Below are 268,030 nucleotides of genomic sequence, written 5' to 3'. Positions count from 1 at the left end.
AAGTTTGTGAAGAATTTTCTATAAACGTGACCTAAAACAACATCAGAGTTTCACACAAGTCCTAAAAGTAGATAAAGAGAACCCAGTTAAACATCTCATCTCATTATCTCTAGCCGCTTTATCCTTCTACAGGGTCGCAGGCAAGCTGGAGCCTATCCCAGCTGACTACAGGCGAAAGGCGGGGTACACCCTGGACAAGTCGCCAGGTCATCACAGGGCTGACACATAGACACAGACAACCATTCACACTCACATTCACACCTACGCTCAATTTAGAGTCACCAGTTAACCTAACCTGCATGTCTTTGGACTGTGGGGGAAACCGGAGCACCCGGAGGAAACCCACGCGGACACGGGGAGAACATGCAAACTCCGCACAGAAAGGCCCTCGCCGGCCCCGGGGCTCGAACCCAGGACCTTCTTGCTGTGAGGCGACAGCGCTAACCACTACACCACCGTGCCGCCCCCAGTTAAACAAATGAGACAAAAATATTATACTTGGTCATTTATTTATTGAGGAAAATGATCGAATATTGCATATCTGTGAGTGGCAAAAGTATGTGAACCTTTGCTTTCAGTATCTGGTGTGAGCCCCTTGTGCAGCAATAACTGCAACTAAACGTTTCTGGTAACTGTTGATCAGTCCTGCACACCAGCTTGGAGGAATTTTAGCCCATTCCTCCGTACAGAACAGCTTCAACTCTGGGATGTTGGTGGGTTTCCTCACATGAACTGCTCGCTTCAGGTCCTTCCACAACATTTCCATTGGATTAAGGTCAGGACTTTGACTTGGCCATTCCAAAACATTAACTTTATTCTTCTTTAACCATTCTTTGGTAGAACGACTTGTGTGCGCTTAAGGTCGTTTTCTTGCTGCATGACCCACCTTCTCTTGAGATTCAGTTCATGGACAGATGTCCTGACATTTTCCTTTAGAATTCACAGACACGCCCTACTAAGTAGAATTTCACCATAAATATTTTCTCTTTTCATAATTTACCATGGGGCAGCACAGTGGTGTAGTGGTTAGCACTGTCGCCTCACAGCAAGAAGGTCCTGGGTTTGAGCCCAGCGGCCGACGGGGGCCTTTCTGTGCGGAGTTTGCATGTTCTCCCCGTGACCGCGTGGGTTTCCTCCGGGTGCTCCGGTTTCCCCCACAGTCCAAAGGCATGCAGATTAGGTTAACTGGTGGCTCTAAATTGACGGTAGGAATGGTCGTCTGTGTCGCTGTGTCAGCCCTGCGATGACCTGGTGACTTGTCCAGGGTGTACCCCACCTCTCGCCCATAGTCAGCTGGGATAGGCTCCAGTTTGTCTGCGACCCTGTAGGACAGGATAAGCGGCTACAGATAATGGACGGATGGATAATCTACCATGGGGCAGCACAGTGGTGTAGTGGTTAGCACTGTCACCTCACAGCACAAAGGTTCTGGGTTCAAGCCCAGTGGCCAACGAGAACTTTTCTGTGCGGAGTTTGTATGTTCTCCCCATGTCTGTGTGGGTTTCCTCCGGGTGCTCCGGTTTCCCCCACAGTCCAAAGACATGCAGGTTAGGTTAATTGGTGGCTCTAAATTGACCGTAGGAATGGTCGTCTGTGTCTATGTGTTAGCCCTGCGATGACCTGGCGACTTGTCCAGGGTGTACCCTGCCTCTCACCCATAGTCAGCTGGGATAGGCTCCAGCTTGTCTGCAACCGTGTAGGACAGGATAAGCGGCTACAGATAATGGACGGATGGATAATCTACCATGGGGCAGCACAGTGGTGTAGTGGTTAGCACTGTCACCTCACAACACAAAGGTTCTGGGTTCAAGCCCAGTGGCCAACGAGAACCTTTCTGTGTGGAGTTTGCATGTTCTCCCCGTGTCTGTGTGGGTTTCCTCTGGGTGCTCTGGTTTTCCCCACAGTCCAAAGGCATGCAGGTTAGGCTAACTGGTGGCTCTAAATTGACCATGAGTGTGAATGGTTGTTTGTCTCTATGTGTCAGGCCTGCAATGACCTGGTGACTTGTCCAGGGTGTACCCCGCCTCTCGCCCATAGTCAGCTGGGATAGGCTCCAGGTTGCCTGCAACTCTGTAGAACAGGATAAAGCGGTTACAAATAATGGATGGATGGACCCTAATTATTAAAGTTACATGTGTCTACTTTCATGTAAGCTATTCACCACAATGCCTGTGATCTGATGCTATAAATAAATTCAATTATGAAATTAGGGACATCCAAAACAAGCAGTGGTTTTGGCCGTTGCACTTTAGGGTTCGGGCGGCATGGTGGTGTAGTGGTTAGCGCTGTCGCCTCACAGCAAGAAGGTCCGGGTTTGAGCCCCGTTGCCGGCAAGGGCCTTTCTGTGCAGAGTTTGCATGTTCTCCCCGTGTCTGCTTGGGTTTCCTCCGGGTGCTCCGGTTTCCCCCACAGTCCAAAGACATGCAGGTTAGGCTAACTGGTGACTCTAAATTGACCGTAGGTGTGAATGTGAGTGTGAATGGTTGTCTGTGTCTATGTGTCAGCCCTGTGATGACCTGGCGACTTGTCCAGGGTGTACCCCGCCTCTTGCCCGTAGTCAGCTGGGATAGGCTCCAGCTTGCCCGTGACCCTGTAGAACAGGATAAAGCGGCTAAAGATAATGAGATGAGACTTTAGGGTTCTTAGATTTTGAATAATACTTACACTATATGAATAAAAGTATGCGTTGTATGTGTTCACCTGACCATCACACACATGTGCCCATTCCAAAACCAGAGGCAACATGGTTAAAAGAGAAGAAGAGAAGCATTTATTTGTCACATGTACACAAGCACAGCAAAATTCCTCCTCTGCATTTAACCCATCTGAAGCAGTGAACACACACACATACCCAGAGCAGTGGGCAGCTATGCTACAGCACCCGGGGAGCAGTTGGGGGTTAGGTGCCTTGCTCAAGGGCACTTCAGCCATGACACAGAGGGAAGGGAAAGTCCTGTTCATTCACTCAACTCCCCTCACATGGAATCAACCCAACAACCCTTTGGGCCCAAGGCTGTTTCTCAAACCTTCAGGCCATGGCTGCCCCCATGGTTAGTCCCCCCTTTGAAAGGCTTTCCACTACATTTTGGAGTGTGGCTGTAAGAATTTGTGCTCATTCAGCCACAAGAGTATTATTGAGGTCAGGCACTGAGGTCAAGTGAGAAGGGATGGTGAGCAGTCAATATTCCAGTTCATCCCAAAGGTGTTCAGTGGGATTGAGGTCAGGGATTGGACCATTCAAGTTTTTCCACTTCAACTTCAACAAACCAGGGCGGCACGGTGGTGTGGTGGTTAGCGCTGTTGCCTCACAGCAAGAAGGTCCCGGGTTTGAGCCCCGTGGCCGGCGAGGGCCTTTCTGTGCGGAGTTTGCATGTTCTCCCCATGTCCGCGTGGGTTTCCTCCGGGTGCGCCGGTTTCCCCCACAGTCCAAAGACATGCAGGTTAGGCTAATTGGTGGCTCCAAATTGACCGTAGGTGTGAGTGTGAATGGTTGTTTGTCTCTGTGTCAGCCCTGTGATAACCTGGCGACTTGTCCAGGATGTACCCCGCCTTTCGCCCGTAGTCAGTTGGGATAGGCTCCAGCTTGCCTGCGACCCTGTAGAACAGGATAAAGCGGCTAGAGATAATGAGATGAGAACTTCAACAAACCATGTTTTTATGAACCTTATATTGTGTACTTTGGCATTGTCATATTGGAACAGGTCTCAACCCTTTAGTTCCAGTAAAGAAGAATCTTAAAGTGACAGCAAGCAAATACATTTTAGACAAAAGTGTACTTACAACTTTGTGGCACAAGGTTGGAGAAGGGCCACATAAGTGTAACGGTCATGTGTCCACATACTTTTGAGCATATGGTGTATTTATTCATTTATTCCCATCCCATCTTTATTATGCGAACTGTTCATTGATTATGATTTATGTTAGTAAAAATGCATTTTAGAGTAAATACATTTTATATTATGTAGTATATACTGTACATTCTGTAATTAATCTTCAGAAACTGCTTTATCATGGACAGAGTCACGGATCCAGAGTCTATCACGGGAACACAAAGTGTCAGGCTGGACTTCAGCTTGGATGGGAATAGCATAGTAGGGTACAATGCACGTGCGTGCACACACACACACTCATCTGGGGCAATGTGGAGTTGCTAATCCACCTACCAACATGTTTTAGGGAGACGGGTAGAAACCAGACAAACTGGGGGCCTTGCAGCTGCGAAGTGGCAATGCTACCTGCTGCACCACCGTGTATTATTGTAATGATTTTTAATGCTGGGGTAATGAGGAACTCAGACAGAGGTACAACAGTTCAAGATGCATTTTATTTTTACACTCTTTCACATTTCAGTGACTCCCTATAGACACACCACACACGTTGGGGACCACAGCGCTCTCTCTCTCTCGTTACTGGCCATCAGCAAGCTATACAGACACATTAATAGACAGCCAGTAATTAGACATAGGTGTAACTCATCATGTTACCCGATGGTTCAACTTGACTCCTCGCCGTTCACAGCTGACACTGACCACACCCTCGCTGCCACAATTATGTATTATCATCCATTTGTGGGTCAAGACCTTGTAGTGGTGAAGGAGATTGTGTAGTAAGCAAGCAAGCCTCCCAGTAGGGCCACCCTGGTGAACAGATCTGAGGGGAGGTTAGAGAAAGGGGAATCCTAAAGCCCCTTATGAAAGGTACAAAAAAGATTGTCAGGATTAGGGAGCCATTACTGGGGCATGTCTGTCACCAGTCCTGAATTTGAACCTGTGTAGTGAAATGTTATTCGAGTGCTATGCAAGCCACAGATTGTCAATACTTTGCTGCAAGGTTGCTTGTAAAGGTACTTGGCATCAGAGTGCCTTGGGCCAAAGTTCAATGATCAATTTGGTGTTTGTATGATTAAGTTTTAAGAAATGTGTTTTGGACACTTGGTTAAAGAAAGGAGCAGAACTGTCAAGCACTTGGTATGAGTTGGAGTCGCCATACAGGGCACCAGCCAGATTTACTTGGTAAACCCAAGAAAACCTTCAGGGATTGCTTGGGGGTATCTGGTGGATACTTCAGTGAGAAATGAATTTAACATCCACCTCCTAAAGGACACCTCCTGTATACCCAGTGAGGTTAGGGGCATGGAGTCTGAAGTTTGATTCCTCGATCATGGAGGCACCTGCAAGAAGCTGTGGCTGGAAGCCTGTCAGAACCTACCATGACAGTAAGCGGTGAGTGAACCTTTCAAATCAAGAAAGTCCACGAAAGGCAGCTTTCCGAGGACTTTCTTGATTCAAGTGAGAGACACAGAAAAGCCAGAAGAGCTGCAGCAAAAACAGTTGAAGAAGTGAAAACTGGAGAATGGAAGGGCTTTCAAGAGAATGTTCTGGCCAAATCCTTATCACCTCAGCAGGATAAGACAAGACTACGCACAAGCTCTGCTGAGCAAGTACGGAGGAATGTTGACCTCTACTGGAGGTATCGTTGAGCAATGGAAGAAACATTTTGAGTAATTTCTTAACCTAGTGGACATGACCTCCTTTCAGAGGCAGTGCCAGAAATCTCTGGTGCTTTGGAGTCCAACTCTGTAGCTGAGGTCATTATTATGACTAGAAAATGTTATAGCAGTAAATGAGATTCAGCTGGAAATGTATAATTGTGCTGAACAAGGCTGGGGTTGTATACCAGGCCTCTTCAATGTTGCATAGAGATCTGGGGCAGTACATTTGGACTGGCAGACTGGGATGATGGTCCCTTTTATATATATAAATTTTTTTTTTTAAAGTTACCAGAGGGAGTGTCCCACTTCTAGATAATATCCTGTTCAGCCTCCCAAGCAAAATCTATGCCAGGGTTCTGGAGGGGAGCCTGCGTCTGATGGGTGAATCTGGGATTAAGGAGTAATATTGCAGGTTCTACCCAGGCCATGGAACAGTGAACTTGCTTTTTAATCTTGCACAGCTTTGTTAGGGATCATGGCAGTATGCTGCTCCAGTCTACATCTGTTATTTACTGATGATGATGTTCTCTTAGCAACATTTCAAGTGGATCTCCAACATGCACCTAAACTTTTCACTGTCGTGTGTGTGAAGTGGGTCCAAGGCCATGATTCTTGCCTGGGAAGAAATGAGATGTTCTCTTCGTGTGACTAAGTACACTGAGTATCGGGCATGTCCCACTGGACAGATCTGGAGAGATTATATCTCACTTTGCGAATAACCCAGAAGGAGAATCTTTGGCTGGACATGTATCTGACCCCACCTTCTCAGCCTTATGCCGCCAGAATCCCAACCAGAAAAAGTGGAAGTAAAATTAATTATTCATTGTTAGTGTTGCTGTTTTTATAAACCGACCCTATTTCTTGTTAATTAATCAAATATCCCATAAACTGCACAAATTATTCCCTATTCACCTTATTTTCCCAAATCAAACAGTCGTCTCCTGGTATTTAACAAACCCAAGAAGCCTGACACATCAAATCCAGGAAAGTTTGTAATTTAAATTTGATTTCATTTTGTTACAGCTCCTGAATATTAATACAATGCAAACATTCTAACATGTTGGAAGTCACGAAGTCTTGCTATTATTACATTAGAGGTATGAAATGCTTTCAGTAGTATTTCAGCTTAACAGTATTGCTGCAACTACTCAAAATCAGATCACATACACTGAGAAGATGACAATAACCTTTCCAAGGATCACTCATTTTATTTTCATGTGCTAGGTTATCTCCATCTAGTGGTGAACACGCTAGAGTCCGTGATCAGCATTGAGTAAACCTGAAAACACATTACCAGAGAACTTGTTCACTGATCAGGTTCTGCGGACGAGAGCAAAAACAAAAACACCTCAAATTCAGTCAGAGACCATACTTTCTTGTTGAACAGCAAATGAGAAGTAAAGCCTTTTAATCATGAAAAGTTGACAAGTACAGCAAAGTCATTTCATGATTGTCTAACAAACGTTGTATTCACAAGATTTATTCCTTCTGAGGTCATGAGTCCTCGACACAGTACTGTTCACAGGGTCAAAGAAATATATTTTAGCTGCTGGAAATATTGTACCAGGCAAAAGTTTGGACACCCCTGCTAATAGAAGGGTTTTCTTCAATTTCTACTCCTCGCTCCTAAACTAGATTAATGCAGATGTTATTACTATGAAATATGACCCATGGGATTACGCAGTGGCCAACGAAAGCCAATCTACATCCTGATTAATTACAAATACGAATGAATTTAAGAGAATGAAAAATACATGTTCAATCTAACGTCCAAACCTTTAAAATGCTGTTCTGTATAGCAATGTTTTGAGATCACACACTCGCAACTGAAAGTAATCAGCCAACCCCACTGGACTGAGTACCTTTGATGAGGAGGCGTCATTAGAAATGGTCAGTCTCACATGGATAAAAGTTCAGATCCTACAATGCATGTATTCAAAAATATGATTACTGCAAGCCAGACAAACTTACGTTTAAAACATGATCATGCGCAAATAATAAAGAGTAATTTCTCCAGCTTGCACAAGAAAACTTTATCCTACTTTATAAATCCTCTTTGATGTAACTAAGATTTTAAAACATTTGGAATGTCTGAGAGAAAACTAATCCATAGGCTGATGAGAGAAGAAAAAAAAAATTTGAGGATTGAACAGAATCTAACTTAAAAAAAAAAAGCAAAAGATTCATATTACAAATCACTGCTACTGAACCATGATGAGTGCAGACAGTTTCATTTCAGTTGCTCTGTGCGCTCTTATGGCTGAAGGGTCAGAGGTGACTTGGGCCATATCCCTCTGACCTCCTTTAACCTCATCCGCCAGATGAGGGCCCTCGTCTGCCAGGTCTCCATGAACAGGTGCCTCCTCCATCACCACTTAATGGATTATACCCTAACACACACATAAAAAAAATTCCAGTTACATTTCTTGAACATTAAATGGGGCAGGAATCATCAGTCAGAGAAAAGTGTTTTTGTACTGACTCTGGAGACACTAAAAATGGACAATGCATTACATGATAAAAGGATGAAAGAGTGAGAGTGACGTACAGTGTGAAAGAGCTCTGCTTACAATATGTACAGTGTATGGCCAAGAATATACAACCCCGATTCCAAAAAAGTTGGGACAAAGTACAAATTGTAAATAAAAACGGACTGCAATGATGTGGAAGTTTCAAAATTCCATATTTTATTCAGAATAGAACATAGATGACATATCAGATGTTTAAACTGAGAAAATGTATCATTTAAAGAGAAAAATTAGGCGATTTTAAATTTCATAACACATCTCAATAAAGTTGGGACAAGGCCATGTTTCCCACTGTGAGACATCCCCTTTTCTCTTTACAACAGTCTGTAAACGTCTGGGGACTGAGGAGACAAGTTGCTCAAGTTTAGGGATAGGAATGTTAACCCATTCTTGTCTATTGTAGGATTCTAGTTGCTCAACTGTCTTAGGTCTTTTTTGTCGTATCTTCCGTTTTATGTTTTCTATGGGTGAAAGATCTGGATTGCAGGCTGGCTAGTTCAGTACCCGGACCCTTCTTCTACGCAGCCATGATGCTGTAATTGATGCAGTATGTGGTTTGGCATTGTCATGTTGGAAAATGCAAGGTCTTCCCTGAAAGAGACGTCGTCTGAATGGGAGCATACCGTATGTTGCTCTAGAACCCGGATATACCTTTCAGCATTGATGGTGTCTTTCCAGATGTGTAAGCTGCCCATGCCACACACACTAATGCAACCCCATACCAGAGATGCAGGCTTCTGAACTGAGCGCTGATAACAACTTGGGTCGTCCTCAGCGCTCGAAACTAACGGTGTCCCGACGTCCCGGGGACCATAAAAAATGTCATCGGCACACAAAATTATCATATCTGGGACAATCCCGGGACAATGGAAAAAAATAGATCTAGAAAAAAAGTTCTACATTAATATTATTTACAAAGCCGTAACACATACGTAGACATTCACCTAATTTGTCAATTTTAATTTTAAAACGTTAACAGCGAAAAATACATAGTAGCTACACTTTCGATGCACCTGCATCCGCAGGCTACAGAGCAGCGCATTCTGTTCTAGAATCTTCGGCCGGAGTCCGCATTATATGGACTTGGAATGGAATTGCTACCGCACACGCTGCGCCGACTCTTGCCAGAACAAAAATGCTTAAGTGGTTGAAGCGGACCGACCGCGGGGAAGAAACTGAAAGCCCAGACATAACGTCTCCGGGACCTTCAGGATCCAAAGTGTCATCGCCTGGTCTGCAGGCAACGCTAGCAACTGAATGAACTTAATCAACACTGTTAGACACGTTATAACATACAACAGGAATGATGTGGATGATATTGACGGAAGATACCGTTCAACAGAATAAGTGAGTTTTCTTGGTGTCTTTCTAGTTCAGAAAGTTTAGTCAGTCAGCAGCACAACTAGGCTCGGACCTGGCACTATGCTGATGTTGCTAACATTTGCACCCGGCAGCGAAAGTTCATAAAATGGATAACGGAAAGTTCATAAAAATGGATAACGGTAATGGATAACAGAAAGTTCATAAAAATGGATAACGGTCTCATCTCATTATCTGTAGCCACTTTATCCTGTTCTACAGGGTCGCGGGCAAGCTGGAGCCTATCCCAGCTGACTACGGGCGAAAGGCGGGGTACACCCTGGACAAGTCGCCAGGTCATCACAGGCCTATGGATAACGGTAATGGTGAAAATTATAAGTTGGCCTTATAAATGCCAACAGATATTCAAGGTATAAGTAGATGAAATGAACATAAAAGGGGTCTTATTTTCAACTAAAGTGTACTGCAGATGTAGGGAGTTGAAACATTTTCTGAATGAGCTAGTTGGCCCCTTTAAATAAACGGGTATCTATTCATACAGTGAGATCGCCAAAGTTTAATAAACTGAAAATGCAATAACTGTAATTTTGAAGTAGATGATGTATAGGACATGTGTCACTTGTGTCTTGTGACTTATTGTAAAAATGATATAAAGGGTTCAAAATCGCATAGTTACAATAGTAACTTCATATGATAATATTAACCACTGGTTATTTCAGAGAGGAAAAAAATGGGGACACTATTGCTTCCATTCGGGACAATACAACACAGAATTCGGGACCACTGGGGGACACAAAGAAAAAAAAGTTAATTTCAAGCCCTGGTCGTCCTTCTCCTCTTTAGTCCGAATGACACAGCGTCCCTGATTTCCATAAAGAACTTCACATTTTGATTCGTCTGACCACAGAACAGTTTTCCACTTTGCCACAGTCCATTTTAAATGAGCCTTGGCCCAGAGAAGACGTCTGCGCTTCTGGATCATGTTTAGATACGGCTTCTTCTTTGAACTATAGAGTTTTAGCTGGCAACGGCGGATGGCACGGTGAATTGTGTTCACAGATAATGTTCTCTGGAAATATTCCTGAGCCCATTTTGTGATTTCCAATACAGAAGCATGCCTGTATGTGATGCAGTGCCGTCTAAGGGCCCGAAGATCACGGGCACCCAGTATGGTTTTCCGGCCTTGACCCTTACGCACAGAGATTCTTCCAGATTCTCTGAATCTTTTGATGATATTATGCACTGTAGATGATATGCTCAAACTCTTTGCAATTTTACAGTGTCGAACTCCTTTCTGATATTGCTCCACTATTTGTCGGTGCAGAATTAGGGGGATTGGTGATCCTCTTCCCATCTTTACTTCTGAGAGCCGCTGCCACGCCAAGATGCTCTTTTTATACCCAGTCATGTTAATGACCTATTGCCAATTGACCTAATGAGTTGCAATTTGGTCCTCCAGCTGTTCCTTTTTTGTACCTTTAACTTTTCCAGCCTCTTATTGCCCCTGTCCCAACTTTTTTGAGATGTGTTGCTGTCATGAAATTTCAAATGAGCCAATATTTGGCATGAAATTTCAAAATGTCTCACTTTCGACATTTGATATGTTGTCTATGTTCTATTGTGAATACAATATCAGTTTTTGAGATTTGTAAATTATTGCATTCTGTTTTTATTTACAATTTGTACTTTGTCCCAACTTTTTTGGAATCGGGGTTGTACATCATACAGCTAGATTATGGTATACTGTGCTATAAATGACCAGATTTACTGAAAAAGACAGAAAATAAAAATCAAGTACTGAAAGTAAAAGCACTCTTCTCAACTGAACGTCACATTGTTATTGTACTTTACAGTCAATTTCTTGTGGAATATGCAGGGGGGGAAAAAACCCACCCAAAACATTAAACCAAATATTTAAAAGTTATAAATAAATTCCATAATTTATTATGGCGCTACACTTCCTCCACATGCTCCTGTGAGTGACAAACTGTTCCAGCATCACCCAGTAATCTAACCAAACCTCATCTCTCCTCTCCTTTTTTTTTTAAATCATGAAAGAGCAAAGTTTTATTTTTACCATTTCTGAATGAAAATAAGCATCTTTTCTAACCACATAATTTATAATATATATTTTCAAAAATGAAAATAGGCCTACTTGTTATTTTGTGTATAGAGACAACAGTAGGTTGTAATAATCGGTACGCACTATGGTTTTAAAAAAAGTAATTATTTTGGCAATAACTTGGACAGTAGCCTTTATAATTTTAGAGTACAAACTTAGGCCTTGGTCACACTACAGCTCGCGATGGCTTTGTGAATATTTGGCAATGAAAAATTTGTAGCATTGCCACTAATCGTGCAATGCACGACAATTGTTCTCAGAGCTTCGCAAGTTGTTTTTTGGTGCATCTTCACCTCGTGAGTGGCCAAAAAAATATTCAACACATGCACTGAAATTTAGCAGCAAATACTCACAGATGGGTTTGGGAATATTCCCTGAAGCTCGAAGCTCAGGGAACCTTCATCGAGCCTCTTGAGATGTATTTGTCTCAGATCCAGGTCCCTGATGCTCAGGGGAGCCTCATTAACACAGCGATTCGGCATACCCTCACCGAGACTCTTCCCCGAGACTTGAAAAGTGCATTTACATGCGGGGATCCTTCAGAGCGCATGGTGCGTGCTCTTGGGACCCAGTCGTGACAGGAAACACCTGATACTGATTTGAGCGCAATCAGCACGTGTATATAAGGACACTTTTCACAGAGACTTTGCGAGTATTGTGTCAGGTATGCAGCGGTACACCGATGCAAGTGCAAGAAGAGTGTTTATTCTCAGGCGTGATATTTACAAAAACAAAATGTGAGGCAAGGTCAGAGTAACAAAACACAAACGAAACCAAAAGCACAAAGCAGAGTATTTAACCAGAATCATAAAACATGGCTAGAAACAAACGTGACAGTGATAATACTTCGCAAAGTCTCTGTGAAAACAGCTTCCTTATATGCGTGTACTGATTGCTCTCAAATCAGCATCAGGTGTTTCCCATAACGACTGGGTCCCAAGAGCTCACACAACCTGCTCTGTGAGCGAGTTTGGCCGCTCAGGCGTGCGAAGGCGCGACAGTCAAGTCTTCACCTGCTGCGTGACCACAACTTTTAGCGTACCTGTATATCGCCAGACATTATCACCAAAGCGCCTTATTTTCATCAATAACCCATCGCAAAGCATCACGAGCCGTAGTGTGACCGTAGCTTTACTGACCGATCACCGACAGCAACTTCGAGGTGACAGTAGATGAGAAAACGGTCACCGAAACAGACACACGTCACTGTTCTACTCTTATTCCGCAAAAGCAAATCATGTTCTTTATTTCACTTTGTCCCATTGCATTCAGTGTAGATTACGTGCAATATATTATTCACTCACGTACAAGTTTTCCAAAACAATATAAAAGTAAGGACAAATTCCATGACGGTGTTTACCAGATCAACCAGATCACACTACACAGCAACTGAGTCACTTTTGCTTCCCAAAGTTCTCTTGATTTGTGGTATCAAATCAGTAGTGCGGTATTATACATGTTGAGACTAGAGCAATGATTTGAATCTTTACACTCCTAGCAAGAAGTGATGTGAGGTGATATAATGGATACCACACAGCTGTGTCGTTATTTACCGCTGCTCCGAAGAGGCTTTTTGTCCGTCTTTGGCTTCAGCACTGTGGTGGAACTGGACGCCTCGTCACTGTTCTACGAAGACCCAGAAAGAGCACGAGTGAAACAGAAACCTGATACGTTACATGCTTTGATGATACAAATTCACGAAGCAAACTTAACAGTAACTCACTTGAGCAAGCCGGGCGTTTCCTTTATAACTCTTCCCTTCTTTCATGCTCTCCCACATCTCAATTTTCTGTCGTCTTTTCTCCTCCTCCAGCTGAAAGTGGACGAGGTAGAAATATTCATTACTCAGCAACTGAAAGTGTCTTTGCTTCTCTAGCTGCCATATCTGTAAGGCAGGTGTGATTTCGATGGACAAGTACATATTTTTCACCGTTCTGAGAAAAGAACAGAAAACCATTTACACCAAATACACTTACAATGGAAGTCTCAAGGCAGCTGCTGCGACTGTAAGAGTAAATGTCTTCGGGATGTCAAAGTTATACTCAAGTAGCTTTAGACCAGTGTTAGTGAAATCTTGATTGGTCAGAAGGGGTTAGTTAATTTTTTTTAACAGCTGTAATTCAAATCATAAATAAGGAGAGGCCAGCAAGCTGAAGAAGAACGAGTGAGACAGAAGAGTGCGGCAGCAACCCCAGCAACACAGACATCCCAGTACGTCTGCACCAACTACAAGAGGGACTGCAACTCGTGCGTCGGCCTGCTCAGTCACAGCAGACGATGCCAGAAACCCAGAGACAGACGACACTCCAAGGGCGCTACCCGTATGGTCTCGCGAGACCGAGGCACCAATGATGAATTCAAATCATAAATAAATCATCCCCATAGTAACAACTTATTCTCAATAACATGCACAGCATACAGTCTACACAATCCAACAGATAAAAATGCTATTTAACATCTAATCATTGATTTTTTTAAGTTTCCAGTCAGGGCTTTGAACCGGTTCAAGGAACGAAAATGAAAACCGGGAACTTTTTCTATTTCACATGGAACAGAAACGAAACCAGAAACTTTATTATTTTTTATGTTCCGGAACAGAAATGCTTATTAAAAATAATGATAACCGGTTAATACCGGTTTTTATTTCGTTCCTCAAAGTTTCCGTAGCCTACAAATTAAAAAGTCATTCTTCGCCTGCGCAAGTTTCTATGACCCGCTGGGGTTCACTTCCTGTGTGATGTTCGCTGATTGAATGGAGAGAGCGGGAAGGTGGACTACTATCACGTCTCCATGTGATAATAAGTGAATTACTGAGTGTCTGAGCAAAGAAGAGCCTGAACGATGCAACCTCCCTATTGGCTGTTTGTAAAAATGTATCAGTTGTTGCCCTTCCCACGGGAATCATCGCGGGCTCGAGAGCCGAGACCTGACGAGTTAGTTCGTTGGTAGCAGAACAAAATGTCTGGACACAAATTGGGTTTTCAGAAAAGGAAAGAAAATAAACGGAGGGTTGAAAATACAAAAAAGGAGGCAGAAAATGCAAAACGAGTTTTAAGGTAGGACAAATGGTTACTTTTCTGAGGCAGCCTGCCGTGGCTGCCTGCAGGCTTATTTATTATAGCCCATTTAGTTAAAATAGTTAATATAAAAAATATAAAATGTTATAGTTATGTGATGGTTGTCCTGATTTAGACTGGTGTTTTTTTTGGGGGGGGGTTGCGCGATGTTGCACCCGCGTCCAGATTAGGGCAGAACCGGCCCTGGCTACATTTCAGGTGTAGTTTGTTTTATGTATGTATGTACTTGCATAGATGTGTACTTGGTCTTCCAATATGGCGCCTAACAAAATCTCGTGGCGCGGTGACGTCATGCGGTAGCCCTCTATAGGGCCTGACTAGCCTTTGGTAACACACTAAACGAATTATCTTTCATTTTTGGCACTTTTTCTGTTTGTGTAGATGGGAAGACATACTGAGAATCCAAATCGCCAACATTTGAAATAATAATTGTTTTGAATTATTTCTTGTCTTATTTAATGAAGGTTGTAATAGAATTAGCCTACATTTGGCTTAAGCTGGATGAGACAGAGACAATTTTAGAGCCATTTGTTAAACCGCTGACAGGGAACGTAATTAACCGTTCTGGAAACGAAATTTTTTTTGTTCTAACCGGTTCGGGAACGTCTATTTAATGGTGGAACCCAAAATCGGAAACGTTAAAATTCCGTTTCTGTTCGGAACGAACCAATAGGAAAAAAATTCTGGTTCAAAGCCCTGTTTCCAGTGTCAGCACCGGGAAAGTCCTTAAGACAGTAGACTTCCAACATAAAGGGCTACTCTTAACTGCCATTTAACTTCCGCTATACTGTTTTAACCACTTTTTTTCTGTTCTTTTCTCAGTAAAGAATAACCGATGAAATACGTCTACACTACATATCGACATTAGGTTGTAGAATACCGGAAAATCTCTCAAAAAGCCAATCAAATGCTCACTCTCTGCTGTTTCTCTTTAAACTCCGCAGCTTTGGTGTCCAGCTCTGCTTGCATTCTTTGCCGTGACGCCTCCAGAGCCTCTTGACGTCTTACCACGGACAACGGGTCTAGAAACAAACCAAAACTTGTTAACACCTGTTTAAGCAGTTTCACATTCACCACAAAACTCAAAAGATGGTTTTTATTTTTAACGCTGACCTTGACTGACTGCTGAAGCTGAGCTCTGATTCTGGTTGGGTCTTTTCTTACTGAGATGCTGGATGAGGAAGTAAACCCCCACACACAGGACCAACAGGAACCATCCGTACTGAGAAAGGAAAGCAGCAACTGGAGGCCAAAAAAAAAAAAAAAAAGTGACATGTCGAAAGCAGGGCGGCACGGTGGTGTAGTGGTTAGCGGTGTCGCCTCACAGCAAGAAGGTCCGGGTTCGAGCCCCGTGGCCGGCGAGGGCCTTTCTGTGCGGAGTTTGCATGTTCTCCCCGTGTCCGCGTGGGTTTCCTCCGGGTGCTCCGGTTTCCCCCACAGTCCAAAGACATGCAGGTTAGGTTAACTGGTGACTCTAAATTGACCGTAGGTGTGAATGTGAATGGTTGTCTATGTGTCAGCCCTGTGATGACCTGGCGACTTGTCCAGGGTGTACCCCACCTTTCGCCCATAGTCAGCTGGGATAGGCTCCAGCTTGCCTGCGACCCTGTAGAAGGATAAAGCGGCTAGAGATAATGAGATGGGATGAGATGTCGAAAGCAGGGCGGCATGGTGGTGTAGTGGTTAGCGGTGTCGCCTCACAGCAAGAAGGTCCGGGTTCGAGCCCCGTGGCCGACGAGGGCCTTTCTGTGTGGAGTTTGCATGTTCTCCCCGTGTCCGCGTGGGTTTCCTCCGGGTGCTCCGGTTTCCCCCACAGTCCAAAGACATGCAGGTTAGGTTAACTGGTGACTCTAAATTGAGCGTAGGTGTGAATGTGAGTGTGAATGGTTGTCTGTGTCTATGTGTCAGCCCTGTGATGACCTGGCGACTTGTCCAGGGTGTACCCCGCCTTTCGCCTGTAGTCAGCTGGGATAGGCTCCAGCTTGCCTGCGACCCTGTAGAACAGGATAAAGCGGCTAGAGATAATGAAATGAGATGTCGAAAGCAGGGTTTGAGATGAGATGTCCGATATCACTCGCTGTAAGTGGAGCTGGGATTTATTTTAATGACGGAGCATGCATTTTTTAAATCTGAATAAACTGACTTTTCACTAAAGCACCACTACGTGTGACTAGAGAGACATGATTTTATTCCATGCCAGGCTTTTAGATAGAGGGGCGTCTGGGCGTCTTTTCGACGCCCTGTACTGAAAAAAACAAGAAATTGGACGCCCTACTTTTTAGTACGACGCCCTAAAGACGCCCTAATATTTCCGCCCGTGTTATGTCCGGTAACTTAGCTGAATATGTTAAAAAATCGCCGAGTCTGAGCTTTCCGAGGATCTACAAGCTTTGTTGACACCGCCATTTTGGAAATTTCAGAAGTCTCGCTTTGACAGCTGTCTTTCCCGAAGACGCCCAGGGTTACCATAGCAACAGCACGAGCCCAGAGTACAAAATATAGGCACCCGCCGCAGAGCTACAGAAACACGCGTTTCTATGGCTGCACTAATTTCAAAGTTGTGAGAGCCCTCGTTATAAATAAATGGGTTATTAAATAAATTTGGTGTACAAAGCACTTGTAATATGCGTTCCCAGAGCAGAGGGGGAAAAGATGTATGCCTAGGAGACACTGGCATAAATATCCAGACAATATAGCCGTAGACTATATTGCCGCAGCTAAATGTGGAATGTAGTCTATAGAAAACCGGCCTTACCTGACATGTTATTTATCCCGAATAAATCCTTTTAACAGTAAATAACACATTTTCATGCAGATTTTCCCAACATTACAGGCTACGTAGTGGAGAGTGTGGTAGTCGAGCCGGCGGGTAGTATTTCTAGTAGGCTAAACAATAATCAAATACGACACGTTCTAAAGGATGCTGGGATTCCAAGGAACGCACGTGAAAAGGACGAACATGAAACTGTTCGTCCTTGGTTTTTACCTTCTAGCTTTGTAATTAATGGGTTTCTATTGAAAAAACGAATACCATTATAATGTTTGAAGACTTAGCCATATTTCCTGTGTGTTTTTTTCTTTGTTATACTAAATCTTTGGACGCTAGCGGCTTTGAAAGCAAAACTGGTCAGCCGGGGTTGGTTGTCACACTGTGTTCGGGGTTGGTTGTCACATGTAATGCAATTGCAATAGGTGCACTACTGACTGAGACAAACACAGCTACAACAAGCTTTATTTATGTAGTATTCTGCGATCAGAAAGCTTTATAGCTAATTTGTCATGCTTAATATGCAACTCCAGCTCAAAAAATCCCAGAAATATACCCATTTTAATAATAATATTCATTAAAAATATACGCAGTTTGCAGTGTATTTTGTTTTGGTGTTCCCAAAGTTGATATTGTATTACCAATCTGTTATACCTACATGTATTTTGAATACATTTTCTTTAACATTTTTACATAATTCTCAACCCCCTAAAACACTCGTGCCAGCGGCGCTCAACGCGCCGCTACACCTCGCCACATACAGTGACACCTGCAAAAAAGTTAGACTCCCTAAAAAAAAATCCTGCCTAAAAGCCTGTTCCATGCTGATGATGTATTTCATTTTGAAGCAAAGTCAGTCAGAGTGAGAGCAGGTTAAAGCACCAAACAATTCCAAACTGACAAAAAGATTCCTCTGATTTTGTCTCCGGTAAGAGATGGATGGGGAAAAAGGGAAGAATGTGCAGGAAGAAGCCAAAAACCACACAGACCAGCTGCTACTGTAGAGCAAAACACTCCAGGATCAGGAAACAGTATAATGTTCCAGAGAAAACATATTTAATTGGACAAAACATAAGACTAACTACTTTTAAAACCTAATAGACGTATACATAAAGCTCAGGAACACAAAATTTAACTTCCAGGACAAAAACAAGAAGCCACATTAACCATTTTTTTTCTTCCAACTTGCTGTTTATAAAGTAGCACGTTAGCATAAAACACTAAATTATTACAGCCAGATTTGTTCTTTCCCTACCCGTTCTCTGACAAATCCCGCCCCCTGCTCGGGTTAGTAGCATTCTCCCTGTCGTGATTGGCTAAATACGTGCATGTACCATTCAAATAGCCAATCACGATACAGCACACCCCTCCCACACCTGTCTAAATACAGGTGTGGAAAACATTGAAGCTAGTTCAAGTAGCCGATGACGTTGCTTTTTATTGTTTTGACAATTCTACGCCCATATTTATTCACCAGTATTTCTTAAACCCCTGTGTAAAAAAAAAAAAAAAAGTTTTATAATATTGTCTTTAACCAAATGTTTTCATGCAAATATTTTTCTTTAAAGCTATATTTAGCATATTTCAGGTTCTTCTATGCATATTGCTAAATTTCTTCAAGCACCAATCACTAAAGCAAAAGTCTTTGTATGTGAGACCGTACTTGACAATAAATTTGATTCGGATTCCGATTCTGATTTAAAGCGTCTTATTTGTTTAAGCCGAAGTTTATTAATGATAAGACATAGTGTTTATCTACCAGTTGCTTGAAGGAAACTCATGTCCTGGTTCTCCAGAGTTTCTCCTCCTGCTCCGGGTTTAATTTTAGCAGCACCGCCGGTTGACTCCATGTTTAACGAGTGTTACAGGATTTAAAACAATAAAAATCACTGTCCACTTTCCTTTAAACAACTACACTACGTGATTACTTGTCCATTTTGTAACGTACCGACAAGCTAAAGTAGCCTGAAACCAGATCGCTCCCTAGCCAACTAAGCCAAACCGGATTTCCGTAAACTGGAGGATGACGTGGTTGTTGAGAATGGGGCGGAGCTTGTAACACGTCATTAAACGAGGCGTGCCCAAACGAGGACATTAAAAGGAGGCGTGTTTTGCTTTGGCAAGTATTATTACCGTTATCTTTATTTATTCGAGCTTACTGACATTATTTTAATTATTACCAGTGTTGGGCACGTTACTTTCAAAAAGTAATTAGTTATAGTTACTAGTTACTTTTCCCAAAAAGTAACCGAGTTAGTAACGGAGTTACTTTGTCATAAAAGTAACTAATTACCAGGGAAAGTAATTATTCCGTTACATTTTGTTCCCCCTCAAAAAAAAAAAAAAATTCAATTAGTGTAATCATAATAAAAGTAAATGTTAAATGTGTTTAATGACTGAAATGGACACTTAACAGAACCAGTTAGTAACGTTATCTACACTACATTAATATTTTTGTGGGACAATGTGAGATAAGACATCTATCAAATTTAATATATTTTTGTAGTTATTAAAATTGTTACTAATTACTGGCCACTGACGAGGACAAACGCTTTGTTCCTCGACATAATGTGCATTGCACGTAGACATTTTTGCCTTTTATTTCAAGTAATGAAAAGTAATGCTGTATTTCCAGTGTGAAAGCGCAGCGTTGGACTGACCGCACGCCATCGCTGTCTTCTGATTGAAAGTGTGTGCAGTAGTGCAGTAGGCGTGGCCTACCTACGTATGTTGTCCAAAGCTACTCTGATTGGCTGACTATGCCGTTGTCTCGCGTCTCCCCGCCCCACACTAAAGCAGAGTAAAGAAAGGCTGAACGAGCAGCGTGCCAGATGAAAACAGCTTTAATAAAGTAACGCAGAGCATTTTATTGTAAGTAACGGGAACGGCGTTATAACGATGTAAAAAGTAATTAGTTAGATTACTCGTTACTAAAAAAAGTAACGCCGTTAATTTCTAATGCCGTTATTCCCATCACTGATTATTACTACAGTAATTAGAGCGTTTTTCTTTAAATTTCCACACTAAATTCAAATCCGTACCATGCTTTGTGTACTAGCAGTCCGTTTGTTATTTTCTCTCCTTAAGTTCCATTCTTACAACCCCGATTCCAAAAAAGTTAGGACAAAGTACAAACTGTAAATAAAAACAGAATGCAATAATTTACAAATCTCAAAAACTGATCTTGTATTCACAATAGAACATAGACAACATATCAAATGTCGAAAGTGAGACATTTTGAAATTTCATGCCAAATATTGGCTCATTTGAAATTTCATGACAGCAACACATCTCAAAAAAGTTGGGACAGGGGCAATAAGAGGCTGGAAAAGTTAAAGGTACAAAAAAGGAACAGCTGGAGGACCAAATTGCAACTCATTAGGTCAATTGGCAATAGGTCATTAACATGACTGGGTATAAAACGAGCATCTTGGAGTGGCAGCGGCTCTCAGAAGTAAAGATGGGAAGAGGATCACCAATACCCTAATTCTGCGCCAACAAATAGTGGAGCAATATCAGAAAGGAGTTCGACAGTGTAAAATTGCAAAGAGTTTGAACATATCATCATCGACAGTGCATAATATCATCAAAAGATTCAGAGAATCTGGAAGAATCTCTGTGCGTAAGGGTCAAGGCCGGAAAACCATACTGGGTGCCCGTGATCTTCGGGCCCTTAGACGGCACTGCATCACATACAGGCATGCTTCTGTACTGGAAATCACAAAATGGGCTCAGGAATATTTCCAGAGAACATTATCTGTGAACACAATTCACCGTGCCATCCGCCGTTGCCAGCTAAAACTCTATAGTTCAAAGAAGAAGCCGTATCTAAACATGATCCAGAAGCGCAGATGTCTTCTCTAGGCCAAGGCTTATTTAAAATGGACTGTGGCAAAGTGGAAAACTGTTCTGTGGTCAGACGAATCAAAATTTGAAGTTCTTGATGGAAATCAGGGACGCCGTGTCATTCGGACTAAAGAGGAGAAGGACGACCCAAGTTGTTATCAGCGCTCAGTTCAGAAGCCTGCATCTCTGATGGTATGGGGTTGCATTAGTGCGTGTGGCATGGGCAGCTTACACATCTGGAAAGACACCATCAATGCTGAAAGGTACATCCAGGTTCTAGAGCAACATACGGTATGCTCCCATTCAGACGACGTCTCTTTCAGGGAAGACCTTGCATTTTCCAACATGACAATGCCAAACCACATACTGCATCAATTACAGCATCATGGCTGCGTAGAAGAAGGGTCCGGGTACTGAACTGGCCAGCCTGCAGTCCGGATCTTTCACCCATGGAAAACATTTGGCGCATCATAAAACGGAAGATATGACAAAAAAGACCTAAGACAGTTGAGCAACTAGAATCCTACATTAGACAAGAATGGGTTAACATTCCTATCCCTAAACTTGAGCAACTTGTCTCCTCAGTCCCCAGACGTTTACAGACTGTTGTAAAGAGAAAAGGGGATGTCTCACAGTGGGAAACATGGCCTTGTCCCAACTTTTTTGAGATGTGTTGTCATGAAATTTAAAATCACCTAATTTTTCTCTTTAAATGATACATTTTCTCAGTTTAAACATTTGATGTGTCATCTATGTTCTATTCTGAATAAAATATGGAATTTTGAAACTTCCACATCATTGCATTCCGTTTTTATTTACAATTTGTACTTTGTCCCAACTTTTTTGGAATCAGGGTTGTATTTTGTTGTACACATGACTTGTTTTAACTTTATTATATTTTATACTTTTATTGCATTTTTTCTTTGTGTGTTACTGTCCCTAGCATGTAAATTTCCCCACCGAGGGATGAATAAACTTTTTTTTTTTTATGCAATACTATGCACGCTGAAATTATTACAGATGTCCATATTGACAAAATTTGAAACCCATTCAACTACTTGGGTTTATATCTAGATTAACTAAGCAATACTGATTGGACTTCATTAAAAACAAAATAATGCATCATCCCCTTCGTGGTGCGATTTGATGACGCGTTCAATTCTTGCTTCTTTCAAACATATGCAGACATTTTGTGAATTTACTAAAATTACATCATACATCCATTTCTCTGTTTATTAGGTTATGTACTGGTTTTGTTAATCAGATAAACCTCGGACATTGGTACATTTGAGAAGTACGCATTTACTGACTAGCGCATCTGTTACTCAATTAGACATAAAATGGATTTTTCAAAAATGAAATCCAAGGTAGTATGAAATGAAGCACTTAATTTTATTTTAAACCATAAAAAAAAACCATTGGTTGAACGTATTTACCAACAAAAAGTAGCATACAAAAGTACTCTGTCCAACATTTATACACAAACTCAAGAGATGCACCATCATCCATATAACATGAAATGAACTAGGATCCATTAACATGCATGTCTTCCTCTCCGTTTTCCATTCTGTCATCTTCCATCTCATCCCCACCGGCAGCGTTGTACATCGAAACAGACTCCTGCATCCCCATTTCAGGCTCATCGTCCTCTTCTTCCTCAACCATGCTCTGTGCACCTGGAAAATTAAGCAAATAAAGTCAGTGTGAATGTAAAGGTCTCATCTCATTATCTCTAGCCGCTTTATCCTTCTACAGGGTCGCAGGCGAGCTGGAGCCTATCCCAGCTGACTACGGGCGAAAGGCGGGGTACACCCTGGACAAGTCGCCAGGTCATCACAGGGCTGACACATAGACACAGACAACCATTCACACTCACATTCACACCTACGGTCAATTTAGAGTCACCAGTTAACCTAACCTGCATGTCTTTGGACTGTGGGGGAAACCGGAGCACCCGGAGGAAACCCACACGGACACGGGGAGAACATGCAAACTCCACACAGAAAGGCCCTCGCCGGCCCCGGGGCTCGAACCCAGGACCTTCTTGCTGTGAGGCGACAGCGCTAACCACTACACCACCGTGCCGCCCTTGAATGTAAAGGTCTCAAAGGAAAATGTTTTTTTGTTGCTGTTGTTGTATGTCAGGGGTATCAACTTATCCCACAATGCTCATTACTTCTTGGATGTGGTTGATCATAAGGTGTTGACAAATTTTCTAACACACCGCTAGTCACAGTAGAACCAGCACCAAAATATAGTTTTATACAAAATTAATGCACTTGCTCAAAAACAACGTTGTTTCCGTAACTGTTCATGAAGTGGCACTGGTATAGTTGATGCTGTTTAATCCAACACTAATAAATGGATTAAAAAAAAAAATGCTGTCAGCTAACAAGGAAGTGCGTAATTATTGATGCTGAAAGGAGACGGTTATGAAAGGAGTTTGCATAAATGCTGTAAATTTTCAGTTTGAGCTGGGTGGGACTATATTTATTAGAGGGGATAGCAGATTTTCCCCAAGTACCAATCAGATTTGGACATTTAGAGGAGATATCTGTTGAATTGACTACTCCGACCTACTCTAACTGTGGGATCGTTAGCGAAACTACATTTTTAATGACAACATTTCAGCGTAATCACAGTTTGTGATCACATCATTTGACTAACGAGTTTAGATATGCTAGAGAGCAAGACACCACCTCTTCTAGTCCAGCAAATACACTGTTCTTTCATTGTGGCACAGTATTATTCAGTGACATTTTTACACCAGCTCTTCCATATGAGTCCAGCCACGAAATGAAAGCACTAGATAATAAAAATGAGTAGTGGAGATCCCTGTGCATTACCCTGTCTGCTTTCTCTCCCAGGGATCTGACCAGACTGCAACATTCCCTTCAACCTCTCCACTTCAGCCAGTGATGTGGCATTTGCAATGGCAGCCTGTGGGCGAGACACACTTTTAGCCATTTAATCAATTGCAATAAATCCCAACCATTTGAACATAAATCGGGGACCTTAATGGCTTCCACGTCTGCTGCAGAAGGCCCCGTTTTCACTTTCTCAGCCTGCAGTCCGGCTCCTGGCGTGAACCTAAAAGAAAACACCACATTCAAGAACACAAGGGTTTTCACAGGCTTGTTCATGCAGACCTGCTTCTTCTTCAGCCTTTTAACCACTGTTCTTCCAATCAGAGTGTAGTATCTTGTGCATCTTATCATTTGTTTTAATAAGCTGATACAAAGAGAGAAATGCCTTGGGCCAGCTCTCCTGGAATACACTGCAGATGGGTTAGGGATTTTTTTAATTTATTTTTTTGGTAGCTTTAAAAGGTTTTAGTTAGAACCAATTGAACAGTTTGCAGTAAAATCCAGATCAGGTCATGAAGGCCCAATAGTGATTCAGAAGAGCTGTGCTTGATCAAGGTCTTTCATCTTACGTTTTTGTGCGCTTGGCAATATCCTTTGCAAGCTGAGCGCCCCGTTTGCCTTTGAACATTTTCTCAGCCTCTTGACGTTCCTACGGCGATACATCAGAGTTCAAGTGAAAAAGCACCAAGACATCAAGCAGGACTCGACACCGTTCGACATAAGGAACAGTCAAGAACCAAAAGAGGAAAAGAATGTACTCAAAATAAGGAAGGTGTTAAAGAGTAAAGTTTAGAAAGAAAAGAAAGCACAACTTTAGTCATCACACACTTGTGAAAGCACACTCCTCTCTACGTTTAATAGCAGTGAAAACACGCATGCGCGCACACATGAGCAATGAGCGCGCACACATATCCAGAGCAGTGGGCAACCATGCTAACAGCGGCCGGGGAGCAGTTGGGAGTTAGGTGCCTTGCTCAAGGGCACCTCAGCCCAAGGCCGTCCCATATTAACCTAACCTGCATGTCTTTGGACTGTGGGGGGAAACCGGAGCACCCAAAGGAAACCCACGCAGACACGGGGAGAACATGCAAACTCCACACTGAAAGGCCCCCACTGGCCGCTGGGCTCGAACCCAGAACCTTCTTGCTGTGAGGCAACCGTGCTAACCACTTACACCACAATGATTGAATCTCACCATCTATTTACTCTCAGTCCAGTCATGACAGGCCCAATTTAAATCATGAGCATTGCCTGTTCCAATATTTATGGCAGGGGGACTTTACATCCAAAGGACAATGTTTGTGAAATTCATCTTTGTCCAGAGTCTCTCATGCATCCATCACTGGTTAGGACTGTCTAAATCTTTTGAGGCCCAGGAGTTTATCAGATTTGATAAGAACAGCTTTTAAATGGTCTTGCAGCTCCGCATCAAACTCAGTACATGCACCAAGCGTCTTTGCCCAATCTCAACAAAGCTGCTTAATACACTTGTGGTCAGAAGTTTACATACACTCGTTGACATGAATGTCAGAGCAGTACTGGGCATTTCATTCATTCATATAAATAATTGTTCCTTCTCTGGGGAAGAATGTACAAAACTTTTACAATTTTTTAAATTTACTTTGGATACACAATCTAATTTTGGGTGTTCTAAAATTAACACAGGGTCAAAATTATATCAGTAAATATTCATACAAACTCATGAAATTAATCAACACCAAGTTGTATTGTGTTGATTTCAGAAAACCCAAAATAAATTAAAACGTGGGCACCAAATTATCGTTTTTATTTATATTAAAAGATGCATGTCGTGCATCATTCTGCCCCCCCCCCCCCCCAAAAAAAAACCAGTTCAAAGAAAAGAAAAGTCACCCCAAGTCTTATATTGCCATGACATACATGTCCATGGTGAATGTATGTAAACTTCTGACGGCAACTGTTTACAGAAAAGCAGGTGAATTCTGGTTTCATGTTGCGTCTTGAGGTCTCGCACTAAAATGTGCAGGCAATTTAAACAACTTCTGCTCCCCCCAACACACTCAATTAGCCAATGTCCAAATTTATAATCACATTTTAAAGTTTTGCCTTCCACATCGAGTCTGATGCTTTCTCTTCTAATATGGACTTAACCAAGGATTCTGCATTGTACCTTACCTTTAATTTCACCTTCTGGAAATCCAGAACACGTATCTGTGGAAGTTTGTTGATGACATACAGCCTGTAATGTTTCTTGTTGGTTACTGGGTTCCTTAAAAGACTGGAGGGGGGAAAAAAAAAAATTTTGTGTAAACGTTTACTCTTTGCAAACAGCAGGGGTTTTATGGTCTTTGAACATTCAGCTGTCTGCAAGTAACCAAAGTTACCCATAGCGACATTTACATTTGTACTAATAATCTACCACAGCACAGCTTGGAAAACAGTTCTGGCTGTAACATGTACAATAGAGATCTTGCATGTGACGTCACAGCCGATCCAGATTGTAACAAACGCCATCTTGTCGGTCAAACGCCATATACCTTCTACTTCTGGTTCTACTTTTGCTACCTTTTCTTCTGGAAAACCCTACTATATACAATTATACTACAACAGCTGCGGCTACAAGCTCTCCCTACCTGTGCACGTTTTTTATGTTTTTTGTGTGTATTTTTGCGTGTTGTTCGTCTGTATCTGACTTCAATATCCACTACAACCGTATGGACTACTGGACATTGGTTTCCAGCAGAAAATGACGGTTTGTAGTGATTTCCATCACATGCACAACATTCCGGACGAGATAGCGAGACTAGCGGGGTCTCCGTGGATTGTTATCGGGTCTGGCAGGCGAAGGAGGCGAGAGGAAGCAAAAGCGAGGCTGCAGAGCCGGCCTGTTGACTAAGCCCAGGAAACAGCCACTCAAATCTCCACTGCTAAACCTCTACCTCTCCAACGCCAGATCCATGGTAAACAAGACGGACGATTTGGAATTACAGCTGGAATTACCTTATTCTATTCTATAATCGGCTGGTCAGTGCTATACTCAATACTTAAGTGACTTACCTGTCCAATGAGGATTGTTATTTTCTTGTTTACAAGATGCCGCGGCTGACAAATCCTGAATTTCTGTTAAGGTAACTGTCCAGAGATTTATAAGCACGCAGTGCTTCACCACTGAACAGCGAGGGAAAGTTAATGAGGTAATTATACACGTCTGGGTATTCCGCTGGCAGTTCCACATCCACTGACACGGTCGTGAAAACTATGTCCGGTAAGCCATAAGGGTCACTAATCTGTAGGTCGTTTATTTTAGACATATATCTAGTTATCTGTTCATTAGAAAAATGAGCCGTGTAGTCCGTCGGTTGAAATTGATCCATTCTGTACACAAGTGCAGCAGTATTCAGCGGTGTTTTTTACCGACAAGATGGCGGCTGTGAACTTTCCAGTCACGTGACTGCAAGAGGTCTATAGGTTCATATTAACGCGCTTGTTCCAATAGGTTGCTGTTTCTGTAGTAACAGCTCATACATGGGGACCTCTACAGCAACTGATTCAAATAAAGACCAATAAATGGGTTTAAACAGGCGTTGGTGGTTAAATAAATAGATAAAAATAAATAAATAAATAATGTCACTTGTATTCAGTGATTTAGAATTTTTTTTGGTTTTGTTAGGAGACATTTATTTAAAGTTTATGTTAGGAGTCTTGGCTGTAAGTGCTCACAGTCTTTGTTGCAGCAAACTATTGTGGTACAAGTTTAAAAAAAAAAAAAAAAAAAAACACGCACACTCCAGACTGTGTTTTATATCTTATGTAATTTGCACTCAACCATAATATACATAATACATAGGGCCAAATTACTCAATTCTGATTGGTCAATCAAGGAGGGCTTTTTTCCTTAACACGAGGCCATATTTCTGAAATGCTATTTGCTAGTTCGTTGCTTGGTTACAGTTACAAATACTAGCAAATTCTCCTTTTCGGTCAAGCACAGAGTTTTCTTGCATTTAGCAATCAGCTTTTGTAAAGAAGTTCCAATAAAATTTCATAAACCACTTTCAAAATCCTCGTGTCGTGTCGCCATGTCATGATGAAAGACGCTTTAGAAACTGATTCAAACGTACAAGATAGTCTTGCACCCTGATTGGTTCAGAAAACGTTGTGAACTTGAATGGCTTCCGAAGTATGAATTTGGCCCTATATATTATAAACAAGTAATCGTATGGTTCCTCGTAAAATTAAGGATCAAGTTCACTCGTGATTTCAAAGTTTTGAAATTGCCCTCGTCGCTTCGTGACTCGGGCGATTTTCAAAACTTCGAAAATCACTCGTGAAATTAATCCTTAATTTTACTCAGCCCCATACGATTACCTATACAAAACACCCGAATCAGACGAGAGTAACCTGAATAAAACTTACAGTACCACAATGATAAAGCTCCTGTTACGCAAGAGAGTTTAAATTAATCTCAGCGAGACGGATCTCTGCTACTAGGACGCACTCCTCCTGCTTTCGGGATAATATTTCGCCTATAGTTAAGCAAGTTGTAAATGATGTGCATAAACCAAGCTAAAAATGCTCCAAGGACAGATGTGTGGGTTTTCATGATAAAATACCTGAGAAGGGTCAGGGTCTTTACTGAAGCGAGAGGATCCAGATCACCCTGTTAATCAAAGAAAACAACGTGTTTAAATAATGCAATAAGAAGCTCAGTCTGTTGGTGCATTAAAGCAGGGGTTTGCAAGCTTTTTCCAGCCAGGAATGTTTTAAGCTATGGAAAAATAATCTGCAGAGCCCCTCAGCACAGAGTAAATGGATGATAAACCAATAGTATAATTTATCTGACAAGAGTTTTGGCATCATGGTAAGACAGCCAGGTTTTCAGATTCTGCACCCAGTGCGAGTGTATGAGCAGAATCACAGATTAACACACTCAGTAGAGCACTACTCACCAGATCTTGGATGTTGTTACTTGTAAGGATCAGCTCCTTAAGATTGGGCAACGAATGCTCGAGATTTTCACCAATCCGGCTGCAACAAAATCACATCAGCTTTAATTCATGCATCTTTATAAACAACTCTGCTGAAGGGGTGAAATTGGGAGCTTAAAGTATCAAATAGGATCGTTATCTGAATCCTCGGTAAAATAATTCTGATCATTTTTGCCATCTTCATGATCTCCATTGAAAAGTTGGCAATTTCCTTGCTAAAATGTGAGCAATATTCAACAATTGCCCACTCATTGCTTTCATCTTTTCAAATCCTGCAAGCTGCATTTGGACTCGCTCAGCTGTAGAAATCTCTAATTTTGGATTAGTAGTATTAACAGGAAGAGACCGCTTGAGCACTGCGACTGTAATACTTGTTTGCAAGAACAACTGGTAGAAAGGCAGTAGCAGAGCCATGTGCCAGTCAAATCAAATCATTGTCTGTTAAATATCTTAAGGTGGATTATTTGGATTTCCAAACCAAGTGCAACAGCCCCACCAGTGGCTCAGAGAATGTTATGATAAAGTGAGTCTGGAGCTGATTTCTTTCTAGCCCAGCCTGCATCGTGTCAGGTGCCTACAGAGTAAAAAACACCTCCTAGATCTCCATTAGGGTTTTTTATATATATATATATATATATATATATATATATATATTTTTTTTTTTTCATCCTGCTTCACTGAGATCCATTACATGTCATCAGAAGTAACTGAAAATGGAGTTACAGTTTCAGGTGTAATGAACATGAACAAGACAGATGTGAACAAAAACACATTCGGAGAGGAAACTAAAAGCAGACAGACTCGTCACACGCTGTCCAGTTAAAGTACAAGTTACACAAAATGACAGTTTTCCCCCACATCATTCATATTATGCCATTAACGAGACCTCAGTACAGATATTATATTTTAGCCCTCCCGTATCATACCCCTTTTCCACCAAGCTATTTTGAGGTTCAGCTCAGAGCCTGTACCTAATCTCAGACCAGTTTTTCACATTTCAACCGACAGAAAAGCTGGTTTAAGAGTGGCACCAACAGTTTGCTGGTCTAGAAACAAGAACCACTTACGTCAGCGGCTGGATTACAGTAACCAACAAGACTCACTGAAACCAGTTAGTGTAGTGTCTAGTCTGCCTAATCCAGCAGTCCACCATTAGGCCAAGAAAAAATAATTGTTTCGTATTACATCTTGAAAAAAAATAGGGTAGGTAGGTAGGTCTTTTTATTTTATTTTTTTTTATCACACAAAATACCAGGTAGGTAGGTTTTTTAAAAAAATAAATTTTAGGTGTGGGACAAACAGTGGCACATAGTGGGGAAGTGTCATTCTGTGACTCAACCATCCAGAACCAGGCCTAAGAAAACCAGTGAAGCTTGTGGAATACAGGATTCGGAGCCCATGGATAAAATATGGAGTGCTCGGACGCTTAAAGGAACTATAAACATAACTACAAATGTTGAACCTTAACTTTATTAGGAACACTATGTTGTGAACTTGTATGTTTAATATGAATACAAAGAACAATCAAAAACATCTTTAGACTTTTGGACCTGCTATTATACAAAATGATCAATCAGTGTCAGAATCAAATTGTACATTTTTGTACATCAAATTGTACAAGTTTGTGACATCACAAAACTGAGTTCTAGCAAACTGTCTGGTACTGCAAACAACCTATTTAAAACGTACATGTACAGCTATTAAAATGTATATGTACAGCTAATGTACACAAAATGGCGCCCACAACAAGCAAACTTACCCCGTCTTCTTCACAGAAACAAAAGCTCTGCCGCCTGCCATGAGCACTTGGAATGCATTATTTGTCACCTTTGTTGCCTCTACTTTTGCGTCCTCGTGTACTTTTAGTATTTTTGTTTTGATAGCTAACATTTTTTGAAACTCCGGCTTCCGTTTACATTCAAATGTCAGTGCCCGCAAGCCAAAATTGCTGAGCAGGCTTTCCAACGTGACTTCCATCGTGATATCAATACCGCCGTTAGCCTGGGCACTGTGTGTATACTGTTTGCATGACTCGTCCAGTGGAGGATGATAATGTTCGTAGAGTTCTTTTACAGTTGAAAACTTATAAAATGAACTTATTGTCTTACAATCTTCCGTGTGGTCGCAACCGATCACGGTAATCGAGAACACTTCGTTGGCCGCCATGATGCCTAGCGTTGTGTACAACACAAGCCGGAGTTTCCCGGAAAGAGGTCATGACGTCAGATTGAGGCCGTGAGAAATCAATGAGTGTTTCTTGTCCGATATATGCGTTTTAGAATTAGTCACTTGTCAGATCGACAATATTATGCAAATCGTAATGCAGATATTTTTTTTTTCAAAATTTATTGTTGGTCGGCGAAAATACATTTTTTTTAAACATCTAACAAAAAAGTCTAGGGTCGGGGCATTTTTTAAACGGTCGGTCGGGTAACCGGAAACAAACAATTATTTTTTCTTGGCCTTATTAACCACCTCCAACAAAGTTGGCAGAGGTATGTTTTCACCCGTTTGTTTGCATGTTCCTAACCTAACTCAAAAATTAGAACAGATTTTGATGAAATTGTGAGGAAAGTTGAGCCACAGGCCAAGGAACAATTGATTAGATTTTGATGCAAATCCAAATTTGTATGTAAACGTACTAAATGTCTGGATATTCTAATAAGTGGCTTGGCAGAGGTATGCACTCTACCAAGCGCCTTTCTAGTTGTTGTGTTCGACACGAGTGTTGTCAGGAATGCAGAGATGTATACAGTGATGTAACATCTCTTTTTGGACACGTTTTGCGAGAAGTTCACGGGCACATTTTACTGAAGACTCGTACGAGACCTCTGATCTGTTGAGGAGTGTTGGCTATAAGCCTGTATTGAAAGAGGGTGCAGTGCCAACAATTAAAGGAAAAGAAAACTACAAGAAAAGGAAAGCAAGTTCAGTTGCACCAGTTCTCCCGGAGCGTGAGCCGAGCGGTAATGGCGGAGTACTCAGTATGGAGAATGAGTGGTAAGATTTCTCCGCTGGATATTGCTGCTGAGGCAAGCATATCTTGCCCTTACGTGGAAGAAGCGAATGAACGAAGAACTGAATGAACAACTGAAAGTCAGATTGCCTCAAAACAAATCAGCCACAAGATTGGCTTTCAAGAAGCGAGAACACAGACGGGTAAGATGCGACTCTCGTTTGGTTACATAACACCACTCACTGTTTACCTGCATTTAGATTAATACATGTAACTTAAATACATAATACAAGTTACCGGTATAAGATTATTTAATTTGCTTCAGAATATGATTGTCTCAGTTCATCTGATTATTTAATTAGCCTTTTACGTTTTATCAGTGAAATCGTATGCATGTACATGTATGTTGCATAAGTTATAACACCTATCCTGTTTTAATGAGAGTCACATGAGACTGTCAGTTCAATTCCATCCAATTCTCTAGACGGCTTTGTTCTCTGGCTTTATTTCGTAAGGTGTGGGCCTCCGTGGCACTATCAAATTCACTTTCCGATGGTTCGAACTGATACGTTTCTACGCGTACAGCAGTAGCATGTACACACACACTCCAATTTCAGGACTATCACAGTCAGATGTATTACTATCTGTGGAATCCGAAGAATCACCAATAAACCCAAACGAAGAGGTCATTGCAACCACTCTCGCCTGCTGAGTCTGGCTTTGGTCTATAGAGATCTTGCAGTCACGTGACCGGAAAGTTAACAGCTGCCATCTTGTCGGTAAAAAACACAGCTGAATACTGCTGCACTCGTGTACAGAATGGATCAATTTCAACCGACGGACTACACGGCTCATTTTTCTAATGAACAGATAACTAGATATATGTCTAATATAAACGACCTAAAAACGATATAAACGATATATGTCTAATATAAACGACCTACAGATTAGTGACCCTTATGGCTTACCAGACATAGTTTTCACGACCGTGTCAGTGGATGTTGAACTGCCAGAGGTGGAATACCCAGATGTGTATAATCACCTCATCAACTTTCCCTCACTGTTCAGTGGTGAAGCACTGCATGCTTATAAATCTCTGGACAGTTATCTTTACAGAAATTCAGGATTTGTCAGCGACTCAGATGTGGCATCTTGTAAACAAGAAAATAATCCTCATTGGACAGGTAAGTCACTTAAGTATTGAGTACTAGTACTGATACTAGATATATCAGTAGTATCTAGTATAGCACTGACCAGCCGATTATAGAATAGAATAAGGTAATTCCAGCTGTAATTCCAAATCGTCCGTCTTGTTTACCATGGATCTGGCGTTGGAGAGGTAGAGGTTTAGCAGTGGAGATTTGAGTGGCTGTTTTCTGAGCTTAGTCAACAGACCGGCTCTGCAGCCTCGCTTTTGCTTCCTCTCCCGACGCCGCCTCCTTCGCCTGCCAGACCCGATAACAATCCACGGAGACCCCGCTGGTCTCGCTATCTCGTCCGGAATGTTGTGCATGCGATGGAAATCGCTACAAACCGTCATTTTCTGCTGGAAACCAATGTCCAGTAAGTCCATACGGTTGTAGTGGATATTGAAGTCCGGTACAGACGAACAACACGCAAAAATACACAAAAAACGTGCACAGGTAGGGAGAGCTTGTAGCCGCAGCTGTTGTAGTAGAATTGTATATAGTAGGGTTTTCCAGAAGAAAAAAGGTAGAACCAGAAGTAGAAGGCGGAAATATGGCGTTTGACCGACAAGATGGCGTCTGTCACAATCTGGATCGGCTGTGACGTCACATGCAAGTGCTCCATAAGTGTCAGAGGCCTCGGCCTTAAAACCGGTTACTGCTGTGACGTCACGCACTCAGGGCTGGCTGGCTCAGCTCGAATGCCAGCTTAAACTCTCAACAATATTTTTTTTTAATTCCCATTTATGCAGCATACAAGAGTCAAGGATGGCAATATTATCAGTCAGAAATTTATTTAAAAATAAAGGTTCTGCGTATCTCCTTTAAGCTGAACCAATTCTGAAACATTACTAGCACCTAGTTGGTGGAAAGGGGCCATCAGCCTTTCAACTTTAACAGAGTAATACCAAATTCACAATTTCTAGCATAAGCGACACAAGCTAACCAAAAACAAATGCGAACACACATTTAAGATGTCCATCTGCGTCACATGTAAATGTCTACACGCAAGTAGCGTCCCAAACACACACTTCAAAATGTAGACCTGTTGTGCATTTCTTCCCTGTCGGCTCTGATCTCATGGTGGAAATTATTCCCCACCCCTTCCCTCACTCACCAGATGCGGTTGTTGTTCATGAGCACGGTTTTGAGTCTCTTGAGCAGCGGAAATCCATCCAGCTTTCTGATCTCGTTATCGGAAAAGTCAATGGTATCAAACTGATCCAGAGTGGCCCCGAGGTTCTCCAAAACTGGGATTTTATAACCTGCAGGAACATGAACACGACCTTTAAATGGGGCACTGGACAAGAGAGAAGCATTACATGGAGAAAAAGAGCAAAAACAAGAAAGGAGAGCCTAAACAAAGCAGACTGACTTTGGATTGTTTTGTACTGCGTGTTGTAAGAGCTACACGACACCATAATCTCCAAAACACAAATCACTATTTTTTTTTAAATTATTTAAATATTATCCACTGAATCCTAAATATGACACTGTTCCCTACATAAGCTAAAAACACTACAAAGATTATAAAACGATAGCTTCTATCACCCTATGGAGTGCACTTCATTTATATATAAAGTCTGGTGGAATGACGCAGTGTCAAGTTTAAATGTTCATTACTCTGCCTAGTTTGCCATCATGAATTATAAAAGTTTCAACTGTAATGAGCAGGCAGACAGTTGCGTGCTCAATCTTTTTAATAGTTTCGGCTATTTTTGTTGTAAAGGCCGTGTCCAAAATCACTCACTCACTACTCCCGACTCACTATAGACCGTTTGCGCATGACGTCACACATCCCATGACCCTCTCTGATTTAGTCGTGTCCACCATCTTTGTGGAATAACACGTGTAGCAACAAGTACCTTAATATGAAACGCCGCAAATTTGTGCAGTTATTGGCTGCTCAAACAATTCTGCTAAGGCTGGAATCAGATTGTTTAGTTTACCCACTGTTAAAATGCGAGAAGGTAATTCACGATGTCTGTGTAATGCACTCTCGGCCACATCCGTACATCATCTTCATACTCTACAACGTTCCTGTATGGATCTACCCCTGAACATTCTTTTATCTTTTCCCTGTATCTGACCTTGTCACCTTTACTCAATTTGTGATGTATTTACTCCACCGTGCTGTTATTTACGTCATTACTGTTGTACAATTAAAACATGCCAGATCAGTCTGCTGGTGGGTCTTCAAAATAATAAATACGTGCATTTATTTTTTTCGCGGTCTGGTTCCCATGAAATCGTGCGCTCTGATTGCGAGCGGTCCGGAATCCTGCAATCCGGACCGCGGTTACAGACCTTTGACGACTCGCTCGTTCACAACAACAGAGTAGCAATTTTTTGTCAACATTTATTTTCGCATTTCTCAGTATAATAGCATTAAATTTTACAGCATGGATAGCGATAACGACAGTGTTCACAGCAAAAGCGAGTTTTACTACCCTGATGACGAAATAAAAGAAAACATTTCAGGAGAAAGCCGAAAACAAGCTTGTAGCAGGTTTGTTCTAAATATGGTTTCCCTTTTGGGTGCTCATTTTCTGATAGAATTTGGTAAAGAAAAAAATAAATATACTATTTACCAGCTTAAGGTCGGTCCGTATCGTGAAATACTGCGACCTCTGCCTTGAAAACACTGACCTCGGCCTCAAGAACTCAGTTACGGTATTTCACGATACGGACTAAACTTAAGCTGGTCAATAATATATATGTAATTTTGTGATAAATCCATATTATACTGAGCATATTTCCCACATTAGCGAATACAAACTACTTTGTGTCTGCTGCATCTTTCAGTTCTTTTAAATCAAGGCTGAATTCTTTCTTTGCCTTTTATTAAATCAAATTTGAGGCTTTTGATTAATTCCTCACTTTGCACTGTAACTTTTATTCGTGTATTTTATCTGCCTTGTTCTATTTTAGCTTTTTTCTATTCCCTTACTATTTTTTAATTGTACTTGAATGTTTATAACGCGTTTCTTCCTCCGTCTAATCACCCCAACATACTTTTTTTCTTTCAGTGCTACCGCAATGCATGATGGGATATATATTGCTTGGTTAGTGACCATCGGTTGTACACTACTTTTTATGGTGCATTGTGGGATACTATAAGTGCACTATATATAGCATGGTTTCCCCCAAAGCGTTTTAGCGCATCGGGCCCGATACGCTTGCTCTGCCTGCCGATACGCTTAGGTCGCTTTAGTTAAAATCTGATGCGCTTAGATTTATACCGATACGTTAAATTTCCTACCCACAAGTAACTAGATACATAGGAGAGCAAATAACAGATCCATTTACATACTGATTGATATTTGTGTTAAACAAACGGTCTTTTTTTCCAATGTTTGTGTTGATTCTGTCAAAGTAATATGTCTGTGTGGTATGATGTAAACAAGCTGTAATCTGTTGGCTATGTCAAGATCACGTGTTCAAACCGTCCAATAAAAATATCGAAAGAAAACGTCAGACATCCCGGAAGTTTCCGATTCATTATAAGCGGTCTCATTGGCTGCCGATGTTGTCCCCCACCAGACGGACAAAGCTGACTGATTTTAATCACAAAGGTTTGACCTAGTCTATTATCATTATGGCTTCGATCAAAGATTGGTTGACTAAACGTCAACAAACCCATGTGAGTGATGGCGCACAAAACCAGACAACTGTCACGACAACGAAAACATAGTCAATTCTGATCACAGCGACTGGCTCAAAAAGCACTCGCTGGACAATTTGATCCACATCAGCATGGATGACAGTGAGATGGACTATGAGAGGGTTGCCCAACATTGGGCCAAGCAAAAGCCAAGGAGAATTAATCTGCTTTAAAGGAGTAGAAAACTTAATTCCTTAGTTTGGGTTTGCAGAAAGATTATATACTTATAAACACTCTCACGAAGTGAAGTTGTCCAAATGTGTCAAATACAGCATAATTTCAAATAATAATAATTTTTGGCAGTGTGATGTCACTGGGATCCATTTCACAAAAGGCGGCTCCGGATTGTTCTTTTGTTAAAGGCTCACAGTGACATCACACTGACAAATATGCTTATCGCTATTATTGGAAATTATGCTACATTTGACACTTAAATTCTCTTCATGAATGTGTTTATAAGTACATAATCTTTCTGCAAACTTAAATGTACGAATTAAGTTTTCTTTTCCTTTAAATATGTTTTAATCTTAATCTAGTTCATTTAATACAGTGCCAAAATTTAAACTTTATAATATGCAGTTGCCTTACTTTTCTTTTCAGTGCATCTTAGTTGCACATATTACGGTAATTGCATCAGAAACATTCTAAATCATTACAGTTATAGTAATACAGCAACTTATTTTAAGGTGGAAACATCCCCTGAAAAAAATTTAATAACACGCAAAACCCTACATTCTAGTACTTATTTTCACTAAAACAAGTTATAACTTTTAAGCCTTTTTCTTTCATGTACATTAATGATTAACATGTCAAAAATATCAAATTTAATTCCTCTAGTTAATGAGTAATTTTCAGGAGTCCACTGTTCTAAATTCAGAATTTTCACTATTGGATGTCAAAACTTAAAGTGATGCTGTCGCATCTTATGTACAATACTACATATATGTTTAGAAAATAATAATTCAACTGATATTAAATAGTTACACAAAAGAAAGACCGCGTTTTCTAAAGCACGATAAAATCTAGTTCACATGACATGAGGTATGTATAGAAGCATAAGGTCTCGTATACACCAGCAAGCATTGCGAGACTACAAAAATGGCGGCGCCCTGTTGCCGAACGTAAACAAACCGTGCGATCGCAAAACCGAATTTCTATGAAACGGAACGCGAAAAATCCGAAAAAAAAAATTTCTCCATTTGGAAAACCGGAGACTTTCAAGAGTTTTGTCAAATATTCAGATTTCCGGGTAAATCCAGAAGACTTTCATCTATACAATAGGAAAAGTCCCAGATTTTAGCTCCCAACTCCTTATAGTTTTGTCATAAAAAAAATATTTTTGCAACTAATCATCTAATCTCCTCTCCTTCCGCTTATCCGGAGCCGGGTCGCAGAGGCAGCAGTCTGAGCATGGAAGCCCAAACTTCCCTCTCCCCAGACATCTCGGCCAGCTCCTCAGGAAGAACACAGAGGCATTCCCAGGCCAGCCGAGAGACATTTGGCCCTTTTCCACTACCCTTTTTCAGCTCACTTCAGCCCGACACGGCTCGTGTTTCGACTACCTCAGAACAGCACGACTCAGCTCGCTTCAGCCCTACTCAGCACCCAAAACTCGCACGGTTTTGGAGTGGGGCTGAAGCGAGCCAAACCGAGCTGAGTGAGGCTGGGGGCGTGAGCAGACACTCCCCTGTGCACTGATTGGTGAGGAGGAGTGTCCTCACATGCCCACACACGCCCCGCGAGCACGCTGGGATCTGTAAACACCGTAAACCCGGAAGAAGAATTACGAGAATTTCTGAAGCCTTATGCGCCTCGCCTCATCTGCCTCGCCTCATCTATACGCTCTTGCCAGTATCTGTTGGCGTTGTCGGTGACAACAAGCCACAGAACCAAGACCAGCAACACTAACGACTCCATGTCCTCCATGTTTATTGTTTACTATCCGGGTTGTGAGACTACCGCTTATAAGATCACTGATGTCACTGTTTGCGCCGCTTAACAACGCCACGTGACGTCCACCCACTTTCGCTAACTCCACCCAATGTGTCCACCCACTTCCGGCCAGCACGGTTCAGTGCGGTTGTAGTCGAAATGCAACTCCAACAGCCCCGCTCAGCTCGACTCAGCCCAACTCAGCACGGCACGGCTCAGCCCAACTCGGCCGCGTTTGTAGTGGAAAAGCGGCAATAGTCCCTCCAGCGTGTCCTGGGTCTTCCCTGGGGCCTCCTCCCAGGAGGACATGCCTGGAACACCTCCCCAGGGAGGCGTCCAGGAGGCATCTGAAAGAGATGCCCAAGCCAGCTCAGCTGATTCCTCTCGATGTGGAGGAGCAGCGGCTCTACTCCGAGCTCCACCCGAGTGATTGTGCTTCTCAACCTCTCTCTAAGGGAGCGCCCAGCCACCCTGCGAAGGAAACTCATTTCGGCTGCTTGTACCCGCAACTAATCATAATCAATTCTACTGGACTGTCAAAAACTTATCATGGATAAATACTAACTGAAGCATACAGGTTGCTTTTTCTTCTAAATTATGGTCCAACAGAAATGTTGCAATGAAAACAAGTTTCAGTTTTCACCCATATCGGAGTTCCAATATTTCAGTATCTAAAGGTTGCATATCGGTTATCCTTCAGGTCTAGTTTACCCTCAACCAAATGAAGCATTTTATTGAATTTAAGCTGTGTATCATAAATTCAGGGCATTCTGTTAGCATTTTAAAATGCTTTCATACGCCATGAATGCTGTGCGTGTATGCGAACACCACATTTTCAAAAAAATCACTTTGCAAAAATAAGGCAGAACACCACCACAAATTTTGGATATGTTAAAAACAGACATCTAATCTTTCTAAAACAGTCAATTTTATGTTGGTGGATGCTGTCATTTTTTTTTTTGCTACAACATGCTAAAAACGTCACCAAATTTATTTTTTCCATTTTTAAACTTTAATATCTTCCAAACTGCTCATCACAGAGGGGCAGTTTTAGAATACAAAGTACACAGTATATATGGGAAGGTGTATGTGCAATATTAAGCCTGTCTTTGAAATTGCACTTGCCACAAAGCGTAGTGTAGAATTCCCAAGCAAATTCAAGCCCCCAGAATTCTCACTCATATCATCTCTAGCCGCTTCATCCTGTTCTACAGGGTCGCAGGCAAGCGGGAGCCTATCCCAGCTGACTACGGGCGAAAGGCGGGGTACACCCTGGACAAGTCGCCAGGTCATCACAGGGCTGACACATAGACACAGACAACCATTCACACTCACATTCACACCTATGGTCAATTTAGGCTGCGTTTACATTAGACCGTATCTGTCTCGTTTTCTTCGTGGATGCACTGTCAGTTTACATTAAACCGCCTGGAAACGGGAATCCGCCAGCGTCCAAGTATTCAATCCAGATCGTGTCAGCTCCGGTGCTGTGTAAACATTCAGAATACGCGGATACGCTGTGCTGAGCTCTAGCTGGCGTCTCATTGGACATCATCACTGTGACATCCACCTTCCTGATTCGCTGGCGTTGGTCATGTGACGCGACCGCTGAAACACGGCGCGGACTTCCGCCTTGTATCACCTTTCATTAAAGAGTATAAAAGTATGAAAATACTGCAAATACTGATGCAAATACTGCCCATTGTGTAGTTATGATTGTCTTTAGGCTTGCCATCCTTCCACTTGCAAGTGGTAAGTGATATGCGCTGGGATCACACACACAGCGGCTCAGTCCCGAAAACACAGCTTGTTCACTTCACTCGCGTGCTCTGTGAGCTGCGCAAGGCCGGAGTGCGCACCCTCCAGAGGGCACTCGCTGTTCAGGGCGGAGTGATTTGGAGCGCAGGATGCCTGCGGAGCCGAGCGTATCCGTGTATTGGTGTTGCTGTGTGCACGCAAATCGTGTATTGGTGTTGCTGTGTGCACACTAATCGTTTTAAAAATGTTAATCTGATGATCCGCTGATACGGTCTAATGTAAACATGGGCTTAGAGTCACCAGTTAACCTAACCTGCATGTCTTTGGACTGTGGGGGAAACCGGAGCACCTGGAGGAAACCCACGCGGACACGGGGAGAACATGAAAACTTCACACAGAAAGGCCCTTGTCAGCCACAGGGCTCAAACCCAGACCTTCTTGCTGTGAGGCGACAGCGCTAACCACTACACCACCGTGCCGCCCCCCAGAATTCTACGATAAACCAAAAGCACACATGTAAAAGTCCATATTCTACAAGTACTGGTGCCAGATTTTGACCCTTGAAAATGTGAAGGACCTGGCTTAAATAGTTTTCTAGTTACAGCAATCTCAAAGTGGCTCCCCAAAAAACTCTGCTCAAAGCGGGTCCGAGGTTAGTTGCAAAAATATTTATGACAAAACTATGAGCTGGGAGCTAAAATTTGGGACTTTTCCTATTGGGAAGTGTGTGAACTTCCTGGAATTTTTTCAGCCAAATCTGAGATGGTCGAGTGGGAGCATTCGGAGATTTGACGGAATGACCCATATACAGTACATTAATACTATTTAGGTGAGAAATCATTGAAGCACTGGTAAAATCTATCCTACAATCCTGTATCTAAAACCTCTCAGAGACCCTGAAAATGCACCCGAGAGCATCTATTTTCAAAAAAAAGTTTTCCGAGGCCATGCCCCTGGACCCAGTTAGTTTCGCTTCGGGCTGTTGGCATTCAATCGTTTGTGTATTATCATGCCAGAACTTAGGATTTAAAATTTTTTTTTTCTGGGGAAAAACACTGATGTAGGGTGTAATAATTCTCACTATATGTTGAGACAGCACTACAAAATGGTGAACTCACTACAGGGCTCGAAATTCGCGGTGGTCCGGTCGCCCGAGGCGACTTAATTTGTCATTTGGCGGGTAATTCCTGTCACTAGCCAGCCCGGCTGGCTAGTTGAAAATAAAAAAATATATATACATGAAGCCAAGATTCAGACAAACCGTCAACTAAAGCCGCCACATATTAAGCGTGTGCCGTGTCTGTGTTAATTGATGTGTTTATCGGCAGAACGGAAAATACCGAAGAATTCCAAATCATATCGTGTACGAGTCAGGCTGTCGGTTTTTCACTACTGCGCATGCATATAACGCATCTCGTTGAATATCGTGGTAATCACGTGTAGTATTGGACCAGGTGGGTGGAGCACAGAAGCACGGCAGGCCAGAACTGAGTTCTCAATGAACCATTTATTGCTAGTTTTTCAGCCTTCTATCACTTCCCAGCCCCGCGCGCACGCACACGTATTCTGGTTGGGGAGAAAGAGCTCCCTTTCTCTGCTCTCCTCTCCTTTTAAAGGGCGCGGTCACTGGGGAAGATACACAAACAGGTTAATCCCCATCAGGTGCAATGATTCCACCACTTACCCTCCCTGACTCCGCCCTCCATTCACAGACAGACGCTTGGCCACGCCCCCGCTGCCACATCACGTTATCAAATTCAATAGATGTGGCCACATTATCGCCCATTTAAAGGAACAGTCCACCGTATTTCCATAATGAAATATGCTCTTATCTGAATTGAGACGAGCTGCTCCGTACCTCTCCGAGCTTTGCGCGACCTCCCAGTCAGTCAGACGCAGTCAGACGCACCGTCACACCTGTTAGCAATGTAGCTAGGCTCAGTATGGCCTATGGTCATATAAACCTATGTAAACAGGAAAAACGCGGAAGAGTTTGGTCGCATCTAACTACAGCCCCAAAAAATACCATTGGCCATACTGAGCCTAGCTACATTGCTAACAGGAGTGACGGCGTGTCTGACTGACTGGGAGGTCGCGCAAAGCTCGGATAGGTACGGAGCAGCTCGTCTCAATTCAGATAAGAGCATATTTCATTATGGAAATACGGTGGACTGTTCCTTTAAACACGTGTTTTTGTTGTTGTTTACATCTACATCTGCCAAAGCTACATTGCGATGTGGAATTTTCTGAAAGGTGTACAGAAACTGCCAGAGACGGGAACTATGACTACGTTCAGACTGCACCCTGAAACGACCCATATCCGAGTTTTTTACCCATATGCGACCTGTATCCGATTTGTTACTGACAACCTGAATGACACAGATCCAATTTTTTCACATACGACCCAGGCCGCTTGGATATGTGGTCCTAATTCCGATGCATATTCGTTATTTTCACGTGCGACTGCAGTCTGACCGGACAGGTCGCATTCATGCGACCTACACGTCATCAACAAGAGACAAACGTCACTATTCTGCGTTGGCTAATCCCGCCTCTTTGGTGGAAAACAACAACATTTGTACAGTTTTCAGAATTTAAATAGACTTTTATAGAATTGATCAAGCTAATGGTGGATTTGGTAGGGACCTGGATGTTGATCTGTTAGCCTGATTAAATAAAACAGTTTCTATAACTGATTTATAACTTAAACCATCCTGTATTACAAGATAAGATTGTTCTGGAAATTTCCAGTAATTTGACACCTCCGGTCTCATTAGTCTGCTGCCCACATTAATCAGATTATTGTGCGAGTTCCGCCGCCACCACAAAAACCACATCGCCAGGTCTCGCCTCATCTCCATGCTTTACTTGCAAACTTGAAGAGTGCGCTTTTTTTTGTTTACGTATTACGTAGATGTGCTTATTACGTGTCAATTTGCGCATGCGGGACACTTTTGGGTCGTTTTCCGTTCATAGTGGAGATCGCATACAAGTCTCATATAATTGGTAATGTGAACGGCCTAACAAAAAAAATCGGATTTCACAACAAATCGGATATGGGTCGTTTCAGGTTGCAGTCTGAACGTAGTGAAAGCGAGCTCGGTCTGAAGAGGACAAAGGACTTATTAGCAAACGTGGGAGCAGGGTAGGCCTTGGCTGCGATACGATTTTTATGGAATAATTAATTTTTTTCAAGTTGATTCCTCGTCAATATGAAGCTCCGAATGCTTTCTCTCTCATAAATGGTTAAATACAGAAAGCATGTTTGGGTGCTATAGTCATGATAGTAAGTATATTTGCTTTCAATACTCATACACCAAGTTGCCCAATATATTATTATTTGTTGATATTATATTATGGTGCTCTGTGCTGTTCTCATTTATGTATTAAAACAACAGTATCAAAATACTCGGGTCTTGAAATAAATGCGCATTAGTTATAAACAGTGGTAACTACTCTCTTTTGCGTTATTTTTGACAGAAGTAAAATTCATACATGAACAAATTTTGGCTAGTTGATTTTATGTTTGGCGAGTTACTTTGGAAGGTAACTAGTCCGGCTGGCTGGTGAAAAAATATATGAATTTCGAGCCCTGCACTATAGTGAGTGATTTCAGACAAGGAAAGACTTTCTCGTTTCTTTTTTTCTTCATGAACGAATAAATAAATAGCCTAGCTATTAATAAAAACACACCCAAGAGAGAATAAACAATGTCTTATTTCAACCGGGAACAGAAAACTGAGGTGCATCAATCCACCGGACAGCACTGTGTATATAAGCTGTGGGGAATTCAGCCATCGATATGCTAACTTTATTGCTAACGCCGCGTTACCTCGGAGATCCAGTTCTCTGTCTCGGACCGGGTTTGTGTACTGAGCGGCCTGCTCGACTAACTCCGCCGACAATTTCACCATGTCGACTCAACAAAAATAAAAACTAAAATACTCCAAATATCACACGTTCCAATAAAACAGAAGAACAAATGCTCGCATCCACCACACGTTACCGCCAGGAAGTAACTCAGCTCACTTTTTTTTAACTTCCGGATTTAATGGCGTTAGGAATAACATTATAGTGCTGCCCCCTGCTGGACCGGAGACGCATTGTACACGTGTGCACATGCTGTGAGAATGGGATTCCTCTGGACAGTCTTTTTTTCTGAAAAGTAATCATTGTCAATGTGTTATTAGGAATCTTATTCATCTCATCTCATTATCTCTAGCCGCTTTTTTTTTAAGTCGCCAGGTTATCACAGGGCTGACAGACAACCATTCACACTCACACCTACAGTCAATTTAGAGTCACCAGTTAACCTAACCTGCATGTCTTTGGACTGTGGGGGAAACCGGAGCACCCGGAGGAAACCCACGCGGACAACATGCAAACTCCACACAGAAAGGCCCTCGCTGGCCACGGGGCTCGAACCCAGACCTTCTTATTGTGAGGCGACAGCGCTAACCACTACACCACCGTGCCGCCCTAGGAATCTTATTAAAAATCAGAATTCAACAGAGAAAATATATTAAAATTGGTACATCCATCCATCCATTTTCTGTAGCCGCTTATCCTGGCCTACAGGGTCGCAGGCAAGCTGGAGCCTATCCCAGCTGACTATGGGTGAGAGGCAGGGTACACCCTGGACAAGTCGCCAGGTCATCACAGGGCCAACACAGACACAAACAACCATTCACACTCACGGTCAATTTAGAGCCACCAATTAACCTAACCTGCATGTCTTTGGACTGTGGGGGGAAACCAGAGCACCCGGAGGAAACCCATGCAGACGCAGTGAGAACATACAAACCCCACACAGAAAGGCCCTCACTGGCCACGAACCGAGGACCTTCTTGCTGTGAGGCGACAGTGCTAACTACTACACCACCGTGCCACCCTAAAATTAATACATTCACAAGATATACAGATACTGTATATAGCTGCACCTCCACCCACCAGTCCGTCAAACTCCTGAAGTTCGCAGATGACACCACCCTCAGTGGACTCACCTCTGGTGAGGACGAGTCCACCTACAGGTGGGAGATCGACCATCTGGTGACCTGGTGCAGCCAAAACAACCTGGAGCTAAATGCTGCAAAGACAGTGGAAATGATTGTGAGCTTCAAGAAGAACCCAGCCCAGGGCATCGTGGCTCAGGTGGATAAGGCACCATACCATAGATCCGGGGACCCGGGTTAGATTCCGACCTGAGGTCGTTTCCCGATCCCTCCCCGTCTCTCTCTCCCCCACTCATTTCCTGTCCTGTCTCTACACTGTCCTATCCAATAAAGGTGAAAAAAGCCCCAAAAAAATCTTTTAAAAAAAGAAGAACCCAGCCCCTCCCTCCCCATTACCCTGCATGGCTCACCAGTGGACACTGTGGAGTCCTTCTGCTTCCTGGGCACCATAATCACCCAGGACCTGAAGTGGGAACTGAACATCAGCTCCCTCATCTCAAAAGCACGGCAGAGGATGTACTTCCTGCGACAGTTAAAGAAGTTCAACCTGCCAAAGACAGTGATGGTGCACTTCTACACAGCCATCATTGAGTCCATCCTCACCTCCTCCATCACCATCTGGTACACTGCCACCACTGCCAGAGACACAAGGGTAGAATGCAGGGTATTATTCGCTCGGCGCAGAAGGTGATCGGCTGCAGCCTGCCTTCACTTGAGGACCTGTTCGCCTCCAGGACACTGAGGCAGGCAGGAAAGATTGTGGCTGATCCCTCCCACCCTGGACATAAACTCTTTTGAGACACTCCCCTCCGGCAGGAGGCTGCGGTCCATCAAGACCAAAACCTCACGCCATAGAAACAGTTTCTTTCCTACCGCTGCAGGCCTCATAAACATGACCAGTGACCCCCACTTATTCTGCCCCCCCGCCAGTATCATACCTCAGACTCCTGACCCACTCTGCCCCCCCACCTCAATAAACAAGACCAGTGACCCCATTTACTCTGCCCCTCCAGTTGTTTACCTGATTCGCACATTTGTTTACTTTCTTATTGTTTACCTAATTTGCATATTTATTTACTTGCACAGTTGTTTATTTTATCTTATTTTTATCTTGTTTATTTAGTTCTTATTTCTTAACATCTTAGAATAGACTGTCTTTATTTAGCATTTATTTATTGAGCATCTTAACTCCAAGCCAAATTCCTTGTAGTTGCAACAATTACTTGGCAATAAAGCGTATTCTGATTCTGTAATTAATATCAAAATCTTCAGGGGTCAGAAAAGTAGAAAAGCGTCTCAGAACACACAACACTTGGATATGGAGTCATAGGAGTGCCATAAAAAAGAATAAATCTGCAGCAAGTGAGAAAATAAAAACAGAAAAAGAATAAGAAAATCAAATCAGGCTGGCTGTATGAAAACAAACACTACGTTCACACTGCAAGGCTTAATGCTCAATTCCGATTTTTTTGTGAAATCCGATTTTTTTGTGAGGTCGTTCACATTAACAAATATATGCGACTTGTATGTGATCCTCAGTATGAACGAAAAGCGACCTAAAAGTGTTCCGCATGCGCATTGCAGGATACGACGACGTCACACGCAGTGAGCATGGCCAGTGTTTACGGAAGTAAAACCGCCCGGTTGCGGTATGACCCATCCAATCTAGCTTGAATAGCTGCATCCCCCCAAATGGAAATCAGCTCCCTAACCTCTGCGTCCTTCCATTGAGAAGATTCAGAACCTTCACAGCCCGAAGCGTCCCTCGCATTGATGTCATGCGCAGGGGCGCAGATACGTTTTTTGAACTGGGGGGGACAAAGCTGCCAGCAAACCAACCCCAACCCCGATATGCCTGTCAAACTTCTTGTGGGTTACCATAGCAACCAAGCTCGAGCTCGCAACCTGTGCAGTCTGCGCAGCTCAACCAACCGAATATCAGTCTTTGTTTTGTTTTATGTGAGTTGTTGCAACTATGTATACACTGCCGTGCACCTCAATAAACCGAATGGTAATTAGTCTTTTGATTTTTCCGTGAGGTTTGCCTTATGCAAAGAAAGACAGCATAGACGTTTTTTCCTCCCTATAAGTGGGGGGGACCGAATGAGGTGAATTTAAATCTGGGTGGGACGAGTCCCCCCCTCTATCTGCGCCCATGATTATGCGCCATGTTGTTGTAACTTTTTTGAGAGACCCGCCGCCTACTTCAGCGCAGAATAGTGATGTTTGTGGCTTGTTGATGACGTGTAAGTCGGATGAATGCGACCTGGCGGTTCAGACTGAAGTCGCATATGAAAAGAGCGGATAGGGATCGGAATTAGGACCACATATCCAAACGGCCTGGGTCGGATTTGAAAAAATCGGATCTGTGTCGTTCATATTGTCAATAAAAGATCAGATACAGGTCACATATGGGCGAAAAGATCGGATTTGAGTCACTTCAGCCTGCAGTGTGAACGTAGCCAAACTGTGTAAACGCAACTCAGTTCATTCACATCCAACCAATATGCACATTTAAATCAGGGAAAAATCAATGATTTTTAGAAAGTGCAATTTCATGACAGAGATTAATTGTAGGATTTACTGGTTGTAGTGATGACACTGTGGCCCAAAACGAGCATCCTGAATCAATCTTTGCAAGAAATATCTGAAAATAAAACCTCAACCTCTACAAGGTCAGTTACTCCTGCAGGTAATAGATGGTATAGTGATGGAGCTCTTGTGTTCTCTTTTTCAGCGCCACAATCATTGGTTCAAACCTGTGCTCAGGTAACCGTGTGGCATTTCATTTTATTTTTTCCCATACTTCTTCTTGTGGATCAATAAAGTACATTGATCTGTCCATGTACTGCATCTGCATGTTTGTCGGTGCTATACAGTTTCCAAATTATTTCTCATCACTTGAGAAAGCGACTCAGAAATCCTGTCGTGGATACTGCAGTGATCCTGAACAGGTGGTCATTTTTGTTTTCAGATATATATTCCAAAGAGTGAATAATGAGTAAATAATGAGTAAGTTTCAAATCAATACACTGGAAAATAATGTGGGTGAAACAACACTGTCATAGGAGTGTCATGAAAAAGACTAAAACTGTAAAAAGAATAAGAGCAGATAACAGCCAGCGTACACACAGAGGGAGCAAATCCTCTCCTTCCCTCCGCAATTTAAAAAGCTGCCACGTTCACACCACGCAAAGCAGGATTCATGTGTACAAGAACTGACTACTCCAGTCTGAGCAGGAAGGCTCGCCCAAAACCAGCTGATTGACAGCTTGGCCCCTCAAGGGCCTAAAGCAATAAAGAAAAGTTCATTTCTTTTTATTTCCCATCCATCCACCCATCCATTATATGTAGCCACTTATCCTGTCCTACAGGTCACAGGCAAGCTGGGCAAGAGGCAGGGTACACCCTCGACAAGTCACCAGGTTATTGCAGGGCTGACACGTAGACACAGGCAACCATTTACACTCACATTCATGCCTACGGTCAATTTAGAGCCATCAATTAGCCTAACCTGCATGTCTTCAGACTGTAGGGGAAACCGGAGCACCCGGAGGAAACCCACGCAGACACGGGGAGAACATGCAAACGCCACACAGAAAGGCCCTTGTCAGCCACTGGGCTCGAACCCAGGACCTTCTTGCTGTGAGGCGACAGCGCTAACCACTACACCACCGTGCCGCCCTCCATTGAGTTTCCTATTCTTTTATTTTTATTAATTTCCTGTTCTTTTTCAACATTTATTTTCTTATCCTTTTGCAGATTTATTCTTTTTTTACGTGACTCCATTACCTTGATGTGAATGAGCTAGAAGACCCTTCAGGTTCCACTCCTGTCAGCCAAGAATCTGAGGCTATTACAAGCACAGACTCACTAAAACCGGGGAAAAAAAATTACCTGGTCTTTTTCCAATTTTCAACTGTCCAGTTCGGGTGAGTCTGTGTCCATGATAGCCTCAGATTCCTGCTTTTGAATGTCAGGAGTGGAACCTGATGTGGTCTTCTGCTGCTGTACCCCAGCCACCTCATGGTTCTATGTATTGTGTGTTCTGAGACGCTTTTCTGCTCATCACGGTTGTAAAGAGTGATTATATGAGTTACTATAGGCTCCCTGTCAGCTCAGACCAGTCCAGTTATTCTCCTCTGATCTCTCTTATCAACAAGGTGTTTCAGCTTTGCTCACAGGATGTTTTTGTTGTTGTTGTTGTTGTTTTTGGCACCATTCTGTGTAAACTCTAGAGACTGCTGTGTGTGAAATTCCCAGAAGATCAGCTGTTTCTGAAATACTCAAACCAGCCCATCTGGTACTAATAACCATGCCAGAGTGAAAGTCACAGAGATCACAATTTCTCCTCATGCTGAAGTTTGATGTGAACTGTAACTGAAGCTCTTGATTTGTATCTGCATGATTTTTTTTTTTTACTTGAGCTGCTGCCACGTGATTGGCTGATTTGATAATTGAAGGATTGTATAGGGGGCGGCACGGTGGTGTAGTGGTTGGCACTGTCGCCTCACAGCAAGAAGGTTCTGGGTTTGAGAGCCCAGTTGCCAACGAGGGCCTTTCTGTGCGGAGTTTGCATGTTCTCCCCATGTCTGCGTGGGTTTCCTCCGGGTGCTCTGGTTTCCCCCACAGTCCAAAGACATGCAGGTTAGGTTAATTGGTGGCTCTAAATTGACCGTAGGTGTGAATGTGAGTGTGAATGGTTGTTTGTCTCTGTGTCAGCCCTGCAATGACCTGGCGACTTGTCCAGGGTGTACTCCGGATCTCGACCATAGTCAGCTGGGATAGGCTCCAGCTTGCCTGTGACCCTGTACAGGATAAGCGGTTATGGATAATGGATGGATGGAGGATTGTATAGGGCTGCAGGTGTTCCTAATTAAATGGACAGTGAATGTAGCTTTTAATCACTGACTGGATGAAAGAAGAAAAGACCACTGAGATTTGTAACGAGTACTTTAAAAGTCCATCCATCCATCAGTTATCTGTAGCTGCTAATCCTGTGTAGGGTCGCAGGCAAGCTGGAGCCTATCCCAGCTGACTACGGGCGAGAGGCGGGGTACACCCTGGACAAGTCACCAGGTCATCACAGGGCTGACAGATAGACACAGACAACCATTCACACTCACTTTCACACCTACGGTCAATTTAGAGTCACCAGTTAACCTAACCTGCATGTCTTTGGACTGTGGGGGAAACCGGAGCACCCGGAGGAAACGGACACGGGGGAGAACATGCAAACTCCACACAGAAAGGCCCTCGTTGGCCACTGGGCTCGAACCCAGAACCTTCTTTGTGTGAGGCAACAGTGCTAACCACTACACCTCCGTGCCGCCCTACTTTAAAAGTCTAAATATTAAATGTAAGGGGTAAAAAGTATGTTTTTTTTCTTAAAAATTTAGTTAAGTAAGATCACTTACATATCCCATATATCCTCAAATAATATTTAATTGCAGTAACAAGACACAATTACCGAAGTATTTTCCACTTCTACAAACATATTAGCAGTGATGCCTGAAATCGAGTAATTATTAATAACCTGGTAATGAAACTATTAGATTTGAGCAATGTACCTGTTCATTCAAACAAACAAAAAAATTTAAATTAGGGTTCTGTATTCTGTCATTTTGTGTAATTTTAATTTGATTAGACAATGTGTGCTTAGGCTGTGTACTTTTAGTTTCTCCTCCAAATGCATATTGGGGGGAAAAGGAGTATATAATATATAATCCATCTCATTTACATGCATTTCACCCATGACTGTATTATTTCATGCACCTTCTTAATCACTGCTGATGAGGTTATTGATGTGTCGGTGACATGGACTGAAAAATATCACACCAAATGGAGATGAAATCTCGGGAGTGTTTTACTCTGTGTAATCACCTGAGACAAATGCCACTGATGGGCTGCAGTGCCAGTAGATGGATTAATTACTCTAAATTGCCCCTAGTTGTGCGTGTGTGTGTGTGTGTGTGTGTGTGTGTGTGCTGTGATGACATCCGATCCAGTCTGTATTCCCAGCTCCCATCCAACATTGTTAGGAGGGGCTCTAGAGGATAAAGTAGTTACTGAGGAATGAATGAATATTTAGATGGACTCAATCAGCCTTCGTGTGCGTGTGTGTGTGTTTTGTAGCTATTCCTTGGATTTAAAGGAATGACTTTTATTCAATACCTGTCAAAATAGTAAGCGAAACATATCGTTTTCTATTTCATAATTCCCTCTTCGCTTTACATGCTTTTACTTTGCCACCACAAAATTACATTATGATGTTAAACTTGTGACCTGACATTAGTTTATTCATTGTCATAGGAATCAAATGCTCTCTCTCATATATATATATATATATATATATATATATATATATATATATATATATACACACATTACATATACATTATATATATATATATATATATATATATATATATATATATATATATACACATACATACACACACACACACACACACATTACATATACATTATATATGTGTGTATATGTAGTGTGTGTGTGTGTGTGTATATATCTCATCTCATCTCATTATCTCTAGCCGCTTTATCCTTCTACAGGGTTGCAGGCAAGCTGGAGCCTATCCCAGCTGACTACGGGCGAAAGGCGGGGTACACCCTGGACAAGTCGCCAGGTCATTACAGGGCTGACACAGACACAGACAACCATTCACACTCACATTCACACCTACGGTCAATTTAGAGTCACCAGTTAACCTAACCTGCATGTCTTTGGACTGTGGGGGAAACCGGAGCACCCGGAGGAAACCCACGTGGACACGGGGAGAACATGCAAACTCCACACAGAAAGGCCCTCGGCGGCCCCAGGGCTCGAACCCAGGACCTTCTTGCTGTGAGGCGACAGCGCTAACCACTACACCACCGTGCCGCCCTGTGCGTGTGTGTGTATATATATATATATATATATATATATACACACACGTATATAATGTATGTGTGTATATATATGTGTGTATGTGTGTGTGTATATATATATATATATATATATATATATATATAAAATATATGTGTGTATATGTGTGTGTGTGTGTATATATATATATATATATATATATATATATATATATATATATATATATATATGTATGTATGTATGTATGTATGTGTGTGTGTGTGTGTGTATGTATGTAGAAAGAATGTTAAATTGCAAGGGCTCTCACAGGCCTGCTGGCCCATAACTTTCCCCTATTGCTGGTGAAAAACTGGACGTTTTTAAGACTCGCCATTGCTTTCAGCTGTGACAGGTTCATAAAGAGGCTGGCAGATGTTGCTCAGTGTAGTGAAGGTGGAAACGAATGTTTGTATATTACTGCAGGAAAATTTATTCGGAACAGGACGACTGGACAGAAGCCAAGAAAACAGTCAGCAGCCTTTGAGATTTATTCTCCAATAAACAAAAGACTGAAACAGACCGCCTGGGTTCACCACCGTATAAAATCATCTAAAGTTTGGGTGGGAGAAGGAAATTAGATCATGCATGAGTGCCATCAGCAATCTTTGCTACAAAGAAGTATCAACATCTTTGGAGATTTCAACCCAAGCGTTTTGGATAATTTAAAATAAATCAGTCCAACCTGCAAAAAAAAAAAAAAAAGCTTTGTTGGACTTATTCAAAGAATTTTGCTATAAAACAGTTTGTATGCTGCATGGGTAAAAAAAATTAGACTTTGTACTGGTTCCCTCTCCATCTCTTAATCTCACATCCTGTTCATCAAGACTCAAAAGAGACCAGGCTTCGCACTGCATTCAATTTAATGTCTCAGTGTTAATAGTTTCCTTCTTGTCCACCTTGATCATGGCATGTTATAAATATATGTCCAAAAAAAAAAAAAGCAAAACGCATCACTGGTCAGTGACGACAACCTTCTTATAACTTACACCTTATAGAAACTCTCTTTGAGATCATATTTTCTCTAAAAAGAACCCACCTCTCAGAAATGGCAGCAGATAATCAAAAAGGAATCAAAAGAAAGGAATTCAAATCTCACAAAGCTTTATAGCTCTTTCTCTTTCACCATGGCGCTTGGTTGCATTGTCTGTTTCAGACACCCTTCTTTTAAAGTCAGCAGGGATTTACTGAGCTGGTTCTGCTCTGTTGAACTTCTTGTCCAGAAATAATGGATTTTCTTCTCTCTCTGAACTGGCAAGAATGCAGGAAGCTTAAATGCCTCGTGTTCGGCCGGAATGAAAAATACCTCAGGAATAGCAATTAATACTGCTCAGTCAATTAACGAAGTGAAATGATAGGAGCTGGAGCCTATCCCAGCTGACTATGAGTGAGAGGCGGGGTACACCCTGGACGAGTCGCCAGGTCATCACAGGGCTGACACATAGAGACAAACAACCATTCACACCTACGGTCAATTTAGAGCCACCAGTTAGCCTAACCTGCATGTCTTTGGACTGTGGGGGAAACTGGAGCACCCAGAGGAAACCCATGCAGACACAGAGAGAACATGCAAACTCCATACAGAAAGACCCTCATCAGCCACTGGGCTTGAACCCAGAACCTTCTTGCTGTGAGGCGACAGTGCTAACCACTACACCACTGTGCCACCTCACACAAACATACTAACAAAAATGAAACTAATGTACGTTAATTGTTATTAAAATGAAAGAACAGGTTCTATTCTTGTTGATTTTTTTTAATAGTTGTATTTTCTAAGCTTATATACTGTATGTATGAAAAGTGTGATGGACTGGTGTCCCATTCTGCATGTTTTCCTGCCCTTGCTTTATCCTGATCAAGGAGACAGTGGATCCAGAGTCTATCCCAGAAACACTGAGCATGAGGTGGGAGTACATCCTGGTGGGATGACACTCCATTACAGTCACCATGAATACAGAAATTCATAAAACAAATAGTATTGATAGTTACGTACAGGACTAACATTGTCTAAATTTCCAAATGGTTCAACTGTGATCAGCATCTAAACAATTAAATAATATTGACTGGCGTTGAGTGGTATATCAGATTCCTTTCAGCTAGCATGATCTTGAATGAGTCAAAGACAAGTTCAATATCCTTGTCAAGATTCCTTTCAGTTAGCATGATACTGAACTTGTCTTCAACTCATTCAGTATTATGCTAGCTGAAAGGAATCTATCTGATATACCATGAAAAAAGCCATTATTATTATTATTATTATTATTATTATTATTATACATACACATTCCTTTCAGGTGTTTAACGCATCTTTTCCAAAATTTTCTCAAAATCTTCCGTATTTAACAAAACAAACCTGGAGGCCATGTTTTACGTCTCCGATGTGTGACGTCATGTTGTCTTGACAACTATACAATATCGTAAACCATATTCAACACCCATTCTGCATTGGGTAGAGTGATGTAATACACATAGGATAAGTGATATGCTAACAATATTGCATGCTATCAAATCAAATGAATGAAACACGCTAGAAGGGAATAGAATCCATGTTTTTATTCCATCGAAACAGTGTCCTGTATGTATAATAATTTTTGATATTGAATTTACGGTATATTTAACTGTCAACTCATTTCAAGTCTTGGCGTATCACAGCTTCAGTGTCACCACTTTGGGCTAGTGTCTGTGTGAAGTTTCTGTGCATGTTGTTTGCATGTCCGTGCGATCCTGGACGAGGCTCTGGATCGACTGAAACGAAAAAGCAGTCCTGAAGATGTATGAAGGGATGTCTATTCAGTTCTCATATATACTCGACTCACATATCTGTCTCTTTATGTGGCTGTATTTACAACCCCAAATCAGAAAAAGTTGGGACGGTACGGAAAATGCAAATCAACAAAGAAAGGAGTGATTTCTAAACTTACTTTGATTTGTAGTTCAACGCAGACAGTATGAACCCAAGATATTTCATGTTTTGTCTGATCAACTTCATTTCATTTGTTAATATACAGCCATTCCTGCGTTTCAGTCCTGCAACCCATTCCAAAAAAAGTCGGGACAGCGGCAATTTAGGGCTAGTAATGAGGTAAAACACTTAAATACTGATGTGATTTGAAACAGGTGATGTCAACAGGTGATTGTAATCATGATTTGGTACAAAATCAATATCCAGGAAAGGCCTAGTCTTTGAGGAGCAAATATGGGCTGAGGATCTCCAGTTTGTCAACAAATGCATGAGAAAATAATAAAAATGTTTAAAAACAATTTTGCTCAAAGAAAGATATGAAGGGATTTGGATATTTCACCCTATACGGTGCTTAATATCATTAAATGATTCAAGGAATCTGGAGGAATTTCAGTGCATAAAGGGCAAGGGCGCAAGCCTAAGCTGAACACCTGTGATCTCCGATCCCTCAGACGACACAGCCGTCATTCATCTACGCTATATATCTGTGAAGATACTCAGTCATCCAGGTACATAGTAATCTGTGGTTGGTAGAAGAGAGCAACTGGACTTGCTTGAAAAGTCTTGAAGACGTTTCGCCTCTAAAAGTCTTCAAGACTTTTCAAGCAAGTCCAGTTGCTCTCTTCTACCAACCACAGATTACTATGTATCTGGATGACTGAGTATCTTCACAGATATGTTTTTACGCACTTTGGGATGAGTTCCCTTCGACTGGTGCGGGAGTATGAGAGGACTTCCAGAAAACTGGCAGACATCTTAGCCAGAGAGGATCGTTCATTTTTGTCAACCTGGAACGACCATCACTGAACAGAGGTGGGTGTCTATGACCTCTATCAGCCACCTACAATGCAGCCATCAGCATTCTGATTCAGATTCTATGATGATCCATGAGAGGATAAATACTTGATACTCCCTATTAGACAGACAGAACTGAGGATGCCTTTCGGATGAGAGGCGAAACGTCTTCAAGACTTTTCAAGCAAGTCCAGTTGCTCTCTTCTACCAACCACAGATATCTACGGTATAGCTGATAGAACCACATGGGCTCAGGATTACTTTGGCAAACCTTCATCAAGCACTACAATACAGAGTTACATCCATAAATGCCAGTTAAAACTTTACTGTGCAAAAAGGAAGCCTTATGTTAACTGTGTCCAGAAGCACCGTTGAGTTCTCTAGGCTTGGAGGCATCTGGGATGGACCATCACACAGTGGAAACATGTATTGTGGTCAGGCGAATCAGTATTCCTGGTGTTTTTTGTAAGAAATGGACGCCTTGTGCTCTGGACCAAAGACAAAAAGGACCATCCAAACTGTTACCAGAAACAAGTCTAAAAGCCAGGGTCTGTCATGGTATGGGGTTGTGTCCGTGCCCTTGGCAGAGGTAACTTTCACTTCTGTGATGCAGCATTAATGCAGAGAAGTACACTGAGATTCTGTAGCAACATATGCTGCTTTCAAGATGACATCTTTTCCAGGGAAATTTCAACAAGACAATGCAAAACCACATTCTGCACACATTACAATGGCATGGCTGCGGAAGAAACATAACAGCGGCACCATTTTTCCCTTTGAGATATTAGTAATTATGGACTAATATTGCATATACTATATTAACAGTGAGATCAATACGTCTGTGTAACTTCTCTTTCAGGTCAAAAGTTCAGCTTTTAATGATCTGACCTCTACTTGCCTCCGACCTTTTTAATAACCCATTCTTCTCCCTGATAATATGCTCCCTTTGTTTTTCTCTCGGAGATCTAGTGCTTTGTGATAACTGCAGCCATCTTGTTAACCTCAAGGTCTTTACAGAATGTGATTAGCACACCCGTATAAAGGCAACGCATCTGCCCTATAAGTGTCCTCTTGTGAGTCTTTTATCATGTAGCAGCTCTCAGTCCTCCGCTTTATTTTCACACTGAATGGAAGGAGCTCACCTTGACAATGTGTTATTGATAAGCACAGAGGGCTAGTGGAGATAGCTGTGAAATTTTAGCCAGAGAAATTTCAGTTGCATTTTAAATACTTAAAAAACCAACCCTTTTTTGAAATCCTTTCATGACTTAGAAATTTGCATCAACTTTTGCATGGAAGCTATTGGAGAAGGAGATTTTTTTCAATTCCTCAGGAGGTTCAATTCCTCAGCTGAGGTTATAGTCGGTGTGGAGTTTCACATGTTCTCCCAGTGTCTGGGTTTTACTTCTCCTGTTTACATTTAGAAACACATTCATCCAATTTACGGTCCTTTTTTGCTGTTCTGCTTTTTTGGTAACTTCTGCACCTGAAGTTTACTTGAGCTTTCAGGAGGTCATTTAACAAAATTGGTACTGGAGAGGAGAATTCGGCCAATAGTCGAACCTCGGATCCAGGAGGAACAGTGTGGTTTTCATCCTGGTCGTGGAACACTGGACCAGCTCTATACCCTTCATAGGGTGCTCGAGGGTTCATGGGAGTTTGCCCAACCAGTCCACATGTGCTTTGTGGATCTGGAGAAGGCATTCGACCGTGTCCCTCGTGGTATTCTGTGGGGGGTGCTTCGGGAGTATGGGGTTCGGGGCTCTTTGCTAAGGGCTGTCCGGTCCCTGTACGAACGGAGCAGGAGTTTGGTTCGCATTGCTGGCAGTAAGTCAGACCTGTTCCCAGTGCATGTTGGACTCCGGCAGGGCTGCCCTTTGTCACCGGTTCTGTTCATAATTTTTATGGACAGAATTTCTAGGCGCAGCCAGGGGCCGGAAGGAATCCTGTTTGGGAACCACAGGATTTCATCTCTGCTTTTTGCGGATGATGTTGTCCTGTTGGCTTCTTCAAACCAGGACCTTCAGCATGCACTGGGGCGGTTTGCAGTCGAGTGTGAAGCGGCTGGGATGAGAATCTGCACCTCCAAGTCCGAGGCCATGGTTCTCGACCAGAAAAGGGTGTCTTGCCCTCTCCAGGTTGGTGGAGAAGTCCTGCCTCAAGTGGAGGAGTTTAAGTATCTCGGGATCTTGTTCATGAGTGAGGGAAAGATAGAGCGTGAGATCGACAGGCGGATCAGTGCAGTCTCCGCAGTGATGCGGTCGCTTTACCGGTCTGTCGTGGTGAAGAAAGAGCTGAGCCAAAAGGCGAAGCTCTCGATTTACCGGTCGATCTATGTTCCGACTCTCACCTATGGTCATGAGCTTTGGGTAATGACCAAAAGAACAAGATCGTGGATACAAGCTGCCGAAATGAGTTTTCTTCGCAGGGTGGCTGGGCGCTCCCTTAGGGTGAGAAGCACAGTCACTCAGGAGGAGCTCGGAGTAGAGCCGCTGCTCCTCCACATCGAGAGGAATCAGCTGATGTGGCTCGGGCATCTCTTTCAGATGCCTCCTGGATGCCTCCCTGGGGAGGTGTTCCAGGCATGTCCCCCCGGGAGGAGGCCCCGGGGAAGACCCAGGACACGCTGGAGGGACTATGTCTCTTGGCTGGCCTAGGAACGCCTCGGTGTTCTTCTCGAGGAGCTGGCCGAGGTGTCTGGGGAAAGGGAAGTTTGGGCTTCCATGCTCAGACTGCTGCCTCCGCGACCCGGCTCCAGATAAAGCGGATGAAGATGAGACGAGACGAGACTTGAGCTGATATTTTCCCAGGACAGCCCTTAAAGTGCATATCACGGGTAAATTCAGGAGCAAGATCAATGTAATTCTCCTATTTTATATTTAACTTTGGTCAAATATCTGTAACATTCTGCATTTTGTGCAATTTTTTTCTACCTTGCGCAATACCAGAAAAATTCAGTTGAAATCAAGCCATTTGAGGCGAATTGGTCCGCCTCTGAAAAAACTTGGCATTTGGATTTCCTGGCAAACATTGATTTTCGTGACGTCGCATGCGGGACGCCTCCTTCTGAATCCTACGTCAGCGCTGGTTTGTTTATGAGAAAACGACCTGGTGGTTTTCTGCAAATTTCTTCGTTATCGCGTAATTATTAAAATGGTTAACAGATGTATCGTAGAAGGGTGTAGCAACACCAATCTTGATGGGATTAGTACTCATTGTTTTCCAAAAGAGCGGACAATGAGAGAGAAATGGGAGCGCTTGGTCTACACAGGCTGTTCACTGAAACTGTGCAAGCTCTCGCAGCCTGCTGGCGCTTCCGCAGGTGACGTCACGAATCTGGCTCCAGACTCCCTTGGGATTTTTCCAGATGCCTTTTGTTATTTTATTTTTTTCTGTTGTAGACAGATGGCCTTGTGCAAAATTACCCTTCTGGATGAGTGTGTAAAGGGACATACTTTCATATAAAAAAACCCCGAAAATGGTCCAGAATATGCACTTTAAGATTGTGACAGGGAATCAACTAAATGGAGATAGTGAGAAGCATGTCAAATTGACAAGAACATGTCAATAATCATATCTTGAATTTGCCAAGTAAAAGATGCCCGGGGTCAAGAATATGTCACTTTGATCAGCCTATCACAAACATCCTGTGACACCTTTCCTGCTTTTGACACAGTGTTTAGCATGAAATATAGGTCCACATAGTAGTTTAGCAATATTAGCTCAGCTTGTCAGCTACCCAAATACAGGACTGTGCCAATATTAGCCAGCGAGATAGAGGAGTTAGCATTTTCCCTTGCACCGTCAGTAGTTATCTGTGTCAGTAGTTAATTAGCTAAACTGTGACAGGTTAGCTAACACTGGTATGAATTATTTAACAGGGGTGGGTTTCCCAAAAGCATCGTAGCACAAAGATCATCATTAAATGGTAGCGCGAGCATCACAATGAACACTCTCTCTCCTAGTTAAGATGCTCTTAGCGTTAAGAGGCTTTTGGGAAACCCACCCTGGGTTAGTTCACATTAAGAGGTTATATTTTGTTATTAGAAGTAAAGACAATTAACTTTATTTGAATTATTGTGATGTCAGGATTATTGTGATTGGATAAGTATGGAATAAAACATGACAATTTGTTCTGGTAAAGGAAAATAATCAAGCACAAGGTGGTGTGATGCTGTGCTTAGTAAGCAACAGTTATTTAGAGACACTAAGGCCGTTAGTCCAAATCCATGTTTTGTTTTGTTGCACATCCGATCTGAATCTGACCTTCCTGCACATTATATATTGCAAGTGATCAGATCTGATCCATGTGGCAATCCTCATTTTCAGTCTTATTCACACTGGTTGCTATAGTAATGACATTATTCCTGAAAGTAAAAGTCGCTTACATAAACAAACCAGAATGAAAGGTAATGAAATGGGCTTGTTTATTTACCATGTGCCAATGTGGAGCCGCGGTGCAGGTTTACAGCGTCAGAGATGGTCGAGGCTGGCCTGCTCTGCTTTATTTCGTGCACCACCAAACTAGCATGTTTCCTGTAAGTGTGATGTAAATGTGGCATCAAAAGTTACACACATAAAATACAACTACACCTGAGCCGACACCTATCGAAGCAGTCAGACCTAAACAACCTATTATTTGCAAAAATGAACTTTGAATCGTATTTCAAACCACATACAAATGTGGGTTGAAATGGAATTTAAAAAATTGGATCTTGTGATTTTCGGCTGTTCGGTCTCGCTACATATGAACATATTCCAATCGGATATGCGCATAAATTGGATTTGGACTGACAGTCTGAACATAGCCTAATTCATCGTGCAAAATGATCCTGTGTCATTTCTGTTTATGTCCAAGTTTTGTCCACATTTGTATTTTCTTAATGGCTTCTCTCATCCAGTCCGGGCGGCACGGTGGTGTAGTGGTTAGCACTGTCACCTCACAGCAAGAAGGTTCTGGGTTCAAGCCCCGGGGCCGCCGAGGGCCTTTCTGTGTGGAGTTTGCATGTTCTCCCCGTGTCTGAATGGGTTTCCTCCGGGTGCTCCGGTTTCCCCCACAGTCCAAAGACATGCAGGTTAGGTTAACTGGTGACTACGGATGATGGATGGATGGATTAACAAAAATGGATAGATGGATGTTTCCAAAAATTTTGTAAATCTGGCAGAAAGTTTTAGTTTAGTTTAGTTTTACACAAATATTTACACACAACTTTGCTAAAAGATCTATATAATTGAGCCCCAGTAATGAAACACAGGGAAACTGCAGCTTGTTACTGTTCTTAACTAGATCAGATAAATTCTGTTTTGGAAGTGTCACCTAATTCTTTTGCTTTTTTAGATTCTGACTGAACCCGTCATGTCTTGTTGAGCTGTACAGCTAAGCATAGCATCACTTGGAGAGATGCGACAGACTACCTATGTGACGAATAGCATAATTAAGTCTTGATTGCAGTCATTAGCAAGTTACCTTTTCTGTGCTAATCAGACAGCTTTTCTCCACTTGAATAGATTCATCAATGCGCTTCCCACTTCTTCACGTAGACTTGTATTCCACAAATGACATATAGAGCAAGGGCAAATTAAAACTTCATAATTGCTTTTGTAACTGCCTTACCTTGTATCGCAGTTTAAGATCTCAAAATATTGTTTTTCTTTCATGACGTCAACAGGTCATTTTCTTTTTTAGAAGATTTTTCAACTGAGCTACAATTCTGTCCACATTTTGGTTGGTGAACAGAATATCCTGAGGACAGATGGAAAACTTTGAACATTATATAACACAGCTGTTCTCATGCTGTCTTCCACACAGGGCAGGTTTGTATCTCAGAAGTACGAACAGTTTTCAATTGTTCTTCCTATCGAAGGTGACCTGTTTACTTCACCTTACAAATTTTATATGAAGAATGATTCTTCTTGGCTAGCCATCTAAGCTAACGAGTCTTTAAGTAACACCAGAGAGTTCATGAACAAGGCAGATCACATGATATATTTGATAAAAGGAGGGATGGGACCATGACAAATGACTAACAGATAACTTAGTCTTGGCATACAAAGCTAAAGCAGACCAGATTTTGTACTGAAAGAAAGTTGCAAATAAAATGAATGATGGTCACAGTGTGCAAAAAGTGTTCTGTAGTTATAAAACTGACCAAGTGGAGGAGCATGTGGGCAATAGTACCACAGTCTAATGAACACATTTACAACAAGCATCTTTTTCCAGGATTGGTGTCCCATATAGGGAGTATTCCTGGCTGGGATCTACTACAACCCTGACCAGGATAAATTGATTATTGAAGATGAATGAATATATTAATTAAGGTTAAATACATTAATATGAGATGTACTATATGGTAAATGTAACATGACTAAAACATACAGTCTCTGGCTACATTTTAGGAATATCATACTAATACAGGGTCGGACCCATTTTGTTCTCAGAACATGGCATGGGATTCCGCAAGATGTTGGAATAATATCTGTTGGGATTCTGGTCGATGTTGACATGATTGAATCACGTAAATTTCTGCTGTTGTCAGCTGCAGATTCATGCTGAGAATCTCCCTTTCTACCATTACATTACAGGCATTTAGCAGACGCTCTTATCCAGAGCGACGCACAACACACCCAGAGCAGCCTGGGGAGCAGCTCGGGGTTAGCTGCCTTGCTCAAAGGCACTTCAGCCATTCCTGCTGGTCCAGGGAATTGAACTGGCACCCTTTTGGTCCCAAAGCTGCTTCTCTAACCATTAGGCCATGGCTTCCCCCCAAGTGATCTACTGGATTCAGATCTGGCCACTGAAGTACACTGAACTGTCATGTTCATAAGGCCAGTTTGAGATGACCTGTGTTTTGATACATGGCGTATTATCAGGCTGGAAGTCTCATCTCATCTCATCTCATCTCATTATCTCTAGCCGCTTTATCCTGTTCTACAGGGTCGCAGGCAAGCTGGAGCCTATCCCAGTTGACTACGGGCGAAAGGCGGGGTACACCCTGGACAAGTCGCCAGGTCATCACAGGGCTGACACATAGACACAGACAACCATTCACACTCACATTCACACCTACGGTCAATTTAGAGTCACCAGTTAACCTAACCTGCATGTCTTTGGACTGTGGGGGAAACCGGAGCACCCGGAGGAAACCCACGCGGACACGGGGAAAACATGCAAACTCCGCACAGAAAGGCCCTCGCCGGCCACGGGGCTCGAACCCGGACCTTCTTGCTGTGAGGCGACAGCGCTAACCACTACACCACCGTGCCACCCCAGGCTGGAAGTAGCCACTATAAAGTGGGTAAATCGTTTCCTTAAAGAGAAGCAGGTACTCAGCACAAATACTCATAGGCTGTGGCTTTCAAATGATACTTGATTTGTATTAAGGGGCCCAATGTGTGCCAGTACAACATTCCTTACGGTGGTGTAGTGGTTAGCACGGTCGCCTCACAGCAAGAAGGTCCTGGGTTTGAATCCAGCGGCCGGCAACGGCCTTTCTGTGTGGAGTTTGCATGCTGTCTGTGTGGGTTTCCTCCGGGTGCTCTGGTTTCCCCCACAATCCAAAGACATGCAGTTAAGTTGACGTGGGGCGGCCTTGGGCTGAGGTGCCCTTGAGCAAGGTACCTGACCCCTGACTGCTCCCCAGGTGCTCTGGTGTGGCTGCCCACTGCTCTGGGTGTGTGTGTTCACTGCTTCAGATGGGTTAAATGCAGAGGATGAATTTCGCTGTGCTTGAAGTGTGCATGTGACAAATAAAGGTTTTTTCTTCTTCTTCTCACACCACCTCTGCCAGGCTGAAGTATTGACACAAGGTTCATCAGAAGACATTCCCCGATCTTTAGCGGTCTGGTTTCGGTGAACCTCTGCCCGCAATAGCCTCGGATTCAAGTTCTTGGCTGACAGGAGTGGGACCTGATGTGCATGCTCTTCTGCTGTTCTAGTCCATCCACATCAAGGTTTGACATGTTGTGCATTCTGAGATGCCATTCTGTTCACCATGGTTGTAAAGAGTACTTATTTTAGTTTACCATAGCCTTCCTCCATTCTCCTCTGACCTCTTTCATTAACAAGGAAATGTGTGCACAGAGCTGCCACTCACTGCATGTTTTTTGCGTTTCTGTGTCAACTCTGGACTGTTTTGTGTGAAATTTCCAGGAGATCAGCAGTTTCTGAAATATTCAAACCATCCTGTCTGGCACCAACAGCCATGCCACGGTCAAAGTCACCGAGATCGCATTTTTTCCCCCATTCTGATGTTTGATATGAACATTAACTGAAGCTCTTGACCTGTATCTGCATGATTTTATGCATTAAAAATCATTTATCAGTCAGTCAATCAGTGGTCAGCTTAAGAACACATACCTTGTGGCTATTATAATATTATTATTTATTTAACGTCAACATGGAAGTGAAACTATAGCTTTCAGATTTCATTTGAAACCGTTGTTGTCATTGGCCTGATGGAGAAACGTGTGATAATGTCCGAATAATCTTTTATGCAGTGAATCACTGGTCTGGCAGGCTGTGGAATAACACCAACACAGTGCCACATGATAAACTCGGTTCCTGTATTGAGGGTCCTGGAGTCTGGAGTAGGCTGTGATTAAGACAAGAACAGCTGCCAAACCGCATATGCGTGTGTGTTTTGTTCCACGATTTCATGAAACTCACTTCAGCTTGCATCAAAATATCTCCTGTGTCCTGCTGTTATTCCGGATGAATCTAGTAATAGATGACTGCGGAGCCTATCCATAAACCCCACATTAGCTCCAAAACATTGACCACTAAGGATATCCAAGTGTGGGAAATAAGCAACAAGATAAATAAAGAAGTCATCCTTATGGTTCAACATCCAGTCTGTCAAGTCATGTATGCAACCTCATCTGTGACAAAAGACAGTCATTCATTCAGGGCACATTGCTCAAATAGCATGCTTGAAAAGTTCATGATCTCGATGTTTGGCAATAACAAACTTCCAAGAGCCAGCAATTTACCAGCGAAAATCCAGATCCAAATTCTTGTTCCCAAAGGTCACTGAGAGAGTGATGCATTTCTCAAGCTCGGGCACAGGGTTTATAGAGAAGAAAAGATGTATTAGACGGAATCTCTTTCTGGTGGCGACAAATCATTTAGTTTATTCTGCCACTCTTACATAAGCAAATAGTTTAAACGTTACAGTCACACTCCAGTATGTACAATACCTTCACTGGGGTATTAATTCATCTTGATAAATGATGCTGCTGAATGTGTTTAAGAGGTTCTTCACTTATTGAAATTTAAAACAATTAATCTGGCATCATGTTCATCAATTCAGCTCAGTGCTAGAAATCAAGTTACTGAGGATGCGGCCCCTTCAGCTTATTCTTGATAATCACACACAACATCCCGTTGCAGTATATTCCGTAATATCATATTAGAATAAAAAATAAACAGTTTTATACATGTACTATATGCAGCTTATAAAACAGACAGCTGTTAAAAACAAACAAACAAACAAACAAACAAACAAACAAACAACAACTTCTGGCAATCAAATAGCACCCTTTCAGAGTTTTATTGAAATGGGGAGTTTGTTGGGTTTGAGTCCACAGCTATAACTGGATTAAAAATGTACATCAGATAACACATTTTAAAAGAAGTGACCTGTCCCTCTCTCCTTCACGCTCTCTCTTTATTCTTTCATCCTCTCATCAAACAGGTTCTGCAGCAGAACTGGCGGAAGAGTTTCTTCTCACACAGTCGGTTGGACTTCACCATGTCGCAGAACACCTCATCCGCTTACAGGCAGCAAAACAGAGCCAGAGAGAGAGAAAGAGTGTGTTAGACCACTCCTTCAGTTCAGACAAGGAATGATATAACCTCCTCATACTAACTGCAATTCCAACTTTCCAATCTAACTCTACTATGGGAAGTGTTCATTAGCAGTCATTACAACCAGAAATCAGAAAAAGTTGGAACAATACGGAAAATGCAAATTAAAAAAAGAAAAGAAAAGAAAACAGTGATTTCTACATTTACTTTGACTTATATTTCATTGCAGACAGTATGAACCCAATATGTGTCATGTTTTGTCTGGTCAACTTTATTTCATTTGTTAATATACACCTATTCCTGCAACACATTCCAAAGATTTAGGGCTACTAATGAGGTAAAACAATTAAATAATGATGTGACTTGAAACAGGTGATGTCAACAGAAGATTGTAATTGTGATTCGGTACAAAATCAGTGTCCAGGAAAGGCCTAGTCTTTGAGGAGCAAAGATGGGCTGAGGATCTCCAGTTTGTCAACAAACGCATGAGAAAATATAACCACATGGGCTCCGGATTTCTGTGCACAAACGGCAAGGGCGCAAGCCTAAGCTGAACACCCGTGATCTCCGATCCCTCAGATGGCACTCCATCAAGAATCATCATTCATCCACATGGTCTTGGGATTACTTTGGCAAACCTTTGTCAAATACTACAATACAGAGTTACATCCACAAATGCCAGTTAAAACATCCACAAATGCCAGTTTCTCTCATGCCCACGCCTTTTCTGTCTCCCCACTTTCTTGCCTGGCCTGGTCAGCCCAGTTCTGCGTTTTGCAAGTCTGGATAAAAGAGATTTTGGGGTTAATGTGGGATAGAGTCCTCTCAAAGCAGCATTGTTGACACCCTGCTCTAGTGCCTATTCACAACCTCTTATACCCTAAATCCCCTCTTATCCAAGTCCCTTGGTCCTTCCCAGCCTCTCACTTGTTGTTGCTCTCTGTCTCTCTCTGTCATACATTTACATTCCGTTCCCTCTCCAATAAATTCTCTTTTTCCTTTATCTCTTCTCTTCTAGTTTGCTTTTCTGCCTGCCTGTATCTATCTATGTTACTGCACTTTATTTTCTCCTTCTCTCCCTTTCTAACGAATAAGTCTTAAGAGACAAAGCCCCAGTGGGCCATAGTCGAGCCGTCTGCAACTAGCTTTGTTAGAGACGATTTAAAACTCGAGTGGCCTCTAAAAGCTCTCGGGTAAAGAAGCCGCAAAAACAAAGCTGTAAAAATGAAGTGTCAAAGCCCGGCATGACACTGCAGCTCTCCTGTGCTGAAGCCGTGCTCTGTGCCGGTAAAATTCTTTCTTACACAATTGGTAAACAACTTCTCCCTACGGCCATTATTGCAACTTGTGTAAACTCCAACTTTAATATGCACAGCATTGCTCAGTGCTGAAAATAATGTAACGTTCTAGTGAGTGCAAATATGCAAAACATCATGACTAGCACATATAATTGAACACATATGTATGATTTTTAAACTCTATGCATAACTTTTAATTTGCAAAGCAATGGACTATTTTCTTGCTTCTAGCAAGTAGCATGTTATGCCATGTTATACTACAGTGATGCTGAATCCTCAGCTCTGAGTGGTCAGAAGCTTTAAGTCTGAAGAAATTTCTATAGCAGCATCGATCCAGCAGTTCTGGCTGTAATTCAAATGACAGCTTTATACTGTACCACGCCATGGCTGAATGCTTGAATCTGATTGGTCAGAATTATCGCTGTATAACGACACAGCTCGGACAGTAGTTCCAGCTGTAACGAACAATAGGTTTACATTATATTCATTCTAACACATTATTACTTGTAGTAACAGCTCATACACAGGGACTTGTATGGGAGACGCTCCACATAATCTAAAATTAATAACAAAAATCATTGATGTGCAGAAGTATTCTGTGAGGAGGAATTTATTTAGCATTTTATCTAAGGGGTCTCGAGTCCCATTGCTTTGTAATATGGTGCTTTGCAAAGTTTCTCAGCATGAGAAAGTCTTTAGGGCAGAGGAGTTTACACTTTATAGTTTCTTGGTAAAATGACAAGCTGCATTTTTTTGTGAGAAAAACAGAAAAGATGATGTCAGTCAGGGAATGTTTCATGGACGTTCCACCACCTTAAATCGTACTATGGTATAAACTGTTAAAATGTGTGATGTATCGTTCATTAATAAATTAAACATTGTAATTGTTGGCAATACTAAGTTAAGTAAGTAAGTAATTGTTGGCAAATCTAATAACACACTCCAGATGGCGAGATGCAACCCCACCCTGGTGTGGATTATTTTCAGATAACAGTTATCATTTCTATAGTACCAGGTAATTTACAGGAATTCAGTCTAATAATAAAAATGCGTTGTTACTAAACAATTTTACTATAGTGTTCTACTCCAGTATTAACATACCTGTAATGATTCATCAAACTACAGATTACACATACGGCGAATGGCAAGATTTCAGTCTTAAAAATTATTATATAAAGATGTCTTTGCAGATATATACACATAGACTTTAATTTTTTTCGCAGTCCGGTTTCCATTAAATCGTGCGCTATGATTGGTTCGCGAGCGGTCCGGAATCCTACGATCCGGACCCCGGTTATGGATCTTTGGCGACTCACTCGTTCACAACAACAACAAACATAGTAGCAATTTTTTGTCAACATTTATTTTCGCATTTCTCAGTATAATAGCATTAATTTTATAGCATGGATAGCGATAATGACAGTGTTCACAGCGAAAGTGAGTTTACTACCCTGATGAAGACGAAATAAAAGAAAACATTTCAGTAGAAAGCTGAAAACCTGTAACTGTTGCTAACCCTGAGCAAATCCAGCAGTTTACTGAGGAGCAAAAGGCAGAAAATACAACAAAAAAGACGACCTACGACCTCAATGTCTTTGGGAAGTTCTGTTGAAACCTAAATGAAGGTCGAAAGGTGGAAGACACACCTGGCGAAGAACTAAACATGTTGCTGTGCAAATTTTTTATGTCCACAACAAAGAAAAATGGCGATGTGTACGAGCCGTCCTCGCTCATGTCTTTCCAGAGAAGTATCCAGCGCTATCTGAATCAGTCCGGCTCAAAACTAAATATCTTCACGGACCCGGAGTTCAACAAGTCAAGAGAAGCCCTTGTGGCCCGTAAACGGCAGCTGGTCGAGGTTTTCGTGAAGGGAAACTGTCCACAAGCAGCCAGGGCGTGTTTCTGACGAGCTTGTAGCAGATTTGTTCTAAATATGGTTTCCCTTTCGGGCGCTCTCATTTTGTTAGAATTTGGTAAAGAAAAAAAAAAAAAAAAAAAAAAAAATATATATATATATATATATATATATATATACACACATACATATATATATATATATATATATATATATATATATATATATATATATATATATATATATATAAAAATAAAATTTACCAGCTTAAAGCTGGTCCGCATCGTGAAATACCGTCACCTCGGCCTTGAAAATACTGACCTCGGCCCAAAGGCCTCGGTCAGTATTTTCAAGACCTCGGTCACAGTATTTCATGATATGGACCTCCCAGCTGGTAAATTTTATTTATATATATATATATATATATATATATATATATATATATATATATATATATGTGTATGTGTGTGTGTGTATATATATATATATATATATATATATATATATATATATATATATATATATATATATATATGTGTGTGTGTGTGTGTGTGTGTGTGTGTGTATATATATATATATATATATATATATATATATATATATATATATATATATATATATATAATATTAGCCCTGTGATGACCTGGCGACTTGTCCAGGGTGTATCCCGCCTTTCGCCCGTAGTCAGCTGGGATAGGCTCCAGCTTGTCTGCGACCCTGTAGAACAGGATAAAGCGGCTAGAGATAATGAGATGAGATGAGATAAATAATATTAGCTCAGGCCTGACAAACTCAATACAGTAACACAGTAATGTGGCAGTGATGGCTCAGTGGTTAATGGTGGGGGAGTTCAAGCTCCGGCACTGCCAAGCTACCACTGTTGGGCCCCCTTTAGCAAGGTACTTAACCCTCTGTGTCCCAGGGACACTATATCATGGCTGGCCCTATACTCTGACCCCAGCTTATTCACAAGCTGGAATATGTGGAAAAAGAATTTCACTGTTCTGTAATATCTAATATATGTGAAAAATGCATTTTATAAATTCTATATTCTATTTTACAATTGGATTCATATAGCGCACACTGAGCCCATATCAACTGGAAGTGACCAATAAAACCCAATAAACTGCCTAAGGACATGGCAGCGTCAGTAGCAGCCTTCCCACTGTGTGTCCTTTCCCTCTATAAAAGCAGAATCTTGAGAGTGAGGACTTTTTTTTTTAGAGGTGCAAGGAGTGCCAGAGGCATTGTGTCCCACAGTGCAAGTGAAACATATCAACCAAGCAATGTGGTTTTGCAAAATTTTCAAGCCCTGCTGAATCTTTTGTGCTTACTATTGTTACAGGTGGCGTTGATTATGCAGGTACCGCTGACCAGGTTGTATCCATCTCTGCACTGAGTACAGCTTGTTCCAGGCCCTTGGCAGCTTAGACAGTTCTCCTCACATCTGCAAAACACAAGATGCACACACGCATGAATGCAATAAAAACATTTCCCGATTCATTGTATTTTTTTTTTTTTACTTATGCCTAGACAAAAAAAAAGTCATGTTTTTTTTCTAAATCAAAGTGAGAAACTTTAACTTCTTATTTTTATGGATGAATGAAGCAAGGCAATAAATTTGGAGCATGATGATATTAATATGTATGAGGGCTTTGGCCGGCTGACGCTGACACAATGAACCCTTCTGGCTGCCCCACTTATTCTCACGCATGCATTCTCACATGCTCAGATATAAAGCCAGAAAAGAGGGAAATCGTATGATGAGATTGAGCTTATGGGATTGAAAATGTTGAGTTGAATTTGGCAGTGTGAGGCAAGAAGAAGGTTTGCAGAATCAATATTCAATGGAATACTTCATCCAAAACACAAATATTTCTAGTATGAACCAGATAACTCTATGCAAACATCATGCGATTTGTTCCCCACTGGATCGTTCCATGTGTGCATTGTGGATTCCCATTAAACATTCTGTGCGTGGCCTTTTGCTGAGATTACTTGACAGCTTAATGATATTCAGAATTTGTCAATTAATTATTTAAGGCATGATCTATGAGGCATGAATAATAATGATAATAGACGTAAAAAAAATTATAACAGTTCCACTTTAAATGATTAAAATAACTAACTGTGGCTGGGAGTCCAAGACCCCGTTTACACAGCCTGTTCAAGGCAGGAAGCTTACATCTTTATTCCGCCTCACGCTTCAAATGTGGAACGAGGTGTGTGTGTGTGTGTGTGCGCGCACGCGCATTCTGCCTCGAAGCCGGAACGATTGGTAATAACAGAGCCGGAATCGACGTCTATGTAAAAGGGACAGCCAGAAAGGTTTGGTGACATTTTTTGACATTGACATTCTACTTTCTGAGACCAGTGCTATCCAAACATCTTTGTCTATGGCATCTAAGGTCTGCGAGCCTTTGTGCCTCAATTGCTTCCTACTTCTCTTCAACATATTTCTGATCACACAAACGTTGCCTGCACGAGTCTCTCCACTCCTCTCGTCTTCGTTACCTCTCTCTCTGATTCTCTCTCTCTCATTTTCAAGCGCAGTTTTCTGTGACCTTTTTTCCCCCCTGAAAATCTGGCTGGTTTGTGCTTTAAAGGACACAAGCATGTGATATACATTGATGGTGTTATTTCCCTTAAGCATGAATTATTTTACAGAAGTAATTACATGTTGCATATGATGCTCAGCAACTTTGCTTGTGTTTTGAAGAGTGGTATAAATGTGCACGGGTAACAAAAGCACCTCAACACTCGGTTCACCTGCTGCTGTTTTTAAAGCAACGCCGGTATGCTCTGAATATTCATATTTCCGAGGTGTAGATACATCACTCTTGACGCCAACACTCTGTTATGACACATCACGCCTCTGGTTTCAGAACGTTGGCTCGCGATGTAAAAACACACACTGGTGCAGCTTTATTTGCTTCACTGTAAATCACTAAAGCCAGATTATTGAGATGCCTTCTTTACAACAATATTATGAAATATCTATGTAAAAAGTGCTCAAGCGTGCATAACTGGCTCTGCTCCCTTCCCTGTCAATCACAATGACACAAGCCATATGTGAGCTCATGTATGTGGAAGAGGACAAATAACACATTCCTCTGAGTGGTTTATGCTGCCCTGTGGTGCTGCATGATGCAGTTGGATAGTTCTACATGGAGGAAGCACATGAAAGCCTTCACCCTTCCTGGTTGTTAGATTTTGGACAGGATGATAGAAGAGTGCTGGTGGGTGGGTGGGAATTAACCAATACTAAATTGGAGATGAATGGGGGAAATTAAAATTAATGGGAAAAAAACCAGGAAACAAACAAACAAACAAACAAACAATGTGTGTAATACAGGGGGAAATTACATCTTATCTTACCATAAAACCAGAGATACCATAAATCTCTTGGGGGGGGGAAGCATTATTCTGGTTGGTTAATCCTATTGCTTATCATATCAACTAGTAACCAATAAAATGTGATTAAACAAAGTAAAGGAAGTATTCATTTGCTGTTGACCTACTGTATAATAAATATCATCATATCACAATTACTGCACAAAACAATGCTATTTGTTATTTATAATGTATACTGTATGTGTAACTGCCCATGGATAAGCATTTGGAACTGTCATAAAATATTTCAGGGGCACACTTCTGACTTAAAAATAAACACCTTGTCCTATATGTAAAATGTGTAAACAATTATAACAAGGCTCAGTTCTTCTAATAGAGTTCATTTACAAGCGCACGCCTACACTGAGAAGGCACATAATTCAAAAAGCAGCGATTATTAGGATACACCTGACTCACATTAAATTATTTTTAATTTAGTCGCATTTTAGCAATAAAATCACTACATTTAGAGTCAAAAATATATGTGCGGCAGATAAGCTAGGACTAGGCATGTAAAGATTCGATTCAGTTGACGGTACTGGATTCATGATTCGATTTTCCCATGATGTTCTTGAAAAAATATTAAATGAAGAAAATTTTGTTACCAAAAAAAATGCAATATTTATTTTCCTATTCTTTATCTACTTAAATATTCCTTTTATTCAATTAAAAAAACAACTCTTGTTTCATTTTCTTAATAATCAAGAACACTTATTTGCTCACATTTGTAAAGGTCTGAGTAAAATATAATAGCCTATTAACTAAAATATTCCTTTTATTAAAAATGAAAAAAGTTAATAACAAATAGGCTTTTTCTTAATAAACTTTTTTAGTATAAATATGGAGGTGATTATAGGAAATCTTGCGCACCTATTTGGTTGAGAAATTCGGACTATTTCTCGATAATCACCTCGAGCGACTTGGCAAAATGGTGGCCAATCGCTTCGTCACCGTAAGTGAGGAAGAATTACAAATTAGGAAAGAAAATTCTGCTCCTAAAACACTAACGATGCTATGAAGTTTGGTCTAAAACTATTCAAAGGTAAAGTGGAATTGTGATTTATTTTATCTCAAAACAATGTATTTTATGACTCGGCATAGATATGTGACACAAGTCTGTGTCGCGCCGTTATTACATTTGCATGCTGCTTTTGGTGTTTGAAATAAATGATTTTTTAAAATTTGATTTTAAAAAAAGTTTTTAAAATAATCACCTCCGTATTTATACTAAAACAATTTATCCACCTCAGGCTCAGTGAAGTCTCGGTTATTATTCACCGATATTCACTTCGTCTTTGGAGAATAAGCGTTAAATACAACCTCCATTTGCTTCTCTTCTCTTCAGCTTTCAGCAGTCTGTAAAAAGAGAGCTCTGATTTCTTGTTAAATCTATTTGTACAGTCAGTGGCATAACAGCTCTATCCCAGCTTAGATCTGCTTTTTTGTGTTTTTGCTGCATTAGAGCTGTGTTACTTCCGCCTAGATGAAATCACATGCATTCTGTTACGGTATACTACTGTCAAGTCAAATTTATTTGTATAGCGCTTTTAACAACAGACATTGTCGCAAAGCAGCTTTACAGAAAATTAAAGACTTTAAACATGAGCTAATTTTAATCCCTAATTTATCCCCAATGAGCAAGCCTGTGGCAATGGTGGCAAGGAAAAACTCCCTCAGACGACATGAGGAAGAAACTTCGAGAGGAACTCTCTATTGTGCCCTCTGCTGTCTAAACAATGCAATTACAGCAAGGAGAAACTAAGAGATTATGCAGCCTGATAATAATCGTGATTCATTTTTTTATTTAATTGACTTGAATCATCATAAATTTATATTGTGATTTATTGTCACACAACATATCGTTACATGCCTGACTAGGACAGGTCATATAATTGTTCCATGTTCCTCTAGTGTTCCAGCTTCATTTGTAGGGTCTGAACTCCAGAGAGCCTCGTACTTCCTATTGATCAGTGGAGCAGCCGCTGGAAATAAAACCTCCCATAAATGACTTTGGCATATACAGTGCCCTCCATGATTATTGGCACTGCTTGTAAAGACTAGTAAAAAGGGTTAGAAAAAAAAAATCCACGTTTTGGTGAAGTAGCTTCATCTCACACTGAAAAAATGAGAAACATCCAACCTTTAATTGAAATAAATTGAAAAATGCATTCAAAGAAAAACAAATCCCTCCTCAAGAAATAATTATTTTGAACAAAAACACATGTGCTACTATTATTGGTGCCCCTGGAGTGAACACAATGTAACTGAACATTTTTGAATTGATTGGAGTGTGTAGGAACATTCAAGCTGTAATCCATGACTTCCTGATTAACTGGGGTACAAATATGTGGTGACACAGAGGCCAAATTCCCTTAGTCATTCATCAACATGGGAAAGATAAGAGAACACACAAACCAAATGAGAGACAAGTGTGTTGACCTTCATAAGTCAGGGAATGGTTATAAAAAATAGCAACTCGCCTGAAAATGTCCATTTCCACTGTTAGGGCAATAATAAAAAAGTGGACATCAACTGGAACTGTTACAGACTTGTCTGGAAGAGGACACAAGTTTATTCTGCTCCATGTACAGTGAGGAGGAGGGTAAGAGAGGCGAAAAATCCCCAAGGATCCCTGTCGATGAATTACAAGAAAAAGTACAATCTTGGGGTTTCCAAGTATACAAAACCACCATCAGACTCTACCTCCATGCCAAAAGGTTATTTGGAAGGTATGCCAGAAAAAAAGCCTTTTCTGTCAGGTAACCCTAACATAAGCACCTGAAGTTTGGGAAACACTACTATAACTTTGACTGGAACTGTGTTCTATGATCTAATGTAACAAAAATGGAGCTTTTTGGCAATAAACACTCAAGGTGGGTTTGGTGTAAAAAGAAGGATGGCTATAATGAAAAGAACCCAATCCCAACTGTAAAATATGCTGGAAGTTCTGTGATGTTTTGGGGCTGTTTTTACTCCAAAGGCCCTGGAAACCTTGTTAGGGTACATGGCATCATGGATTCCATGAAATACCGGGACATTTTAAATCAAAATCTGGCTGCCTCTGCCAGGAAACTAAAACTGGGTTGTCACTGGATCTTCCAGCAGGACAGTGAGCCGAAGCATATGTCCAAATCAACACAAAAATGGTTCGCTGACCACAGAATCAAGCTTCTGCCCTGGCCATCTCAGTCCCACAGTGAAAACCTGTTGGGCGAGCTGAAGAGCAGAGGGCACAAGAGAGGGCCTCGGACCCTGGATGATCTGGAGAGATTGTGTAAAGAGGAATGGTCTCAGACGCCCTGCTCTGTATCTCCAACCTTATAAAATGTTATAGGAGAGACTCAGTGCTGTTTTACTGGGAAAAGGAGGTTGTACAAAGTATTAAATGCAGGGTTTCAGTAACAGTGACACGTGTTTTTTTAGAAAATAACTTTCTTGATGAGAGATTTGTTTTTCTCTGAATAAATTTATTTCAAATAAGGTTGGTTTTTTCTCATTTTTTTTCAGTGTGAGATGAAACGACTTCACCAAAAGGTGGATTTTTTTTTCAAACCCTTTTTACTAATCTTTACAAAGGGGGGCAATAATTGTGTACAGTGACAAATGCTTTTTCCTCATGACGCTGAGGAACAGTCACACCTCTTGCAGTGGCACATGGTTTTAACTTGTGCCCTTTATTCTTTATATTTACAGCTGTCTGATTTTGTCACCCCTACTTCCGGCAGTCTCTCTCTCTTTCTCACACACACACACACACACACACACACACACACACACACACACACACACACACACACACACACAGAGAATTCACCTTCCTGCACAACCTTTTCATTCCTCCAGAAGAGAATTCATTCACCATCTATGACCTTCTTTGAAAGCCTCTATTTGCTTTAAACATCTTTCATAAAGCAACAGCTTCTTGATCTATAAGCCAGAGTATCTCCAGTTCTGGCTGACCCTATAGTGACTCATTACAGACGTATGAAACATGGTGATAGTGCTGTAAATTCAACCTTTCTGCAGAAGGTGAGGAGCAAGCGATTTGCTACAGCTGCTCACAAATCTCTAATTCACGATTTGTTGAGAAAAAAAAAAGACGCAGTAGTCAGTGTTGTACCCTCACTGCACTTGGGTTTCTGTCTGTATGGGGTTCTGGTGCATGTTCTCACTCACTCACTCACTCACTCACTCACTCACTCACTATCTGGTTTAACGTCACATTTTCCACTTCCTAGCGGGTCTGACGTTACATGGCGACGTAACGCCCTCTTCCATACTTGTCGCTCCTTAGCATCAACAGCTCTGAGACCTGACACTTTGAGATCCTTTGTCACATGCTCACCCCAGGTCTTACGGGGTCTACCCCTCTTCTTATTTCCTCTAACTTGGAAATCCAAAATCTGTTCCGTCCACCCATTGCTTCTCTGTACGTGGCCGTACCACGTTAAGCACCTTAGCCGGAGAGCTTTTTCCAGGTCTTGAAGCTTAAGTTCTCCATGTGGGTTTACCTCAGGTTCTCCTGTTTCCTCCCACTTTCAAAGACAGGCAATTAGGTGGATTCAGGGGACTCTAAATTGCCCCTAGATGTGAATGAGTGTGTGAATGTGTGTGCACAGTGCCCTGTGATGGACTGGCATCCCATTCGGTGTACACTATACTCCTGCCTCATTCCCAGTATTCCTGGGATAGACCATGGATGATCCACCATGACCTTGACCAGGATAAAGCAGTTACTGAGGATGAATCAATGACTGAACAAAATAAGAAAAAAAAAAAAACAACCAAACAGAAACTGCTGATTCCATTATGCATAATGTATGGACCAAGGCTAATATAGTAAGGGCCAGATTTACTAGCAATCTGTGCCAGCGCAAAACCTCTTTTGGTGTTAAAAGACTACAGTTGAGATTTACTAAAGTTAACAATGGAAAGGCACAAAGTTATTTTCCGTCATTGCGTATCTGTTTGTAGGAGGTTCCTTTTCTGACTGCAAAATATGGGGGAGAATAATTAACCACGCAACATGATTTATTAAGGGTTGCAGTAGTCAGTTTACTGCTAATTGCCGCATTATTTCATGGCAAAAAAAGTCTTGTCTTAATTTTGTGCTTGACATGGCTGTGATAGTTGAGATGTTGAGAGAGCACGACAGAGACTGTGAGCAAGTGTCTGTCAGTGCAGACGTTGAGTGAGCGTGCAGGCAGAGCTGAGCGTGCAGAGAATAGATTTTGTTAGATCAGATTAACGTTTTCTCTTCAAAATATAATTTATGTGCTTGTGAAAGTCCCAGTGCATGGTCAGAAATGTCTCACTGTGTGTGAGAAAGCATGTGGTAGAAGGGAGAGAATTTTCTCCATTTATGTTAATTTATTTGGTATGGAAGACATTATGAGAACATATCAATTGTCAAGGGATGTTATTCTGTACCTGTTTGCAACCCTATGCTAATTTGTGCTGCTCTTAGTAGATTGGACTGATCATTATTAAACCAAACCGACTGCATCTGTGTTCATTAATTTGCATATTGTTAACAGATCACTTGCAGAACCGGCCACTCCCATCGCTGCTTGCTTATTCATTTATTTAGTTTTAAATTGCGGCCACACACTAATTTGCCCTGCTTAGGAAATCTGGCCCTAAACGTAAAACACATAAACATTGATTTGATTTTTGTTCAACTACTTGTCATGTACTGACATGATCGTAAACAAGCGAAGGGACATGGTGTGTAATGACTCTGTTGACTCATCCATAGGAGATTCCCACAGGAGTGTGCAGAAGATGACATCAACAGAGCATATTCCTAAAATGCTTAAAATGATATAAAAAAACATTACTAGCTTTCACTGGGTTTAAAGGAAAAGATCAGAGTAAAACAATTGTACACACGTGTGGCAGCGGGGGTGTGGTCAAGCGTCGGTCTGTGAACGGAGGGCAGAGTCAGGGAAGGTAAGTGGCGGAATCACTGCACCTGATGTCAGTTAACCTGTGTTTGTGTGTCTTCCCCAGTGACCGCGCCCTATAAAAGGAGAGAGCAGAGGAAGGGAGCTCTCTCCCCAACCAGACGACTTATGTGTGTGTACGTGTATGTGTGGCTGGGAGATTGTGAAATACCTGAAAAGTGCAAAAATAAAGAGTTTTTGGAAACTCAGTTCTAGCCTGCCGTACTTCTGTGCTCCACCCACCTGCTCGAAGTTCTACAGTGGTGCCGAAACCCGGGGATGGAGCACAGAGGAGAACAGCCCCATGGAGTCCTCCCCCTTCGCGGACCTGATCCATGCCCTTGCCACGGCCCAACAGAGCCAGCTCCAGGCGCTGGTCGCCCTCCGAAAGGAGCAAGAGCAAAGGTTCGAGGCCCTGGTGCTGGCGCAACAGGAAGATCGTCAGGCGTTCTGGCACCTCCTCGCGTCGGCGGGGTCCACCACCTCCACGGGCCCTCCCCACCTCACCCTAACGAAGATGGGCCTGCACGACGACCCTGAGGCCTTCCTCGCACTCTTCGAGCAAGCAGCAGAGGCCTGGGGCTGGCCGGTGGAACAGCGCGCGGCGTGCCTCCTCCCCCTGCTAACGGGCGAGGCGCAGCTGGCCGCGCTACAGCTCTCCGCTGACAGCCGGCTGGTCTACGCAAATCTGCGCCGGGCCATCCTCCAGCGTATGGGGCGCACCCCAGAACAACAACACCAGCACTTCCACGCTCTGTGCTTAGAGGAGGTCGGCCGGCCGTTCGCATTTGGCCAGCAACTCCGGGACCCCTGCTGGCGATGGCTGAGGGCTGACAACCGCGACGCCGAGGGAATCGTCGATCTGGTGGTACTGGAGCAGTTCATCGCCCGACTACCCGAAGGGACCGCAGAGTAGGTCCAGTGCCATCGCCTGGCGTTACTGGATCAGGCCATCGAGTTGGTGGAGGACCATTTGGCGGCTGTTCCAACAGCAGGACAGCAGATCTCCACTTCTCCTCTCTCCCCCTCCCCTTCTGTTCCTCGTCCTCACCCCGTTCCCTCACCGTGGAGGCAGGGGCCAGCTCCACCCCAGCTGGCCCGCCGCACCCGCGGTGCCCTCCTATGTCCCACTTCCATGTCTGTCTCTCCCCCCCTCAGGTGAGTGAGCCCCAGAACACTGGTGCAGAGAGAGAGTTCGGGCCGGTTTACTGGCGCTGCGGGGAGCCGGGGCACCTCGAACATCAGTGCTCGGTAATGAAGGTGGGCGCGGTGGTCCGGATCCCCGATGCGCCAGGGACCGCCCTCGATCGGGCCGGAGCATATTGCATACCGGTGAGTGTCCAAGGGGATACGTATCAGGCTTTGGTGGATTCCGGCTGTAATCAGACCTCAATCCACCAAAGCCTGGTGCAAGACGAGGCATTGAGGAGAGCACAATTGGTGAAGGTGTTGTGTGTGCACGGGGATGTTCACAACTACCCTTTAGTGTTGGTCCGCATTCTATTTCGAGGGGAGAAATTTAGTGTAAAGGCGGCGGTTAATCCTCGCCTTACCCACTCGATAATTTTGGGGACTGACTGGCCGGGATTTCGGGAACTAATGACTCATTTAGTGAAGAGTGGGGCCTGCCATAGTTCAGCAGGGGGAGGTCCCGGTGTGGCATTGGCGGGAGCAGCTGTCACAGAGCCATCTACATCATCACCGTGTCAGAGTGAGGAGCAGCAGGCTCCTCCTCCTTCTCTTGGGGAATCCCTCGCGGATTTCCCGTTAGAACAGTCGCGAGATGAGACTCTGCGGCATGCGTTTGACCAAGTGAGAGTAATCGATGGTCAAACGCTCCAGCCAAATGCCACCCCGTCCTTCCCCTATTTTTCCATTATGAAGGATAGATTATACAGAGTGACGCAGGACACTCAGACTAAGGAGCCGATAACACAACTTTTAATCCCATTAAAATTGGTATTCCAGGCGGCTCACTTTAATTCCATGGCTGGACACTTGGGGCAGGATAAGACACTAGCCCGAATAATGGCCCGGTTCTATTGGCCAGGGATTCGCGGCGATGTCCGTAGGTGGTGTACGGCGTGCCGCAAATGCCAGTTAGTAAATCCAGCAACCATTCCAAAAGCGCCTTTGCGCCCTCTGCCATTAATCGAGACCCCATTCGAAAGAACTGGGATGGATCTCGTCGGGCCATTAGATCGGTCAACACGAGAGTATCGCTTTATTTTAGTTCTGGTGGACTACGCAACGCGATACCCAGAAGCAGTGCCTCTCCGCAATATCTCAGCACATAGTATTGCGGAAGCACTCTTCCACATCATCTCCCGAGTTGGAATCCCCAAAGAGATTCTGACTGATCAAGGCACTACGTTTATGTCACGCACACTGCGCGAACTGTATGGGTTACTGGGAATTAAGTCGAGCCGCACCAGCGTTTATCACCCACAAATGGACGGATTAGTCGAACGGTTCAATCGCACCCTCAAGAACATAATTTAAAAATTTGTACATGAGGACGCACGCAATTGGGATAAATGGCTCGAACCCCTATTATTCGCAGTGTGAGAGGTCCCACAAGCCTCCACGGGGTTCTCCCCATTCGAATTATTATATGGACGTAAGCCGCGTGGCATCCTAGATGTACTGCGGGAAAATTGGGAGAAGGGACCTTCAACAAGCAAAAATGAAATTCAATATGTTATCGACCTGCGCACAAAACTCCACATGCTCACACACCTAACCCAGGAGAATTTGCGGCAGGCCCAAGAATGGCAAATCCGCCTGTACGACGGGTACGCGCCTTAGGGAGTTCGCACCGGGAGATAAAGTACTTGTACTGTTGCCTACGTCGAGCTCCAAATTGATCGCCAAGTGGCAAGGACCCTTTGAGGTCACACGGCGAGTCGGGGACGTCGACTATGAGGTGAGGCGAACGGACAGGGGTGGGGCGCTACAGATTTACCACCTCAATCTGCTCAAACTTTGGAACAAGGAGGTCCCCGTGGCATTGGTGGCACTGGTTCGGGAGAAGGCAGAGCTGGTGCCGGAGGTTCAAAAGGGAACATTGACATCGCTTACCTCTCCAGTCCCCTGTGGAGACCACCTCTCCCCGACCCAACTCATGGAGGTTGCCCAGTTGCAGATCGAATTTTTGGACGTGTTCTCGCCCCTGCCCGGCCGCACCCGCCTCATAGAACACCACATTGAGACGTCCCCGGGGGTGGTACTGCGCAGCCGCCCTTACAGGCTGCCCGAACACAAGAAAAAGTTGGTTCGGGAAGAACTCGAGGCCATGCTCAACATGGGCATTGTCGAGGAGTCCCACAGTGACTGGAGCAGCCCGGTGGTCTTGGTTCCCAAGGCTGACAGGTCGGTCCGGTTCTGTGTGGACTATAGAAAAGTCAACACGGTGTCTAAATTCGATGCGTACCCAATGCCTCGTATTGACGAGTTGCTGGATCGACTAGGCACGACTCGCTTTTATTCGACACTGGATTTGACAAAGGGTTATTGGCAGATCCCTTTGACTCCATTATCCCAAGAAAAAAACGGCCTTTTCCACACCGTTTGGCTTACACCAATTTGTCACACTTCCTTTTGGGCTCTTTGGGGCACCCACTACGTTCCAGCAGCTTATGGACAAGGTCCTCCACCCCTACGCCATCTATGCGGCCGCATACTTAGACGACATTATAATCTATAGTAATGACTAGCCGCGGCATCTGCAACACCTGAGGGCCGTCCTTGGGTCGCTGAGGCGAGCAGGTCTCACAGCCAACCTGAAGAAGTGTGCGATTGGGCGGGTGGTAGTACGGTATCTGGGCTTCCACTTGGGCAATGGGCAGGTGCGTCCCCAAATTAATAAGACAGCAGTGATTGCGGCCTGCCCGAGGCCCAAGACCAAAAAGGGGGTGAGACAGTTCCTGGGGCTGGCTGGCTACTATCGTAAGTTTATACCTAATTATTCAGATGTCACCAGCCCGCTGACTGATCTCACTAAAAAGGGGGCACCAGATCCAGTCCAGTGGACGGAGCAATGCCAGCGGGCTTTCTCTGAGGTGAAGGCTGCACTGTGTGTGGGGGGACACTGTTACACTCCCCTGACTTTTCTCTCCCCTTTATGTTGCAGACGGACGCGTCGGACAGAGGGCTGGGGGCTGTTCTGTCCCAGGAGGTGGAGGATCGCCCAGTGCTGTACATCAGCAGAAAGCTGTCGGTGCGTGAGGGACGCTACAGCACGATAGAGAAGGAGTGCCTAGCCATCAAGTGGGCAGTCCTCGCCCTCTGCTACTACCTGCTGGGATGCCCTTTCACCCTCTGTTCGGACCACGCGCCCCTCCAGTGGCTCCACCGCATGAAGGATGCCAACGCGCGGATCACCCGTTGGTATCTGGCACTCCAGCCCTTTAACTTCAAGGTGGTCCACAGGCCGGGGGCGCAGATGGTCGTGGCGGACTTCCTCTCCCGTCGGGGGGGGAGGAGTCGGCTGCAGGCCGGACGGCTGCCCGGCCTGAGTCGGGCAGTGGGGGTATATGTGGCAGCGGGGGCGTGGTCAAGCGTCGGTCTGTGAACGGAGGGCGGAGTCAGGGAAGGTAAGTGGCAGAATCACTGCACCTGATGTCAGTTAACCTGTGTTTGTGTGTCTTCCCCAGTGACTACGCCCTATAAAAGGACAGAGAGAGCAGAGGAAGGGAGCTCTCTCCCCAACCAGACGACTTATGTGTGTGTGCGTGTATGTGTGGCTGGGAGATTGTGAAATCACTGAAAAGTGCAAAAATAAAGAGTTTTTGGAAACTCAGTTCTGGCCTGCCGTACTTCTGTGCTCCACCCACCCGCTCGAAGTTCTACAACATGCTTCTCCTTACTGCAAATGTGCATGATCAGTCATGAGTGGTGTCCAGTATTTGTTTCTTTAAGATTGCCTTGGAGCCACCAGTCTAATGTAATTAACAAGTAATTTATAGGTCTATTTCACCTAAAGCCTTTTCCATAAATACATACACAAATCTTCATAACCGTGCCACAAACAACACCATTAATCTACATAACCTTGTTTTTAGGTAAAACTGTCACATAAAATATTTACAAATTTAAGTTCAGTTTCTCCTATAAGGTGTCTGTGTTGTTATTACTGGTTATTAAAGACAGCTGTTCCAGGGGCAGACTGCTCATCAGAAAGCTGAGGAATCTTCCTGGGTTTTTTTGTTTGTTTATTTGTTTTGTTGCTTTCCCCATTCTACGTTCTTTTACAAGTGACACATACTTACATCATGGATCCACGAGGACGCTACTACTCAGTTTGTGACCCTGTTTGTGAGTGGTTGACCATGCTTGTGGACACATAAATGACCAGGAAAAAAAACGATGGAGAGAAAGCAGAAAGGTGGTGCTGTCACTATCCCCCTCTCAGCTCAGTGTGGTAACTGCTGCTTGTGTGTCACGTTTTGCTCGATGTGCTTTTGTTATTGTTTTGTTTTCATTTTCATTCCCCTTCCTAGTCCACTGGTTTTCATTTTCACCTATGTCTTGTTAGTTATTCATGTTCTGTATATATTTCTATTACATGCTCTTGGCTATTGCATGATCATGTTTCTTGCTTCCTAATTACCATGTGTGTGTTTTCCCAGTATTCCACTTGTTTGCTAAAGTCATGTTTATTTTTTAGGTGGCACGGTGGTGTAGTGGTTAGCATTGTTGCCTCACAGCAAGAAGGTTCTGGGTTCGAGCCCAGTGGCGGACAGGGGCCTTTCTATGTGGACTTTGCTCTGGTTTCCCCCCACAGTCCAAAGACATGCAGGTTAGGCTAGTTGGTGGCTCTAAACTGACTGTAGGTGTGAATGGTTGTTTGTCTCTATGTGTCAGCCCTGTGATGACCTGGCGACTTGTCCAGGGTGTACCCTGCCTCTTGCCCATAGTCAGCTGGGATAGGCTCCAGCTTGCCTGCGACCCTGCTATGGATAATGGATGTTTATTATTTAAGTTTTTCTGCATTTATATCCAGGTATCTTCTTGGTTTCAGTAGTGACTGGTGTGGAAAACATGGAAAAAGAAAAGCAAACTTTGCTAGTAGGCTTTTCAGTTCCAAATCAGCTCCTGGTGATTGTTATGATGGGGAAAGCAGCACTGAGAAAGCAGGTACTCAGTGGCATAGCCTAGTTAAAATAATATGATATAAATTAGCTTTTATATCAGCTTTTGGTTACAACTGGTTTGTATCTCTCAGAAAACATGCTAATCTACATAAAGGCCCGGTGAGAAATGACTAGCTCGTGAAATTAGTCCTGCAACGGTCCGGTGATAATATAAAGCCATATTCAGGTCATTGACTTAAGTCCGACAGTTATATCAATATTTATGCAGGCAGTTATGCATATTCAGAGATGGATTAAGCACCTGCTTAAGTCAATTTTCTGGGTGTGCCATTCAAATTATGTAAATCACCCGAACGCCTCAGAGGATGCCAGAATTGAAGCATTTGAGACCAAGTTTTCCAGCAGCATCTAAACCACCACCTTTAAACATAAGTACTTGCTTTTAAGCTGAAAAAAAAAATCAGGCATACTTTGTCAACTGTAATACCATGTAACATACAATCAAGAGGGAATTAAAATAGAAAAAAAATTAAATAAAAAGACGAATAAGATATATAAATGAGAAGATGGTAAGCATTGAAATAAACCTCTGATAGGAGTCTAGTACAGTATATTGATAATACAGTATACTGCTGCATGAGTAGTTCTAGTTGTCTTTGTCACGTTTATCAGTGCATCTTCTTATCATTTTGTTGTTTTATATTGTGTGCTGACATTTTATTGTGCTCACAACAAAATGTGACCGTGAAATACTAAATTGAGGTCATGAAAAATATATTACAATAGATCATACTGTGTCTTAAACCACAAGGGACGATTTGTGTAACACTACTAAGAAACTGGATGCAGTTTTATGATAGACTTCCACTGCAAAGGAAGCAAAACCAGACTTGTCTTGGTGGAATGACTACACTGAGAGTAAAATAGTGTACAATTCATTTCTCAAACCATTTCTTCAAAAGCTCTAAATTAATAACAAAAACTTCAAGCAGTTGAAAACATAGTGCCCAACAGCTGACTAGTTCTTAAAAATGGATGATGAAACACAGTGTCATAATTATGCTGCAAAAGAAACAAACAACAAGGCGGCTTGACTGGAAATCAAATAATCAATCTAGCAATAATGATGTGTTTCGGTTATCTCAACAGAATCCTAGCTGGCAGTTTCACTCCTGATGACCGTTTCAGGCTACAATAATACCCAATCAGAAAACAAATTATAAACTGTCACATCTGTAAAAAATAAACAAGACTGACTTGCGGCACATCCTCTGTGGGAATTCTATGCTGTCACCCTCGTAGTGCCCAGGGCTACATTTCCGCACGCACCGCCACTCCTCCTGCAGGAAGTCACGGGAGCAGTGGAGACACTCCTCCATGCCCGGTCCTATGCAGAAGAATACAAGCGAGGGATCAATAACATAATAACAACACCACTAATATCCTGATCTCCTCTTTATGATGTCGTCATTGAAAGCATTATAAAGAATTTCATAATGAGGACATAGGAGCCAATTCATTTTAAAGCTTAGTGCTGCATCAGCCAGTCACTTTATTTCTCAGGAAGAAAAAGTCATAAAACCCTTTAATCACAAGAGTAAAACCTTGTTCCAAATTGCACATAATCACAAACACGCATCTGATATACAGCCTAACACACTGTGCATTTCTAGCCAGTGATATGAGGAAGAGTTTGGATTTAACTAATTTAAGCAGATACGCAGAACCTTTATTTTTAAATAAATTTCTGAGTGGATAGTATCTCCATCTTTGACTCTTGTATGCTGCATAAATGGTAATAAAAATATATATTTTTGAGAGTTAAAATTGACCGCAAAGTTGGCATTCGAGCTGCCCCGCTGAGCCAGCCAGCCCTGAGTGCGTGGCGTCACTGCGGTAACCGGTTTTACAGCTATAGACCAAAGTCATATCAATAAAAAATTTATGGTGAAAGTAAGAAATACCGTTACCGACTTGCTCAACTAAGACTGATTTGACGTCATTGATTGTGGGTTGACTCATTAAAACAGGATAGGTGTTATAACTTATGCAACATACATGTACATGCATGCATTTTCACTGATAAAACGTAAAGGGCAAATTAAATAATCAGATGAACTGAAACAATCACATTCTGAAGCAAATTAAATAATCTTATACCGGTAACTTAAATACACAATACAAGTTACATGTATTAATCGAAATGCAGGTAAACAACATGTTGTTTTTGTTTTGTTTTTTTATCCAAATGAGAGTCGGAGCTTGGGCGGCACGGTGTAGTGGTTAGCACTGTCGCCTCACAGCAAGAAGGTCCTGGGTTCAAGCCCAGTGGCCGGCGAGGGCCTTTCTGTGTGGAGTTTGCATGTTCTCCCTGTGTTTGCGTGGGTTTCCTCTGGTTTCCCCCACAGTCCAAAGGCATGCAGGTTATGCTAATTGGTGGCTCTAAATTGACCGTAGGTGCGAGTGTGACTGGTTGTGTGTCTCTATGTGTCAGCTCTGTGATGACCTGGCAACTTGTCCAGGGTGTATCCCGCCTCTCGCCCATAGTCAGCTGGGTCCTGTAGAACAGGATAAGCGGCTACAGATAATGGATGGAGTCACATCTTGCCTATCTGTGTTCTCGCTTCTTGAAGGCCAATTGTTTTGAAACAATCTGACTTTCAGTTGTTCGTTCAGTTCTCCATTCATTCACTTCTTCCAAGTAAGGGCAAGATGGCAGCAATATCCAGTTTAGAAATAAGACGACGGGTCCGCTCATTTTCTATTTTGTCCATACTGAGTACTCCGCCATTACTGCTCGGCTCAGGCAATTACTAAAACCCAGGATGGAACGGGACGTCACCGGTTTTAGCAACAACCGTGGGGAGGTCACTGCCCGAGCGATAGGTCATGTCCCATTCCATCCCGGGTTTTAGTAACAACCCTCGGCTCACTCCGGGAGAACTGGTGCAACTGAAATTTGTTTCTAAAATAAATAAATAAATAAATAAATAAATAAATTCCTTTTCTTGTAGTTCTCTTTTTCTTTAATTGCTGATACTGCACCCTCTTTCAATACGGGCTTATAGCCAACGCTCCTCAACAGATCAGAGGTCTCGTACGAGTCCTCAGTAAAATGTGCAGAGCAGAGGAGAGACCACTTCGTAGCCGCCCAATGTGCCCAAGAACTTCTCGCAAAACGCGTCCAAATCTTTGCAGTTTGAGCATTCTTGGACCATGAATGCAACGTAAATCCACCTTCTGTCGTGTTGCTGGCAGGTACAGCAACACATCTATGTGACATGGTGATAAATTAACTCAAAATGGAGGATCAGCATTGCAGTCAGCTCTGTGTTTGAGTATAGCGGAAATGGCGATGAGACCGATAGACTCCTGCTGTGACGTTACGGATGTCAAGGTCATTCACTCAGACCGCTACCTATATGAATCACTTTAATCGTAAAAATTACTATATTAGATTTATTGTTAACGCTTAAAACTATTCCTGTGCCATTCTTGAGGTCTTAAGGCAATTATAAACGAAAGTGAGGCCATGGTTCTGCGTATATGCTTTAAGTTACACAGTCAGAACATCATCTCAAGAAGAAACACACACACTAACTACTGAACTGATTTAATCTATTGTTATATATTCTCCTCACTGCTGCAGGTCAATCACATCAGCTATGTGTAATACATGCACTCACAGGGCAAAATGCCTTGTGCCTGTCTGTCTGTCTGTCTGTCTCACGAGCCCAGGAGAGAGTAATGATTTAAACTGGCATCTACATGTTACAGATAAATATAATTAATGCACTTTGTTTGAGAACAGCCTTTTGCAAATACTTTATCATTATCATAGAAACTTCTTTTTAGTGCAATGGTAAGGAGCATTAATTTCAGTAGATGTCCTTGGGTTAGGAATTTGAGTATTGATAATTTAAAACGACATATCTTTCTTATCTAAAATAATCCAGTCTATTTTGTAGCACCTCAAGGTCATGGCATCCATACCTAGTCATTATGTGGCATATTTTCCTCAAAACATTTCTTCATAGAAATAATATGTGATTTATTTTAAAATCAACACTACGCTACACGTTTCAGCCAAATAAAGAAAGCTCAGTTGCCATGCAACACAGGCAAGGCATGATACCCTTTACTAATAAGCTCACGAACAAGTTAGCTAATCTGCATGTCTGCAAAGTAAGACTACTTCTTCTCTACACATTGAGTAGTGTTTGGCAGATGTTGACCACATATTTTGTGAAACTGTTTCTCACCCTAGACATTGTGATGACACTCTGTACATCATTAAGCTTGGTGTAAAAGAGTTTAACAAAAGCAGGCTGTTCAGCTTGTGCTGTGCTGCCAATTCTGGGCCAATTACCATGCCTAATATAACACACACTCCTTGAGATGCCTGTTCAATACAGATGGACAAGCATTTGGAAATTCCATCAGCAACACAAAGCATGTACATGACAGAGCCTACATAGTTTGTGTGCTATTCTCTCTTACACAATATTAGTACACCATTGGCTTCTTTACAGTTGGAAAGTACTGGCTAGCAATTCTTACTCAAACTCACACAGTAGTTAATGTCCATGCATTCATTGCTCTCCCCCTGGTCCTAAGGGCTTTCATGCCACGTCAGCACATCTGCACAAAACTTCAACATCTAATCTGCTTCCAGTAAGAGTTTGTAATTGTCATAAAAATACTGACAACAACCACAATCTCTCAGAAATGTGTACTGTGAGATAATTTGTCACAGTATTGATTGATTTATATCATAGCATGGCTGAATTCTCAAATCTGATTGGTCAGAATGTGCGGATTAATTTTATATAATTGCATGTCTTGGACAATAGTTCCAGCTGTCACATGAACAATACGTTAATATTAATGCACTCATTCTAATGTGTTAGTTTCCATAGTAACGGCTCACACACTGGGAAACATAATGTAAGACTAATAATAAATAGGCTTTTTAAAAAAAGCTTGTTGTTTAACAAAGAAAAATATAGAATTGTTGATATTGTGACATTTTGTTATTTGACATTTATTTAATATTTATCGAAGGAGTCTGACTGCCAGCAATTTGTAACAGTCGGTGCATTATAAAATTTTTCAGCATGGAAAAGTCTTCAGGACAGAGGAGTATACACTTACACTGTAAAATACCAAGCTGCAGTTTTTGAGAGAGAGAGAGAGAGAGAGAGAGAGAGAGAGAGAGAGAGATGCTGGTGGAACGATTGTTTATCACGGCTATAACTTGTGACAACAGGAACTAACTTGTTTTACAGATGTCCACAACATTACATCTTAACTATAACCAATAAGTGGCAGCACGGTGGTGTAGTGGTTAGCGCTGTCGCCTCACAGCAAGAAGGTTCTGGGTTTGAGCCCAGTGGCTGATGGGGCCTTTCTGTGCGGAGTTTGCATGTTCTCCCCGCCCGTGTCTGTATGGGTTTCTTCCGGGTGCTCCAGTTTCCCCCACAGTCCAAAGACATGAGGTTAATTGGTGGCTATAAATTGACCGTAGGTGTGAGTGTGAATGGTTGTTTGTCTCCATGTGTCAGCCCTGCGATGATACCCCAAGAGACTTGCAGCTGTAATTGCAGCAAAAGGTGGCTCTACAAAGTATTGACTTTGGGGGGTGAATACTTATGCACACTCCAGATTTCCGTTTTTTCAACTTAATTATTATTTGTGTCACAATTAAACAACAATTTTCACCTTTAAAGTGGTAGGCATGTTGTGTAAATCAAATGGTGCTCCTCCCCAAAAATCCATTTTAATTCCAGCTTGTAATGCGGCAAAACAGGACAAACACCAAGGGGATGAATACTTTTGAAAGACACTGTATATAACCGTGCAGTCTGTCGTGTGTTATTCTTTACTGGTCAATTATGGCATTCTACAGTCTATTTATGAATAGCTGACTGCTGCTATGATTAATAAACTGTTGCTATGGACACAGTCCTGATCATAGACTCTGGAGGACCATGTCCAATCATATCATCAATCTGCAGAAAGAAGTCCGGTACATTTTGTGGCTTTAATAATCAAATTAACAACATCAGCTCATTAATGACACCCTGTGGCATAAAAATGTTACTCCATCAGAAAACACCGTGAAAGATTTTTCTAATATTAATGTTAATGTTCAGTTTAATGTGAATTATAATGCTAAGTAGGCTAATCTGAAGAAGGCTACAGAGCTTATGTTGCTATGGATGCAGTTCCAACGATAGAATCAAAACAGAGTATTTTTTAGCTGAAGCAATAAAATCATTTTAAAATCAATATTTTGTGACAAATTACTGATTTCTTTAGTAAGTAGCTGTGTAATAAACAGGACAATGTAATTTATCCTATGCAAAAAGTAATGTAAAAAAATTAATAATCTCCACTTCACCCTGGGGTCCTGCAACAATAGAATTGAACAGAATAGAAAAAAATAGGACCTGTGCAGGTGGAGCAGGAGATGTGGCAGGGGCTGCACTTCATCTCTTCCAAGTTAAAGAAGGTTCCATTTGTGCATTCAGGGACACAGGTCATTCCTGCTAAACTACAGAAAGAAAAAGGAGAAAGATGGAGAACAAGTCATTTTATAGCATCTACACAGGAAACAGAGAGATGACGATGGACGATGGCTTTCACTTTGGGTTGTCGCGGCTTTAGGTTATTAAATGTCCATTGCCTGCTGCTCTTTGAGTGGTTTAAGCTTGCAAAGATTGCAATATTCTGATGTCGAGCCAAGGCTATAGGGGTTAGTGGTTGAAAATGAAAAGGTGAACGTTTTCATGTTCTTCTCATTCTCTGGAACTTGGCATGAAGAGCCTTGGCTCAAATGCTCACAGAGTTACAAAAGCTTCCACAAACTATTTCAGCACTACAAACTAGAACTTTTGAACGAGGCAGATAAAGTGCTATAGGGTCTCCGTCAGCTCATGACTCGAGGCATGTGAAGATTTGATTTGATTTTTGATTTATTACCTTTGCCATAGCAAGATCTATATATGTACCGGTACATACATTATGGCTGGGAAAACACTACAGCTTGCGCCAATTACAGTGGCCCCATTTGCTCTGAATAAGGGGAATAAAGAAAGGCGTTTTTAAAAAGTATAAAGCTGCAGGAAGTGTAAACCGCAGAACAGACAGTGCATACTGTATAAAGATGGCCAGATGTACCCTAGACAATAACACAGACAGCTCTTTACCTCAACGTAACCTATTCGTGCTTAGACTGGAATTTTTAAATTTCCTTGACTGCAGCTGCTCTCAGAGTTACACTGAGTACAAATCTGATAGAAATAAAAAATCAGTCAAACTGTATGGCTACAATCTTTGCTCCAAAAGGAATATTTTATCAGTTTTACTAATTTAATAACCTTTTGGTTAAAAAAAATACAATAAAAGTACAAAAAGTAAAAAAACAAAACAAAAAACCCCCACAAGGGCATGTAGAGTCTGGCTACAGTAATTTGTGTAAATATGTGTGTTTTTAAGGAAAAGGTATGCATAGAGGTTGGTTCACGCTAGATATATGAAACATCACGCCATAATAGGCAGTAATACAAAGTGACGTAAAATTTGCACTAACTTCTGCCAAACAGAAAATTAATTGTGGGGAAACAAAAACAAAAAAAAAAAACAACAACCCAGAAATATAACATAGTTTCAAATGATCAATGGAAATATAGCGTATTATACAGTACCAGTCAAAAGTTTAGAGACACCTTCTAATTCAATGTTTTTTTCTTTATTTTTATCAATTAATAGACACTTCATGTCTTAAAGTAATGATGGATGTCATTTTTCTTTACTTAGTTGAGCATTTTTTGGCATACTATGGATTACTACAGTTGTGGAATAGGGATACTGTATTTTTATTACTTACTATTTACTGTGTGATGGTCTAACACACATTAGGCACACCTGTTAATTGAAAAGCATTCCATGCGACTACCTCATGAAGCTGGTTAAGATAATGCCAACAGTGTGCAAAGCATTAAGGTAAACGGTGGCTATTTTGAAGAATCTAAAATATGAATCATATTTTGTATTTTTTTAAACCCTTTTTTGTTTACCACATAATTCCATATATGTTCCACATGTTATTTCATAGTTCTGATGTCTTCAGTATTGTTCTACAAAGTAGAAAATAGTCAGTCAAAATATAGAAAAAATTATTAATAAGTAGGTGTGTCCAAATTTTGACTGGCACTGCAACTATACAGCATTTTTCCAAAAACTAAAATTTTGATTATAATGTCCATAGTTAATTCTAAAGTAGTTTATTCATTTTTCATTCATTTTCTTTCCTTTTACTGGTCGGGGTTGTGGTGGTAGCAGGCAGAGAAGGTCCGTCTTGACTTCATCCCCAGCCACAGATCCCCAGATGTTCACAAGCCAGTTGCGAGATCTCTCCAGTGGGTCCCGGGTCTGCCCCTCAACTCAATTCACAGGAGCAACAGTTTTACTTCAAGGCTCTCTTGGGTCGCTAAGCTCATTACCCTGTCACGCAGAGTAGGGCGAGATACCCTGCAGAGGAACTGCCACTTGTACTTGTGACCTTATTCTTTCAGTCACTACTCATAACTGAGAATAAGGATATAAAATAACCTATAAACTGAGAGCTAGTTCTAAGAAAACTATTTATTTTTCATAACCACTAATCCAATTCAGAATTATTCTGTGTAGTCCAGAGACTGTCCTGGGTACAGATCACCCTAGCATGATCTCATTTTCATAATTATGATGGTGAAAGTTTACATTTACAAGACCTTAAGCTTGAGATATCACAAATAGCTTAATAATGTAAGTGATGTTTTTGAAAGTGTTTGTTTGTCCTTGATTTGTCTTACCTAAAGCCTTTTTTGCATACTGTACACCTGTCAGAATCCTGCAGGCACTTCATACAGTTCTGGTGACACTTCAGACAACGTCTCTGAACTGGGGGTTGAAGTGGGACAGTCAGAAAGACATGGAAAGAGAAAAAAAAACAAAACAAAGTGGAACAAAGAGAAAGTGAGAGACAGAAGGGGGAAAATGAGGGTGGAAATTCAGCCAGCTTTTCACATCATCTTGTATTTCACATGGTAGATTAAACACATGGGAATGTGGATGCAATAGAGTTTACCAGAAATGCAAATTAAATGCATTCAAGTAAGCTCTGAAAACTCACTCCAACAGCATCTGCTTATTGTATGTGTATATGTGTGTGCATGCGTGCGTGTGTGCATAACAGCTGAAGCTAACATGTCCAAACACTGATAATGCAAGTCAGGTTTTCTCTGCCTTTTTGCATCAGAGCTCAAGATGTCCAGTAAACAACTGATTCGTAGTGACATCAAGGCCACCTCCATCACAAGTGTGTCAACTCAAAATGGCACAGAATGATCCAAAAGACTTCAGAGGTCTATGTCTGTGTGTGCGTCTGTGTGTGTGTGAGGCTGGTATCTATGTAACCGTGCGAAGTGCTTATTCACTCAATACCCAGAGCCAGTTCAGTTCAGCTCAATTTGACACAGATGGTGTGCATTCGATGCGGCAGCATTTGATGGATTAAGAATCAGATAATAAATATCAGTCTTGGGGCCTGAATCTGTGTGCCAGTGTTACAACCACGTCTTGGAGCTGCATTTGTAGAGGAGAAATCCAGGAAAAGAAAAACTTGCACCTTACCCTACTGACATAGTGAGAGACATGCTGTGTTTCCCAGGCCTCCTGTTTCTTTTATCATTTGTCTCTTCAAAACAAAGATAGATGTCACAAAGGCAATGCCAGACCTCAGTTTGTGTAGAATTAGGGAGACATTTTGATGAAATACTGATACAGCAGCAGAGAAATTGTGCCCAGTGGCATTACCATTAACTAGCTATGAGGACACAGAGATCTGGACCTCAGTAATTTATGGTGTTTTTTTTTTCCTCCCTTATGTAGCCAGTTATCTCCAGCAACGCTGGCCGATGTGGTAACATTATTTGTGTGCATTTTCACTGCATGCTTTTTCGGCAATCACTGACGAGACGCGGCGGCACGGTGGTGTAGTGGTTAGCGCTGTCGCCTCACAGCAAGAAGGTCCGGGTTCGAGCCCCGTGGCCGGCGAGGGCCTTTCTGTGTGGAGTTTGCATGTTCTCCCCGTGTCCGCGTGGGTTTCCTCCAGGTGCTCCGGTTTCCCCCACAGTCCAAAGACATGCAGGTTAGGCTAACTGGTTACTCTAAATTGAGCGTAGGTGTGAATGTGAGTGTGAATGGTTGTCTGTGTCTGTGTCAGCCCTGTGATGATCTGGTGACTTGTCCAGGGTGTACCCCGCCTTTCGCCCGTAGTCAGCTGGGATAGGCTCCAGCTTGCCTGCGACCCTGTAGAACAGGATAAAGCGGCTAGAGACAATGAGATGAGATGAGACTGACGAGACGCAAGAAAGAAATGGAAAGAGAAAAAAAGCACAGAGAAAGTATCACACATTCTCTGTTTCCCAGCCTCACCCTCATCATTGAAGTATCCAATGGGGCAGTTCTCTACACACGAGCTCTCCTCTGTGTAAAAGTACAATCCTCTCCGGCAGGAGCGGCACTCGTTCAAGCCTCGGCCCACGCACTTCTCACAGCCTCGGTGACAACGCCTGCACCTTCGCACCTCACTGTCCTCAAAATAACCCAGCGGGCAGTGGCTAACACACCTCCTTTAGAGAGGAGAGATGTATTCTGTGAACACGATGTGTAGCGAAATAAACCTATAATATACACTCACCATCCCCTTTATTAGGAACACCTGCTCATTCATTGCGATTAACTAAATCAGCCATGTGGCAGCAGCATCAGGCATAAAAATCAGGCAGATAAAATCATTACAATTAATGTTCAAATCAAACATCAGAATGCTTGTTAATTTAAAAAAAACTTACATTTCTAATGTTTGATGTGAACGTTAACTGCAGCTCTTGATCTGTAGCTGCATAATGTTACGCATTGCACTGCTGCGACGTAAGTGGTTGACTGGATATTTGCATGAATGATCAGGTGCACAAAATAATAATAATAATGATAACAGCAACAACAACAACAACATCTGAAATAACCTAGCAACATATAAGCCAAATTTGAAAAAAGGAAAATACTGGGAGAGCAGTGAAACACTAAAATTCTTATTAAAGCTGGAAAGACAATGATGAAAAACAAAAAGCGGCTTCTCTACAGGTTTTAAGTATGACTGTGGGAATATTCAATAAATGCTCAGTTTGTGGTCTTAAATCATGACTGTCAAGAAACTCCATTAAGCAGTTTTAAAAGCAACAGATTTTTAAACAAGTTGCTCAGGAAGTCAATACTAATTCTATAAAGGGATGTAGATCTAAAATGCTCCCTGTGAGGAAAAAAAAACAAATGACAAAGGTGTGAATCGACTTCTGACAATTACAAAGTGTACCATAAGTCTAACTCTCACTATGTGCCTGAGAGGAAAATTATTCATCATTAGAGCTATAACTATCAATTATTTTGGTTTATGAACATTTTGCTAAATAAGTGCCTAAATTTTTAATACTCTTTCAGGAAAATAAAAGCTGCAGTTTTACTTAATAGATGCCATTAATGTTACTTTCTAAAATGTTCTATCAGAATAAAAAGTTATTTTTACACATGACTTAAGAAGCAAGCTTCCATAGCTAATCTATAACCTTTAAGGTGACACAGCCTTTTTCAAACAAGTTAACACAGCTCGCTGAGGTCTTAATGAAATGTCCGTGACATGCTTTGGACAAAATACCACAAGGATAAAGCACCACAGCCCCTTCTCCTCCTGTTCAAAACGGCCGATTTGAGTGTCTGTTCCCTTAAACCAGGGGTGGGCAATTATTTTTTCCATGGGGCCACATGAGAAACAGAAAATTTTGTGGAGGGCCGGACCAAAAGGCTGAACTAAATTCTGCATAATACTAATTGTATTTCTTTATATAAAGCAGTAAATAACATTGTTTTTACAAACTGCTAAGACTGGTAAGAGTATGGAAAAACGAGGTTGCCTTACAAAAAAATTTCATTTATTCACTCAAATTTCCCAAAACAATGGTTAACAAAATGTGAACGTTTGTACCTTTTTTTTTCAGTTACATTCACCCCAAAACACAATAAAGACATCACAATATTGTCTTTCTACTCCACATATCAAGCAAGATACATCATATTATAATAATGATGCCCACATTTGTAGTCTAATCACCTCGTTTGGTGTTTCAGTTTTTTATTTGTTCAGTGAGAGAAATCTAGTCTCTGTTGGTCTTTAAATCTAGTCTCTGTTGGTCTGAGGTGGAGATGCGAAGCACAGCTGACAGATGATCATCAGTCGATTCGGTGTAGGTATCAGATCGGCTCAGGCGCCTGCTGGTGACGTCACAATATGTGATTGGCTGGACCGTTTGAAGGATGACGTACAAGTTTGTGGTTGGTCTGGACAAATTACGGAAGTAGTTATCGCGGGATTAGGTTTCGTGGGATTTCATGTCATGTTCATGTCGCGCGCATTGCGTTTTTGTTGAACACAACTTCAAAATAAAAGCAAAGCACATTCAGTCCATGCATGAGATAAAATTAGAAAATACGTTTATTTTGTAATTTCTAATTAACCTTGCGCGGGCCGGTCAGAATGAACCAAAGGGCCGGATGTGGCCCGCGGGCCGGAAAATGCCCAGGTCTGCCTTAAATGATAATGAGAAACTGCTCACCCCACCCCCCTCTTCCACCAGCCAACCAGGTAGCACTTTCCTCATGAATAATCATTTGAAAAGGCAGTTCTCAAGCCTTGAGTGGAGATACTCAGATGAAGGCATGGCACAATTATAACGAGCTCCTCTTGTGACATAGAAAAGGGAGTCAAATCTGAACCGCTTATTGAAGCACATGTTTTCTGAAATAGGCAGCACAAAAGAAACTGACTGGGGTGTCTTATTGCAGAGTTTGTGGGTTGGTAGGCTCTCCAAATACCTAAATGTATGTGCACAGGCACTTAAAAAAAAAAAAAAGAGTTTTTCATAATATGTCCCCTTTAAGGTCAATAATACATCACTCAAATGAAGTCATTATATGCATTTTACCTCCCAGTCTTCAGGCTGCCCAGGCTGAAATGGATGCAGTTTAAGCAGTGGTCAGCATCTGGGCCATCACAGCCTTGATCACCACACTCATGATGGCATGGTCCTGAAAGCATCAGCACAGAGCAGAGGTTCACTCGTGTCCATTAGCAGCAAAAAAGCTAATATTTATAGAAATTGGGATATCATCCCAGTTTGCTCTGCTGATGTCTTGTTTGCTGTAGCATCTCTATAGGCTTGATATTGCAATCTGATATCACCTGTAGCTTTGTAAATGTTGTAGCTTTATTACCACCAAGGGCTAATATTTACAACCCCGATTCCAAAAAAGTTGGGACAAAGTACAAATTGTAAATAAAAATGGAATGCAATGATGTGGAAGTTTCAAAATTCCATATTTTATTCAGAATAGAACATAGATGGCATATCAAATGTTTAAACTGAGAAAATGTATCATTTAAAGAGAAAAATTAGGTGATTTTAAATTTCATGACAACAACACATCTCAAAAAAGTTGAGACAAGGCCATGTTTACCACTGTGAGACATCCCCTTTTCTCTTTACAACAGTCTGTAAACGTCTGGGGACTGAGGAGACAAGTTGCTCAAGTTTAGGGATAGGAATGTTAACCCATTCTTGTCTAATGTAGGATTCTAGTTGCTCAACTGTCTTAGGTCTTTTTTGTCGTATCTTCCGTTTTATGATGCGCCAAATGTTTTCTATGGGTGAAAGATCTGGACTGCAGGCTGGCCAGTTCAGTACCCGGACCCTTCTTCTATGCAGCCATGATGCTGTAATTGATGCAGTATGTGGTTTGGCATTGTCATGGTGGAAAACTCAAGGTCTTCCCTGAAAGAGACGTCGTCTGGATGGGAGCATATGTTGCTCTAGAACCTGGACATACCTTTCAGCATTGATGGTGTCTTTCCAGATGTGTAAGCTGCCCATGCCACATGCACTAATGCAACCCCATACCATCAGAGATGCAGGCTTCTGAACTGAGCGCTGATAACAACTCGGGTCGTCCTTCTCCTCTTTAGTCTGAATGACACGGCGTCCCTGATTTCCATAAAGAACTTCAAATTTTGATTCGTCTGACCACAGAACAGTTTTCCACTTTGCCACAGTCCATTTTAAATGAGCCTTGGCCCAGAGAAGACGTCTGCGCTTCTGGATCATGTTTAGATACGGCTTCTTCTTTGAACTATAGAGTTTTAGCTGGCAACGGCGGATGGCACGGTGAATTGTGTTCACAGATAATGTTCTCTGGAAATATTCCTGAGCCCATTTTGTGATTTCCAATACAGAAGCATGCCTGTATGTGATGCAGTGCCGTTTAAGGGCCCGAAGATCACGGGCACCCAGTATGGTTTTCCGGCCTTGACCCTTACGCACAAAGATTCTTCCAGATTCTCTGAATCTTTTGATGATATTATGCACTGTCGATGATATGTTCAAACTCTCTGCAATTTTACACTGTCGAACTCCTTTCTGATATTGCTCCACTATTTGTCGGCGCAGAATTAGGGGGATTGGTGATCCTCTTCCCATCTTTACTTCTGAGAGCCGCTGCCACTCCAAGATGCTCTTTTTATACCCAGTCATGTTAATGACCTATTGCCAATTGACCTAATGAGTTGCAATTTGGTCCTCCAGCTGTTCCTTTTTTGTACCTTTAACTTTTCCAGCCTCTTATTGCCCCGTCCCAACTTTTTTGAGATGTGTTGCTGTCATGAAATTTCAAATGAGCCAATATTTGGCATGAAATTTCAAAATGTCTCACTTTCGACATTTGATATGTTGTCTATGTTCTATTGTGAATACAATATCAGTTTTTGAGATTTGTAAATTATTGCATTCCGTTTTTATTTACAATTTGTACTTTGTCCCAACTTTTTTGGAATCGGGGTTGTACTTCAACATCTGTCGTTAATAGCACCTCCTCCCCAAACACACATGTTAACTGTTGTAATATCAGTGGAAAATAATGCTCTCACATCTTAGCAGGAGTTTTGATTTATAATTAACTGGATGAAAAGAGACCCATCAAATATTGCACTTAAAATATCCAAAAGAGATCAGATTAGGGTTAACATGATTAATAATAACTTATTTCTGACAGTTTTTTACCATCATTGAGAAGAATAGGAGAGAATTATTCATCAAAAGGAACATTATTTGTACCAGTGTACTCCTCTTCTTCCTCGTCTTCATGTTGGAGGGCTGTGCTGGGTGAAGGCTCTGGACTCTTAACACTGGGGATCTCCAGCATCCGAGCACGAGAGTGTTGAGAACCATGAGTCTGATAGGGGTGCTTAGATGTGCCATAGAGAATCAGAGTCCACTCCTTTAGCTTGCCTGAGAGAGCCGCGTGTGAGACAGAGATAAAGACATAGCAAGAAGGATGGGGTTCAGGAGAAAAGAGGAAGAAAAAAAATAGTCATGATATTTAACAGTTATTCCATGAAATCAAGTCATACATGAGCTGCCGAGTCGGCTATAAGCCATATACGATGAGATGGAGTGGAATAACTGTTTTATTCTATCCACATTCACTGGATTTTGAGAAACAAAACATTTTTATTTTTTTCAAATTCGATAAATAAAAACTTCATACAAAATGGCAGACAAAATCATTTCTGTTTAGAATGTAAACAAACCGGCGAAATGACCGTAGCAATTTGTAAAAAATGCTATAATAATAATTACTGAAAAATAAAAAAGGTACGTTCTTACCATCAAATACTTTTATTCCATATTTTGTTGCTTTTTTTGTATTTTTTGGGTGTTTCTTCTTCTTTAGGGTTTTTTTGGTGGTTGGCAAACCAACTTTAAAGGTGCATTACCACCACTGACTGGGCTGGAGTGTAGAACAGGAGATATTGGGGGGGGGGAATATATTCTTTTAGCTAATTCTTTCTTTTAAATACTTGATATCAATTTTTGGGGTTTTGTTTTCGAGTAGAGTTTTTATTTCGTCCTCGGTTGGTTCAGCAACACGCTCTGCCATTTTGTTTTTCTCTACTCACGGTATATGAGCCTAGTAGTAGAGTAGCCAATCAGAGCATGTGATTACTCATATCCAGTGAATGTGGATAGAATAAAATTCAGTATCCAAACTATACCGTGTGGCCAATATCCGACCCATCACCATTTTTGAAAGAGCTTGTGAGCCACTACACTACAGAATAAGATAGAAATTAGTCCACGCTTACAAAGTATGTTTATGGGTTTTCTGTTCAAGTCTTCAGCTGGTGCTTAAATCTCCTCATTTATTAATCTACTGTATGTGCTTTAGTTAATATCACTGTAAAGGCCCCCAGCATGAAAGTGTGGACAGTCCTGATAAGGGAAAATCAAAAACACACCAAATGCCTTCAGCTTCAGCAAATGAAATTTGATAGATAATCAGACACAGAATGATGACAGTGACATACAACTCAACTGACAGATAAAAGGATGGATCTGTGAGCAGACGAGGAATAAATATAATTCAAATACATATGTGCTTCCCAAGGAAGGATGAATGCATTGATAGATGTATGAAAATAATTTTTCAGTATAGTGCTTTCACACATCACTTACATAAGTTTGAAACTTAACTGCATATACTCTATATACAGGGTTTTACTGTAATCACTGAGAGCTTTTGGAGGGTGGAGCTCTAGTGATAGCTCTAAAACCAGTATATACACTCACACTTCAGTTTCTATTTCTTCTATTACCTCCTAATTATCACTACTGTTAAAATTATTTGTCAAATGTTCCATCGTACTCTTCGGTGTAGGTCTTTTTTTTTTTACTCTTAAGTGCCGTTCTTTGAATAATTTCAGCCAAATTTTTGACAGCATCTCTTATACATATAGTTAATTGATGCTAACTACACTACCGTTCAAAAGTTTGGGGTCACTTTGAAATTTCCTTATTTTTGAAAGAAAAGCACTGTTCTTTTCAATGAAGATCACTTTAAACTAATCAGAAATCCACTCTATACATTGCTAATGTGGTAAATGACTATTCTAGCTGCAAATGTCTGGTTTTTGGTGCAATATCTCCATAGTTGTATAGAGGCCCATTTCCAGCAACTATCACTCCAGTGTTCTAATGGTACAATGTGTTTGCTCATTGCCTCAGGCCAAGTTTACATTAGACCGTATCGGTCTCGTTTTCTTCGCGGATGCACTGTCCGTTTACATTAAAACGCCTGGAAACGCCGGGAAACGGGAATCCGTCAGGGTCCACGTATTCAATCCAGATCGTGTCTGGTCCGGTGCTGTGTAAACATTGAGAATACGCGGATACGCTGTGCTGAGCTCTAGCTGGCGTCGTCATTGGACAACGTCACTGTGACATCCACCTTCCTGATTCGCTGGCGTTGGTCATGTGACGCGACTGCTGAAAAATGGCGCGGACTTCCGCCTTGTATCACCTTTCATTAAAGAGTATAAAAGTATGAAAATACTGCAAATACTGATGCAAATACTGCCCATTGTGTAGTTATGATTGTCTTTAGGCTTGCCATCCTTCCACTTGCAAGTGGTAAGTGATATGTGCTGGGATCACACACACAGCGGCTCAGTCCCGAATCACTGCTTGTGCACTTCACTCGCGCGCTCTGTGAGCTGCGCAGGGCCGGAGTGCGCACCCTCCAGAGGGCACTCGCTGTTCAGGGCGGAGTGATTTGGAGCGCAGGATGCCTGCGGAGCCTAGCATATCCGTGTATTGGTGTTGCTGTGTGCACGCAAATCGTGTATTGGTGTTGCTGTGTGCACACTAATCGTTTTAAAAACGTTAATCTGATGATCCGCTGATACGGTCTAATGTAAACCCCACCTCAGAAGGCTAATGGATGATTAGAAAACCCTTGTACAATCATGTTAGCACAGCTGAAAACAGTTTAGCTCTTTAGAGAAGCTATAAAACTGACCTTCCTTTGAGCAGATTGAGTTTCTGGAGCATCACATTTGTGGGGTCGATTAAATGCTCAAAATGGCCAGAAAAATGTCTTGACTATATTTTCTATTCATTTTACAACTTATGGTGGTAAATAAAAGTGTGACTTTTCATGGAAAACACAAAATTGTCTGTGTGACCCCAAACTTTTGAACGGTAGTGTATATATGTGTCGAATGTTAGCTTCGTCAAACATACATTCATTGATGCAGACATTTTATTTCACATTAAGGACTTCAAAATATTCTCCATTTACCTTCAAGAAAGTAAGAGTGCCAAATCAGTACATCTTTCAAACGGGAAAATCAAGACGACATGAGGGATTACTCATAAAGTGACAGGACGTGAAGGAGGCTTCCGTGGTGTCAGGTTTGCAGGTCTGCACAGACCCTTCAGTGATTGTCTTTATTACTTGATCTGAATGTTTTAAAAGCAATGCATCACACAGACATTTCAAGACTGTGACAGAAAAAGCACTGAGATACTGTACAGTTGCTTAAGAGTCGCTCAGGAAAAATCTTCTACCATAACACTGGCTAAATGAAGAGATTTAGAGAAGTCCTGAAAAACACACACATATCTTACCAATAGCTCAACACTCAGGATAGAGCTCTAATCTTTACAGTCCTTACCGAGAACCTCGAGGTTGCTGCGGAGCTGTGAGGGTGAGTCGGATATCTCCAGGGTCCATGTGCCTTCCGCCCGCTCTCCCCAGCAGTGCACTGTCATGAACTCCCAGTTCCTGAAGCCCTCATTAGAGTTATCAAACAGCCTGTGACACAGCCGGAGAAGAGAAGGATCCGAAAATAGAAGGAAACTACTTATAGAACAGCTTAATGAAGAAAAAAACCAACCAACCAACCAAACAAACAAAAAAAACACTGTGGAGTTCTGTTTTTCTTTCCTGGAAGTTGCTCCTTTGACTAATCGATTTAAGCACCAAGACCGTTAATGCATTTTAAGAAAACAAAGAACGAAAAGCAAAATCACAGTATTTTTGTACCTACTGATATTACAGCCACTAATGATTTCCCTGAAACAGACCTGATGAGTATGAACTTTTGCTCTGTTCAGAGGATTTGAAGCTGACTACGCTGTCACGGTGCATTAAGTACCAGATTAACTGCTCCTACTGTATCTGATGTCAGACAACTGGATTAATTCTTTCAGTGTCATGAACCCTTTTTCCAAAAGTCATTGCACTTGTTTCTGCACATGGCAACAACATCATCATCATCAGAATGACTCAAAGAAAGAACGGATAGAAGCCAGACAGCATGTAGGCTTGAGTGGTTAGGCTGTACCCAATATCATATGTTCCTGGTTGAGATTTTTTGATCATCCTTCCATGACAGGCAGGAAAATTGCTGGCAGGAGATAGCTACTACCCACATAACCTGAGCTGAGTGCAAGTAATGATATCTCATGGGTGCGCGGCATGCACTCCATGCTCACTCTGACACGACTTAGAGGGAAAAAAAAAGCCTTTGAAGCATTGACTAAGTTTTTTTATACACAGTAATTGTACTTAGCAACAATGCCACTCACAGAAATTTTTCTCTACAGTGTGATATAAATTATAGATAGGTTGGGGCGATATGATAATAACATAATTTCTACAATAGACACTTTCATTTTTAAAAAAGGAGGGTAAATCCAAGTACAAAAAAATATATTTTAAAAAACCCAGCCATAATATTTTAGTTTTAAAAATTCAGCTTGATTTAAAAAAAAATCAAATCAACTGCTCAGATCAAAATTTGCAAACGTTATAAAAGATATTCAGCAATATCTTTCAGTGACATTACTGTGAAATAATTTATCACAATGTCGATATTATAGATGTTGTTATATTACCCATCCCTTATCATAGGCTTTGCTTGCATACAATAAGCAAATGTGAACAAGATTAAAAATTTAAGGGTAGATTATACAAGGTTTAAGAATGATATTAGGACTGGAAAAGAATTATAGCTTCAGTGTCAGATGATCTATGTGACATATTGCTTCATGTCACAGGTCTAACTTTTGCTGAGGACACAAGAGATGTGGTTTGAAAGCGTAGCCAGTTACAAATGATTTATATATTTGCTTGTGGCAGAAACAGATCCAAATACTTCTCAAAAATATTTCCCTTGCCCATGTTCTCAATGTGGTGCCTTCAATAAAATAATATTTCTCGCATGTAGACAGCTATATTGGCCCTTTTCCACTGCATAGTACCAGCTGAACTCAACTTGGCTCCACTCACCTTTTTTTGGTTTTCCATTGGGTCTACAGTGGTGCTTGAAAGTTTGTGAACCCTTTAGAATTTTCTATATTTCTGCATAAATATGACCTAAAACAACATCAGATTTTCACACAAGTCCTAAAAGTAGATAAAGAGAACCCAGTTAAACAAATGAGACAAAAATATTATACTTGGTCATTTATTTATTGAGGAAAATGATCCAATATTTCATATCTGTGAGTGGCAAAAGTATGTGAACCTTTGCTTTCAGTATCTGGTGTGACCCCCTTGTGCAGCAATAACTGCAACTAAACGTTTGTGGTAACTGTTGATCAGTCCTGCACACCGGCTTGGAGGAATTTTAGCCCATTCCTCTGTACAGAACAGCTTCAACTCTGGGATGTTGGTGGGTTTCTTCACATGAACTGCTCGCTTCAGGTCCTTCCACAACATTTCGATTGGATTAAGGTCAGAACTTTGACTTGGCCATTCCAAAACATTAACTTTATTCTTCTTTAACCATTCTTTGGTAGAATGACTTGTGTGCTTAGGGTCGTTGTCTTGCTGCATGACCCACCTTCTCTTGAGATTCAGTTCATGGACAGATGTCCTGACATTTTCCTTTAGAATTCGCTGGTATAATTCAGAATACATTGTTCCATCAATGATGGCAAGCTGTCCTGGCCCAGATGCAGCAAAACAGGCCCAAACCATGATACTACCACCACCATGTTTCACAGATGGGATAAGGTTCTTATGCTGGAATGCAGTGTTTTCCTTTCTCCAAACATAACGCTTCTCATTTAAACCAAAAAGTTCTATTTTGGTCTCATCTGTCCCCAAAACATTTTTCCAATAGCCTTCTGGCTTGTCCACGTGATCTTTAGCAAACTGCAGAGGAGCAGCAATGTTCTTTTTGGAGAGCAGTGGCTTTCTCCTTGCAACCCTGCTATGCACACCATTGTTGTTCAGTGTTCTCCTGATGGTGAACTCATGAACATTAACATTAGCCAATGTGAGAGAGGCCTTCAGTTGCTTAGAAGTTACCCTGGGGTCCTTTGTGACCTCGCCGACTATTACACGCCTTGCTCTTGGAGTGATCTTTGTTGGTCGACCACTCCTGGGGAGGGTAACAATGGTCTTGAATTTCCTCCATTTGTACACAATCTGTCTGACTGTGGATTGGTGGAGTCCAAACTCTTTAGAGATGGTTTTGTAACCTTTTCCAGCCTGATGAGCATCAACAACGCTTTTTCTGAGGTCCTCAGAAATCTCCTTTGTTCATGCCATGATACACTTCCACAAACGTGTTGTGAAGATCAGACTTTGATAGATCCCTGTTCTTTAAATAAAACAGGGTGCCCACTCACACCTGATTGTCATCCCATTGATTGAAAACACCGGACTCTAATTTCACCTTCAAATTAACTGCTAATCCTAGAGGTTCACATACTTTTGCCACTCACAGATATGTAATATTGGATCATTTTCCTCAATAAATAAATGACCAAGTATAATATTTTTGTCTCATTTGTTTAACTGGGTTCTCTTTATCTACTTTTAGGACTTGTGTGAAAATCTGATGATGTTTTAGGTCATATTTCTGCAGAAATATAGAAAATTCTAAAGGGTTCACAAACTTTCAAGCACCACTGTAAGTTGTGGTCTAAGTTCTGGATAGTACCTGGCACCTGATACTTTTTTGGCATCACCTCCCTTGAGATTCCAAGCAAGCTCAGCCAGTGAAAACAATGCAGACTACTGTGCATGGCGGGATGTCCTGAACAAACCCTCCATTTTTAAATAGGTAAGTAATTATATAGTAAATAAGTAAGTCAAAGTCCCTCCCATCCCAAGACCTGATCTTCCCAGGTCCAGGCAGTCTCCTATCTCAGTACTAACCAGGCACTTAGTGCACTGGGTGGCGCCAATCTTTGTTTCCATAGCCCTCGGCCTGTCAACTATTATATAGCTAGGGTTATGGGGAGGGGGTCATCCTCTGGTAACCACAAGAGTTTGACTCCCTACTCACATCTGTATTGTGGTGTGTCTTGCCAGATGGCAGTAGGTACCATTTTGATAATGGTCTGTGGTATGACTTGACCACGAGTCGAACTCGCAATCTCCCGGTCAAGAGGCGAACACGCTAACCACTATAGTAAGTAAATAAGTAATAAAGTGTGGCGCCTGTAATAAAATAACATTTCTCACATGTCGACATCTATGTATTATCAGGCCACAAATGAGTTTCCTTTGGTGCAATTTCAGAAGTCTGCATCACATATGACAATATGATCACACTAACGAATCATTTATTTATGGAAAACTACAATCAGTGAGGCTCCTTGTTGGTTTTGGTTGTCATTATAAATTAAATTAATCAGCCTATGAGATCATCCTCTTGGTTTTTCATTTTTCCTTGTGCGGAACTAATTAAAGCACAATGTAGCTGATGAAAACCATCATGATTCATCTCATCTCATTATCTCATTATCTGTAGCCGCTTTATCCTGTTCTACAGGGTCGCAGGCAAGTTGGAGCCTATCCCAGCTGACTACGGGCGAAAGGCGGGGTACACCCTGGACAAGTCACCAGGTCATCACAGGGCTGACACATAGACACAGACAACCAGTCACACTCACATTCACACCTACGGTCAATTTAGAGTCACCAGTTAACCTAACCTGCATGTCTTTGGACTGTGGGGGAAACCGGAGCACCCGGAGGAAACCCACGCGGACACGGGGAGAACATGCAAACTCCGCACAGAAAGGCCCTCACCGGCCACGGGGCTCGAACCCGGACCTTCTTGCTGTGAGGCGACAGCGCTAACTACTACACCACCGTGCCGCCCCATCATTATTCAATTCTTCCAAAATATCTATCCTTCTTGATTACACATTTAAAAAAAACTGCCATGGATTCATTCAACGGCTGGTTAAAATGTAAGTTAATCTGTGAGAGGCTTCAGTAGAATTGGTCTGGTTTCCAACTGATCAGGTGGTGTTTTTTGTTTGTTCGTTCGTTTTTTTAGTCATCATTCTTGTACTTTTATCCAGCACTTTTCAAACCAGTCACATTTGTGCTTCACCTCAAAATTTAGAAAGGTAGAAAGTGCATCTAAACATATGAATGAGCTTGCACTTGCCTAGCTTTCATGCACTGTTAGCACATCAGCATTTCTGGTTGAAGCATTCACAAAATCTTTCCATGGAAAAAGAGGTGAAAGCATTTAGAACAAAAGTAACCTGTTTCCAGCAAGCTCCATTTAGTGAGCTGGGAAAGCCAAAAATAACCCTGTTTTGTACTTAACCCGTCACACTGCTGTGCAAAACTAACACTAATGCGCTTTACACAAATCATTACTTTTCACCCTCAGCATGTGTTCAGCATGCTGGATCTTAAACAAATTTCAGGTTTTATCACCCCAACAAAATATACTACAGATAAAATTCAAAGGCTCGTGGTGTTTCTGGGGTTGCAGTGAACTTAGATCAAAGAAAAACATGTCTGGTTTTATGCTGGGGCTAATTAGTAGTTTGAAAAAGGCCTTTAGTTTCTTAAACTGGCTCTCCGGGCTGCTCACAAATGAGCTGTTCACAAATCTCTCTCATTTTGGCTTTGTACAGTAACACTCACACAGACACACACACACAAAATGCACGTGCTATTAAGGGATACGTACACTTTCTCTACAGGTCACTCTGACACCGAGTTATTTTTCACACCATTCATTAAAATAAGCAGAAATTAAAATCTACAAAGGAACAACACATGCAATAATGAAGTGTTTAATGCAATAATAAGTGCTATGAGCTCAAACATACAGGGAGATTGTATAGTTTTGTTTAAATCTTTTTTAAACACAAAAAAATTAAATAATGTGGGTTTTTTTTTGTTTGTTTGCTTGCTTGTTTTTTAAACACTGCTCTCTGTTTCGAACGAGGTTCAAGATGCTTGTAGGTGATCTTGGTCCACTCCTCCCTGCAGAACATTTAAGACTTGTTGATATTTTTAGGTTTGTGTATGTGGACTTCCCTCTTCAATTTGCATACTTTCAGTTTCTAGAAACACAGATTGTGTTTATTTAACAATGGCTGTGTTTTTTGGAAGGAGGTTTGGCTCATCATCTTTTCTGACCTGAAATAACGTTCGTGAAATAATGATGCTATAAGTTCTCATCAGAGCCCCTGAACCATCAGCCACAAAACAGCCACAAAGCATCACAAGCCAGGTTTCATTTGTAGTGTTTCACAAAATAGTAGCAATATTTAAAAAAAAAAGAAAATCAGCAAAACACAACTGCGAATGGTCTATGTTTCCATCGAGTGATGTTAAGCTATTAAACCTGGGTTTTCTCCTTTCGTGATAGCGCTGTTTTTCAGAAAGGTAGCATTTCCATTTCCTTATGTCATGTGACTTAAAAGTCAAAAATGTGTTTCCATTTCAATGTTGTGAATTATTACTTTATCAAAAACCACCTCATGCGAGAGTAAAAAAATTGTGATATTTGAGGGTTTTTTTCACGTTTCCATTACTCTCTTTTTAGTTCACAATTTCAAATTGTGCAATAAGCAAGTTCATGTAAACTGTGGGTGGTAAAAGAGAGCAACTGGACTTGCTTGAAGATTCTTGAAGACGTTTCACCTCTCATCCGAAAGGCTTCTTCAGTTCTGTCTGACTGGTAGGGAGCATCAGGTATTTATCCTCTCATGGATGAAAAGCTCATTGTGTCGTTGAGTCATCCTGTTGGTGTGGGTCACTGGGGGCTGGTTGTGAACAGCCTCGAGAGTCGTTAGGATGATCAATGGATTGCCTGTTAGGGTGATCAGTGGAATGCTGATTCTCTCTGTCCTCCTGTGAGTCACTGAAAACAGCTGGGTTTTGGTGTGCATTCAGGTGGGGTTTACATTAGACCGTATCAGCGGATCATCAGATTAACGTTTTTAAAACGATTAGCGTGCACACAGCAACGCCAATACACGATTCGCGTGCACACAGCAACGCCAATACACGGATACGCTCGGCTCCGCAGGCATCCTGCGCTCCAAATCACTCCGCCCTGAACAGCGAGTGCCCTCTGGAGGGTGCGCACTCCGGCCCTGCGCAGCTCACACAGCGCGCGAGTGAAGTGCACGAGCAGTGATTCGGGACTGAGCCGCTGTGTGTGAGATCCCAGCGCATATCACTTACCACTTGCAAGTGGAAGGATGGCAAGCCTAAAGACAATCATAACTACACAATGGGCAGTATTTGCATCAGTATTTGCAGTATTTTCATACTTTTATACTCTTTAATGAAAGGTGATACAAGGCGGAAGTCCGCGCCGTTTTTCAGCAGTCGCGTCACATGACCAACGCCAGCGAATCAGGAAGGTGGATGTCACAGTGACGTTGTCCAATGACGACGCCAGCTAGAGCTCAGCACAGCGTATCCGCGTATCCTCAATGTTTACACAGCACCGGACCAGACACGATCTGGATTGAATACGTGGACCCTGGCGGATTCCCGTTTCCCGGCGTTTCCAGGTGTTTTAATGTAAACGGACAGTGCATCCGCGAAGAAAACGAGACAGATACGGTCTAATGTAAACTTGGCCTCAGTTGTCTGGGAAGTGTGCCAAGGACTGCATTGTAGGTGGCTGATAAATGATGTCTTAGACCACCACCTCTGTTCAGTGATGGCCGTTCCAGGTTGACAAAAATGGCTTCTTTAACTCCTCGCTCATACCAATGATCCTCTCTGGCTAAAATGCGTACGTTGCAATCCTGAAATGAGTGTCCTTTGTTGTTAAGATGAAGGTAGACAGCAGAGTCCTGGCCTGAGGAACTGGCTCTCCTGTGTTGAGCCATGTGCCTGTGAAGCGGTCGTTTTGTCTCCCCAATATACGAGTCCGTGCATTCCTCACAGCACTGAATGGCATACACTACGTTGTCCTGTTTGTGTCTGGGTATTCTGTCCTTAGGGTGGACCAGTTTCTGCTTCAGAGTGTTACTGGGTCTGAAATGTACCGGAATGTTATGTTTGTAGAAGATCCTCCTGAGTTTCTCAGATAGACCAGAAATGTAGGGAATGACAATGTTCTTGCGTTTGTTCCTGTTATCCTCCTTGTCCATTCTGTTCCTTTTTCTGCTCTTGAGGAAAGACCAGTTGGGATACCCGCAGTTCTGAAGTGCTTTCTTGATGTGATTCTGCTCCTTCTCGTTTCCCTCTATCGTTGTAGGGATATTCTGAGCCCTGTGTTGCAAGGTCCTAATGACCCCCAATTTGTGTTCCAGTGGGTGGTGAGAGTCGAAGAGTAGGTACTGGTCTGTGTGTGTAGGTTTCCAGTAGACCTTGATGCTCAGGCTTCTGTCTTGTCTAATGTGTACATCACAATCCAAGAAGGCTAGATTATTCCCACTGACATCCTCCCGAGTGAAGTTGATGTTAATATCCACTGCATTGATGTGCTTAGAGAAGGCTTCCACCTCATGGGTTTTGATTTTAACCCAGGTGTCATCCACATATCTGATCCAGTGGCTGGGAGCAACTCCTGAAAAAGTGGTCAAACCTTTACGTTCCACTTCCTCCATGTAAAGATTGGCCACAATAGGGGATAACGGTGAGCCCATGGCGCATCCATGCTTCTGTCTGTAGAAACTTTCATTAAACTGGAAATAAGTGGTAGTCAGGCAGAGGTCAAGCAGGGTGCGAATCTGGTCCGTGGTGAGGTTCGTTCTATCCACTAAGGTGCTGTCTCGAAGGAGTCATTTTCTAACAGATTCAACTGCTTCTGTGGTGGGAATGCAGGTGAACAGAGAAGTGACGTCGTAGGAAACCATGGTTTCATCTGAGTCTAGTTTGAGGTATGCAACTTTAGTAGCAAAATCTTGGGAGTTTTTGACGTGATGTGGCGTATTCCCAAAGAGAGGAGCCAGGATGGTGGCTAAGTGTTTGGCAATGTTGTAACCAGCCCCCAGTGACCCACACCAACAGGATGACTCAATGACACCTTAGATGAGCTTTTCATCCATGAGAGGATAAATACCTGATGTTCCCTACCAGTCAGACAGAACTGAAGAAGCCTTTTGGATGAGAGGTGAAATGTCTTCAAGAATCTTCAAGCAAGTCCAGTTGCTCTCTTTTACCACCCACAGTTTACCATGACCTGGATGACTGAGAATCTTCACAGACAAGCAAGTTCATGGAAACCCAGCTACAGAGCCACCTCCATATTTTAGAGCGGGGTATCAGCTCTTTTGCTTGTATGCAGTCCTGTTTCGTCTCCAAAAATGCTGATTTGGTCTCATCTTACCACGAATGATTACCATACTAATGACACTTGCTGACGTTCAAGCACTGCATTTTGTGAGCTGCTTTCAGGAAAGGCTTCCCACAACACATGAACAGCTTGACTGGGAAGTGCAGTTGAACATTTTGTTTAGACTCTAAACTTGACACCCAGAGAAATCAATTAAACTGTGCAATTCTAAAACTGAGATCTTTGAGATCTTTCCCTTCTCCTCCTTCACCTTCATCATCCCAACTGTGTGTGTGTGTGTGTGTGTGGGGGGGGGGGGGGCAGTGTGTTTATGGCTCCAATTCCTGCCAAATGTGCAACTGTTTCAATCATGAGAAACTTTTTGTTATGGCCCTAATTATGATGAACAGTATATTAACTGCTTATGCATTTTTTTTAATATCCATTACCTGATCTGTGTAGGGTCAACAAGGATTTGTCTCTTTTGTGTTTAAAATATTTGGTTTTTTTTTCTTATGACAACGAATGACAAAGGGATTTTACATGTGTGCAACTACATATGTATTTATACCCTGGGTAACGGGTTATGGTTAAAGGCAACAGCATGGAAATAAATTGAAGTAATTCTGGCATACGTCAGAGTCTAAAAGTCTGAGACCACATTGAAAATCTGGGAGTTTTTTTCTTTTACTTTTCCAGTTTGAAATGAAATGTTCAATATCTTGAATAGTTAATAGAATAATATATTAGAAAAAAAAGATTATGGAATATTTAATATTTAAGATTCCACACTATTTCTATATTTCCATTTAAATGTAAGCAAATTTGTGATATTGATTATGTTATCTGCTTTGGACAAAAGGTCATGCCTAATCTCTTCTAGTGAAACCCCTGTTCAGACGACAATTTTGCACAAACCTGTGGAGTCCTTGCCAACTCGAATACACACTGTCATTAAAGCAAAAAGGGGATGTGAGCAATTCCAGCGTTATGGATGTGACACTTGAACTCAAAATGGCAACAAATGACCCAGTGCATGTTTTATTGTCTCCCAGTATTTAAACAGGTGTTGCATATTTTAAGGCTGTACCATACTGGAGAAGTGATAGAACAAGAACAATTCCCATAGTACATCTAGGGCATGCCAGAAAACGCCAATAAAAGATGCGTTATGGATGTGACAGAAAAAGTATCACTTTTCTTGGGTGACTGTACGTTTTTATCAAACTCTGTGAAATTGTAAACCTAATGTCGAAATGGAGATATCCACTTGATAGAGGGGTCCAAGGTGAATATTAAAAAATCTCTGTTTAAAATATTTTGTATTTCATGCAGAGTTTCGGAAGGAAAAGTCAGCGTTATGGATGTGACGAAATTCCGTTATGGATGTGACGCGTCTGAAATAGACATGGCATAAGTTTAGAAAATCAGCAATTTAACCACCATAACCCTTTGAAAAACTCTCTAAATATCAGCTAAAACTATCAAAGTTCTTAAATAATATTTAGGATGGCTATTGTTTTGCTGTTTTGTGGATTTTAGCATACATTTCTGTGGCTTGTGGCAATAATATAGAATTGTACATGATCAAAGTTGATTTTAGCTTGGGGTTTACATTATAAGAAAGAAAGACTGACAGTGACACATTAGGTGATCAAAATATTTATTTATGTATCTATTTATTTATTTGTTTATTTATTTAGTTTGTTTAGTTTGAAATTTGGGATCTCCTGTGAGGTTGACATTTACATGGAATTGCCCATGTACCAAATACTAAGAAACTCTGAAATTCATGTAAATATTTCAAAGATTCTACTTCTTATTTAAGTTGTTGTCAAAAATATAATCTGTAATGGAAATTGTTGTATTCAAGTAAAAAAAAAAAGAATGCAAAACAGAAGCAATTTCACTGGTGGTCTCAGACTTTTGGACCCCACTGTATCTATTTCGAGAGAAAATACTATTATTTAAACAAGTAGTCCTAATGACAATGATTATTAAATAGTTAAAAGATAAATACTTTCTCTTATTGTTGGAGCAGTAATATTACATTTATGCAATACATTACATTGATTATATTTTTGTTTATGAAAAATACCAATAATTCTGGAGGGTAGAGAACCCAATGCAAATTCAGTGTCATCTAAAAATAAATGCTGTGGGCTGTATACAGGAACATTATGCCATACCCTGTGGAGAGAAAGAAAGAGAGAGAGGCCAAACGAACAATCACTAATGAATACACACGATTCACAGGGAGCACCATTAGCTTGTCATCCCTCACCACATTTGTTATTGCTAAAATGAGCTCTTTGGGGGAGATAACTGCACAAAGGAAGAATCTGACAGGTCTCCATGGTCCTGTGCATTAAATAATGAGTGGAAGTGTCACAACAAAAAAGCTCAGCAAGGCGCTATCAGGTCAGCAGGATACTGACACAGCCGGTCCAAACTGACTTGGGTCATTAACGTCAGTGGAAGGACAAAGTCACAGCAGCAGTTTTCATTCCTTCAGGCACTTTATTGTATTGCAATGTAAAAGCCAGCATATTTATCCTGATATACAAACAAGATAAAAAGATCTAACAACATAATCAAAATAGTCTGTTGTGTGACTGAAACATAAAAAGGAGTGTGTGTTTAAGCTGTGATGAGCTGCCAGAAAACCAGTGTCCCTCAAAGTTCATAACTGTATCCAGTAACAGCTAAGGGAACACCAAGCCAAGAGATAATGCCAGAGAGCACCACAAGAAGTGAAGGGAAGTTGAAAACTATGTAAATAAGTTTCATCTGACAGGATCTACATCTACATCAGGGACTGCAGATGAAAATTAGCCTGTATGGCTAAATCTGGTACACTTACATGATGGATCTGAGTGCTCATGTTAATTGTCCCTTCTTAAATAAAATAAACAAAAACATAAACATACTCTTTAAGTCTGTATAGACACTCTGAATATAATGGAACGAAGAACAAAAGATTTCAACATCCAACACTAAGAGAAAGAGTGTGAGTCAAAGCCAGGACAACAAGTAGACAGATACCCCTTTTCCACCAAATCAGTTCCAGGGCTGGTTCGGGGCCAGTGCTGGTGCTGGTTCACAACTCGTTCAACTTGCGAGCCAGCTGAGAACCAGTTTGCTTTTCCATAGCTCGTAGTGCTAAGGGAAGCCATGTCATTACGTCGCTGTATATGTCATTACGTCGCTGTATACGTCAGTTACGTTGCTACGTTTGCATAAACCTTGGCGCGAATATCGAAGCAAAAACAACACGGAAGAAGCAGCAGCAGCAACAACAACAATAATAATAATGGATGACTTCGCGTTTGTACAGCTGCTGCTTCTCGTCGCTTAAAAATGGCGATCTTTCGCGGTCTTGTTATTGTTGTTGGTCTTAACAACTCCGCCCCCCCCGCTGACATAAGCGGTTCTTTCCTCTGGCCCAGCAGAGAGTTGGTGCTAGCCTGGAACAAGTTTTTCTGGCCCCAGAGCCAGTTCTTTGTCAGTGGAAACAGAAAACCTGGTTCCAAATTAAGCACTGGCCCCAAACCAGCCCTGGAACTGCTTTGGTGGAAAAGGGGCAAGAGTCATCTGTATCCCCCGCCCTATATACCAACTATATACCAAGTTTCAAGATATTATTTGTCACATTTTTCAAGTTGTGCTGCAGGAAACCAACCCGACCTCTTTACACTGACCTCAGCAGCCCATGGCATAAACCCACCGGACCTTTGGTCCAGGTGAGCGAAAAATTAAAATTTCTCACATTTCTTAGTATCAAAAGGCACATATACATTACTTAATCAACACATATACCAACTTTCAAGACCATACCACTCGTAGTTTTCAAGTTCTGCTCCGGAAACAAAGCCTACCCCTAAGACTAACCTGAAACTGTTTCCATGGAAACAAGAAAAATTTAAATTTCTCAAATTTCTTAGTATGAAAAGGCACATCTACATCACCTTGTTAACGTGTATACCAAGTTTCAAATCCGTATCAGGAATAGTTTTGGAGATATGCTCCGGAAACAAACATGGCTCTTGGAAACTAAGTCAAAATCTATTTTTTATGTCAAAATTTGAAAAATCCTTTTTTTCCCCAAAAAAATCCAAAATAGCAAAAGGCACCAGTTCACATGTTGCTTGACATGTATACAAAGTTTCATGAAGATATCTTCAGTAGTTTTAAAGATATGGCCCGGAAACAAAAACATGACCGGACGGACAGATGGACGGAACCTGTTTCTATACCCCCAACAAACTTCGTTTGGGCGGGGGATAACAAAACAGAGAAAAAGTACTGGATAGCACGTGGTAGTCTATAAGGATAAAAGAAAGTCGCTATGTAAAGATTTAGCAGGTACTAAGCACAATATTTCACAGGTCTGGATTTATTAGGGAAAAATATATATAACTCACTGGGAATAGCCTCCAGATTTGTACATGATGAAATGCCTCCAGGACTGCATAGATGTGATAGCCTGGGGAAACCCTTCCCATGGTAAAATTCTGACCTTTTTTACTATACATGAGTGCGATCAAAACGTCCTGGGACTGTTCCTCTTGTGAACGAACAAAGTGCGGCAAGGTCATGCACGCGCAGCAGGAATGAGCTGTAACTCTCATGAATCTGTGTGCTGTGTGACGTCGCACTGTCAACATTGGGACCTGTGCTGTATGCGTCTTTGTGACAACGTACATGTGCACATTTGCGCTTTTGGATGATGGACCGGAGAGCAAACGGTAAATTTCGTGTCAAACTCGGGTATCAGCAACAAAAACCCTGGAAACGCTTTAGCAAGCTTACGGGAATGAAGCAATGAGGTTGGTGAGGTGTTTTAAGTGGCAGTCATGTGTCAAGAGGGGCAGAAGGTCATCCTCCAGTGACGTCCTGCTGTTTGCTCTCTGGCCCGTCACCTCACTGCTTCATTGCCATAAGCCTGCTGAAGCATTTCTAGAGTCTCCGTTGCCGATAGCAAATGCCTGCATATTGCACAAATTGCAAATGCACATGTGCACTTTGTCACAAAAACACATGTAACAGATCCCGATGTTGAAAGCATGACATCGCATGGCGTACTGACTCACGAGAGTTACTGTTTGCTCTTACTGTATGTGCATGACCTTGTCGCACTCCATTCTTTCACAAGAGGAACAGTTCCACAACTTTTTGATCACATCTAGGCTACGTTCACACTGCAGGCTGAAGTGACTCAAATCCGACCTTTTCGCCCATATGTGACCTGTATCCGATCTTTTATTGACAATATGAACGACAGATCCGATTTTTTCAAATCCGACCCAAGCCGTTTGGATATGTGGTCCTAATTCCGATTCCTATCCGCTCTTTTCATATGCGACTTCAGTCTGAACCGCCAGGTCGCATTCATCCGACTTACACGTCATCAACAAGCCACAAACGTCACTATTCTGCACTGAAGTACTGTAGGTGGCGGGTCTCTCAAAAAAAGTTACAACAACATGGCGCATAATCACGGGCGCAGATAGAGGGTGGGACTCGTCCCACCCAGATTTAAATTCACCTCGCTCGGTCCCCCCCACTTATAGGGAGGAAAAAACGTCTATGCTGTCTTTCTTTGCATAAGGCAAACCTCATGGAAAAATCAAAAGACTAATTACCATTCGGTTTATTGAGGTGCACAGCAGTGTATACATAGTTGCAACAATTCACATAAAACAAAACAAAGACTGATATTCGGTTGGTTGAGCTGCGCAGACTGCACAGGTTGCGAGCTCGAGCTTGGTTGCTACGGTAACCCACAACAAGTTTGACAGGCATATCGGGGTTGGGGTTGGTTTGCTGGCAGCTTTGTCCCCCCCAGTTTTTTGTCCCCCCCAGTTCAAAAAACGTATCTGCGCCCCTGCGCATGACATCAATGCGAGGGACGCTTCGGGCTGTGAAGGTTCTGAATCTTCTCAATGGAAGGACGCAGAGGTTAGGGAGCTGATTTCCATTTGGGGGGATACAGCTATTCAAGCTAGATTGGATGGGTCATACCACAACCGGGTGGTTTTACTTCCGTAAACACTGGCCATGCTCACTGCGTGTGACGTCGTCGTATCCTGCAATGCGCATGCGGAACACTTTTAGGTCGCTTTTCGTTCATACTGAGGATCACATACAAGTCGCATATATTTGTTAATGTGAACGACCTCACAAAAAAATCGGATTTCACAAAAAAATCGGAATTGAGCATTAAGCCTTGCAGTGTGAACGTAGCGTTAGTGTACCGCTGTAGACTTTCCTGAAGCAACAATGTTTCCCTTTTGTGTGTACAATATCTCAACCACACGTAAAGTTCTAGCATTTAAAAATGTGGTCATCCCCAAAAGTGAAAATATGTCTTTTTTTAGGTCATGTAAACATTTGAAACCTTTGCCTGCTGTTGTCTGTACAGAGTGTGTAAGCACTCTTCTCTGTTTGGATGATGTGATTGTGCTGGAGCATCATGTTTATTTTGACAGCTGGTGTCTGATCAAAAACCGAATTGATTCAGCTTATGTCCATTTCATTATAGCAAGTAATCCGAAAACTTTTTCAAACCATGAGAAAAGCACACTAAGCTATCCAAGACGTCTTTAGGAGGCCTGAATTTATTTACCACTGCATTTGTTAAACTAGTTGCTTACTCAACATGACGTTTGCAGGCAGATGCCAAGGCAAGGCTAGAAAGGAGACTAAATAAATATAAATAATACATAAATAAATAATATTTTGGTCTAATATGGTTAGTAGAGCCCTGTGATGACCTGGCGACTTGTCCAGGGTGTACCCCGCCTTTCGCCCGTAGTCAGCTGGGATAGGCTCCAGCTTGCCTGCGACCCTGTAGAACAGGATAAAGCGGCTAGAGATAATGAGATGAGATGAGATGGTTAGTAGAGTAGTCAAGATGTCAAAGTATAAAACAGGATTTTTCATAATTTTTGGTTGTTTTCCAGCATTCAGCCACAGCGATATCTAACAGGTTTTCACAGACCCCCATGCACATTTGCGGGAAAATTAAACCATAACTGGCCAGTTAACATTTGTATGTATGACTAAAGTACTTACCTTTTGGCCAGGAGCTGGGAGCGTGTTCCTGATGGAGAGACAAGGCTGATCTCCAGGTCTCCCCTGCGTGGGTGAACGATCAGCACCCGTACCACTACGTGTTCCAGGAAAGCTACATGTTGCTCTGGTTGCCCACTGCAGCCCGTGCTACTCAAGGTGACGTTTAGCTTCTGATCTGGCCGGATGTACCTGCAGTTGGGCACAGAGGCTCCTGAAATGGGTAGTAACTCTTGCTTTTTGTGTCCACTAGCATTTTCTGTTCTGTATGCAATTTTTTTTAACTACAGAAATGGACATAAACTTGCCAAGACATACTGCTGTATTTATTAGAATGTACATTTCCTAACTCATATAATATTTTAAAATGTATTATACTTATGTTATACGCATCTTCCTAGTGCTACATTCAGAGGAGCATCATTCAGTACCCCACGTTTTATAACAGCCATTCAACACATGTTTTCATTTTGTCTTTTGAGTGAACAAACATGCTTCGGTTACATCGTGTTAACTATAATTTAAAGGTGTGCCAATAATAGTGACACCTGTTTTGGTTGTAATTATTTCTTAACGAGGGATTTATTTTTCTCTGACTGAATTTATTTCAAATAAAGGTTGGATAGTTCTCATTTTTTCAGTGTGAGATAAAGCTACTTCAGCATAAGGTAGCCCTTTTTACTAATCTTTACAAGTGGTGCCAATACGTAATTGTGGAGGGACTGTATATTGCAAAGATTAGTAGAGGAAAAAGAGGTATTGGCCGATGGAAAATATTCATGCATCAAAGAAGTGTGACAATCACAGTGACCTTATTTTCAAGACAGAGGCTGAAAAAAGAAAAATGAATCTGTCTTGTCCCAATTCCTTGGTCTAGTTTCAAGTCTTCTGTGTAGATGTTTAGACGTAGTTGGGTTAGAAATTTTACTGAAACCTGGCAACCCTGGTTAATCGCATTATCTCCACTGTGTTCATCTCACAAGCAGGAAACACAACCTGCTGTATCAAACACAGTTAAACAAAGGTATGTCTGAAATTGTTCAAGTTGCTAGAGTGTTTGTTTAATGACTGCATGTTGTTGGCTCTCAATTGTTTATTACAGGGTTACTCTAAAAATTCACTACGTAGCAGGATAAGTCAAGAGTGATAGCTCTTGTCTTAAATTTGTTTGAGGATAGGTTGTTAATAATGTTGACCTGCCCAACCAAAATCTATGGTCACGATAACGCAGAAGTCACAAAATAGAAATCTATAACAAAGTTTGTATAAAAAAATAGGTGCCTAAGATTTTTGCACAGTACTGTGTGCGTGTGTGTATTTTATATATATATATATATATATATATATATATATATATATATATATATATATATACCCTTATCTTTTCCTTTTTCATGACTGAAATACTGCAGAGTGGAAGCAGAGATTGTCTGATTAAAATGAACATTTAGATCGAAATCACCAGAAGCTTAAAAGGAGAAAAGTTTCCTGCGCTAAATAAAGTCAAAGTTTAACAAAAAAAACCCCCCAAAAAACAAAGAGAACAAGTAAAACATCTAACCCTGGGCTTATTTAGCAGAAAAGTAAGGGGGGAAAACCTAGAAATATAAATCATTATTTTCATCGCTACTTGACTATGTTGCATGGCTCATTAAGTTCCATTTGTGCGTCTCTTTTTTGGTTAGTTTGAGATTTATCTGAGCCCAAACTGTTGTTTTCTGGGAGCATCATCATTTCAATGGCTTTTCATAACAAACTAGAATAAATACTTTTATGACTGGGTAGAGAAACAACAGACGACAGATGGAGGAAAAATGAGTCAATCAAATCTTGGATCCTTATTCAACATGCAATTCCGATGCAGGCATAATCCAGATTTCATTGAGGCAGCTTTCTGCATACACAAACTCCTCTCAAAGTAACAGCACTAAAGAGTTTTGAAACAGAAGCTAGTCACCTGACTCCATCAAAAATGCCTGTACCAAGTCAAATGTGCAAAACTCGCAGCAAACAAGGCAGCAAAGGGTCATATCATAAGAAACAAAATATTTTGGTTTCCTCAGTCAGACCACACAATAGGTTTAGGTTAATACATAATGGAAGGAGCTTATGTTTGGAATGGTTCACCTTCCAAATCCAATTTGTTTGATGTTCCATTTGGAGGAAAACTTTTCTAAAACGTATTTCCGTTGACATACAAGAGCATAATTTATTTACTTTGCTTTAAGCTGATTAATAGGGTCTACCCAACACCAGTTAATTTACGGTAAAATTGGAGATCGGTCTGATTCGACACCCAGGATCGGTATTGGGCCAATGCCAGCTAAAATGGTGGATCGGATATCAGAGGAAAATGGATTCTGTAATAAATACAGCCTGAAATTACAGAGAAGTGCTTGTGGTGCAACAACATAAGCCAAGTTAAAGTAGTTCACATGTTAACAAGAGTAGCCAAGTTGCTTAATGTTGACATGAACCAGTGAGCTTTTCAGCAAAGCAAACGTGGGTGTTACTCTTATGTCAGCTGTGTGGAAATACTTCACAAAAAGGACTCTTTTTTTTTTTTTTTTTTGTAAATATGAAATCCTCTTTGAGATTGTCTTAAAAACATTTTCAACTTTTCAGCTGCTAATCATATTTTAAGTCGTTCAAATTCTGTAAAGCTGCTTTGCGACACTGTTTATTGTTAAAAGCGCTATACAAATAGACTTGACTAGTCAAATTATTTACTGTATTACTTGTAATAATTGCAATCTATTTTTTGGGGGGCCTTTTCCACCTCCATTGGATAGGACAGTGTAGAGACAGGAAACGAGCGGGAGAGAGACAGGGAGGGACCGAGAAACGACCTCAGGTCGGAATCAAACCCGGGTCCCCAGACCCACGGCACGGCGCCCCATCCAACTGAGCCACGACGCCCCCAATTGCAATCTATTTTTGAGTATATTTTACTTTCATAACTGGGTCTCGTATTCATGATGTGCTTCTTCTACTCTTTGTTTTATATGGCCCATGTAACTTTTTGAAGACCTGTAAACTATCTAAAAAGATAATTGCTGTTGTGACTGAATGTGACTATGTATGAGTGTTGTGACATCTGTAACCTGAAAAGTGTAACAATAAAAAGTTCATTTCATTTTACTACCCCTTCAAATTATTTAAAAAAATTATTCTGTGTATATGAAGCTGTTGAAACTGTCATTCAATCCAAAGTACATTAATCTGAAGTCTAAAGAACTAAATCAAATTTTGAAAACACATTACACTATATAATAAACTGGTATTACATGTACAAATATCAGGCGTGACACGAATTGAATGGTCGAAGGAAAATGAACAAATTGTGAACTTCATCCAATAAACTGTCTTTTGCTTATGGCATGGAGATATTAGATTTTTCACAGGGCTAAAAGCAGCCAATGGAAAATCAATAGCTGGCTACTCCAGTCTGATGAGATTTAAAGCATGACCTGAAATGAATTCCCGTCTGTGTCCAACTGCCCCTCACTAGCCATTCCACCACCGTAAATAAAAGCATAATCGTTGATCAATACTGGAGGCAGGAGAAACTGCAGCAACAGATTTAAAACTGTGCTGAAAGAGGTGTAGAAATATAAAGATGTTTTACATTTTCCTCCAAGTTTTACAATGACAAAATGCAGGTGAATGTTATTACAAATAAATGTGATTTTAGAAATATTTTGGGATCAGTTGGGTGTTGCATAAAAGACTGATTAGTTGAAGGCAATCGAGTTTGAATGTAAGGAACATATACTGACAAAGTCAGATGGTTCAGACAAAAAGATAGGGTTCAGTTCTTTAGAATAAATGAACTAGAGGTGTTTCATGTAAAAAAAAAAAAAAACCTGCTCCAGGGCGGCATAGTGTAGTGGTTAGCGCTGTCGCCTCACAGCAAGAAGGTCCTGGGTTCGAGCCCAGTGGCTGACAAGGGCCTTTCTGTGTGGAGTTTGCATGCTCTCCCCGTGCTCCGGTTTCCCCCACAGTCCAAAGACATGCAGGTTAGGCTAATTGGTGGCTCTAAATTGACCGTAGGTGTGAATGTGAGTGTGAATGGTTGTCTGTGTCTCTGTGTCAGCCCTGCGATAACCTGGCGACTTGTCCAGGGTGTACCCCGCCTCTCGCCCATAGTCAGCTGGGATAGGCTCCAGCTTGCTTGCAACCCTGTAGGACAGGATAAGCGGCTACAGATAATGGATGGATGGATGGATGGATGGATGGATGGATGGATGGGTGGAACTGCTCCAGTCTCATGTTTCAGAAGTCAGGGTGAACCTTTCATTCATGTCTAAACAGCAAAGTTTAATCAAAAGCCTAATACTCAAAGGTTAAGCAAAGTTTAATAAAATCCAAAAGTAAGTCATCTTCAGTCCAAAAACACTCAATGTAAATGATAGCAATAATCTTCCAGATATTACGTAGGTTCCAGATTACATGCTTCCATCCCAAATCACTGATGTGGAAAATATGGTGCCGGCAGTTGATGAAAGTATCAGAGTGAGACACTGTTTTATACAATTTCACACATGGTATCTTTGGTACAAATACAAATTTTTCTTGAAGTCTTGAACTGACCTGCCAGTTTCAGTGATGCAGATTTTCTTTATACTCATGTGCACATGTTGATAAATGCTAATCACTCATGAAGTGCAAAGTAATGCATGCCACAGCTCATTTGTTTTAAAAGACATCCATAATGCCGTAAATAGTAGAGCTCAGGGAGAGCTAAAAGCATGAAACAAGGACAATATGCTGAAAGAACAGAAATCTCTCAGAGACAAAAGTGGAAGTTATTTTGATTTACATGCACACACACCTCATCTAATCTCGTTATCTCTAGCCGCTTTATCCTGTTCTACAGGGTCGCAGGCAAGCTGGAGCCTATCCCAGCTGACTACGGGCGAAAGGCGGGGTACACCCTGGACAAGTCGCCAGGTCATCACAGGGCTGACACATAGACACAGACAACCATTCACACTCACATTCACACCTACGGTCAATTTAGAGTCACCAGTTAACCTAACCTGCATGTCTTTGGACTGTGGGGGAAACCGGAGCACCCGGACACAGGGAGAACATGCAAACTCTGCACAGAAAGGCCCTCGCCAGCCACGGGGCTCAAACCCGGACCTTCTTGCTGTGAGGTGACAGCGCTAACCACTACACTACCATATATATATTCATTCAGCATGTTGTATGTTGGGCAGCACGGTGGTGTAGTGGTTAGCGCTGTCGCCTCACAGCAAGAAGGTCCAGGTTCGAGCCCCGTGGCCGGCGAGGGCCTTTCTGTGCGGAGTTTGCATGTTCTCCCCGTGTCCGCGTGGGTTTCCTCCGGGTGCTCCGGTTTCCCCCACAGTCCAAAGACATGCAGGTTAGGTTAACTGGTGGCTCTAAATTGAGCGTAGGTGTGAATGTGAGTATGAATAGTTGTCTGTGTCTATGTGTCAGCCCTGTGATGACCTGGCGACTTGTCCAGGGTGTACCCCGCCTTTCGCCCGTAGTCAGCTGGGATAGGCTCCAGCTTGCCTGTGACCCTGTAAAACAGGATAAGCGGCTAGAGATAATGAGATGAGATGAGATGTTGTATGTTCAACATGTTGCACATTGTGAGATGCTTTTCTGCTCACCATGTTTGTCAAGAGTGGTTATCTAAGATACTGTATTCTTTCTGTCAGCTTGAACCAGTCTGGCCGTTCTGACTCGGTGTTCCAGTTCAAGTGACCAGTGAGTGAAACAGTACTTTTAAGTGATGTGAAGCAAATTTTATTTCCCACCCTGACGATACAAGCAAACAGCATGAGATCAAGCTCTTTAGATATTTAAAACATCAAATACAGCACAAAAAAAGGAATTTTTTTCATCAAACGTTCCACTGACAGACAGTGTGAATACTGCTTGCAATTGACCCAGACACAGAATCAAAACACAGGAATTAGTGTCCACATTTTTTTTTCAATAATTGAACCAATATTGGTTCAACATGACAGATGCACTAAGAAAGAACCTAAACCGCAAGGAGACCAACATACCAACGCAAACAACTCAACAAATGTATCAAACAGGGTCAAGTTAAAAAAAACAACAACAAAAAAAACAGTAAATACGCTTCATATTACATGCAATACCACAGGCTAACTGCTGGAGTTGTGACTTGATTCTCATTCAACAAATGTACTAGTTGCACAGAAACGCTATAGTTAATACCATCCTCAAATGATAATACATGGCAATATATTTAGCTGATTGAAAAGTCAATGATATTATACTGAAGCCATATCTTAATAGCAAGGACATCTTGTGTATTAGCAAGAAGAATAGGTGAGGATAAAAATGGTACCAAATTCATTTAAACTAAATGTGTGACAATCGAGTTATCTAGCTGAATGCATTGATACAAACTGGCCTTAATATAATTTATCGCAGTAATAAAAAGAGTTTTCACAGGCAGCCAGTGTCCTTTGTTTGATGTACGTAGTGCATCAGATGACAGACTGAATGCTGACAAGAAAGAGAGAACTATCAAAGCATGTTATGTCAAAAAATACATCAACTGAAAGCCAAAATGTAGAAAAAGCCACATAAAGGGAGATGGGTTTTTCTGTTTGATGGATATTGTGGATCATGAAATCAACATGGATGAACTTTCCCACCCCTCTCCCTCTCTCTACCCCGACATCTGATAAAATGTGCTATAACATCAGGGGCAGGCAGTCACAATATACATTCACCAGCCACTTGAATAATAACACCTGTACACTTTCTCATTTATACGGTTATTCAATTAGCCAATCAGTGGAAGCAGCACAATACATAACAAGAGTGCTCTGAGAGCACAATATCCCCCGCTGGCAACTATGCCATAACTCTGGTAAAAGGCAACTGAATTGAACAAAATTGCAATATGCATATTACCGACGTACAGTGGTGCTTGAAAGTTTGCGAACCCTTTAGAATTTTCTATATTTCTGCATAAATATGACCTAAAACATCATCAGATTTTCACGCAAGTCCTAAAAGTAGATAAAAAGAACCCAGTTAAACAAATGAGACAAAAATATTATACTTGGTCATTTATTTATTGAGTTAAATGATCCAATATTACATATCTGTGAGTGGCAAAAGTATGTGAACCTCTAGGATTAGCAGTTAATTTGAAGGTGAAATTAGAGTCAGGTGTTTTCAATCAATGGGATGACAATCAGGTGTGAGTGGGCACCCTGTTTTATTTAAAGAACAGGGATCTATCAAAGTCTGATCTTCACAACACATGCTTGTGGAAGTGTATCATGGCACGAACAAAGGAGATTTCTGAGGACCTCAGAAAAAGCGTTGTTGATGCTCATCAGGCTGAGTTTGGACTTCACCAATCCACAGTCAGACAGATTGGGTACAAATGGAGGAAATTTAAGACCATTGTTACCCTCCCCAGGAGTGGTCGACCAACAAAGATCACTCCAAGAGCAAGGCGTGTAATAGTCGGCGAGATTCATGAACTGAATCTCAAGAGAAGGTGGGTCATGCAGCAAGACAACGACCCTAAGCACACAAGTCATTCTACCAAAGAATGGTTAAAGAAGAATAAAGTTAAGGTTTTGGAATGGCCAAGTCAAAGTCCTGACCTTAATCCAATCGAAATGTTGTGGAAGGACCTGAAGCGAGCAGTTCATGTGAGGAAACCCACCAACATCCCAGAGTTGAAGCTGTTCTGTACGGAGGAATGGGCTAAAATTCCTCCAAGCCGGTGTGCAGGACTGATCAACAGTTACCGGAAATGTTTAGTTGCAGTTATTGCTGCACAAGGGGGTCACACCAGATACTGAAAGCAAAAGTTCACATACTTTTGCCACTCACAGATATGTAATATTGCATCATTTTCCTCAATAAATAAATGACCAAGTACAATATTTTTGTCTCATTTGTTTAACTGGGTTCTCTTTATCTACTTTTAGGACTTGTGTGAAAATCTGATGATGTTTTAGGTCATATTTATGCAGAAATATAGAAAATTATAAAGGGTACCCTTCCTGGGATGGACGGACGGACAGACGGATGGACATCGTGACAACATAATCCCCCTTCGAGCCTTTTGGCCAACGGGGGATAAAAATTGTGAGGGAAGTTGATTTCAGAAAGCAAGCACACCTTGATGAAATTGCCAAAGTTCAAGTTTCTTAATAATCAAAGGCATAACTCTGGTAAAATCTGCCCAAATTAAATGAAATTTCAATATGCATATAACTGTCATATAACAAAGCCTTTTGCCAAGTTTGGTGAAATTCCTCCACAAATTATGAGCGGAGTTGATTTCAAAAGAAAAACACACTCTCAAGAAATTGTCAAAATGTAATTTTGTCAATCAAGGGCTGTAATTCTGGTAAAATGTGACCACATTTAACGAAATTACAATATGCATAGTACCGACATATAACAATGCCTCTTGTCAAGTTTCGTGAAATTCCTTCAAAAATTGTGAGAGGAGTTGATTTCAGAAGGTGAGCACCCTTTCCTGGGACGGACGGACATCGCCACGACATATTCCCCCTTCGGGCCTTTCGACCAGCAGAGAATAAAAATCATGCAGATCCAGGTTAAGAGCTTTAGTCAATGCCCATATCAAATAACAGAATAAGGAAAAAATGTGAGCTTAGTGATTTTGTTGGTTGATGGTACCAAACCTGAATAGTTGAAGATTGGAAAAACGTCACCAGGTCTTTTTCCAATCTTCAATCACCTAGTTTGGGTGAGCCTGTGCCCACTGTAGCTTCAGGGTCCTCACCTTGACTGAAAGGAGAGGAACCCAATGTGGTCTTCTGCTGTTGTAGACCATCCACCTCAGTGTTTGACATGTTGTGCATTCTGAGCTGTTTTTCTGCTTACTGCAATTGTAAAGAGTGATTATTTGAGTTACCATAGCCTTCCTGTCAGTTTGAACTGCTCTGGCCATTCTCTTTTGACCTTTTTCAACAATAAGGTATTTTTTCCCATAGAACGGATACTCATTGTATGGTTTTCACATCAAACTCTAGATTGTGTTGTGTATTGAAATTCCATGAAATCAGCACACTGTAAAAAACAAAACAAAACAATTTTTTACTTAAAGAAGGTAGGGCCGGGCTGCCTTAAAATTTTGAGTTCATTGAAATGAATATAGCAAGTTCACAATGAGGCGAACAATTGAACTTACTATATGAATTTCAATGAACTCAATTTTAAGGCAGCCCGGGTACCAACTTTAAGTTAAAACAACAAATCATTTTTTACAGTATAGTTTCCTAAAATAAATGCTCAAACTAGCAAATTTGGCACCAACAACCACACCACTGAGCGTGTATCAGCATGATGACCTGTATCTGCAGGATTTTATGCATTGCTCTTCTACCACATGATTGGCTGATTGCATAATTGCATGAATGGTGTTCTTATTAAAGTAGATGGTGAGTGTATACTTCTGACTGTGAGAAGCGGCACAGTGACAGTGCAACAACCATATAAATCAAGATTTTCTAAATTTAGGGCAAAACTATTATGACAAGCAATAAATATAAGTAATTTGCTTGAATAAACTGCTCAGACTAATCTTATTTTGTTATTAATTCGGACACTGGTTGTCCAAATGTCCCTCCAATTCTCTGTTCAAATTCAGTTTCCACCTTTGACTAGTCAACATTTAATGTTTGGTGGAAGAAAAAAAAAATATTTGCTTGGTGCCATGTATACATTAATTATCTGAATTTAAAAACAGCTGGATACTACATGCCCACAAGATACAAAAATAGAGCAATAACAGTGACTTCCTTCTAGCTAATGTAAATAACCTATGTCCTTTATTTATAAGTACTCAAAATCAATATCAACATCACTATATCTGTCACAAGTGGCGAGCTGAGCTGAGGTGAAGTGAGGACCCAAGAGCAGACTCAGAAAACAGGCAGTGTAAAGAGAAAACTTCTTTAAAGGGGTACAAAATATATATATATGGTTGCTGATGTGACAAAGTAACGTATTCTTAAATATTCTATCAAATTTATGTACTAGAAAACAACGAAATATCTTGGTAATTGTAAATATAATACTTTATACGCTAAACCGCACAAGAGTCGCCATTTTTAAAAGACCGTGACGTCAGCGCTACCCACTGCACTAGCGGAACTCTCCGGAATAGAGGAGATAAGCGTGTAATCATGGTGTCGGGCGCATCAAGTGAAAGCGACAGCTCTGTCGAATCATATGAAGAGATCCCACAAGACACACTGCAAGCAGGCTATGGCTTAGAAGGGTCCCAGTTTGAACCTAGGAGAGGTACTCTCGATTCCGGTGATGAAATAAGAGAAGAAAGCTCGGATGACGGCGAGGATGAGACTGATGCTGACCATGGGCATGGCGAGCGTGGGGCAGAGTATCTGCGTGCAGGTTTCACGGCGTGGTGCTCGTGCGGAAAATGTAACGTGGAGTTGCTCACGAGTCCAGCAGAATTTATTTGCTGCAATGAGATAGGCGCCACCCGTGGACTTGCGAAATCGTCGCAAGAGGCAGAAACAGGTATTTCACACGTGCTATTCCCAACCTCAATGAGCCAACACAACTGGGCACATACATACGTCATGAGTGTTACGCAGAGAAAATGAACGTGCATTCTGATTGGATAAAATTAATATCATGGCGGGCTGTTCAAACTGCGGAAATAGTTTGCTCGAGCTACTTTCAAAACACTATAACTTTCCAACCTTAGAACAAAAAACTTTTGTAAGTCTTGAATAAGGTTCATCAATGTGTGTTTTACTGTTATATTTACTCTATATATTGCCCTCTGTTCCCCTTTAATGAAGTAGATGGCAGAAAGGCAAAAGGTACAGTAGGGCTCAGGCAAAAATCGGTAGTCAAAAAAAACAGGCCAGGAGGTCAAAAACACAGAGGAGCAGGTAGACACGATCAGGGACAAACACAGGACAGGATAATCTTCACAAAAACTGATGAACACGGACAAGGGAAATCCAGGCAGAGGTAGCAAAAGACACAATTCAAAAGAACAGGCAGGCAAAAACAGGGACAAAAACTGGACAGAAAAACTAGACAAAAACCAAGGAGAAATTCAGGCAGGGGGAATCAAGAAGACACAATACCAACGAGCTGCAGCGAGGCAAGGAAAGTCTACAAGAGACAGTCTGGCAAATGGAGTAGCTCCAAACAGTTCTTAAAAAGCCCTGGCTGATGGGAGAGGAGTGGTAGCAGGTGTGGGAGTGCCACTTCAGGAAACGGCCTTCAGCAAGGCAGGACTGAATTCCTGTCCTGGATCCGGCATGGAAGTCCCACAATCTAAGGCATGGATGGACTGGACCGGACTGTGACACAATCACTCTTTAATTAAATCTGGTTTGGGATAGGTGACCTAGCTATTAATGGAGTTCTCATAACTACATGCAGGTGAGTTTAGAAAGCGGTTGCATTTTCTACTTGATCATGGCCTCCAACAGCTTTGCAGTATCCTCAGACAAACTCAGCTTCACTGATTTATTACAGGGGTGTCCAAACTGATCCATAAAGGGCCGTGTGGCTGCAGGTTTTCATTCCAGCCATGCAGCAGCACACCTGATTTGGCTTATTCAATCAACTGACACAGGGCAGCACGGTGGTGTAGTGGTTAGTGCTGTCGCCTCACAGCAAGAAGGCCCTGGGTTCGAGCCCCGTGGCCAGCGAGGGCCTTTCTGTGCGGAGTTTGCATGTTCTCCCCGTGCCCGCGTGGGTTTCCTCCGGGTGCTCCGGTTTCCCCCACAGTCCAAAGACATGCAGGTTAGGTTAACTGGTGACTCTAAATTGACCGTAGGTGTGAATGTGAGTGTGAATGGTTGTCTGTGTCTATGTGTCAGCCCTGTGATGACCTGGCGACTTGTCCAGGGTGTACCCCGCCTTTCGCCCGTAGTCAGCTGGGCTAGGCTCCAGCTTGCCTGCGACCCTGTAGAAGGATAAAGCGGCTAGAGATAATGAGATGAGATGAGATCAACTGACATACCCACCCTTTAATCAAGGGTGGGTGTGGCTGCAAGTATTTGACTGTGTGAAGTAGGGGTCGACCGATAATCGGCCTGGCCGATATATCGGGCCGATATTCTGCATTTTTAGGGTTATCGCTATCGGCCATAATTTCCACCGATATGCCGATAACATGCCTTTTTGCAGCCATTTCGTTCCTAACGCAACTGTCACTGCACGTCCTTTCCTGCACTCGCCTCTCTGAGTTCAAGAACACGGTCCCGCCCACCACAACATCTGATTTGTTTGGCACAAGAGATGTAGCCAATCAACACGCGTAGCTAAACGCTATGAACTGTTTCAAGGCGGCCATATGGGCACTCGGGCAGAAGCAGATCCCACTTCAAGGTAAGGACACGCTGCTTTTGCCGCAATAAGTCACAAACACACAAGTTGCAAAAGCACAACATCATTATATGTTTACATTCTTCATCTACTACTCGTTAAAATTGTCCATTTGCATCTGTGTAGCCAGGCAAACTTAGCTTACGGAAGGAAGCACTTGAATTAGCCTACAACCAACTAGTCTCGCTGAAACTACATGTAATGTTGTCCATAGTAAGCAGTCCCCAGCATAATGTAGGCTGCAGTCATTTTTAAATCCCCGTCTGGAAACGTGAATGTGTCAGTAGTTCTACTCGAACAGTAGAATGACAGCCATACAGAGAGGTGGTCAAGGGAAGACCAAATAAAACGTAGTGTTTGTGTTCTGTAGGCTAGCGCAAGCCTACTGGCTATTTGTTATGGTGATGAGTAAACTTCATGACGTGACTCGTGCTCAGAAAGCGCACTGCACTTGTATAAAGCGCTGTTTGAACGTTTAAACAAGCCAGGTGTGATATGGCGCTAGTAGGCTGTGTAATACTGTAGGGAGTTTGTCAGGACGCTTGTTGTGGGCTCAGTAATTAATTGTGTCGTGGATGCACACTTGCTTGGATAAACGGTAATGAACGAAATACATCAATTAAACTCTTGACTTAAATGTTCTTATGCTACTTCACATTGCGCTGTAATGTACTCCACTAGTATTTATAATTCTTGCACAAGTGATTCTCCTCGCTAGCGCTTCTGATTCGGAAAGCGATATACTCTTAAAGGAGCGGCCGCTCCTTTTAACCAGAGCTTTTAACATGCAGAGCAACTGTGCTTCCTTCACTACAATATAATCCTCCTAAATTGGGAATATTAGGCTTGGGCATTAAAAGCATTAGAATGTAGATGGTTACTTGTTAAGTTGTTACATAATAGGGAGTGATAGCCTACTTTATGTTTGATTTTACTTTTTAAAAAATGCTGCAGGCAGCTCCCTACACTTGATTTGTTATTTAAAAACTACCTGAAGCTGGTAAGTCTTACTTAGTTCCTAGTGTAACGCTACGTTCACACTGCAAGGCTTAATGCTCAATTCCGATTTTTTTGTGAAATCCGATTTTTTTGTGAGGTCGTTCACATTAACAAATATATGCGACTTGTATGTGATCCTCAGTATGAACGAAAAGCGACCTAAAAGTGTTCCGCATGCGCACTGCAGGATACGACGACGTCACACGCAGTGAGCATGGCCAGTGTTTACGGAAGTAAAACCGCCCGGTTGCGGTATGACTCATCCAATGTAGCTTGAATAGCTGCATCCCCCCAAATGGAAATCAGCTCCCTAACCTCTGCGTCCTTCCATTGAGAAGATTCAGAACCTTCACAGCCCGAAGCATCCCTCGCATTGATGTCATGCGCAGGGGCGCAGATACGTTTTTTGAACTGGGGGGGACAAAAAACTGGGGGGGACAAAGCTGCCAGCAAACCAACCCCAACCCCGATATGCCTGTCAAACTTGTTGTTAGTAACCATAGCAACCAAGCTCGAGCTCGCAACCTGTGCAGTCTGCGCAGCTCAACCAACCGAATATCAGTCTTTGTTTTGTTTTATGTGAGTTGTTGCAACTATATGTATACACTGCTGTGCACCTCAATAAACCGAATGGTAATTAGTCTTTTGATTTTTCCGTGAGGTTTGCCTTATGCAAAGAAAGACAGCATAGACGTTTTTTCCTCCCTATAAGTAGGGGGGACCGAACGAGGTGAATTTAAATATGACTCGTCCCACCCTCTATCTGCGCCCGTGATTATGCGCCATGTTGTTGTAACTTTTTTGAGAGACCCGACGCCTACTTCAGCGCAGAATAGTGACGTTTGTGGCTTGTTGATGACGTGTAAGTCGGATGAATGCGACCTGGCGGTTCAGACTGAAGTCGCATATGAAAAGAGCGGATAGGAATCGGAATTAGCACCACATATCCAAACGGCCTGGGTCGGATTTGAAAAAATCGGATCTGTGTCGTTCATATTGTCAATAAAAGATCGGATACAGGTCACATATGGGCAAAAAGATCGGATTTGAGTCACTTCAGCCTGCAGTGTGAACGTAGCCTAAAAGAATCCAGAGTGTATTTTCATTTATTTTCCACTGAAAATGGTGAGCTGTAATATAGTAGGGAGTGATTTTTTTTATTGGTGAATATTTATTTTATTTCTCATTTTATTCTAACTAATGTTTGACTTTATTGTACAAATGCTGCTGGCATCTCCCTGCACCAGGGATCCCAGCAGTAATTGAAAAAAATAGAGGAATGTAAGAAACTATCACCGGGCGGCACGGTGGTGTAGGCTAGTGGTTAGCGCTGTCGCCTCACAGCAAGAAGGTCCGGGTTCGAGCCCCGGGGCCGGCAAGGGCCTTTCTGTGCGGAGTTTGCATGTTCTCCCCGTGTCCGCGTGGGTTTCCTCCGGGTGCTCCGGTTTCCCCCACAGTCCAAAGACATGCAGGTTAGGTTAACTGGTGACTCTAAATTGACCGTAGGTGTGAATGTGAGTGTGAATGGTTGTCTGTGTCTATGTGTCAGCCCTGTGATGACCTGGCGACTTGTCCAGGGTGTACCCCGCCGTTCGCCCGTAGTCAGCTGGGATAGGCTCCAGCTTGCCTGCGACCCTGTAGAACAGGATAAAGCGGCTAGAGATAATGAGATGAGATGAGAAACTATCAGCAGGGGTCAAGGGGGCTGCCTGAAGCTGTTGAGATTTTAACATTTAAAGATGCTATAGAACACATTTTTTACATAGATTTAACATAGAAAAGCAACAGAATTTAACCATAATGTGTATCTATTTGATGCCATATTTTGTAATCAATGACATAAGTGGCAAAAAATTTTTTTTATAAAAATTAGACGAAAATGTAGCTTTGAAGAATATACTTGCCTAAATATTCCACTGATTTTGTTATAACAATAGTATCCATAGTTCATCTCATTTGTTTATTTTTTTTTGTTTCAAGTTAATGTCAAAGCTAGTCTAATATAAGCCACATTCATTTTTCAAAAATCATGAATATGAGCAGAAATCATGATTCAGTAATATTAGATATATACATATGCACAGCAAATACTGGAGATATTTGATTTAAACCTCTCTTTTTGAAAGGTTTCACTGCAAAGGAATTTAATGCTCTTTTCTGGGGTGCATTCTGTCTTTCCTCCAGTTTTCTCTGCTTTTGTTTCTCAGATCTTTCCTTCTGCTTTTCTGATGTTCCTGCAGTGCTCTGAATTAAGTTCAACACATTAGAAACAAAAGCACGAATGGAGTTAAAACATGTTTTCTAGCAAATGGGCGCAGCCATATTGTTTTCTTGTTCTATCGCGTACAGTCTCGCGGTCAGTGTTGCCAGATACTCCTGACGTTTTCCAGCCCAAAATATGTTCAAAACCCGCCAAAATGCACTTGAAACCCCCCAACTGGGCGGAGAACCGCGCAATCTGGCAACACTGCTCGCGGTATTTACATCAATTTAACTTCCGAGTGTTCCTGAATGTCAACGAGAACAAACGAAGCCGATGAAAACATCGCTAAACAAGCAAACCAAATCAGAACGTATTCTGCTGGTCATTTTACTTAAACATATTTTTAATGGATATACAAGAGATTTAAAAAAAACCCACTTTCGCTAGAAAATAGCGGAATTCCGCTAAATAGCGGACGTCTGGGATCCCTGCTGCACAAGCTTTCATGTTCAATTTTACAATTAAACATACATTTCATGGATATGAAGGTCTGTGTCAGTGTGTGCTATGTTTAATTTCATGTGAATTATAATGTTTACATTTATCGGTTGCACATATCGGTTATCGGCATCCCAATTCCATAATAATCGGTATCGGTATCGGCCCTGAAAAAAACATATCGGTCGATCCCTAGTGTGAAGACAGTTCAGTTGATTGAATGAGCCAAGTCAGGTGTGCATGGCTGGAATGAAAACCTGCAGCCACACAGCCCTTTATGGATCAGTTTGGACACCCCTGATTTATTAGTTCTTTGCTCAGATCCTTCTCAAATCCAGACTAGCCTGTGGATGCATTCCTTTTATTGGCTCACTGCATAAATTAGGGCTTTTTTTTTTTTAGATATATATGATGGTAAACTGGGAGTGGCACGGTGGTGTAGTGGTTAGCACTGTTGCCTCACAAGAAGAAGGTCCTGGGTTCGAGCCCAGTGGCTGACGGGGGCCTTTCTGTGTGGAGTTTGCATGTTTTCCTGGTGTCTGCATGGGTTTTCTCCGGGTGCTCCGGTTTCCCCCACAGTCCAAAGACATGCAGGTTAGGCTAATTGGTGACTCTAAATTGACCGTAAGTGTGAGTGTGAATGGTTGTTTGTCAGCCCTGCGATGACCTAGCGACTTGTCCAGGGTGTACCCCACCTTTCACCCATAGTCAGCTGGGATAGGCTCCAGCTTGCCCACGACCCTTGATAATGGATGGATGGATGGATGGATGGTAAACTGAGGCATGCAATATGCATATATCATGTAAATAAAAGAACAGGATTGTACATTCACGCAGCTGAAGCTGGTGCATCAATTGCACTCGAATCACTGCTCATTTGTCAGCCTGCACACTCTTTTCCACAAAACATCGATGAATAAAGGCCATCATTTGAGCTAAAAAACTTGGAACACAAATATCAATCTCAAAACCTCAATCTGTCCACTAAACATATAACACAAAACCTGTCTCAGAACAAAGTGACACTTCTTAACTTGATACAAGACAACAGTCTTTGAAGACGTGTCACGCTTTTGTTTGGCCAATTCATTCCCAATTTGTCTATTTCAAACTGTCCACGGGTCACATGGCTTTCTAATGACATTGCAGTGCTTTTAACGCACTGATCTCTGACTCAAATCAAAGCAGACAAATCTTGTATTAATGGAGTCAAATGTGAAAACATGGAGAAAACTGGAAGTTTTCAGGTCTTTCGTGATTGTAAGGAAAATCCATTGTTCCCTGACAAGTTGTTTTTCTCGATTTCATTAGGGTGTCCGTACAGAGTGTGCTTCAGACAAATGTTTTAGGGATTGTCTCACATTAGTCTGTAGCGTGATACATTCGTGTTTATGTCAGAATCCTGCAGTGGGCCTACTAGAGGTTGACAAACTAACGGAAACACCCACAATAAAACACCATATGCTCACATTTGTCATCACAGCATTGTGTGAATTCTTGAATACTTTCAAAAAAGAAACGGTAAATGAGTTTGATGATTGCCAGATGCCAGATGATTTGTACAATGATGATGGAAAAATAAGATAGGTGATGAAAACTAAAAGGATCACATAACATCATGGTCTGAGAGCACTGCATTTCCAGCTGAAATAACAAAAAAAAACAAGAGTTCCAGGAATACACCTTTTGACTTAAAATACAAAAGCTCATCAGATGAAGATGAAAAGAAAAAGGGTAAGTCAATTTCACCAGAAGCAACATTAACCGAAATGTACAAGTCAGTGTGAGCCAGCTAGCCAATGGGCTACAAAGTGAGTGCAACTGTTTCAGGATCTATTTCAACTAACCTAGCAAAATTAAACAAAAAATGTGGCCATACTTTGCCTGAAATGTCAGTTACTCAACATTATTTCTTGTTTATAGAACTGTTGTATGGCTGTGATTAGCTACAGCACTGAGCCTGAGGGCCCATGGGCCGAATCACAGCCGGGGTGATATTCAGTTGAGTATGAAATAACAATAAAAACTGTGAACACAGGAACCTTGTACAAAAAAAGCAGTAAGAATAACGTCCTCATGTAATCTGTAAATGTGAATCAAAATAAGCACAAGTGGATGTTCATTAGCTAAATGATCCAACAAATAAGTAATAGAGTATTAATTTGCTACTCTGTCAGTACTAGAGGTACTGTAGAACTGCATTTGGTGAAGGAAATGGATTGTGGAGCCATGGACAGACGAAACACATGCCCGATGCTTGCATATCGTCATGCATTTAAGTGTATTACATCAATTTATAATGGAGCTCCAGGCGCACAAAGTGCACAGAGCAAAGCCCCATGCTTAAGAGAATATGGTAATGCGTCGACCTGATTTCTGATTGCTTTTGCAACCATATGATGTATGTATGTACAAACAATGTTTGTGTACCACCACAAGGAACCCAATCATAAGTGCAAGACAACGTATATCACCAGAGCGTCAGCGACACAGTAGCTCACACGGCCGTACCATGAGAAACCAGACTCTTTTATAATTAGCTAAGTTGTTCTTCATGAAAACAATCTGATCTTCAAAACGAAGCAATCCGAATCAAAATCCATTGAAAACTGAGGGAGGAGTAGTGATTTTCCTCAAAGTTCATTAACCGGCCTAATTAGCAACTTGTTAATGAGAAATCACAAAACCAGGGAGTAACTTTTGTGCAGACTGATTAGATCTTCCAAACAAAACAATCCAAATCAAAATCCATTGAAAACTGAGGGAGGAGTAGCAATTTTTGTGAATTGTGGACGGACGGACCGATGGACAACGGACACCGCATGATGGCAATAGCTCACCGGCCTATGGCTGTGTGAGCTAATAAACACTTGACCACCAAACAACAAAATTTGTATCATTTTTGACATAAGATACACGCTTTAAAAAAGGTTGCCTTAAAAATTTAAGTTCATTGAAATTCATATATTTTATGTTTATATAGTATTTTGTGTTTATATAGTAAGTTAAATTATTCGGCTCATTGTGTTAACTTACTATATTAATTTTAATTAACTTAAAATTTTAAGGCAGCCCGGGTACTAACTTTTTTAAGTTAAAACAACAAATCATTTTTTACAGTTCATGGGCTTTTATCCAGGGCTTATTTTTAGTTTGCTTTTTTAAAAAATAACATGGGATTACAGGTAGTCGTCGACTTATGACCTATGCGACTTACGACCGATCGACTTTACAACCGTCTGGTTATGACTGGCAAGTGTTTCCCAGCTGAGCTAGCTGAGCGTACGACAGTTTCCGCCCCAGCTCACGGCAGCACCCAGCATCCGGCCAGCGTTGCCAGATACTGTTGACGGTTTCCAGCCCAAAATATGTTCAAAACCCGCCAAAATGCACTTAAAACCGCCCAATCTGGCAACACTGCATCCAGCCTCTTCTATTATGTGTGCAGTGTTTCGCTGGACAAACAACAAGTGAGCTACAGCGCGTACGGCTTAACCAGATCTTGTGCTACTGGTATAACGTGCGCAGCTGGTAATCAAAGTAACTTTCACTTTTCTGTTCTGTTACACTGTTCTGTGTCCAATGTCCAAAATGAAAAGTTAGTTTTCAACTGTTCAGCTAAAAAAATGTAATTAAAATGATTGTGTTGTTGAAATGATGTGTTTGCAATTTATTTATAATCAAAAACTGATACAGGGGCGGCACGGTGGTGTAGTGGTTAGCGCTGTCACCTCACAGCAAGAAGGTCCGGGTTCGAGCCCCGTGGCCGGCGAGGGCCTTTCTGTGCGGAGTTTGCATGTTCTCCCCGTGTCCGCGTGGGTTTCCTCCGGGTGCTCCGGTTTCCCCCACAGTCCAAAGACATGCAGGTTAGGTTAACTGGTGACTCTAAATTGACCGTAGGTGTGAATGAGAGTGTGAATGGTTGTCTGTGTCTATGTGTCAGCCCTGTGATGACCTGGCGACTTGTCCAGGGTGTACCCCGCCTTTCGCCCGTAGTCAGCTGGGATAGGCTCCAGCTTGCCTGCGACCCTGTAGAACAGGATAAAGCGGCTAGAGACAATGAGATGAGATGAGAAATAAAAGTTACTTTCACCCCTGAGTATGCAGTGTTTGACTTAAACCAAATAATGAGCCAAGGCAATGAAATAAGAAAATGTTGATAAAACAAGACTTTAAGATGATTACAATGTCATTACACATCACAATATACTTACGTTCATTTAACATAGGCCGACTTACGACCAGATCAGTTTATGATCGGTCAGTCGTAACCAAACGCAGTTGTAAGTCGACGACTACCTGTATTTACTAACACATTTTACAGAAAATACTGATTAATTTTTTTTTTTCATAGCGGGCAACATATCTTTGCATTGTATGCTTTTTCACCTGAATGATTTCTTACTCTGTACATTCATACAATTATCGTATAGTTCAACAGCAATTATGAAGATCTTTCCTCAGTTTTAGATAATCTAAAACCACCACGAATTAGCTCTTATGTCTGATAATATTTAATTGTAACTATACAGTAATGCTGTAAAGTGAAAGCGCTGGTTCACCGCTGAGCACCAGGCACCCAGCAGAGTCGCACCATAATAAACGTCATGGTGTTGTTTCTGGTGCATGGCATGCAGTGTCAAAGAAAGGAATAAATCTGTATCGTAACTGTGATGCGTATCGCATTATGGGTATCACTTTCACAAGACAATACAGCAATTTATTGACGTGAAATGCATTACACGATAAAATTCAATGGTTTCTATGCTATAATATTATTATTCTGTTCAGGCTGATTTTGTGCCCTTACAAATATTTTGCTCATACACTCATCAGGAGCTCTGCTTTTAGACAGTGCTTAAATATCTATATTATCAATACAATAGCACCAGATGTGAGTCTATTCATTTCGGTAGACTGTTTTTCATGTTTCGGTCATTTCTTTCACCATTTTGTGGATTGAACTGATTTGTTTATTTCAGTCATGCTCTGTTACATCCTTTCAGCACATTCCGTCCAGCACCTCCTCCAGACAGAAGCATAATTCCACTTCCATAATATCATATATCACTTTTGTAGCAGCCCCTGACGCAAGCAGCTCAGCTTTACTTCAGTGTCTTTTCTTCCATCTCAATTTAAGTGTTTCCTTGCATCTTGGATGGCTTTTGCCTATTGGATGTTTCCTTTAATTGGCTTACTATTGCAATAGTTGCATAAAATAGGGTGTGTTTCATGTAGATTAGATGCATATGAGGGGTAACTGGGGTGCACAGTATGCATATGACGTAAATAAAAGACAGGAGCTTGCTACCATGAAGCGAAAGCTGATTCATCAATTACAACTGTTTTCCATACATTTCCCTGAACTGAAACTATACCGTGTGCTCTTACATCAGTGTGGAAATAAATAACTACTGAGTAATTCAGTCTGTTTCATTGTCTTGGCTACGTTTCTTCTTATTAAAGGGCTGATGACACGAACATGACTCTATGCAATTTCTTAAATAAACTATACAACATGGCAAACATGTTAGGTTTCTGTTATAATTACGTGAAAAGTAGCTGTTGTTACGCGAATATCCAACTTTTAATTGCACAGCGCAAGAAAACTGGGTCCGTGGCTCGCGGCCATGTTGTGACGTCAGCGGAAGAACACGCTGCGGTTCACTAGCTGTCTACTCAGTGGAAATGGCGCATGAAAACGCCGGTGAACTCTCTAGCTCTTCCTCTTCTGGGAGTCTAGAATTGTGTTGTGAGTGGGATAGATCGGAAGAATCAAGTGATGACGAATACGGGTGCATCCAACCGTACAGGTTTGAACCTGTTACTGTGCAATCTGAGAGCGACTCCGACCCCGAGATGGACAGCGGACAGTCAGACAGCCCAGCATTGAACACCACAAGGTTGGATAACAAGGATTGGTAGGTCAACCCGTATTTGTTCAAAATGTTACGGAATCAATATTTTAATATTGTGTATTGTTGTCTTGCATGTGTAAACACTGCTTACATCATGTAAGCCGTATGCTACACTGAATACATAGTTCCTAATGGAGCATGCAAACGGCTAACATAATAAGCTTACGACTATGCCTGATCCGTGATACATTTAGGATAATATTGGCAGGCACGTCTTCTAGTTTATGGCTTCTTAGTTTTATGCTTGAATGAAGCAAAATATTTGATAACCTACATCAGCGTAAGCAAATGACAATCTGTAGCCTACTTGTCTGGCTAAGTTAGCTTTCCCTCAGTGTTTGCTTTGAGAAACAAGCTTTCACAAGCAAATACATGACTGATATCACGCCGACTTTATGATTACATTTATGATTATCATGAATGTGTACTCTATGATGTGTACTCTATGAGCGCTCTGGAGCAAGTCACTTCCAAGATGGCCGCGCAGACCGCAGTGTTACTATTTTTAGCATCATATCGGAGCACTCTATAGCTCTACGTACCTTTATCTTATGTCGTTTCTCAACACATGTTCTGACAGTTGGACTGTCTTTGGAGGAGTCGCCTTGTACCAGGCGACTGCTGGATCCGGCATAGCTACTAGTAGACCCCCTCCGGAATACTGTAGGTACTGCTGATGGTAGCAGCACACGTTTGTGCTGAACTGAACACCCAAGAGATTCTTTTAAGCTGGGAAGGGTGTCAAAACAATCCAAATCGAAGTGTTCAGAGCACAGGACGGATGTTGGTGAGGGCTCCCACTTGTCACGAGTGCGCCTGACTTGCTTCACCCACTTCGCATGCAGCTCGGGCTCTCTGGGAAACTTGAATAAACTTACCCCATCCTTGTGGGTTTTGGAGCAAAAGCCGGCAACACAACGCGAAGGCATAATAAATAAATAAATATATATGAGTGATTCCACGCTTATGGGTACTGAAATGGGGACATGAACTTATTTTTAAAAATTCACCTAAAACCATTTCTTTTTTTTACCATCAGGTCACAAAACATGTAATCTTTAATGAATGATGTGTTAAAAGATAACTTTAATTTTCTGAGATGTAATAAAAACATATTTATATGCCAAAGTCAGAACGTAACAGAAGTGTTGTGGACATATATATTCTCAATTTTAACAATGTAGAATTACTTTTTGAAACATAGGAAGGTGATGTTTTAGCAAATATAATTAATAAACATGTGTAGTAGAATAAACATACACATTCTTTCAATAAGATTAACATGGTATATAGCTAGATTGTAATTAATTTGTAACAGACGCGAGATGGACAATCGTAACAGAAGTAATGTAACAGACATCATTGTGGAACTCATAGGCTTGACTTTGGCATATAAATATGTTTTTATTCATCTCATCTCATCTCATCTCATTATCTCTAGCCGCTTTATCCTTCTACAGGGTCGCAGGCAAGCTGGAGCCTATCCCAGCTGACTACGGGCGAAAGGCGGGGTACACCCTGGACAAGTCGCCAGGTCATCACAGGGCTGACACATAGACACAGACAACCATTCACACTCACATTCACACCTACGGTCAATTTAGAGTCACCAGTTAACCTAACCTGCATGTCTTTGGACTGTGGGGGAAACCGGAGCACCCGGAGGAAACCCACGCGGACACGGGGAGAACATGCAAACTCCACACAGAAAGGCCCTCGCCGGACCCGGGGTTCGAACCCAGGACCTTCTTGCTGTGAGGCGACAGCGCTAACCACTACACCACCGTGCCGCCTATGTTTTTATTACATCTCAGAAAATTAAAGTTATCTTTTAACATATCATTCATTAAAGATTACATGTTTTGTGACCTGGTGAATAAGTTCATGTCCCCATTTCAGTACCCATAAGCATGGAATCACTCATATATATATATATATCACAGGTGGCTTCTCCAGTGAGGAGAGGGAGGAAGATCCTCCTTAAAAATTCTAAGAATAAAAAGTTGAAATTGTCTTGACCAATTTAATGAATTGCTGTCCTTGAATATTACTATTTTACTGCCAAATACGACATGTACAATATATTCGTTTCTCTGGGTGAAATTACATTAGCACCCCCTATCGCTCGCTATTAGAAATTACTGCACGGAGGATCTTCCTCCCTTCGGCTCCCATTCACTCCGATTCAAACAGTCTCCGGCACTGGCGGCTCGTGGTTAACACAGACTTCAATGAGAGAGAGGAGGAAAATCCTCCTCTAAGAGGGTGGGACTAGCTAAGAGATCTGACAAGTGCTACAAAATATCAACCAATAGGCTGCAGCCCTAGTTGCGCAATGAACCAATAAGTAGAGGCCTTAGCTGCCTGGGGGGAGGGGTTATCTTATCAAACTTAACTTCTAGATCCGGTGACTCGGGCACTTCGGCAGTCAGAGTGAGAACGGCGAGGTGGAAGTGGATTGACTATGTTATAGATATTCTACGAATAAAGTAATGGAAACAGAGGACGTGGTGAATGTTTTGCTTGCAAAACCCTTCCATGGGCTGAGCTACAAACATGGCCGCCAGGTTTGCTTCGTTAAATACGGAAGATTTTGAGAGAATTTTGAAAGAGAAAAATGTGTTGAACACCTGAAAGTAATGTGTACAGCAGCTATAAAAAGTGTACACACCCCGTTAAAATGATAGGTTTTTCAACTATTATCAACTCAACCTGTGCGTGTAACTATAGCCGGTCCAGCAGGTGCGGTAGCATTGGGGCCCGTGACCTTCAACCAAGCATTCCTTCCTCCCTCACTTTTACAAAAGCCAGCCGCTACTGATATATATATATATATATATATATATATATATATATATATATACACACATCTCATCTCATTCTCATTATCTCTAGCCGCTTTATCCTTCTACAGGGTCGCAGGCAAGCTGGAGCCTATCCCAGCTGACTACGGGCGAAAGGCGGGGTACACCCTGGACAAGTCGCCAGGTCATCACAGGGCTGACACATAGACACAGACAACCATTCACACCTACGGTCAATTTAGAGTCACCAGTTAACCTAACCTGCATGTCTTTGGACTGTGGGGGAAACCGGAGCACCCGGAGGAAACCCACGCGGGCACGGGGAGAACATGCAAACTCCACACAGAAAGGCCCTCGTCGGCCCCGGGGCTCGAACCCAGGACCTTCTTGTTGTGAGGCGACAGCGCTAACCACTACACCACCGTGCCGCCCATATATATATATATATATATATATATATATAATGTATAATAATAATACTAATAATGATAAACTGAACACCTCTCGCATCAACAACAAACTGGTAAGTTAGGAGGAAGGTTCTTTCGCTGACGTCATATAGCCCCTCCTCCTCTTTCGTCTCCTGGGTGCTGCAGCCCCGTCAAATTTGCCCAAATAGCCGTGTTTTTTATCATAACTTGTAAAATAGGCGCCTTCGTGAATTAATATATGGATCATCGGGAATTACTTTTTATGTTATAAAACATCGCCAAAGATGTCAAAAACGTGTCATCAGCCCTTTAATGTCTCTTATTAGCTCATTTAAACATTTTAATACTTTGTCCGCTTGTCATCTGTGCACAGTGTGTATGTGCTCTTCTCTGTTTTTATCACGATGTGACACAGCAGGTGCCTTGTGGACATTTTGACAGTTAGAATGTGATTACAAACTGAATTAATTCACTTTCACTGCAGCAGATAGTTCTCCAAAAAACATACGGTACTTAGCAAGACGACGTTTTATTTATTTTATTTTTTTCCGCTATCCTTATTTAACCAGCTCCTTACCCTATCCTATCATATATCCTCATTGTTTTGGCCAAATATATTTCTATTTTCTTATAGTAGAAAAACAACAAAATTTTGGTCAAATCTCAATTTTTTTGTCTTTTGGCTGTTTTCCAGAGTTCATCCAGAATTCTGTCTAGTAACTAACACCAGCTTTCCAGACCACCAGACATATAGCAGTGACGAATGCTGATCCATCCATTATCTATCCTGCTTATCTGTCAGAGTCGAGGGGGAAGCTGGAGCCAGCTGACTTCGGGTGAAAGATGGGGTAGACTCTGGGCAGGTCGCCAATCTATCACAGGGCTAACACAGAGACGAACAACCATTCACATTCGCAGTTATGGGCAATTTAGAGCAGTTGCACCTAATCTGCATGTCTTTTGACTATGGGAGGAAACTGGAGCACATGGAGGAAACCCACACAGGCACAAGGAGAACACGCAAACTCCACACTCCACCCAGTTGCCTGTGAGGTTCAAACCCAGAACCTTCTTGCTGTGTGGTGGCAGTGCTAACTACTGCACTGCTGCGCCGCCCAGGAATGCCGATAATTTACACATACAGCGCCCTCCACAATTATTGGCACCTCTCGTTAAGATATGTTCTTAGGCTTCTAATAAATTCTTTTTTTTTAAATAATATAGGACAACAATGCAAAAAAAGAGAAAAATCCAACCTTTAATTCAAGTGCATTTATTCAGTGGGGAAAAAAATCTCACATTAAGAAATAATTCTTTTACATTAAATCATGTGTGCCATAACTATTGGCACCCTTGATGTTAATACTTTGTACAACTCCCTTTTGCCAACAAGACAGCACTTAATATTCTCCTATAACATTTCACAAGATGGGAGAATACAGAGAGAGGGATATTCGACCATTCCTCTTTGCACAATCTCTCTAAATCGTCCAGAGTCCTGGGTCCTCTCCTATGCACTTTCCTCTTCAGCTCACCCCACAGGTTTTCAATTGGGTTGAGGTCTGGGGACTGAGATGGCCATGGGAGGAGCTTGATTTTGTGTCTGGTGAACCATTTTTGTGTAGATTTGGCCACAAAAAAAAGAATTTGGCTTTTTCCGTGCATGCCTCCGAAACAGCTTGTTGGCATGTAGATAGCGCCTGATGGTTGTTATGGAGACTTTGTGACCCCAAGATGCTACTCTTTGATGCAATTCTCTAACAGTGAGCTTTGGAGAACTTTTTACTTCTCTTACCATCCTCCTCACTGTGCGTGGTGGCAAGATAAACTTGCATCCTCGTCCAGGCCGGTTTGCCACTGTTCCAGTTGTTTTAAACTTCTTGATGATTCCTCTGACTGTAGATATGGGCAGGTGTAGGTGAGTGACTATTTTCTTGTAGCCATTGCGTGACTTATGAAGGTCGACACACATCTGCCTTACTTGAATGGTGTGTTCTCTTGTCTTTCCCATGTTGAAGAGTGGATAAGAGAAACAGGCCTCTGTGCCACATCATATTTATACCCCAGGGAAACAGGATGTGATGAATTACTAATTAAAGGTTCCTAGATACTCTGATCAACTTTATAAACTACAGTAGAAATGACAGAAATGCTTCAATTACATTTATTTTCTAGGAATTGTTATGGGTGCCAATAAATGTGGAACAGGTGATTTTTATGAAAAATAATTAATTCTTAGTCAGGGATTTTTTTTTTTTAATTCACTTGAGTTAAGGGTTAAATTTTTCTACAATTTTGGGGGCGTTGTGGCTCAGGTGGATAAGGCGCCATACCATAAATCCGGGGACCTGGGTTTGATTCCGGCCCGAGGTCATTTCCCGATCCCTTCCCGTCTCTCTCTCCCGCTCATTTCCTGTCTCTACACTGCCCTATCCAATAAAGGTGAAAAAGCCAAAAAAAAATTTTTTTCTACAATTTTCAGTGAGAGATTATGCTTCTGCAATAAAAATTGAATTTATTTTAAGGCTTTTAACACATCTTGACCAGGGGTGCCAATAATTGTGGAGGGTGCTGTACTGTATAATGAAACATACAGTTGTATCCAACTGATTTTTGAAGTGAAAAGTAAACACACTCTGCAGCAAACTATTTTAACAATTTAAACTATAATATACTTTTGCACATGCCACAAATTCATAAAATATAAAGTCACTGTGTATTCATATTGCATAAAAATGTTATTTTAAAAGTATTTTGCTATAGGGGACCTAACCTTTTGCATACAACTCTAAGTCAATACTGTCTCTTAGCCATCATAAAATCATCAATTATATACCGAATAATTAAAACAGCTACTGATACCCCTTTTCCACCAAATCAGTTCCAGGGCTGGTTCAGAGCCAGTTCTGGTGCTGGTTCACAACTCGTTCAACTTGCGAGCCAGCTGAGAACCAGTTTGCTTTTCCATAGCTCGCGGAGCTACATCATTACGTCGCTGTATACGTCAGTTACATCGCTGCATACGTCATTACGTCGCTGTATACACTCAAAAAAATAAAACATTGGATTTACTTCACCGAGTTATGGCAACCGGTCCCACAAAACTGTGTTCATTTAGATGTATTGAATACAGTTATGTTGAGTTTATTCAACAGAGTTATGTTAGATTTACTACACAAAGTTGCATGGACGGTATTAAATGAAGCCATGTTGGATTTAGCTGACAAAGTTATGTTGGATTTAATTAACAACGTCACGTTGCATTTGGTGAACAGAGTTATGTTGGATTTATTTAATAAACTTGTGTTTAATTTACATTTCTGCGTTCTGTACTGTCTGCATTTGTTCCAACAATATCTACTTAAAGTACCGTATACAACACAAAATAACTATTTAACTCAGTTTTATTTGTTTGCCCAAGCGCATCTTTCAATTTGAAAAACTAAACATTTGGCAGATTACAATGTCAAAAAAAATAGAAAGGTGATTCAAGTTACTTTAAAGAAAAAAAAGCCTTCGCCTTTGTTGTAAAGTGCACGGGCATCTTTAAGTGCATAAAAAAAACCTTAGGCTATCTATAAACAGAAAACATTTGGCAGCATTACCAATGCAAACAAAATGTGTAACAGAAAACCATTATGTCTTCACACTGATCTGCATCAAGCCGAACCATGCGCTGGAATTCTACAAAAATGGCCGTTGCTCCCCCCGTCTGCCTTACTGAGCGTGTGCAAGAAAGTACGGAGAGCGCACTGGGACAACCTTAATGCAGTTTAATCAACTGTATTACATAAATCCAACTCAATAAGGTCTAATAATCATAAAAACCAATACTGTTAGGTTATTAAAACAAAACTCACTTGATTTAATCGTTAAACACGACAGTATTTAATAAATTTAACATGAACTAGTTATTTAACTCCAGCAACATGCATGTTTCATTTCTTTGAGTGTACGTCAGTTACGTCCCTACGTTTGCATAAACCTTGGCGCGAATATCGAAGCAAAAACAACACAGCAGCAGCAGCAGCAACAACAACAACAATAATAATAATGGATGACTTCGCGTTTGTACAGCTGCTGCTTCTCGTCGCTTAAAAATGGCGATCTTTCACGGTCTTGTTATTGTTGTTGGTCTTAACAACTCCGCCCCCCTGCTGACGTAAGCGGTTCTTTCCTCCGGCCCAGCAGAGAGTTGGTGCTAGCCTGGAACCGGTTTTTCTGGCCCCAGAGCCAGTTCTTTGTCAGTGGAAACAGAAAACCCGGTTCCAAACTAAGCACTGGCCCCGAACCAGCCCTGGAACTGCTTTGGTGGAAAAGGGGCAACAGAGAGTAACAGCATTCAGGGCCTGACCTCATACAGAAGTTTCTGATCATTTTATAACATGTTAATATGATTAGTTGTACACTGGTATGTTATACCTTTGCTAGAGGAATATAACATCTATATTTAAAAAAGAAACAAGAGTGCTCTGAGAGCACAATATCCCCCGCTGGCAACTATGCCATAACTCTGGCAAAATGCGACTGAATTGAACAAAGTTGTAATATGCGTATTATGGACATATAACAAAGAATCCTGTGAAGTTTCGTGAAATTCCTCCACAAACTGTGAGAGGAGTTGATTTCAGATGTATGTACACCCTCATTAAATTGTCAAAGCACAAGTTATTTAATCAAGGGTCAACATATGGTAAAATTTTCACAAACAAAATTAAATCGCAATATGCGTATTACCGTCATATAACAAGGCCTTTTGCCAAGCTTCGAAAAGTTCATCCAAAAATTGTGAGAGCAGTTGATGTCAGAAGGCAAGCACACCTTCGTGAAATTGTGAAAGTATAAGGTTGTTAATCAAGGGCCACAACTCTGGTAAAATGCGACCGAATTGAACAAAATAACAATATGCGTACTACCGACATATAACAATGCCTTTTGCCAAGTTTAGCCTAGGTCACAACCGGACGTACGATTTTTTGGCCATGCGATTTTTGGCGTTTCCCAAATCGCTGCGTTTTTTTTGTTCGTGGAGAAAGATGCACGTTGGCTGTAAGTTTGTCTTGCAACCTGAAAAAAACGTAAGCGTTCGTAGAGTTTGTTTGACATGACAAAGAACCTCCGCGGCCAGTCTGCGGCCAGTCTACGGCTCGAAAATCAGCACGCCACACGTGCGCCCTCCGTGCATTTCTTGCGTTTTTTGCACGTAGACCGGCCGTAGGAGCACGTACAGCCGGTTGTAACCTAGGCTTTTTGTGAAATTCCTCCAAAAATTGTGAGAGGAGTTGATTTCAGAAGGAAAACACACTCTGATGAAATTGCCAAAGTATAATTTTGTTAATCAAGGGCTGTAACTCTGGTAAAATGTGACTGAATTTAATGAAACTGCAATATGTGTACTACCGACATATAACAAAGAATTCTGCCAAGTTTTGTGAAATTCGGCCAAAAATTGTGAGAGGAGTTGATTTCAGAAGGTGAGTACCCTTCCCAGGACAGACGGATGGACGGAAATCGCCACAACATAATCCTCCTTTGGGCCTTTTGGCCAGCGGGGGGATAAAAACTTGAAGTGATGTACAAAAGGAAAGAATTCTCCTCACCTGGTTCTGCGATCTGACATCTTGGTGCATGTGTGCTGAGGTGGAACACTTCGCCATTTCTTGGCCTCTACCACCATGGCCTCAGCATCCACCAACCCAAATCCATACAGGTGACTAACTACACAAAGACAAAGTGAAAGTAAGTTTGCTAAAGGTATCTACACATTTCTACATATCTTACATTGTATAACAATCTGTACTATACTAGAGTACTATATATATATATAGACTATAATGTATACAGAGAGAGCACTATTGTATGAAGCTCTAATTAATATAAATGCTTTCAAATGAACCTTAAAAGGACTAACTGCGCTGTACTCTGATTAATATTCTACATTTAATGAAAGTGTTACCATTGTGTCCTGCCGCATTGGTTTTCCAGTCACTAGCTTTCAGATGAACAGGTCTTGATGTCTTTACCAAGAGGTGTTGCACATCCCTCCATGTTATTAATGGGCTGGAAGACAAAGTATATTCATATTAAGAAACACAACAGTTTCATGATTACAACACAAGCACAAAAATAAGAGCTTGGTGATGGAGCGAGTGGGTGTGGCCAAAATATCTGTGTCATTTTTGTAGTAATCATCAAAGACAGCAACCCAGCATAACCATAAAAAAGGGGTTGGGTTAAAACAAATACATGATCAAAAGTGTGGTTGGTGTGCTGCTGCCACATCCAAGTACACTCTGGACGTCATACAGAGTATATTTATGGAAATGGACTTTGGAGTTTGTACTGTTGTACCGTGCACATCTACTATAACTGTCTGAGGGAGACTACTTAAAACGAAAAAGTCTGCATACAATTACTAAATAACAGTGTTGTAGTCCAGTCACTGAACCTCGAGTCCAAGTCCAGCCTTGAGTCCCCAGTGTTCAAGTCTGAGTCAAGTCCAAGTCATTAAAAAAATTTTGAGTCGAGTCTGAGTTGAGTCCAAGAACAAGACTTCAACCGCACCATTTGATGGTGGCTGTTTTAGCCCAATTAACATTAGTTTGCTCCTGAACACGATGTATGAACAGGTGAATGTGCATTCTCTTCGTCAGGGAGTGTGAAATATTCTGTCAGAGATGGTTGGGAGACGGATGTAAGTGCAGAAGGCGTGTTTATTAATACAAGTGAAGACAGGTAAACAATCCAGAATGGCAGGCAAAATTGTGAAACAGTGAAACAGGCAATAGGTTGAGCGAGGCAAACAGGCTATCGTAGATGAGAATCAAAGACGAGAAACAGGAAATCAGGGATCAGGAGACCAAACAAGGAAATAAGGCTCGGTAATGTGTCAGGAACACAACTCAATACTTCGCAAAGTAAGTGTGCTTTCACAGTTTTTATACAGGCACACTGAATGCGCCTTAATCCTGTGCAGGTGCGAGTCGTTTACAGCGTGCGCACGAGAGTCCGCTTGGCGCACACGCTGTCTACAGCCTACCCGAGAGTCTATCTGATGCACGCGCGAAGGTGCGAAGGCGTGCAGGTGTGACACTCTTGCATGAAATTAGTACAAAAATTAATGCAGATATAAATATCTTATGCCAAATTATTAAATTATTATAAAAAATAAAGAAAAAAATCAGAGTCCTCGTCTCCAATTTATGAGTCCGAATGCAGTTAATGCACGAGTCCGAGTCCAAGCCCGAGTCATCAGTGGTCAAGCCCAATTCGAGTCACAAGTCATTAAAATTAGGGCACGATCAGACTCGGGTACTACAAGCCTGCTAAATAAATTGATAACCAACAAAATTAGCATCTGTGTGGTATCAGGGTAGATACCAGAGAACTACAGTGGGGTCTAAAAGAGTCTGAGACCACACTGAAAATCTGGGAATTTTTTTTCATTTAAAACTGGAAAGAAACAAAAAGTTTTGTCATTTTTAAAACAAAGAAAGGAAATGTTCAATATCTTGTTTGATATTCAGTATGTACAATTCTGCACTATTTCTTGGTCACAAGGTTCAAAGATACTGCTAAGATTCTACTTTTCACTTCAAAAGTTACTGCTGATTTATTCTTATTAAGTTAGAAAAGAATGCGAAACAAAAACATTTTCATTAGACGTCTCAGACTTTTGAACCCCACTGTAAATACACTAATAAAAACTAATGGACCTTTTGGTACCACAGAATGCTCTTCATTTTTAAGTGTAACAGTCTCAGCATTACTCTGCTTAGAGGACACAGGAGACACTGGGTAAGAGGATATGCGAGTGTGAATTTTGTTCATTTGTGCTTGGCATGGTAGACAGACACTAATGTAAAACTTACGTCTTTAAAATCATGCTGCAGTTTCCAGTTTGCTTTGTTCTGCTCATGATCTCACACACACACACACACACACACACACACACACACACACACACACACACACACACACACAGAGCTCAGGAAGAGAGAGAACCCACACAGATCCCGCTCTTTTTAAAATATTGCATCATTGTGCAAAAGAAGTAAGATATTGATCTGGGCTGGCATTCTAAACATCCATTCTGTCACAACCAGAAATTATTTGTGTTTGACAGGACATTTATCACAACAGATCCAGACATTTCGATTTCTTCCACAATATTTGCTTTATAGCATCATCTGAACATACTGCACGAAAGTCCACGTGATTCATTATTTTCCGTACAGTATCCCACAATGACTGCATTTTTATTTAACTCTGCCCAAGAACTAAAACACTGCCATATGAAAGCAATATCCTCCACCAATTACAATAATAGATAAAACTTGCTGTCATTCTGGACATTTAGAAAGTGGTTAGAGCCACATATGAACACAGTTACAGCGTGTACAGCTGCAATGGGCCTCATTGTGCGTAAATGTGCATAAACAGCTTTTGTGCGTAGATGTTTTCATAGGCTAAAGCGACCAAAAAATACCCAGCACATTTGCAAAAGTTTCAGTAACACAGATTTTCTTCATATTCATGCCAATCAGCCACAAATTACCAAGCACGTTCACGACACTGCTGACTTACAGTGGCACCTGAAAATTTGTGAACCTTTTAGAATTTTCTATATTTCTGCACAAATATGACCAAAAACATCATCAGATTTTCAGACTGTAACCTTTTCCAGCCTGATGAGCATCAACAACGCTTTTTCTGAGGTCCTCAGGAATCCCTTTTGTTCGTGCCATGATACACTTCCACAAACATGTGTTGTGAAGATCAGACTTTGATAGATCCCTGTTCTTTAAATAAAACAGGCTGCCCACTCACACCTGACTGTCATCCCATTGATTGAAAACACCTGACTCTAATTTCACCTTCAAATTACCGTAACTGCTAATCCTAGAGGTTCACATACTTTTGCCACTCACAGATATGGAATATTGGATCATTTTCCTCAATAAATAAATGGCCAAGTATAATATCTTTGTCTCATTTGTTTAACTAGGTTCTCTTTATCTACTTTTAGGACTTGTGTGAAAATCTGATGATGTTTTAGGTCATATTTATGCAGAAATATAGAAAATTCTAAAGGGTTCACAAACTTTCAAGCACCACTGTACATTTAGCCTATAAAAGACAATGCTCACCAGGAGCTGAAAACATAAACACATATAACTGACTACAGAAACACTGATATCGTATATGCTGAAACACAAGAGCCAGGCAGAGTGTACTCCTTCGACTTTGCTATTGTGCAAATCCACAGTGAAATCCATAGCTGAATGCATAAAAGACGTTATCTAAAAAGTCTGACATAGTAAAGAAATCTTTGAAAGGTCTGATGCCAAGGATTAATAAAACATGGCAATGAAGAAAAAGAAATGCATTGAGCTACAGAATTTCAATGCCTGAATAGAAAATCATACACAAGGGAAAAAAGTTGCTTTTCCAAAAGTCTTTAAAAAATAGTGCTGAAATTTTCCAAAGAAAAGTATTAAAATTGTGCCTCTTGTTTTCTTATTGTTTTCTTATCTCTGACTGAGTAATATGCCAGAGTGACTTATCTATCTATCTATCTATCTATCTATCTATCTATCTATCTATCTATCTATCTATCTATTGATAAGCTTCACTTAAGACAAAAGAAAACAGCTGTCACTGATCTACAACAAAATTTTTGATTGTTTTTAATTTTTTAACTAAGTGCTCATTATATGAGTTGGATGATATCCAACAATACATTTCTTTCAGGAATTCCATCAATACTCGAAACAACATTGTAAAAACATGAAAAAAAAACTGTTTCAGGATCTGTTCTATGTCAAGTCACAGAGAGAAAAAGAAACATTCAACTTTGCTAATTATGCAGCAGTTTGTGAGTGCAGCCTCTGTTACTACCCCAAAGTTTATGATTATTTTCCAATAACAGCAAGGTCTGAAGTGGTTTATTCCTCTTCCACCACAGGAATCTGTTCACTCACTCACTTTCAATAACCGCTTTATCCTGGTGAAGGTTGTGGTGGATCTCAGGAACAATGGGTGTGAGCTGGGAATACATCCTGGATGGGACGCCAGTCCATCACAGGGCAACTACGCACGCACACATTCATAGCTAGGGGCAATTTATCGTCGACAATCCACCTACTAGCACATTAGGTTAGATTAGATTACCGTATTTTCTGGACTATAAGCCGCTACTTTTTTCCTAGGTTTTGAACCATGCGGCTTATACAAAGGTGCGGCTATTCTGTGGATTTTTCTTCCACCGCTAGGGGCGCTCTAACCGGAAGTAGAATCAAAAATAAGATAGACAAAAAATCAATGCAAAGAAGAATTAGCAGATCTTTAGCAGATAGAACACGCACGACAAATTACTAACTGGTAATTATTTTCAAATCCAGCGAAGATGATTAAAGTGACTTGTGGTTTCAAACAGGAGAAATGAAGGTAAATAAATACCGGTTATTTTCTCTTGGTTCTGTTCCGTTTTAATCAGCAAAGTTGCTGCCGTGTTAAAAGGCACTGTTCGGAAAAAATCTGTTCAGGTACATACATGTACATTTACAGTACAAAATCGTTCTGTACATGCAGTAAATATCTAATTTTTCAACATAGATATCTGCGGCTTATAGCCCGGTGCGGCTTGTATATCTTTTTTTTTATTTTTTTTTAAAAATAGAGCGGATGCGGCTTATATACAGGTGCGCTCTATAGTCCAGAAAATACGGTAGATAAAACTTTATTGATCCCTTTGGGAGGGTTCCCTCAGGGAAATTAAGATTCCAGCAGCATCATTACAGATAAACAGAGAAAATAAATAGAGAAAACTTCTAGATAAATTAAAATAAATTATTTACATATACAAATATAAAAAGAATAAGATATGGGGAAGGGGGGAAGGAGGGGGAAAAAAGAGAGAAAGAGGGGGGCGCAGCAGGAGAGATATTGCACTTTATATTGCACATTGTCCGGTATTGCTTATTGTTAGGCGAGGCTACTGCTCCTTCCCATCCTCTGTCCTCCTGTTACCCCTCCTCCCCCCAGAGAGGAGTTGTACAGTCTGATGGCGTGAGGGATAAAGGAGTTTTTGAGTCTGTTTGTCCTGCACTTGAGAAGGAGCATTCTGTCACTGAACAGGCTCCTCTGGTTGGTGATGACGGTGTGCAGAGGGTGACTGGCATCGTCCATGATGTTCAATAGTTTGTCCATAGACCTTGACTACGTTCAGACTGCACCCTGAAACGACCCATATCCGATTTTTTTGCCCATATGCGACCTGTATCCGATTTGTTATTGACAATCTGAACAACACAGATCCGATTTTTTCACATGCGACCCAGGCCGCTTGGATATGTGGTCCTAAATCCGATGCATATCCGATATTTTCACATGCGACTGCAGTCTGACCGGACAGGTCGCATTCATGCGACCTACACGTCATCAACAAGAGACAAACGTCACTATTCTGCGTTGGCTAATCCCGCCTCTTTGGTGGAAAACAACAACATTTATACAGTTTTCAGAATTTAAATAGACTTTTATAGAATTGATCAAGCTAATGGTGGATTTGGTAGGGACCTGGATGTTGATCTGTTAGCCTGACTAAATAAAACAGTTTCTATAACTGATTTATAACTTAAACCATCCTGTATTACAAGATTATAAGATTGTTCTGGAAATTTCCAGTAATTTGACACCTTCGGTCTCATTAGTCTGCTGTTAATCAGATTATTGTGTGAGTTCTGCCACCGCCACAAAAACCACATTGCCAGGTCTCGCCTCATCTCCATAGCAAACTGCACTGGTGTTTCTGCACCTTGAGCCAGCGCTGAGAGAAGTTGCAGAATTCAGCTGGCTATAAACAATCTAAATAAATATTTATAAAAATGTAGAAAAAGTTTATTAATATGACGAAATAAATATGTGCAAATTATTAAGCCTGAATTAAGAGTTTGGTAATACAGCGGCCGTATCCCAAATGACTGCCTACTGAAGCTCGAGTGCACTATAGAGTTTAAAAATCCATTACTTCCTAGTAACACGTAGTGCACTTATATAGAAATTAGAGAGACATTTAGGAGTCAACCCTCGTTACCAGGCTACACGTTTTCATTTCAGTTCAGAAACAAAAACACACACGAGACCTCACACTTTAACACTAACCAGATAATTAAACAAACAAAAAAGAAATCATTAAACATGAAGAGTGCGCTTTTTTTTGTTTACGTATTATGTAGATGTGCTTATTACGTGTCAATTTGCGCATGCGGGACACTTTTGGGTCGTTTTCCGTTCATATTGGAGATCGCATACAAGTCTCATATAATTGGTAATGTGAACGGCCTAACAAAAAAATCGGATTTCATAACAAATCGGATATGGGTCGTTTCAGGTTGCAGTCTGAACGTAGTGCTCTTCTCTGCCACCGTCACCAGAGTCCAGCTTCATGCCGACCACCTCGACTCCCTCGATCAGAACTGGTCGTGACCTTGGTCTGGACCTCCCAAAGTCAATGACCAGCTCCTTGGTCTTCAAGGTGTTGGGCTGCAGATGGTTCCTGCTGCACCACACAGCAAAGTCCCTCACCAGGCTCCTATACTCCTCCTCTCTGTCGTCACTGATACACCCAACGATGGCTGTGTCATCGGCAAACTTCTGAATGTGACACAGCTCCGAGTTGTAGCAGAAGCCCGCGGTGTACAGGGTGAAGAGAAGAGGGGCCAGCACCGTGCCCTGGGGTGCTCCGGTGCTGCTAATCACAGTGTCAGACATGATGTCCTTCAGCCTGACGTACTGCGGCCTGTCAGTGAGGTAGCTGGAGATCCCGGTGACCAGGCAGGGGTCCACTCGCATCCTGTTCAGTTTGTCCTGAAGCAATAGGGGCTGGATGGTGTTGAAGGCACTCGAGAAGTCCAAGAAGAGGATCCTCACTGTGCCATTTCCCTTATCCAGATGCGAGTGGGCTCGGTGTAGCAGGTAGAGGATGGCGTCTTCCACACCGACACCTGCCCGGTACGCAAACTGCAGACAGTCCTGGGCATGTTGTACCTGGGGTCTGAGGAGGCTGAGGAAGAGCCGCTCCAATGTCTTCATCAGATGTGAAGTGAGTGCCACTGGTCGGAAGTCGTTCAGCTCGCTGGGCCGATTCTTTTTGGGAACTGGAACGATACATGATGCCTTCCAGAGGATTGGCACTCTCCCCAGCTGCAGGCTGAGGTTGAAGATGCATTGGAGTGGTTCACCCAGTTCAGTAGCACAGGTCTTCAGTATTCGGGGACACACATTGTCCAGGCCTGCTGCTTTCCTGGGGTGAAGCTTCCTCAGTTGACCTCTGAGCTGGTCTGCAGTAATGCATGGAGGAGGTCTGTGTTGAGGTGGAGGAGGAGGGGGAGGAGAGGGCTGCTGTGATGACTGGGGGGAGGTGGTGTGCTGAGGGAAGAAGGAGAGATGGCTGCAGTGAGGGAGAGGGTGAGGGGGACGTGGGCTGGTTGAACCGATTGAACAAGTCATTCAACTCATTCGCCCTCTCCACTGTCCCCTCAACGACTCTGGTCTTTGTATTGTGGCCTGTGATGGTTTTCACACCTTCCCAGACCTCCCTCATGCTGTTCTCCTTCAGCTTCTGCTCCACCTTTCTCCTGTAGCTGTCCTTAGCTTCCCTCACGCAGTGTTTTACCTCCTGCTGTGCTGCTTTCATCGCCTCCTTATCCCTGCTCCTGAAGGTGGCCTTCTTCCTGTTGAGGACAGCTTTGACTTCTTGTGTTACCCATGGCTTGTTATTAGGGTAACACCATACAGTCTTAGCGGGGGAGACCACATCTGCACAGAAGTTGAGGTAATCCATCAGACAGTGTGTCAGCCCCTCTATGTCCTCACAGTGTGGGCTAAGCAGCACATCCCAGTCCGTGATGTCATAACAGTCCCTGAGGGCATCTTCCATCTCAGGGGACCACCTCCTGATGGAGCTAGTTGTTGCAGGCTGCCTTTGAACCAGGGGGGTGTACTTCGGCTGTAGAAGAACCAGGTTGTGGTCAGACTTCCCTAGTGGGGGGAGGGGTGTGACTCTGTATGCATCCCTCACATTAGCATACAGCAAGTCAATTGTCCTGTTGTTCCTTGTTGGACAATCCACAGCCTGGTAAAAAGCAGCCAAAGCAACGTGATTAAAGTCCCCAGAAATGATCATAAATGCCTCAGAGTGCTGTATCTGCAGCCTTGCTGTGACAGAGTGAATCCTCTCACATGCAGTGGCTGCCCTCGGAGGGATGTAAACACAGATGGTGATCACGTGACTAAACTCCCTCGGCGGATAATATGGCCGCAGGCTAACGGCTAGCAGCTCCAAGTCTGGGCAACATAAACCTGTCTTTACGGAGATATGTCCCGGGTTACACCAGCGATTGTTCACATAAATGATGAGTCCCCCACCTTTGCTTTTCCCGCATGTGTTAGCGTCTCTGTCGGCTCTCACAGCAGTGAATCCCCGCAGGTCCACGTTAGCATCCAGTACAAGGTGTGTTAGCCATGTCTCCGTAAAGATAAATAAGCTGCTCTCCCGGTAAATCAACTGGTTGTTCAGAGCAGAAAGCTCGTCGACTTTATTCGGAAGCGAGTTCACATTCCCCATGATAACGGAGGGAATGGATGGTTTGTAGTGCCGCCGGTTGTCCGCTAGCCTAGCCTTTAGCTTAGCTCCAGCCTTGCAGCCCCTGGGTTTCCTCCTCAGCTCCGCCGGGATGGGGTGTCGTATCCCGGCTCGTCCCACTGTTTTCAGGGCCAGCAGCTCCTCTCTCAAATAAGTGAGAAAACTGGCTCCTGGTTGCGTGTTAAAGTTAAATATATCCATGTTATATAGTAAAACACACTATGTCTTCGTAAGAAGAGCAGAAAAGTAAAAAAAGGTAGAAAAAAAGAGGTTTAAAGAGCTAAAAACTACAGAGCTACTGGGGAGGCAGCCGTCTCACACAGTGCCCATATGAGACCCATGATGGAAACCCACATGCACAGAAACTCCACAAACACAGAGCTCCTGATCAAACCTGGGACTCTGGAGCTGTTAGTTGGCAACCCACTGCACCACCATACTGTACTACTGTGCATCATTTTTACAGAGTGTTTCAAATGCCCCCATACATAGGGGAAATTCATGCATAGGGAAAAGCACTTTAACGAAAGGTAATTTTATTTACAAATGATCTTCTGCATGATATGTGTTTCTTTCTACTTATGATGAACTTGTGTTACCACATCTGGTGTTACATGTAATTGCACTTTGAATGTGTTCCTTTAAATGATCTTTGTGTTTTAGCCATGAGAATTACTTCAATACACACATTTTTCTTTTGTCAAAATCATTCTTAAAGGCTCTCTGGGAAAACAAGAAATGTGTATAATAAGTATGAAAACTTTTGAAAGACATTTTGCTCAAAAAGTGTTGATTTCTCTGATGTATTGAGACTTTTGAGACACTCTGTAGCAATGTGCATTTAATGTCCACAAGATACGTTATATGCATATATCTATAAACAGTCGTTCCCTCACTAATCTCTCTTTTTTCCCCCTCTTTCAAAGTTCATAACACAAAAAACATAGCTTTTCTGAGAAACCATAAAGCATAAAATCTTCTATTCTGAAAACTTTCCTGTGTTGGAAAACCTAATGATTGTAACATGCACTTAGAGACATGATGCAAGTATGTGTGTTTTGTTATAGGCAGTCCAAAAATTACAGTCAATGTCCAGAGCACGGGTCAGTAAATAGGAGGACAACATCAGAACAGGATCATCCATAATCAGAAACAGTAAGTAACAGGATATCAGTCTTAGAAACACTCTTACAGTGAGCAAGACTTTGCAATGAGGAATGGAGGCAATAGAGCAACAACAGGCAAACTGATAAAGGGCTGAACACAGAACAGGTGCACACAGTAGGATTTGAGAGAAATAAGGCAAAAATATAGGTGCTGAGACAGGACTGAAACCACAACAAAAGCACATAGAAAAACAAACAAAAGCACATGGAATAAACTCAAAACAAAAAATACATTAAAAGTACATTAAGCCAGCATTTCTCAACCTTTTTTCAGTCACGGCACCCTTCAGAAGTACGCAAATTCTCAAGGTACTCCCATATAAAATATACGCAGTCACGCTGATCCCGGCAGTGACGTTGTGACATGAGAAAGGGGGCCGTGAGACAAATTTTGATGATGCATGAGGCGGCGATGATCTGCATTAGTGTAACTATCATTTTTTTGGAATTTTAATTCATTTTATTTCTTTCAATGTTAGAACATGTAATTTTTTGATGGCACCCCTAACGAAGCCAGACGGCACCCCGGTTGAGAAAGGCTGCATTAAGCAATAAGTATGCTTCCTTATAGAAAGCATGACAAGACTTTTCCTTGTTAAATAACACATTTGTAATCCTTTTACTTGTATTATGTATTGTTTTATATTATGTAGCGTGTGATATGAATGAGTGTGATCTAAATCTGAGAGACAAATAACAGTTGCTGCTAGAGAAGACAAGAAGCCTTTACTTGTCACATGTACACTAGAGTACAGTGAAATTCCTCCTCTGCATTTAACCCATCTGAAGCAGTGAACACACACACGTGCACACAATGCCCAGGGAGCAGGTGGGGGTTAAGTGCCTTGCTCTGGGTACTTCAGCTATGGATACAAAGGGAAGGGAAAGTGCTGTTCATTCACTCCCCCCCACATTTTTCTTGCCGGTCCAGGGAATCGAACCAGCGACCCTTTGGGCCCATGGCTGCTTCTCTCACCTTGGTTGCCCATGGCCTAAAGTCAGAGATGACTGTTATAGGAACCTATTTAACACCTTCTGACCAATCAGATTTGACAATTCAACAGTGCTGTGGTATAAGGAACTGTAATGGGGAAGATCTCTGAGGCAGCTTCTGCTTTGCACTAAACAGCCACACAGCCAGACCTTCCACTGAGCCGTCATGAATAGAATGACATGCACAGTGCAGATGAGAGAAAAGAGAGAAAAAGAGAAACAGAGAGAAAGCAGACAAAATAAATAAAAAGTAACCTCACTTGGCCTCCAGCGCAAGAGCGATGATGCCAGCCACCATTGGTGCAGACACGGATGTGCCAGTGTGTCCATCTGTACAGCGCTGCCGCAGGTCTGTAGTAATCTGACGAGAGCAAAAAGCAAGAAAAATCGTGTTATTATTGCACAGCTGGCACTGACATGATTCAAAGATGTTTAAAAGAACCAAGGAAAGCTGGCAAGAGCCATTACGCACATGAGATCAAAATATCTGGTTTCAGTGTCAGCCATGTGTTTTAACAGTTCAAGTTTCTTTTGAATAAATCTATTATGTGAGGTGGAATCCAGATGTTTACGTATAATTTGTGAAAATCTGCAAATCTACCCCATGTGGTCTTCATATAACTGTATCACTTATTTAACACTTGACCAATTATCTATGCCAAACAAAACCAACATTCCAACATACACTTATGAATAAATCCAATCCCATCTTGTCAGATGTACATGTGGTTTTAATCAGGGCTTTGAACCAGAATTTTTTTCCTATTGGTTCGTTCCGAACAGAAACGGAATTTTAAAGTTTCCGGTTTTGGGTTCCACCATTAAATAGACGTTCCCGAACTGGTTAGAACAAAAAAATTTCGTTCCCGGAACGGTTAATTACGTTCCCTGTCAGCTGTTTAACAAATGGCTATAAAATTATGTCTCTGTCTCATCCAGCTTAAGCCAAATGTAGGCTAATTCTATTACAACCTTCATTAAATAAGACAAGAAATAATTCAAAACAATTATTATTTCAAATGTTGGCGATTTGGATTCTCAGTATGTCTTCCCATCTACACAAACAGAAAAAGTGCCAAAAATGAAAGAGAATTCGTTTCGTGTGTTACCAAAGGCTAGTCAGGCCCTATAGAGGGCCACCGCATGACGTCACCACGCCGCGAGATTTTGTTAGGCGCCATATTGGAAGACCAAGTACACATCTATGTAAGTACATACATACATAAAACAAACTACACCTGAAATGTAGCCAGGGCCGGTTCTGCCCTAATCTGGACCCGGGTGCAACATCGCGCAACCCCCCCCCAAAAAAAACCACCAGTCTAAATCAGGACAACCATCACATAACTATAACTATAAACATTTTATATCAACTATTTTAACTAAATGGGCTATAATAAATAAGCCTGCAGGCAGCCACGGCGGGCTGCCTCAGAAAAGTAACCATTCAATGACAACTGAAAGCCTGCAGCCACGGCGGGCTGCCTCAGAAAAGTAACCATTTGTCCTACCTTAAAACTCGTTTTGCATTTTCTGCCTCCTTTTTTGTATTTTCAACCCTCCGTTTATTTTCTTTCCTTTTCTGAAAACCCGATTTGTGTCCAGGCATTTTGTTCTGCTACCAACGAACTAACTCGTCAGGTCTCGTCTCTCGAGCCCGCGATGATTCCCGTGGGAAGGGCAACAACTGATACATTTTTACAAACAGCCAATAGGGAGGTTGCATCGTTCAGGCTCTTCTTTGCTCAGACGCTCAGTAATTCACTTATTATCACATGGAGACGTGACAGTAGTCCACCTTCCCGCTCTCTCCATTCAGTCAGCGAACGTCACACAGGAAGTGAACCCCAGCGGGTCATAGAAACTTGTGCAGGAGAAGAATGACTTTTTAATTTGTAGGCTACGGAAACTTTGAGGAACGAAATAAAAACCGGTATTAACCGGTTACCATTATTTTTAATAAGCGTTTCTGTTCCGGAACATAAAAAATAATAAAGTTTCTGGTTTCGTTTCTGTTCCATGTGAAATAGAAAAAAGTTCCCGGTTTTCGTTTTCGTTCCTTGAACCGGTTCAAAGCCCTGGTTTTAATTCAGACCCAAGCTATTTGTTTGGAAGTCAGTCTTTTTGTTACTAAAGAGAGGTCTGGGAAGATGGGTGGCTTTGTAAGACTGGAATGTTTGTTTATCGCTCTGGTGTGGCTGCCCACTGCTCTGAGTGTGTGCGTGTGTTCACTGCTTCAGATGGGTTAAATTATAGACATATAAACATAGACGCCGCATTGAGCTGGTGGCCCCGTTGCTGGGATACGTCAGAGTGTCCGCCATATTTGATGTGGCAAATCTTCCCCGTAAACCAATGCAAGTAAATGGACTGAACTTCATAAAGCCCCTTTCTACAATAATATTTAACTCGATGCCTTTTATTCACCCATTAAGACACACACGTATATATTTGGGAAACAAACAGGCATCAAAACAACACATATAACTTTTAATGTGATGGTTATAAATAGTGTACGAAATACCCTGTACACTGCAAACTAGCGACAGATACGCGATAGATAGCTCAGGTAAGCTAATCAGTCAGCATACCGTAGCAAGCTACCAAAACCTGAAGCCAAAATAACCAACCTACAAGACTGAATATGATAAATGATGGAAATAGTGGAAAAACTGGAAATAGTGAATGAAAATAAAAATGTACTGTTTTATTTATTGAGTCACCACACAGACCTACTCTCGTTGAATAAAGTGAGCTGAATGACCGCCAAACGGAGTTCGGCCAGGTTCTAACGTCATACCAAAACAAAATACATCACCGATTCCTTCGCATTCAGGAAGGTTAAAAACATTCATCATACGTTCAAAAACGTTCATCATAGTGTGGCACTGTATTATCAAATTCTCACTGCTTATAACTCTACACCTACCCGGTGGAGATGAGCTGGGAAACTGAAGACTGAAGGAACAGCTCCCTCTCTGATCCTGACTGTCTGACCTGTTCTGTCAAAATCCTTCATATTAGCCACAAAGTCAGAAAAATCTGTTCATAAAATTACGTTATAATGACCAAATACAATGAAAAGTATTTTTCCAGTCACCTGTGAAAGGTAATCCCATGTGATCTCGTTTGGACGGTAAACATGTTGGTACAGTTGAACGCAGCACATGAATGAGGCATCTTTATTCTCGGCTACTGTCTAGACGCTATACCAAAGATGGCTGAACAATCTCCACTTTGCCACATCCAATATGGTGGCGAGGATGACGTATGATTCTACGCAGAATGCGGCGTCTATGTTTATATGTCTATGGGTTAAATGCAGAGGATGAATTTCACTGTGCTTGAAGTGTGCATGTGACGAATAAAGGTTTCTTTATTGCTTAAGTACTAGGTCATAATCTGGAAATACAGACAGGTCCAGAATTATTGGCACCTGTGGTGAAGATGGGTAAAAAGAAATCATAGAGAATCACAGATTCCTTGCTTTTTATTCTTATCTCATCCAGCTTTACAGGAGAAGACTCAGTACTGTTATGCCGATAAAAGGAGTATTCAATGCAAGGGTGCCAATAATTTTGTTTAAAAAAAATTTAATAAAATAACCTTAATTGTAACCTATTTTTTTTAACCCATCTTTACCAATAATTCTGAAATGACGATTTTCACTTTAGAGAGCAGTGGGACACCTGTGGTGTCCTGTCAGTATGCCCTGGGCAAAGACTCCTGTTTATTTGTGGTGTGCATTTAAGTGTGTAAACCTCGTGCTGATTTCACTGTGTTTATTTAACAAAGTAAGCATGGATAGGTGAGCTGTCATGACTGTAAATTCAGAGGCACAGAAAAAAAGGAAAAAAAAAAAAGAATATCCTAAACTGTTGGACTGGCTGCATGCGCTAATACAGGTATATGTTAGGGTTTTGCTGGGATTCGAACCTGGTTCGTTGGTGTGATAATCCAGCAAACCCCCACTAGGCCACCAGGGGGATGACTCAAATGCAGAGGCGTGAGGCGGAAGTAGAAAAAGAATCAAAAGGTTTATTTAAACTATATACACTATATACAGGGCAAAACAAAAGACAACAAAAAAACCAAAGAGTATAATCCAAAAGAAAAGCAAAGTGCAAAAATACAAAAGCTAGGAAGATCAAAAAACACAGTACAAAGGAAACTGGAGATAAACATAACAGCACAAAGACTCCGTGACAAGAGGACTGAACTCAGGGGTATAAATAGACAAACTAATTAAGGACACAGGTGAAGATAATTAGGCAATTAACACAAACACAAAACACAGGAACAGTGGCGGCCTCTAGAGGCCAAAATAAACACAACATGAAAAGGAAATAACAGCGGCCTCTAGAGGCCAAAACAGTCCTAGTCCTAACAGGACCCCCCCCTCTAGGAGCGTCTCCTGACGTTCCCAGGGCGATCCGGATGGGCCGAATGGAAGTCCCGACATAGTTCTTTATCAAGGACATCCCGAGCAGGAACCCAGCAGCGCTCCTCAGGACCATAGCCCTCCCAGTCCACCAGATATTGCAACCCGCCGCGGACCCGGCGGGAGTCAAGCAGGCGATTCACAGTGAACACAGTCTGCCCCTGGAAGATGCGGGGGGGTGGGGGGTTCCTAGGGGCAGGGGCATACGTAGATGTCAGTACGGGCCGTAACAGGGAAACATGGAAAGTGGGGTTGATCCTCAGAGTCCGGGGCAACTGGAGCCGGTAGGAGACAGGGTTCACCCTGCGCACCACCTTGAAGGGGCCAATGTAGCGAGGAGCAAGCTTGCGGTTCTCCACCCGCAGTGGAAGGTCCTTAGTGGACAGCCAAACACGCTGCCCAGGGCGGAAAGCGTGTGCAGGTCTTCTATGGCGGTTGGCCTGAGTCTGGTTGGTTCTGGAGGTCTGTATGAGGGTCTTCCTGACCTTGCTCCAGGTCTTGCGACACCGTCTCACATATTGGTTGACCGAGGGCACCCCCGCGTCCTCCTCCTGGTCCGGGAACAGAGGTGGCTGGAACCCGAATTGGCACTGGAATGGCGACAGCTTGGTGGCCGATGACTGCAGGGTGTTGTGGGCGTACTCCGCCCATGGCAGCCAGGTGCTCCACGATGTCGGGTTATCCATAGCCAGGCCTCGCAGGGTGGTTTCCAGGTCCTGGTTGAGCCTCTCCGTCTGACCATTGGACTGTGGGTGAAACCCAGAGGAGAGGCTGGCAGTGGCTCCGATGACCTTGCAGAACCCGTGCCACACTCGGGAGGAGAACTGGGGCCCTCGGTCTGAGACGATGTCCTGTGGAAGACCAAAGACTCGGAAGACATGATTAAACAAAAGTTTCGCAGTTTCAAGAGCAGAGGGGAGTTTGCACAGTGGTATGAAGCGGCAGGCCTTGGAGAATCTGTCAACTAAGACCAAAATGACCGTGTTACCTTGTGACTCAGGGAGACCCGTGATAAAGTCGACTGCCACGTGGGACCAGGGACGCCGGGGAATGGTCAGAGGATGCAGGAGACCCTGGGGACGCTGTCGTGGGTTCTTGGTTCTGGTGCAAACCTCACAGGACAGGACAAATGACCTTACTTCCTTCTCCATGTTAGGCCACCAGAAGCGTCTTTTCAGGAAGTCCAGGGTCCTCCGAGCTCCCGGGTGGGCGGTGAGAGGGGAAGAGTGACCCCACTGGAGAACCTTGGCCCGGGCTTGATGTGGGACGTACAAGAGGCCTGGTGGCCCCGTCCCAGGACCGGGGTCCTGGCGTTGGGCTCGTCGGACAGCCTCCTCAATACCCCAGCGGACAGGGGCCACAATCCGGGACACAGGGATAATAGGCCCGACTTCATTCTCCCTGTTAGTGGCAGAGAACAGTCTGGACAGTGCGTCAGGTTTGGTGTTCTTGGAGCCGGGGCGGTATGAGAGGGTGAAGTCAAACCGACTGAAAAACAGGGCCCACCTAGCCTGTCGAGGGTTCAGTCTCTTGGCTTGCTGGAGGTACTCCAGGTTCTTGTGGTCAGTCCAAACCAGGAATGGATGTTGTGCTCCCTCCAGCCAGTGCCTCCACTCCTCAAGGGCCAGTTTGACCGCTAGCAGTTCTCGATCCCCCACATCGTACCGGGACTCAGCAGGACTCAGGCGGTGGGAGAAGTAAGCGCAGGGGTGCAGCTTTCCTTCCGAACGTTGAGAGAGCACCGCGCCGACACCACTGTCCGAGGCGTCCACCTCCACGATGAATGGTTGGGAGGTGTCCGGGAGAACCAGAATGGGTGCCGTGCAGAAGCGGTCCTTGAGGTCTTTGAACGCCTTTTCTGCCTGAGGAGACCAGCCATAAGATCCACCTGTCCCTTTGGTGAGGTCAGACATGGGTGCTGCCACAGAACTGAAGTTCCTGATGAACTTGCGGTAGAAGTTAGCGAATCCTAAGAACCGCTGAACCTCCTTAACGGACTTGGGAGTAGGCCAATCCCGGACGGCCAGGGTCTTGGCAGGGTCCATTTGGAGTTGGCCTGTCCGTACAATAAATCCCAGAAAGGAGACCTCGGGAACATGAAATTCGCATTTCTGGGCCTTGGCGAACAGATTGTTCTGTAGCAGCCTCTGGAGAACCTGGCGGACATGGTGGCGGTGCTCCTGCACGGTCTTGGAAAAGATAAGGATGTCGTCGAGGTAGACAAAAACGTATAGGTTAATCATGTCCCTTAAGACGTCGTTGATTAGGGCCTGAAAAACAGCTGGTGCGTTGGTGAGTCCGAAGGGCATCACCTGGTATTCGTAGTGCCCAGACGGGGTGTTAAAGGCAGTCTTCCACTCGTCTCCCTGTCGGATACGGATGAGGTGGTATGCGTTCCGTAGGTCCAACTTGGTGAAGACGGTGGCGCCTTGGAGCAGGTCGAAAGCTGTGGACATCAGCGGAAGGGGATATCGGTTGCGCACAGTGATCTTATTCAGGCCCCTGTAATCAATACATGGTCGGAGCCCCCCATCCTTCTTGCCGACAAAGAAGAAGCCGGCTCCAGCAGGTGAAGTGGAGGGTCGAATAAACCCAGAGACCAGGGCATCTTTGAGGTATTCCTCCATGGCCTTGCGTTCTGGCTGAGAGAGTGAAAACAGTCTGCCACGAGGAGGGGTAGTCCCAGGGAGCAAGTCGATGGCACAGTCGTAGGCCCGGTGCGGAGGAAGAACGGCGGCCCTGCTCTTGCTGAATACCTCCTTGAGATCCCAGTACTCTGTGGGAACTTGAGATAACTCGGTGAGATCAGGGGGCTCGGCAGGAGACACAGGAGAGCTAGAGAGCAGACAAGAGGCATGGCATGCAGGGCCCCATTCCACAACCTGGCTTGTTACCCAGTCTATGCGAGGGTTGTGGCGAGTAAGCCAAGGAAGGCCTAGAATAACTGGGAACTCAGGTGAAGGAATCAGGTGCAGGGATATTTCTTCCTTGTGACCTTGAGACTGGAGGAAAACAGGAGAAGTAACTTGGGTGACTCTTCCATCACCTAACGCTTGGCCATCGAGGGCAGACACAGACAGTGGGACTTCAAGTGGTGCAGTCGGAATATTGATGCTTTGGGCGAAGTGAATATCCATAAAGTTCCCAGCCGCCCCTGAGTCTATCAAAGCTTGACAAGAGTGGACAGACTCACCCCAGGAGATGGAGACCGGGATGTAGATTCCTTGGCCAGGGAGTCCGGGAGAGAGGGTAGGCCCCGTCACAACCCTCCCTCGGCTGGACGGGGCGGTCCTTTTCCCAAGAGTTCGGGACATGATGCTCGGAAGTGACCAGGCTTGCCACAGTAGATGCAGCACTTGTCCCTCCTTCTGCGCTCCCTCTCAGATGCGGAGAGGCGAGTACGACCCACTTGCATGGGTTCTGGACAGTCACTGAAGGAGGTAGACGGTCTCCAGGTAGAGGTAGGGAGGCTGGGGGGGCTCAAGGCTTGGTGGCGTTCTCTCATCCTGTTGTCCAGACGAATAGCATGTGAGATGAGGGTTTCGAGGTCACTTGGGCATCCAATAGAGGCCAGACCATCCTTGATGGGGTCAGACAGACCATGGTGGAAGGCTGACACCAGGGCAGTCTCGTTCCATCCACTTACTGCTGCGAGTGTTCGGAACGAGATGGCGTAATCTGCGACGCTTCCTCCTTGCCGGATGGACATGAGCTTTCGGGCTGCGTCGGTACTGATGTCTGCCTGATCGAAGACCCGAAGCATCTCTTCAGAAAACAGCTGGAAATCAAAGCACTCAGGTCCCTGTCTTTGCCAGATAGCAGTAGCCCAGGCTCGCGCCTTACCAGCTAATAAGGTGATCACAAAGGCAATCTTGCGGCGATCCGTAGTGTAGGTGGTAGGCTGAAGCTCAAAGGTGAGTTGACACTGGGTAAGGAACTCTCGGCACTCACTGTGCTTGCCGTCATACCTCTGTGGTGCAGGAAGGCTGGGTTCGCGAGGTGAAGAAGGCAGCATTGCAGGAGGCACTGGAGCAGGAGTGGGAGCTGGATCAGGAGCAGGAACTGGATCAGGAGCAGGAGATGCAGGCAGAGATGTCAGCTGTGCCAGGGTTTTCCCAATTTGCTGAAGCAGTTCCTCGTGGCGAGCGAGGGCCTCACGTTGGCTGGTGAGCGTACGTCCATGAGCGTCCATGGTCGCTCCGAAGCGTGTCAAAGCTGCCATAATTCCCTGAAGGTTGGCCGGGTAGACAGTTGAAGCAGCCTCTGCTGAGTCGGTCATGACGGAGTCTTTCTGTTAGGGTTTTGCTGGGATTCGAACCTGGTTCGTTGGTGTGATAATCCAGCAAACCCCCACTAGGCCACCAGGGGGATGACTCAAATGCAGAGGCGTGAGGCGGAAGTAGAAAAAGAATCAAAAGGTTTATTTAAACTATATACACTATATACAGGGCAAAACAAAAGACAACAAAAAAACCAAAGAGTATAATCCAAAAGAAAAGCAAAGTGCAAAAATACAAAAGCTAGGAAGATCAAAAAACACAGTACAAAGGAAACTGGAGATAAACATAACAGCACAAAGACTCCGTGACAAGAGGACTGAACTCAGGGGTATAAATAGACAAACTAATTAAGGACACAGGTGAAGATAATTAGGCAATTAACACAAACACAAAACACAGGAACAGTGGCGGCCTCTAGAGGCCAAAATAAACACAACATGAAAAGGAAATAACAGCGGCCTCTAGAGGCCAAAACAGTCCTAGTCCTAACAGTATAGCTGTACAGTTACCTAAAATTACACCAGCATCCAAATTAGAAAGCTATGAAGCTTATCCTGAGTGAAGTTTTGAAAGCCCTTGGTTACAGTCGACCTTAACGAAAGTAAACATGACTTAGCTCATCTCCCTGAATAGTTCTGTAGATCTTAGGTTTTGAATGTCAGCCAGATCAAATATTTAGCCGTCATTTTTGGGTCTTATCTTCTCATTGCACAAGCAGACAGACACAAGAGGAAAAGGCACAACTCTAACAAAGCATGTGAGATATTTTAGATATGTCTGTGTTGCAATGTGCCTGGTAAGGAAAGGCTGTATCTGGCGGGTGGGAGATGTCTGATGGATAGAAGATGACTGCTTTTTGGCAGACAAGCGTCATTCCTGATTCCAGCAATCATTAAAAACAATATGAAACATACAATATGGAGAGAGAAAAACACACAGAGAACGATAAAGGGGTTGGTGGGGTTTTGAGGGGAGTTGTCAGCACAAAAGTGAAGTCATCAAAAATTAAAGCGCCAGATATGCATGATTTGGTTGTGAATAAAAGGAGGCCAAAGGAGGTGAGATATCTTTCCAGGGAAAGTGTCTCAAGTAAAAGTAACTACATAAGTAGAATCTGTATCTGTTAAGTGCTCCAAATATTTGTATCTGTTTCTGCTGCATTTGACACTGTTGATCACCCCATCCTCCTGTCATCCTTAGCGGCTCTGGGGATCTGTGGGACAGCCCTGGATTGGTTCAAGTCCTACCTCTCCGGTCACTCCTTCCAGGTTACTTGGTCTGGTACAGTATCAGCACTCCACCCACTTACCACTGATGTCCCTCAAGGTTCAGTCCTTGGTCCGCTTCTCCTCGCCCTCTACACCCAGTCTCTCGGCCTGATTATCTCTGCTCATGGTCTATCCTACCACTGCTATGCTGATGACACTCAAATGTTTTTCACTTTTCTTCTTTCTGACACACAGGTCTCTCCTCGCATCTCTGCTTGCTTGTGTGATGTCCAGAGCTGGATGGACAACCATCACCTGAAGCTCAACCCAGGCAAGACGGAAGTGATCTACATTCCCGCTCCATCCTCTCCATCCCTGGACTTTGTCATCTCCTTGGGGGACATTTCTATGTCACCTTCACCCAGTGCAAAGAACCTAGGGGTGATGTTCGACAACAGACTCTCCTCCTAGGCGAACATCGCTGCAGTAACCCAGATGTGCAGATTTCTCCTTTACAACAGCCGAAGGATCTGCCCCTTCCTCACTACCTACTCTACTTAGCCCCTGGTCCAAGTGCTGATCCTCTCCCGCTTGGACTACTGCAGCTCTCTCCTTGCCAGCCTTACAGCATCTGCCATCAGACCCCTGCAGCTCATCCAGAACGCTGCAGCCCACCTGGTCTACAACCTCTCTCATTCCTCCCATGTTACCGCTCTGCTTGCTGCCCTTCAATGGTTACCTGTTGCAGCTCACATCAAATTTAAGATGTTGGTGCAAGCTTACCAGGTTGTCAAGGGGTTAGGTCCAGCATACCTCCAGAGGCTGATCCGACCCTACATGCCAGCCAGATCCCTATGCTCTGCTGCTACCGGTCGCCTGGCCCGGCCCGTCCCTGTCCTGCTCCTGCCCAGCCCACTCAAAACTGCTGTCTGTCCTGGTTTCCCATTGGTGGAATGACCTTCCCATCAAGGTCAGAACTGCCGACTCCTGGGGGCATCGTGGCTCAGGTGGATAAGGTGCCATACCATAAATCCGGGGACTTCGGTTCGATTCCGACCCGAGGTCATTTCCCGATCCCGCCCCGTCTCTCTCTCCTGCTCATTTCCTGTCTCCACACTGTCCTATCCAATAAAGGTGAAAAAAGCCCCCAAAAAATATCTTTAAGAACTGCCGACTCCCTGACCACCTTCAAGCATTGACTGAAGACCCACCTCTTCAGGCTGCACCTCTCCCCTGCTTCCCTGTCCACCGTGTAATCATATAGCGGTCTTGACCAACCCAGGCTGTGTACTGTCTGGCCTGGTCATGATAACTCAGTGTTAGCCATAGTTTATTTTTCACTATTTACTTTGTCAGCTCATTTGTATGGTTGGCTTGTTTTCCTTGGCTGTTTGCTGAGTATTGGTACTTCAACAGAACATTACACTGTCACTTGTTCAGTTGGCACTAGAACTTTCTTGTCTAGAAACTCAGCACTTCTTTTACCTGACTTTTGCACTTGTACGTCACTCTGGATAAGAGCATCTGCCAAATGCTTGTAAGGTAATGCAGTGTAATGTAATATCTCTATCTGTCTTCAGATTTAAACACAAAGCATGAGTGGTCTATTTTTTAAATAGAGTGTGTGGGACTGTTCTTATAATGACCCTAACATTTTCTAACAAATTACTTGGTTCTATTTTCTCAACAAGTAGAACTCAAAATCAACTACATCAACAAGTTGATGCCATCAGTGCCGACAAGTCTCGTCTTTTTTGTTACTAATTTGTATGCCTCAAATACCCTTAAAATATCCACTTCATGGCCCAAAGTATGTGGACACCTGACCATGGCCGAATCCCATTTCACCCCTTGGACCAACCCCTTAGCCCTTCCCCTCCATTTTGCGCGTTCACGTGAAGGGGTAGGGGTATCCCAATCCCAGTTAACGCGGAGGGGTAGGGGAAGGCGTAGGGCTTCTGTACCCCTCCAAACGGAGATTTTCCTGGAGCAGACTCCGAACGAAGGGGTTTGAGTGATTTCCCACAATGCCATGCGGATTTCAGCGAGATTTCATGCGGATTTCAGAAAGATGGCGGTTCCCGCGGCGAAAGATTGTCATAAATGTATTTTCTCCATTATTTACGTGTTTTAAGTTGTTATCCAGAGGAAACACGCCGCTTGATTCGCTTTCGAGCTGAGAATGAGCAGCGATTTCTGAAATCCAAGCTGCTGCTAAAAAGCTTTGGGAGTGAGTATTGTTTTCGGTTGCTTGACTGCGTACGTTTTGTTCTGTTATTCTCGCTTTTATTGTTTACATGAGTGTTCTGACACCTCATTCTGTCGGATGTGGTGCACGAAGCGCCAAAGATATCCCATTCAGTGGTGTTAGTTAACAAATCACACCCTGCCAGCAGAGATTTCTGCCTCTGGCTCTGACTGTAGCGGCTGGTCGCAGCCAATGACGCGTCGCGTTTTGCTAACGTAAACGCTGACGGAGGTACGCGATGACGTATGCGATCGTTGAAGGGCTATCCCAATACGTAAGGGTTGAATTTCAAGCCCTATCCCTTGTAGCTCAGTTTCAAGGGGAAGGGCCAAGGGGAAGGCGGAGGGGAAGGCGGAGGGGTAGGGGTAGAAATTAGAATTGGGATTGGGCCCATAACACCCGTATGTGGGCCATCTCCAAACTGTTGCCACAAAGTTATCTAGAATGTATTTGTATGCTGTAGCATTAAGATATTCTTTCAGTGGAACTAAGCAACCCAAAACTTTGACCATGACAATGCCCGCGTGTAACGCAAGATCAGCTCTCTTGTAGTGAAAACGCATTTCATCCTTCATTTTTTTCCTTTAACAGCACACCCCTTCATGTTTTATCTCACATATAAAGATTCATATAACCTAGTTTCCAAAGCAAGTTATGTACATGCACTTCTATCCACTCTACCCTCTACACATATTTCTCGCTTCTCAGGACAGCATAATCAGCCGGAGCACCGTAAGAGGGACTTAACTATTTTGCGGTCGTAGAACTCTCCACTGCTATAAGTGGTAGCCATGGTGGATGAGCAAACTTCCAGGTACCAGGGCTTGTTGCCGTTTTCCGTGCTGCTGCTCACAGAGATGGTGTAGATGCTGTTGGTGTAGCCGTCACATGAGCAGTGATCTCCCTGACGACCTCCATTACCAGACGCCCACACAAAGATTGAGCCCAAACCTTTGCGGCCCTGCACCAACACACACACACAAATGCACAGACACACATCAGATCAAGAATGACAAAACTTGCACTTTAAAATAGAAATAATATACTCTCACCATGGTGATTCTATTTTATCTGACCATATTTTATGGTGATTATATTTTATCTGTGTTACAGTATACATTATGTATACCTTATGTTTTGGTTCAGTCCATATGTTTTAACTCTCCATCTCATCTCATCATCTCTAGCCGCTTTATCCTGTTCTACAGGGTCGCAGGCAAGCTGGAGCCTATCCCAGCTGACTACGGGCGAAAGGCGGGGTACACCCTGGACAAGTCGCCAGGTCATCACAGGGCTGACACACAGACAACCATTCACACTCACATTCACACCTACGGTCAATTTAGAGTCACCAGTTAACCTAACCTGCATGTCTTTGGACTGTGGGGGAAACCGGAGCACCCGGAGGAAACCCACGCGGACACGGGGAGAACATGCAAACTCCGCACAGAAAGGCCCTCGCCGGCCACAGGGCTCGAACCCGGACCTTCTTGCTGTGAGGCGACAGCGCTAACCACTACACCACCGTGCTGCCCCTGTTTTAACTCTCCATTTTTCCTCAAACACTTAAAGAATGAGTCACACTGTGTGAGACACATAAAACAGCTGAACAATAAGTCGCTTCAAATACCGAGACCCAACCTAAGACTACTGTCTTCACGAAATGCTTCCAAGGCCCTTCCTGCTGTAGTTTAGTTTGTACTGTTAATGTTGTCATAATTCAGTGCAGTACTGTTTCTTAATCTGAAGCTTTTGCGTTATGAATTCCCCCTCTCACTGCACAGAACCGAACACGGTAAGCACTGTTTGCACTTCTCATTCATTCTCCATGTGCTTCTGTTTGGTTTGACATGCTTTATCTGGTTCTGGTCCTGTCTCTGTCCCTACCCCTTCATTTGCCTGTTACCTAATTTGTTCATTTGTTTGCTGTTGGCTTTTAATTACTTTGTCTATTTAAGCCCTGCTTTACTTCAGTCTTTTTGTGCATTCATGTCATTAATTGCAAGCCTTGTTTCCCTAGTGCCTTATTTTCTGTATTCTGCGATTCCTGGTTTTGAACTTCGCTCCTGTTTTATTGTAGCCTATACAGTACCTGTATTAGATGTTGCCTGCTTGTTTTCTAATCCGTGCCACAGACGTTGAAAATGATTTTTGGATTTGTACTATAAAAGCACATGTCCACTTTTCAACTTGGGTCATGCCTCATCCAAACACATGCTACATTTTGGTGAGGTCATGATTTTAAAGGAACAGTCCACCGTACTTCCATAATGAAATATGCTCTTATCTGAATTGAGACGAGCTGCTCCGTACCTCTCCGAGCTTTTCGCGACCTCCCAGTCAGTCAGACGGGCTGTTACTCCTGTTTACTCCTGTTAGCAATGTAGCTAGGCTCAGTATGGCCAATGGTATTTTTTGGGGCTGTAGTTAGATGCGACCAAACTCTTCCGCGTTTTTCCTGTTTACATAGGTTTATATGACCAGTGATATGAAACAAGTTCAGTTACACAAATTGAAACGTAGCGATTTTCTATGCTATGGAAAGTCCGCACTATAATGACAGGTGTACTAACACCTTCTGCGCGCTTCGGCAGCGCATTGATACGGAGCTCAGATATCAATGCGCTGTCGAAGCGCGCAGAAGGTGTTAGTACGCCTGTCATTATAGTGCGGACTTTCCATAGCATAGAAAATCGCTACGTTTCAATTTGTGTAACTGAACTTTGTTTCATGTCACTGGTCATATAAACCTATGTAAACAGGAAAAACGTGGAAGAGTTTGGTCGCATCTAACTACAGCCCCAAAAAATACCATTGGCCATGCTGAGCCTAGCTACATTCCTAACAGGAGTAAACAGGAGTGACAGCGCGTCTGACTGCATCTGACTGACTGGGAGGTCGCGCAAAGCTCGGATAGGTACGGAGCAGCTCGTCTCAATTCAGATAAGAGCATATTTCATTATGGAAGTACGGTGGACCGTTCCTTTAAAGTCTTTTCTTAAGCCTGACCTGAATTAAGCCTATAATGTTTGAGTCAGCATTCTAATGAACAGCATTAGAGTGCTAGTCCCGAGTGGCCAGAATTCAACAGTCATAAATTCCAAGTCTCAGCACTGTCTTTTTTGTTCTGATTTTTCTTCCATGTGCTTATTTGTTTACATTTTCATAGGACTTTGTACTGATTTGAGTCTCATATTTGCCCATGTCCTGTTATTACTGTTTCCCCAAGTGTACCCAGATGTCCTCAGTTTAATCCCTTTATTAGTTTTTACCTTCATGTGTCTTTGTTTCCTTGCAAACGCTAATGTTATTGTGTGTTTCTGGGATGGGTTTACCTGTTTCCTAATTCCTTGTTTTGTATTTCTTCTTAGACTTCCTGGTTTTGACCTGTTCTTTTTTTCTTGTTAATGATTATGGATTACCATCAGATAATGTTGTCTGACTACTCTCCCCTGTCTGGAATCATGACAGTGATTAATGGAATTACCGCAATAAAATACACACTGATTTTATGCACTTGTATCCTGCCTCCAATAGTCACACCAACACAGTTTGGTAGGGTTTTTTTTCCCATACTGAAAGACACCTCAGGTAGGTAAGTAAGATATCTAATTTAACTCAGGCTTAGTAGGTGTGTTGAAGCAGGGAAAGCACAAAACTGTGCTAGACTCTGGCCCTTGCGAAGTGGGAGACTTGTATTTGAAAGTTGTTTATGAGAAGTAGTTTTCATTTCAAATGTAGAAAAAAGCCAAGTGACATGTGGGGACTTCCTTATGGCTGTTGGAAAATGATTGCAGATGACTCATTCATTAAGCGTGAACTCCAAGAGTGTACAAAGCTCTCGTTGAGCCTAATTTTGGTCACTAGATAATCCCGTGTGTGATTTCACAGTTTTGATGTCTCATCTCATTATCTTTAGCCGCTTTATCCTGTTCTACAGGGTCGCAGGCAAGCTGGAGCCTATTCCAGCTGACTACGGGCAAAAGGCGGGGTACACCCTGGACAAGTCGCCAGGTCATCACAGGGCTGACACATAGACACAGACAACCATTCACACTCACACCTACGGTCAATTTAGAGTCGCCAGTTAACCTAACCTGCATGTCTTTGGACTGTGGGGGAAACCGGAGCACCCGGAGGAAATCCACGGGGAGAACATGCAAACTCCGCACAGAAAGGCCCTCGCCGGCCACGGGGCTCGAACCCGGACCTTCTTGCTGTGAGGTGAAAGCGCTAACCACTACACCACCTTGCCCAGTTTTGATGTCTTCATTATAATTTAAAAAATATGGAGAAAAATATAAACTCTTATGAGTCAGTATGTCTACATGTTTGATTAGTACAGCATCCTTTTGATGAAGTTAATCTATAACAATGTTTAATAAGGTGAACCTGGCCTTTCACTTTATAAGCTTTATAAATAATTGATCACTGATCACTCGAAATATGGGATTCTTAATGTTATGTTAGCCCCAGGCTAGCAGTCTACAGTATCTTCTAGTAACTTTCCCATAACACACAACTAAAAGCATTAATAAAGTATCAGAATTAGAATAATGTAAATACTGTTCTCAAGTAAAAAAAAAAGTTTATAAACCACAGAACACAGCATTTTAAATGTCAAGTCAAAATAACACTTGTTTAAACTTTTAATTATTTTTTCCTCCATATTGTCTTCTATGTATCCTGATCATTAGTCAAATAAACTTGAGTATGATTCATGTAAACTAATGACAGGGTTGTGTATGTTTGTGTGTCTATGTGTATAAATGACCTTTTTAATGCCCACTTCAAAGGCCTGTTTGGCCAGTGGGCCTGGACCATCCACAGTCTTCCCATCATCATCAGGGCCCCAGCTGGCACTGTAAATGTCAATGTAGTCAGGCCTAATTCCAAGCGACTTGGCCTCCACCATATCAGTCACATCCCCATCCAGCATCCGAATGCCTTTGAGAGCACATACATGTACATACACAGAAAGATGCAAAAATATGTTCACAAATAGGCACGCACAGGGGGGGGGGACAAACTCAAAAAATATGCTTTCTCAGCTTTTGCAGTGTGAAAATTCTCTGCATGCACTGAAAACATAACATTCCCATCTTCTTTCCTGAGGTACACAGATCATACTTTAACATTCTTTAATGGATAGATTTTTAAAATAGATTTTGTGGACTTTAATGTACCCTAGAATATTATTCTCCAGGACAAGTTCAACAACAACAAAAAAACTAATTTACACAATTTCACCTTAAACTTAAACGCAGACTATCAGCCAAGACATGTTTGATGTCTGAAGTTCGCTTCTTCAGTTTTGTGTTGGTGCTATGACACTAATGCAAGGATCACAGTGAAAAAATGAAGTGGCAGTGGCACAATGCTCAGACCATAATAATTCTATGACTGAAACAAATTTCTGTTTCTTTCCCAAGCGATGCAAAGTACTAACATTCTGTACAACAATGAAAAAAGACTTGAAAAAACGTAGCTTTGGGACTAGACTATCCATCCATCCATTATCTGTAGCCACTTATCCTGTTCTACAGGGTTGCAGGCAAGCTGGAGCCTATCCCAGCTGACTATGAGTGAGAGGCAGGGTACACCCTGGACAAGTCACCAGATCATCGCAGGGCCGGGACTAGACTAGAGGGTGAGAAAAGTATAAAAAGAGAGAGAGAGAGAGAGAGAGAGAGAAGCTTGTTCAGTTTGTGTCCATGAGACACTGCTTTCATAAAAAACTCTTCTTTTCATTCAGATGTCCTGCCCCTATAAGTTTTGATTGGTCTTTGATTGGTCAAAATGCCTGAAACATTCCTAGGATGCACTAAACTGACATTGAGGAGCATGGCATTATGCTCAGAAAGTTGAATCAAGTTCAACTTGGACCAACATCTTACTCCTACATCACTAGCATAACGCTAGCAGTTCTGCTGCCGAAGCATAGCAAACAATAGAAAATCTGCCGCTTCTGCTGGTACTACCGCTGGTCAGTGTGATCCCCACCTAATGTGGCGAACAAGCAATGAATGTCTCTCTCACTGTAAATACACATCCAACTCTTTATACATAAGTGTTAAGAAATCTCATTATAAAATAAATAATTGTGTAAAATAACAGGAGTAATCTGTATTTGCAAATTTAATAATCAAAGGACAACTCCAGTATCATCTGAAAAGATCTAATTCTAACTCTACTCTAATTCAATTATCTACCTATCAGTCAATGTGCAATATAATGTGCAATACCTCTTCTGTTGGACTTTTTTTTCCCTTCCTCTTCCCCATATCTTATTCTTTTTTATATTTGTATATGCAAATACCTAATTTAATTTATCTAGAAGTTTTTCTCTATTTCTATTCTCTGTTTATCCTGTAATGATGCTACTGGAATTTTAATTTCCCTGAGGGAACCCTCCCAAAGGGATCAATAAAGTTCTATCTATCTATCTATCTATCTATCTATCTATCTAGGTCTTGGATGAACAGCCCGCTGAATGTTTTCCTTTTATCGGCCCTCTTTTATTGGGGGAAGCCGTGGCCTATTGGTTAGAGAAGCAGCTTTGGGCCCAAAAGGTCACTGGTTTGATTCCCTGGACCAGCAGGAATGACTGAAGTGCCCTTGAGCAAGGCACCGAACCCCCAACTGCTCCCCAGGCTGCTCTGGGTATGTTGTACATCGTTCTGGATAATAGCGTCTGCTAAATACCTGTAATATAATGGATCACTATCCCAATATTTGCATAAATTAGGCCATGTTTTTATTAAACGTACAAAGGTTTGTGCAATATAATGATTTTATCACCTCAATACAATGTTACACTGCCATGATATCCAGTGATATTTACTTTGATTATATCCATACTACTAAAGGAAGGCTGTTTTGGAAAGGCTGGAAGGCTTTTTGGAAGGCTGTTTTTAGAGACAGCCTTCCTCTGTCTCTCTGTCTGTTCACCTGTGCAAATCGACACGGCTGGATGCACATACTCCATAATTTGGACGCAGATTGGTGACACCCCAGAGGAGCCCAAGACAACATTTTCGATTTTCCAAAACATGGGAATCAGAGGTGGAAGCATAATGGTATGAGCTAATCCAACACACTATTCATTTCCCATAGACTACATGCTCGCGCACAGCCTCGGCGGGGAATCCCCTCCCCAACTCACCTGAGAGTTTCGATTGTACGGGACCTCGAAGACCATACGGTCTTCTCACGAGCAATAACTACTAGTTATATTACTAAACTTGCTAAGCCTTATGCACTTTGCATAGGAGCTCAATGATTTAACATCAGATTATGCTTGTACAAGTTATCCATGAAAAATAGGCCAGAACGAAGTCTTTTTCTCCCCCCAATAAATGGGAAATGAGCCAAATTACATATGAATCTTGAATGTTCTGCACAGGTGTTTTGAACTTTCTGATGTTAACTGACACTGCCTGGAAGCCCCACCCACATCTCTTCTATCTCACATGCTGTCGAATGAACTTACGCTGGCTACCTCGCTTTCTGTCACAATAAATGGAGGATGTTTTGAGTTCATTAATGTGAACTCAATGTATGTTTGCGTTCGCAAATTTTAAACAAGTATTTACACTATATGGCATAAAGTATACGGACACCTGACCATCACACCTACATGTGTTTTTTGAACATCCTATTCCAGATTTAGTTCCCGTTTGCAGTTATAATAACCTCCATTCTTCTGGGAAGACTTTCCTCTAGATTGTGGAGCATGGCTGTGGGGATTTGCTCATTCAGCCATAAGAGCATTAGGTCAGGCACTGATGTTGGGTGAGGAGGCCTGGGGCACCATTGGTGTTCGAGTTCATCCCAAGGGTGTTTAGTGGGGTTGAGGTCAGGACTCTGTGCAGGCCACTCGAGTTCCACTCCAACCTTGGCAAACCATGCCTTTAGGGAGCTTTGTGTCCAGGGGCATTGTCATGCTGGAATATGTTTGGGTCCCTTAGTTCCAGTGAAGGGAAACTGTAATGCTACCAAGTGCAGACATCGTATACAATTGTGTGCTTTCAACTCTGCGGCAAAAGTTTGGGTAAGACCCACATGGCCAGGTGTCCACATACTTTTGGCCATATAATATAGCATCAGAGAACGATACTGATCAGGAATTCCACAGAAACAAATCTGAAAATGTTCAGAAACAGAACTGTTTCGGGCCAAAAGAAAAAAAAGACAAATGTTTTGACCTAAAAAGATTTAAAAGCCTACAAATCAGTGTCAAATGTAAGACTTTAATTAGTAAGTCATTAAATACTCTATTTTTGTAGGGGTTTTGTGGTCACTGCAGACTCATTCAAACATTTTGAGCAGCAGCAGAACAGAGAAAATGCAGGCCACATGTACATTTGACAACCAATTGGTGATTATACTGAAAATGTACTGTTATTTTTTTTATTTTGTGTTTACTGCATATTACCGCAGAATCAGTTAATAATCCACCACCCAGCTGTGCTTCGAGATTGCTACTGTCGGCAATCATTTCCCGACTGCACAGCTGATAATATTATTGTGCCCTACAGTATTCTTCTTAATTGTTTCCATTTTAAAAAATCATGAGCAGGAAAAATCAGCATCACACAAGTGTAAATTAAGGTAAATTGAGACGTATCCTATTCATATGACGTACATACCGGTAAGTGACTAGTAGGCGGGAGCTTATTTCCACACAGCTGAGACTGATTCATCTACTGTGCTCAAATCACTGCTTGTTTTGATGCTTTTGGACAATTTCATGAATCACACACACTTGCGTCTGTACATCATTCTGTGCCCTGAAATCTGTGCTTGTTTCTACACAACAGTGATGATTAAGCTCCAGCATGTGTTCTAAAATGGCCCACCTGCCAAAGTTGCACAGCCTTATTCGAAACAATCAGATTAATTATCAGCTCATTCGTGTACTGTATGTTGAAGTAGTGCTTTGCAAAACTCTTTGAATTAATTACAGACTTGCAGAGATTAGCTCATTTGGCCCCTGCAGGTGGCTCCACCCAAACCCTGCAGGGTTCAACAGCAGATGTTAGAAGTTTTATTTCATCTCTTGCAACTGGAAAAGTGAGAGTACTAATAAGCAATTCTATGCAGAGAGAATACAATCAAATCCATACCAGCAAGCTATGGCTCGACACCTATAAACATGGGGGGGAAAATTTTTGGTTAACTTTCAGGACTTATACATATGTAGGAGATTTAGAGCGAGAAACAGAGGGTGTGCCTCATCATGATTGTTATATGTGACATTTCTGATCTTGTGGAGACATTTGGCTTGTCCCCAGAAAAAAAAAATTGCTTTTTTACACCAGCTATAACTTTTATTTAAAGATCTAAATCAGCGAACTGGTTAGTGAGGTGTAGCTGCAGAAAATACCCCACAAAGACGTGTGTGTGTGTGTGAGCGCACATGCATGTGTATGTATGCAAGTGTGACTGAGGCTCAATGTGTCTCTCTCATGTCTTCTCACCCTTAACAAGCTGTGTTTCACTGCAAACTGATTTGCTATTTCCAAAATAGCACAGAGTAAACAGGATCTCAACACTTCTTTCCCTCAAGGGAAAGACTGATTCATTTGCAAGCCGCTAATTACGGTAGATAGTCTCCTGCAACCGTGCACTTTTAGTTTTTAATTAGATTGGCATCTGCACAGGAATCGAGTTTCAAAAGGTATTTATTATGTCTCATGGAAAGCCCACTGCCATGTCACTGCCATGTCAATATTAATCACAAGGCTTAGGGAGCATCACTTGCTTCAGTCATGATTCATAATCTGCCTTTAGATATCTGCGTTTGTGCTGCATATTTATGGTGAAAACTTTATATCAGTAATGATGGAAAAGAAGGCTGTTGTATTATCCTTGGTATAATTTTTAGTTAAAAGTGGGCCATGCAAACTCGTCGGAAAAACCTGTCCAGACATGAGTAAAAGATGACCCAGTAGTTATCATGCTACCTTCTTCCTCTTCAGATTGTGCTGTTTACATTTTGGCATCAGTAGCCAGAGTTTTGAGAATGTAAGCTTCATTAGGCATTTATGACATTAACACAATATTAATGACTAAATCAGAACTGGGACTCTTCTATCTTTTGAGCAGGGAAGATTCATCTGATTGAGCTCCACCTCATTATATCAACTCATCAAGTCTTTAGAGCTCCAGCTTCTCCAAGTTGCAGTTCACTTCAAAGTGGCTTCAGTCTTGGTGAAAAATAGTGCTTACAGTCAAACGAAACCCAAAAATAAACGCCATTTGCTGATCACGGACAGTGCCCTGATGTGCTCCGCTTACATTTAAATAAAAAATAAAACCTTTATAATAACCATTTATCCATTTTAAAACTTATTTTATTGCTGAAAATAGGCTTACCTGGCCCAGCCATTCACGCTTAAATTGGATAGCCGCCTGTGACATAATCAGTTCACTTGTACGCCATTTCCCTTAGTAACACAGAGCCATCAAATAAAGGCTTCTAATTCCAAAAAAAAAAAATCCCTGGGCACCACTGCGCTCTCTCTCTCTCTCTGTGTGCGCATGTGTTCACTGTTTCAGATGGGTTAAATTCAGATAAAGAATTTTACTGTGCTGTAATGCATATGTGACAAATAAAGGCTTTGAATTCTAAAAGTCTAACCAGAAATTTTCTGTAACCATGTGATTTTTACTGCCAACAAAATACGCAAATCAACAGACTTCACTTTTAAAAGTTTAAATCTCACTCGGCTAGATAACGCATACATAGTACTGGCACAGATACTAGTAAATAATGGCTGTTGTCATAGCAATGCGACTCTTGCCATCTAAAAAGATCACTTTTCTCAGTGAATAAGGACAAACAAAAGCATGTCACATAAAATACAAGGAAAAATAAAATTTTTGGGGAAAAAAAAAACCCCACTGTGAGTAGCCAGTGATGGAGTGTTTATAGGGAGCAAAAGGTTCCCAAAGTGTGTGCGTGTTCACTGCTTCAGTGATCTGGCTTATTTTTTATAGCCAAATGCTTGACACTCAGGGTTGAAACTCAATGCTTGACATCTTTAGGGTTGTTTACAACAATTTAGAAGCAATATATGGCGGCATGGTGGTGTAGTAGTTAGCACCGTCGCCTCACAGCAAGAAGGTCCGGGTTCCAGCCCCGTGGCCGGCAAGGGCCTTTCTGTGTGGAGTTTGCATGTTCTCCCCGTGTCCGCGTGGGTTTCCTCCGGGTGCTCCGGTTTCCCCCACAGTCCAAAGACATGCAGGTTAGGTTAACTGGTGACTCTAAATTGACCGTAGGTGTGAATGTGAGTGTGAATGGTTGTCTGTGTCTATGTGTCAGCCCTGTGATGACCTGGCGACTTGTCCAGGGTGTACCCCGCCTTTCGCCCGTAGTCAGCTGGGATAGGCTCCAGCTTGCCTGCGACCCTGTAGAACAGGATAAAGCGGCTAGAGATGATGAGATGAGATGAGAAGCAATGTATATCAACTATGGTTTCAGCTTCAGTAAGTAATGTGGCGTGTAAGTGATGTCACAATCTTGGATTCTCTCATGTAATTTGTACTCAGAGTGTGATATCTGAGCCTCGGAGAGAGTGAAATGGCAGTGCACAAGGACATTGTCTCATCTCATTATCTCTAGCCGCTTATCCTGTTCTACAGGGTCCCAGGCAAGCTGAAGCCTATCCCAGCTGACTACGGGCGAAAGGCGGGGTACACCCTGGACAAGTCGCCAGGTCATCACAGGGCTGACACATAGACACAGACAACCATTCACACTCACATTCACACCTACGCTCAATTTAGAGTCACCAGTTAACCTAACCTGCATGTCTTTGGACTGTGGGGGAAACCGGAGCACCCGGAGGAAACCCACACGGACACAGGGAGAACATGCAAACTCCGCACAGAAAGGACCTCGCCGGCCACGGGGCTCGAACCCGGACCTTCTTGCTGTGAGGCGACGGTGCTAACCACTACACCACTGTGCCCCCCACAAGGACATTGTTTTTCTTTTAAAATCAAATCTGTACACAGTATACAGGTACAAATCAGAACATGTGAACACTTGAACATGTCCTGTATGGATATTATCTGTCAGTATAAAGCCATTTACTTTGGGGGTTTTGTTTGGGTTTAAGCAGATCCCCCCCCCCAATTTGTCAATTTCTACATACCGGCCAGTTCTCCCCATCATACATCAACTATTAAACAGGGACGGTGAAGGTTAACATGTGAATCAACACTTTCTAAACAACCTGATTAGAGAATTTATTCCACAGTGCTGTGTTGTAAGCATTGTTAAAACAGTGTTCTTTTTTCTTTAGAAGAGGCCTTTATTTGTCACATATACATTAGAGCAGAGTGAAATTCTTTCTCTGCATTTAACCCATCTGGGGCAGTGAACACGCACACCAAGAGCAATGGGCAGCTGCACTGCAGCACCTAGGTGGTAGTTGGGGCACTTCAGCAACGAATGTAGAGGGAGGGGAAAGGGGATGTAGAGAGGTGCTGTTCATTCATGCACTTCAGCTACCCACACATTTTCCTGCTGGTCCAGGGAGTCAAACCAGTGACCTTCTGGGCCCAAAGCTGCTTCTCTAACCTTTAGGCCATGGCTGTTTGCTAAAATACTTCTTTCTCTAAGGTTCTACAATGGTGTTATGTTATTACAACTTTAGTCATAGATAAAGAACATCTATGCTTATAAAAAGAACAATATGGTTAAATACATTGATACAAAAGCATACAATATTCAAAAGGAGTCTAATTCTGTGGGAAAACCAAGCACCTGACAAGATCAGCCGTAGTGCTCCAAGCAACACATGATACAAATTTACACCTGGTCTTCAGTGGGGAAAAATTATGCACAAGACTGTTTGCCACTAATTAGAACACACCTCAGTAAATCAAACAAGGCTTTTTGGTTCAGAATGAGGCTTAATTGTGTCTGAAGCCAGGCAAGAAAAAAAAACAAAAAACAAAAACAAAAAAACTTATGGCCCTTTTCCACTACCCTTTTTCAGCTCACTTCAGCCCGACACAGCTCACGTTTCGTCTACCTCAGAGCAGCACAACTCAGCTCGCTTCAGCCCTACTAAGCACCCAAAACTCGCACGGTTTTGGAGTAGGGCTGAAGCGAGCCAAACCGAGTCGAGTGGGGCTAGGGGCGTGAGGAGACACTCCCCTGTGCACTGATTGGTGAAGAGGAGTGTCCTCACATGCCCACACACGCCCCGCGAGCACGCTGGGATCTGTAAACACCGTAAACCCGGAAGAAGAAGAATTACATCTCTTTCTGAAGCCTTATGCGCCTCGCCTCATCTATACGCTCTTGCCAGTATCTGTTGGCGTTGTCGGTGACAACAAGCCACAGCACCAAGACCAGCAGCACTAACGACTCCATGTCCTCCATGTTTATTGTTTACTATCCGGGTCGTGAGACTACCGCTTAAAAGGTCACTGATGTCACTGTTTGCGCCGCCTAACGACATCACGTGACGTCCACCCACTTTCGCTAACTCCACCCAATGTGTCCACCCACTTCCAGCCAGCACGGTTCAGCGCGGTTGTAGTCGAAATGCAACTCCAACAGCCCCACTCAGCTCGACTCAGCCCAACTCAGCACGGCACGGCTCAGTCCAACTCAGCCGCGTTGGTAGTGGAAAAGCAGCATTAGTACATCTGGCCCTCAATGAGGAAAGAAAGCCAACCTTAAAGCGCATATCACGGGTAAATTCAGGAGCAAGATCAATGTAATTCTCCTATTTTATATTAAACCTTGGTCAAATATCTGTCACATTTTGCATTTTGTGCAATTATTTTACCTTGCGCAATACCAGAAAAATTCAGTTGAAATCAAGCCATTTGAGGCGAATTGGTCCGCCTCTGAAAAAACTTGGCATTTGGATTTCCCGGCAAACATTGATTTTCGTGAAGTCACGTGCGGGACGCCTCCTTCTGAATCCTACGTCAGCACTGGTTTGTTTATGAGAAAACGACCGTATTATTTACATCCCCGGTGTTGTCTCCGTCGTCTTCACTACTTGAATCATCATCAAATCCAAACAGATGAAGCCCCAATTCTGACATCTCATTATATTCTTCATCCAAAGGTGAAGTAACATTGCGCTCAGGTGACAATTCCATATTTCAATGCAAAATCGCTAGCTGCTAAACTTGGTCTACACAGGCTGTGCACTGAAACCATGCAAGCTCTCGCAGCCTGCTGGCGCTTCCGCAGGTGACGTCACGAATCTGGCTCCAGACTCCCTTGGGATTTTTCCAGACGCGTTTTATTTTTTTCTGCTGTAGACAGATGGCCTTGTGCAAAATTACCCTTCTAGATGAGTGCGTAAAGGGACATACTTTCATATAAAAAAAACCCGAAATTGGTATGCACTTTAGTCAGGAAAATACATAAATTTTCTTTCTAGCTTTGCTAAACCAGTGTAGAGATGGTAAATGTTTACACCTGAGGACTAATATCTATCTTTTTTCATAAGTCATCACTAGTTCAAATACTGACACATACTTCTGTAACTATACAGAAGTAGAGGCACATGGACAAAAGACCAAGAGCATAAGACAGTAACTACTTTTAAAACTATATGAAAGATCTTGTGAGAATTGTGCGAAATACAGGTCCATGTCCAGACCCAGACGCCGTCCTATCTGGACCCAGACCGATAACTGATAAATTATTCAATTTTGACAGAGCACATTTTTTTGGACGTACAAACCATTAGCTCATACTCTTTGTAGTGCACTTGACTGGGGAGAATGGTTAAATTTGGAACTCAGACAGTGAGTGAGATATACACAAACTAGTGCTGTCAAAGTTAACGCGATAACGCGTTAACACGATCTCAATTTAACGCGATTTTAAAAAATAGTGCCGTTAACGCAAATTCTAATTTGGCCCTGCAAGTCACCCATAGTTCCTGTTGAGGCTTGTCGCGCGCTGCTTCAATAAGAGTACGTGTGAGTGATGGAGAAAGGCATAGACATATAAACATCCTCGCCGCCATATTGGATGGGGCAAAGTGGAGAATAAAGATGCCTCATTCATGTGCTGCGTTTAACTGTACCAACAGGTTTACCGTCCAAACGAGATCACATGGGATTACCTTTCACAGGTGAGACTGGAAAAATACTTTTCAATACTGTTCCTTCAGTTTCCCAGCTCATCTCCACCGGGTAGGTGTAGAGTTATAAGCAGTGAGCATTAGATAATACAGTGCCACACTATGATGAACGTTTTTGAACGTATGATGAATGTTTTTATTTTTGTTATCTGTTTTTTCTTCTTTTATGGCAAATACTTCTCTTCAAAAGAAACTAATGAAGAGTAAAATAAAACTTTTTTTTATTTTCACAGTGATATGCACTTTATTTTTCATCCCTTGGTTTTCTCATCTAATATGGAAGTTATGGATGTCAGTGGCTGTGACAAGACGTGTTATGCTCTGCAATAAAAAAAAAAAAAAAAAAAACATTGGTACAAAGCAAGCCCATTCACTTTTTTATGCTGATAAGAGAATTACAATGGTTTTTCATGTGACAAAAATGTGTGATTAAATTGCGATTAATTGTGAGTTAACTATGACAGTCGCGACATTAATCGCGATTAAATATTTTAATCGCTTGACAGTACTAACACAAACGCACACATTTTATAATGACCTCAGCCCTACACCCATTCTCTCAGTTTCCTCTCAAGTTATTTAAATGTGTTGAGACGATAAAGTTCATTTTACAGACGTTCAACAAACAGTGTTAATTTCTTGCCAGTCCTGCGTTGTACCGGCCCAGGCTGGTAAAGCAGTCAGATATAAAGTGATTACCGCAAACAAACTGGTTTTTATTGACTGTAGCTGGGACTTTCCATCAAACATAAACTCGATCCACTCATCTCTGTGTAGCCAACAACAGAGCAGTTCCCGTGCTTGGCTGGCTTCGACATAAAGCTTGCAGATCTGGTGCTGGTGAGAAAAAAAAAATGGTGCATCTTTTGCAAAGGTACTTCTCAAGCCATGGGTGGAAATGGGGGGCATTATAATTCTAATGAGCTTGTGCCGGGGAGACAAATCTGAACGGCTTGTTGAAGCACATGTTTTCTGAAATAGGCAGCCCGAAAGAAACTGACTGGGTGTCTTATTTCAGAGTTTGTGGGTTGGTAGTCGCTCCATATAGACCCTTTTCAGTCACATGACCTTCGTAAATGCGACCGCCATTTTGGACATGTAGTGGACTTCGGCTCGAATCAGTTTGAATGCGAGGAAGGCGACAAACGAAAAACATAAAAGCAAAAGGAGCGAGATGCAGAAAACACCTTCACTATCCAGCGACGTAGGGCATTTACAGGGCGAGCAGAGGGAGAGATATTTGCCAAAATTGAGGTTAGCAGGCTTAGAGGACGTTTACCTGCTTCCACCAGGATTGTTCACTGACGTACGGAAGTACACGAAGCCCTCGTCTTTACCTGACTTCGGCCCACATGATCTGTATACCTATGTCATTAAAAACCCATCGCCATACACATACACGCCAACGTCCAAGGTTCCGGAGCGTGCTCCGGCTTGCTCCAAGAGTGCTCCGGCCGAGGTTCCGGAGCGTGCTCCGGCTTGCTCCAGGAGTGCTCCGGCCGACGTTACGGAGCGCGCTCCGGCTTGCTCCGGAGCAAGCCGGAGCGCGCTGCTTAATATGAGGGCAACCTCGGCCAGAGTGTGCTCCGGAACCTCGGCCGGAGCACTCCGGGAGCAAGCCGGCGCGCGCTGCTTAATTTGAGGGGAACCTCGGCCGGAGCACTCCGGGAGCAAGCCGGCGCGTGCTGCTTAATTTGAGGGAGAGCAAGCCGGAGCGCGCTCCGGAACCTTGGACGTTGGCTCCGGCAGCTATTTATACTGGATCCGGTGTAAATAGCTGCCGGATCATAATTACAGTAAACTAGTAAATACAGTAAAGGAAAAACTTGAGACTGAAAGGTTTTAACAGTCATCCAAATGACTGAACGTAAACATTGCTACAGTAACATACCAGCTACTATGTTGTTGACATTAGCTAGTCAACAATAGCTACTACAGAAGAACAAAGAGGTTACAATGGGTTATTTTAGCCTATTTGGTTACACACTCGCCGCCACAGAATGTTAACAGCAATGTAATGCCTTTTCTAGCTAGTTTTATTCGTCTTACCTCCAACAAAGTGGTCACTACACAAGTGTTGGTATGCCGAGGGCTGCCAATCTGTTAATGGCCGCTATCCATCTTCTCCGTCGGGATCCAATAAAATGATAACCCTTGCCTTGTTTGTTGATGGTTACTACATCCAGGTGCACAACAATATAGTGGCATGATGGAAGTCTTGCTGAAAGTAAAAACTTTCTTTGCTGCCGTTCCTCAATGTTGGCTGTGGTAAACTACTGGTAGTACACGTCCAAAATGGCGGCCGCGTTTGTCGTGATGTCACGTGAAAAGGGTCCATACCCAAATGTATGTGCACTACCACTGAAAAAGTGAGGTTTTTTTAAAAACAGATCCCGTTTCAACCTATGTCAGTACGTGAGTCTTTGAAAGAACGTCTCATGAGACATTTCTCAAGACATATCGTGAGAAATGTGAGTACATGACAGAATGGTTAAGAGTTCATGGAAGATATAAAGATAGAATATTCATTTAAACCTCTGGGGAAGTTTTCATGAGGCTATTAATTGTACCAGAAGAGCAAAGCACATATTTAAAAGGTGCTTAAAGCAACTGAGCAGGTAAAAAAAAAAAAAACACTCCAAAAGCTGAAGTGTGAATGCTTTCAGCAAACAAGAAAAAGGTGACATCAGAGGCAGTTCCTAATCATCGAAGGTAAAGCAGACAATAATATAGAAGTCATGACTTCTTCAGCTTGACTTTCCATTATTTTGGCTAATTCATACAGATACGCTACAGACAGAACAGCCTCTAATAAGATCTTGTGCAGCCTTTTGGACTTTCATTCTCTAGATTTGTAGTATGCTTTTGTGATGTAAAATGTCAGTGAAATCTGATCTGCCAGTATAAACGCAATGTTCATTGACTCTAAACATGCCTCTGGCACAGTTTTACTGTCACTGAAACAAAGAAAGCCAAATAAAATCTAATTCATTGATAAACCAAAGACAAGTGGTGACACAGAAAAAGACATGTTTATGCCCTCCTGTGAGTACAGCAAGCAAGTATGCATGTCACTCAGCACAGCTCCAAATTAAAACAAAAATTTGCTTACAAACGCAAGAATGTCAGTCCACTACAACAATAAGCATGTGCCTTCGTCAGAAGTTTAGCACGGTATGTTATAAAGCTTTGCTGTCTGTCATCCTGATAAGTCATTCATACACAATGTAAAGTTTGATTGTGCTGTCTATTGAGTGTGTTTTGTTTGTGTTCAGTGCATTGGTTGAACTGTGGTTTAGCACAAGACTTTGAGTGCAGAGGCTAATGGTGCACATTTGGCTAACTTGTAGAGGGTTGCACTCTTGGTTGAGCAGAGCAAGGTGTGTAATGTTCAGAGCATAGTCTGTAAACATTACTCTGCAAAATTGTGTACACTACCGTTCAAAAGTTTGGGGTCACTTTGAAATGTCCTTATTTTTGAAAGAAAAAGCACTGTTCTTTTCAATGAAGATCACTTTAAACCAGGGCTTTGAACCAGAATTTTTTTCCTATTGGTTCGTTCCGAACAGAAACGGAATTTTAACGTTTCCGGTTTTGGGTTCCACCATTAAATAGACGTTCCCGAACCGGTTAGAACAAAAAAAATTTCGTTCCCGGAACGGTTAATTACGTTCCCTGTCAGCTGTTTAACAAATGGCTATAAAATTATGTCTCTGTCTCATCCAGCTTAAGCCAAATGTAGGCTAATTCTATTACAACCTTCATTAAATAAGACAAGAAATAATTCAAAACAATTATTATTTCAAATGTTGGTGATTTGGATTCTCAGTATGTCTTCCCATCTACACAAACAGAAAAAGTGCCAAAAATGAAAGAGAATTCGTTTAGTGTGTTACCAAAGGCTAGTCAGGCCCTATAGAGGGCTACCGCATGACGTCACCGCGCCGCGAGATTTTGTTAGGCGCCATATTGGAAGACCAAGTACACATCTATGCAAGTACATACATACATAAAACAAACTACACCTGAAATGTAGCCAGGGCCGGTTCTGCCCTAATCTGGACCCGGGTGCAACATCGCGCAACCCCCCCCCCCCCCCAAAAAAAAAAAACACCAGTCTAAATCAGGACAACCATCATATAACTATAAACATTTTATATCAACTATTTTAACTAAATGGGCTATAATAAATAAGCCTGCAGGCAGCCACGGCGGGCTGCCTCAGAAAACTAACCATTCAATGACAACTGAAAACCTGCAGCCACGGCGGGCTGCCTCAGAAAAGTAACCATTTGTCCTACCTTAAAACTCGTTTTGCATTTTCTGCCTCCTTTTTTGTATTTTCGACCCTCCGTTTATTTTCTTTCCTTTTCTGAAAACCCGATTTGTGTCCAGACATTTTGTTCTGCTACCAACGAACTAACTCGTCAGGTCTCGTCTCTCGAGCCCGCGATGATTCCCGTGGGAAGGGCAACAACTGATACATTTTTACAAACAGCCAATAGGGAGGTTGCAACGTTCAGGCTCTTCTTTGTTCAGACACTCATGGCTTTTTTATTTGTAGGCTACGGAAACTTTGAGGAACGAAATAAAAACCGGTATTAACCGGTTACCATTATTTTTAATAAGCGTTTCTGTTCCGGAACATAAAAAATAATAAAGTTTCTGGTTTCGTTTCTGTTCCATGTGAAATAGAAAAAGTTCCCGGTTTTCGTTCCTTGACCCGGTTCAAAGCCCTGCTTTAAACTAATCAGAAATACACTCTATACATTGCTAATGTGGTAAATGACTATAGATAGTTTTCACATGACGTCACAGAGTCGGGGATTCCCTGGTGGCGGCCATCTTGCGGGGCAAGCTTACCGTACGGGTCACTGAGCACACATTGTAACGCGCGAGTTACATTTATTTTTATATATATATATATATATATATATATATATATATATATATATATATAATTTACATTTATAGTTACATTATTACTATTTAAAGCTAGCAATGGTGCACACCTGTTGTATTCACGGCTGTCGTAATAGGTCAAATGATGAAGTCAAGCAGAGCTTTTATGTAATTCCCACTGTACGGGAGCACGAAGGCGAGCAAACAATATATATTACAAAGTTTATACTGACATGGTACTGTAATACCACTAATGGATGTAAAATTTGTCTTAAATCAACTTGATATTATACAGACACATATATTTATATGCAGTGTTGAGAGCTCTAAAATTCCAATGTTTACATACCTTGGCTGTAATTAGGACACGGCTCTCACTTGTTTTTATATGGTGGACTTCGCGGCCCCAGCCACAGACAAAATAATTGTATGACTCCAGCGACTTGTATGCTTTGAGGTCGTCAAGTGCGTAGGCACTTTTACTATTCACGAAATAATTCACAATATCAGGGTACGATATGGATGGCAGCCCTGCATAGTCACTTGAAAATGCTTCTTTGTCCACTTCGTAGGGGTCAATTCCCCCAATCAAGGCCAGTTTGGCTGCATACTGTTGTCGTGAGATGTCGTCCAATGTATCCATATACTTCCGTTTGCTTGATTTTGCCAACATTGATCTTTATTTTAGAAAACTGACTATATAGCTTAATAAATTCGTCCGAGATAACGTAGCCGGTAGTGGCGATGGTCCGTTTTGCTTGCCCCACAAAATGGCGGCTGGGGGGCATTCCCCGGAATGCCGTGACGTCAGTGAAAACTATCTATTCTAGCTAAATTCTACTAAATGTCTGGTTTTTGGTGCAATATCTCCATAAGTGTATAGAGGCCCATTTCCAGCAACTATCACTCCAGTGTTCTAATGGTACAATGTGTTTGCTCATTGCCTCAGAAGGCTAATGGATGATTAGAAAACCCTTGTACAATCATGTTAGCACAGCTGAAAACAGTTGAGCTCTTTAGAGAAGCTATAAAACTGACCTTCCTTTGAGCAGATTGAGTTTCTGGAGCATCACATTTGTGGGGTCGATTAAATGCTCAAAATGGCCAGAAAAATGTCTTGACTATATTTTCTATTCATTTTACGACTTATGGTGGTAAATAAAAGTGTGACTTTTCATGGAAAACACAAAATTGTCTGGGTGACCCCAAACTTTTGAACGGTAGTGTATTTGTTTACAACCATGTTACGTTAATTTTTTTTCCCTTTAGTTTTCACGGTGTTCGATGCTATACTCATGTTCAAGAGGAATAAATCACATATGCACACGTCAGAGACTCCCTGCTGTTGTTCTTAATTCCAAGGACTGCTACAGTGTTAGTAAATAATCCCATGTTATATTTTAAAAAGCAAATAAAAAAATAAGTGCTGCATAAAAACCCATCTATCTTATGGAAATAAAGATACAAATTTTGTGTCTGGTGGTCAAGTGTTTATGAGATACATTGCCTTGCACTTACGATCGGGTTTCCTGTGGTGGTACACGTATGTCATTCGTTTGTACGTCATACGGTCACAAAAGCCATCAAAAATCAGGCCGATGCATTACCGTATTCTCTTAAGTATGGAACTTCGCTCTGTGTGCTTTGCACGCAGGGAGCTCTGCTATAATTGAATTATTCAGATTGAACAGATGATGAATTTTAATCGAATACAAATACAGATTTGATTAGGAAGATTGCTAGAAAGCTTCACATTGAAACAAGGTGTGTGCATTGGGACTGGGATCCCGCAGGAGGAAACAAAAAAGTTATCTGAGCACAATTTTGTTACTTTCATGTGACTCTTGTATTAACCTCATAGATAGGGTTGCCAGGTTCCAACCCATCTACGACTCAAAACAGGAAAAAAAGACCTGAACTAGCCCACACAGTTCAGTCACTGGGAGATTTTTTTTTTCTGAGTCTCTGCATGAGAAACACAGGACAACATATCTCTGCTTGGAGTTTCCAGAAATGAATCAATTTATTCAATTAATTAAGTTTAAAAACTTTTTTCTTGTACGTTTCTTAGGCAACACGATGATGTAGTGGTTATCACTGTTGTCTCACAGCAAGAAAGTTCTGGGTTTGAGCCCAGCTGCCGATGGGGGCCCTTTCTGTGTGGAGTTTGCACGTTCTCCCCATGTCTGCGTGGGCTGAAGTGCCCTTGAGCAAGGCACCTAACCCCCAACTGCTCCCTGGGCACTATAGCATGGCTACCCACTGCTCTGGGTATGTGTGTGCGCGCGCATGTGTGTGATCACTGCTTCAGATGGGTTAAATGCAGAGAGGAATTTCACTGTGCTTAAGTGTACGTGTGATAAATAAATAAAAGTTGTTCTTAGTTGTTGTTCTTGTTCATTGGGCCTTATGTATCTAGCTGGATATGAACATATTTATTTGTAAATCGTACACACAAGCTTTTATTCAAGAAACTTGGTATGCATGAAAATCCTGTAAATTTGGAAAAATTCATAGACTACTCATGCTCCTGAGTTGTGTACATTTCTGGAGAAGAAAACTAACTAATATAAACCTTGATCTGACCGATTTCAAATCATACAATCAAATATTCAAATTCAAATAACTTCCATTTCTGCCTTTCAGTCTCTACCTTCATTGTTCATTTTGAGTCAAAATAAATTCCACTTCTGTCTTTCAGACTTTACCCCTATCGTTCATTTTGTACCATCTGTGCACTTGAACATTTATGAAGCTATGTGGGTGTCACTAAATGTAAATGAGCTGTGTCAGGAGTACGCTTTGCACTTTACTGGCGATCAACATACACACGTGACTATAAAGAAAATATGAGTTTCTCCAAAACTTTTGTAAATCCAGCAGAATTTTTTTTGTTCTGTTTGGCATACACAAACATCCATCCATCATCTGTAGCCACTTATCCTGTTCTACAGGGTTGCTGGCAAACTGGAGCCTATCCCAGCTGACTATGGGCGAGAGGTGGGTACACCCTGGACAAGTCGCCAGGTTATCACAGGGCTGACACAGAGACAAACAACCATTCACACTCACATTCACACCTACGGTCAATTTAGAGCCACCAATTAACCTAACCTGCATGTCTTTGGACTGTAGGGGAAACCGGAGCACCCGGAGGAAACCCACACAGACACGAGGAGAACATGCAAAACTCCACACAGAAAGGCCCTTGCTGGCCGCGAACCCAGTACCTTCTTGCTGTGAGGCGACAGTGCTAACCACTACACCACAAACACTTACACACAATTTTACTAAAAGATTGATAAATGAGACCCATTGTGTGTGCTTCTCGTCATTTTTAAACGCTTACACTCTATCACTGTTAAAAGAAAACCTTCACTGAAAATCAGACCGGCATTTTAATGAAATGTAGCTTAAAGGACCCTATTTTGACTCACAGCATCAGTGCATCCCAGCTTCATTTTAGATTCTGATAGTGTGTCCAGAAAACTTTTCTGATGTTTCTGGAATGTACCAAACTCAAAACCTACAGGGCCACTGCAAAAGTAATGTTTTTATAACACTTTGGATGGTCCATTCTTAATAATCGCATGACTATCCAGTAGTTTTTAATGACAATATACCTATATGAACTATTAAATCAGTTGATAGTTTGTTGAATGTCTAAAAATATAACCACATGAATCAATAGAACAGTTGCTGAGAAATACATTAAAGTGTAAATAATCTACACATGCTTTGTTGAAAGAACTTTTTGTGCTAACTTTGTTAATAGGAAATGTGTATTCTATTGATAAAAATAATGACTATTAACTATGACTATAAGGCTTATGGCTTGTTCAGGACAGTCACCTGAGAGCATGTTGACCCTTTTCAGGCTACATCCACACGACAACGGCAACGAGATTTTATTTAAAAAAAATATCGCGTCCACATGGGCAACGGATCAGTAAAATATCAGGTACATATGGCAACGCAACGCTTGCTGAAAACGATGCAATACACATGCCACACCACTACGTGCGCTGTAAGACGGTCCCATCGGAGACACCAGAACAATAGAAGAAGTAAACGCATGCGCATAAACCCCTTCTTCTACCCGGTGTGAAGCACTGTCAGGAACAAACACACAACAAGAAGAAGAAGAAGGCTGCGACTACGCGAGGAAATCGTGCCTTCTGTGTGTACAAATTAGTTTTATTAGTGTGTATAGTTTTATATAACTTAATTTTCTTATTGTGTGTGAACATTTTGAAAAGCATTTTTATATAACTTTTTATATTGTGTGTGAACATTTTGAAAAGCAGTCTTATCCAATAAAAAAAGAAATTCAAGAAATGGTTCAGTTACTTGTTTATTTAAAAGAAAAGCTGTATACAAAAGTGAATGCAATGCAGTGGTTCATACAAAACAGTGAGAGTGCTGCTTGTTCTAGTCATGTGGTTGAGACGTCATCGTAAACAAATCCGTTCTACTCATCCAGACGACTTCACAACGGCGCCGTTGCCAGATTTTTCCACTCTGGAACCCGTTCTCAAAAAATATCGTTGTGGGGCACCCAAAACGCTGGTGCCGTGTGGACGCCAGGCCGAAACGATAAACAATTTTATCAGATTCACCTGAATCCGTTGCCGTGTGGACAGGGCCACATTCGTGACTGTAGATTGTCTAAAAGCAGACTGCTGAAATAAACTGTTACCAAAGGTGCTTAAAGACAATGGCCTGCATATGCATATAAAACATCTCAAAGTAAAAATTCATCCAAAATTATCTCAGATGTGCACTAACATTTATAAATAAGACAGTGTAAGCAATGCAATTAATGTTTTGGGGAAATTAACCTACCTCCAATTCGGGCATTGTAGGCAATACCCACAATGCAGTGCGAGTTGTTGGCCACAGCAGCCACCTCCCCAGCACATCGGGTCCCATGCCTGTGATTCAGACAGAGAGATTCATATAGAAGTCAGTACTAATAAGTACGCATCCCTGATACTCCTTCTCTAATAAATTTATCAGAGCATGAAAAAGCACCTGATTGACCTGTATGCAGTTTCGTTACAAAGCACAGCAACAGGATGCTGAAAAAAGCAGCGTGAGAAACAACTTAACACTAGAATTCTGGGGATTTTCATCCCAAGTGAAAGGGGGTGCCCCTCCTCTTTCTTGCCACACAAGCTAACCCCTCCCTCTTCAGCACAGTTATCACCTATGCGACTTTACATTATTATGTAAAGGTGAGTTTTTGTCAGTTTGAGCAAAGCAGCACCTGACAAAGAGGAAAAAAACCTGTGTGCGTACTTGTCATAAGCACAATACATGCATTAGCGCAGAATGTGTAGCTTTCAAAAGAGACAGAATCAGACAATCTAAAAATAAGTGTGCTTTTATGCAAGAATAAAACTGAGAAAATAAAAATATTCAAATGACATAATTTAGTATACAGAGCCCTCCACAATTATTGGCACCCCTGGTTAAGATGTGTTAAAAGCCTTAAAATAAATTCAATTTTTATTGCAGAAGCATAATCTCACACTGAAAATTGTAGAAAAACGTAACCTTTAACTCACGTGAATTAAAAAAAAATAATTAAAAATCCCTAACAAAGAAATAATTATTTTTCATAAAATCACCTGTTCCACAATTACTGGCACCCATAACAATTCCTAGAAAATAAATGTAATTGAAGTATTTCTGTCATTTCTACTGTAGTTTATAAAGTTGATCAGAGTATCTAGGAACCTTTAATTAGTAATTCATCACATCCTGTTTCCCTGGGGTATAAATATGATGTGACACAGAGGCCTGTTTCTCTTATCCACTCTTCAACATGGGAAAGACAAGAGAACACACCATTCAAGTAAGGCAGATGTGTGTCGACCTTCATAAGTCACGCAATGGCTACAAGAAAATAGCCACTCGCCTACACCTGCCCATATCTACAGTCAGAGGAATCATCAAGAAGTTTAAAACAACTGGAACAGTGGCAAACCAGCCTGGACGAGGACGCAAGTTTATCTTGCCACCACGCACAGTGAGGAGGATGGTAAGAGAAGTAAAAAGTTCTCCAAAGCTCACTGTTAGAGAATTGCATCAAAGAGTAGCATCTTGGGGTCACAAAGTCTCCATAACAACCATCAGGCGCTATCTACATGCCAACAAGCTGTTTGGGAGGCATGCACGGAAAAAGCCGTTTCTCACTTACAAGCATAAACGTAAACGTCTGGAGTTCGCTAAGCGGCACTGGGACATCAACTGGGACCGTGTGCTTTGGTCAGATGAGACCAAGATAGAGCTTTTTGGCAACAAACACTAATACATCACAAAAGATGAGTATGCGGAAAAGCACCTCATGCCCACTGTGAAGTATGGGAGAGGATCGGTGATGCTGTGGGCCTGTTTCTCTTCCAAAGGCCCCGGGAACCTTGTTAGGGTGCATGCCATCATGAACTCTTTGAAATACCAGGACGTTTTAAATCAAAATCTGGTGGCCTCTGCCCGAAAGCTGAAGCTGGGTCGTCACTGGGTCTTTCAGCAAGATAATGACCCTAAACATGTGGCCAAATCTACACAAAAATGGTTCACCAGACACAAAATCAAGCTCCTCCCATGGCCATCTCAGTCCCCAGACCTCAACCCAATTGAAAACCTGTGGGGTGAGCTGAAGAGGAGAGTGCATAGGAGAGGACCCAGGACTCTGGACGATTTAGAGAGATTGTGCAAAGAGGAATGGTCGAATATCCCTCTCTCTGTATTCTCCCATCTTGTGAAATGTTATAGGAGAAGATTAAGTGCTGTCTTGTTGGCAAAAGGGGGTTATTCAAAGTATTAACATCAAGGGTGCCAATAATTGTGGCACACATGATTTCCTGTAAAAGAATTATTTCTTAATGTGGGATTTTTTTTCCCACTCAATAAATGCACTTGAATTAAAGGTTGGATTTTTCTCTTTTTTTGCACTGTTGTCCTATATTATTTTAAACTAGATAGAACTCGACGCCAACGGCGTCGATGGGGATGCCTCCGCCTGGTAGACTACACGCCTTATTAAGTTGTGATTTGGGGATGGACATTTGACCTCACAGTAATCTTGACCTGTGACCTTTGAACCTCAAAATCTAATCAGTTCATGTTTGTCCCAAAGCGCACAAATGGTGAAAGTTTGGTGAAATTCCTTTCATTAGCCTTTGAGATATCGTGTTCACATGGTTTCGGGACGGAAGGACGGACGCACGCACGGACGGACAGACGGACAACCTGAAAACATAATGCCTCCTGCACCTTAAGGTGGCGGAGGCATAAAAAATGAATTTATTAGAAGCCTAAGAACATATCTTAACGAGGGGTGCCGATAATTGTGGAGGGCGCTGTATTTAGGTAAGGAGACAGTGTAGACAATGGAAAATAAGAATAAGAAAAAAAAAACATTAAGTTCAAGTGTAGACTTTGTGAAGTCCAAATAAATGGTAATGAAAAACTAATGCTAATTTGTATAGACTTAAGCAATATGTTAACGTTAAGGTCAACAGAGACAGTCTCCGACATGAATATGACAGCTTTGCACATATTGCAGTTCTGCTGATAAAACAAGCATTTAAATGAAAGTGACCTGGGACTTCTACCACACATATCTACTAATCCTTTAAAGGAATGATTTGGCAAAATAAATCAGATTTAAACTCTATTCAAACTGGGTTGTTTAATATGGAGAGGTTGTGTCATACAATTATTATTAGTGGATCTCACGGATTTTATGGTGCGTTCATGTGCTATGGGAATTATGGTAAATACCAAACGCCGACATGGAAAGCACACATGAACGCCCCCTCTTGTGGTATTTTCCACTGGGCAACTCGTAGAAAATTTTGATACACGAGTTGCCGAGATGAGATGAACTCTAACCTTTTCAACATGGCGGCGAGCAGTACAAGACACTAGAATGGTAAGCATTGTACGCTACTAAAGTTTTTTTTTACTAGTACTAGTGGGTAGTTTTTGGTGTCTATGCAATGTTGCGTCATTAACAAGTGTAAGGCAGCTGGGCCATAGAAGGTTCACGCTGCACGCTGCATGCTGCACGCTACACGCATGTAAAGAAAAGTGGACAAACGTAGCATGACTTGCTCTGGGCCATAGAACGGCGTTCACGTTGCACGCTGCACACTTCACGCGTGAAGCGAGAAATGAACATGCACACTTTTTTCTAGGCGTGAAGATGGAAATTCCAGTCAATGCATGCGGTCACCGCCGCGCCAGCCAATCAGAATGGGTCTAGGGAGATAACTCTATGCTTTCAGGGGAAAACTTCAGAAAAAATATAATTGAATGGTATAATTGAAAAATAGTTCTTCAACGGGATTGTCAAGCAGATTATAGAATGTTCGGTGAAATTCACCACGGGTTTCTCTCAGAAGGAAGTGTTCTCGGCTCCAAATTCTGTTCCTTTTTCTCTTCCTCTGTCTCAGTAAAAGCAGAATGAGGCAATCATCGTCATCCGAAGAGTCCATATTGTTGGTTACTCGGTCAAAGTAGAACAGACGCAACACGTGAACATCCAAGCATGAAGTTTAATGGCCCAGGGTCCGGTTCTTCACGTGAACGTGTAGCGTGTAGCATGCAGCGTGAACCTTCTATGGCCCAGCTGCCTAATATAATACGTTAGAAATCCGTTTCCTTTAAAAATGTGTTATGGTTTGTTTTTACCTATCCAGAGCAGACGCTATTGCTAACGATAGCTATCTGGTCCACCATCTTTAATTTTTGTCAACAACAACAAAAGCATGTGAACACAACACACTGGTAAATACCACTTCCCAACTGGAAAATATCATCTTCCCATAGCACATGAACGCAGCATTAGTCCTGTCAGTTTTTTTTTTTTTTAGAAACGACTTCTACAAGAGGAGTTTGCATGTTCTCCCCGTGTCCGCGTGGGTTTCCTCCGGGTGCTCCGGTTTCCCCCACAGTCCAAAGACATGCAGGTTAGGTTAACTGGTGACTCTAAATTGACCGTAGGTGTGAATGTGAGTGTGAATGGTTGCCTGTGTGTCAGCCCTGCGATGACCTGGCGACTTGTCCAGGGTGTACCCCGCCTTTCGCCCGTAGTCAGCTGGGATAGGCTCCAGCTTGCCTGCGACCCTGTAGAAGGATAAAGCGGCTAGAGATAATGAGATGAGATGAGATGAGAGACTTCTACAAGACACATGCCAACTACTGACAGAACAGTGACTCAACACAGGGGAGTAGGTGTTTCACAGCTGGACCCTACAGCCTAACTGGGTATAATGGAGAGTGTGAAAATTGGGATTAAAGAGGAAAAAGTTGGGCGAGGCTACAAAGACTGGAGCTCAGGGCTTGATCCAGGGGAACAGTTCCCTGTGGAGTCTGTGTCCTGGATCACTAATGCTGTGTTTAAAATATCTCAATTTCCAAGCTGACAAGGAAAATCAAAGAAAATGCCCCCTCAACTCACAATTCCTATTTGGAAAGTCAGGAAAGCCTCTTCAGCTCCAAATTCAGCAAGTGATGTCAAATCAATATGGCTGCTCAATAGTTTAAAAAAAAAGTAATATATTGACTTTTTTTCCCTGAATTATGCTGTTTGTACAGTACAAGTATTTGCTTGAGAGCAATCAACATACAGATTTACTAACTTGTGATCACCGTTAACTGGCTACATGATTGCTAACAAAAGATGAAAATGGAGGCATCCGTGTTTTTTCCCTTCTGTAACTCGAATGCACAAAGGTTCAAAAATGATATAATTCTAATTTCCCACTTCCAAGTTAACCACAGCATAAGCGTCAGCATGCCTTGCAATTTATCAGACCATTAGGAATAGGGTAATAAGCATGTGTGTGTGTGTGTGTGTGTGTGTGTGTGTGTAAATAATAAAAGGTACTAATACTTCCCAAGGCCTGGAACACTAACATATCTACCTCTACCATTTTACATCTCTCTTGTTGTCCATCATTCTCTCTCTCCTGCTAGTATTTTCACTCTCAGATTCTGCAGCATCTAAATTTACACACTTAAGCACCCTTTTAATTGATTTTCCCCCTACTTCTTCTGCTCCAACAGGCTCATTCCATTCTGCACAGATTAGAGTTCTAAGCGTGAAAAGGAAAATTAATTGAGAATCTTGAACTGTTGCACGTATTCAAAAATCAAGATAAGGAAAAAAGTTTCAATTGGAGTTTCGCCTCAGCTCTCTGCAGGTGTAGACAGAGACAATTTGTAAACATGAGGGGGGAGAAACAAGAACACACGTTAATTCAGGTGTTTATTGACAAGCAAAGCTGTTTTCAATTAAAGCCAAAGCCTTTCTCAATCCCGCATGATTTGGATGACTTCCGTGCCTTGACTTGACAACAAAACATGCCTTGCTTGTTACATGTGAAAAAAAAGTTGGGAAACTACACTATGGAAGTAGAATAGTTTTGAACTGAGACAATTGGGATTTGATGCTTCTTCACACATATAGATTAGAGAGTCATATCCGAGGCCACAGAGCTTGTTAACGGATCTGCTAACCTAAATGAATATGACAGCTTCACACATAGTGCGGTGCTGCTGACAAAACAAGCACTTACAGCAAGCAAAGTGAAATAGAACTTACACCGAGTAGGTCTAATAATCCTTTAAAGAAATAGTTTGTCAGAAAACATTAGTCTTCAGCCCCATATTTTAAAACTGTATTTGTACTGGATTAGTTTTAGATGCTGGGTGAGGTAATACGATTATTATTGGTGTATGCCTGGGATTTTAGTCCTGTCAAAAACCCGTCATGTCAGTAATTTCAAAGGACCCACTGAAGTAACCCGAGATAATATACAAGGGTAAGTCAAAAAGTTCTAAGACAGATGTTATAATTTCAAAAGGAATTCAAAATAATTCAAAAAAGGAATACAATGAAGGAACTCTCCAATGGAAACATCACTTGCAGAAGTGTTTAGACTTAAATGGAGGATATGTAGAGAAACAGCTTTGTTATTTTCATAAATAAAGATTTTTTTCATTTGTCTTAGAACTTTTTGACTTGCCCTCATACATATATCTCATGTGTAGTGATATGTTGCTAAAGACACTTACGTCCTACTGGAAAACCAGTACTCATTGGGGATAAATTTAAATAAAATTTTATATCCAGATTTCTGTAAAGCTGCTTTGTGACAATGTCCACTCTTAAAAGCTACTCATCTCATCTCATTATCTCTAGCCGCTTTATCCTGTTCTACAGGGTCGCAGGCAAGCTGGAGCCTACTGACTACGGGCGAAAGGCGGGGTACACCCTGGACAAGTCGCCAGGTCATCACAGGGCTGACACATAGACACAGACAACCATTCACACTCACATTCACACCTACGGTCAATTTAGAGTCACCAGTTAACCTAACCTGCATGTCTTTGGACTGTGGGGGAAACCGGAGCACCCGGAGGAAACCCACACGGACACGGGGAGAACATGCAAACTCCACACAGAAAGGCCCTCGCCGGCCACGGGGCTCGAACCCGGACCTTCTTGCTGTGAGGCGACAGCGCTAACCACTACACCACCGTGCCGCCCCACTGTTAAAAGCGTTATACGAAAAATAATTTGAATTGAACTGAATTGAAAAGAAGCTTTTTCTTCAGTATAAGTACTATTCAGACAAAATCAAATTTCCTGACACATCTGCTATTGTCTTTCTATCATCTTCCACTGAAACCAAGTTTTAGCCAAGTTTAGCCAGCAATGTTAAAAAGCACTTGTCTGAAAATCAGTGTTTCCAGAGGTTTTAGATAAATTACTAAGCTAAATTTATAATATAGGCCAAGTCTATATATACACACCAATGACAAACTGTTACTATTAGAGCTGGGACTTCAGCTCAGCCAAACCTTAGCCAGACACACCATTAAAGCAACAGGGCACAGGATTTTGCAAGGGCTTAGCAGCAGGCTGCCAGGTCGCTCCACTGTGCATAGCTGTTGATCTTGATTTGAAAAGTAACTAAGTAAATTACACAAGGAAATGAATACTTAAAGGTAGACTGCCTTTCAGATTTTTCAAGTGAAGGTCATAAAAAGAATTTTCCCTGACACCCAATTATTTTTGTTTAGTGGAACAAAAGCTACTGAATTTGAATCACAGACTTCCGATTTTATTGGTTTTTATTTTAAATAGAACAATTAATGAATTTAGGGCCACGTGGCCCTAAATTCTCTACTATTTTTTCCTGCTTCACCATGACCCAATTCAAGATACGACGTAGTGCATCACGTGATGGGCTTTCCCCGTTCGCGCAAGGCATTGTGGGATACAAATTTGAAACAGGAGAGAAAAATGGAGGACGCGAGTGTGCGAATGAAACATGAAAGACCGACTACAGTAACAGAAAGCAAGAAGAAAAGATGTTATGTTGCAAATGAAAGGAAAAGTAGGACCAAACAAATAAATATCGGTGGTCAGCGAGCACCTCGTGTGATCAGCTGTTCATTTAGTGATAGAATGATGTAACTGTCAGTGTATGGTCAAGGTAAACCTGCGCATGTGCACACAGACTTCCTCTGTCTGCTTGACTGCACGAAGCGAATGATTTCATGCACATTATTTGCTCGGGAATCCCCTCAAATTAAATAACTTCCCAGCCACAGAATGGCCTGATATTTTGTGAGATATTACAGAAATAAACATACATTACAATGAACAAATTTCAGAGGGAACTAAATTTCACCGATTTTATGAAATCAAAAGGCCATCTCGCTTTAAACATGAGTGACAAATACTGTGGTGTGCTGCATGGAAGAAGAGTCTGGAGACAGAAATCTTAGTTTCTCGGTCTTTAGCCTGTGCTACTTGCTCTCAATAGCACTGGCTTGACCAGTTCATTAGCATTCGCTAACACTACTGATGAATGCTAAACCGGCTGGAAGGTTACTTCACTGCTGCACTGACGGCACCGACTCACGGTTAAGCTAACTCTCATTCACTAACATTACTGATGGCGTCGACTCATGCTTAAGCTAACTCTCATTCACTAACACTAATGATGAACACTATACCAGTGGGAAGGTGACTTCACTGCGGCGCTGACGGTGCCGACTCACAGTTAAGCTAGTGTTGACCTTCAAGAAGGTCTAGGGCGATACATTTTTGGTCCTTCCCACTATAAATCAATATCTGATTGGTTAATTCATCTGTCACTTCTTACATATATATACACTGCCATGGCCTTCTGTCCCTGCAATTAAGTCCTAACCAAATCAGTGAGCCAGCTCTAAACCCTTCTGCTGTATACCTGCTGTTTTATGCAGTTCTCTAATCAGCCAATCCCAACTGACAGCAGCACAATGCATAAAATCATGCAGATACAAATCAGGAGCTTCAGTTAATGTTCACTTCAAACATCAGAATGGGAAAAATTGTGATCTCTGTGATTTTCACTGTGGGATGGGTGTTGGTTTGAGCCAGATGGACTGTTTTGAGTATTTCAGAACCTGCTGATCTCCTGGGGTTTTCACACACAACAGTCTTTAGAGTTTACACAGAATGGTGCAAAAAACAAAAAACACTGAGGGACCAACAGTTCTGTGGGTGGAAACGAACGCCTTGTTGATAAGAGAGGTCAGAGGAAAATGGCCAGGTTGGTTCGAGCTGCCAGGAAGCATATTGCAACTCATATAGTAACTCTTTATAACAGTGGTGAGCAGAAAAGCATCTCAGCATGCAACAGCAGAAGACCACATAGGGTTCCACTCCTACCAGCCAAGAACAGGGATCTTAGAATCAAGAACAAGTTCCTATTAAAGTGGATGGTGAATAAATAAATAAATAAATAAAGACTGCATAAGATAGCAGGTGTATGGGTGTACCTAATAAAGTGGCCAGTGAATGTATGTGCACTACATAAGGCAAAACATAATGACTTCCATACAACCATGAGAATTGTCTCTTTTCTTTCTATAGTATAAACAGCAGATAAATGTAAATTTAGGGATGCATTTATGGAAAAGGTTTTGGTGGGACAAACCTATATCAACTTTAGCAACATAGTTTCACTACAAATCCAAAGAAACCAACATCAGTGTCTAAAAAGTGTAAAAAAAAAAAAATTTGTTATCAGAGCCTGATGAAAACCCTTTTGCTGACAGTGTTTGAATCTTTGAAATACACAGAAATTTCTGTCGAATACAGCATAGCATGCCACTCACTTGTTTTCATTGCTGGAGTCATAACGTGGCATCGGGTCATGGTCGTTACCATTGACATCATAGCTGGCCAGCTGGTCCTGGATGCAAACAAGAAAAAAAAAAGCTACCAAGCAACTCACCTCTGGGATTCGCCATAAACAGGGAAATAAATAAATATATATCATATTATAACCCCGATTCCAAAAAAGTTGGGACAAAGTACAAATTGTAAATAAAAACGGAATTTTTTTTTTTTTTACAGTGAAGTGAATGTGGTTAATCCAAGTCTCAATAAGTCAATAAAATCAATTCAGCTGATACGTAATGTCAGTTTGGACCCAAGACATAAATTCTCAAACTTGTGGTTACAATCCTACATGGAGGCCCTTGAGATGTTGGGAATTTTTACCAGCTGTGTACAACCCTGATTCCAAAAAAGTTGGGACAAAAGTACAAATTGTAAATAAAAACGGAATGCAATGATGTGGAAGTTTCAAAATTCCATATTTTATTCAGAATAGAACATAGATGACATATCAAATGTTTAAACTGAGAAAATGTATCATTTAAAGAGAAAAATTAGGTGATTTTAAATTTCATGACAACAACATCTCAAAAAAGTTGGGACAAGGCCATGTTTACCACTGTGAGACATCCCCTTTTCTCTTTACAACAGTCTGTAAACGTCTGGGGACTGAGGAGACAAGTTGCTCAAGTTTAGGGATAGGAATGTTAACCCATTCTTGTCTAATGTAGGATTCTAGTTGCTCAAAAGTCTTAGGTCTTTTTTGTCGTATCTTCCGTTTTATGATGCGCCAAATGTTTTCTATGGGTGAAAGATCCGGACTGCAGGCTGGCCAGTTCAGTACCCGGACCCTTCTTCTACGCAGCCATGATGCTGTAATTGATGCAGTATGTGGTTTGGCATTGTCATGTTGGAAAATGCAAGGTCTTCCCTGAAAGAGACGTCGTCTGGATGGGAGCATATGTTGCTCTAGAACCTGGATGTACCTTTCACCATTGATGGTATCTTTCCAGATGTGTAAGCTGCCCATGCCACACACACTAATGCAACCCCATACCATCAGAGATGCAGGCTTCTGAACTGAGCGCCGATAACAACTTGGTTCGTCCTTCTCCTCTTTAGTCTGAATGACACGGCGTCCCTGATTTCCATCAAGAACTTCAAATTTTGATTCGTCTGACCACAGAACAGTTTTCCACTTTGCCACAGTCCATTTTAAATGAGCCTTGGCCCAGAGAAGACGTCTGCGCTTCTGGATCATGTTTAGATACGGCTGCTTCTCTGAACTATAGAGTTTTAGCTGGCAACGGCGGATGGCACGGTGAATTGTGTTCACAGATAATGTTCTCTGGAAATATTCCTGAGCCCATTTTGAGATTTCCAATACAGAAGCATGCCTGTATGTGATGCAGTGCTGTCTAAGGGCCCGAAGATCACACGCACCCAGTATGGTTTTCCGGCCTTGACCCTTATGCACAGAGATTCTTCCAGATTCTCTGAATCTTTTGATGATATTATGCACTGTAGATGATGATATGTTCAAACTCTTTGCAATTTTACACTGTCAAACTCCTTTCTGATATTGCTCCACTATTTGTCGGCGCAGAATTAGGGGGATTGGTGATCCTCTTCCCATCTTTACTTCTGAGAGCCACTGCCACTCCAAGATGCTCTTTTTATACCCAGTCATGTTAATGACCTATTGCCAATTGACCTAATGAGTTGCAATTTGGTCCTCCAGCTGTTCCTTTTTTGTACCTTTAACTTTTCCAGCCTCTAATGGCCCTTTTCCACTACCCTTTTTCAGCTCACTTCAGCTCGCTTCAGCTCACTTCAGCCCGACACGGCTCGCGTTTCGACTACCTCAAAACAGCACGACTCAGCTCGCTTCAGCCCTGCTTAGCACCCAAAACTCGCACGGTTTTGGAGTGGGGCTGAAGCGAGCCAAACCGAGCTGAGTGAGGCTGGGGGCGTGAGGAGACACTCCCCTGTGCACTGATTGGTGAGGAGGAGTGTCCTCACATGCCCACACACGCCCCGCGAGCACGCTGGGATCTGTAAACACCGTAAACCCGGAAGAAGAAGAATTACGAGAATTTCTGAAGCCTTATGCGCCTCGCCTCATCTATACGCTCTTGCCAGTATCTGTTGGCGTTGTCGGTGACAACAAGCCACAGCACCAAGACCAGCAACACTAACGACTCCATGTCCTCCATGTTTATTGTTTACTATCCGGGTTGTGAGACTACCGCTTAAAAGATCACTGATGTCACTGTTTGCGCCGCTTAACGACATCACGTGACGTCCACCCACTTTCGCTAACTCCACCCAATGTGTCCACCCACTTCCAGCCAGCACGGTTCAGCGCGGTTGTAGTTGAAATGCAACTCCAACAGCCCCGCTCAGCTCGACTCAGCACGGCACGGCACGGCTCAGCCCGACTCAGCCGCGTTTGTAGTGGAAAAGCGGCATTATTGCCCCGTCCCAACTTTTTTGAGATGTTTTGCTGTCATGAAATTTCAAATGAGCCAATATTTGGCATGAAATTTCAAAATGTCTCACTTTCAACATTTGATATGGTGTCTATGTTCTATTGAGAATACAATATCAGTTTTTGAGATTTGTAAATTATTGCACTCCATTTTTATTTACAATTTGTACTTTGTCCCAACTTTTTTGGAATCGGGGTTGTATACCACCCACGCTTTCATCCCATTTGGGTCGTCTCTCATTTTTCGTACTATTACAGAGAAGGTAATAAATTGGGCCCTACACAGGCCATAACTTAGTATAGTAATCGAAAGTGTCAGGCAAATAAATTAAATCTATTTATGGCAAGGTGACATCCTGTGATACCAGAAGGAAGTATAGTAATAAACCCGCTTGTGCTTATTGTATTTTCCCAAATAAACAACTGTTTGCACACCCAAAAGAAAGATATATATGTACGTACAGGTAGAAATTTCCTTTTCCACACTGAATTTCTGCTAGTGTATAGTAACAGAAATTATTATTATTTTCTCTTATACAACAGTCAATTCTTGTTCACTAATTTGACTGTTCGAGTACCGTTTCAGGTGTGCTTATTTTTAGAACATCCCTCTACTTGTCTGTTTTCACTATATAAAATCGCAATTCTAGCAATAGCTTGTTACACTAAAACCATTACTACCCTCACTATGGGCTGTCAGTCAGCCTGTGAATTGGCATAGCAACATGCGAAGCTCTAACCAGCTGTGATTCTTTGGGAAATGTTTTCATTAATAGAGCAAAAATAAACAATATATTTGGCCATACTGTATTTGATATATCAGCAACTTGATCACACACTTGCAATTGTGCTGTTGTACTCAGATCAGTACACGTGTGATTACCTACAACCAAATCATTCAGTGTCTGTGTGACATTGCTTAATTGCAGAACAATAATTTTATTTCAGTGCGTTAAAAGGGCAGTAAGGAAAAAAATCCAGCAAAATGGCTCCCCATTTAACACGCTCCACAGGTTGGAAAAACTGAATGCAAAACAAAGTGCCCTACCAAAGTAGAAGGAAGCTACTCACATAGTTTTGGACAAGATCAGGATGGTTTCTCTCTATTCCATCATCTAGGATGGTGATGACAACATTTTGTCCTGTATAGCCACGCTGCCAGGCTGCCAGGATGTTCATTTCGGAGCGACACCGGCTGTTTTTGTCGCTGCAGTGCTGGGAAAAAATAGCAGAAGTTCTATTTGAAGTGACTCCAGATTTCAGAGATACCCCATAGTCTTTATAACTCTGATACATGCAAGTGAATTCAATTCAGTGTCATAAAGCTTGAAGAAAAACACAAATGCAGATTTTCTCATTTTATTAAACGAATGTAGAAAGAAAATAGGCTAGGCAATATACAGAAATGGAAGGCAGGCAAGTCAGCAGGCCAATAGTAAGCAGTAATAAGCTACACAAACCTAAATCAGGTAAAGGTGAAGCAGACTATTGTCAAAACATTGATCAAAACAGGCAGCTAACAAAGGCTTGAACTCACCATAGAAAAAGTCTTTACAAAGTAACACTCAGTATGTTTACATGTGCACTAATCTTCTTCTTTGCCAACACCTTATTATTCCCCTGGTTGGGGGTCGGTGGCCATGATCCCCCTCCATTTCTGCCTGTCCTCGGCGTCCTGTTCGTTCAACCCTAGTTCTTCCAGTCTCTCACTCAGTCCATCTTTCCATCTCTTCAACTGGCGCCCTCTGCTCCTCTTTCCCCTCACTGGCTCTTCCCATGCCTGTTTCGCCACCTCCTCCTTCTTTTTCCTTAAAATATGACCGTACCAGCGGAGTTTATTTTGTTCTATTACTATTACTACACTTGCCATCACTGTTGTTCTTCTTCTCACTTCCTCATTTCTTATCCTGGTCATGCAGTGTCACTCCCAGCATCTTTCGGAGCATGCTCATCTCTGTTGTTAGTAGTTTTCTTTGATCTTTCTTCTTTAAGCCCCAGCATTCTGACCCATAAGTCAACACTGGCCTGACTACAGTTGTATAGACATTTGCTTTCAGTCTCACTGGCATCCTTTTGTCAGTTATAACTGGCTTAACCTCCTTCCATTTCATCCAGCTGGCACTCACCCTTGCTTGTACCTCCTTTTCACACCCTCCTCTATCAGCGACTAGCGATCCCAGGTATTTGAAACAATTTACCTGCTTCAATTCCTCTCCATGTCTGTCTCTGATGGTAACATTCTCATCTCCTTTCTTACTGCACACTAAAACCTCCGTCTTTTTAGCATTCACCTTCAACCCGTATCTTTCCAGACTCTCCTGCCATCTCACAAGTCTGTCCTGCAGTTGACCTGAGCTGTCTGCCATAATCGCCAGATCGTCTGCAAAAAGCAGCTCCCACAGATTTTCAGCTCTTAGATGCTCTGACAGTACATCAATGACGATCGCGAACAAAAGGGGACTTAATGCTGAGCCTTGGTGTAGTCCTACCTTGATCACGAACTCTCTTGACATCCCCTCTGCTGTTCTCACCGCTGTCTTTGACTCCTTATATGTTTCCATGACCAGTCTGACCAGTTTCTCTGGTATTCCTTTTCTTCGCAAGCACCAGTACATTACTTCCCTAGGAACACGGTCGTATGCCTTCTCAAGGTCCACAAAACCACAGAATACTGACAGGTTACCTTCAATTCTTTTATCTACTAGTTGTCTGACAATAAAGATCGCGTCTATTGTACTCTTTCCTGGCATGAAGCCAAACTGCTTTGGGCCAATTTCTACCACTGCACAGATTCGCTTGTCTAATATTTTCTCCAATAGTTTCAGTCCATGTTCCAATAACTTAATTCCACGATAATTACCACATTCCAGAATGTTACCCTTCTCCTTGAAAATGGGTACTATCAAACTCTTCCTCCAATCCTCCGGGATTTTCTCTTCCATCCATACCGCTCCCAGTATGCCTGTCAACCATATCAGGCATTGTTCACCTCCTGCTTTCAACATGTCAGCATTCACTTCGCTGTTTCCTGGCACTTTGTTGTTCTTCGTTTCTTTTAATGCCTCTCTCACCTCTTCACATGCGCACTAATATTCCACTATTAATCCGAATATAACAATATTCAGAATTTGATATCAAACAGCATATTCCGTTTGAATATTCCAAATGTGGCCTTATTCCAAATTTAGCATTTCAGATTAAGACGTGGGATAAGCAGATATTTTTTGGGCTTCAGGAGCATTCTTTGGGCATGTGCAACCCCAATTCCAAAAAAGTTGGGATGCTGTGTAAAACATAAAAAAAAACCCTGAATGCAACAATTTGCAAATCTTTTTTGACCTATATTCAACTGAATACAATACAGTGACAAGATATATAATGTTCAGACTAATAAACTTTATTGTTTGTTTGTTTGTTTTTTGTAAATATACACTCATTGTAAATTTGATGCCTGTAACATGCTCCAAAAAAGTTGGGACAGGGCCATGTCTACCACTATGTTACATCAACTTTTCTTTTAACAACACTCGGGAAGCATTTGGGAACTAAGGACAATCATCACTGACATTCTGAACGTCAAATTCCTTCCCATTCTTTCTTGATATATGACTTCAGTTGCTCAACATTTTGGGGTCTCCACTGATGCCCCTTTTCCACCAAATCAGTTCCAGGGCTGGTTCGGGGCCAGTGCTGGTGCTGGTTCACAACTCGTTCAACTTGCGAGCCAGCCGAGAACCAGTTTGCTTTTCCATAGCTCGCGGTGCTAAGTGGAGCCACGTCATTACGTCACTGTATACGTCATTACGTCGCTGTATACGTCATTATGTCGCTGTATACGTCAGTTACGTCGCTACGTTTGCATAAACCTTGGCACGAATATCAAAGCAAAAACAACATGGAAGAAGCAGCAGCAACAACAACAACAACAATAATGGATGGCTTCGCGTTTGTACAGCTGCTGCTTCTCGTCGCTTAAAAATGTCAACCTTTCGTGGTCTTGTTATTGTTGTTGGTCTTAACAACTCCGCCCCCCCGCTGACATAAGCGGTTCTTTCCTCTGGCCCAGCAGAGAGTTAGTCTGGTTAACACCAAACCATATCACAAGTGAAATATGGTCTGGAATCCACCTATTGAATTTCTCGTAGGGGAGGTGTGGTTTACGATTGTCAACAGCCGTTTATTGGACGTTGCAAATGTCTATCATTTGGCGTATACGTAGCCCATCGCCAATCATGGCAGTTGTACCCGGTGACGTAGTTAGAGCGACGAAGAAGACGAAGAGGTGAAGAAGAGAAGGAAAGAGAAAGAGAAGGCAAAACAAAAATAGGAAAACAATGGCACCGAACGATTACTGCCGTTTGTGCAAGACAAAGCTTGATCGAAAGTTTGGTTCGTATCGCTCGCCGCCATGTTAAATGTGATCCGTAAACAGTCCCAAATAAACTACAAGCTTCCGTTTGTCGAGTAGTACGTGTCACCGTCTTTCCACCCCTCCCCACTCTCTGATTGGCTCCCTAACTCAGGCGAGCCTTTAGACCATAGTTTCCATGCTGTCTTTTCAGATCAGAACGATTGTGCAAAGCAGCATGGGATTTCCCAGGCTAGCAGAGTTGGTGCTAGCCTAGAACCGGTTTTTCTGGCCCCAGAGCCAGTTCTTTGTCAGTGGAAACAGAAAACCCGGTTCCAAACTAAGCACTGGCCCCGAACCAGCCCTGGAACTGCTTTGGTGGAAAAGGGGCAACCTATGAGAGCAGCCTTTTGTGGATGCTCCTTTCATACCCAATTAACCTATATTTATTTATGTTTTACACAGCATCCCAACGTTTGTGGAATTGGTGTTGTATACAGCACATTCAGAATGTGGATCTCAGCTGGGGTTTTTACGGCAGTTTGCAACACATGGCCTCTTGCCAATTGGACTATGCACTGTTGTATGTAAACGGGAATATTAATGGAATATTCATTTTCATTAGCCATGTAAACAGCTTAGTAGGAATATTGTTTATTTTTGCAGAATAAGAGCAAAACCCAGAATATTTTGTTCATGTAAACGCAGTGACTGAGAATACACATTATTTAATGAGAGTGGTATGATTGAAAACAAGCAACAGTCATTAGTAATCAGGTGAGTGCGAGAGGGGAAGGCCCTGTGATAAGGACACGGGATGAGGATTATGGGAGTTATAGTCTTCAGCTATGGGAAACATTAACATAATCAGTACACTAGGAATAACTGGATTAATTTTTCCATATACAGAAGTACATTTAAATACACTCTTAGAAGGAATGTGTAGAAAAATGACAATCATATGTAGCACTTTAGTTTACACATTTTGTGTCAATATTAAATAAAACTGTGTTGGAAGAGTTCGGCTTTTTTACACATAGTTATGTGTAGTTTTAAAATGAACACACCCTGTGAATTTGTTTATAATATTGACTGATCTGCTCTACACATACTCTGGGTCAGGTTTTCATGAACTATTCATGAGCTATTTGATTTAGCTGAACAGCAGCCAGCCCGTAGTCTGATAATGACATCGACTTGCCATTTTATCTTCATTTTAGTGTATACTGTTGTCCATAATATATCACATTTTATATAATAATCATTTTGCTATGTGAATTGCTAAAAAATAAATCTGCAGCTTAATGGTCACTGAACACCTCTGAACATCCTCTGAGAGAAAATAGATCCTGAGAAAGTCACCTGGCAGGACCAACCCTGATATCTCACCCTCACTGCCCCAATTCAACTAGCCTAAGACACGAGCACAGCCTGGCCCTTGCCCCTCTTTGAGTCAATGCCTATGGAGTCTGACTGAAGAGTCCCTCCCTGAGCCAGCAAGTCCTGGCTAACTGGATGCGTAACTCCTCCTCAGTGCTTGCTGCAAGTTCCTGACATGTTGGCAAGGCCCCTACACCATCATGGAGAGAGTAGGCCCAGTCAACTACCACCTGCAACAGCCCAGTAAGTGTACACCAAAAAAAAAAAAAAAATCATATTAACTTGTTGAAATGTTGAGCTGAGCCCCATCCTGCTTTCATAGCGGTTCCTGTCTTTCTGTTCAGGTCAGTTGAGCAGGTCCACATGGAGGAGGACCTAAACCACACCCAGTGGCAAGATCTTCAGAAGTTGGAGGACCAGTTTAGGGACATGTTCTTGGCAACACCTGGGCAGACCCACCTTGTCCAACATGATATAACGATCTATTCCTCACGCTATCATCAGGCAACGGCCCTACCAGGTTCCAGAGGCATGCCACCAGGCTATCAAGGAGGAAGTGACACAGATACTTCAGGAAGGGGTCATTGAGGAATCTACCAACCCATGGTTCATCCCAACCATGGCAGTGCCCAAGCCTGACAGAAGTCTTCAGCTCTGCTACGACTTTGGGAAGCTGAATGCTATCTCTGGGTTCACGAATGGATGACCTTATTGAAGGGCTCGGGAGAGCCCGATTCATATTCACATTGGACTTGACAAAGGCTTCTGGCAGGTATCCCTAACACCTAAGGCTAGGCAGAAGACCACCTTTAGTACCACCAGTGGGCACTGGTAGTACAGGGTTCTCCCCTTCGGCCTCCATGGGACCCTAGCAATGTTCCAGAGGCCAATGTGGACATCATGCTGTGGCCCCACCACCAGTACACAACTGCCTACATTGATGATGTGGTTGCCTATTCCACCACCTGGCAGGACCACCTACATCATCTCAGGAAGGTGCTGGCTGAACTCCGCAGAGTCAGGCTGACTGCTGACCTCCATAAGTGTAATCTGGGGCTCATGGAGACACAGTACTTTGGGTATCACATCGGCCAAGGCCTCCTGAAGCCACAGGAATCAAAAGTAGAGACCGTGAAGAGCCATCCATGTCCCACCACCAAATGCCAGGTAACTGCCTTCTTGGGGTTGGTGGGGTACTACATATGATTTGTCCCTAATTTCTTCTCAGCCTCCCCCTATCAGATCTTGTCAGGAAAGGTGAGCCAGAGAAGGTCCAGTGAAGTGAGGACATGGAACAGGCTTTCCAAAGCTTGAAGACAGCACTGACCAGTTCACCGGTGCTGAGAAATTTAGACTTCAGCCTCCCTTTCAGAGTCCACACGCAAGCCTCGGAGATGGACCTGGGCGCTGTTAAGTGGGCAGTGGAAGAACTGCATTATAACCTGACAGGGCACCACTTCACACTGTTCACAGACCACACATTGCTCCAGTGGATGTCCCATGTCAAAGACTCCAACAGTCAGGTAATTAGGTGGTTTCTCTCCCCCGCCAAGACTTCTCGTTTCAGGTCCAACAGTGTGTTGGGCTCAGCATGGCAATACAAATGTCCTCTCCAGGAAGTTCACACTCGTGACTTGATCTCCCACTGCTACAGGCTCAGAGCTGGGGGGAGTACTGTGGCAACATACTGGCAGCATGTGCCACCAAACAGTGCACCTCGTCGTGCCACTCCGGTGGTGCTGAAGAGACAGCGTCACCATCCCACGCTCTGCACCAGCATTTCAGCATCACCACTGTTGTGGACCGAAAGCGCGCACATAGCCAGAAGGCGGGCCTTGCTGACTCTGCACAGCTGGAGCGCACTAATCACCTACCCTCCATGAGCTGCTGAGGGAGTATAAAGAGGTGTTGCTCACACACATAAACAAGTAAACTTCCTCTTGCCAATACGCCTGCTTTGATGTCTTTTCTCTGTGCCTACGAACAACAAGGATGAGAGTTTCTTTCATGCCATGGCTGACACACTCCTTCAGACACCCCAGTATTGCTCCAACCAGCTGCGCGGCCCACACTTCATCACCATTCCAGGACCAAGAGCTCCTCACTCACAGCTTACTTTTAAAATAAAGAGCACTATTTTTTGCATCATACCGCTACCTCCTGTACCTGTTTCCAGCACTACCCTGAGAGAGCTTTCAGAACACAGTGTGTGTAGCCAAGGACAGCACATAATGTGTTAATATTACATATGTTTACACATCTTCATGTTAAACTTCCTGACACTTAAACTGTTGTAAAATCATTAACACAGTGAATGTGTCAAAATTCCATAACAAGCATTGTCTCAAAACTCACCCACTGATGTGTAAGAATTTAAAAGAGTTTGTGTCAGTTTTAACACATCCTTTCTAAGAGTGTATCCAGAGCATACAGCACGGTGCATCTAGAAATCTTAATAATACATTGAATAGTCAAGGACCATTTGTGAATGCTGACCATGTGTTCAATTCATACTGATACGATAAAGGATTGAGGAATTTATCGAGATGGGAACTCTGAAGTTAGACTAAAGACATATGAATATGAGTCATGCAAGAGACAGAGAGGGAATAGTATCAGACTGCAATTTTATCCCCAACCTGGGCAGAAGAAGCCACTGCTTCGAGATTAGCATCCTTTTTAGAATGTTTCTTTAAAAGTACAGTTTTGTGGAACTAAGCTATAAGTAGCTAGCTCCTGTACTGCTCATTATATAAGCTGGACTTTCATTCAGTCTTTGCGAAGTCTCATTCTGGCATTTGCCTTTGACATTTCTGAACCTTCTGCATTCCTTGTTTAGTTTACTTAGTTTGATCTCTGTTTGTTTCCTGATTACCCGTACTGTCTGTTCTATTTTATGCCTGTTTACCCTCCACCTGCTTCTCTACCTCACCCTCATTTTGATAATTGCCTAATCTCTTTGGATTGTCTACTTTGGATGGTTTTAATAAAAGCTGAATGTGACAGAGTGCCCGTCACTACAGTTGAGCATGTGCTCTGACTGCCATACCAATGAGCCTGGCTCTTTGGTGTTGTGGTCAGGGTGCAGATTTGGCACCCTGTAGACCTGGGTTCAAGGCAGGATAAGGAGACTGTTCTCTTGCTTCGCTACAGATGGTGTCAGAAGTGGGATGGCTTGCCAGGAGGCCAGTGGAGGTGTGCCCTGTGTGTGAGCCGTATGAGGGACCCCTAGGATAGGTGGCCCCTGTGCGAGGGACCCCAGAGACGGGTGAAGCACGAGTGTGTGGGGCACCCTGGTATGGGAGAAGTACGGCTGGCAGATGCACGAGGGATGCCTGTGTGTGTGAAGCGCACAGGTGCACCTCCAGGAGGGGAGGGCAGTGTGACGGAGTGCCCGTCACTACAGTGGAGTGTATGCTCTGGCTGCCATACCAATGAGCCTGGCTCTTTGGTGTTGTGGTCAGGGTGCAGATTTAGCACCCTGTAGACCTGGATTCAAGGCAGGATACTGTTCTATCACTTTGCTATAGATGGTGCCAAAAGTGGGATGGCTTGCCGGGAGGCCATCAGAGGTGTGCCCTGTGTGTGAGCTGTACGAGGGACCCTCAGAATGGGTGGCCCCTGTGCGAAGGACCCCAGAGATGGGTGAAGCATGAGTGTGTGGGGCACCCTGGTATGGGAGAAGTATGGCTGGGGGATGCATGAAGCGCACGGGTGCACCTCCTGAAGGGGAGGGCAGTGTGACGGAGTGTCCGTCACTACAGTTGAGTGTGTGTTCTGACTGCCATACCAACAAGCCTGGCTCTTTGGTGTTATGGTCAGGGTGCAGACATAGCACCCTGTAGACCTGGGTTCAAGGCAGGATAAGGTGACTGTTCTCTTGCTTTGCTACACTGAACATAAACCTGCATCTGTGTACTATTCATGACACTCCTTCCTGTGCATCCAATAGTTTTATTTTTAATAAATTAATAAGTTTAACAACAAATAACCTATTAATTTTGCATTTAGTTTTATATATATATATATATATATATATATATATATATATATATATATATACACACACACACACACACACACACATGTATATGGGATTAAAATGGACATTTAATCTTTTTTTGACTGTCACCAATGTACTTGTCATTGCACAAGTACAAAAGAACAGGTCATGCTTTATCATTAAATGTCATATCATTTGTGTAAGTCTGTATATTCCTAAAGTATTTTCTGAATTGGTCTCAACTGAATCTACTTGGACTAAAACTTGAAAATAAAAACTCTAATTAACCAAATTTCTCCATTAGTTTCACCTCTGTTAGGGTCACAGAAAAAGCTTGCAATGGTTCACATCCCGTTTGCTCCAGAAAGAAGACGCATAATATTCTGAGAATTACCTTTGTCAATACAAGACTCAGAAAATGTGCATGTAAATGAGAACAATCATGTGATTAAAATACACTATGCCATTCATTTTAAATGTGCTAATTGCTTTAGCAAATTTAGCAAATGTCTGGCATGAAATGATTGTGTGGAAAGAAAAAAATGGCATAGACCACAATAATAACACTTGAAAGAAATGCATTAACCATAATGCCAGAACTAATCTCTGAAAACATTCACATTCATCAGTCTTCATTTGAATTGTGTGAAACCGGTTCCAGGGGATAAAGTCCAATATATAATTGCAATGCCGAATTGATTTCTGACATGATGTACTCACTATAATAGCAATATCTATTTGTACATAAGTCTTTATATATATGTAGTGTATTCTCATGTTAGTGAGAATACATGTTAGTGGCTTGCTTTGTCTTGAAATAAGACTGTACTGTTGGGCACACATTTCCAGAAACATTTCATCAAATAAAAGAAAGAAAAAAATTATTTGTGGAGAAGGAGCTCTCTTATGTTATTATTTTTATTTGGTCTAAAATGACACGGAAGGTTGCTGGAAGGCAATATAATAATAATAATAATAATAATAACAACAATATTACTTATTGTCATGTTTTTTAATCGTAGTAATAAAGGGACATTTTAGCTGAGCTATACACAGGAACACAAAAGCATACAAGAATCTGGAAATAAAAAAGGTAAAATGGTACGTTAGATATGTTTGTTAACCTATTTAAAAGTGATGTGTGCAGTTCAGCTATTGAAATTCTATAATAGCTGCTGAGCTTTGTATAGCAATCTTACAGTGTCTTGCAAAAGTATTCATCCCCCTTGGTGTTTGTCCTGTTTTGTCGCATTACAAGATGGAAGTAAAATGGATTTTTGGAGGATTAGTACCATTTGATTTACACAACATGCCTACCACTTTTAAAGGAACAGTCCACCGTACTTCCATAATGAAATATGCTCTTATCTGAATTGAGACGAGCTGCTCCGTACCTCTCCGAGCTTTGCGCGACCTCCCAGTCAGTCAGACGCAGTCAGAGGCGCTGTCACTCCTGTTAGCAATGTAGCTAGGCTCAGCATGGCCAATGGTATTTTTTGGGGCTGTAGTTAGATGCGACCAAACTCTTCCGCGTTTTTCCTGTTTACATAGGTTTATATGACCAGTGACATGAAACAAGTTCAGTTACACAAATTGAAACGTAGCGATTTTCTATGCTATGGAAAGTCCGCACTATAATGACAGGCGTACTAACACCTTCTGCGCGCTTCGACAGCGCATTGATACTGAGCTCCGTATCAATGCGCTGCCGAAGCGCGCAGAAGGTGTTAGTACGCCTGTCATTATAGTGCGGACTTTCCATAGCATAGAAAATCGCTACGTTTCAATTTGTGTAACTGAACTTGTTTCATGTCACTGGTCATATAAACCTATGTAAACAGGAAAAACGCGGAAGAGTTTGGTCGCATCTAACTACAGCCCCAAAAAATACCATTGGCCATGCTGAGCCTAGCTACATTGCTAACAGGAGTGACAACGCGTCTGACTGACTGGGAGGTCGCGCAAAGCTTGGAGAGGTACGGAGCAGCTCGTCTCAATTCAGATAAGAGCATATTTCATTATGGAAGTACGGTGGACTGTTCCTTTTAGGATGCAAATTTTTTTTTTATTGTGACACAAACAATAATTAAGATGAAAAAAAACAGAAATCTGGAGTGTGCATAGGTATTCACCCCCCTTTCGTATGGAACCTCTAAATAAGAGCTGGTCCAACCAATTCACTCCATAAGTCACATAATTAGTTGATTAAGATCCACTTGTGTGCAGTCAAAGAGTCACATGATCTGTCACATGATGTCTGTATAAATCAACCTGTTCTGGAAGGACCCTGACTCTGCTACACTACTAAGCAAGCAACATGAAAACCAAAAAGCACTCCAAACAGGTCAGAGACAAAGTTGTGGAGAAGTATCAGGGTTGGGTTATAAAAAATATCCCAAACTTTGAATATCTCATGAAGCACCATTAAATCCATTATAGCAAAATGGAAAGAATATGGCACCACTACAAACCTGACAAGAGAAGGCCACCCACCAAAACTCACAGACCAGGCAAGGAGTTGCAACAAAGACATCAAAAATAACCCTGAAGAAGCTGCAAAGATCCACAGCGGAGATGGGAGTATCTGTCCGTAGGACCACTTTAAGCCGTACACCGGACAGAGTGGGGTGTTACAGAAGAGTGGCCAGAAAAAAAGTCATTGCTTCAAGAAAAAAAGGAAAATTGTTTGGAGTTTGCCCAACAGCATATGGCAGACTCCCCAAACACATGGAAGAAGATTCTCTGGTCAGATGAGACTAAACTTTTTGGCGATCATAGGAAATGCCATGTGTGGCGCAAACCCAACACTTCCCATCACCCTGAGAACACCATTCCTACAGTGAAGCATGGTGGTGGTAGCATCATGCTGTGGGGATATTTTTCATCTGCAGGGACAGGAAAGCTGGTCAGGATTGAAGGAAAGATGGATGCTACTAAATACAGGACAATTCTGGAGGAAAACCTGTTTGAGTCAGCCAGAGGCTTGAAACTGGGACGAAGGTTAACGTTCAGCAGGATAATGACCCTAAACATACTGCTAAAGCTACACTGGAGAGGTTTAAAGGGAAACATTTAAATGTCTTGGAATGGCCTAGTCAAAGCCCAGACCTCAATCCAATTGAGAATCTGTGGCATAACTTGAAGATTGCTGTACACCAACACAACCCATCTAACTTGAAGGAGTTGGAGCAGTTTTGCCTTGAGGAATGGGCAAAAATCCCAGTGGCTAGATGTCTAAGCTAATAGAGACATACCCCAAGAGACTTGCAGCTGTAATTGCAGCAAAAGGTGGCTCTATAAAGTATTGACTTTGGGGGGTGAATACCTATGCACACTCCAGATTTCTGTTTTTTCATCTTAATTATTGTTTGTGTCACAATTTTAAAGATGAAAGTGGAGCAAAGAAAAAAATCCTGAATTTTTGAAAGTCTAACTAAGATGGGGGGGCAATGTCCCCCGAAAAAATTTTAATAACATAGCACGCAAAACCCTGCATTCTAGTGCATTTTAGTACTTATTTTCATTAAAACAAGTTATAACTTTTAAGCCTTTTTCTTTCAAGTACATTAATGATTAACATGTCAAAAATATCAAATTTAATTCCCCTAGTTAATGAGTAATTTTCAGGAGTGCATTTAGAAAACGCGGTGATTTTCCTGGCTACACAGTTCATTACTTTGAAAAAAATCAGACAGTTGAAGGTAAACTCAGCAAAATCCCAAAACACTACTGTTAAAGCGTAAAGGTCTGTTAGAGTTTCTAAAGCTTTCAGGTAGAGCCCTGCACTCCCGCGGGAGTCCCACGGGACCTGACGCAAAGCAGTGCGGCGCGGGACAAATTTTGAAAGCTCACTGCGGGCGCAGGCAGGAGGGGGAGTGCACAATGCGGGCGCGGGCAGGAGAGGTGATAAGCTGCAGTCCCGCTAACTAAAAACGTGTTTAAAATAAAATTTATAAATTATTAATTTATGTCTATCATATATAATTTGTGCTGGATATTTTATTTGGCATTAATAAAAACATTTTAAGATGCCTAAATTTGCGGATGTGGTTGTGGCAGCGGGGGCGTGGCCAAGCAGCAGTCTGTGAATGAAGGGCGGGGTCGGGGAAGGTAAGTGACTAGGTCATTACACCTGATGTCAATTTGTGTGTGTGTGTGTGTGTGTGTGTGTGTGTTTGTTTGTTGCAGGGATGGAGTATAAAGGGAGGGGGAGAGGAGAGAAGAGGGATTCGCTCCCCGACCACAACACGTGTGTGTGTGTGTGAGTGAATGAAAGAAAGCTAGCTGAAAAGCTCAAAAAAGTGAGTGGTGTGCATCCCGGGTTTCAGCACCACTGTAGTAATCCCCGATGTGGGTGGAGCACAGAAGCACGGCAGGCGAGAGTTCGTGTTCACACCCACTCACTTTATTGAGCTTTTCAGCTTTCTTTCTTTCACTCGTTCACTCACTCACACACACACACACACACACACACACATGTTGTGGTCGGGGAGCGAATCCCTCTTCTCTCCTCTCCCCCTCCCTTTATACTCCATCCCTGCAACAAACAAACACACACACACACAAATTGACATCAGTTGTGATGACCTTCCCCGACCCCGCCCTCCATTCACAGACTGCTGCTTGGCCACGCCCCCGCTGCCACAGTGGTCTAATCTCGCGTACGTTTCCGATTCCTTTCCGCTCTTCCATGTTTGAGATCTCCGATCATGGCAGAAGAGCAGAGCTCCTCTAGTGAAGCTCACAATGGGCATCTCTGTAAAGCCTCAGCTGCGCATGCTGCCTGGCAACGCGCACTAGAGGTCTGCGCGGGTCGGATTTTTCAGTCCCGCTCCCGCCCACGCCCGCATTGTGCTGTCCCACTCCCGCCCGCGCCCGCAAAAAATTATGATTTTCAGTCCCGCTCCCGCCCGCGCCCACAAAAAAATTATGATTTTCAGTCCCGCTCCCGCCTGCCATATTTTGTCCCGCTCCCGCCCGCAAATCCCGCATGATGCAGACGTTCGCGTTATTTCTCAGGAAAGTTCTTGTCTTGACACAGCGTGATGGTGCCTCGCCCCCTACTTTCAGTGGATTTCAGCATGAATATCTACAGCTCATGTTGTTGTTATTATTTACCTTGTTTCGGAATTCAGCATGTACTGTCTCTAATAACAACAATTAGTGCTGTCAAACAATTAAAATATTTAATCGCGAATCACACATTTTTATCATATGAGAAACCATTGTAATTCTCTGATCAGCATAAAAAAGTGAAGGGGCTTGCTTTGTAGCAATAGTTGTTGTTTTTTTTTTATTACAAAGCAGAACTAGTAAGAGAAGTGAATTGATTTACTGCTTGTTAGTCTACAACTTTAGTCAGAGAGACATGTTACACAGTGACGGTAGGCTTGACTCAATGCTATCCCAGAAATCCTTCCTGTAATATGCAAATTTGGCCGCCTCTGATTGGACAGCCAAATTTGCATATTACAGGAAGGATTTCTGGGATAGCATTGAGTCAAGCCTACCGTCACTGTGTAACATGTCTCTCTGACTAAAGTTGTAGACTAACGCAAGCCGTAAATCACTTCACTCATGGTTTTCTTGCTAGTTGGGTGTGAGCTGCAAGTCATTAGAGTGATTAAACGATTTCCCGCAAATTTAAGATGCTATTCCTCTGGCAATCTGACTCTCTCTGCAAATTTAGGCATCTTAAAATGTTTTTATTAATGCCAAATAAAATATCCAGCACAAATTATATGTGATAGACATAAATTAATAATTTATACATTTTATTTCAAACACATCTTTAGTTAGCGGGACTGCAGCTTATCACCGCTCCTGCCCGCGCCACATATGTGCACTCCCGCTCCCGCCCGCGCGCGCATATGTGCACTTCCGGTCCCACCCGCGCCCGCAATGAGCTTTCAAAATTTGTCCCGCGCCGCACTGCTTTGCGGCGGGTCTCGCGAGTCCCGCGGGACTCCCGCGGGAGTGCAGGGCTCTAACGCGCACCCTCGCTACGTGCGCTAGGTGAAGGATCGGTCAGTGGAGAGCTCAGCATGTTTAATTCCCCAAGCCAATGACAAGAACTTTCGTGAGAAATAACGCGAATGTCTGCATCATGCGGGATTTGCGGGCGGGAGCGGGACAAAATATGGCAGGCGCGGGCGGGAGCGGGACTGAAAATCATAATTCTTTGCGGGAGCGGGCCTGCACAATGCGGGAGCGGGCGGGAGCGGGACTGAAAATTCTGTCCCGCGCAGACCTCTCAGGTTTCAATGTTGGGGGCATTGAGCCTCGTTTATCAATCTTTTAGTAGAGTTGTGTTTTTGCATAAGCTAAAGTGAACTAAAACTTTCCAATTCATATTTATGCGAGTTGAAGCCAATTGTTTACATTAGTTCGTACTGTCTGTAAATTTAAACACACCAATGAATACCAAATTTCTCATGTAAATCAGGGGCGTAGCTAGGATTTTTCAGGGTGTGTGTGTCACACACTAACTGGCAGCCTGAGTACATTATGTAACAAAAAATAAATTACCATTGCTAGTTTTAGGTAGCTTAGAAACCGTCTCTTCCATTATTGCTGTTTCTTCCAGGTTTTCTTGATGTTGTGTTCTAGAAACGGCACTAAAACTTAGCTTCGAAGCCACAAAATACAACTTTGATGGGAAAAAAAATATAATAAATTGCTTACCTCTCTTCACGTCGAAAGGAGGAGGAAAGTTTTGCTTGTTTTGACATGGCGAATTAACACAAGAGGAAATACTTGTAATTTGCAACTAAAAAGACTGCAGCTACACTGGCAGCTTGACCATGCTTTCTAGTGCGATTGTGTTGCGCTTGCGCAGAACAGTGTCAATCCTGCGCGCCTTAGCTCGTGCACCTGAAGGCGCGCCTTGGGCGCGAGCGCCTAACGAGCTCCGGCACGCGCGCTGTTAACAAAGAACACCTGTCTTTAATCAATGAACTATGTTTGGGCTATTTAAGGACTGCGCCTATGCAAGGACAATGTGAAGTATTACGCCGCGTCTAGGAATACAAAAAATCCGAAAAATAAAATTTCTCCATTCGGAAAACCAGAGATTTTCAAGAGTTTTGTCAAATATCCGGATTTCCGGGTAAATCCGGAAGACTTTCATCTATACAATTTTTTTCTTAAAAATTCACTTTTAAAGTGGTAGGCATGTTGTGTAAATCAAATGGCGCTAACATCCCCAAAATCCATTTTAATTCCAGTTTGTAATGCAACAAAACAGAACAAACACCAAGGGGGAATGAATACTTTTGCAAGACACTGTATGTTAGGTAGCAAATACTGTAGGTGCAGACAGACTGAAGCAAAAATGAGCACTCCTACGCTTACTGAAACCAAAGGGTATAAACATCAGCATATGTTGAATGTACATTATAAGCGCTGTTGAATTTTAAAAGAGTTGATAGAGGAAAGCTTCTCAAAATTTCAACTGTATATTGTCTCATGGGTAGCAGAAGACCATAAATGTATAAACTACCCTTTTAATGTTAAAAAATTTCAAAAAACAAGAAGCATATAAGTCAATATTAATCCTTGGGACCACATAATCAGCTCATGACTTAAAAGGTGTTTTTTTTGTTGTTGTTTTAAAGGAAAAACACCCAACTGGGCATTGCATATGGTCTGCTAATTATTTGTTATAAATAATGTACTTACAATATACCACATGTTTGACCACTTGGGATCATTGAAATTGATGTAGTTGGGGTCGCTCCGGGCATAACGTTTCACTCGAGATTTTACTATTTGCTGCTGGATCCAGGCCACCTGAGAAAACAAACCCAAACTTCATGTGTGACAGATAAAACAAAGACTAAACCTCTATGAAAATTCTGAAATCTTGCATAACCACCAGGGATAGTGTATGACACATGAATGACCGCTTGTGCATGTGTGTACGCATACAGTGAAATTACCACAAAGTCACATATGATTACCGTATGACACGGTACTTTCCATAAACACCACCACCATCCAAGAACATTCCCTAGAACCTTCAAGCTGATGTCAGTGCAGGTCCCAAACATATGTATATAACTAGCATTCTATTTCACTCCTAACCAGCACAAGCTTCAGATAACATCTGTCAACAATGCCATGCGGAACAGTACTCACCTGACGTACTCAGAGATGACTCACATCACTGGGAGGGGAGATGTTAACTTTGTAAAATCTGGAGCAAGTGCGTAATGACGCCCAGGTAGCAGCAGCACAGACTTCCTGGAGTTTTTACCTTTTTAAATAAGTAGGAATAGGAGTTGGGCAGCTTGTCTAAAAGCTAGAGTGATAACAACTACCACTCAGTGGGCTCACCTCTACTTAGACAAGGGAGCAAAACTGTGTCTTACCCCATAGCAAATAAACCACTGGTCTGAGGATTGAATGGCTGTGGTTTGGTCCAAATAAAACCACAAGGCTCATAACAGGTATAACAAGGGATCATGCAATTCCTTAAGTAGAAGTACTTTCAAAGACACCAAAAGGCTCATATGGATCAGTCTGAGCAACCTCAGCAGACACTGATATAACATGTGCCACCGTGGCTAAACCTGGTGGGCAAACAAATTATATTCACTACATGCTATATGCAGGATGACGGGAAACTTACTGTAGCATTCTCAGTGAATCAGTTGGTGTTGAAGCTCTTCTATGAATTCACAGGTCTGTAGCATATAAAATGAAAGGACCTATAGGATTGGACAAAAACTGCAACCGTTTAATTGAATTGGTGGAGTCTGAGATTGACAAGGGCTTGAACCCCAAAAAAGCTGGCGGTTGGCAGTGGAACTACTGTGTATTTATCCCTGTAATATTGTCATCAGGACCCAGTGAACTGATGCAGTCTTCTTCCAATAAGCAAAGCTCTTGGCTGGAATTTGCCCATTGCGTGCACCTGGCCTCCAGGTGTGTGCTCCACAAGATTCTCCAAATGGTTTTGGGCCCTATCTTAGGTCCTTTCGAAAGGGTAGATGAGAAGCACTCAGATGCATAAAAGAAGGAAGATATCAAAGAAGTCCTTGCACACCAGTAAAGAAAACCTGCCAATATAGGTGCCGTTAGGAGAAAAGGGCAGTGGCATTCAGTGTTGGGTGTTGAGTTGCAAGGTGTAATCCTACGCATACACAGGCATCCTTGGTGTGGCTATCACAGCTTGCTTTGAGCCTGTCATAGGTGCATGGAAGCTGGCAGGGGTAGAAACACATCTCCAGATGCTGATGAAAATCATGGAGGTTATCATCACCTGAAAAACCCTCCGAGGTCGTTAATTTGTTTAGAAAGTAACTCCAACTGCTTTCTGGGATTCTTGCTGTGCTCGTTAGTAATCCCCAGTACTGGGTGTTTATGACCAGTTATCTGTTTAGACTTATGAGCTTGGGCTAGATTAATTTCTGAGTCAAGATCCAAATCCCTCAGCCAAGCACACTGTGTCGACGTTACCATCAATGCACAGCAACACACTTAAATGAGTCAGATGCTGCTTCAGTGACAGGGCCAATGCCAAAGCAGTAAACTACCCACTTGGCACAGCATAAACTAATCCAACTTCAAAGTGTAAAAAAAAAAAAGTGTGTGAAGGGAATACCCACTCCAAAACTTTTTGCCCTGTATGGAATAACTGTTTTTCAAATAAAGCCTAACTACATTTCAAATAAAGCCATGAATTGAGGATTATAAATAACACTCTGAGTAGGACTCCTCTCGCACTGGCCCATAATCATTTAAACAGGAATGGTTCCGCCTACATTTTAAGAACATTTATCATTCTGTACTCTTTCTTCCCATATGCATTTAACATATGTTCTCACTACAGATTTTCAACGTTATTGACAACGGATCTGCTAAAGTTAAACTATTTGTAAGATATTACAGATCAATGTCATTCCTGTTGTCAACACTGAAAACGTTCCAAAGTGATAAAATATTTAAACATAAACATGTATGGAAACCTGGTTTGTGATAGCTACCAAGTCTGACCCAACAGACTAAATGCACTTCACCAAATTCAATTAAGGTGAAATCATTGCCAGTAAATAACAGCCCAATAATTATCAATACACTAATTGAAAAAGTCACCCAGGCATGGCCAAAGACCCTCTCAGTAATGAATCTACTTGAATTTGTAAATCAAATGACATTACCTTGAGGAAACGAGCACTCTGCTGGCCATTTTCAAGAAGCCCTTATTTTATGACCCACCCAATTAAAAATAATAAGGAGTGCTTCCTTGGTTACTGTCTCAGTGTCATAAAGCTACAGAATTGAAGAGAGCTATAGACTCACAGAACAGGTAGCAATTCTATTTATATGCAGATTCTATATCCTGATATCCTAGCCATGTCAGATAAAACCACTGGCAACAACAACAGGACGTAGATACGGATGTGTGGTGTGGTTTCTCAGGTTAATGGCCTCATTCAGCAATGAAGCAGCCCAAGCCTCTTGCCTGAAACCTGACATCAATGAAATGGGTTACTGAGTATTTGCCACATGCCTCCAAGCTCTGGGGCATGATATGATCGTAGAGGTTTTGCAAAGCAGCTCACTAACTGAGCAGCACCTCAAGTTTTATTGCTCATGAGTGCCCAGCTATCAAGAGGAGATAATCTTGGCAGGAGGGAGCAACGTCCAGCCTCTGGGAAACAGCTTAACTCCGAATGCCTGGCTGCACTCTCCAATAAACCCATGGATAAGTGGATGCCCATGTCCCTGTCATTTTAATGAGCCTGGAGCTGCATTTATGGGTGCAGAATATGAAAAGGGGTTCAAAGTGAAAGATGAGAGTTTGTGTGTGATCTGTGAAAAAGATGACTCACCTTGGGGTCCATGTGAATGAAACTGTGTGTGCCCCTGGTGGCGAAGGTAGATCTACGCACCACATGACTGTGATGGAAATGGTAGTGGTCCTCCAGACCGCCAATCTGAGAGCAATAAATAAACAGGCACACAAACATGAAAACAGTCAAAATAAATAAAAGCAGCAGTGAGGTAAAGGAAGTAGGCTCTAATTAAAAAACAGCTTTCCAAAAAGATGGGGATATAATTAATAAAATCAAATGAAAAGTAAACTGGAAAAAAATAAATAAAATGGCGATTCTAAAAGTACAGTAATAGAGAAAATATATAAGAAGTGAGCATATAGCAATCAGTGGGTGGTGTGAAGGCCAGCAAGTATGAACTTTCTCTTATAGTTTTTATGCACTCAATAACATCTTATGCTGACATTCTGGCATTAGTTAGCAAAAGTAATATAATGTATCTGGTCCAAAAACAAGTTCTCCTCCATGTGAAAGCTTGTGATGTTAAATAATGCGCTCCAGACAAAATGGCTAAAAGTGTAGGCAGGAATGTGTGCACATGTGCATCTGGCAAAGCGCCTTTCCATCCATGTGTGCAGACTGAGATTATATTTTCCTCTTTTGCTGACTTTCTTTCTGACTTTGCTGGCTAGTCATCAGCATGATGTTCACCTCATGCACACAGTCTATGGGTTTCTACATGCCATAAGCAACAATTAGTGAAACAGAAATCCTTTGAAGATATAACAGAATATTTATGCTGTGTTTTAATCATGGCATCAAAGACCTTCACATTGTGACTTGAGATTGGGGGAGGAAAAGCTGCTGTGAACTTTCAAGGTGTCCTGTCATCTAGAATACACATCTATAAAGCTCAGCATGAAGAATCATGGTTTAAATTATTGTGAATTTGATTATGAATCTAAAAAGCACATTTCACAGAACAGCACGCATGTCTAGACATCTTACCATGCCTCATACAAAGAAGACAAACAGACTGGTAGACAATATTCTTTCCTGCACACTGTGGCATACTAGAACTGCCCATCACCAAAAAAAAAAAGGAATTTCAAAATCACAACTTCGAAATTCTGAGCAAGGATTCAGGAATTAACCACACTTTAAGTTCAAGATGAATTAATGAATAACTTTCCAGGAATAAGAGGCTAATTGCCTTTTGTTTTGGGGTATGTTTTCGTACGTTTGCCTATTTTGTATGTTTTGGCAAAAGATTGTGAAGCAAGACACTGTGAGAAAAGTCTTTCCCATGCCATAAGGCAGCGCAGATCTCCGTTTCCATAGCCCTCGGCCTCTCGCCTATTACATAGCTAGGGTTACAGTGGGGGGCTAGTCCTCTGGTAACCACGAGAGTTTGACTCCCCACTCGCATCTGTATTGCAGCGTGCCTTGCCAATAGACCTCTTGCAGTCACGTGACCGGAATGTAAACAGCCGCCATCTTGTCGGTCAACAACACAGCTGAATACTGCTGCACTTGTGTACAAAATGGATCAATTTCAACCGACGGACTACACGGCTCATTTTTCTAATGAACAGATAACTAGATATATGTCTAAAATAAACGACCTACAGATTAGTGACCCTTATCGATTACCGGACGTAGTTTTCACGACCGTGTCAGTGGATATGGAACTGCCAGAGGTGGAATACCCAGATGTGTATAATTACCTCATTAGCTTTCCCTCGCTGTTCAGTGGTGAAGCACTGCGTGCTTATAAATCTCTGGACAGTTATCTTTACAGAAATTCAGGATTTGTCAGCCCCCCTCAGATGTGGCATCTTGTAAACAAGAAAATAACAATCCTCATTGGACGGGTATGGTCACTTAAGTATTGAGTACTAGTACTGATACTAGATATATCAGTAGTATCTAGTATAGCACTGACCAGCCGATTATAGAATAGAATAGAATAAGGTAATTCCAGCTGCAATTCCAAATCGTCTGTCTTGTTTACCATGGATCTGACGTTGGAGAGGTAGAGGCTTGGCAGTGGAGGTTTGAGTGGCTGTTTTCTGAGCTTAGTCAACAGGCCGGCTCTGCAGCCTCGCTTTTGCTTCCTCTCCCGATGCCGCCTTCTTCGCCTGCCAGACCCAATAACAATTCACGGAGACCCCGCTGGTCTCGCTATCTTCTCCGGAATGTTGTGCATGCGATGGAAATCGCTACAAACCGCCATTTTCTGCTGGAAACCAATGTCCAGTAAGTCCATACGGTTGTAGTGGATATTGAAGTCCGGTACAGACGAACAACACGCAAAAATACACACAAAAAACATAAACGTGCACAGGTAGGGAGAGCTTGTAGCTGCAGCATCCCCATCATGAGCCGCCATATCCACTATTATGGTTGAATGTTTTATATTATCAGTTAGATCAAGTATCAGTAGTCTATCACTATTACTGTATATATGGTATACCTGATAGCAGCAATCCATTTTGCACGCCTGTCAGGGTCCCGTGGCAGCCTACTGTCAAGTGTATGTGAGCATCATGGGTTTCCCACACTTGAAAGGGAAGGACTCGGACACAGGATTCCACTCGTCTTATGTTTTATTGATTTTCAGTGGAGTTGACGTTGTAGTAGAATTGTATATAGTAGGGTTTTCCAGAAGAAAAGGTAGAAGTAGAACCAGAAGTAGAAGGCGGAAATATGGCATTTGACCGACAAGATGGCGTCTGTTTACAATCTGGATCGGCTGTGATGTCACATGCAAGTGGTCCATAGGTACCATTTTTACAGTGGTCTTTGGTATGACCCAACCGTGAGTAGAACTCACGCTCTCCTGATCAAGAGGAGGACACGCTAACCACTAGGCCAACTTGCAGTATAAGATACTGTGAGAGAGGTAGGAATAATCCCTGGATAGGACATGAGTCCAGAGCAGGGCATCATGCAAACACAATTTCACACCTATAGCTGCAATTTATAGTCACCAGCATGTTTTGGGGAGATAGGAAGAAACCAGAGAACCTAGAGGAAACCCACACAGACACAGGGAGAACATGCAGATAGTAGCTGAAGATCAAACTGAGTACCCTGGAGCTGTGAGGCAGCAACACTCAACTACACCACGTCACCCTATTAAACTTTTTAAGCCGCAAAAAAGTTTAAGAACCAGTTCTGCGTCTTACATCTAACTTTACTTCCTCTATGTCCTCTAACGCAGGGGTTCTCAAACTTTAGTTAACTGTAAAGTAAATTCCACAAACCTCCTCAGTATAGATTTATTTTATGAACATAGTCTTATTCAAATATTCAGCCTAAGGTTCTCAACCTTTTTTAACCAGTGACCCCATTTTAAGGGCTCAACATTTGCCTGAGGAAGAAACCATGACTGTGCAGCACAATAATATACTTACTGCACTTATATTTTCAGGAGCCACACTGTGTGCCATAGGTGTCCAGTATAAAGGCCAATTTGATTAAAATGTCAGCTTGATGGACACAGCACCTCTGCAATTTGCTGTAAAATGAGTTTAAGAGGAGCTCCATATTGAATGAAGAGTAATGTAATTTTAATAATAACAAGTGGAAAACATTTTCATTGTTTAGAAATTGTCCATAAATCATGTTATGTGCATCGAACTACACAGCTGGTAAAAATCCCCAACATCTCAAGGGCCTCCATGTAGGATTGTAACCACAAGTTTGAGAATTTATGTCTTAGGTCCAAACTGACATTACGTATCGGCTGAATTGATTTTATTGACTTGTTGAGACTTGGATTAACCACATTCACTTCACCGTAAAAAAAAAAGTACATTTACAAGATTTACTTTCCAGCAAAATAATATTTCATTATTTCAACTTATTATATCGCATGAGCTACTTCGGGTAAAATCACGCACTCTGGTTCCTTGGCAGGCAGCATTTTCCCATAATGCCTGTGGGCGATTATGGGCTTTCTTTCCACGGCGCCGGCTTTCAATGTTGCAAAAAACAAACAAAAACAAAACGCAAAAAAAGATTAATTGGAAATCAAAACGGACTCAAAAACAGCTGAAAGACAAAAGACAAACAAGAGTCACCGAGTTATTCAAGAAATGGGCAACAAAGAGCATTCAGAAACCGCTAACAGAATTTCTGTTTCGAAACCGCTAGCCATTTATTCTGCATGTGTGACTCAATTATGTTACAAATATGACGTGACTGAAAGCAGCGTCTCGCCTCATTATAATGACCGTCTATTTTAATCTTAGAAATAAAAAAGCCATATAATAAATTCCTTATTAACCTTGCTTGCTCGGTCTCATCTCATCATCTCTAGCCGCTTTATCCTGTTCTACAGGGTCGCAGGCAAGCTGGAGCCTATCCCAGCTGACTACGGGCGAAAGGTGGGGTACACCCTGCAGTGTTTCCGCTATGTACAATTGCCTGCGGCGGGCTGCCACACCTTGATTTTTGCCACCGCACCTTCAGGAATTCCTGAAGGGGGGCCGTGGCCCGGGTAACTTTTTGAAAATTATTTTTGAAAATTATTTTAAAAAATAGGCTAAACCAATATTTTTTGACGTTGAGCGGACTCGAGCCTGGCATGAACCGCTCCGACACGCTATAATGACACCAATCTATCACCAGCCAATCAGGAGACTTAATCAAACGCATCCCCCGCCCACCAGTCTATCACCAGCCAATCAGAAGACTTAATCAAACGCATCTCCCGCCCACTCGTGTCTGCGTCTGAGACGTTGAATTTTCACAGAAGGAGGGAAGAAGTTGCCTGAGGTAAAACTGTGTGATAAATTAATGAACGAATAAGACAGGAATTTCAACATGTAGGGCTTAAGCTTGTTACCGTTAAATAAGCATTGCTTGTACAGTAGCGTTATGTCGTTACAATGTTGACCCACTTTTAACGTGCCGAGTATACTCGGTATACCGACTGTAGCCGCTAACATGCTAATTAGCTTGCTGTCAAAAGTGCAAAGACCTTAAATTGCTCTGTGTAAATTAGAAAATGGCGCAACTTCCTCTGTAGCCGTCAACTCAACTTGTCTTGAGTTTTGAGCCGATCACAACAGGGCAGCACTGTGGCCTGAGGTAAAACATGATAGTTTTTGTTTAAATTACAAAAATGAGTACACTCAATGACTGTCTCATATACTCTTCATATACTCATACTGTTTAAGTAACGCAATAAAACTAATCTTTAAAAGTGGTATTTACTCAAACTGTTTGCATAGAATGAACTTTGGGGTTAACAGTGTAATAGTGTTGCAGTGTTCTGCAAATTTGCAATTTAATATTTCAGATCTTGAGACATGAAAGTGCTATTTTAAAAAATAAAAGGTCAGAAATGTTTTCTTTGTCGTCTATTTAGTTCATTTTATTTCCTCAATAATTTTCCTTGATTGAGAAATCGGTCTGGGCTCTTATGGGTTAATCAGTAGCCTGCATGCTAGTATATGTTCCATTTACACTCAAACATTTTGATGAACTCCAGGCTCAATTTTGATCAATCAAAAATCTGCGTAGTAGTACAGTCTGAAGATGCTCTTGCACATTCGGTGTCAATTGAACAAAAAATTATGGGAGGATATAGGTTTAAGTTTTACAATTTTTGAAGTGAGTGATGGATTGATAAGTTTAGATGTGTTCAATATTTTCTTATCTTCAGACATAATATTGTAGATGTTTCTTTACCTGCTTGATAGTTTTGACCGGGACTCCAATCTTCCTCAGAAGAGTCATTAGTCCTTAAATTAAATTCATTATAGACATGAACTTAAAATCATTGTTTTATTTTATGGCCTCGGTGCCCTGGCTTTTGGCCTTCGTGCCCTCGGCATCAGCAGAGCGTTTGTTTTCCACACTTTGTCGACTGAAATCATACCTCCGATCCACAATGACACAAGAGACTGAATGACTTGATGAACTGCCATATTCACCGTGACATTCTGGAACAAACTGACATGACAGCCATCGCAAAGGAGTTCTTGCAGGCCAATGACAGACGCAGGCAGGCCTTTGGGAAGTTTTAAGCATAAGTCATTGGTTGCTTCTATTAGCACCGCCGAGTGCACTGCTTCCTCTGTTTTCAATGTTTCTATACTGCATTGGTACTGATACAAGCAAGTTGTTTGAGTTAGACTACTACCGAGGTGCTTTTGTTGTGTACTGTTGGCTGTTTTAGCATTTTATTCTGCGCAGTTATGTGCTGGCATGTTGTGGGCTAAAGTCCTGACCGATGGATTAATCTATGTATAGCCTTCTGTGCTGTTGGCTGTTTTTATCCTCGTACTGGGGTGGGACGTCTGAGCGCAGGTCTTGCCACCGCACTTTCAAACATTTTCTAGGGGAAACACTGCCCTGGACAAGTCGCCAGGTCATCACAGGGCTGACACATAGACACAGACAACCATTCACACCCACATTCACACCTACGGTCAATTTAGAGTCACCAGTTAACCTAACCTGCATGTCTTTGGACTGTGGGGGAAACCGGAGCACCCGGAGGAAACCCACGCGAACACGGGGAGAACATGCAAACTCCACACAGAAAGGCCCTCGCCGGCCACAGGGCTCGAACCCGGACCTTCTTGCTGTGAGGCGACAGCGCTAACCACTACACCACCGTGCCGCCCTTGCTCGGTCTTTACAGGAAAATATCAGACCTCGATCTTTTTGTATGGGCCTCACCTACAGCTCAGTCCATACTGTCAAGACCTCAGTCTGATATTTTCTCGTAAAGATCTCGTGCTCAGTTAATAAGTAGTTAATATTGTACTGTAACTGAAAAATGCATTTTTAGCACAGTTTTTTTAGCATAGTCTTTTTTATATTACTAAAGTGTAATTATTACCCCCCACTGTGGATGCGTCTGAATGTGCTTCCATCTGCCTACGTTGCAGCATATGGTACAAGGAGGACGTTATTTCATCTCTGCTGTGTGCTTTACAGTATGTGACCGAGATGGCAACAAAGCTTTACTTGACTTGACTTGAAAAAGCAACACATAGTGACATATCTAGCATTTAAGCACACACAAAGCTTCTGAAAATAGCGACGATTTAAATGAACACAAAGCATCTTGGATGCAAGTTGATGTGCTAGTAACAACTTTGTTTACGAAAGCACTGAAATGTGCCTTTTAAGTGTGATTTATTTCAAAGTTATAGGTGATTGAATTAGCGCATGCTAGCTGGAGGAAGTGAATGCTCAGTGGTTATAGCTTTGCGCAACAGATCAGAAGGCTGTGGGTTCAAATCCCAGCGCTGCCATGGTTAAGTCTTTAAGCATGACATTTAACTTTCTGCTCAGCAATGCTTGTGCCTCAATGGTAGGTCACCTGAGATAAAAGTGTCAGCCAAATGAGCAAATGTAAATCTAGGCTATTTACAGTACAGTGTGTCCCAAAAGTCTCCATACATGAGGGAAATTAACACAGCAAAATGTAACTTTAATTACAAAGCATCCTCTACATGATTGCCATTTCTTTGTAAATACACACAGAGCTGTCTCTCCCACTCATGATGATCTTGTGTTAGCACATGTGGTGTTATGCATGTACTTGCACTTTGAATGTGTTCCTTTACATGAGAATGATTTCAGTATGTACTGTATGTTCTTCTTACTTACACACACACACACACACACACACACACCTGTGTGTGTGTGTGTGTGTGTGTGTGTGTGTGTGTGTGTGTGTGTGTGTGTGTGTGTGTGTGGTGTGGCAGATTCTACCGTAACTGGATCCATTAACTACTTGCCCACAAAATAAGAAATCTTTCTTGTCCTTTTTTCAGTGAGGTAATATTTTCAAGATTGAAAATATGGTATTTGGTCTTCTAAAACAGCACGTCATTTAAAAATACACTGAGTATATCAATAAAAGATTTTTAAAGAATAAAGTTCTATTTCTTTGACATATCTGACAGACATAACTCCCATTTTAAAAATCACTTTCATTATCCCTGTTGCTATCGTCAGTGAATTTCTGTCAGATGACCTGACGATAGACTCGGCCATTATGGATCTTTGGTAGTTATCGTGTGGAAGCAGGCTTTATCATTTTTGGGTGTCAACAGATAGAGTTGAAACAGATTAACAGCGAAAAAACTATTTCGTTCACGAGAGAAGCCCACAGTTATTTTTAAAAAATGCTATCGTCAGTCTATCAGTCAAATGCACCTGACGATAGCAAAATTCAAGCCCTCACCACGCACATGTTGACTGACGCAAAGAGGAAATTCTACTGCGCATGATTTTTGTGACAGCAGACATTTACTTCCGGGCAAGACTTGGAGTTCTGACAGCTAGATTTCATCAAATAAATCAAGGTAAGATTTTCTGTCAGCTGTCCTGATGACAGAAATTTTTGACGACAGAAACATTGAGAATATATTCGTGCATTCATATTTAAAATTTTCTGGAGGAAAACTATCGTAAGTTGAGGTAAATCAGAGCCACTTGTGACCCTTTCAGCCGACAGGCCATTTCAATGTGTTATTTCCCCGCGAAAGTGACACAGTCGTGTCTGTCGTCACTGTTCTGACAATTATTGTTGATATTTCAATTTTGAAAATAAATTTTATCTTTTTTATTTCAATATTTTATTTTATTATTTGGTTCTAGTGATGAGGTATTTAATATTATTACTAAATCTGTCAGATTAATAATGTAAGAAACAGTTTTGTTGCTATTGTCATCTAGAGTGTCTGTCAGAATCAGGGCTTTGAACCAGAATTTTTTTCCTATTGGTTCGTTCCGAACAGAAATGGAATTTTAACGTTTCCGGTTTTGGGTTCCACCATTAAATAGACGTTCCCGAACCGGTTAGAACAAAAAAATTTCGTTCCTGGAACGGTTAATTACGTTCCCTGTCAGCTGTTTAACAAATGGCTATAAAATTATGTCTCTGTCTCATCCAGCTTAAGCCAAATGTAGGCTAATTCTATTACAACCTTCATTAAATAAGACAAGAAATAATTCAAAACAATTATTATTTCAAATGTTGGCGATTTGGATTCTCAGTATGTCTTCCCATCTACACAAACAGAAAAAGTGCCAAAAATGAAAGATAATTCGTTTAGTGCGTTACCAAAGGCTAGTCAGGCCCTATGCATTGATAGGCTAACAGAGGTTAACATCATTTAATGTTCGCGAGCCTCTCATTAACGTGTACAAATATATTGATATCGTGTTTGAAATTGACGTTTTTGAATAACGATAGACTGCAATATTTACCTCTTATTTAAGATGTGGAGACGTGATAGTAGTCCACCCTCCCTCCCGCTCTCTCCATTCAGTCAGCGAACGTCACACAGGAAGTGAACCCCAGCGGGTCATAGAAACTTGCGCAGGAGAAGAATGACCTTTTTATTTGTAGGCTACGGAAACTTTGAGGAACGAAATAAAAACCGGTATTAACTGGTTACCATTATTTTTAATAAGCGTTTCTGTTCCGGAACATAAAAAATAATAAAGTTTCTGGTTTCGTTTCTGTTCCATGTGAAATAGAAAAAGTTCCCGGTTTTTGTTTTCTTTCCTTGAACCGGTTCAAAGCCCTGGTCAGAATATGATGGTAGATGTTAGTTTGTCCGTCAGATTTTGATGATAGAAACCGATGTGTTTCTATTGTCATTTAGCATGTCTGTCATGTCAGGCTTTTATTAATTAGTTACCAGGACTACTGTCCTAAAATTTACTGTGAATGTCCAAGACCCCAAATGCTACTAGAAAAACTTAATAGAATGATCAAAATAATCAATTCAGCAATTTAAGGAGATGGGACTTAACTGGCCTCTGTTATGGTAGAATCTGCCATATATTATTGCATCTAAAAAATTTAGAATATTGTGAAAAAGTTCAATATTTTCCATCAGTTATTTAAGAAAATGAAAATGTTATATATTATAGACTCATTACATATAAACTAAAATGTTTCAAGCATTTTTCTATTTTAATTTTAATCAGTATGGCATACAGTACAAAAACATAAAAAAAAAATCTCAAAATATTAGAATATTTCATTTCGAGTTTGAGTAAAACAGTATGAACACACTGTATCTCTCGGTCTAGTTCAGTACACACAACCACAATCATGGGGAAGACTGCTGACTTGACTGTTGTCCAGAAGATGATCACTGATGCCCTCCACAAGGAGGGTAAGCCACAAAAGGTCATTGCTGAAAAGGGTGGCTGGAAAAGGTGCACAAGCAACAGGGATGGCCGCAGTCTTGAGAGGATTGTCAAGAAAAGTTGATTCAAGAACTTGGGAGAGCTTCACAAGGAGTGGACTGAGGCATGGTGTCAGTGTATCAAGACCCATCACGAACAGACATCTTCAAGAAAGGGGATACAACTTTCGCATTCCTAATATCAAGCTACTCCTGAGCCAGAGACAATGTCAGAAGTGTCTTATCTGGGCTAAGGAGAGAAAGAAATGGACTGTTGCTTAGTGGTCCAAAGTCCTCTTTTCAGATGAAAGTACATTTTGCATTTAATTTGGAAATCACGGTTCTAGAGTCTGGAGGAAAAGTGGAGAGGCACAGAATCCAAGGTGTTTGAAGCCCAGTGTGAAGTTTCCACAGTCTGTGATGATTTGGGGTGGCATGTCATCTGCTGGTGTTGGTCCACTGTATTTTATCAAGTCCAAAGTCAACACAGCCATCTACCAGGAGATTTTAGAGCACTTCATGCTTCCATTTGCTGACGAGCTTTTTGGAGATGCTGATTTCCTTTTCCAGCAGGACTTAGCACCTACCCACAGTGCCAAAACTACTACCAAATGGTTTGCTGACCATGATATTACTGTGTTTGATTGGCCAGCCAACTTGCCTGACCTGAACCCCATAGAGAATCTATGGGGTATTGTCAAGAGGAAGATGAGAAACACCCGACCCAAAAATACAAATACGCTGAAGGCCACTATCAAAGCAACCTGGGCTTCAATAACACCTCAGCAGTGCCACAGACTGATCACCTCCATGCCACACCGCATTGATACAGTAATTCATGGTAAAGGAGCCCCAACCAAGTATTGAGTGTATAAATGAATATACTTTTCAGAAGTTGGACATTTCTGTATTGTAAATCCTTTTTTTGATTGATCTTAGGGAATATTCTAATAATTTGAGATACTGGATTTCTGATTTTCATGAGCTATAAGCCATAATCATCAAAATTAAAACAAAAAAGGCTTTAAATATTTCACTTTACATGTAATGAATATAGAATATATGAAAGTTTACCTTTTTGAATTAAATTATGAAAAAAAGGAACTTTTTCATGGTATTCTAATTTTTTGAGATGCACTAGTGTATATATGTTAACACAAGGTCATCATGAGTGTGAGAGACAACTGTGTGCAGTACTGTGCAAGAGTTTTTGGCACCCTATTTTTTTCATACAAACTTTGCTATAGATTTCTATTTTATGACTTCTACATTACCGAGTCAGTACAAAAACATTTTAGAGTTCCAAACATTTGTTTTCCAGCACAAAATTAAATGTTAGAGAAAAAAGTTTGTATCTGAGCAGCATATTACATAAGAGAGCACTTTTCAGATTAAAAAAGAAAACATAATGAAGGCTACTGAGTTTTGCTGCAAAATTAAGAAGCAAATGTGACAGTCAAAGTGTCCAGAAGAACTGTGGATGGGTCTGCAAGATCCTCAGTAAAACCCACAGCTCTTTCCCTTATAAAACTGCACTCATTGTACCTGAGACGACGATATTTTTTTAAAGCAAAGGGTCGTCTCATACCAAATATCAACTCTGTTTCATTTATTACAGCTTACTGCTGTTTAATGTTGAAACATTTCAGTATTTCATTATTTTTAAAGCATTTTGGTGTACAGCATTTCTTTACATGTGCTTAAGACTTTTGCACAGTACTGTATATGTATATATATATATATATATATATATATATATATATATATATATGTGTGTGTGTGTGTGTGTGTGTAAGTATCCAACCCCAATTAGTTGGGACGCTGTTTAAACTGTAAATAAAAACAGAATGCGATAATTTGCAAATCATGGAAACCCTATATGTGGCAGATCACAGAATCCAGGGACACATTTCTGCCCGGGGGCATTTTGAGTTATTGACAGATTCAGAAAGTACAGTTTCTAAGCTTTCCAATGATGCCTTCCATGTGGAGATCTGACAATATTTGAAGAATGTGTGGCCTTTTGAAAGTGTATACTTCTTAAAACAGAAAAGGGAGAAAATCGCCCTCAAAGTTTTCCATCTCAGCTACTCTGGGTGTAGGGCGGGCACATAATGGTGCTCATTTGCATGACATTAAGGAAAGCTCTACCCCCTACTAGCTAGCACGATACTACTTTCATGTAAACAAAGATCACCACGTCAATTTTCCTTCCATGCAAAGTATGCCCAAAACAATTATGAAGTACAAAAATCAGTCCTAAAGTATACTTTAACGTTTTGTGGTTGAAAAATTACTCACACCGTAAGAAAGAAAGATAGCACGATGATGACACAACTAACACAACACTAGTTTCATGTAAAGCCTCGGTCACAACCGGCCATACAGTACGCGCTCCTACGGCTGGTCTACATGCAAAAAACGCAAGAAACGCACGGAGAGCGCGCATGAAACGCTGATTTTCGAGCCGCAGAGATTCGTCATGTCAAACAAACTCTACGGGCGCTTACGTTTTTTTCAGGTTGCAAGACAAACTTACGGCCAACGCGCGTCTTTCTCCACGAACAAAAAAAACGCAGCGATTTGGGAAACGCCAAAAATCACACGGCCAAAAAATCGTACATCCGGTTGTGACCTAGGCTTAACCAAACCACAACACTCTCCGTTACATGCAAAAATAACCACACAGCCTTAGATTAATAAACTTACCCCATCAGAAAGAGAAACGGCGCCTTGCACACACCAATGCCTCCGATGGAATGTAATCCTAGAACGGTCCGTGTATCATCCGATCATTCAAGTATTCCATTATATCTGGAAAATGAGGTTGCGGTTTTTTTTGCTAGAAATGGTTATCTCCGATGTAAATACCGTGTGTCTGTTTGCTTCGCAGTGTTTCAGCTCCTCTGCGCTCTGTTTAGCTTCCTCATTCCATAGTGAAATTACATGCCTGTATGCAGCTAAGTAGCCATGCGCTCAACTTGCATCATACAGCTGATTCGCGGAAAAAAAAAACAAAAGACTTAAATCATCATGTGAATGGCCCATATGGTAATTTACCCACACCCCCCAGCAGGCTACAGTCCTGACAAAAACGAGACAATTTGCAACAAAAAATGTATGCTTTTCCAACAAAATCTATTATCTGAAATACTGATTGCATTCTTCAAGATCTCAACTTGCACATGATGGAAAAAAACAAAAATCACAAATTTCGAAAAAAAATGCTTCTTTTGCGATTATCTCGGATTCGTTTCGGCCGACATGTGTCCCTGGATTCGGTGAGGGGTCACATATTTCATTGAAAACAGTATAAAGACAACATATCAAATGTTGAAACTGAGAAATTTTATTTGTTTTTTGAAAAATATATACTCGCTTTGAATTTGACGTCAGCAACACGTTTCAGGAAAGCTGGGACAGGAGCAACAAAAGACTGAAAAGGTTATGTAATGCTTAAAAAAAAACTAATTTGGTTAATTGGCAACAGATCAGTAACATGACTGGGTATAAAAAGAGCATCCCAGAGAGGCGGAGTCTCTCAGAAGTAAAGATGGGGAGGGGTTCACCGCTCTGTGAAAGACTGCATGGGCAAACAGTGCAACAATTTAAGAGTAACGTTCCTCAAAGGGAAATTGCAAAGTATTTGGGGCTCACATCATCTATGGTACATAATATCATTAAAAGATTCAGAGAATCTGGAGAAATCTCTGTATGCAAGAGACAAGGCTGAAAACTGCCATTGGTTGCCTGTGATCTTCAGACCTTCAGGCGACACTGCATTAAAAGCAGACGTGTGTCTGGAGTGGAAATCACTGTATGGGCTCAGGAACATTTCAGAAAACCATCGTCTGTGAAAACAATTCATTACTGCATCCACAAATGCAAGTTAAAACCAGATATAAACAATATCCAGAAACACCGCCACCTTCTCTGGGCCCGAGCTCTTTTACGATGAACTGAGGCGAAGTGGAAAACTGTCCCGAGGTCTGACAAACCAAAAGTAGAAATTCTTTAGAAATCATGGACACCACATCCTCCAGGCTAAATAGAAGAGGGACCATTCGGCTTGTTATCAGTGCACAGTTCAAAAGCCAGCACCTGTGATGGTATGAGGGTGCATTAGTGCACATGCCATGGGTAGCTTGTACATCTGGGAAGGCATCATAAATGCTGAATGATATATACACGTTTCAGAGCAATATGACACCATCCAGACAAAATATCTTTCAGGGAAGGCCTTCCTTCTTTCAGCAAGACAATGCCAAACCACTTTCTGCACATATTAAAACTGCAAGACTCCATAGTAAAAGAGTCCGGGCACTAAACTGGCCTGTCTGCAGTCCAGACCTGTCTACCATTTAAAACATCTGGCACATTATGAAGCGCAAAATACGACAAAGGAAACCCCGAACTGTTGAGGAACTGAAATTGTAAATCAGACAAGAATGGGACAACATTTCTCTTTCAAAACTATATCAGTTGGTCTCCTCAGTTCCCAAACATTTACAGAGTGCTGTTAAAAGTAGAGGTGATGCAACACAGTGGTAAACACGCCCCTGTCCCAACTTTTTTGAAGCGTGTTGCTGACATCAAATTCAAAATGAGCATATATTTTTAAAAAATAAATAAATAAAATTTCTCAGTTTCAACATTTGATATGTTGTCGTTGTACTATTTTCAATGAAATGGGGTTTCCGTGATTTGTAAATTATTGCATTCTGTTTTTATTTACAGTTTACACAGTGTCCCAACATTTTTGGAATTGGAGATGGATACTTACACACACACAAATATATATGTATGTGTGTGTGTGTTATCAATTTAATGGACTTTGCTGGCAGTAAATCAGTCAATTTTAGAGTAAGGAATTCAATAATATAGATAGCAAATTTGGGGCGGCACAGTGGTGTAGCGGTTAGCACTGTCGCCTCACAGCAAGAAGGTCCTGGGTTCGAGCCCAGCAGCCGGTGAGGGCCTTTCTGTGTGGAGTTTGCATGTTCTGCCTGGGTTTCCCCCACATGCAGGTTAGGCTAATTGGTGTCTCTAAGTTGACCATAGGTATGAATGTGAGTGTGAATGTCTCTAGAAGAAGAAGAAAAAAACTTTGTCACATGGTCACTTCAAGCACAGTGAAATCCATCCTCTGCATTTAACCCATCTGAAGCAGTACACGCGTGCGCACACACAGAGCAGTGGGCAGCCACACCAGAGTGCCCAGGGAGCAGTCAGGGGTCAAGTACTTTGCTCAAGGGCACCCCACGTCAACCTAACTGCATGTCTTTGGATTGTGGGGGAAACCGGAGCACCCGGAGGGAGCCCATGCAGACAACATGCAAACTCCGCACAGAAAGGCCCTCACCGGCCACTGGGTTCAAACCCGGAACCTTCTTGCTGTGATGCTAACCACTACACCACCATGCTACCCCTCTATGTGTCAGCCCTGCAATAACCTGGTGACTTGTCCAGGGTGTACCCCGCCTCTCGCCCATAGTCAGCTGGGACAGGCTCCAGCTTGCCTGCGACCCTGGAGGACAGGATAAGCGGCTACAAATAATGGATGGATGGATGGATGGAGATACCAAATTTGATAATGGTGGGCTGTAATTTCCACAAAACAAACAGCTCTCACTTTGAGGGCCACTGATCTAAAGGTACACTCGAACATTATGTAGCTCCAACCCCAGTGAGAAGCTTTTGGACTCTGCACACCGTCATCAGCAACCAGAGGAGCCTGTTCAGTGACAGAATGCTCCTTCCCAAGTGCAGGACGAACAGACTCAAAAACTCCTCTGTCCCTCACACCATCAGACTGTACAACTCCTCTCTGGGGGGGGGGGGGGGGGGGGGGGGGGGGGGGGGGTAACAGGAGGACAGAGGATGGGAAGGAGCAGTAGCCTTGCCTAACAATAAGCAATACTGGACAATGTGCAATATAAAGTGCAATATCTTTCCTGCTCCCCCCACACACACACACACACACACACTTCCCCCCTCTCCCATATCTTATTATTTTATATTTGTATATGTAAATACTTAATTTATTTTCATTTATCTAGAAGTTTTTCTCTATTTCTTTTCTCTGTTTATCTGTAATGATGCTGCTGGAATCTTAATTTCCCTGAGAGAACCCTCCCAAAGGGATCATCTCATCATCTCTAGCCGCTTTATCCTGTTCTACAGGGTCGCAGGCAAGCTGGAGCCTATCCCAGCTGACTACGGGCGAAAGGCGGGGTACACCCTGGACAAGTCGCCAGGTCATCACAGGGCTGACACATAGACACAGACAACCATTCACACTCACATTCACACCTACGGTCAATTTAGAGTCACCAGTTAACCTAACCTGCATGTCTTTGGACTGTGGGGGAAACCGGAGCACCCATAGGAAACCCACGTGGACACGGGGAGAACATGCAAACTCCGCACAGAAAGGCCCTCGCCGGCCACGGGGCTCAAACCCGGACCTTCTTGCTGTGAGGCGACAGCGCTAACCACTACACCACCGTGCCGCCCCCAAAGGGATCAATAAAGTTTTATCTAATCTAATCTAATCTAATGGCAATTTAATACCTATTTCCAAAGGGTGTTTAGGGTTGTTAAATCAGGGTACAAAGTTTGTGTCACAGGGGTCCAAAATTCAAATTGATTCAAACTGGTTCTTGTACCAGTTTTTAAGTGAAGGACAAGTTAAAGAACAGATTTCAGGTCATTTTTTGACGTGTGTATGGTAGTTTTGTGTAATCTGCTATAAGATGGGAGAAACAAATGAAGTGATTCTCGGAAAGGACTTTTTTTTTTCTGACAATTCAGAATCCACTACTTCCATAGTGCTTTTAAATATAAGGCTGTAAGCTTTGTGTTAGTTGTCTCTAATATTTATGTCCCAATATCTTGACCACATTTTAGGATGAAAATAATCATTTTAGATATATTATTTTATATTGAAAAATTAGCTGTCTCGGAGAGGACTTTTTTTTTTTGACACAATCACATACTAATTTGATCAAAATAGTCTGAAAACTTACTGGCATTCACCGTTAAAACTTAACTACGTTTCCAATGATATGGAACCAAATATGTGTTTTATGGTATAAAGAATGATTTAAGTGCATCCCTTTTGGAGCTACCTGTGGTCAAAAAAGCACTTTTTCTAAATGACACGAGTCATTTTGCTAAATATGACACATATTGCCATACATTCACCAAAAATAACGTTATCACCAAAAATTTTTTTTGCATGGTAAATAGAGCTATCACAGGGCTACAATAAACAACCAAGTTTATTTAGTCAAGCCTTTTGATATTGAAGATAAGAAGTGTTAAATGTGATTTTTAGCTTGTGTACCCTGATTGTAAAACAACCCTTTACTTACCCAGATAGAAACACATGAGCCTGTTGGGGTTGAGTCTCTCATATGGAGCATATCACTCTTCTGTACAGTTTTAGTAGAGAGCGTTCATGTTCATTTGGAGATGATGAGAAGTGTTCTTTACGCTTTTCTGTCAGGAAATCTGTAAGTAAGTACATTTAAAAGCAAACAAACAAATCTTACCTGGCCCAAATTTGTGAAGCCATATTTCGAAGCAAGTTTATCAGCCTCTTCTGATCCTCCTTTGAGCCTCACAGCCCAGTGGTTAGTAAAAACGCTCCGAGACGGCGACGTTTTACACACGAACACAAAAGTGGACAAAAGGAAAACAACAAACAAACGCATTTTCCCTTCTCTTTCCGGTCGCCACGACACGACACGACACTCCACTCCACTCCGGCGGGGTGACTCTGTCTGTAGCAGCGGCGCGTGAAACGCGGGTCAACGGCTGAAATCCAAAAAGCTCACCAGAGCGCACGAGGGAGCGCGCGCACAGCGGCAATAAACCCGCGTGTCACTTCTCCTCAAGGCGAAACTGCTCGAAAAATACATGACACACTGGCGAACGCCCCTTTACTATCCCGGGATTACTTCCCATTCAGGAAGAACGCAACTCTTCCACCAGCAATAGGATACTACTCTTAAACCGAAGTGAGCGTCGAGTGCGCTCTCTCTCTCTCTCTCTCTCTCTCTCACTGTCTCTCTCTCTCTCACACACAGTAACCAATCAGGCAGCGTGTAACGAGCTGGCGGTTTCACCAAGAGCGCAAACTTCACAGCGCGTGCAGTGCGCGTGCCAAAACTGCTTTGCTGTAGCCTTTGGGGTCAGAGTTCATTCGTTGGTTTCACATAATACACAATAAATGCTGAGTCATCGATTCTAGATGGTTAGTTTAAATCTTATTGTAACTGGAAGTACAGATCCGGTGGTGTATTGGTTAGCACTGTAGCCCCACAGCAAGAAGGTCCTGGGTTCGATCAAACCCCGTGTCTGCATGGGTTTCTTCCAGGTGCTCCGGTTTCCCCCACAGTCCAAAGACATGCAGGTTAGGTTAACTGGTGGCTCTAAATTGACCGTAGGTGTGAATGTGAGTGTGAATGGTTGTCTGTGTCTATGTGTCAGCCCTGCGATGACCTGGCGACTTGTCCAGGGTGTACCCCGCCTTTCGCCCGTAGTCAGCTGGGATAGGCTCCAGCTTGCCTGCGACCCTGTAGAAGGATAAAGCGGCTAGAGATAATGAGATGAGATGAGATGGATTCGAGCCCAGTAGCCGACAGGGGTCTTTCTGTGCGGAGTTTGCATGTTCTCCCCATGTCTGTCTGGGTTTCCTCCAGGTGCTCCGGTTTCCCCTACAGTCCAAAGACATGCAAGTTAGGCTAATTGGTGGCTCTAAATTGACCGTAGGTGTGAATGGTTGGTTGTCTCTGTGTCAGCCCTGCGATAACCTGGCGACTTGTCCAGGGTGTACCCCGCCTTTCGCCCGTAGTCAGCTGGGATAGGCTCCACCTTGCCCCGCGACCCTGTAGAACAGGATAAGCAGCTACAGATAATGGCTGGATGGCTGGATGGATATACGACATGTAGTATAGTTAGGGCAGCGTGATGGTGGAGTGGTTAGCACTGTTGCCTCACAGCAAGAAGGTTCTGGATTCGAGCCCAGTGGCCGACAGGGGTCTTTCTGTGTGGCGTTTGCATGTTCTCCCCATGTCTGCGTGGGTTTCCTCCGGGTGGTTCGGTTTCCCCCACAATCCAAGCGGCTACAGATAATGGATGGATGGAAGTACAGACTCCACTGGTCAAATGTGACTCTGATACAAATGAAAGTTGTACAGTCAAATTTTTACTTAAGTCAAAGTACTGAAGTACTTGTTTGTAAAAATCAAAAGTCCCTTCCCACGCCCTGTGGCACATAGGGTGGTGCCGATCTCTGTTTCCGTAGCCCTCGGTCTCTTGCCTATTGCATAGCTAGGGTTACATTGGCGGGCTAGTCCTCTGGTAACCGCAAGAGTTTGACTCCCCACTCACATCTGTATTGCAGCGTGCCTCGCCAGACAGCAGTACGTACCATTTTTATGATGGTCTTTGGTATGACCCAACCATGAGTAGAACTCGCAATTGAGAGGCGGACGTGCTAACCACTAGGCCAACTCGCAGTAATTGCTTTTAAAAATACTTAAGTATTAAAAGTACATTTTCTGTCAACGCATTGTTGTATTATTGCCACAACGCTTACAAAACCTCATGCCTCTGAAGCAACCTACTGGATTTACTGACAAGGTTGTCGAACCTGTGGCGCTGAAGCTCCACCTGACATGCTAGCAAACTCTTTTCAAACTCGAAATCATATTGGGTAGCTAACGCTACTAGAAAAGAAAGATTTCTACATTCTGTTTATTTGGCAAGATTATCCATCCATCAACTGTAGCCGCTTATCCTGTTCTTCAGGGTTGCAGGCAAGCTGGAGCCTATCCCAGCTGACTATAGGTGAGAGGCGGGGTACACCCAGGACAAGTCGCCAGGTTATCGCAGGGCTTGGCAAGATTATGCTAAAACATATTTCTGAAAGGACTTCAGATAAGTTAACGTTATTCATGTTAGCATAATTCCGTTTTTACATGCTAACTAACAGTGTTAATGTTAGCCATGTATAAGGCTATGGCAACTGGGTGGGCAAATCCATAGAAAGTCATTTGACGAACCAGACTGCATAGCTATTGCAATGTTATCGCTAGCTCTAAAAGCACAGACAACTCCTTTGCAAGCTTTCTCTTGGATTAAAACATTTACATCTCTCAATATGCTTCCGCAGGTTGGACGGCAAATTTTTGTAGGTTGTGATGTGGCTTGTTTTAGGCAAACAAAGCAAACATTTAAAACGAAATGAATCTTTATTCCTTTCAGAAAACTGAAACATGGGTTCTAGCTAAAGCCATGGGTGTGTGCATTCCTCAGAAGAACTGCCTCCTTCCATTCTGCCATCAACTGAACAATTGTGTTCAAATAACGCTGCTGACTGAGTAATCATTGAACTTGATTTTATACAGTCTATGGACATGACGTGACCCTAGTGATCACTGATAGGCTGTCTCACTGTCACCTGGGAAAAAAAATCAATCGCATTTTAGAAAAGAAAAGGAAAAAACATCCACTTTCAAAGCTGCTTCATAGTAACAAGTAATGAGGACCTTGATAGAAATGTAGTGGAGTGAAAAGTACGATATTTGTTTTTCAAATGTAGTGAAGTTAAAGTCATAAGTTTCCAACAAAAATAATACTCAAGTAAAGTACAGATACTCAAAAAGTGTACTTAAGTACAGTACTCAAGTAAATATACTTCATTACTGTCCACCTCTGAAGCTGATACACTAGTATTCTCACTGTACATTCAGACAATTCATTCTGTGTTCTGTTTTACTAATCTGCACAAAGGAAAACTTCATTTCTTAGACCAAATTTTATATCCCAAATTTTATCAAATTGGTTTCTTAGATATTCAGCTGGTGGCATGGTGGTGTAGTGGTTAGCACTGTTGCCTCACAGCAAGAAAGTTCTGGGTTTGAGCCCAGTGGCCGACGAAGGCCTTTCTGTGTGGAGTTTGCATGTTCTCCCTGTGTCTGTGTGAGTTTCCTCCACAGTCCAAAGACTTGCAGGTTAGGCTAATTGGTGGCTCTAAACTGACCGTAGATGTGAGTGTGAATGGTTGTTTGTCTCTATGTGTCAGTCCTGCCAAGATCTGGCGACTTGTCCAGGGTGTACCCTGCCTCTCGCCCATAGTCAGCTGGGATAAGCTCCAGCTTGCCTGCGACCCTACACAGGATAAGTGGTTACGCATGATGGATGGATGGATATTCAGCTCAATTCAATTCATTTTCTATCATATTTATCCATTGGGGGGTGCACATGAGCTAAAGCCAATCCCAGCTGACACTTGTTGAGAGGCGAGATACACTCTTGACAGATCGCCAGTCTATCACAGGGCTAACACAGAGAAACAGACAGCCATTCACACATATGGGCAAACTAGAGTAGCCAGTTGACCAAATCTGCCTGTCTTTGGACTGCTGGACGAAATCAGAGCACCCAGAGGAAACTCACGCAGACACGGGGAGAACATGCAAACTCCACACAGAAAGGCCCCAGTCAGTCACTGGGCTCAAACCCAGAACCTTCTTGCTGTGAGGCGACAGTACTAACCACTGCACCACCGTGCCGCCCCCAATCTAGCTATAAATTTTTAATTTATCCCTAATGAGCAATCCAGAGATGATGGTGGCGAGGAAAAAGTCCCTAAGATAACATGAAGAAGAAACTTTGAAAGGAACCAGACTTATATGGTACCCATTATCATCTTAGTGACACCAGACACCAGGCAGCAGGTTCAGTTTAATGCTAAAGACTGCTGATAATTTAAATCACATGGTGGATAATTCCACGATTAGGGTTACATTAAAGTTCTGTAGTGTTTAAAATTTAAAAAAATAAAATAAAGCATCGATTTTAAGAAAATGTGCATTTAACCATTCAAAATATGTTGACCCATCTCAAGGCACAAGATCTAATTTTTTACAAGCTTTCTTTACTGACACTGGCTGCTTTTTGCTCTTAAATGAGTAACAGAGATGAAAGCAACATGGCTGAGGTCTTTATTGTTTTTTAGTTTACAGCAAATACATCAAATGTGCTTAACTACAGTAGCATTAATACCAATGACATGAGGACAAAGAAGAAGAAACCTTTATTTGTCACATGCACACTTCAAGCACAGTGAGATTCATCCTCTGCATTTAACCCATCTGAAGCAGTGAGCACATGCACCCACACCAGTGGGCAGCCACACTACAGCACCCGGGGAGCAGTCAGGGGTTAAGTACCTTGCTCAAGGGCACTTCAGCCCAAGGCCGCCCCACGTTAACCTAACCTGCATGTCTTTGGGAGAAACCGGAGCACCCAGAGGAAACCCACGCTGACACAAGGAGAACATGCAAACTCCACACAGAAAGGCCCCTGCCAGCCGCTGGGCTCGAACCCAGAACCTTCTTGCTGTGAGGCGACAGTGCTAACCATTACACCACCGTGCCACCCCGGACAGTAAGGGCTTTCTAATAATTTACTTCAAATGTATTGCTTTAATTGATCATTTACCTGTACTTTCAATTTAGTTAACAAGGTTGTACTTTCAAACCAACTTTATCAGTCCATGAAAAAAGAAAAAAGAATGCGAAAACTTCATTTTCTTCTTCCTATCTTAATGATATTAATGAAATTCAGAAGATGCAACGTCCTGTAGCACGTGGAATATTCAACTATTTCATGAGGGTGAATGCATTTGAACAGGATCAAGGAAATGTGGAGAATGGCTCATGGAAATGGATTAACGAATAAGCATAAGATGTTCAATGGAATGACACCTTAATGTATATGATATAAAAGAATATGATTTTTGAATTATGTGAATGATTACATTTCAGCGTAAAGTCCAGTGATGGTGAGTGAAATATAATGACAGGCCACATTGCTGTTTTGTAAGTGCTGTTAGTTTTTAATGTATTTTCTGAAACATTTTGTTGTGACATGGTGTGAAGGACATGATACATGGGTTTAAAAAGTCCTTTACCTTTACATACACATTTGTAAATCTAATATCAGCAAGGCACAAATGGCACCCCGACTGTAGAATAAAACAGTAATATAATTTTACAGTTGTATAGGACTGAGTTTTCACAAGAGGTTCACTCTTCAGCAGTATGCTCAATATTGCACCTTATTTCCTAACGTGCACTATTTGGGGAGTTTTGCCATTTTGTTGCCATGCCACAACTCATAGTGGACAGTATGTGGTGTATTCATGAAATGCCACAATACACCGAAGTACAGAATACCCATAATCCACATAATGCTTTTTGTACTGAATAGGACATCAAGTGTCACTGGGCTCAAAGCAATATTGCTTGAAGATGACTTCCGTACATCAGAGATACAGGCAGATCTCACTCTTATACAGTAATACAGAGGAATAAAAACTCTGTATAAAATGAACTAGTCACGAATGCCATGCTTTATGGGACATGTTGGTGCTCTTAAACTGCTGGAGCTTTGTGGGGTTTTTTGTAGCCAACACTCAAAAATTTTGGATTCTGCTATTCTAGGCAATTTGATCAGTAATAATGACATAAACGAGTTGGCCCAACTAGTTACAACCTGCTCATAGAAGAAGAATTGAGGAGCGGGACATAGCCATTACCCATTCTGCTTAACCCAGGTCTTTCAGATATGGTACATAATCTATTACTGTACTCTGTAAACTTCATGTTGGACTGCATCCTCAGTCTGTGTCTGTCCTGCCAACTTAACATGAGCTGATCCAGGAGCCAAATATGCACCTTCATTCTTTTATACTCATATTTACTCATATAGAGGCAAGTATATCTTCCTCAGAAACTAAAATTGTGCTCAGCTAATTGTCAGTATATGCATCAAATTCAGAGTTACTTAGCTTTATTGGTAACTATAGCATTATATGCTATCCTGGTGAATTATGCAATTCTTGCAGCGCTGTCTAATACAGTAAAATAAACCATCTCTTTTCAGTGATTTATCATTACCTTACATCATTTCAATTGTTCAAAGGTCACTGTCTGCTTATTTCAAATTTTCACTGAGCTATGTGATTATTAAGAGAATCAGGATGAATGAATTATTCAGATTGAGTGGGAGGATAATTGCTTTCAATTACTGCAATCACATTGAGAGTGTGATGCATAAGCACTTCTCCAAAGTTAAGTAAGGTATTTGACCAAGGAAACTGAAATAATCTGATGTGGTCTTCCAAACCAAGCTCTTACAGAATCGATTGCATTAGTGCAGCGTTTATTTATTGCTACTAGTGATATCATTTCCTATTATCAGTAGCAAGCATCTCTTCTTGTGGATCTTGATACATGGTCAACTAACCAATGCATGAGAAGTACCGTTAATGCAGTCAACAATTTACCACAATAAGAAAAAGTGCTGCTGTGGTGCAATATAGTGAGACACAATTTCATTTGTATTGTGCAAACAGTTTGATTTTAACTGGAATCGAAGGAGCACATTTCACACTCCCTTTACTGGAAAAGTGAGGGACAAAGCTCATGCTCCCTACACTGATGCCAAAGAAAATGTATTTGATATTAACTCTAAATAATACTATACTAGTAATATAAACAGACACATTATGGTATTGCACTTCATCAATACAGAGATGCTCATATCACCATCACATCCCTTATTGCATGATAATTACTGTAATCACTACTTAAAATGAAAAGACTCGTTAAAAATGGTGAGAGCATGAAGTAAATTATGATAAAAGTGCAATACATTTTGCATATTAGCTCCCCTGTGGAGCTTTCTAAGAGTTTTGATCAAGTTTATTGTCAGGACACATGACATAGCTTAGAAAGAAGACATGATCTTAAACTTATGGTAGTGAAGAACAAGCTTAAGTTATTAACATTAAATCAATTTCTTCCACAAAAAAGTTTTAACTGGAAAAAAGAGGTCAGTCGCTGGTAGATGCGGTGTGAAAGAAGTGACTCTGTTAGCACGTGTAAACTGGTTACAAATAAAAAGGGGAAAGAAGCTGAACAAAGAAACAATAAATAAATATATACTGACACTCTACATGTGTCACAGTAATGGAATGTGCTTTGAGTTTAGTATGAAAAGTTATTAAGAATACCAAAGAACCATCCACTGGAAAACCATTTGAGCATCAGTAAAAGGCTAATAAAGCCAAAGGTATAAACTATTTGGATGCCATTTCTGGGTGGCATGGTGGTGTAGTGGTTAGCACTGCTGCCTCACAGCAAGAAGGTCCTGGGTTCAAGCCCAGTGGCCAGCGAGGACCTTTCTGTATGGAGTTTGCATGTTATCTGTGTGGGTTTCCTTTGGGTGCAGGTTAGGCTAATGGGTGGCTCTAAATTGACTGTAGGTGTGGATGGTTGTTTGTTTCTATGTGGCAGCCCTGTGATAACCTGGTGACTTGTCCAGGGTGTACCCTGGCTCTTGCCCATAGTCAGCTGGGATAGGCTCCAGCTTGCCTGCAACCCTGTAGAACAGGATAAGTGGCTACAGATAATGGGTAGATGCCCTTTCCAACCTCAGAAGTTGATTTTTTGGTCATGCTGTAGTCAAGACTGATATTATCAAACCCACAACAAGTCCAAGATCTGGGCTAAGTGAGATCAAGCCAAGACTGTTTCATAAATGGGTCAAGACAAAGTCAAGGTCAAGACCAAAACCATCAAATACTTTTTGTGGCCAAACCTTTACTTCAACTAGTTGGATTGATTTGTGCATTGTGCCAATGATTAGGCTGTTTTCTAGAAGAAGTCATTACTTCCTGACAAACTTTGTGTGTGAGAAAAGAAAGGGCAGCATGAACATTATTTTTTACTCTTGGTTGAGACCAAGAGCATATTTAGCGAGCTCAGTAGCCAAGACTGAGACAGGTCCAAGGACAAATGCCAGTCGTTGAGACATTTTCAATTAAATGCAGAAAATGTCTCAAGAACTGATTCAAGTCCTACAGTGCTGGTTTTTTTTAGACGTGGTGATGATGACTGACATGAAATGATTAGTATGTACAGGGGTAACTTTATATACCATTGATGTTCAATACAATATAGCAAGTAAAAAAAACAACAACATTTCATTAAACAGAGTACTCATTAGGACTCCTAAATGGTGCAGTGGTGAAGCATTTGTCCTATCATCAAGCGTCACCAAAAGACCAAAATAGCATAATTGACCTCGACTGTCTCAGTGAGAAGGATGACATTCCTTTCTCCTCTGTTGATCAGCCATTCATGGGCATCTGTGAGCTTATTTATACAGAAAATACATTAAATGGGAAGCAATTCAAAAAGATGCAAGAAACACATGGCCTGTGCTTTATCGTATGATAAGAGAGAGCTTGCTTGGAATTAGCAATGACTAAATTTGGAGAAAATTGTTTAAAAAGTGCACTCAATGAAGTATAGTAGTATAAATAATATAAACTGTGAAATACGTCTTTTTAAATGCAGTAGAGTTTTCTGTACCTCTACCGCCATGAACTAGAATACAGATTTGATTGATAAATGTTATTTTCCTCATCATATGCATCCTCAATATGCTTTGGGGGGAATGCCCAAAAGTTCTGTTCACACATTTCAAAAATAGCCTGTGGATCACAACCTAATCATTATGAACACAAACGCCAAGAAAGTGCCTAACCATAAGTGGTTCATGCTGTGTGTTTTTATGGGGAGTAGACTACTGACATAGTTGGGATATAAATATTATGGAGACCATACAGGCATCTGTGTTGGTATCACCTACTTTTTGCTTAATTTCCTGAATCTAATTCAGATACACTACTGAGGTTGGAAAGAGTCTTATCAGTATGGCATTTGAACATTGAAGAAAGATATTTCATGGATAGACTTTATTAAACAAGGGTTATCCACACCCCAACACCCATAGACTTGATTAGCAGCCCTGAATAAGGAAATAAAGTTAATGTTTAATATCTGTGTAATCTGGATTTTTACCTCTGCCCGTAAAAAAAAAAAAAGAAAGAAAGAAAACGCAAACAGATTTGTGAGTCACAGTTCAAATTGCAGACATCACATTTCTTCCTGTGCTGCTCAGGCATGCTGGAATTAAGCTTGTTCAATTGCAAGGTCAGTTGGTTTTTTGGTAGAGAAATATTGCCTCGGGCTTTAATGATGGCTTTTAGTGCGCATCACATATCTTGAGTGATGGGAGCGAGTAAGTGAGTGCTAAAAGCACTTAGTATTCTTTCTGTTTGATTTGTAAAGTTTCCTGTTGGTCAACAAAAAAATGCATTTATAAAATGAATAGGCCACAATAAACTATAATGAAGGATTTATTTCTATTTTTAAAACAACCACAATGACAGACGCGTTAGACACCTAACTGTACAGCTTGTTATAGGAATACCAGAGATGAAGCTTGGATTTACACGAGTACCTCAAATGTAGTTGACCGAGACATGTTTAACAGCTTACGTGAGGTTAATGTTACTAACAAATAAGGAAAGGTTATGGCTATGGATTATGGATTATGTACAAACTACATGCTTGAATCATCCTACAATTGCTTCAAGCCATGTTGAGCTATTCCTTACCTCAGTAACAGACTTGCATGTTTGGTTTCTTATACTGTATGACACAAGTTTATATATAACAAAATGTCAAAGGGACAGCCGTCTTGGAGCTGGATTTTTTTTTTTTTTTATCATCTCATAGTTTAGTATCATACCACACAAGCATCATCAGACTCAGGTAGGATGTGCGACCCAAAGTTTGAGGCTAGTATTGTATGTGGGTTACAGCAGTTACAGTGTGTTTTAGCATTGCTGAATAACTTCTGCTTTGGGAAATCGTGATACTGCTCACACACACAAACAGCATTACTTCACTCCTTACCTGCCTCTAGCAAAGTATGCCTTTCAAACCCCTGTGGAAGATATTTATGTAACTTTGCTGCCCACATTTAGCACATATTGTCAGGTGAGTGTGTGTGTGTGTGTGTGTGTGTGTGTGTGTGTGTGTGTTGTTGTGAGATTGGAAGTCTATTAATGTCACAGCTCTCCTCAGTGTTGGCAGACAGGTCAGTGTGTGTGCTTCATAGGTGGTTATGGCACCATGTCACTACCCTGTGAGTCATTTGTACAAACAAATTGAAGGCTGATGTGACCAGCATAGCTTGGAATATTTATAATTATGGATGTTTCACAGCATTTCTAGTGTCTCTGATCTTATTTAAGTGGCACTTAGATGTAAATTTCGCATTGCTATGTAATTAGATATATTCATTCATTCATTCATCCATTCTGTTCTGTAACTGCTTTAGCCTAGTCAGGATCATATTGGATCCAGAACCCTGGGCATAATGCATAACACTTTGGATGGAACACCAGGCCATCAGAGTCCTCAGGGCACTATGCACACACACATTGGCACATTTTGTGCTCTCTGTGGGTGGTAGAAAAGGGCAACTGGACTTGCTTGAAGACTCTTGAAAACGTTTCACCTCTCGTCCGAAAGGCTTCCTCAGTTCTGTCTGACTAATAGGGAGTATCAGATATTTATCCTCTCCTGGATCAGAATCAGAATCAGAATTCTGATGACAAGCTCATCTAAGGTGTCGTTGAGGCATCATGTTGGTGTGGGTCACCGGAGGCTGGGTGTGAACGGCGAGTCATTAGGGTGATCAAGCTGACTCTCTCTGTCCTCCTGTGAGTCACCGAAAACAGCTGGGTCCTGGCATACACCGAGCCGTCTGGGAAGAGTGCCCAAGACCGCATTGTAGATGGTTGATAAATGATGTCTTAGACCCCCACCTCTGTTCAGTGATGGCCGTTCCAGGTTGACAAAAAATGGCTTCTTTAACTCCTCGCTCACCAAGGAGTTAAAAAAGCCATTTTTGTCAACCTGGAACGGCCATCACTGAACAGAGGTGGGGGTCTAAGACATCATTTATCAACCATCTACAATGCGGTCTTGGACACTCTTCCCAGACGGCTGGGTGTACGCCAGGACCCAGCTGTTTTCGGTGACTCACAGGAGGACAGAGAGAGTCAGCTTGATCACCCTAATGACTCGCCGTTCACACCCAGCCTCCAGTGACCCACACCAACATGATGCCTCAACGACACCTTAGATGAGCTTGTCATCAGAATTCTGATTCTGATTCTGATCCAGGAGAGGATAAATATCTGATACTCCCTATTAGTCAGACAGAACTGAGGAAGCCTTTCGGACGAGAGGTGAAACGTTTTCAAGAATCTTCAAGCAAGTCCAGTTGCCCTTTTCTACCACCCACAGTTTACTATGACCTGGATGATTGAGAATCTTCACAGATATTTTGTGCTCTCCTACGATGAACTAAATTTCATTGTACATTTGCGCAGTGACAATAAAGGCATTCTATTCTATTCTATTTTCTCACGCCTAAGGGCTAAGGGCACTTTAAAAAGCCAAGAAGCCTTTATTTGTCACACATACACAGTGAAATTTAACCTCTGTATTTAACCCATCAAAAGTAGTGAACACACACATGCGTGCAATGAGCACACACGCATACCCAGAGCAGTGGGCAGCTATGCAACAGCACCCAGGGAGCAGTTCTGGGGTAGTTGCCCTTACTCAAGGGCACTTCAGCCCAACCTCAGGCCATGGCTGCCCCATGTTAACCTAACTGCATATCTTTGAACTGTGGGAAAAACAGGAGCATCCGGAGGAAACCCACGCAGACACAAGGAGAACATGCAAACCTCACACAGAAAGGCCCTCGTCAGCCACTGGGCTTGAACCCAGAACCTTCTTGCTGTGAGGCGACAGTGCTAACCACTGTGCCGCCTAACGCAAAGTTTTTGTTCTTGGTGTCTTCATGACTTTCCTCCAGTCATGTTTCATCCCACCTCACAAAAACATGCCAAAGTCTCCAATCCACCTACTGGTATGCTTTCAGGAGGTGAGAAGAAACCAGAGTACATGGAGGAAACCCAGGTGGACAAAGGAAGAACATGCACAGAAAATTGGCACAGAAAGTAACCCGAGCTCAGGATTAAACTGGGAACCCTGAAACTGCGAAGTGGCAATGTTCATTAGATGAAATTAAACTGAAAGCATGTCTGACAGTTCCATCATGAGTCTTGCAATAGAAATAAATAACTGGAACTGTTCTGACTTCAGTCCCTTCTTAAATTAATTTATTTAGCCTATGGGGCAGTGGGTAAGGTTCTGTGATAATGGCTGGAATGCTGAGGATTCAAATCTCAGGATTTCCTGTAAGCAAGGCCCGTAACCCCAGACTGTAATGAATTCGCCCTCATTTGTAAGCTGATTGAGGTAAAATCATCTCCTAATGGATGTAATGTAAATTAAATCTTCTCCAATGAGTTTTAAAATGGAAGATTGTATACTCGTAGACAAGTACTGCCATCTAGTGTGTAGACTTCAATGACACACCGTTCATTGACGTGGACCTGCCACATTCCTGTCTGGAGTGAATATTTAAGCATTTAATGTGTGAATTAATATTTAAGTGATTGTAAAGGAGTATTGATCAATATGAGAGTGTATAATAAAATCATTTCTGGAAATCCTCTTACTTTTATTCATATTCCACAATTCATATTATTCATAATCCACGATCTCATTTTTAATCTGACCACCAAATTTTCCCTTAAAAAAACAAAAACAAAACAGTTACCTGACAAATTGCCTGACATGAGGTAACAGTAAATTAAAGCTACAGTACATAACACCTTGTGTTAGATATTAACAAGCTGGAAAGCCGATATTTAAATAATATTGGCTGGCGTTGAGTGGTATATCAAATATATTCCATTCAGCGAGTATGATATTGAATGAGTCAAAGACAAGTTCAATATCATGCTAGCTGAATGGAATATATCTGATATACCATGAAAAAAAGCCAGCCAGTATTATTTTTATTATATATACACGTTCCTTTCGGGTGTTCAACGCATCTTTCTCTTTCAAAATTCACTCAAAATCTTCCATATTTAATGAAGCAAACTTGGTGGCCATGTTTGTTTACAAATTGTCACAGTTGCTCGCTAGTGCTGAAGTTTTACGTCTTCAACATGTGACGTGATGTTGTCTTGATAACCATGCAATATTGTAAACCATATTCAACACGCATTCTCCATTGGATAGAGTGATGTAATACACGTAGGATAAGCGATATGCTAACAATATTGCATGCTATCAAACCAAATGAATGGAACCCGCTAGAAGGGAATAGAATACATTTTTATCCCATCGAAAAAGTGTCCTGTATGTATAATAATCTCATCTCATCTCATTATCTCTAGCCGCTTTATCCTTGTACAGGGTCGCAGGCAAGCTGGAGCCTATCCCAGCTGACTACGGGCGAAAGGCGGGGTACACCCTGGACAAGTCGCCAGGTCATCACAGGGCTGACACATAGACACAGACAACCATTCACACCCACATTCACACCTATGGTCAATTTAGAGTCACCAGTTAACCTAACCTGCATGTCTTTGGACTGTGGGGGAAACCGGAGCACCCGGAGGAAACCCACGCGGACACGGGGAGAACATGCAAACTCCACACAGAAAGGCCCTCGCCGGCCCCGGGGCTCGAACCCGGACCTTCTTGCTGTGAGGCGACAGCGCTAACCACTACACCACCGTGCCGCCATGTATAATAATATTAAATATCAAATTTGGTATTGGGGTTGTTTGTGTCTTATTGGGAAAGCCATGGTTTAAAGGTTAGAGAAGAAGCTTTGGGACCAAAAGGTCGCCAGTTTGATTCCCTGGACCAGCACCTTGAGCACCTAACCCCCTACTACTCCCCAGGCTGCTCTGGGTATGCTGTACATCGCTCTGGATAAGACCGTCTGCTAAATGCCTGTAATGTCTCTGTGTTAGCCCTGCAACAGATATACCGTAGGACCTGCCCAGGATATACCATGCCTCTCATCTGAAGTCAGCTGGGATTGGCTCTAGTTTCCCCCGTGACCCTGACAGATAAGCTGTATACAGATAGATGGATGGGAATGAGGTATTAGAAGGTTTATACATCTTGCAAAATCTTAACAGATTATGAACACATTTTTGATTAATTTTTGCAGATCTTTATTTGTAAATGACTCGAGATTACACATGAACTACTGAAGGATATACACTACTAGGCATCAAACATGACCTATGTTGTAACTAATTTGACCTGGAGCATTCTGTTACTGGAAAATAATCAACAGGATGGTGTGATGCAACCCGATGTGAAATAGAACCGCTGTTCCTATTGCGAATTTGATTCTTTTTCTATAACAATATGTCCAGCAGTGCTGTATTCTTCTTATATCACAGCAATTTGCCAATCATTTTATTACTGAATTACACATTGTACATTTATCCTTGTATCCATCCATTTTGGCATATCACTACAGTGACGTTGCTGCTCTGACAGCTTCAGCCATCAAAGTGTCTAGGGAACATTATAGTAATGGTTTCCCATTACCTTCTACCAGATTATTATAGAGATTTTCTCCTCTCAACCATTTACACTTATGGACAATTTAGAGCCACCAGTTAGCCTAAACTAAATGTCTTTGGACTGTAGGAGAAACCGGTGCACCCGGAGGAAACCCATGCAAACTCTACACAGAAAGACCCTCGTCAGCCACTGGGCTTGAACCCAGAACCTTCTTGCTATGAAGCAACAGTGCTAACCACTTACACCACCGTGCTGCCCCTAGCCTTTTATAGTTACATTAATACTGTGGTGCATCCACAAATTTAGTTCCTGCTATCATTAATTTATAGCAGCCATAAAGAGTTGTTGACTCACTAATAGGGCGGCACGGTGGTGTAGTGGTTAGTGCTGTCGCTTCACAGCAAGAAGGTTCGGGTTCGAGCCCCGTGGCCGGCGAGGGCCTTTCTGTGTGGAGTTTGCATGTTCTCCCCGTGTCCGCGTGGGTTTCCTCCGGGTGCTCCGGTTTCCCCCACAGTCCAAAGACATGCAGGTTAGGTTAACTGGTGACTCTAAATTGACCGTAGGTGTGAATGTGAGTGTGAATGGTTGTCTGTGTCTCTGTGTCAGCCCTGTGATGACCTGGCGACTTGTCCAGGGTGTACCCCGCCTTTCGCCCGTAGTCAGCTGGGATAGGCTCCAGCTTGCCTGCGACCCTGTAGAACAGGATAAAGCGGCTAGAGATAATGAGATGAGATGAATGAGACTCACTAATATAAAAATGCAGCATGTGGAAACCTTAGTTTTACCTCTGACTGTTACAAAGTGCTGCCACTGAAGAAGTATATACAGTGCTCAGCATAAATGAGTACACCCCCTTTGAAAAGTAACATTTTAAACAATATCTCAATGAACACAAACAATTTCCAAAATGTTGAAAAGACAAAGTTTAATATAACATCTGTTTAACTTATAACGTGAAAGTAAGGTTAATAATATAACTTAGATTACACATTTTTCAGTTTTACTCAAATTAGGGTGGTGCAAAAATGAGTACACCCCACAACAAAAACTACTACATCTAGTACTTTGTATGGCCTCCATGATTTTTAATGACAGCACCAAGTCACCAAGGCATGGAATGAACAAGACATGGAATGAACAAGTTGGCACCATTTTGCAACATCAATCTTTTTCCATTCTTCAACAACGACTTCTTTTAGTGACTGGATGCTGGAAGGAGAGTGATGCTCAACTTGTCTCTTCAGAATTCCGCAAAGAAAATAATTTCTTTCCACCACAAAGGTGAAGGCTACAAGAAGATCAGCAAAGCTTTACTTATCAGTCAGAATACTGTTGCAAAAGTGGTCCATAAATTTAAGAAAGATGGAACTGCAATCATCTCACAGAGACGTCCAGGTCGTCCAAGGAAGTTAACACCTCGACAGGAGCGTCTTCTGATGAGAAGGGTTGAAGAAAATCGGCATGCAAGTTCACTGCAGTTATCTAAAGAAGTAGAAAGCCAAACTGGGGTGACTATTTCCCGTGACACAATACGGCGTACACTGCAGAGGAATGGCATGCACGGATGCCGTCCACAAAAGAAGCCTCTCCAAAAGCCCAGGCACAAAAAAACCCCACCTAGAGTTTGCCAGGGCCCATGCTGACAAAGATGAAGACTACTGGGACTCTATACTCTGGAGTGATGAGACAAAGGTTTTTGGAACTGATGGCTTCAAAACTGTATGCCGTCGCAAAGGTGAGGAATACAAAGAAAAATGCATGGTGCCTACAGTGAAACATGGTGGTGGCAGTGTCCTTACGTGGGGCTTCATAAGTGCTGCTGGTGTCGGGGAGCTGCATTTCATTGATGGCTTCATGAATTCACAGACATATTGCTCTATACTGAAAGAGAAGATGCTACCATCACTCTGTGCCTTTGGTCGTCGTGCACTTTTCCAACATGACAATGATCCTAAACACACATCTAAGGCCACTATTGGATTTCTGAAGAAGAACAGGGTGAAAGTGATTCAGTGGCCAAGTATGTCTCCTGACCTGAACCCAGTCGAACACCTATGGGGAATTCTGAAGAGACAAGTTGAGCATCACTCTCCATCCAGCATCCAGTCACTAAAAGAGGTCGTTGTTGAAGAATGGAAAAAGATTGATGTTGCAAAATGTCGCCAACTTGTTCATTCCATGCCTAGAAGACTTGGTGCTGTCATTAAATATCATGGAGGCCATACAAAGTACTAGATGTAGTAGTTTTTGTTGTGGGGTGTACTCATTTTTGCACCACCCTAATTAGAGTAAAACTGAAAAATGTGTAATCTAAGTTATTATTAACCTTACTTTCACATTATAAGTTAAACAGATGTTATATTAAACTTTGTCTTTTTGACATTTTGGAAATTGTTTGTGTTCATTGAGATATTGTTTAAAATGTTACTTTTCAAAGGGGGTGTACTCATTTACGCTGAGCACTGTACCATTTTATTTCTTAAATAATGTGACGTTTTTATGTTCGTAAACAAAGTCCCTGTGAATTATCTGTTACTACAGAAAGATAATATTAAAATGATCTCCTCAATATAAACCTGTTATTTGAATCACAGCTGGTGCTACGCTCAGATCTGTTGTTATAGAAAATGACTCAAGGACTGACACATCAATCTTCAGGCACAACGTGAATACTGCTGGAATGTGTGTGGTTTGTTTTTTTGCTACTTATTCGTGCATTGTAGAAGGTCAGACGCTTGCAATAACATTCTGTTTTCTGCCAGAGAGTTTTCTAAATCCATAAATCCCCATGCAACATAATGCTACTTTACATAAACTATTCAGTTCGTAACACGCTGAAAATGGAGTGACTTATAATGTTGATTCTATTTGACACATTGTGACAGAAATATGCAGAAGAAATGCAGCCCTGAAGCCAGTAATGCCATTTAAAATATTTATTTAGAGTGTATTTAAAACTTAGCCGTAACTACATATGGAAATCTATGAAAAAGAGCTTCCATCATGCGTCTTGCTGTATTTGTATTTCAGCTCAAACCTGGTTTGTAATGGACAGCGTCCAACAGTCATTTTAGCCAAGCTAATTCCTAATTCAGCAGTCCTTCACTGTTCCACAGCTCTCAGTCCATTAAGATTAGGCCTTAATGAAGCTGCAGAACTTTGCCCAAAAATTAATTAACCCCGGTGAATGAAAAAGAAATCAATAGTGAACACCAGGCAAGGTCAGACAATGTTGTTTACAAGGGTGTAAACTCTATTAAACTCACCCCCTGTCCTAGTGCTCTTCCCTATAATTTTATTATGTAATTACATTATTATTATTAGGATGCAGTGCTGCAGCACAGCAACCTATGGGCTCCCCTAGGGGAGCCCATAGGTTGCAGTGCAAAGCACTGCAACTATTGTTCTTCTACGTGTTTCTTCTTCTTATTATTATTCCTACGCAAATTTTGATTTCGAATAACTCAATAACCGTACGTCGCACACAGACAAACAATACATCAAAACGTGCGGCTCGATCGGACTCGCTATGCTATTACTTTTCTCTATAGAATACGATTTTTTCGCGACGTAGTCGCGAAAAAATCGCCCCAAAAAACCCCATTCATTTCTATGGAATTAATTGAAAAAAAAGCACTTTTTCAATGTTTTTCAAACATCCACTGCTCTGGCATGCTTTCACCTAGAGACATGATTCAAACTCTAAAACGTAGGAAAACTTCTCCTCTGTGGATCTGGCATTCAACTTTTCTGCTAGGTTTTACACTTTCGGATCAGGCCCGGTTCAAACGCCATGTGGTTTCTGGGAGAAAATCCGGCTTTTGAATGGGTGTCTATTGCGTTACACACCAGTGAAGGTCATTATCTTAGAGTGTAGGCGGCTTCAAAAAAAAGGTCAAACTTTCTCGCTTAAACTCTGTTTTCAGCCACAAATTTCACTCTACAGACATGATTTTCTCAAAAGTAGTAGGAAAACTTGTCCTGATTCACACAATGTGTCTACCTAAACGATAGGATTTACGGTTTTTGAATGACAAGCCTCAAAGCGAGGAGAGCACAGGTGAGCGGCCTCATTGACTCCCAGTATAAACGTTGCTGAAAAGTCACTCGTTTTTAACTCCCTGTAGCGTCCTCATTTTTAACAATACAAACAAAAAAATACATCATTTTATTCAGGAGACCCTTCTAGCGCTCACTGTGAAAGAATTTTGTGAATAGCTGCTTCCGTTGTCGAGTTATTTGTCATTGTTCGAGGCCTGGTCCTTCATAAAAAAACAGTAGAAAACTCCAGCCCTTGTGTGGCAGCCTCACCTTAGCCGCCCACTTTATTAGGAACACTTCTGTTCGTACATACAAACTACAAACACTCTTCTTAGAGTTTAGAGTTTATTTTATTTTTAAAAGGGACAGTGCACAAATTAAACATTATCCTTGTGTTAAGATCAGATGTCTGTCCCAGGTTATAAAAAAAAAATCGTCACAAAAAAACCCCATTCATTTCTATGGAATTAATTGAAAAAAAGCACTTTTTCAACGTTTTTCAAACGTCTGCTGCTCTGGCATGCTTTCACCTAGAGACGTGATTCAAACTCTAAAACGTAGGAAAACTTCTCCTCTGTGGATCTGTCATTCAACTTTTCTGCTAGGTTCTACACTTACATGCTCAAAATTTCAAACTTAAACTGTTTTCAGCCACAAATTTCACACTACAGACATAATTTTCTCAAAAGTAGTAGTCACACTTGTCCCCAAAAAAACCCATTCATTTCAATGGAATTAATTGGAAAAAAAAAGGACTTTTTCAAACATCCGCTGCTCTGAGAAACTGAGAGGAGGGCAGCCGACAGGCCTCACCTTAGCCGCCCACTTTATTAGGAACACTT

At 42.0% G+C, this 268,030-nt stretch overlaps 3 protein-coding genes across 3 annotated transcripts; all 3 read right to left on the bottom strand.

Moving 5' to 3' along the window:
* Nucleotides 1-6,882: 6,882 nt before the first annotated feature.
* selenos (selenoprotein S) lies at nt 6,883-19,324 on the bottom strand. Its single transcript, XM_060941092.1, has 6 exons — nt 19,065-19,324; nt 15,652-15,780; nt 15,454-15,560; nt 13,185-13,274; nt 13,015-13,087; nt 6,883-7,881 (listed from the first exon to the last, which is right to left on the bottom strand). The coding sequence occupies exons 1-6, from the start codon at nt 19,153-19,155 to the stop codon at nt 7,802-7,804; spliced, it is 570 nt and encodes a 189-aa protein (XP_060797075.1). The 5' UTR covers nt 19,156-19,324; the 3' UTR covers nt 6,883-7,801.
* A 3,195-nt stretch (nt 19,325-22,519) lies between these two features.
* snrpa1 (small nuclear ribonucleoprotein polypeptide A') lies at nt 22,520-44,503 on the bottom strand. Its single transcript, XM_060941091.1, has 9 exons — nt 44,315-44,503; nt 34,246-34,393; nt 28,947-29,025; nt 28,611-28,657; nt 26,173-26,275; nt 24,588-24,667; nt 24,166-24,241; nt 23,998-24,091; nt 22,520-22,827 (listed from the first exon to the last, which is right to left on the bottom strand). Exons 1-9 carry the CDS (start codon nt 44,394-44,396, stop codon nt 22,676-22,678), a joined length of 861 nt encoding a protein of 286 aa, XP_060797074.1. The 5' UTR covers nt 44,397-44,503; the 3' UTR covers nt 22,520-22,675.
* Nucleotides 44,504-65,230: 20,727 nt separating this feature from the next.
* On the bottom strand, nt 65,231-248,756 carry pcsk6 (proprotein convertase subtilisin/kexin type 6). The gene is made up of 21 exons (XM_060941090.1): nt 248,283-248,756; nt 230,606-230,710; nt 227,448-227,558; nt 211,108-211,251; nt 207,542-207,618; nt 198,194-198,282; nt 178,087-178,259; nt 174,061-174,273; nt 161,396-161,496; nt 150,286-150,389; nt 149,930-150,047; nt 119,090-119,278; nt 103,172-103,311; nt 99,771-99,944; nt 97,590-97,692; nt 94,987-95,183; nt 93,363-93,450; nt 90,957-91,060; nt 85,762-85,891; nt 70,406-70,518; nt 65,231-65,884 (listed from the first exon to the last, which is right to left on the bottom strand). Exons 1-21 carry the CDS (start codon nt 248,442-248,444, stop codon nt 65,787-65,789), a joined length of 2,733 nt encoding a protein of 910 aa, XP_060797073.1. The 5' UTR covers nt 248,445-248,756; the 3' UTR covers nt 65,231-65,786.
* Nucleotides 248,757-268,030: the final 19,274 nt, after the last annotated feature.

This window comes from Neoarius graeffei, chromosome 15 (assembly GCF_027579695.1).
Source record: "Neoarius graeffei isolate fNeoGra1 chromosome 15, fNeoGra1.pri, whole genome shotgun sequence".
Lineage (NCBI taxonomy): Eukaryota > Metazoa > Chordata > Actinopteri > Siluriformes > Ariidae > Neoarius > Neoarius graeffei.
Note: the sequence above shows the minus strand (reverse complement) of the source record. Positions and strands in the feature narration are given on the sequence as shown.

What these genes read in the sequence shown, in the direction of transcription:
- pcsk6 (XM_060941090.1), bottom strand. Translation starts at nt 248,444, where the DNA reads ATGCGTTTGTTTGTTGTTTTCCTTTTGTCCACTTTTGTGTTCGTGTGT. An exon ending in ATGTCAGATCGCAGAACCAG is followed by an intron (nt 119,279 to 149,929) that starts GTGAGGAGAATT and finishes GCCCAACTGCAG; the next exon opens with GTACATCCGGCCAGATCAGA. An exon ending in GTATGCAAAAAAGGCTTTAG is followed by an intron (nt 91,061 to 93,362) that starts GTAAGACAAATC and finishes TTCTTTCTGTAG; the next exon opens with TTTAGCAGGAATGACCTGTG.
- snrpa1 (XM_060941091.1), bottom strand. Translation starts at nt 44,396, where the DNA reads ATGGTGAAATTGTCGGCGGAGTTAGTCGAGCAGGCCGCTCAGTACACA. An exon ending in GTAACAACATCCAAGATCTG is followed by an intron (nt 28,658 to 28,946) that starts GTGAGTAGTGCT and finishes TTTGATTAACAG; the next exon opens with GGTGATCTGGATCCTCTCGC. An exon ending in AAGACCCTGACCCTTCTCAG is followed by an intron (nt 26,276 to 28,610) that starts GTATTTTATCAT and finishes TCCCCCCTCCAG; the next exon opens with TCTTTTAAGGAACCCAGTAA.
- selenos (XM_060941092.1), bottom strand. Translation starts at nt 19,155, where the DNA reads ATGGAGTCAACCGGCGGTGCTGCTAAAATTAAACCCGGAGCAGGAGGA. An exon ending in AGCTTCAGCAGTCAGTCAAG is followed by an intron (nt 15,561 to 15,651) that starts GTCAGCGTTAAA and finishes GTTTGTTTCTAG; the next exon opens with ACCCGTTGTCCGTGGTAAGA. An exon ending in GAAACGCCCGGCTTGCTCAA is followed by an intron (nt 13,088 to 13,184) that starts GTGAGTTACTGT and finishes GGGTCTTCGTAG; the next exon opens with AACAGTGACGAGGCGTCCAG.